Source organism: Aristolochia californica, unplaced genomic scaffold (genome assembly GCF_029961685.1).
Source record: "Aristolochia californica isolate CCGP_79_NKW_82.1479 unplaced genomic scaffold, dmAriCali1.0.hap1 SCAF_5, whole genome shotgun sequence".
In the NCBI taxonomy this organism is placed as follows: Eukaryota; Viridiplantae; Streptophyta; class Magnoliopsida; order Piperales; family Aristolochiaceae; genus Aristolochia; species Aristolochia californica.
The window spans coordinates 44,872,212-45,082,476 of NW_027182214.1; the positions used below are offsets into that span (position 1 = coordinate 44,872,212).

Below are 210,265 nucleotides of genomic sequence, written 5' to 3' on the forward strand. Positions count from 1 at the left end.
ATATGGAGAATACGATAGTTTCATTTTCTTTTGGCCTTCTGAGGCCAGTGACTAGCAGAGCCGTTTACTTCAACAGTGGGGGCTCTGACATGTGATCCACCGGAGACTACGCTCGCAGGGTTCGTGTGTACGCAGTAGCGTAGCGTGCTCGGAAATCGTTAAAAACTGCAGTGCAGACAGGGAAGAAAGGACACCTCCACTAAATTTCCATACTGAGAAATCAAAAACCATCATCTGTGGGCAATGAAGTCAGAGACTGTCGCGGTCTCGTCTCCCTCGTTTCCCTGTCACGCCACTCAAGAGCTATTTGTTATCTTTATCATAAAACATTTCAGCGAAGATTTCTGGAACTTTGTGGAGACAAGTAGGCATATGGATCGTAGTAAATTCTTTCACAGGCTACTACTTCAAACACGGCAGGGAAAGTATGAAATAGACAGCACTAGCGTTTTGCAGTCAATTTATGCTCTGAAAGGTTTTCAACATGGACAGTAAGACGCGATATCGTTTGAACACTGATGAGCGCCCAGAAGTCCAATTCTGCGGCCTACTTACTCTTTGGGGGTTCAAATTTGTGAAATTGTTGGTCCATCGACGAATGATGATTGCTCGACTCGAATAGGAAATGGAGAAGTTGATTCTTTGGATCCCTTGTCAACGTGTTCATGACCATCATCTCTGCCTTGAGATTGATCAGAGAACTCTGCATTTCCTGGTCGTCACAACTTCTTCACCCAAATACTCCCTCATTTTCATTTCGTTCTGGTTCGATACATGAATCATTTTTCCGTCTGCTGGTTTAACAATGCTAAGATTGCTCTGAAGACTGTTTTTCATCGTTGTCATGTAATACATTGTTCAGCTTTCTTATAGTCTTGTCGTCGGTCTGTCGGTTAATATAGACCAGAACCCTAACTGATGTTCCGGTCTGTCCTCCGCCGAAAGTAACCAAAGAAAAAATTGTACTTAGCTTTCGCATGAACTGTCGGATTGATGAGCTTATATGGGAGATCTGACTAGGGATTAGAGTCTATTTAGTTCAATGTGTGAACAACAGAGCAAAGGAGGGCTTCCATCAGCTGGAACATGGAACACCGATCCGGAACCAACAGATCATCAAGCCAAAAATAACCATTTGTTTTTTCAATTTTATGTATAAATATTACATATAATTTTAGTTATAATCATGGTAAATAAATAGTTTTTCTTAAAGCTTTACATGGTATCAGAGCAAGTTGATCTCCTGTTGCTCTAATCTCCATTTTTTCCGACGAGAATCTTCCCTTTGATCTCCTTTGTGCGCATCACAGCTCCGCTTCGCCGCGCACCAGCATATTTGCCGCCACATTGATTTCGTCCTAGCACGACGGCCCCCGACGCTCCCCAACTAAGCAAGTATTTTTTCTAGAGGGACAAGAATCGGTGTCATGTGATTATTCATTTTTATTTTTTGACTCCGAGTCTAGCCGAGAGTTAGCCAGCCCACGTGAACCTGGTTCAGTTTGTGGTTCCAACCTGAACTCAACTTGGTTCACAAATCTTTAAAAAAAAATGGCCACCAAATCCTTTTCTCATATTCTCATTTTTTATACCATCATCCATATGATTACCATTAAACTCTCTCCCATAACACAACATATCACTTATGGAAAAGATAATTTCTTCCTCTTTTGGAAAGTAATAATTTTCTCAACTATGTGGACAAAACTCTCATGCCACTACCTCAGTTTGCTGCCACAAATTCTATCCCCCCCCCCCCCCCCCCCCCCCCCCCACCTACTTCTGAATTATTGCAATGAAGAGCAATGGATCAACATCTTCTCAGCGTCTTCCTTTTCTCCCTCATTGAGGAGGCAATGGCCGAAGCCGTTGGCCTTTTGATTGCACCCGAGGTCTGGCTCGCATTGGAAAAAGCCTTCAGTCATCGATCGAAGGCTCGGGAAATCCGACTCAAAGACGATCTCTAGCATTTAAAGCGCGGCAATCAATTCGTTATCGCTTATACCTGCATTTTCAAGGGTCTCTATGATCAACTTCACGCGATCGGTAGACCTGTTGACAACACCAACAAACTCCACTGGTTTCTCCGTGGACTTGGTGCTGAATTTTCTACCTTCTCCATCACACAAATGGTCCTCATGCCTCTCCCCTGCTTCTCTGAACTCGTTTCCAAAGCCAAAAGTTTTGAGCTATTTCAAAATCACTAGAAAGCTCTATCTCTCCCGTTACTGCTTTCACTGCTGCACCCCGTGGATCAAACCGGTTGGCTCGTCACGGCTCTAGTTGAACCCATGACCGAACAAATGGTTCTGGCCGCCATTATGTCAACCGAGCTCAAACTCATTAAACACAAGGGCACCACCCTCCATGCTGTCAGATATGCAGTCTTGATGGTTACTATGTTGATTAATGCAACTAACGTTATGCCCGTAGTGAGTCCAATGAGTTTCATGCCCATCTTGTCGAGGTTTTCACAGGATCATGCACTCTCATTGGCTCTGCAACCTCTGACTGGTTCTTGGTTACTAGGACTTCTGCTCATATGTCCAATAACACATCCATCCTGGATCAGTTCGCTTCCGTACACGGGTAACGACTCTGTAATTATGGGGAATGGTGCCTCCTTACCTATCTCACATACTAGTATTCTCTCTCCTACCCCAAATATCCAGTTGTTAAATGTTTTAGTTGTTCCACATCTTACTACAAATCTTATCTCTATCAGTAAATTAACGTATGATTTTTTTTAACTGTTACATTTACTAACAATCTTTTCATAATTTAGAATCGTCTCACAGGAATGGTGGTGGCAACCGGTAAGAGAAATGGAGGCTTATATGTGATGGAGGATGGTAACCCTGCCGTTATTTCTGTTGTCAAAAATAAATTTTTACATGCTTCCTATGATTTATGGCATGCTCGTCTGGGATATATAAATCATTATGTTATTTTTTCTTTATATAAACAAGGACATCTCTATATTACCTTTTTACTGCCTTCCCCTTCCTTATGTAGTTCATGTCAACTTGCAAAAAATCATCACATACCTTATCAACGGCATGAACATAGGTTGTCTCATGTATTAGATCTTATTCATTGTGACATATGGGGCTCTGTACCTATCAAATCCCGTTTAGGATATACATATTATGTTATCTTCATTAATGATTTCCTGATTCACGTGGCTTTATCCTTTGAAATTCAAATCCGATTTTTATGATATTTTTACCCAATTTCAAAAACTTATGGAAAATCAATATTTGATACATATTAAAAAAATTCAAAGTGATTATGGAGGCGAATTTATAAGTACTTACTTCCAGACTCATCTTCGTACCTCTGGAATCTATCATCAACTTTCTTGCCCATATACACCTGCCCAAAATGGACGTGCAGAACGCAAACAACGTCATGTAACAGAGAGTTTCAACACTGTATATTACATCATCAACCGTTTGCCTACATCACTTATTGACGGTAAATCACCGTTTGAACTTTTATATGGTTATTTTCCAAATTATGAAAAATTTCATGTTTTTGGTTGTCGTGTATATCTTTGCTTACGTGATTATATGTCTAACAAAATTTTACCTCGTAGTATTCCATGTATTTTTTTAGGTTACACTCCCTCTTATTACGGGTTTTGCTGCCTTGATCCAATCACCTCACGGATCTACATCACTCGTCATGCTCAATTTGATGAAAACAACTTTCCTTTCATAAAATCATCTCAGGCTCATCCCCCTTCCTCTCTCCATTTTTGCAATTTTTTGGAAACCAGTCTTATCCAAACAAAACTTTTCCTTCTTCCTCACACCATTCTCTACACATTACTCAATCCGAATTAAATCCATGTTCAATTTGTTCAAATCCGGTCGATGAGTCCATGCAGACCACTGATTCTTTTGCAGGTCCTTCCTCGTCGCACCAAGTTTCCAGTATTGAACCTCTCGAGACACGAATCACTCCTCCTGCTTTTGCTCCAGTCTCTATACTACTGTTGGGTTATCATCCTATGCTAACACGAGGTAAAGTTGATATTTTTAAACCACGCCATCCGGCCAACCTTGGTATCGTGGGTTCCTCTGGACTTCTTTCTACTCTCCTTGTCTCTACTGCTCCTAAATGATTCAAATCTGTCGCTAAGAATCCTGCTTGGCTTGCTGCCATGGAGGAAGAAGTTCGAGCTCTGCAAAATTATCGGACCTGGATTTTAGTCCCTCGACCTACCAACACCAATATTATGGGCTCCAAATGGGTGTTTCGAACCAAATACCTGCCTAATGGATCCATTGAGCGTCTCAAAGCACGCCGCATTGCAAAGGGCTACACTCAAATCCCTAGTTTTGATTATACTGAAACTTTTAGCCTTGTGGTAAAAGCTACTATTGTCCGAGTGGTATTCTATATTGTTGTAACCAACAAATGGCCTCTTCCCCAACTTGATGTCAATAATACGTTCCTCAACAGTACTCTCACTTAAAATATTTACATGGAATAACTTCTTGGGTATATTGACCCTCGTTTTCCGCATCATATTTGTTAGTTTCAGAAAACTCTCTATGGTCTCAAGCAAACTCCTCGTGCCTGGTTCCAACACTTCAGCTCCATTGTCACTCAACTTGATTCTCATGTAGTCGTGCTGACGCTTTTCTATTTATTTTTCATAAGCATTCAGACACTATATATCTGCTCCTCTATGTTGATGACATAATTATTACTGACAACAACTCAATTCTTATCACCAGGTTCACTCGTGAGCTTAATTCTGAGTTTGCAACTAAAGATTTGGGTCCGTTCAACTACTTTCTTGGTCTTGAAGCTTCGCCAACTACCAAAGGATTATTTATCAGTTAGCTCAAATATGCACGGGATATTCTTACTCGAGCTCAGTTACTTGATAGCAAACTGGTTCCTACGCCTATGGTCATTTCACAGCATTTGTTCGTAGATGGTTCTCTATTTTCGGATCCCACTCTCTATAGGTCTCTCGTTGGTACCCTTCAATACTTGACCATCACTCGCCCTTACATAGCCCATGCGGTCAACTCTGTTAGCCAATTCTTGCATGCTCCCACTGAAAATTATTTTCTTGCTATTAAACGTATTTTTCGCTATATTAAAGGTACCATTCACTTTGGTCTTACCTTTCACCCATCCGCTACTCCTGGTGCTCTAGTTGCTTACTGTGATGCTAACTGGGTTGGTTGTCCTGATACTCGTCGCTCCACCTTTGGTTACTCCATTTATCTTGGAGACAATTTGATTTATTGGAGTGCTAAAAAGTAACCTACATATCACGTTCCAGCCGTGAATCTGAGAATCGTGCTCTAGTGCATACTGCAACTGGAATTATTTGTCTTACGCATCTTCTTACCAATCGACATGTTCCTATTCCACAACCACCTATTTTCTTATGTGACAACAAAAGTGCAATCTTCCTTATCTCCAATCCAATTTCTTACAAGCGTGCTTAGCATGTTGAGTTAGATTATTGTTGCAGACAAACTTTACACGCAGTATGCGCCATCTTACCTACATGCTTCCATCAGCCGGAACCGATGGATCACCGATCTGGAACCAACTACAATAGTCATTTTCTGTTTTCAATTTTATGTGTAAATACTATATGTAATCTTTTATAATCGTGGTGAATAAATAATTTTTCTTAAAGTTTTACACAATGGATAATGGAGCCACCCGTTTCAATTTGCCTTAAAAAGGAAGATTATATTCAGACATTGCAAGGTAAAACAAGATTGCAGACACGGTTACAAAGAACAGCTCCAAAAAAAACTTCTAGAAGGCTTTCTCTCTGGGAAACTAGCATCCCGTGCAATTCTGTTCCATTTGTGAGATGGAGAAAGATCATATTTTTCATCGAGGTGTTATAGAGCTGATAGTCATTGCATTAACAGAAACATCCGTTCCGCACTCGGACGATGAAACGCAAGGCCTGGTATTGGTAAAGGTGCACTTCTTGGGCGGAGGCAGAGTCATTCCTTCATCGGCCAGCATAATCACAACAGAAGACATGGTGGGTCTATCGCCGGCATCTTCTTGGACGCAAAGGAGACCCACATGCACGCATCTCTCCACTTGACTTCTAACAGCTGTGTGACTCTCCGATGAAACCATCAGCTCTAGACTTCGACCTTCGCTCCAGAGTTGCCAAGCCTGAAGAAGAGGAAATTTTGATCTTCATGAAATGCAGAGTAGAGATGAACCTTGCTGAAAGAATGGGTAAGGCTAACTTACATGCCCCAGAAGGCTGGGAGTGTTCTGGTAGAAGCCCGTGTTCTTTGTCCCACTTACGATTTCTAACATCAGGACTCCAAAGCTAAAGACATCAGATTTCTCTGAGAAATTTCCATCTAAGGCATACTCCGGTGACATGTAACCACTACAAATTTTTGACAAAGAGTAAGAGGTTATGCCGGAAAGTAACTCAAAACTATTCTGGTCAATAAATGAAACTTACTAAGTGCCCACTACTCTGCGGGTATTTGCTTCGGTCTGATCTCCACCAAAAATCCTGGCCATACCGAAATCTGATATTTTCGGGTTCATGTCTCCATCCAACAGAATATTGCCGGATTTTAGATCTCTGTGGATGATTCTTAGTCTGGAATGACGGTGAAGGTAGAGAAGGCCTTGTGCAATTCCTTCAGTAATGCGAAAACGAGTTCCCCAGTCTAACCGTGATCTCTGGGCTGGATCTGTCGTACAATCATGAAGAATTTCATCAAATTTAACCAGTTATAATGGGAAATTCGGCTTAATACCTGAAGTTTTCAATGCAACTAACCGAACAAGAATTGGTCCAGGCTTTTGTTGGGCATATATTCATAGACGAGAATCTTTTCTTCTTCATGAACACACCAACCCAAGAGTTTAACCAGATTTCTGTGCTGAAGTTTTGCTATTACTTGTAATTCGTTTCTGAACTCATTCAGGCCCTGTCCTGATCGTTTCGAGAGTCTTTTTACTGCTACTTCTTGACCATCTGGCAGCCTCCCCTGCAAATGAGACGAAAACTTCCTCCAGTTCCGTCCAGCAACAAGAAAAACCACTGCTACAGAAGTTTGTGTAACAAAGAAAAAATACCTTGTAAACAGGTCCAAATCCACCCTGTCCAAGTTTATTCGCGATAGAGAAGTTATCAGTAGCAGCAACCACACTGGCAAAAGTGATTAACGGAAGATCAGGAGTTCTTTCGCCTTCTCCAAGGGCGTTAGAATCCTCCAAACCAATTTCAACTTTGCCAACTGCTAAACCAGGCCCAGAGACTCCCTTCGTTGTTTTCCCTGGTTTTCACCAATCAAACCATTAATTAAATCAACTTAGTGAAAAACATTACAGGGGTCAACTCTCTGCATAAAATTGGCATCAGAAACATACCGACCTCCCAATACAAGGAAGAAACAGAGCACCTAGTAAACAATCAAAGCAGAAGGAGACTTAAAGAGGGTTACCCTGTTTTATGAGCCTCCTCCTCAAGAAGAACAGAATAATGCAAGAGAGAAGAAGTAGTACAGCCGCCAAAGGTAGCAAAATTGCAAGCAGACGTCTCTTCTTTCTAGACCCACTTCCACCTGTTGGCAGAGGGAAAAAGAACGCATATTCAGTTCACTGGACAGATGAATTCAGCTCAGAGTAGCTTATATTTCCTAACAGACTTACGAAAACAAGGAAGATGAAACCTTACCCAGCTCGGATTGAGGGAGACGAACATAAAAGTCCAAACCTGTGGCATAATTCTCCTCAATATCTGCCAGTTCGCTGCCCCACGTAATGCATCCCACACCAGTCAAATCATCATACGCATAAGCTGTGCAGGAACAATTCGCAAGACATCGAGCTTGGCATTCATCGATAGTCACGTTCGACACTACTGTCGAAAGGTCGGGCACTTTGATCTTCTCCATCTTGTAAAACCCATCTCCCTTATCACAATTCGGGGGCTTTTCTCGTACGCAGCCAGCAGTATAAATTCCCGTATCCCAGTCCTTCTGAATCTTAGCCCGATGTCCTTTCAAACACCTGCAAACTGATGAAGGATGGAACTCGTCGCAGACCCCCGATGATCCACAGCGACTGTAAAACTCGCACGGGCTCCTCGGCTTCCACCAAGCGACTTCCCATCTATTGGTGATCGATAGCCAAGACAGCTGCTGGATTCGTCCAGGCGGCCCTACTACTAGCCTCGAAGTGATCGTGTCCGACACAGAGACGGTGAAAGAAATATCGGTTTCATTGGCTACCACAGTGAGGTAGGAAATGTAGGAGCGGTTGGTCCTGAGGTCTCCGCCATACAAGTCCCCCGTCCACCTCCCGCTCCTCCATATCCGCTGAGACCCACTCCACATCACGAGTTGCAGAGGCAGAAGAGGGTCAATGCTGATGGTGAAGTTGCCAGGAGCGGGATCATCCTCACTTCTCCATGATTGGAGTTGCATGTTCTTTCGGGTTCTCAGATTGAACCTAAATTTCATGCCGGGAATGTACGTATCGGTTGGATAATCGAAACTCTGCCATAAGATCCCCCCGTCGTCTGCTGTCAAAACAAGATTCCCAGTATCCTGTAGAACAGCACTCGCGTTCCCGACAGAACTAGTATTGGAAGACCAGACAAGGTTCCTTTTCCCGTCCAAGATGACGAGGCTTCCGTCATCGGAGATTGTAAGGACACCGGCAGAATCTGTCAACGGCTTGTCTCGGTTGGCTACCCATACGAAGGTCCTGGTAGGAATCTCGTTGTACCATATCCCAATGTAGTAGCGGTTAGTGGAATTTCCAGGGGTGAAGAAGCCCAGCGCAAATTTCTGGCCGACGGAGATGATTGTCTGATTTGACCGAATAGAGTTGGCTGTGGTTAACATATCAGCTGCATCGGAAAGAAGCGACTGGTAAGATAACAAGACTACCAAAGAAACTGAGATCAGAAACCAGGCCATTGATCGATCCAGTGGCTGCTTATCCTACCCTCCTGTCCTCCATCGTTTTAAGAGAAGGGATATCTACAGAAGTCAATGTCAACGCACTCCATATTCAAAACGCCGAACAAAAAATTCAAGGTGGGAATGCTGATATCAAGAAGATGATTATCACCTTCTATCAAGTTGCTAATATTCTCACGCGGAGACAGCCATTTTAATTGAATAAAAAGGTACAAGTTGAATTTAAATGGTTTTCAATGGACTAGTGGAGCGATTGTTTATCTTTCGGTCACCATACCGAAGAAAAAGAAGAAAAACTGGGTAGGATCGATTGATGCCAAGCGCACATCGCGTCAAAGTAAAAGTCAATTCAGTGACAAAACTGGGAGTCTACCTTCCTATAGGGGTTAGTCAACATTTACAACAATTTCAACTTTAATTGAATGATATAATTCAACCCAAGTTGGAGTTTGGGTGTCTGTTTGGACGAGTTTTAAGTGCACCGAAAAATAATTTTCAGTGTTAGTACGATTGTGGCTTTCGGATCTTCGAGATGTTGCTTATGATATTGAGGATCTCGTGGATCAATGGCACCCTTTAGACTTTGAGGTTGGTAATTGAAATAGTCTAACCAGTAAATTTGACCAGGAATTTAAAGACGCTTTATCTTTTCAAAATTCGGAAAGCCGATTTTGGAAAAACTGGATGGGATTGAGGGAGTTGCGCATGAGACAACCAAAAAGAAAGAGATCGAGTGAATTCTTATTGACTCCTTGATTGATGAGTCTACCGCTAGTGGAAGTAAAAATGACAGAGAGAGGGAGATCAGCAAGAGGGAGAAGGAAGAGGGAGGCCGAGAGACGAGGGAGAAGCGAGAGAGAGAGAAGTGAGTACGAGAGGGAGAAAAGTGCGAGAGAGAGAAGGGTCACTTGTGACTTGTTTTTTGACTCGTTGAGTTGACCCATGACTCGATTCATCCATTGAGACTATTACTCGGAAATTCTATATTGAAAAACTACGGTGGAACGAATATAAGGGGGGTTAGTGCACAAATATTTTTTTCGGGGAACGTGAGAGGGAATATAAAGTATTTATTTGTGTTTATGTGCGTAATAGAAAGTATAATATAAAATACTTATTTGTGTTAGTATACTGGAAAATGTAATATAAAGTACTTGTGTGTATTAGTGTGTTACTTATTGGGTGCACTAATGGGTTTTGGCCGCTTTCCCCCGCGTACTAAGGATATGCCAGTCATTCTTAAAGTACTATAGGGCTTATCGTAAATGACAATCCACTCCCGCTCCCGCCACTGGGAAACCGGAACAAAAGAGTTCAAACATTAGGGATCGCGGCAACTTCATTCCCACTGAAAATTCCACCGCACCCTCCTTCGTCTCTGTCACAGATTACAAGTTTATAAAACTGATTCTTCTGTCAAAAATTATTGCTTTTCCATCGCACAATCTATACTAGAAGAAAACCCAAATGCAACGGGACAGCGCTCAGCTTCGATCTGCAAAAAAAGCCTATCAACAGGCGTCGATCAACGGAAATCACCAAGAAGAGGCGCGTTGGGCTAATACTATTGGGGACATCTTGAAATGCCGAGGAGAGTACGTGGAGGCACTTCGATGGCTTCGGAAAGATTACGAGATCTCTCTGAGGTACTTGCCTGAGAAACAACTGCTTCCTACCTGCCAAGCCATTGGAGATGTCTATCTCCGGCTCCATCAATTCAAAGACGCCCTCGTCTATCAAGTACGTGAAAACGATTGAACTTAAAAGGAAACCCCTTATCTCGTTCGTTTCAATGCTCTCTGCTTTTTTCCTGTCTTATGTTGATGATGTTGCTGTATGGTCTATTCCTAACGGAGCTTGTTGGACTAGTGAAAAGGGTGATAAAGCATAAACAGAACATGATGCTGGTTCAGACGTTTTCATAAATTGAATCGTGGACCATTGTTGATTTTCAATATTAAATATTTATTTGACCTTGTTTTGTTGGCTCATCCTTTCGTGAAAGTGCAAATTCATAGTGCCGAATTACCTCGTATTATAACATTTTTTTTAATTTTCTTTCGAAAATGTTTACTTGGAAATTGGTTGTTTGTTGGTGATTAGCTGTCAATGCAAGTAGGCCATTCGGGGGACTCCATTTGGACTAATTATCAAATTTCTGTTGAACATGGTAAAGTATGATTGTTCTGACAGTTTTCTTGTCAAACATTGCCTCCTCCATTTCTTTGTTGTGCACTCTTTGCACAACATTCTAAGTAGAGTGCACAACATTCTAAGTGTCATTGTCCACTTAAGCCATCCCAGATTTATTTTATGAGATACATCCTTCTGAATTTTCTCTTCATTCAGGGGACAACTCCTTTTTCGGTGTACCTTGGCCTCTTGACTCACACTCTCTTTAATCAGTCCTTTGGAGTTCCTGCTCGTAAATCAAATCTTGATCAGTCGACCTTTGAAACTTTTGCATTCTATATGTTGCGTCTTTCTTTCTAACTCCATTCACTCCATCTTCAGGCCCTCAAATTAATGCAATTTTATCTGTCAATAAGATACACCAATGGTTTTCTTTAAATAGGGTCAGTTAAAATATCCATAATAAGAGCAAAAAGTGAAAAATGTTTAAGATCTTAGCTGATTTTTCATGTAAATCTGTTTAGATGTTATCTTTATATATGCATTTCTCTGATACACATTTCAGAGTCAAATGTCATGTTAATATCATTTTGATAATTAATTTCATGATGTGATGCACATGTTAACTACTTTTTGATTTCTAATGTGAGATTTATTGCTGTTGACTTGAGTCTTAATTTGTTCAATTATCTATGTTCTTTCATTTTGGCATGCACAATTTTGTTTTCTCTGGAATTGGATTAGAACTTTGGAGGCTGGCATTTTGTTGTATGATTTACTTATAGACATCTTTCTGCTTGAATTGCAGAAAAAGCACTTGGAGCTTGCTAAGGGCAAGGATGATCTTGTTGAGCAGCAAAGGGCCAGCACACAGCTTGGGCGAACATACCATGAAATATTCTCTACATCTGAAAATGATCATGTAGCCTTAAGGAGTGCAAAGAAGTACTTCAAATTAGCTATGGAATTTGCTAAAAATTTGAAGGAGAACTCTTCCCTCAATATGTCCTCTTTCTTGAAGGAATTCATTGATGCACATAACAACTTGGGGATGCTTGAAATGGACATTGACAACTTGAATGAAGCTGAGAAGATTCTTCTAGAAGGCTTAAGAATTTGTGACGAGGAAGAGGTTAATGATGATGATGATGCACGGAGCAGGCTTCATAATAATCTTGGAAGTCTATATTTAGAGCTAAGGGCTTGGGATAAGGCCAAAGAACACATTGAGAAGGATATTCTAATTTGTAAGAGAATTGGGCATCTACAAGGAGAGGCGAAGGGGTACATTAATCTGGGGGAGTTGCATTATAGAGTGCAGAAATATGATGAGGCAAAACGGTGCTATAAAAAAGCACTTGATATAGCAAGATGCATGGAAGATGAGGATGCATTGGTTGATCAGATTAATCAAAATATTGAGACTGTGAATGAAGCAAGGAAAGTGATGGAAGACTTAAAGATAGAGGAGCAGAAGTTGAGACAACTTGTGAGAAAAACAGCTGCTGCTAAAGGGCAGCCAGCGGAGAGGAGGTGCCTTCTGCATCAGAATGCATCCCTTGATTGCCTCATCGAAAAGTCTAGAATAATTTTTGCATGGCCAAAAGTGAGTAGTTCATGCAAACTTGCAATTTCTTCTTCAGTTAAAAGCATTCTAGAAAATTTATGTCATCTAATCCTAAATTCTTGTGGGTTTTCAAAATGGTTTTCTTTTCCGTGGACATGCTATCCTCATTGTTTTTTTATGTATAAGCATCGAGAGTTTGCGAAAAGGAAAAAAAAGGTGGCAAGTGAGCTATGTGACAAGGAGAAGCTGAGTGATTCTTTTCTTGCTATTGGGGAGTCATATCATAAACTCAGGAATTTCAGCAAAGCCCATAAGTGGTATCTGAAGAGCTGGAATATATACAAAGTGATTGGAAATCTGGAGGTAATTACACTACGAATGTATGCTAGTTATTGGCAATACAGGTACGGTTTGAGTTATTAAAGATACTATTGTTTTGTGTGCTATTAATTTTAAGTGTATGATTCAGGGTCAAACATTAGCCAAGATTAACATTGGGGAGGTTTTGGACTCTGCTGGTAATTGGCCTGGTGCACTTAAGGCATTTGAGGAGGGTTACAGGCACTACTTCTCTTTCTTTATTCATTCATTTCATCCGATTTTGTGGGCTGGTTCCTTGGCTCTTATTTAATAGAAGCATGTTTTAATTCTCCCAAATGATCCCTTTTCATCTTAGAATCTCATTACATTTGTGTTTGAACTGTCTGTTGCAGACTTGCAGTTGAAGGCAACCTTCCTTATTTACAGATTTCTGCTCTTGAAAATATGCATTATAGTCACATGATAAGATTTGACAATGCTGTAGAGGCCAGGTTTGCTTCTTTATAAATGCTTGTTCATTCAGTTACACTTCCATAAAGATAATTTGTTCTATGTAAAGTCAATTTGATTTTAACAATTTTCACAAAAGAATTTGGAACATAAGCATGGAGATGGCCGGGTTAGGTTGACCTTGTTTTAGCCATCTCTTTTTGATTTGTGCTGCATTCCACTGCGCAACCATTTTTCCTTGCTGATATGCCTTTGATACAGGAGACTGCAGCACGATATTCAAAATCTGAGGAGCTCACTAAATGGACAAGTTGAAAGAAACCAGGATGAAGAGTGCTGTTCTGAAACTGAAACAGAAGGGAGTGACATGTCTGATACTGATTCAGATTCATGTAAATCTCCATCTGATTCAAGAAAACTGAACTCGATTACGAGTGTTGAAGAATGTTCTGATGATGTTCCTTTAGTTGATCTCATCCACTCTACAGAGGCACCAGCTAGTATAAGAAAGCCGAAAGTGGATTCTCATGGGAACAGGATTAATGAATCTAGTAAAAATACTCCATGTTCAGGTGAAAATGATAATCCCCAGCTAGTAGGCCGCAAACGTGTACGTGTAGTCCTTTCTGATGATGAAAAAAATGAGGATGTTGAGCCTGATAAGTCTAGCAGAAGGGTGCAGAAGTCCCTGGGGATGAGTGTAGCTACTGCTGACAATTGTGGGTGAATTGCAGTTTGAATAGTTTATGACTCAGTCATCAGTTTGTCTCTCTTTTATTTTGTGAATGTTAAAAGTGCTTCTTGGGTGCTGCAGGTGAGATGAATGGTGAACCAAATTACCATTGCAAAGTTCAGGTAACCAATATTTGTATTAAGTAAATTTGCGAACTCTATGTGACATGTCTCTTTTTCTTTTTTTTGTGATTGGTTTGGTACTTTTTTAATTACTATTTTTATCTTTTTTTCCTGTTATTTGTTGGATGAGTTTGGTACTAAAAGTATTTTGCCTTGAGCAGTTAATATGAATACTCAGTTCGTAATTATTTCTTGTTTTATATCTGAATATCTGAGTGTTGGCCTGAAGAAGACCATAGGAGCAAAAATTCTTCCTCAAAATTCTTTAGGAGCAAAAATATTTGTTAATTGATGCACCTTCACCTTATTCTTATGATTTGTTTTGCCTTGAAGGCTTTATTTATTGTCATACTTCTGTCTTCCTTGGGACAGTAATGAATAATCTCTTCTTCTGAATAAAGGGCAGAGTTCCAAAAAGTGTCATGCCAATCCATTATATTACTATCAGTGAAGAGACTTCAAAAGAGTTGAAGCTCTGATCGTTTCTCTAGATTCTGAAAAAAGAAGGAACTTCAAATGTCTCAAAGTACAAAAATTTCAAAGAACCATCTTAGATAGCTGGTCTGCCTAAACTGAGCTTCTCAAACAGATCCATCTCTAAGAATGCTGATTCTAACAGTCAGCAATGTGACCTAATGATGCTGCATGAGAGAAAAAGAGACAAAACAGTAGGAACTTGAGAAAAAATAAGGTATATAAGATTAAGAATGAAGAGAAAGAGTAACTTATGGTTCATTGGAAGGAAAGAAACAAATGAATTTTGATGCGCTGAAGCGCTCAATCAGTGGTATCGTTGAGGTAACCACTTATGACATTGTATATTGGACAAGTAAATCTTTTGAGCTGGAACTCTTGTGCCACTTTATAATCTGAAGTAATTGGTGAGTAGTGACCTTTTTCTCTTATTATTATTGTTAAGTTGGGTCCAAGGCTCATCCCAAAATGACTAGTACATTTAAAATTATCTACTTGTAGAGCCACAAAAGAGGGTTTACACCTAATTATCCCCTTGTAGAGCCACAAAAAAGGGCCTACATGTGAGGGGTAGTGTTAAGGAATAGTCCCACATGGATTAGTGAGTACAAAAATCTTGAGTTTCTTAGTTGGGAAAGAGGTTTCCTAAGTTTGCTAGTCATTTTGGGATGGGCTTTGGACCCAACTTAAACAATTATATTGTGACTCTTGTTGAGAGATCAACCCCTTTGAATTGTTCATTCAAGATTAGTTTTATGACAATTATGGAGGCAAACATGGTTTGGTTGTGGTGTCAATGATGTTGTGAACCAAAGGGTTGGATTTGTTTGGTCCTCTTTCCTTTTTGTCATTACGATTCCACAAAAGGCAGAGGTTAGAGCCCTTCAAAGTTTGAAAGTTCACATTAATGATTTTTCAAACTATTCATGTAGAAGAGGATTCCATGGTATTTCACAGTTACGTGTGGGGAAGATTCTTTCCTGTTAAGATTAAGTCCAATTCCATTCCAAAATGGCTAGCCACTTAGGAAGCCTATTGTTCAATTTTATAAACTAATGAACTTTCTTAACACTTATTACGTGATACTATTTTCACTAACACTCCCTTGCATCCATGTTTATACACATGAATAACAGCTTGAGACGTGGACAATGCATAGGGAGAACAAATTGGGCCCAATAGGCAGATATTTTATTTTGGTACTATGTTAAGATTGAGCCCAATTCTATCCCAAAATGACTAGTCACTTAAGAGGTATATTGCCCAATTCTAAAACTATTCCCACTGGCAGTTCCCTTTGTCAAATTTTGCATTTTTATGAGATTAAGGACATTATAGTGTCCTTGTCTTTCACATGATAACATGTGTGCAGAAGTGCGAATTGGATTGCCGATCCCTTGCAATAATTGGATCTCTTAACAAAACCTTGTTGTGGGTTGTGACTTACTGAGTACATGTGTTTCCTGTTTTTTTAGTTCTACTTTCTTTTGTTATACATCAAGTTTATCAGCATTAGATAGAAGGTAGCTAGGATTATATTGTTGTTCTATTCCTATATGTGCTCCAAATGGATCCTCATATTTTTTGGTTTAATTTATTGGTGGTCTTTCTTTTTCAGGAAGCTTGTCATGCAGTGAATAGTATAGATCTTCCAAGTAAATGCACGCCTATAAATCTTGATGACAATACTTCTTCATATAAGTCTGAGTGTCCAAAGGTTATAGCAGAAGGTGGTTTAGAGTTCAGATCATTGCAAGCTTGGGAGATGGATACTTCTTCCCATTTTGCTCAAAGTGATTCCAAATCAGATGGACAGCAAGTCTTGAGCAACATACAACAAGGTCTAGCTGTTGCAAATTTAAATTCAGGCACTTCTGAAGATGCCAGTGTAAGTTCCATTGTAATCTATTTGTTGTGATTGAGGGGTATGTTCAAAGCACAGAAATAGGGAGAGAGGGGGATTCCCCGACCACAGTTGTGGAAAGGGAGACCCAAGACTTTGGCTAATTAATTTGAGATACAATTTGCAGCATGAGGGGTGTGCTGCAGAGAACATGGGAAAGGACTGCTAACATCTTGTGTTACAATTTGCCATCCCTACTTCCAGCTGAGGCTAGGCCTCTTCTATGTGTTGGAATTCTTTATTAATGGAACTACCCATAAGTTCAAAAAGTTTCAAAGCATGGAGTAGAGTAATTCTTTTCTCACTTTTGGTGTTTATGTTTCCTGGCTTTCTTTGATGTCTTGAACACTTACCCTAGTGCTAGTAGTGAACTTAATCTTCCAGATTATATTTTTTAACATGTTATACTATAATCATATTATGTGTTAATGTTTAATTGTGTTGAGTATTTGCATTTTATTTTTCACTCATTGCTGTTGAACTTTCTTCATGGCAGTTTCAGAATAAGTTGACAATCAAAATTGGTGATGTCATGATATATGTGGATATATGTTCTTGTATGGTTGGTGATGAGATGAGCATTGATGAAATGAAAGTTGAAGCAGCATGTCGGTACTATCTATGCCTCTCTGAAGAGAAGAGATCAAAGGGTGATTGAAGAATCTGTTCTTTTTTGTTTCTATTAATAAAAAAAAGAACTGGTATTTCTGCCTGTTTGTTTCTGACTCCCAGCAACCTAAGCTAGATTTATAAAAGTTTGGTAAGTGGAGTGTCCAAAAGTATCATATACTTAACAAATTGAGCAAAGAGAAAAGCTTAACTTATACTGTCATTTTGAAGAGTTGATTTTATTGGTGACAGTGAGAAGAGAATTTTATTGAAAAGTACGTAAATACAAAACTGAGCTCCTAAGGGATGTCAAAAAGGAAATTAAATGTTTCATAACAGGAATATCAATGGCTAAGGAAGAAGCAGCTGTAAGGTGTTGGCAGGTGACTTCTTTCCTAGCCAAGGAGTCAGCAATGCTGTTGGGGATGATTTTAAAGTAAGTGATAAATTATAAGTATTAAATATTAGCTGGCTAAAGAATAGATGTTGAGCCCTTTTGTCGTTTTTGACTGAGTGGCAAAATAAGATTTGACTAGATTAAAACTCTGAACGTTTGGTCAAATACTAGTTCTAAATCCAACACGTACTCTTTTCTACTTGTGAGTGCCTTTAAAATTGTTTTAAAACAAAATTTTTAACTAAATCATTCAGTTATTCATTCTTTCTCTTTTCCATATTACCATAAACATAGTTTTATTGTTATCCATCCATAACCTGAAGTTGGTCTTTGTAGTAAATGCTAAAGAGTCTAGAGCTCAAGTCAACAAGTTGAGTGACTTTTTTGAAAGGCAGAAAATTGAGTGAATTTGTTTATAAACTTTCCTCCATTTGATTTCTTTCTCTGTTCTTACTAGGTAAGCTACCAGTGGTTGTAAGTCTAAAATATGGTGAGAGAGCTCTTGAAAATGTTGAAATGGTCGAAAATTTGAAGGAGTATGTTAACCGGGAAGGCTGGATTGAAGCCACTACACAAGGTAGGACTTTCTATTCTTTGTTCTATGGCCATGAAATACTTAAGATACTCATCTTATGCCAGTTTTTGTTGACGATAAGGTGATGGGTTGGTTTCCTGAAAACTTTTGAAGTAATAAATGTTTTGCCCTATTCTTTGCTCTACGTACATGAAATAATTATGATACTCATCTTATCCGTTTGTTTATTTGACGATAAGGTGATGGATCGGTTCCTGAAAATATGAAGTAATAATTGTTCTGTAAAATTGTTCTTTTATCCCTTTAAAAAAGGTCCCTTAACCAGGAAAATTGTGTTGATGCAGAGGAAAAAAAAATTGATTTGAAGTCAAAATGGAATCTTGTTAAACTAAAGCTGGGAGAAGCTGTTTTTGTTTTCTTTTCTTAATCATAAGAGCATGTTTTGCATATTTTTGTCTCTCTCATTTTCTGCCACAACAACCACCTCTCACCTCTTTAACTCCGGCCCCCCGCGCCCCCCCCCCCCCCCCCCCCCCCCACACACACACACACACACACACACACACACACACACACACGAGCATGGTTGCAAATGGAATCTATGGCCGAAAAATGGAGCTTCACAGCTGTGTTTACTAAAGAACAAGTATTAGCTCTCTTTCTCTCTTTTCCTTACAATTACAATCTCTCTTTTCTTTTTTCTTGTTGATTATCATCAGTGTACATCTTTGATAGCTGGTTAGATGAAAAGAGATTAAGTGGCGAGCTGGTTAAGTTTGTTTGTCATCATTTCACCTTTTTTAGTTCTATTCCCACGCTTTACCTTAATTAGTTTAGAAAGACTAATAAGTCATTTTCTTATTGTCAAAGCTTCTGAATTACTGAATAACAGCTCCTAAAAATATCTTATTTTTCTTTTCCATAGTTCATGCAATATTTTGACTCCGAGTCAACGTTGGTAAAGGGAAGGAGGGAATTAATGTTTTAAACTCCCAAGTTTCTTGTGCTTGTGAAAATCTTTGTCCAATTGTTGAGGGCTGTCTTCTTTCTCCCTTATGATTTATTTTCTTTGCAGGTTGGGTTCAAAACCATTTCATAAAACTCTACATTGATTATTGCAAGAGGCTGTCAGAATCGCCTAGTATGAAGTTATTAAAAAGACTCTACAACTTAAAGGTAACCTTCCTTATACTCGTGACTTCACTTCTGCTACTTCCAATTTTTTTTTAATCAACTAGTTTATTGCGTGTTTTTATATTGGCCCATATTCTCTTCCCAGGTTTCCGATGATCAAGTGATTTTATCTGATTGTGAGTTGGAAGATGCTTCAATATGTCCTTTCCTAAATGCCCTTCTTGATCACAAAAGAATTTCCATTTTGGACATTTCTCACAATTTGCTCGGTAGGAGTGTGGCACTTTTCATGGGTATTTAATTTTGTTCCTGTTGAAGTTGATGCTAAATTAAGACCTTGGAGCGGTTTTATCACATCATTATCTGTATTCCTGTTTTGAGGTTATAATCTTCATTTTAGTTTAGAATATTAAGTTCCCAAGAAAGTTGAGGAGGCTGTAGACGTAATGGTGCTTGGTGTAGCTCTCTTCCCTTTCTTCTGTCTTCTTTGCTGCTTTTCTTTTACTTTAATCATTGTTATTTTTCTGCTACCCTTATTTCATCACATGGTTTTAGAGTCGGAGTATGCCTGGTGAGTCTACAATTGCCCATATTTGCACATCGGTCGGTGCTGTTCTATGTTTGAGGCAGTAGTAAAGCCTCTCCTCTCTTTTCCCCTTTGTGCTACACTCATGTCATCTAGGGTACTGTTTTGATGCCTTGTCCCCAAATTTTCCATTGTCACGACCAAGTAGACAAGAAAAATTGTTTTGTTATCTTCCACTTTATCTAAAAGTATCCCATTTCCCTATTTCTATGTATATTCTAGTACTGTGGAAAGACAAATTGTCTAGCCTGTGCAGATATGTTTTTCTAGTGGTATTTGTTGCAACAAGTATTTAATTGTACATCTTAAGTTTGAACAAAGATACTAAACCAAATTTGTTGTAGAGAGACTGTTTACTTCTACTTGAGGATGAGATTTCTAGTTCATGTTCATCACTTGTACATTTACTTCTTTATCTTTTAAGCTTAGGGTATTGTTGTAATTTAGTTTTGTTAGTGGGAATAATCCCACAAAGGTTAATGTCAAGAAAAGTCATGTAGTTGCTGTTGTCCATTTGAGTAGGGCTAGACGTGAGAGGGAGTGTTAGTAAGAATAACTGAGAAGATTAATGTCAATAAAAGTTATGTGATTATTAGTTGGGAAAAATGACGTCTTAAATTCGGCTTGTCATTTTCAGAATGGACCTTGACCTAACTTTAACAAATTTATATGTTAAATCTTTGATAAAAGGTTAGTCTTATTTCCTTCTATGACTTCTTTTAGATTGAACTTGGTTCTATCCCAAAATGACTAGTCACTTAGTAGCCTATTGTTCAACCTTATAACTCAATACCATTTCTTAACACTTATCAATGTGAGACTTTTTCCTAGACAACACTCACCCTCCTGTCTCGGCATATACATGATGGGCCTGAGATGTGACCACAAACTCTAAATAGAGTAAATAATTCAAACTTTTCATGAAGCACAAAATGGACCTTGGCCCAGGCACATATCTTGCTCTAATATTATTGTTGGATTGAGTCTGATTCCATCCTAAAATATGTAGCAACTTAGGAGGCCTATTGCTTGATCTTATAAACCAGTACCATTTTTTAGCACTCCTTTTCTCACTCAACCACTTCTGAAACAGTAGCTTTTTTTACTCATCTCCTTTTCTTCTTTTTCATCTTTCTTATGTGATGCTTTACTTTAATCACAATTATCTTTTGTGCTTCTCTCTTATCTAGGCACTAATGCCCGCAATCACTCATATGAAGATGAGGCACAAAATCATTTGTTTGTCAGTTGTTTTTGGTACAAGTTAATTGCTTCTTTGCTTTAATATCAGCACTTGTAATACACTCAACCAGGAAATGACACGATGGAGAAGCTTACACAAATATTTGCATCTTCAACCCGGAATTGTGGTGGTTTAGCTTTGGATTTGCATTGTAACCGGTTTGGGCCTATTGCTTTGCTTCAGGTTCTTCTCCTTTTTTTATTCATTTTTTCTTCTCCTTTTGTGAAATTAAATAAATTCTCACAAAGCAAACGTAGGCATTACTTACATGGATAAAGTCAACAATTGGATAAACACTTTTAATTTATATCCTAGGTCATTAATGTCAGTGTAGTTTCTAATAAGTACGAGCCTCAAATTAACAAAAAAAATTATTTAACCATTGTTTTTATTATGGGTCGTCACTTGGTCCTGGGCTTTAACAATACGTTATTTCTCGATGACCAACAGATTAGTGAATGCCCTCTACTGTTTGATCGATTGGAAGTCCTCAATGTTTCTGAAAATTGCTTGACAGATGCCTGTGGTTCACACCTGTCAACTATTCTGAAAAATTGCAAAGGTGTTGTACTGATTCATTTCACCAATTTATACACGTTTTGTTTGGTTCTAATTTTACTTTTATGTGCCTTTTTCATTGAAAACTTATTACAGAGGTCTGCATGATGTAGCTCTTTATAGCTTGAAGATAGAGCAGTGTTCTATCACCTCTAGGACGGTTCAAAATATTGCTGATGCACTAGATGAAGGATCTGTTCTTTCAGAACTTTGGTTAGGTAGGTCCAGTCTGACATATGATCAAGTGTATAAAAATTTCAAACACGTTTTAATGCTATTAACTGAAAGGAATGTCAACCATCTGACGACAGGGAAAAATAATCCCATTTCGCCTATAACTATGGTTAATCTACTGAGCAAACTTTCTACATTGAAAAGGTACAACTTTCAGCTATCTAGTCCTTGCCCTATAAAACAATTGCATGAATTAGAAGTTTAAACTGGGGAGCCTTGAAATTTTTCTCAAACGAACATGTTGTGTTGTTCTGTAGGTTTTCAGAATTAAAATTGAACGATGTGCATTTAAGCAAGCATGTTATTCATAGCCTTTGCCAAATTGCCAGATCCTCAACTTGGTCAGGTTTGATGCTTGGCGGTACAATGATAGGAGATGTATGTATTGTTGATCATTTTAAGTTTTTGGCTACTTGGTCTTTGACCAAACAACTAGAAAGGTTCCCAAATTTTTCCTTACTGTCTGCTGTACATAATGTTGTAGAATGGTGTAGAAAAGCTGGCGGAAGCAGTGTCTAATGGTCCACAAATGCTTATGAAGCTTGATATATCTCGATGTGGTTTAACTTCTAATGGTACGGTCAAGATGTGTGAGAAGATTTCCTCCATGGCCAATCTTCTTGAACTGAACTTGAGCACAAATTCCATTGGACAGGAGGTTTGTTATATTTATGTAACGTATGATTTATTTTTTCTAATGTTGTGTAACAAGTATTCTTCCATTGCTAACCAGATAATTAACACAGGGAGCCAAAGGCTTGGTTTCACTCCTCAGTAATCCTCAGTGTTGCCTGAAAATTCTCATCATTAAAAAATGCCGCCTTGGTCCTGCAGGAGTTCTTCAAATTGTTCAAGCACTGGGAGGTTTGAAATGAATGAACCTGACTGTGGTTTACTCTCATATTTGAACTGTAATCTTAATAACACCAATGCCTTTCCTATGATGTGCAGAAAATGACTCGTTGGTAGAGCTCAATCTTGCTGAAAACATTAGTATGGGACAAGAAAATACTTCACGTCATTTATCACTGCCTGAAAGCCCAAAACATTCACGGGTTTGTGAATCCAAGGGAGTAGAATCAGGGCAAGGGACACATTTGATAAATTCAGATTACACTCGTCTGGAAATTGCTGATAGTGAAGACGATTCAACTAGAGATGCTCCAACTATCTCTGATCTTAATGATGATTGTGTAAGCTCTGTTGCAAGAAGTGATTTTGAGGACTCCTGGTTCTTTCAAAAGCTTTCGGCAGCCATTGGCACAGCAAGGCGACTAGAAATGCTCGATCTTAGTGGTAATGGGTTCTCAATAGAAGCGGCAGGAGCACTTTATTTGGCCTGGAAAAGTTCAAAATGTGTTAGTTCCGTTCAAAAGCACATCAAGCAAAAAATAGTACATTTCACTTTAGAGGGGAAGTGTTGCGGAATCCGTGAATGCTGCAAAAAATGTTAATATCTATCTTGTTATTGTATCTCTTGTATTCATTTTAGTAAAATAATACATTGCAGGAAGCTCTGTGATGTGGATAATGGACGGCTAGAACATCTTTTGTAAAGACTGTTCACGTCAATGACCTGTTTAAAATCCAATCTACCTCAGCTTAAATTGTTCCCATTAGGTTTGTGACATAAGAAATCATTTTTAGTTATGATTACCAGGTAAGTTGTGATACGTTTTTGGTCCTTTTGGAAACACCTCATTATGCCTCGAACAATACAAGGTGCGTTACATTGATACACCACTCTTACATTTGTTCTTGTGAATGTAGATGATCTTAAATTAGACTATGTGCAGCTTAGAGAGTTCCCTGGAGTTAGCACAAATTAGACTCTTCAAACTTCATCAGGCGAGAATGTCGACTGTTAAGTGGGGAGTAGCTTCATAGGTTTGCAAGGTCTGGGAGTGCAAATGGAGGACAACCAAGGATGACTTCATGCATTCAATTTGATATATGCTGATGGCCGACCAAGTCTCACTTCCAGATGAAAGAAAAAAAGTAGGGCTTTTAGCTGAAAATACTTCAAATTAGCAGGATGAAAGGAAATGACAATCTGGTAGGGGAGAAGGTCCTACCTACTGAAATTGTGAGCATTAGAAGTTTAGAACTGAAAGAGCACTTTATCATTTTGTTTTTCATTTTGTGAGAACCCGTCACTTAAGCTCAGTGACATTTGGTTAAAAATGAGATTTCTGCTGTAAATTGCCCCTTCTCGAGCTGAGCAATGGAACTGAGTTCAGATTTTTTTTCTTTCAAACAATGGAACTCGCTCTGCTGTGAGCGTAACTCCTGATGTTCCGTCCTAATTGATTTTTATTAGCCAAAGCCAAACATGTGGCAACGCACCACTTCCGTTTAATTGAACTCCAGACCAGCTCTGCGTTGGGAAGTTTTTTTCTGAGAATAGTTCATTTAGAACAGAGAGAACCACTTTGATTATGCAGTTTGGACTTTCAGAGTAGTCCCAAGGTTCAGACACGATTTAAAGCAAAACGATAACAAGAAAAACAATGAAGAAACATGATTTTCTATGCGGCTGTGATCATGTAGTCATTAAACCAGCTTCGACTGATTAAGAAGACGAACCCAGATATGGAGTTTAAGACCTTGTCCAGTGTGGATACAATCACAAACCATTCGTTATCAAAAGTAAAAGTATTGAAAACGCACTGGTACCCAAGGAGAAATAAGTACACCAACGGCCATGTTCCGATTGCTTCGGGCCTTGATTATTATTCTAGCAAAGCTTTTAAAACGTAATTAATTCTTACAGCTAATGATGCACTTCAGCATTAGTGAGAGAGCTCAGCAATGGCGAGCCACAGCAGTTTGAACTGACAAAATTGAAACTTTCCTCCGAAATGCCATGGAGCCAGAACGTCCTGCTACGAAGGCTATCCTCTCACCTTACCTTCTCATCTTAATCTTCGTCTTCTTCGTGGCAGCGCTGCATGAGGATATGAACAACATCTTCAGGCAATTACCATTAAAGGACCCTGGCCGGCTAGGAAAACCACCACCAGCATCTTCACAAGGTAAATAGAAATTGTAATTGCAGAAAAAACTCGAAAGGTTCTTTTCCTTTTCTTTTTCATATACAAACTACGTTAGAGAAAAAATATTTATATTGGCTAATATTGAAGCTTTTGCAGGTAAGGATACTGATGTGCCGTTGGCTGTTGGGGAGAAAACGAGAGGGTGTGATGTTTTTTATGGGAAGTGGGTGCGGGACGAGCTGTCGAGACCAATCTACGAAGAGTCAGAGTGTCCTTACATGATCCCTCAGCTGACTTGCCAGAAGTTTGGGAGGCCGGACAAGGCTTACCAGTATTGGAGATGGCAGCCCCATGGATGCTCGCTACCGAGGTTCGAAACCCTCCTGATTGAACCCATCTCTCCATATAGAACAATTTGTCCATTTCTTTTTCTGTCTTTTCCGAGCAATATAGCTCTCTCTCTCTCTCTCTCGAAATCAGTTCGACTAGACAGAGGATTCCCGCATTTCTCATTAATGAGTACCATTTGATCTTCTGTATCTATGTATAATCATTTTAATGGAAGATGCGATAGTATGGTTGTTAATGTCTTTGTTCCGAAGCTACAGATTTGATGCCACTTCAATGTGGGAAATGCTCAGAGGGAAAAGGATGATGTTTGTTGGTGACTCGTTGAATCACGGTCAATTCATTTCCATGGTTTGTCTTCTCCACTCCGTCATCCCAGAAGATGCAAAATCAATGCACAGCAATGGCTCCTTGACGATCTTCAGAGCTGAGGTTAGAGGATCGTAGCAGGATAACTAAATCGGCAAATTTCAGACTTTTTTCCTTTATGTAATACAGTTTAATTATTCAATCACTTTCAGAACTATAATGCCACTATTGAGTTCTACTGGGCTCCATTTCTCCTGCAATCCAACTCAGACGATGCGGTAATACACAGAATCAAAGACAGAGTAGTTCGTGCAGGCTCCATCAAGCATCATGCTCGAAACTGGAAGGGAGTCGATATTTTGGTATTTGATACGTATTTGTGGTGGATGACAGGAGCGAAGATGAAGATACTGTAACTACGTAGTCAACCATCAAAGCTCAGTCCTTTATAAACAGCTAGTACTGCTCTAGTTTTAAACGGAATCTCAATCTTACAAGACTTAATCATGGACAGGCGAGGATCATTCCAAGACGAGAAGAAGAATATCGTTCTTATGGAAACTGGAGGCGCGTATCGGATGGCCTTGAGCAGTATGGCGAAATGGGTCAAGAAGAACATGAACCTCCGCAGCGGCAGAGTGTTCTTCGTGACCATGTCACCTACTCATACCAGGTAACTGCTTTAAGTAAAAAATAAAAAAATAAAAGAAGAAGAAGAAGAAAGAAAGGAGGAAAGAAGATTGACCTCTTGAGTTCAAGAATCACTAGGCCTAGGCTACTTAAACAAGGGTATAAACTAGAAGTTATAGACACACAAAAGAAAGGATATGGGGTGTTGATGACTAATCCAAATTCTTTCCTATACACTTACCTAAAGTTTAATAAAATTTCAATCCATGTCAAGGCATTTACATTTTAATGCTGCATTAATGGCAGGAGCGAGGAGTGGGGGGAGAAGACGGGTGGCAACTGTTACAACCACACCACACTGGTTGAAGATCCCAGGTACTGGGGAAGTTCTTCCAGCACAAGCATGATGCAGATCATTGCCGAAGTGATTGAAAAGATGAAAGCTCCCATCACCGTTATCAACATCACCCAGCTCTCCGAATACCGCAAGGATGCTCACGTCTCCATTTACAAGAAGTACACTCCGCGTCTCACTCCCCAGCAGCTGGCAGATCCTGCAAGTGTCGCTGATTGTATCCATTGGTGCCTTCCTGGCCTTCCAGACACCTGGAACGAACTCCTCTACACCAAGCTTTTCTTCCCCTGAACCTGAAGTCTTCTATCTAAGCAGGTTCAGAGAGATCTTTGATAATTTTGTAGTCAGTTTCCGTCTTGTCTTCTGTGAGGAAAGTTGTTGAGTTCCTTTACGTGTGTGCTCCGACTGAGAATCGAGTCAAACTTTTTTTCTGTTTCCGAATTGAAAACGGCAAGAAGAACCGTGTGTAAGTCAAATTTTATTATCTAAGCAATGCAGTGATGGATCTACACTGCCTTTCGGTAGAAGAAAAATGGGCTACTGCAGGCGTCTGTTGGTGTAGGAAACCACCTGGAAGTTTCCCATGTCGGTGAAAGGAAGAAGCGCGAAAGTGAACAGAAAGTGAAGAGCAACGTGCGTGTGATGCTTCCGAGAATGGTTACCCACAACTCTCGTATCATTTCTGTGGCATACGACATGTCTAAATCCAATTTGCGAAATCTCTCACGACATGTTTGATTTCTTGTGCGAATGGGATCGATCAACTATCATCTCTTTACAAATCGCTATAAATTAATCTTGGATTAAAGTTTGAATTGGGTGGATCATTCTTTCTTTTTGACTCAACTCTTTGATTAATCAGAGTTAGAGATGCTTCAGAGCATTTGTTGATTTTTCATGTTGTGAGATGGTTCAGAGCTGCTTCCAGGCAATTTTACTTAAAAGAATCACAGCTGGCTTCGAAGACGAGGAAGGAATGTTTCAAGGGCTGGTCGGGGTCTGGTAAAGGAGGGCAAATTTGTACTTTCAGGAAGCGAAAGGACCTCCCCTGCAACTTCGACGAAAGAGAGCTACGTTGGACGCAAAGCCAGGAAACAACGACTGCAAGTTCACCGGAAGCTCTTACATACCTTAAGAAAGCTTTCTTTATCTGTATCTTTGTTGGCACAAACCCATCCTTTATCGTTCTCTCTTCTTCCCCCTCTATATATAGCGCTCTCTCACCACGACCCTTTCCACCATCTCCATCTGTTTCTCTCTCTCTCTCTTTCTTTCTGTGAAACCTTCGTGACGAGGAGCCAAGAACTTCCCATGGATCAATACCCAATGCTAGCATTCGAGGATTTCCTGCCATCCATGGCTCAACAATTCGGCGAGGAAGCCTTCATGCTAGAGCTCCGAAACGGGTTCCATCTGCTGATGGACAGGCTAACTGGTCTCATCACTTTCGAGAGCTTGAAGACGAATTCTTCTCTACTGGGTGTGGATGGATTGGGAGATGAAGAGGTCTTGAGCATGCTGAAAGAAGGCGACTTGGATGGCGATGGCGCGTTGAACCAGATGGAGTTTTACATTCTGATGTTTAGATTAAGTCCAGGCTTGATGGAGGGGTCAAGAAGATGGTTAGAGGAAAGCCCTCTAAAGGAAGCATCCGAGATTCTTATGCACAACACTTCATGAATCTGGGACTGTAACCTCTATCCTGTCAAGTGAGGATTTATTTTACTTATTTTTATAAATAAATTTGAGTATACTTATTCAATTTAAGATATAAATTTAATTAAAAATAAATAATATATATTAAATTAAATATAATATTAAAATAATTAAACTAATTGCACCAACATGTCACAGGCAACAAACTTTACCTATGACGTGTATGGCTTTTTTAGGGATATTTGACAAAATAACTGATTAAAAAATTTTCAATTTTAATTGTCAAAATACCTAGTTTCAAACGTCTTCTGTGACGTTGGAACGGTCAACGCGCCGATTCGAGACCGCCAGCGTGGCTGACAGGTTGTTTGGCACGTTCTCCGCCGGATTCCGGATCTCCATCCAACAGAAGTTTCAAAATGGACGAAACTGGAACGAGGATTTATCGGCCCCGGATGATAACTGCTACCTCCCGCTTTCCTGCAGACCACTCGGATTGTGTAGTAGATTCGGCTACGTCTGCCCGCCCGGTTTGCACGGTTTGGCAAAGCCTCCGACGGCAGGTTGCTTGGGTCCTATTGACGACGTTGAATCTGATACGCCACTTTCTTACGTAAGACTCGGCAGCGGATCACAATATTTTGCCGGCGATTACCAAAGCATGGTTGCAGCAGTATCAACCTTCGGTGCTTGTCAAAGCTTATGCTCAAGAAATTGCTCTTGTCTGGGTTTCTTCTTTCAGAATCCTTCTTCTTCTTCTTTCATTCTGAAAGAAGAACCGGGGTCTCTGTTCTATAGCACCACAGAGGACCCAGATAGACTAGGCAGCATAAATGTTGTTCCAAACCCCAACAGCGCTGCTGATCCTATTACCCTGCATCGGAGCTGGACTGCTCATCGTCCTGATGACTATTCTGTTTCTCTGGAGGAGAAGATTGAGCGATGAGAAAACTCGAATCGTGAAACTGGGTCGACCCAATTCTTCATCTTCTGACACGGATTATATCGCCATCCCTGGCATATGCCGGAGAGATAATCCATAATATTGATGAGCACAAAAGCAAATTTTCGAAAAAAATAGAATACCGATTCAATAAAGAAACAGATTGAAACAGAGCGATTGCAATATCGATTCTCTTTAGTTTTGATAACATAACTTACAAATTCTTAATGAAAATACAGAATTTCTATCCATAAGACCCCAACATTAGTTAATAATATCCTCTCTGTCCCATAAACTAAAGATATTTGATCAAGCAGTTGTCAGATGAGCTGCGTCAGCTACGGACTTCCAGAACTCACGCTCTGCTTCATCATCTATGTCATTCCAATCAAGATCTTCGAAGTCCACGTCTTCAAGCAAAGATTGGGAGTCAATCTGGCAGGCCTTGCGGTCGAAATAAAATATCTCAGTGACAGGGATCACTCGCGCTCTGGGTTTAGTCCTCCACGGCTTCTTTTCCTCCACATTACGCTCTCCGAGCATGTTGAAGTAGCTGGCACAAGAGCCATCACCGTCATCGTCAACCGCGTCATCCCCTCCATAAAAAGGTTCTTGAGAAGCCATGTGTTCTTCATCGCTCAAGAAGTCCTCTGTGCAGTCACAGGAATCGTAGTTCTTGACGGAGTAGAAAACGTTGTCGAATGGGGAGTAGGATTCGAGGTTCTTGAAGCAGTAGGAGGGCACATTGTTAACAATGTAGGAAGATGAGGATGGTGAAGAACAGGACTCGATTCTGCGCTTTTTCCGATAAAGCTTCTCATTGTCGCGGGGGATCAGGCAGCGCGTCATTGCGCAAGTAGTGTCTTCGTCTTCGTCTTCGTCTTCGTGAAGGAGGAACGGATTCATCGCCTGGAACTTTACCTCTGCAACCTCTTAATATATATAGAACCAGTAGGAAGAGTCGTTAAGAGAGAAGGATTCTACTACCGAGTTAGTTACAGCTGCGATATGAGACTTCTCAAACAAGAAACGACAACGTGTTATTTATTGGTAATTTTTCACGATATATTTAGATTTATCTCTGTTAGCGAATTTTATTTTTTACATAATACTCCGATTAATATAATTTTTCTCTTTTATTTTAATACTTTATTTAAATAGTTTTAATTTGTTAATATATCATGTTAATAATGTAATCCATTTCTTGGGCTTTAATAGTTAATTAATAATTAATGTTAATTTTAATTAATTAATTAAATTTTTTAAATTTTGTAACTTAAATAACTAAACTCATAAATTGAAACTCGTCTCGATTATTAAAATTATACTTTTAATTTTTAATTTTAATTTTAATTTTATTTTTTCTATTTTATATTGTTAATTTTTTATTTTTATTTTTTAACTTCGTCGTAATGTAAAGAAATATAATGTTTCCAACTAGGACAACTCTCATAGTCTCGAGTAGGGCGAAATCGAGTCGTCGCTGTTCACTTCCTGACCCTAATCAGCCCATCCTACCGGCACTTCTCCTCTGCCTGTGCCTCTTGGCCGACCTTCTTCTAACCGGCTTTGCCCTCTTCCGCCCAATTGTGCTATCTTCTGTTCTCTAACTCTCTTCCTCTGCTCCTCGTGCCCGTAGGACTGGCGTCGTTCGTGGTCTCACCGAAGGTAACGCATTATTATTATTTTTTTACTTTTAATTTCTTCTCCGGGTTTTGCTTCTCTCGGTAAATCCTATCTGCAACTTATGATATCGTCTTCCATCTATTTTTCTTGATCTTCTTATTTTTTTTCATTGCGGTACAGCTGCTAGAAGAGAGTGTGTGCAAAACATCTGCGTGCTTCCCTATTTAATATAAGACGCGTCGTTGCTGGTTATCACCTCCCACGGGTAAGTATGTTGTATGAATAACTTTGTTTTTCATATTATGATAACATATTGCATTTGGTTTGCAAACTTTTGATCATATGTGGTTTTGTGGGTTATTGCCTTGGAAGAGTTCACTGGCTTCTGGTTCGTTTGGATAAGTGATGATCTTTTCTGGAAAGAAATTTACTGGACATAACAGCAATGAAAATTTTCTGGTTATGAATTTAGGGGTGGCATGTGCAGGTTTGAGCTTGGCTTGACCTTAAAACTTCAAGCTCGAGCTTGAGCTTGAGCTTGAGGTTAGCTGCGGGCTTTAAATTGAACTCGAGCTCCGAAAATTAAATTGAGTTCAAGCTCGAGCTTAAGGCCAGGTTCAAGCTCAACATACATTTAAAACTATAAAAAAATAAAAATAAATAAATAGAGAGAATTTGGCAATGAATTCAAAACCATTGAACTGCATGCTGTTGTAGAGGAGTCCATGACTTTGCTGCAACGGTGCATACTAATGTACAATAGCCAGTTTAATAGACCTAATAGAAAGAACAAACTTCTCCATCAGTAGAGTTTATTCTAGTGGCAAGCAAAACATTGGATGTTGAAAGACTCAAAAAGGCTGAACTATTGGTTGTCTTTGAGGTTTGAGGTAAATAAGAGCAATCATCAACCAATTAAAGAGGAAATTGCCGAGAGCAATTAGGGTAAACTAATGAGTCGGCTCATGAGCTGACAAACCGAGTTTGGAAAATCTTGAGTTTAGTTTGTTATATCATCAGCCTTATTCGAAGTTTTAGCTCGAGTCGAGCTCTAGTTAAAACTGGATTGAGCTGAGCTTGAGCGGCTTGTGAGTCGTTTTGGCTCAGTGTCATCTCTATTTATGATGAATGATATTGATGCATCATTAGTTGTTGAATGGCACTGTTTCGTAGCTTATTTGATATAAGAAATTGTGAGTCCTAGAAATGGTTGGGTTTGCTTCAAGGCAAAGCCGAATTCTTAGATTTATTTACTGTTCACTAGATGGAAAATTTTATGCACTCATTTGACTACGAAACTCCAAAGCAGTTTAAAGAGCAATTACTAGTTATGAATAGGGGGAATGCACTTTTCGTGATTCATGAGTTTGTTATAAAATATATACAGAGTACGCTGAAAATTTTAGAGAATACTGAATCTCTTATATTATTCTGTTGAGGTGTCGACGGTATGAAGCCACATATGACAACATATATAGCAGGCTGTTTTTTTTTTTTTTTTTTTTTGTCTGTGCTTTTCATCCTTTGGCCTCTTCATATAAATTGTTCTTTCATGCATTATTAGCAACTGTTTTGCCTGCGTTTAAACACTTCTTCTGTTTCCTGATCAAACAGACAAAAGATGTCATCAGCCAAAGATGCTGATCCCTCTCTTGGGTTCCTCACTCGCAAAGACATTGATGTGAAGCTTCCTCGGTCCACACGTGTTAAAAATAAGACACCAGCCCCTATACAAATTACAGCTGAGCAGATACTTCGTGAAGCTCGTGAACGACAGGAAGCAGAGATCCGGCCACCAAAGCAGAAAATAACAGATGCTACTGAACTTGCAGATTACCGCCTTCGAAAGCGTAAAGAGTTTGAAGATCTTATCCGCAGAGTTCGTTGGAATGTGAGTGTCTGGAAAAAATATGCACAATGGGAGGAGTCACAAAAGGATTTTGATCGGGCCCGGTCTGTTTGGGAGCGGGCCTTGGAGGTGGATTATAGAAATCCCACCATCTGGCTCAAGTATGCAGAAGTGGAAATGAAGAACAAATTTGTTAACCGTGCAAGGAATGTTTGGGACCGGGCGGTTACCTTGTTGCCTCGTGTAGACCAGCTTTGGTACAAGTATATCCACATGGAGGAGATCCTTGGGAATGTTGCAGGGGCTAGACAAATCTTTGAGCGATGGATGAACTGGATGCCTGATCAGCAGGGTTGGTTGTCCTATATTAAATTTGAATTGCGCTACAATGAGATAGAGAGGGCACGCTCAATATATGAGCGTTTCACACAATGCCACCCAAAGGTAGATGCATGGATTAAGTATGCCAAATTTGAAATGAAAAATGGGGATGTTGCTCGAGCAAGGAGCTGTTATGAACGTGCAGTGGTAAAACTAGCAGACGATGAAGATGCTGAGCAGCTTTTTGTGGCTTTTGCTGAGTTTGAAGAACGGTGCAAAGAGACAGAACGGGCAAGATGTATCTACAAATATGCCCTTGACCATATACCTAAAGGACGTGCAGAAGACCTTTATAAGAAATTTGTTACATTTGAGAAACAATATGGGGATAAGGAGGGCATAGAGGATGCGATTGTTGGTAAGAGAAGATTTCAGTATGAGGAAGAGGTTCGGAATAACCCTCTTAATTATGATTCTTGGTTTGATTATATTCGGCTGGAAGAAAGTGTTGGGGATAAAAATAGAACGAGGGAAGTTTATGAGAGGGCTATTGCTAATGTGCCACCAGCAGAGGAGAAACGCTACTGGCAGCGCTATATTTACCTGTGGTGAGTAAGATTATGTTTGTCTGTTTTCTCTTTCCCTTACTTTTTTTTTTTTTTAAATGATGCTGATTTTTATTAAATCAAAAGCTTAGAAGGAAACCTTCCTAAACAATGAGAGATTGCTTGGAGGTTCCAAATCAACCAAGGAATTGGCTAATCTAGGAATATAAGTACAATGAATTGTAGACACAATGTCAGCAATACAATCAATGATAGCCATTGGCTCCAGGGGGGAGCTTGAGCTGGAGCACCAACTAATGATGACTTTGGAGTCTCCTTCATAAGCAGCTTTCTGTGAAGACGGTCCTTGAAAATTTGAAGACCATTTAAGAGGGCACTCACTTCAGCAGTATTGGAGTCGGCTATGCCAACCGGCTCCGCATAAGGGAGAACAAATTCCCCCCACTTTTTGTTTTTACTGTTGTTATTATTGTTTTTTGCTTTTTTGAAGAATGATGAATAGCTTTATTCTTACTGAAATATACATTACATTCTTATGGCTTATGGCTTATGGCTTATGGCTTAAGGATAAAAATAATATAGGGCCAAGCCCAAAGCTTTAAGTTGGGGGGAGCTTGCTCTCATTAATTGGGGGAGAGAGACACCTTCTTTTGCCAATTGTTCAGCATATGAGTTAGCTGATCTCAATCTGTGCTGCCATATAATCTCCCTGCCAGAACAAATAGAAGCCATGTACCCTTATGTGTGTCTCAACTTCCTTGGAGGAAGCTTTCTATTTGCAAACGAACCGCTGAATCTCCTTCTACTGTTATTGGTGCTGAAAACCTTCGGATGTAGAGGTGAATACCTTCCCAGAGGGCTTAAAGTTCTGTTGGTCTGAATAGGTAAGGAGAAAGAAACCTGTTCAGTCCCTGATTGCGCCCCCCACACCAACAGGACCAGGTTTCCAAAAGCTGCTTCCATCAAAATTTAATTTGAATTGCCCTATAGGAGGAGGTTGCCAAAGTATGGCTTCGTGAGGTCTGTCTTCTGCAAAGGATGGGATTAGCTTCCAATTTCTGCAAATGACGAACCTTGGAACTGGAGGCCTGTAATTTAGAACACTCACCCATTGCAATATGGCTTGAATTGCCCCTTCAATTACACTTCCCATAGATCTTAATTTTGCTTCAAAAGTTCTTCTATTTCATTTATTCCAAACTTCCCGTGGTACTGCTGCCAAAGCCAGCCCTTAAAGTTGATTTCCTGCTTTTGGAAAAGGATTGGAAGGTGAAGCTTGAGAATTGCTTTGGTGTACAAGCTTTAATGCCAAACTTTGAAAATATTGCTCCCCATACAATTGGAGTGAACAGGCAATGCAGCAAGATGTAAGAAGCTGTTTCTACTGTGAGTCCTTAATGCTTACATAGATTATTAACTACTGGACAGCTTCTTTTCTCTAATTAATCACATGTTAGGACCTCTCTGTAAACTACAGTCCAGAAAAAGGGTAATATTTCTGAGCTTTGATCTTCCATACCACACTGATTTTTTATGGTGTATCTTGCTACTGGGCTTAATTAGCTGTAAAAGCTGGCCACTGAGAAGGATCCTGAGTTACATGGGCCCAGTTTGGGCAGTCTTCACCCTGATCTAGGATGAAAGTCTTGCTTAGCAAGGACAGGAGGTTTATCAACTCTGCTGAGTCAGCATCATTAAAGGATCTTCTAAAGTCGAGTTTCCAGATATTCTAGATTGTGAGTCTGAGATGTTTCTATATCTGGGCAAAGTGTAGAACCGAGCAAAAGCAGCTTGTAGCTTAGTGTCACCAACCAAAAATCTGTCCAAATTTTCCGTTAGTCGCTCTTTGGACGTGGAATCTTAGGTTGCTGGATACTGATTGCAAACGGCTCTCCATAGGCTTCATGACTATTGCTAGGAATGTTCTTAGGAATCCAGTCCTTGAGTTCAGGTTATACTTCTCCACTATTATTCGCAGACTTCTCTACTGTTGTCATTATTCTAAATATTTAATTCTATGTTGCAAATATGTTGTAATGTGTTTGTATGTGAGCAAGGTGAATTATAATGATTCTGTATGTGCTTTTGTAGGATAAATTATGCATTGTATGAAGAGTTGGAAGCAGAAGACATGGAGCGTGCAAGAGAAGTTTACAGGTTTATTTCAAATTTTCTTGGTTGCATGCATGGGTGAATACAATAGAGTGCACTTTTAGTGACTTAAATTTTCTAAATTATTGAAGCTGTAGAATAGTTATTCTAGCCCCTTCATTCAGTTAGCCTTTTGATATATGCCCATATTAGTTTAAATTAGAATAGCATTTCTCATTTATTCTCAACTTGACTCTCTTTAGGGAATGCCTAAAATTGATCCCGCATAAAAAGTTCTCTTTTGCAAAAATCTGGCTTTTAGCTGCCCAATTTGAGATACGCCAGACGAATCTGACGGCTGCTCGACAAATCCTAGGAAATGTCATAGGGAGGGCTCCAAAAGATAAGGTTGGGTTTTAGTATCCCTTTCTCTTGCACTTGGAACTTCTATTGATTGTAAATTCAATTGAACTGACAAAACTTTTCTGTCCATGAAACAGATTTTTAAAAAATACATTGAAATTGAACTGCAGCTTGCAAACATAGATCGATGCAGAATTCTCTATGAGAAGTATCTGGAGTGGGCACCTGCCAATTGCTATGCATGGAGCAAGTTTGCGGAGTTGGAGAGATCACTAGGAGAGACTGAAAGAGCACGGGCTATTTTCGATCTTGCTATTGCTCAACCGGCTCTTGATATGCCTGAACTGCTGTGGAAGGTATGGTTTTGGAATAGTTATATTACTGGCAATTTTTGTGTTTTCACCTGTTCCAATTACACTTTAAATTTAGGAGCAAGGTTTTCTCAAAAACCATATGCTACTTTATGGTCCCATATTTATTGTACTTGTATGTTTGTTTCTAGGAAACTATGCTTTGAATTCTTTTCCTACTCATGCATTGTTGTTCTGCAAGTTGAAATCAAGAGAATTTGTGGTCTTGCAATTGTTTGTTTGGTTGTTTTATGGGTAATGAGTTACTATGAATTTTCTGATTTCCCACCTTTTTTTTATTGAAGTGCAGTATTGCTTCATTTGTTCACCCTTCAGTTACCAATTTGTTTGTCAATAATAGTTAGCAGCATGATGTGGACAATTTGCGTAATTGGAGAAGTAATTGGCAGTTTTATATCGGTGTTTCTTCTCATGAAAGTAGAGCTTGATGCTTATTTTTTATGTTCTTAAACTTCCATTTGTATATTGGGTGTTAGAGGATCTCATATTAGTTCAATGAATTATTTCATTACAGGCTTATATTGATTTTGAGATTGCGGAGGGTGAATACGAAAGAACCAGACAACTATATGAAAGGCTACTTGATCGAACAAAGCACTTGAAGGTGTGGCTGAGTTATGCTAAGTTTGAGGCTTCATGTGGTATGGCAGAGGAAGGCACGGATTCTGAGGATCATGAAAATGGTCCAGATACCATGAAGAAAAAAATGGAGTGCCTCCAGCTTACCCGAGGTGAGTGGAGCTGAAAATTAATTGGACCTTTTACATTTGTGTACTAAAACAAATTTCTTACTCTTTTTCTTTGTTGTATTTGCTCAAAAAGGTGTTTTTGAGAAAGCCTTTGATTATTTTAGAACAAATGAGCCCGAATTGAAAGAGGAAAGGGCCATGCTTTTGGAGGAATGGTTAAATTTGGAGAGTGGATTTGGCGGCATTGGAGATGTAAGTCTAGTGCAAAGGAAGATGCCAAGGAAAGTTAAACGAAGAAGAGCTATAGCATCTGAGGATGACACTCGAGCTGGGTATGCTCACTCAGGCTCCTTGGAACTTTTGTCTTTCTAAGCTTTTACTTATGCTCTGTAATGAGCCTTTTGTACTGATTCGAAAATTACCTGTCTCCTCCAGGTATGAAGAGTATTTCGATTATATTTTCCCAGATGAAGCATCAGGAGCCCCCGCTCTTAAAATTTTGGAAGCGGCTTACAAGTGGAAAAAGCAAAAGACTGACCTGACTGAGGATTGAGCAGTAATAGCTTTGTCCTAGATGGTAGTTACTTGTTCGTCTTCCTGTCAGTATTGGGTCTCCAGGCCGCACATCCTTCTCATTTCGAATTTCGTGTCTACCATGACAGGGTTATTTAGACATGAATATTGAGGAGAAACGAGAGTATAAGTGAGGTATAGAGAGAGACTGTACCAGTGCACTTTCTCATTTGATTCCCGTTTTCGACCGTAATTGTTGCAGATTAAGTATTCTCTTGAAAAAATGTAAACGAGGATTCCCAGTCTCTTCGATGTTGTATTTTTTTCTTATTTCTTTTCTTCACATGCCACCCGAAAGTGGGTGTTTCGGCGTTTGGTCCCATATCAGGAGTCTTTTAGCATTTTTTATGTCACTTTACGAAAACACAAGTAAATAATCAGATGTGATTCATATTTACTCAAGGTGCCCTTTTTTTTCTTATCCCGACGCGTCCCAGTTCAGTGTTTATGTCGCTTCCCTTTTCTGGTAACAGACAGAAACTTGCGTTGATTTGTCACCATCTCAGACCCCTGCATTTGGCTCTTATGTAATCACTGGGAGGTGGGGAGGTTCTGTAATCAGAACTGGTTAATGATAGTAGAAGAGAGGCGGTTTACAATTGGCGACTGGAAGCTAGTGATCAGACCAGGAAACCCCCCCTCACCCCTTTTAACGCTCTAAGAAAAAAAAAAAAAAAACGAGGAAGAAGAAGAAGAAGAAAGAGGAAGAAAGAAGAACTTGCGTCAAGATGGAAAAGTGAAATTCCATAGTAAGATGTGTAACATTCTATTATTTCGTGAAAAACAAAAAGTAGTCTGAATTCTCCGAATAAAGTAAAACCGGAGGAAGATTCCGACTACTGAGCTGCTACTTTTCTCATTGACGGAGAACGAAAAGGCATTGGGCATCGCCCACTATCGAATTTTTACACCATGCAGAACAGGCAACGACTTTGGGCGTGTTCATGCTTCCGTAGATGGGGAGACTCATCAGAGACGTCAACTGAACAGACGGCGCCAGTGCGCATTTTATGCAAAAATCCATCAATAATGGTGGGGTGGTCGTCATACCCAAGAACAGTCTCCCCCTCATTTGCGTTTCCACTTGAGACAACTTTCTGCAGAAGAAGATGGTCCTTGGTGAAAATTTTCGATGTCATGAACTTCATATTGTTTCGGTTCTGTTTGGTATCAAGAAGTGGATGGGAAGAATCTGTCGTATGTTTTATGTTTCTTTATGCTTATTATTATGCTGTCTCCCTCAATCTTTTTCGGTATCAGATAGTGTGACTCCAAATTTCTCTATAAGAGATGGCCAAACTCTTGTTTCGAAGGGAAAGATCTTTGAAATGGGATTCTTCAGTTCCGGTGAAGGCAGCAATCGGTGCGTTGGAATTTGGTATGCTCAGCTTGCTATACGAAGAATCGTCTGGGTCGCCAATGGTGATAACCCTGTTAATGATTCTTCCGGAGTGCTCACCATTGAAGGAGATGGAAATTTGGTTTTATTTGACGGTCACCGAAAGACCCTCTGGTCTACGAATGCTTCCACTGTGTCGAATAATTCAGTTGCAGTTCTATTAGATTCTGGAAACCTTGTCCTCAGAGGAGGATCTGATCCAGCTCAAAGACTTGTATGGCAAAGCTTCGATTTTCCAACCGACACACTTCTCCCAGGTATGAAGATCGGTTTCAACCGGAGGACCCGAAAAACCCAGAAGCTCATTTCGTGGAAAGATGACAAAGATCCTTCCTCTGGGACTTTTTCTTTCGGTATTGATCCTCAAGAGTTGCGCCAGTTCTTCATCTTCAAGGGCTTAGAACCATATTACAGAAGCATATACTGGAACGGAACCACATATAAACTCTTGCCTGAACAGAGCCAAGCTTTAGTGAACTTCACTGTCATTAGCAATGAGAATGGGGTCTTCCTCGAATATTCTGCCTCCTTAACCTTCCTCCCCTCCATTGTTATGGACCCATCTGGCAAACTCAATTACATCTGGTACGTTGGAACTGGGGATTCAATCACCGAGGAATCTCATGTTTGGTCGGGCCAAGCACACTCTTGCGAGGAATTTGGTGCCTGTGGGATTTTTAGCAGCTGTAACCAGAATCAAAGCCCAATGTGTCAGTGCTTGCCGGGGTTTGAACCTGCGTCTGCTCGGGACTGGAATTCCGGAGATTGGTCAGGCGGTTGCAGGAGAAAGAAACCGTTACAATGTAGAAACAAAGATGAGTTTTTGGTTCTGCCAAGGATGAAACTAGCACCTCCTGAGACCGATGAAGGCTCAACAAATACGGGAGTGGAAGCGTGTACAGCACAATGTCTAAGAAATTGTAGTTGTACGGCATATGCTAATGTGAAGAGTGGTGGCAATTTTACCTGTCAAATTTGGAACGAGGATTTGCAGGATGTTAAGGACGGAAACGAAGGGGACGGAGAAGCGGTGGATCTTTACCTGCGCCTTGCAGCCTCAGAGTTAGGTACCTTTTATCAGTTTTTTCCATTAAGCAAGTGCTTCGTCCAGTTTAGTCGAGAAATTGCGACTGCGGTACAATAGAGAAAAATATTGTGTAGTATCTCCCCCCTCCCCTGTAGTCCACTATTACTAAGTTTTTGCTTGCTTTAGTTTCTGATAGCTACCCCAAAATTTCATCTGGCCAGAAGAAGCAATAACTATCTCCACCCTGAAGTTCTCAAATAACTGTCTAAACATTCACTTTTTATTAAACAACAGGCAATTGCTCTACTTTACCCTGGTTTACCAAAAAAAGTGGGTCAAACGAAGTCCAGATTGTCCTTCCGAATCTACATCACCTATAGTGGTGGAAGCCAGTTCTCAGATTAATTTTCACGTGTAGGGAATAAGTCAAACAAATCACTGGGAAGGTGGTTATTTGTTGATTTCATGAAATTTCTTTAAAAAGCATTTCTTTTTGCTCCTTTAGTGTGCTAAATATTGATCTTCATATGTATACCTTTTGCTCATTAACCGAAGCAGAGAATACTGGAAGACGCTGCCAAACTTGTGGGACAAATATCATCCCCTACCCTTTAAGCACTGGACCCAACTGTGGAGACCCTGCTTACAATAGCTTCTCTTGCAACTCAACAGCTGGTCAACTTCGATTCAATGCACTAGATGGCTCCTCTTATGCAATAACAAGTATCAATACAGAATTAAGAACCTTTGTGATCCAACCTGAAGACATGCATATCTGTTGGCCAAATGGTGCCAAAAGCAAAGATGTCCTCTTAAATAATCGCTTACCATTTTACCTGACCAACAGAAGCTCTGTCCTGTTGTTCGATTGTGCAGCTCCTCAACTCTCAGTAACTCTGAATTGTACATCTACTCTGTGTGAGAAATATATATACGATGGACCTGCTGCTTGTATTAATTCCTCCATGTGCTGTTCTCAGATGGCTGAAGGATTGTCAGCACCAAAGTCCTATTCTATTGGTGTTCTTCATACTGGTTGCAGTGCTTATGCAAGCATTGTTAATGCTAATCTATCTAGTCCAGCAAGTAATTGGCAGGTGGGAGTAGAAATTGGATGGGAGCCACCGCTGGAGCCAGTTTGTAATTCATCTAGTGACTGCAGGGCTTGGGCAAATTCCACTTGTTTGTTTGTTGGTGGGCAGAGAGGGACAAAACGATGTATTTGCAATTCTAACTTGAAGTGGAATCCTTTAACTCTGAACTGTACTAAAGGTGATCATCCTCAATTTTTTTTGGGTCTCATAATGGATAACTGCATTTCAAGCATGGCTTTTAATCTGCTTACCCATATTTTCTTCTTTTTGGTGGCATCTGACACTATTATTAATCAATATGCTAGCTTTTTTGTGAGTACCAGAAATTACCATCATCTTATAAGGTTAAGAAGGGATCCATGGGTTATCCATCTCATGAGCAATTTGAATTCATGTTTCCTAATCGATGGTAGAAACCTGAAGATATTTTACTTGTGTTTCATTGCTAATTATCTCCTCCTTTTCGAATGTTTAACCATTAATAAGTGCTTCATCTTTCTTTTTCAGATAATATTCGAAATAAAGGTTTGGAAGCCTCTTCCCATTCCCGGAAACACTTAGCCACGATCATCCCTATAACTATTGTTCATGTGTTTCTTTTGGCCAGCGTATTAACTTTCTGTTTATGGAGGAGGAGGAGGAGGGTGGTAAGGAAGAAAGGTAAATGCTGACTTACTTCCATTCAGAACTTCATTTGCTTTTTCTTTAACCTCTGCCTAAACACGGACTCTTTCAATTGAATCAGAAGCCAAACATAAAAGGTCGAGAATGTCCTCATCTCATTTGGGTGGTAAGGACATACTTGGCGCAAATGGAACAGAGGAGTTGGATATACCGTTTTTTGACTTCGAAAGTGTAGCAGCTGCCACAGGGGGTTTCTCTGAATCAAATAAGCTTGGACAAGGTGGTTTTGGACCTGTATACAAGGTAGTCTTTTATTTTCTGAACCATGTGCTTACGTGAAGCACACTTTTTAACCTGTGAACTTGTGTGATCTCTGTCTTCACCCACTAATATTGCAACTAAATGCGTTTTGGTTTAACTTGAGATACCATCTAGCAATATATAGTTGACATTACAACATAGCGTCTCTAGAAATCTCTCCTTTGCTATATTTTCCTTCTAAACTGAAAATTTTACATTTTTAGGGCAAGCAACCTGGTGGTCAAGAAATTGCTGTGAAACGACTTTCTCAAAGATCTGGACAAGGTTTAGAGGAATTCAAGAATGAAGTCATGTTGATTGCGAAACTTCAACACAGGAATCTTGTTCGGCTGTTGGGTTACTGCATTGCAGGAGACGAGAAGATGATTATCTATGAATATTTGCCTAACAAAAGCTTAGACTTCTTTATTTTTGGTATGGTCTATGACAATACTAGTTTTCTATGAATATCATATCAAACTAATTTCCAGCATATTAGAAAACTTATTTATGATAAAACCCTTGTAACAGAGAAAAACAGATGCAGACTTCTTGATTGGAAAATGCGATTCAACATCATCTTAGGAATTGCTCGTGGACTTCTCTATCTCCATCAAGATTCGAGATTGAGGATCATTCACAGAGATCTTAAAAGTGGCAATGTTCTCCTCGATGAAGAGATGAATCCTAAGATCTCAGACTTTGGCATGGCCAGGTTGTTTGGAGGGAATCAGCTAGAAGCTAACACCAATAGAGTCGTTGGGACATAGTAAGTGTCTTATACCTGACATAGTTCCACAAATTCAGATGTTTTAAAACCTCAGTTTTACCTCTCATAAACCCATATCATTCTACCTAATTACTTTGGCTTGATGGTGGAATACAGTGGTTATATGTCTCCAGAGTATGCATTGCATGGCCGCTTCTCTGTCAAATCTGATGTCTATAGTTTTGGGATCATAGTACTTGAGATTGTCAGTGGGAAGAAGAACACGGCTTTATATGATTCCCAGGAGTCTTTGACACTTCTAGGACTTGTAAGTATCAGTGCACCACATACATTTTTTTCTTTTGCAGTCCTTGTATTCCTTCACTAAACTCACTAAACTTTGTACCAATTTCTAGGCGTGGAGATTGTGGAATGAAGGCAGGGGATTGGATCTAATACACCCATCACTGAGTGAGACATGCTCTGCAAGTGAAGTGTTGAACTGCATCCGCATTGGCCTATTGTGTGTGCAAGAAGATGCTGCAGATCGACCAAACATGGCTTCTGTTATCACCATGCTCAATAATGAAGCGACGACATTGGCCGCACCCAAAAAACCACCCTTCTTAACCATTACAACTAGAAATGATGCAACTGGTGAGCCAAGCTGCATATCCATAAATGATGTAACAATTTCTACATTAGATGGACGATGAAGAAGTTGGTCCTGTGAGGTGCTTGGTTCATTTTTATCCTTAGCAGCTTCAACAAGCAAGTGGAAGAGGAAAAATTCGACAGAATGGGTAAACAAGTGGTATGCATAGGATCTTACTTCTTGCAGCAAGGTGAATACTTGGTACCTCTTTCTTTTGATCTGGTGCTCATCAGACCTGTTCTTGTTCAATTACATATGCCATTTGACGGATGTTGCCTCTATTGCGCTTCAGAAAGGTCATATATGTTGTAGGAGAATTTGTCATGTCTGAAAAAAGGGAACAACAGGATTTTGTAAAGTTTACTAGCACCCAGTTACGGCATTGCAGCCAGAGAGCTTTTGGTATGAAGAATGGGATTATTTTTCTGGGGTTAACTAGAACCTGATAATGGCGATGAACGGAGAGGCCAACAACCCTTGTACCGATAAGCGGAAGTAGTAGCACACCCTGAATTCACTTTTTTTTTTTTTTTAAATAATTGATCAATATTTACAATTTCATTTCGATTCACTGCCGTTTGAATTTGATCGATTCACCTTTCTGGGTCAATTGAGATATCATCCAGTCAGTCAGCAACGACGCCAAGACGTGCCCTCGATGAAAATTGAGCATCAGGAGCCCCTTGTCACGGGGTTGCAACTCCTTTGCTTAACCCGTGCGGCACTTGTGTGCAAACTCCTTTTGCAAATACACAAGTCAGCCTAACTCTCACTCTTACTTGCAAGGGTTATACTCACTCGCCCGATGAAAGCAACGAGAGAACTTAAGATGACTCAAAGGACTCGCTCAAAAGAGAATGTATTGCACTCCAATGAGTTGTGTACAAATGAGAGACTTTCCCCTATTAATAGTTTTGAGGGAGAGTAATGAATGTTCTAGATTGTATACACTTGTTATTGATCCAATGGTTTGGATCCTTCTAGACTATTCCACTACCATCTAGCTATGGACCTTTCTAGACTCTTATATACAATTCTAGGATGTATGCCCAAGTGCATATACCGGACCCAACTTGGTATATGTGCGGAATCTTCTAGAGAGCTTCTAGAGATCCCTCCTTCCAGAACATGGGTTGGGCCATCCATAGAGGGCTTGGGCAAGAACCTCCTCTAAGTATCCTCAAAGGGGATCACAGGCCCAATGAGTATACCGTGGGCTTGGGCTCCGTGACATTCTCCCCTACCTAAATTATGCAACGTCCTTGTTGCGTTCCTTATACATCGTGATCTAGTCCTCGAACTGCCATAGCGCCTCAGCTTCTTCCCATGTAACCTCACTCTCTGGCAATTCACGCCATTTCACTAAGTACTCCGTCTTAGGCTAGACTCCCCTCCGTCTCTTTATGCGATCACTGATGATGTATTCCACCTCTTTGTCAAACGACGAAGTCATCAGTGGCGGTGTGCGTTTGTTAACTCCTTGTGAAGGATCCTCCGCATTTGCATGATAGGACTTCAATATGCTTGCATGAAAGACCGGATGGATCTTGATGGATGGTGGAAGTTGGACTTGGTATGAAACCTTTTCAACTCTCTTGATGATGGGGTAAGACCCTTCATATCTCCTGACCAACCCCTTGTGCTTACCGCGTAAAGCCTTGAACTGTTGGGGTGGTAACTTTATCATGACGAGGTCCCCCACCTTGAACTCAAGTGGCTGCCTCTTTTTATCCGCGTGCTTCTTCATCCTCTTAGTGGTTTTGTGCAGGTAGGACTTTGCTATGTCAGCCTGTTCATGCCAGTTCTTAGCAAACTGGTAGGCTGCAGGGCTCTTGCCTTCATAGCTGGTCCCTACTGTCAATGGTGTGAGCGATTGTTGGCATGTTTCCAACTCAAAGGGGGTTGTGGCCTGTTGACTTGCTCTTTTGCAAGTTGTAGCAAAATTGGGCCACATCCAAAAACTTCACCCAATCTTTATGATTTGCACTCATGAAATGCCTTAGGTATTCCTCCAGCAATGCGTTCGTGCGCTCTGTCTGTCCATCTGTTTGGGGGTGAAAGCTCGTGGAGAAGCAAAGTTCTGTCCCCAAGAGTTTGAACATCTTCGTCTAAAACTTCCCCGTGAACCGAGGGTCTCGGTCACTTATAATTGATTTAGGGACTCCCCAATACTTCACCACATTTTTCAAGATCAGCCGGGCTGCTTCATATGTTGTGCAATCTGTTGGAGCAACAATGAAAGTAGCATACTTGGAAAACCAATCTACCACAAGTAAGATAGACCCCATCCTGTCCATCTTAGGCAACACCGATATGAAATCCATAGAGATACTCTCCCACGGTTGTTTCGGCACTGGTAATAGCTCCAACAACCCTCCCGGCTTTCTATGTTCAACCTTGTCTTGTTAGCAAACTAGACATGTCTTCACATACTCGTCTATATCGTCCACCATCCGTGGCCAATAGTACCTAGTCTCCAACAAAGCAAAGGTCATTCTCTGCCTTGGGTGGCCAGCCCACATGGTGTCATGACACTCCTTCATCAATTCTCTTCTGAGGGTGCCCCAGTCCATCTTCTTGCCAAAATCTCCTTGTCCTTCCATCTTCAATAATTGAATGATGTGTTTGACCACATCATCCTTGTTAAGCCCTTCTTGTATACGTCTGGCAAAGTCTCATTAAGTTTACTTACCGTGGGCACGTGTTCGAGCTTCAAGGCGACGAGTTCAGCCTTCCGACTTAGTGCGTCTGCAACCTGGTTAATCCGTTCAGGTTTGTACTCAATCACCATATCGAACTCAGCCAAAAAGTCTTGCCAACGCGCTTGCTTCGGACTCAACTTCTTCTGAGTCTGAAAATAACTTGTAGCCACATTGTCCGTCTTGACAATGAAGCGAGAGTCAAGCAAGTAGTGCCTCCACGTTCTTAGGCAATGTACCACGACCATCATCTCCTTCTCTTGGCCCGTATACTTCCACTCCGTCTCATTCAGCTTCTGACTTTTATATGCAACAGGGTGCCCCTCCTGTTCCAAAACTCCTCCAATGGCAAAGTCAAAAACGTCAGTGTACCTCAAAAGATTTGGAATGGTCCGCCAACTTGAGCACTGGTTCCCCCGCTACCGCGCCCTTAAGGTCCTCAAACTCCTTGCACTGCTCCGTCCATAGTCATGATATGTTCTTTTTCAACAATTTTGTGAGTGGAGCAGCACGCTGCGAGTATCCCTCAATGAACCTCTAGTAGTAGTTGACAAGACCCAAGAAGCTCCTCAACTCTGTTACCTTCATGGGTACCTCCCACTTTGCTATAGCGTGGACCTTGGCCTTGTCCATCCAGATATGCCCATCTCCGATCCAATGCCCAAGGAATAAGACTTCCTTCAAGGCACAAGAGCATTTCTCTCTCTTCACATAGAGAGAGTTTTTTCGTAACATTTGGAAAATAATTTGTAAGTGGTCTACGTGTTCCTTTAACGTTTGGCTGTAAACCACAATATCATCCAAGTAGACCACCACGAATCGATCCAAGTATGGATGGAAGATTTTGTTCATCAAAGTGCAAAATGTAGCTGGGGCATTTGTCAAGCTAAAAAGCATTACTAAAAACTCGTAAGCTCCATACCTTGTGACACAAGTAGTCTTCGACTCGTCTCCTTCAGTAATTTGCACTTGATATTACCCCACTCGTTAATCAAATTTGCTAAAGTACTGTGCCTCAGCTAGCCTATCGAACAAATCTGCTATGAGCGGAATCGGATATTTGTTCTTGATAGTTACCTTGTTGAGTGCTCGATAGTCTATGCACATTCTAAGTGTCCCATCGTGTTTCTTTTGGAACAATGTCGAGGCTCCATAAGGGGCTTTCGACGGTCGTATAAAGCTAGCATCCAGCAACTCTCATAGTTGCTTTCTTAGTTCCTCCAGCTCAGGTGGCGACATCCGATATGGAGCTAACGCAGGGGGTCTTGAACCGGCTCCAACTCGATTTGGTGATCAACGTCCCTCCTTGGTGGTAATCTCTTGGACAGCTCTGGCGGCATGACGTCCTTAAATTCACTAAGGACCTTCTCGATTTCCCGCGGCATGGTCATCCCGTCCTTCTCTTCTGACAAGGTGGCCAAGTAGGTTACCTCACCCTTCTTGAGGCCCTTGACCAGCTGCATAGCCGACAACATCTTACTTATCTTCTTGTCATCCTTCAACACCGGGACCATGCAATGTGCCTTCTTATCCAGAAAGCTCAACACACCCAAGCATGACATAAGAATGGCTTTGGCCGAGCTAAGGAACTCCATTCCGAGAATGACCTTGAAGTCATCCATAGGCACTGATGTCAGGTTAATGGTGCCTTGCCATTCTCCTGCCTTAAAGGCGATGCCCTTTGCAACTCCAATCACCGGCTTAGCCTAAGGGTTGACCGCCTTCATCCTATTCACATCCTTCTCTTATTTGAGACCCAACTTCTTGGTCTCTTCTCTAAAGATAAAGTTGTGAGTGACTCCCGTATCAATCATAGCACGTGTACTTTTGCCATTTAAACACACGTCTACGTACATGAGTTCCTTGACTGAATGGGCAAACTTGGCCACATGAGCCTACCCCTTCATGACATTGAGGAGTCTAAGTGCCCCCATCTTAGGCTCTTCCTCATTCTCACTCTCCTCCTCATGGCCTTCCTTGTTTACCAACAAGGCATTGAGAGTTTTCTTCTTTGGGCACTCAAAAGCTATATGGTCACTATCACAAATGAAACAACCCGAGCGACGAGGGACGAACTTACTTTTGTCTTTTTGATCATAGCTAGTTTTCTGGCCTTCTTCTTTATGGTACTTCTACTTGTCTCCCCCGCCTTTGCCTTGGTTAAGCTTGCCCTTTTTGTCTTTGTTTGAGCCCTCAGCCTTCTTTGTGAATTTGACCAACTTCTCCGCCATTGAGAGTGTGGTGGCCAGGTCTTGAACTCCACGCCTTTGCAACTCTTGCTCTACCCAAGGTTGCAATCCATCTATGAAGAATAAGAGTTTATCTTTCTCAGCCATGTCAGATATATTCAGCAGCAAGGCTGTGAACTGGTTGACATACTCTCGAATGGACCCCGTATGTTTCAGCCGCTTTAGATTCTTCCGAGCCAAGTACTTAATGTTTTCTGGGAAGAATTGAGACTTGATATCCTTCCTGAAATCTTCCCACGTTCCTATAGTGTAGCGACCTTCGGTTACATAACCGTACCTCCGTCTCCACCATAGCATTGCATCGTCGGTGAGATACATAGTGACTGTATCCACCTTCATGGCTTCCTCTGAAATCCTTGCAGCTTTAAAGTATTGCTCCATTTGCCAAAGAAAATTCTCTAACTCCTTGGCATCTCATTTCCCATTGTAGCTCTTAGGTTCTGGGACTTTGACCTTTGGAGCGAACTCCTTTGGTCCAAGCCCTCCCCCAGTAGCTACCGACTTCTCCAATAGGGTCAACCGAATTTTAACATCTTCAAGCTCAGCTACTTACTCATGGAGGCTAGTTATTTCGCCTTTCATAGTCCCAAACTTTTCCGACATGCTTTCGACTTTCTTTGTCGTTTTTTCACCCAAGGTTTTAAAAACCCCTACCGCACTTCACATGTCGGCTTCAAGACTATGCAAGGTATCTACAAAAGCATTTGACTTGTTCAAACACTCAAAGAGAATTTTGTTCGAACTTACCAAACCGAGTCTCCAATATAGAGATAAGAGCATCCAACGCCGATTCCCGACCTCGGTCCCTTGACCTATCTCTCTTCGACTTTGAAGACTGGCCTTCCACCGCCACGTTGGTCACTTGTGAATCACTAGCCATGATGCAGCAACAATCCTTAGCAATCCCCCCCCGCCCTCGAACCGAAGCTCTGATACCAACTGTCACGGTGTCGCAACTCCTTTGCTTAACCCGTGCAGCACTTGTGTGCAAACTCCTTTTGCAAATACACAAGTCAGCCTAACTCTCACTCTTATTTGCAAGGGCTACACTCACTCGCCCGATGAAAGCAATGAGAGAACTTAAGAGGACTTAAGGGACTTGCTCAAGAGAGAATGCATTGCACTCCAATGAGTTGTGTACAAATGAGAGACTTTCCCCTATTTATAGTTTTGAGGGGGAGCAATGAATGTTCTAGATTGTATACACTTGTCATTAATCCAATGGTTTAGATTCTTCTAAACTATTTCACTACTATCTAGTTGTGGACCTTTCTAGACTCTTATATATAATTTTAGGATGTATGCCCAAGTACATATACCGGATCCAACTTGGTGTATCTGCGGAACCTTCTAGAGAGTTTCTAGAGATCCCTCTTTCTAGAACATGGGTTAGGTCATCCATTGAGGGCATGAGACAAGAACCTCCTCTATGTATCCTCAAAAGGGATCAAAGGCCCAATAAGTATGCCGTGGGCTTGGGCTCCGTGACACCCCGCTCTTCAAATTTTGGAAGCCGCTTACGAGTGGAAAAAGCAAAAGACTAGCCGGAGGATTGAGCAGTAATAGCTTTGTCCTAGATGGTATTTACTTATTCGTCTTCCTATCAGTATTGGGTCTCCAGGCCGCACATCCTTCTCATTTCGGATTTCGTGTCTGCCATGACGGTTATTTAGACATGAATATTGAGGAGAAACGAGAGTGTCAGTGAGGTAAAGAGAGAGAGACTGTACCATTGCACTTTCTCATTTGATTCCCGTTTTCGACCGTAATTGTTGCAGATTAAATATTCTCCTGAAAAAATGTAAACGAGGATTCCCAGTCTCTTCGATGTTGTATTTTTTTCTTATTTCTTTTCTTCAAATGCCACCCGAAAGTGGGTGTTTCGGCGTTTGGTCCCATATCAGGAGTCTTTTAGCATTTTTTATGTCACTTTACGAAAACACAAGTAAAAAACCGGTCGTGATTCATATTTACTCAAGGTGTCCTTTTTTTTTCTTATCCCGACGCGTCCCAGTTTAGTGTTTGTTTATAACGTCGCTTCCCTTCGCTGGTAACAGACAGAAACTTGCGTTGATTTGTCACCATCTCGGACCCCAGCATTTGGCTCTTATGTAATCACTGGGAGGTGGGGAGGTCCTGTAATCAGAACTGGTTAATGATAGTAGAAGGGAGGCGGTTTACAATTGGCGACTGGAAGCTAGTGATCAGACCAGGAAACCCTCCCTCACCCCTTTTAACGCTCTAAGAAAAAAAAAAAAAAAAAACGAGGAAGAAGAAGAAAGAGGAAGAAAGAAGAACTTCCATCAAGATGGAAAAGTGAAATTCCATAGTAAGATGTGTAACTCAATATTCTATTATTTTGTGAAAAAAACACGTAATCTGAATTCTCCGAATAAAGTAAAAGTGGAGGAAGATTCCGACTACTGAGCTGCTACTTATTGACTAAAACGAAACAAGTTAGTTTCTCATTGACGGAGGACGAAAAGGCACTGGGCATCGCCCACTATCGAATTTCTACACCAAGCAGAACAGGCAACGACTTTGGGCGTATTCATGATTCCGTAGATGGGAGACTCAACAGAAACGGCAACTGAACAGACGGCGCCAGTGCGCATTTTGTGCAAAAATTCATCAATTATGGTGGGGTGGTCGTCATACCCAAGAACAGTCTCCCCCTCTTTTGCGTTTCCCCTTGAGACAACTTTCTGCAGAAGAAGATGGTCCTTGGTGAAAATTTTCGATGTCATGAACTGCATATTGTTTCGGTTCTGTTTGGTATCAAGAAGTGGATGGGAAGAATCTGTTGTATTTTTTATGTTTCTTTATGCTTATTATTATGCTGGCTCCCTCAATCTTTTTCGGTATCAGATAGTGTAACTCCAAATTTCTCTATAAGAGATGGCCAAACTCTTGTTTCGAAGGGATCTTTTGGGTTTCTTCCGTTCTGGTGAAGGCAGCAATCGGTGCGTTGGAATTTGGTATGCTCAGCTTGCTATACGAAGAATTGTCTGGGTCGCCAATGGTGATAACCCTGTTACTGATTCTTCCGGAGTGCTCACCATTGATGGAGATGGAAATTTGGTTTTATTTGACGGTCACCGAAAGACCCTCTGGTCTACGAATGCTTCCACTGTGTCGAATAATTCAGTTGCAGTTCTATTAGATTCTGGAAACCTTGTCCTCAGAGAAGGAGGATCTGGTCCAGCTCAAAGACTTGTATGGCAAAGCTTCGATTTTCCAACCGACACACTTCTCCCAGGTATGAAGATCGGTTTCAACCGGAGGACCCGAAAAACCCAGAAGCTCATCTCGTGGAAAGATGACAAAGATCCTTCCTCTGGGACTTTTTCTTTCAGTATTGATCCTCAAGAGTTGCGCCAGTTCTTCATCTTCAAGGGCTCAGAACCATATTACAGAAGCATATACTGGAACGGAACCACATATAAACTCTTGCCTGAACAGAGCCAAGCTTTAGTGAACTTCACTGTCATTAGCAATGAGAACGGGGTCTTCTTCGAATATTCTGCCTCCTTAACCTTCCTCCCCTCCATTGTTATGGACCCATCTGGTAAACTCAATTACATCTGGTACGATGGAACTGGGGATTCAATCACCGAGGAATCTCATGTTTGGTCGGGCCAAGTACACTCTTGCGAGGAATTTGGTGCCTGTGGGATTTTTAGCAGCTGTAACCAGAATCAAAGCCCAATGTGTCAGTGCTTGCCGGGGTTTGAACCTGCGTCTGCTCGGGACTGGAATTCTGGAGATTGGTCAGGCGGTTGCAGGAGAAAGAAACCGTTACAATGTAGGAACAAAGATGAGTTTTTGGTTCTGCCAAGGATGAAACTAGCACCTCCTGAGACCGATGAAGGCTCAACAAATACGGGAGTGGAAGCGTGTACAGCACAATGTCTAAGAAATTGTAGTTGTACGGCATATGCTAATGTGAAGAGTGGTGGCAATTTTACCTGTCAAATTTGGAACGAGGATTTGCAGGATGTTAAGGACGGAAACGAAGGGGACGGAGAAGCGGTGGATCTTTACCTGCGCCTTGCAGCCTCAGAGTTAGGTACCTTTTATCAGTTTTTTCCATTAAGCAAGTGCTTCGTCCAGTTTAGTCGAGAAATTGCGACTGCGGTACAATAGAGAAAAATATTGTGTAGTATCTCCCCCCTCCCCTGTAGTCCACTATTACTAAGTTTTTGCTTGCTTTAGTTTCTGATAGCTACCCCAAAATTTCATCTGGCCAGAAGAAGCAATAACTATCTCAACCCTGAAGTTCTCAAATAACTGTCTAAACATTCACTTTTTATTAAACAACAGGCAAATGCTCTACTTTACCCTGGTTTACCAAAAAAAGTGGGTCAAACGAAGTCCAGATTGTCCTTCCGAATCTACATCACCTATAGTGGTGGAAGCCAGTTCTCAGATTAATTTTCACGTGTAGGGAATAAGTCAAACAAATCACTGGAAAGGTGGTTATTTGTTGATTTCATGAAATTTCTTTAAAAAGCATTTCTTTTTGCTCCTTTAGTGTGCTAAATATTGATCTTCCTACTTATACCTTTTGCTCATTAACCGAAGCAGAGAATACTGGAAGACGCTGCCAAACTTGTGGGACAAATATCATCCCCTACCCTTTAAGCACTGGACCCAACTGTGGAGACCCTGCTTACAATAGCTTCTCTTGCAACTCAACAGCTGGTCAACTTCGATTCAATGCACTAGATGGCTCCTCTTATGCAATAACAAGTATCAATACAGAATTAAGAACCTTTGTGATCCAACCTGAAGACATGCATATCTGTTGGCCAAATGGTGCCAAAAGCAAAGATGTCCTCTTAAATAATCGCTTACCATTTTACCTGACCAACAGAAGCTCTGTCCTGTTGTTCGATTGTGCAGCTCCTCAACTCTCAGTAACTCTGAATTGTACATCTACTCTGTGTGAGAAATATATATACGATGGACCTGCTGCTTGTATTAATTCCTCCATGTGCTGTTCTCAGATGGCTGAAGGATTGTCAGCACCAAAGTCCTATTCTATTGGTGTTCTTCATACTGGTTGCAGTGCTTATGCAAGCATTGTTAATGCTAATCTATCTAGTCCAGCAAGTAATTGGCAGGTGGGAGTAGAAATTGGATGGGAGCCACCGCTGGAGCCAGTTTGTAATTCATCTAGTGACTGCAGGGCTTGGGCAAATTCCACTTGTTTGTTTGTTGGTGGGCAGAGAGGGACAAAACGATGTATTTGCAATTCTAACTCGAAGTGGAATCCTTTAACTCTGAACTGTACCAAAGGTGATCATCCTCAATTTTTTTTGGGTCTCATAATGGATAACTGCATTTCAAGCATGGCTCTTAATCTGCTTACCCATATTTTCTTCTTTTTGGTGGCATCTGACACTATTATTAATCAATATGCTAGCTTTTTTGTGAGTACCAGAAATTACCATCATCTTATAAGGTTAAGGGATCCATGGGTTATCCATCTCATGAGCAATTTGAATTCATGTTTCCTAATCGATGGTAGAAACCTGAAGATATTTTACTTGTGTTTCATTGCTAATTATCTTCTCATTTTCGAATGTTGAACCCATTAATAAGTGCTTCATCTTTCTTTTTCAGATAATATTCGAAATAAAGGTTTGGAAGCCTCTTCCCATTCCCAGAAACACTTAGCCTTGATCATCCCTATAACTATTGTTCCGGTGTTTCTTTTGGCTGGCGTATTAACTTTCTGTTTATGGAGGAGGAGGAGGAGGGTGGTAAGGAAGAAAGGTAAATGCTGACTTGCTTCCATTCAGAACTTCAGTTGCTTTTTCTTTAACCATCTGCATAAACACGGACTCTTTCAATTGAATCAGAAGCCAAACATAAAAGGTCGAGAATGTCCTCATCTCATTTGGGTGGTAAGGACATACTTGGCGCAAATGGGACAGAGGAGTTGGATATACCCTTTTTTGACTTTGAAAGTGTAGCAGCTGCCACAGGGGGTTTCTCTGAATCAAATAAGCTTGGACAAGGTGGTTTTGGACCTGTATACAAGGTAGTCTTTTATTTTCTGAACCATGTGCTTATGTGAAGCACCTTTTATAACCTGTGAACTTGTGTGATCTCTGTCTTCACCCACTAATATTGCAACTAAATGCGTTTTGGTTTAACTTGAGATACCATCTAGCAATATATAGTTGACATTACAACATAGCGTCTCTAGAAATCTCTCCCTTGCTATATTTTCCTTCTAAACTGAAAATTTTACATTTTTAGGGCAAGCAACCTGGTGGTCAAGAAATTGCTGTGAAACGACTTTCTCAAAGATCTGGACAAGGTTTAGAGGAATTCAAGAATGAAGTCATGTTGATTGCGAAACTTCAACACAGGAATCTTGTTCGGCTGTTGGGTTACTGCATTGCAGGAGACGAGAAGATGATTATCTATGAATATTTGCCTAACAAAAGCTTAGACTTCTTTATTTTTGGTATGGTCTATGACAATACTAGTTTTCTATGAATATCATATCAAACTAATTTCCAGCATATAAGAAAACTTATTTATGATAAAACCTTTGTAACAGAGAAAAACTGGTGCAGACTTCTAGATTGGAAAATGCGATTCAACATCATCTTAGGAATTGCTCGTGGACTTCTCTATCTCCATCAAGACTCGAGATTGAGGATCATTCACAGAGATCTTAAAAGTGGCAATGTTCTCCTCGATGAAGAGATGAATCCTAAGATCTCAGACTTTGGCATGGCCAGGTTGTTTGGAGGGAATCAGCTAGAAGCTAACACCAATAGAGTCGTTGGGACATAGTAAGTGTCTTATACCTAACATGGTTCGACAAATTCAGTTGTTTGAAAACCTCAGTTTTACCTCTCATAAACCCATATCATTCTACCTGATTACTTTGGCTTGATGGTGGAATACAGTGGCTATATGTCTCCAGAGTATGCATTGCATGGCCGCTTCTCTGTCAAATCTGATGTCTATAGTTTTGGGATCATAGTACTTGAGATTGTCAGTGGGAAGAAGAACACGGCTTTATATGATTCCCAGGAGTCTTTGACACTTCTAGGACTTGTAAGTATCAGTGCACCACATACATTTTTTCCTTTTGCAGTCCTTGTATTCCTTCACTAAACTCACTAAAACTTTGTACCAATTTCTAGGCGTGGAGATTGTGGAATGAAGACAGGGGATTGGATCTAATACACCCATCACTGAGTGAGACATGCTCTGCAAGTGAAGTGTTGAACTGCATCCGCATTGGCCTATTGTGTGTGCAAGAAGATGCTGCAGATCGACCAAACATGGCTTCTGTTATCACCATGCTCAATAATGAAGCGACGACATTGGCCGCACCCAAAAAACCACCCTTTTTAACCATTACAACTAGAAATGATTCAACTGGTGAGCCAAGCTGCATATCCATAAATGATGTAACAATTTCTACATTAGATGGACGATGAAGAAGTTGGTCCTGTGAGGTGCTTGGTTCATTTTTAACCTTAGCAGCTTCAACAAGCAAGTGGAAGAGGAAAAATTCGACAGAATGGGTAAACAAGTGGTATGCATAGGATCTTACTTCTTGCAGCAAGGTGAATACTTGGTACCTCTTTCTTTTGATCTGGTGCCCATCAGACCTGTTCTTGTTCAATTACTTATGCCATTTGACGGATGTTGTCTCTATTGCGCTTTAGAAAGGTCATATATGTTGTAGGAGAATTTGTCATGTATGAAAAAAGGGAACAACAGGTTTTTGTAGCACCCAATTACGGCATTTCAAGGAATCGTGTTGCAGCCAGAGAGCTTTTGGTATGAAGAATGGGATTATTTCTCTGGGGGTTAACAAGAACCTGAGAATGGCGATGAACGGAGAGGCCAAAATCCCTTGTACCGATCAGCGGTAGTAGTAGAACACCCCCCTGAATTCACTTTATTGTTTTTTTGTTTTTTAAATGATTGATCAATATTTACAATTTCATTTCGATTCACTGCCGTTTGAATTTGATCGATTAACCTTTCTGGGTGAATTGAGATATCATCCAGTCAGTCACCAACGACGAAAATGGAGACGTTGAGATTGGTTCAGCCTGTGATCTGTCTCCCCCAGCAAGCCACTGACCCTCTGTATATATTTTTTATTTTCAGTGACCGACTGGTTGGTGTAGCATGGCCTTACGCAACCATACCTCAGAAATAGAAATATGGATAACGGAGTCCAAACTGCAAACGAGATAGCATTAAAAAGAACCACTCGTTCGAAGAATGAAATTCAGAAAACAAAAAAACCTTTGAATGCTTATTCCAGAGCCACCCATCACGCCCTCAGCTCGAATTTTTCTTCAGAAAGTTTCCGTGGTCCACTTTGCTATTTCCGTGACCCATCACCCATCATTAATAAAAATAATTATTTAAGTGGCTGAGAAGGGGCAAATGGGATTACCGGTCCACCTTCACGAGCCTGTCACATATGTATCAACGTTGATGTCGAGTACTTGCTTGTAGTAAGTGAAGCAACCCCTCTCTCTGGATATTTATCTGAATGACCTAATCCTCCCATTTCAACTATGTAAGGGGGGGGGGCATGGGCTCCACAACCAATGTCCATCACATCCCATTATATAATCATATCCTCCACATTATCCGTCATACACATATCATGCTTTCTATTATTCTCTCTTTTCGCGCCACCTACGATGCTATATTACCCACCACATCTTTTCACTTCTTATGGCATACAGATACGGTCATATATATACATACACATGTGATGGGGCCACACCACATATGTAGCCATAAGTTACGGTTAGCCTCCCAAGTGGCAACATGCTCCCCCCTCAATGTCCCTATTCAGAGCACCTCTCTTTCTAATCAAAACTGACCATCCAACCAACACCCTCATTTATTCACTTTTGCACCACTTCATCTTAGCCGTTTGTCAGCCGATGGAGCCCACATAGATCCGATATATATATTTTTTATTTGGGTAATGAGGAGTTTAAGAGGCCGACGTCAGCAGATGGGACCGGGCTGTTATTCGTCCACGTGGAAGGAGTTCACGTGAGGGGCAGACAGCAGTTTGTTCGACTCGAGGTCGTGGCCGTGGTGCTTCCACGAGGAACAATCCCGCTGCCCCCTCCTCGTTCCAAGTATTTTTATTCGAGGCGGAGGCGCCAATGGAATTATAAAAACCGACTCGGACAGGGAATCGAGGTCGAATGACCGATTTCTGCTGCCTGTATGGGCCCCACTGCCACCCCGGCGGTCCGCCCGTTTCTGCAGGTGCCTCCCACGTGGTCGCCCAAATCTTAGTGGATGCACCGCGCCACGTCGGACTCTCATGAATCTGCGACGCTCTCCCCTCCACCAGATCCATCCCACGTCACCCACAAAATATCCTCGACCAGAGAGACTACCTAACCAGCCAGAGCACCGAAACGCGACACGTAGTCGCACGGCCTCGGCCCAGGTTCGGTGGAGGCGAAACCGCCAGGCTTGGGAACTTCGTTTTTGAGAATAGAAAACAGAGAGAAACGAATTGACGATTATAGCCCGAAGACGTCGAGTAATATGAGGCGAAAAGTAAGGAACATTTTTGGTATTGCCGCAAATACGCCTTTGGCTATTTTTTGGTCTCCGTCTGCCAGGAATTCTTTAGGGAAGAGAAAATAGAAAAAGGACAACAAGGCGAACGGCCCTCGCAGAGTGAGGTGGATATTGGGAAGAACCAGGGAGAGAAGGACGAAAGATTCTCGGCCGAAATTCAACAGAAAAGAAATTGCTTGTTGGGGCTTTTCAAGGAAATAGGAGTTTGGGAGCCATATTGTTTGTGATTATTGAAGCAGGGAAGAGGGAATTGAAGAGATTTTCCGTCTGAAAGGGGATAAACAATGAAAGAGTGCGAGCTCTGCGATCATCCGGCCAGGATGTATTGCGAGTCGGATCAAGCGAGCTTGTGCTGGGACTGCGACGCCAAAGTTCACGGAGCCAACTTTCTGGTGGCCAGGCACTCCCGAAGTCTCCTCTGCCAGAACTGTCAATCCCCGACGCCGTGGAGGGCTTCAGGCGCCAAACTCGGCCCCACCGTATCGGTCTGTGAGGGATGCCTCACTGGCTGCAACCGAGAACCACAAGCACATCACCAGAATGAAGTTGACGACGAAGAAGACGACGACGGCGAGGACGAAGGGGATGAAGATGATGATGATGATGATGATGATGATGATGATGATGATTACGCAAATGAAGAAGAGGAAGAAGAAGAAGGAGATAATCAGGTCGTTCCGTGGTCGTCGTCCACACCTCCTCCGGTTGCATCTTCAAGTAGCGAAGGTTCTCCCGTCCGTGTCGCCTCATCGAATAAACGAATGAGAGAAAATGCAGATTTAAGTTCGCAGGTACAAAGAAACCTTCCTCTTTATCTTCATTGTCCGACTCTACCGTTTTGCTTCCGAAAGAGAGACCTTTTCAGTAATGTCGTTTTATTTTTCTTCGATTTTTCTCTAGAGTAAAACTTCTGTAACGTCGGTTTGTTCGCTTGTTTTTCCCCTCTATTCCAATCCTCAATACTTGTGAATTTTCAAGAGCAATCCTTACTCTGATGTCCGACTTGTCGATGCTGTTATCTTTTTTTCTCATGATCAAAGATCTATTATCCCTTACCCGGCTCATCTCTCTTGCCAGGATGATGTGGACTTCTCATCTTTCCGTCCGAACCGGTCGGCGGCCACAAGAATCGGAAGCGACGACGAAGCTACATCTTTTATCTCTCCTCGGCGCAAAAAAGCGATAATTCTCCGACCGCCCGAACCCGAGTCGGCCCCCGGTCAATCCGGAACCAGATCGTCGGCTATCGGTTCAGTCGGAAGATTCCAGCCAGGCGGAAAATATCCCGGCGACGTCGACGAAGCTCCCACTACGACGATGCTCGACATCCGCAAATTAGGCAAACCGGCCAGAACCGTGGATCTGATCTCCGGGAGCTCTCTGGAGCGCCCGATCTGACGAAAAAGGAAAAACTCAACTCCTTGAGTTTTCTTCGTTTCATCGGTCTGTCAAGTGTTAACCCTCTCTAACCATAGATCAAAACCCTCCTTTGTTTAACTTTTAATCAGATGATTCCTATCTTTCTTCTTCTTTTTCTTCATTTCATTAATGTATTTATTTATTGTAGTACTGGAATCATGTGGTCGATGTCTCCCATTACAAAAAAAGGCATTGTCCTTCCCTCTCCTCTGTTAAAAAATCCTGTGTCCATCTTCGATCGTAATCAACTCGCTAGAAACTCAATTAATGTAAAGCGCCTGTAGACGGAGCATGGGTGTACTTCGGATTGTAGAGTGTGCCTCAGCAGATTTGGACGGGAAGGCAGCATTGGCAGCTTTAAGGCTTTTTCGACTTCCGAGCGGGAGAGAAGAGAGAAGAGAGAAGGAGAGTCAAGTGGTGGTGCGAAGAGCAGCCACGCGGCGCGCCTTCGTTGTAAGCGTTTGTGGTCATTCTTTTCGATTGCCGAGTGGCGGCGGCCGCGGGGTGGTCCCGTCATGTCGCAGAAATGCCATCGTCAATGAAGTGGGCCAGGAGGTAGTGTGCAGCGAGTTCATTGAACCGGTGAATAAAAGCCAAGTGCTGAAAATCTGGGAATGGGACCCAGAGAAGGCGTGTGGACTTTGAAAGACGGATGGCGGTCCACTCTTGCGTATTATTTCACTGGGTTAGAATATTCTCTTGATTTGATTAAAACAATAGACGACATTTTAGACGACAATAATCAAAATTAACAATTGGGAAAAATATCTTCAGCTTGCGTGTTCATACTTAGGAGGAGGATTAAGAAGACTAATCAATTTGATTAACGCGTGGGTGTTTAGGTTTTAAAATTGGAAATGATGTTAAAAGCAGGGCAGGGTTTGGTGGAAGGAAAAAGCTCGTGCACCAAAACACGTTAATGGCCCACATGCAACCGACGCTCAACAACCATACGAAGATGATGATTGATAATAATAATAATGATGAAGATGCTTTTGTTAATTTGAGAAATGCATGTGGTCAGCTCATTACCTCGGCTTTTTTTGCTTTATTTCATAATTAGGAGATTAGTAAGGTTTTGTGTGGCTCAGAATCTAGATCATCTTTTTTGCTGGTATTCGGGTTTAGGTTTTGTGCTCTTCCGCACGGTCTCTCATTGGCCTCATATGGAAGGGAGGGTGCTGTGCCTGGAAAGTCGTAAAGATTTCCAGTTGTTGCAGAAGAAAGAGATTTTGGGCTTTGAATCTGTGGAGCTGGTTTTGTTTTTAGGTTCGTCCTTGAGTTGTGGGTGTGGTGGTGGTGTCACGAATCACTTTTTTTTTTTTTTTTCTCTTTTGGTTTGTGCCGTGGAGAGGTTGAATTGGAATAAAATTTTCCCGTCCAAACAGGTGGCGGTCGGAGGCTGGAGACTGTCCTGTTCAGCTTAGTTGCTACCACAGAAAGAGGGGTTTTTATTCCCGCTGCTCTGCTTTTGTTCTGTTTGGAAAGGAAGATTAGAAATATTTGGGTGGTCTGAGACTCGGAATCTGCTCTGCATTTTATATGGTTTTTGTCTGAACATGTACGAGGAATCTCTCTCTCTCTCTCTCTCAAAAAAACTATATTTTCGTATGTGATGGAATTGTTCCTTGGGAATCACGTGAAAAATGAAAAAGAAAATAAACTTTGTAATAAAATTTTTGATAATTCAAATTTTCTGTCAATTTTCTATTTCTTTTATTTTTTCTAAAATTCCATCAGTTTTGTGAAAGAAAAATTATTAACTAAGAGAGAAAGTGATTTTTTCTCCAATTTTTTTTCTCAATAATTCTTATTTGCCAACTAACTGAAAATATATTTCTCTCCTATTTTCTTTCCTTTGTATGTTTTTCTATGGGATCCCGACAAGCCTTTAAGTTTGGGTTGTGGAAATAAGAATAAATTTTTTGCTTGATTCTTCTTGCCTCTTCTTACTTTTCAAAAATGTTACGGAGGATTAGGGAGAGATTACTTTTCAAAAATGTTACCAAAAATTCTTTTGCAACCGCCAGTCTAGACGATAGCTCTAGCTCCTCGCCGACGCCACTAGACCCGCCTACACCCCACATCGTCTCAGCGAAAAACCATATCTAAGTTAGGGAAGAAATAACTTTTCCCCCCTGTGCGTGTGAAACTGCGATTTTTCACAAGCACGTGAAAAAAAAAACCATTTCTTGAAACTCCCGTTGTCTCTTCCTCATGGTTCTTGAAGAGACTCAAATTATTTGAAGTACTCTCTTAATGCTAACTCCACTCAAGTTTTTTGAAAGAACATATCGGTAACATTTCAAAACTGCTGTTGTATGAATCCATGTTTTGAAAAAAAAAAAAAAACGAAAATGGCTATACCATTAAGTCATCTAAAACCATTTTTCTTAAAATTTTTATCTGTCTCCATGATATGGTTTTCTAGTCCTTGAATCAGAACGATCTGATTAAATACAAATAGACAAAACTAACGTTTGTTTTTCAAATGAATGTTTTTGTGTTTGATTATTGAATAAATTTTATACAACTTCTATGAATAATTTTATGCAGGGTTAATAAACAAATGTTATGTCCAATTTTAAGTAGAGGTTATGCCCAATTTTATTTAAATATATGCATAACTTTATATACAATTTATTTGAATTGTATTTTATGCAAAATTTTAAATGTAGGTTGGAGCTCAAACTCGAACTTGGTTAAAATTATTAGGCTTGAACTTGATTGCAATTTTAGGCTCGAAGCTAGGCTTAGCTCAAGCTCGAGTTCAAAATATTTAAATCAAGTTCAACTCGAACATAGGCAGGTTCGGGCTCGGCTCAATGCCACCCCTCCCGAAGATTACAAAAACGTTTTTATTACTTCAACAAAAAACCATGAAAAAATAAACTAAGAATCAATAAAGTAATTTTTTATCACTCCCATCTTACTTTTATCTTATTTTTTATTTTTTATAAATTTTTTATTTTTAATATAGACACAAACACTACATTAATTTTCGCATTGTTGGCTACATGGCATAAATGTAAGAAAATTCCGATTAGACGAATTTTTTGGCAAAGAGAAATTAAATTTTTAAGCTTGTTTAGTGGAAGGGTTAATAAATATTTTCCTTGTCTTATATTAATGTAAGATCTTGTGCTTACTAGGGAAAAGTATAGCCTGCATAAGAGAGCTTATTCATTTTATTAGAACCAGATGAATAATTGGACCGTCCATCAATCTTTTGCTGCTATTCGACATGTCAAATCCGATGGAATCATCTGATCACATGCGAAGAAGACCAGTAGATAAAGCGTTTGGTGGCATTGTCAAAGAAAGAACAGTTTACTGGTGGAAACGAGAGTTCTCTTTGGATTTGTTGTCCGCACTCCAGTCTAATTATCCATCGATGGTGGCAGCCGAAAGTTGCTCCAAAGTTTATGATAATTCAATTTTAGGGGCATCTACGACGAACTTGGACTATTCATTAAATGGGTTATCTCTGAAAGGAATCACTCGACTTTGACAGAAGATTTGAGAATGAAAAAACGGAGAGTTTGGTTGACGTATCACACATTTATCAGTTATGTTTCACGTTTTCTATCTATCGTCTGCTATGACTATCGAAACATCTTGGCAAAACGAGATGCTCACAACGGGAACTCTTTTCTCATTAAAATATACATGGAAGGGGAAGTCCTCCATTAATGTACAGTCGAAGTTCAGTTTAAGGAACTGTGCTTGAGGAAAAGAAAGAGACGTGACAAAGATGGGAAAACTAATAAAGGGAAGGCGACACTGCTTTGATGGGGAAAGACAGCCAGTATGGAGTCTTTTCTTCCTTCCCATGCAGATGGTCAATAAGAGAGAGAGCGAGAGCGCGAGAGAGGTGCTTATGGACAATGGCGTAGAGGAAACGTGCTTTTCAAGTCATTGAGGCATTCCTACAAACACACAGGCCAATGCATGATAAAAGAACCTGGTTTGTGGTTTTTTATCTAGTAAAATAAAAATAAATATTAAAATTTACTTAAAATTAATTAAAATTAGAATATTTTTTAATAAAATATTAGTCGATTAAAAATATTAATAAAGTAAAAATATTAAATAATTGCACTTCCAGGCCCATTATAGCAATAGTAACTCCGCAGGCCCCTGTACACGTCCAAAGTAATAAAAGTGGCATTTCAACTGCTGGAACTAAGAGTGTCAGGCAGCAGTTGAAGCCCAAAGCAGAGAAAGAGCTTCTAATTCAGTTTATTTTTCATTTTTGTTTCGTATTGCAGTAATATTAAACAGTACAAAACCTTTATAACAGAAACTTTTCCGTTTGGTGGTGTAGACAGTGAAAAATAGATATCTGTTGCTTCTGAAACTAAATCCAAACCAATCTAATCTTCATGGGTATTGGAGATATTGCTCACTCATTCTACTTAGACCTTGAGGATGAAACACTTCTGTCCTGTGAGATGGAGGCTATATTATGTGACCAAGAACTTCCAGTAGCCGATGAATTTGAGGAGAGAGGTACAGCACCCATATTCTCCGTGAATATCTCAAGTGCCCGAGGAATTGGAGGCATGTTTACACCTAAATCTCCTTCAAAAACTTGAACAATCTGGCCCATTGAAGGACGAGTACTCTCATCATCTTGAATGCACCAGCAGGCAACTTTGCAGACTCTTTCAAGTTCATCGATATCAACATCTCCTCCCAACCTTGGATCCAACAAGGAAATGACTTCACCTTCAGCCAATCTTTTTGCAGCCCGAGTCGGGAAAAATCCGAACTTCCCATCCTCAGATTGCTCCATATTTCTCTTTCCGGATATAACTTCAAAAAGCATCATCCCGTAGCTGTAGACATCGGCTTTTGGTGTAATAGGGACACCTGAAATCCATTCTGGAGCAAGATAGCCTCGTGTTCCTCTCATTGTTGTGAGGACCCTACTGAATTCCCTACCCATGAGCTTGGCTAATCCGAAATCTGCCACCTTTGGGCAGAAGCCGTCATCCAAAAGTACGTTTTCAGGCTTGATGTCACAGTGGATGATACAATCCCTACACTTCTCATGTAGATAAGCCAGTCCTCTGGCAGTTCCTAGCACAATTTGGTACCTTCTGTTCCAATTTAAAACCTCAGCGTGGTTATAAAACAAATGGGTATCCAGGGACCGATTTGGCATGTAATCATAGACTAATAGCCTTTTGGCACCTTCAGAGCAGAACCCACGAAGGCGAATGAGATTAACATGTTGGATGTTTCCAATGGTGCTCACTTCCGATCGAAATTGCTTTTCACCTTGTCTAAGGGCTTCAAGTTTCTTCACGGCCACAACATCTGAATCTGGTAAAATACCTCTGTAAACAGAGCCGAAACCTCCTCCTCCCAATCTTTCTGAAAAAGTCTTTGTAGCAACTTGTAAATCTCTATAGCTAAAAGCTACCAAGTTGCCCTGAACTGCTTTGGAAGCTGCAAGATTTCTCCTTTTCCATTCCCAACTCAGCACCAGAACAATCGATATAGCCACCACAAGCCCAACGCTAATACCAACAGCAATCCCTACAAATGATCTCTTCTTGCTTCTCGGATTCTGTAACTCTGAAGCTGCAAGCCGAATATAAAGATCTGCAGCCTTACTATCACCCTCAGACAATTGTCTCAAATTTTGTAAATCCCCATTCCAGTACAAGCACCCTTCAGTTCCATAAGCATAAGCGGTGCAAGAACATTTATCCAAGCACGCCAACTTACAGCTTTCAGCATTTTCAACCGTCAATGTCTTTGAATTTTCAGGCAACTGCATTTTTGGCATCACAGAAAACCCATCTCTGTCTCCACGGGCTAATGAGCTGTTCTCACATTGCAGTGGGGTATTTCTGATACATCCACTCGACCAATCACTGGAGTTCCATTCGTTCATGGATCTTGGTTTGAAACCTCGCAAACATTTGCAGAATGACTGTTCAGTCTGATCACAGTTGCCGAAAGCCCCACACAGGGAATAAACATCGCAGTGGTCTCTCGGTTGAGACCAAAACAAGTTCCATGCTGTGTCCAGCCATGTGACCTGTATGATTTGGCCTGAGACATCCATTACAAACCTCGAAATGATAGATGTTTCATAGAGAGAGTAAGTGAAATATTTACTTTCTGCATTTTCAGTGAAGTTGAAATCGTAGATGTAGTTGGATGTCATTTCAGGTACTCTGTTGAACAGCTTCCCAGTCCAGTTCCCACTAGTCCAGTATATTTTGGTTTTGTTCCAGAAAATGAAGTACTGAGAACTGTTACCTCGGTCTATTTCAAGAGAAAAAGGTCCAGGAGCCGGATCATCTGAACTTCTCCACGAAGTGAGCATCTGATTTTCTCCTGTTATTTTATTCAACCCAAGCCGACCTCCAGGGAGCCATGTATCAGTAGGGTGATCAAAACTCTGCCATAAAATAACAGAGGAATTTGAACTGTCCTGCAAAACAAGATTTCCGGTGTCCCGAAGCACAACTCTGGAATTTGATACATTGGAAGACGAATTTGTCGACCAAATAACGTTTTCGGGTCCATCGAGGAGAACTAGATTCCCATCCTCAGAGATTTTTAGTATCGATGAAGTATCTCGGAGGGGAGTTTCTCTGTTTGCTACCCAAACCACAGTTTGGCTATGGACCTTTTTGTACCAGATGCCAACATAATAGTTTTGAGACTTACCCTGAGTGAAGAAACCCAACACGAAATTGTCGCCTTTGGAGGTTATCGTTTGGCTTCCAGTGAGAAATTGGCCCCGAGAGACAGAATCAGATGCTCTACACACATGTACTCCCAGAAACAAGATGAGAAGAAACAGAAGAGACCAGTAAGGACTACCTTTGCAATGCATTTCTGCAAATATTTGCGCTACGAAGCAAGACTCACCAAAGAAGAAGATAAGGAAGATTTCTCCAAAGAAAACATTTTCCGAAACAAAAGCTTAAACCAAAGTCTCAAGAGTCAAACGGTATTTATAACGCTTCACATGCTAGAGTTATCCTACTTAGTTGAAAAATCATTGTAGTTCACAAAAGAAGAGAGGAAAAGTCAGTATCACAAGATGCAACGGAGCTGGTACCCTCGTTAGTTATTAACAAGGTTAAGGAAGTCGGTAACTCGATCTGTCTCTTTCAGTCGACTGATATTTAAAGCACAATGGCTCAAGTGGGTGAAACCCATCTGCTAATCCTTTTCTGTTTCGTTGAACCAATTCAAGAAAAGCCAGAAGCTTTTCTACAGTATCTGGGCGGTATGAATCTTTTTCAAGGTTGAAGATCATGCTTTAATGTTGAACACTGGTTCTGAAAAGCATATGAAGGATATTTATGCCTTCTCCAGCAATGGCTACATCTGCACCAACAGAAACAGCTGTGAGTCAAGTCCAGAAGCCAGCAACTTGCTAAATTTTCCCCGTAAAAGAAGGTAGACTCGGTGCGAGGGTCCCAGGCCTTTAGTGAGACAGTTGAGGTTAGGCGGTCCCTGCTGTAAGAGAACGAATGTATGGTCCACGGACATTACAGACCGGAGTTGATTCAGAGTCAAGAGATTCCCCAGAGTCATGTTGTGCGGAAGAATCTGCTGAAGCAACCTCGAAGGAGCTTGGTGGTTCGGAAATTGGAAGCCACTCTCAATTTACTGGTTTTCCCTTAGGATGATAGTATCTCTTCCATCGATCAAGACGGTGGTTGGCTTGGTAGCTTTTTTGGTTGAGCATGGCTGCCCAGACCTAATCCTTCCGCTCTTTTAAAAGTCAAATTGCTCTCAAAATTGCAACTTTGTTCAGTGTAATCATGGCGGCGCCATTATCTTCATTTCACCATTGAAAAAGTGCACAGAATTTTGTTTTCTTCATAACCTACATTTTTTTCTTTTCTAGCTGGTAACTCAGCCGGTACTCGTGTCGGAAACGCAGGACTCGAATTCCCATTGGCTGAAGGGTACAACACTTCCATTACGGAACTCATGACTGTCTCGGCCGCTCGTGTCTCTTTCCTGGAAAGCGAATGCTCAATTCTTCCGGTCTACCTGCATCATGGCGTCCACTTCCCACGCCAGGTCCGTTTTCCGTTCTTCGTCGTTGAGGCGTCTAGGATTTTCACAGAGGTCAAAGCACCATAACCAGTGGAAGACCTCCACGTCTTTTCTGGACTGCTGAATAAACCATCGTCATCGTGCCGTCTGGTACTTCAGATATGGTTCAATCTCACATTTGCATAAGAAAAACTAATTATAATAAGGTGGAGGAAACACCGTCATCGTGCCGTCTTGTTTTTTCTCTGTAATCATTTCTCCTGAATCTTCGTGAGAACATTGATCGTATCGGTAGTTCACTGCCGGTCGTTTGAAGCTCCGGCCATTACCGGCCTAGCTTCTTGAGAATCAAATGAGACACTGCTCAAAATCATGATTCAAGATGTTGTGAAACTAGATCGATTATACTAGATGGGCTAACAAGATGAAGTTTCTCCTCACTGCATTGAAGATCTAAGACATATTGGGTCCCAATTTTCAATCACTTCCAGAAACCACAACTAACAACACCGAACATATGAGGAAGAACAAGCGAAGGTGAACCATATTTAATACTTTTTAAAGTTGTAGTAGAAAATTAAAAATAAAAAGAAATGAAGATTCTCCATAGTGATAAAGGTGGAGAGTAATTTGCAATGGTATTATACATCGAATGATGGATCTATATTCTCCACCACAAAATGGATTACTTCAAATTATCTTAGTTGAAAGGTTGAACATTAAGCCAAGCATTACAAAGACAAGCATTACTTTCAACTTAACTTATATTTATTGTAGAAACCTTCCAGGGAGGCCTAACTAGTCCTTCTGAGTACCTCGAATACATGCTCGAATTCAACTCGGATCCCGCTTGGTTCAGCTCGATTCGAAAACATTTCAAATCAAGTTCGAGCAGTGGTTCGTGCTCATTTAAGTAACTGAGCCAAACTCGAGTGAACCGAACTCAATTACTTAATAAAACCTCTTTATCGGATTTTGTCTTTCGGGACTCGGCAACGATGGGAGGGCTTCGTTTTGACTTTTCATTTAGATTTTGAAGCCTTTCGAAATCGAAACTAAAAGTCTCAAAAAATCTCTTTCGATCGTAACTCTCCCTCCTCTTTAAAAATCTGCGCCCTGCTCCTCAAATCTCCACAATCACCGATAGCACAAGAAAACCATATTTTATGCGGTCATTACCCAGTCGTTCCAATGTCGAACCTCACCTTGCTGAAATTCGTCCTCCATGACGCCGACAAGGTTGCCATAATTGAAGCCATCACTGGCAAGGCTTTCACCTACGAGGAAGTCGTACAAGACACTGCCAGGTTCGCAATGCATTGAGAAGTACAACGTGCAAGGCAGAATCGTGGTTGTGGTTAGGGGTGGCATCGAGTCGAGCTGAACCCGAACCTGCCTATGTTCGAGCTGAGATTGATTTAAATATTTTGAACTCGAACTCAATAATTTTAACTGAGTTCGAGCTTGAGCTCAAGCCGAGTTTGAACTTCAACATACATTTAAATTTTTTCAAAAAATACATGTCAAATAAATTGTATATAAAATTATGCATACATTTTACATAAAATTGGGCATGACCTCTACTTAAAATTGGGTATAACCTATGTACATAATACCTGTATAAAATTATTTATACACTCCATAAACACTGCATAATATTATGAATAAATTTTATACAATAATCAAACATAAAAAAATAAATGAAATATCAATATCAATTTACAATCACCCAAATAAAAACTATAAATCCAGTATAAATTTATAAATTATATCTCTTTCTCTTCATGTTGTAAAACAATATACTAAGTCCCCGCATGAGCAAAATCTCCACCTATGACAAACACAAAAATCTTCATAATCTGTAACAATTAAAATTTTTATGATAAAGGTTGAATCCAATTGTTTTGAGGTTGGGGTGTGATATTGGAGGACTGATTGACAGATATCTATCATGGTGAACAGATATGACATCTACTTATATATACCAGAAATATTGTGCTAATATGTAACTTATAAAGTGCTTGCTGATTTCTGAATTTTAGGTTCCTCTATGTTGCAAAAGGATTCTGCATAAGGGGGTAAACATGAAGCATAATGGTGACACAGAAAAGATTTGAGACTTTCTAACAGAGACTTTACAAAAATGAACTACTTAATTGAAGACTTTCACAAAATAAAACTCTCTTCTTCATAAGATTTTCTATGTCTTGTTTCTTGTTCTTCTTTGTTTTTTCATAAAGCTAAAAAAGAGTAAGATAATGTGTGGGAAATTAACAAAACTATTTATCTCCATAATCTCATCTCGCACAAATTAAAGACCTACAACGGATCTACCTCTGAAGCAAGATTGAGTACATAATAAGCTTGTTGAACCTTCTTCTATCCCATCAACTATTAATTTCCGAAAATAAGTATGAAGGAAAGAACTCCAATATGGCAAAAAGTGGCAAACTATGAAAATCATTTTCAATACTTAACATGAAAAAGGTGGAAGAAACACATGTTTGGTATTTCTATAGCAAATTATTTTCTTCCAAACAGATGAAAAAGAATACTAGCAGACAAAATTTACTCTCAGGTAATACTGCAATGCAAGTCATTAAGGCAATGCTAAAATATATGCTACTTTTATAAAATTGTAGACCAAAATTGGTGGAGAGAAAATATATAAACATGGAAGGCAAAACAATGAGAAGAAAATAAAAGATATATCTAATCTTACCATGCGAAGACTCAACATCTAGAATGTGTGAGAAATTAACAAAGAAGGAAAAAGTGGAACGGAAGAGGGAAGAAGAGGTTGATTGGTTGTTTCATAACAAAAATATGTTTTTCTCATTACCAATAAAACTGACAAAAGGGAAAGTTTCTTTTGTGAAGTAAGGAATACAACTAACACCAAGAATAAAAGGAAAATTTGGACAGAAGGGTGAGTTTCTTACCGAAGTCTTGATGAGATCTTCACTTCAAACAATACATTTTAAGAAAATAGAGCTCTCTGAACCTTTTAATTTACAGGAAAAAGGTGAAGGAAACACGCGAAGTGCCGAATCTAAGAAGTGAGAGGTGGTGAGTTAAAACATTAATACAAAACACTTAAAATATGAAACACAGTAGAACGGTATGAGCTAAAAGCATAAAAATTAATAGTAGGGGAGAGGTTGAGAGTCATTACCTTTGAGAAATGAGTAGGAAGGGGCTCCTAAAACAACATAAACATGATGCATTCATCCAATCAAAGATGAATAATAGAATACAAGAGATAACAAATTGAAAAAAAAAATAGTTTTAGGTCAGCGACAAAAAAAACCCTGAAGATCAAGCATAAAACTACTTACCTCTTTCCGTCACTTTCATCGACGAGGAAGAAGTTTGGAGGAAGAAATTGAAGAGGAAAAAATCAGAAACCGAGACTTAGAGTAAGGAATCGAAGAGGGAGAATAAGGAATAAAAATACGAAATCACCCCATTTTCGTTGAATCGCCACCTGACGAGCGTCGTTTCTCATCCCCTGATTCCCACCAAGAGAACGAAAGCCAAAGGGATGAAATCGAAAGTTGACCTCCCGCTCCTGCTCCCATCTCCCAATTCCCGGGCCCTCGTTAAGTTAACGAGTTGGTTCGCGAGCATTCAAACCGAACCATGGTTTGGTCAAGCTCAACTCGTTAACTTAAATGAGTGTTATCTAGATCTGGAACTCGGTTCGAGATCCAGATAAATTGAATCAAACCAAGCCGATTTTGAGCCACTCGCGAACTGGCTCAGTTCGATGCCACCCCTAGTTGTGGCCCTGCCAGCAGAATATAAAGCGGGCCGCGATATCAGCTTCTTTGCTCCATATGGGTGCAGCGTTAGCGGTGCTCTGATTCTTCTATCAATTGGAGCGGGTGCTATTGTTGTCATTTGTTTGCTAGAAGCGTGTTCTTTAAACTTTCAGTTCAAAGTTAGATTCTGTTGTGCTTGTTCAGCTTCATCCGCACGGGTACCTGACCACAAACTTTGAAAGGATGGCCTGCGATAACGGATTTTTTTTTTATATGAATTCCATGGCTCATTCATTGGAGATTTGGATATATGGAAGCATATGGAGGATGCCGAAGTAGGCTGCTTCGTCACCGACGGTTCTGTCTATGGCATGGTCTGCTTCTTCAATTTTGAAAGGTAGATTCTTTTATTCGGTTTTGTTTACTGGCACTAATTCCAGCAAAAATGTGGGACATCTATGATGGTTTTATTTTATTTCTACTAAATAAAATTTGTTTGCTAGCAAGATGGGTTGAATTACTTTGAAGATGTCAAAAGACAAGTTTAATCCCCACTTGAATTGAAATGTTCCAGCCAGTAAATAATTTGGTATTAGCATGTAATCCTAATTTTTCAATGTTTAATCATTGCCTGAGAAGTAGACTGTGGAGATAATGCTACCTGTTACTTAATTTTTTATCTTTTGCTTATCTTGGTAATTTTAAGTTTATACTAAATCTATAGTTTTATTTGGGTGATTGTAAATTTATATTGATATTTTATTTAATTTTTTGTGTTGATTATTGAATAAAGTTTATACATAATATTATGCATTATTTATGAACAATTTTATGTAATGTATAAACAATTTTATGCAACTCTTGTGTACAGATATCATGTCCAATTTTATGTAGAGGTCATGCTCAATTTTATGTAAAATTTATGCATAAATTTATATACAGTTTATTTGACATGTATTTTATGCAAAATTTTAAATGTATGTTGGAGCTCGAACTCGATTTAAATTATTGGGTTCGAGCTCTATTACAATTTTAGGTTCGAGGTTGGGCTTGGCTTGAACTTGATTTCAAAATATTTAAATCAAACCTATCTCGAACATACGCAGGTTTAGTGCCACCCCTACCTTTGAGGGGTGAAAAGGTAGAATTGTCATACTCTAAGGGATGGGTATTTTAGTTTATTATAGGGTACTTGGCCCTAAAAGAACTAAGTTAGGTCCTAGAGCAATGAACAATGTAATTAAAGGATATGCTAAATAGCAAAAATTTATAGATTATTAAACTTGAATTCTAATGTGATTTTTCAAATTTAGAGAAGTTGAATGTCTAGAAAACAAATTTATGTTATATGTCAATGATAGTGAATCTAGTAATGTACCCGGGATATTTCTATAGATGTAGAAAATGATACCAATAAAGTTGGTTGTTAACATATTTGCCTCAAATTTCTAAACTTTGGAGGTTTAATGTATGTTATGTATCATACAAGACCTGACATTGCAGAATGGAATGCGAGGTTATTGACAGCGATTCGATTGGCAAAGCACTATCCCTCTAATCCAACGTTATTTTTTCGATGGAGGCAGGTTGTTCAGGGGTCATGCTCATGGCTTTTCGAAAGATTATAGGTTTGCTTTACGTCTCTGTAAAGACGAGGAATCCGCATGGTTTGGAATAACGCTACAGGGAGGAGGGCAGGGATCGGATTTGCAGTTGGAGATTGACCAAATATGGGAATGGAAATGGTTGGTCAAGCGAAGAAGATGCGAAATGAAGAAAAAGGAATGGAGGCCCTGCGAGTGGTTCTTCTTGCAGTTCTCTTTTGGTTTGGATTGGTCTTCGCATCTACCTCATCTTTACCATTCCGTAGATGGGTTTTGTGGGTCGAATTCTAGAAATCACCAATTCCTGAGTTTTCTGCCTTCGGAATCAAGAAACTAAAGAAAGAGCTTCTTATTAGCTAAATACGAAAAAATTCTCACAAGAGACTTTTTCAGAGAGGAAAAGAAGGTCGTAGAAGAGAGAAATGAGTAGGAAGAAAAGGCAAATCTGCTTGTGGGTAAACCAAAACTGGATAGTTCAGTTTACGTCGATTTTTGCAGGTTTTATCAGGTCTAACAACTTTACAGTAATCTGCAAGTAGTAAGATTTTAAGCAAAGTAGAAGCCTTCGAGAAATCCCACTTGCAATAGAACATAAAAAAGAAAAAGAGAAAAGTGAAAAGACTTTGAGCAGTTCTGCTTTCTACGCGGCTGTTAATGGGAAGTGACTGAGAAAAGGCAATATTCTCACCAAACTCCATAGAACTACAGCACAGTGTCACTGTTAATTTGGGGAGTTTGAATTGAGAGCTTGGCATTCAAGATATCGGTGAAGTGGCAACGACTTTAGGTCTCTTAAACCCTGTTGCTAACCATGTCGATTCAGTCATTCTCTGGAAGGAAACGGTTTCTAATTGTGCAAGAACATCAAACGACATGGGAAAAGTTTTTCCTGTAAAAATAAAGTAATATCACTTTTCAGAACCAGATTGAACATCAGCTCGGAGAGGTGGCCTAAGTTTAGTTGAGCTGAAAATAGCTATTGGCCTATTGAATTCCAAGTAACTTCAAATGTATAAATAAAAAATTTATCGCAAAACTGAGTTTAGGTGGTGGAGGTAGGGAGTACATTTTCTACGGGAAGACAGAGAACCCTTCCCCAGTTTTCCTGTTTCCTGGATGAGGAGTGAGTGGAGGGGTCACATTCTGCACAATGGCAAAGACGGTGAGGACCCCTCTGTGTCTCTTAAAAACACGAAAAGAGAAAGAGAAGGGCAACAACCGGAAGGGAAGGAATAAACAGGGGATGAGACGCCCTCCCCCACATAATTCAATTGGTTGTTGACCAAAATAAACTGAACTATTCAGCTTTAGTTGATCTGTTTTCATATTTCTGATTGAACCAGTTCAATTTGAATTTGATGACAATAAATTTAATATTATATATAATTAAACAAAAGGATCAATGGAGTTGTTAAAAGTTGAAATTTTTGGATGTGAAAAAAATATTAATAATTTATGTATATTCTGTGGAGATTGATCCCTTCTCAGCTCTGGGTTCGTTTTTCAAAGCTAAAAGCCAAAAACAGATTTTTTTATTTTTTTGTGAAAAATGGCACTGAAGTGAATTAAGAAACTTTCAGGGCATTTTGGTGAAGATGAGCAGAAACCCTTGTTTATCTCGAATAAAAGATCAACTTCAGCGAAACTTGTGGAGGATGCATATCCGCCGGTTCTTGAGAGGCGCTTTTCTAAGAAAGAAAACTGAAATATAAAAAAACAATTTTTCCAGAACTGAAACCCTAAATTCGGCCTCTGTTCTTATTCTATTCTCCCGCATACCGTTTTGCATTCCTCCCCAGTCTCGCCTTTGCCCTATAAATATCTCTTTACCTTACATCGAACCTGTCTCTCGTTCACAAGATCCAAACAACTCTCCATTACCTTGTTTTTTCTTCCTAGGGAAGAAGTTTATTTTTTAGAGGGCAACTGCCACAAATCTGGCCGGGGAAAGGTAGATCTATATTGTTCTATTTGTTTATTAATTTATTCGCGGAGTTTTTTTTTTTTTTGGATCATGCCGTAATCGGTATTTAAATGTCGGATTGCTATTATTATTGAGGGTCGCTTTCGGATTTTTAACCGAGACTAGTGAGGATTTTATTTGCCTGTGTAATGCTTGAAAACTGAAAAAATTTCCCCTTCCGAAGAAAAAATACTGTTGGATATTTTTCTCAACGATTGTGTAAATCACTTGTGCTTTCGACCTTCCTGGATCTTTTGGCGGTTGATTTTTTTTTTTTTTTTGGGTTTTATTTCTTCGTGCGTCATGAGCAATCTTTTACGTTGTGAATCTGGTTATGGTCACAGACAGAATGGTAAAAAAAAAAGGTAATTTGTTGTCTTTCTTTCCAGTTCGTCTTGTAAGTGGATGAAAAACAAAATCTGGCCTGAACGTCTATATGTAATTTTTAAGGAACTGATGATGATTGAAATGAGGCAGGCATGTCCTTGACGTTTCCAGTTAGCAAATTCTTATTGCTAAGTGATGAAAACGGGCTTCCCTACCAAACATATGTCAGCAGCATAAATAATCACTGTTTTGAATTTTTATGTAGTTGTAACATATTTGTATATGGATCATAGGGCAAAGCCTGGTTGAATGATGAAAATAATCTTGTAAAAGCATATAGAAAGATATGCTTATTACAAATGAAATATATTCTATTTTTTATGTAGTTGTAACTGTTTAAATGGTCACTTCATTGAGTTACTTTCTCAGTTCTCTAGTCACTTTTTTTGCTGCTGCAGGTGTATGCTACTTTTATGCCTTCAGGGGTGGCTCATTCTAGTTAATCAGAATTTTCATTCACTCTGGCCACTGCAAAAAACATAAATCCATCTCCCACCTCTTGGTGGGTGTGGGGCGACAACCTTGTGTCAGCGATAAATTTATGCTTCTTGTGGGACTCAAAGTCTTCCTACATTTGGAGGCTGTGCCGAATCTTGGAGGGCCTCTCACTTGATTACGGCTAAGATTACCGTGGTTCAGATTCTGCTATGTGCTAAAGAGTACTTTCTTTCTTCCAGTTGACAGTTTGGTATTTACGTCTTCAACCTATGTAGCCCTGACTTTCGTCCGTGCACGGGCGAAATAGTATACTGGTTGACTGTTCTTTTTCGGATATTCAAGAATGATTATAGAGTGAATGAAGCTGTGCCGAATCCTGTATATCGCATTATGGTCAGATTTTCATGTTTCCCTTCTTCATATTATTACCAAAAATCAAAGGTATGTAATATATTTAAAGCAAATCACAGAGTTATTTTGAAGCATTTCATTTGAGGACTTCTCTTCAAGGCTTGTATTCTTAAAGGAGAACTTTCTCATGTCTCAGAAATCTCTTCCACACTATGTCGAAACTATGAAAACAGATTCTCAAGTCTCATTAATGGATCAGACCACAAAGCACTCTACTTACTCTTCAGGTTCAAACTCACTACATATGCAAATGTCTAAAAGTAATCCATCCGATACCAGTATGGAGCAAATTGTGAGCCTGTCTCCTTCTGAGGATTGCTGGAAATCAGAAGAAATGAATCATGAAAGCTGTCCAGATGACAATACAGAGGTTTGTACAAAGGGGTTCCTCAGAAAGTGCCAGTCCCTAGGAAGTGGATTGGATAGGGAAATTATGAACCTGGAAGTGGATGTAGAAACTGTGGACATCAACTCATCTCTTGCTGTAAACACTGACCTGGAGAACCATACTGGTCCCTTCTCTATTGGAGATTTAAACCATTCAGACAGAGAGGCACATGCAGATGTTGATGGCCAGCTATCTAATGGGCTTGCTGATGACTCCATATGCCATACAACGTCTGATTTGTCTCCAAGGATTGCAAAATCCTTTTCTTTTTCTAACCTCAATGTGTGCCTAAGAGAAGATTCACCAATTCATGACTTCAAGCTTTCTCGTTCAAAGTCTTTTGATGATCTGGGTCCTACAATTGGGTGGACAAGAGAACATTTAAGTAGTCGAGATGGATACTCTAAAACACCCCTCAAGTCCAAAAGTGCATCATCTTGTCATGATATGTCTTATGCATCTCATGTTTTCTCCAAAGGTGAAGATTGTGTTCTCTCAAACCCAAGTGGTGGATCTTTTGAAATTTTAGATCAAGAACAATATAATATCTTTGAGATTGGAAAGGGTAAGTTCTTCAGTCATTGTATTGATGGGTATAATTCTTGCCACTCCCCCTGCTTATTGGATGACAGGATCCCAAATGAAATAGAAGAGACAGGTTTGGGAAGTAACCATCAACTGGAAATATCAGATCCCAAGTGGGACATTTTATCTCACAAACACTATAACATGAAGAGAATTGAAGAATGGGTAAGAGAAATTGATCTTGATGATAGCATCCCTGTTCCTGAGCTAGGAGAGTGTTCCAAAACAGCTTCTAAGAGAGATGCCCAGGTGACAAATGGTGGGATAATTGCTAAGGTTGACTCTAGGTTTTCACCTGACATGGAAGTGGCCAACAAGTACATAGCTGCACTGGCTCCATCATCTTCATCAGCACAGATGGCAAACCTTGGGTTGGCTGCAGTTCCGTTTCTTGGTGCTTTTGTTAGTTTGCGGGTACTAAATTTGTCAGGCAACGCCATAGGTATGATTGTCTTTGCCAGTTGTTTGTCTATTTCGTTTTATTTTAATCCTGGTAATGTTCATTGTTTTCTTACAGAATCAGAGATTAGTTTTCTTCTTTTCCTTTTTTTTTCTGTGTTGATTGATTGAAATGGTTGTGGTTTTTGCCAGTGAGGATAACTGCAGGAGTGCTTCCAAGGGGTCTTCATGTACTAAATCTGTCAAAAAATAATATCTCTGCTATTGAAGGTCTTCGAGAACTTTCACGTCTTCGTGTCTTGGACCTCAGTTACAACCGCATTTGTAGAATTGGTCATGGTATGTCATACTTTGGTCATTTGTAGATACATTCCCCATTTTTATGATTTTTCACACTTGGAAATTGTAATACTTGTTTTGATACAATTTTCTCCTCTCTGAAGTAAAAGTAGCTACTGATTAGTGAATGTGTGTAAACCTTTCCATATTGTGCATGAGATATGCCATTAGGTGGTTAACCAATATATTCAATTTTGTTCTGGTTGATCTGAGCATGATTCTATTCTTTTGATAAAACTACATGTTTTCTCCTGTAGGATTGGCATCTTGTTCTTCTCTGAAGGAGCTATATCTTGCTGGGAACAAGATCAGCGAGGTTGAAGGTCTTCACCGTCTGCTGAAATTGAGCATCCTGGACCTGGGGTTCAACAAAATCTCAACCACAAAATGTCTAGGACAGCTTGCAGCCAATTACAACTCCTTGCAAGCAATCAACTTGGATGGCAATCCTGCTCAGAGAAATGTTGGGGATGATCAACTGAAGAAATATCTACAGAGCCTTCTTCCGCATTTAATGTACTTCAACAAGCAAAGAACTCGAACTAGCTCATCAAAAGAAGTCTCCGACAGGTCTTCTCGATCCATGACTGCTTATCTGCATGATCGTGGGGGGAGATCAGATCATAAGCTCACACGAAGGGGAAATCACAGTGGGGCTACTCATAGGATAGCATCTTCATCTATTCGATCAGGGCATAGTATTATATCACCTAAGCCATCAAAGGGCCGACATGGACGTCTTCCTCCAACTGCATCAAGAGGAACTCATCATCGCACTGAAAGCAGTTCATTGCTCTCGCAGCCAAGTCTCTCTATGCGTCGGAGCCAGAGTGCTGGCACACTTTTAGTTGCTTGAGTCCTTTATTTAAGTGAACTCCAGAAGGTGTATCTTCAATCTCTACAAAGGATCTTGTTTGGTGTTGAAGATGTTTTCGATTAGAATATGCCTGGTTAGTTTAAGAGCCAGCAGTATTGTATGAATAATTTGCAACTGATGTGTTGATGCACTTCGTCAGCCATTAAACCTTTGGAGTCGAAAAACCTTGATTTGCCTTCCTTTTGCCAAATGCTTTGGTTTCATTAAGATTGATCCACAGGACAAGCTTTCTCCGTCTCCAAAGCGATGCATCACAAAAAAAATTTAAAACAAAATGCTACTGTTTAAGAACACATGAAATGCCTTGATGAGTACCAGAAACTCGTCAAGAACAAATTAATTCAAAGCTCAACGCCACCTACTTCTCACAATTTGTTGGAAGAGGGTGAAATGCGATCCTGTGTTTCTTGCTGTTTATCCAGGATAACATGATTGCGACTGACATTGATTAAAATCTGTCACGAAATGTTTTTGTAGTTTCCTACTTCGTGAATATGCACATTCTACAACCAATAAGGCACAATTTTGATGCTCCAGATAAAGAAAACTAAGTAGATGACAAAACCATTTGAAGATTAAAAGCTAACAATTAAAATAATAGAAAGCAGGAAACAATTTGGAAAAATGAAGTTGTTTAAAGTTTAAACAGGCTGATATGTAACAAGCTGTGAAATCCGGGTGGGGGGGGGGGGGGGGGGGGACGCCTTGCCCCTCCCGTTCGCCTATGTTGCCATCGACAGCTCCTTGCCGGCTGCTACATCCCCTCCGATTTCTTCCTCTTCCTCTGATTTCTTCGCCTCTTCTGTTTCCATCGCCGCCTTCAGCGTCGCGCCTTCGCTCCCCGTCGTCTCGGCGGAGATCATAAAACCGATTTCACGCGTGTGAAAGTCACACGTGCGAGATCATAAACAAGGAAAAAAAACTTTTTGTCCCTCATGGCTCTTGAAGAAATTGAAAAAATATTTTAGTAGAAATACGTTCTTCGAGACTATTAATGATTTTTTCAATAAATGTTGAAAAGATATTTTTAGTAGAAATATAGGGACCATTAGTACCTCATGTTTTTTGAAAATATTTTTCTAATTATAAATTCTTGTTAAAAAATCATATAATTTTGTAAGTAAGATTTTCTTGCCAAGATGGACTAAAAAACCGTATAGAAAAATTTTGAGTAAGTATTTGACAATTATTGATATAATACTTTTAGTATGAAGTAATTTTCATAACAATTTTGTGTTTGATATTTTATTTGATTAAAAATTTATCGATAAGTATAGTAATATATTAGACTAATTATTAATTTTTATTTATTTCCTTAGAAGAGGTAATAAGAGGTCTATTTAACTTTTCTAAAAAAAAATAAAAATATTTCTTATAATTTTCTAATAAGTCTCTATTAGTAATAAAATTTTATTTAAAAGATTTATAGTTTTTATTTGGGTAATTGTAAATTAATAGTGATATTTTATTTTATTTTGTTATGTTTGATTATTATATGAAATTTATTCATAATGTCATACAATGTATAAAATGTTTAAACTATTTTATAGAGTGTATAAACAATTTCATAGAGTGTTTATAAAATGTCTAAACAATTTTATAAAGTGTTTATAAAATGTTTATACAAGTATTATGTGTATAGATTATGCCCAATTTTAAATAAAAGTCGTGCCAAATTTTGGATTATATTCAATTTAAAATAGAGGTCATATCCAATCTTATATATACATTATATATATAAATTATACCCAATTTTATGTGGAAGTCATGCCCAATTTTATGTAAAATGTATGTATAATTTTATATATAATTTACTTTTTATATATATTTTTTAAAAATTTAAATGTATGTTGAAACTCCGCTCGGCTCGAGCTCCACAACAATTTTAAGCTCGAGACGAGGTTCGGCTCGAAATATTTAAATCAAACACGGCACGAATATAGGCAGGTTCGGGCTCCGCTTAATGCCACCCTTACAATCCAAATGACCCATCTTCAAAAGATACAATATCATAATATCATCAAACATCACCATCCATTGAGTTCTATATGCGAAGCAGGTGACAAGTAGAGAAGTACAACATTAACACAACGACCTTCCAAACCCATGGCATGAATCCGCTCCACAGTACTGTATCCAAAACAATTGAACTCTCGCACACCTGCATGAGTCAGTGAGTCTGACTTTATTTTCTCCAAAGCATGGTGAAACCTAAAAGTAAATCACTGCCTACCTCATCAGCAATCTATATGAAGCAGTACAAAGCCTAGCAAGACACTACAATTTATCTCTGCACATGGTGATTGTTCATATCTGGGTATTGTATTGCCCCTGCAACTTTGTTGAGAACAAATTATGAATACTAGGGTTTTCAGTGTTTAGACAAGGGACTTCCCACAAATTAAAGCAAGCCTAGTACAGGATTAAGAAACAGAGAAGCAAATACATGTTCCTGCTGCAGGCCATACTCTTGTTATAAATCTCCAAGTAAATATCTTCAGAGATTTCAAGTTGCTAGATGGAGGATATCAACTCCTATTATCAGCTATTACTAACTTTTTGTTGTTTAGTCTGTCAGCAATGAATACTAACAACCATGCATTTGAAAATCTATAAACATCCATAAGGAGTAATCTTATGATATAAAACCAAATAAATATTTAAAAATGTGAGATTTGGGGAGAAAATAGAAGAGAAAAAAGGAAAAAAGGAGACCTGGGAGAAGAGCAGCCTTGTTGCCTTGGAGAAAGTGCCAGAAAAGCATGTCCTCCTTTATAATCAGGGTTTAAATGATATTTTATGAAAGGATAAAAATACCCCTCAATACCCAAAATTACATCTCCCCTAAAATGAAAATTGAACCATAGATAAAATAAAACATTGTCTATCTAACAGCCATACTATAAGAGAAAATATAATGTAAGAAATTATCAAAATACCCCTGATCTGGTATTTTAACAAATATGTTCATCCCCAAATACCAAACCTGAGTTGCCATTCTTGAAATTGGTGAGATTTTGTTTGAGCCCTGTGGTATACAATGTCTACAAACACTATCCACAGTTTGAACAGTGTGCTAAAGATGAAAGCTGAGGCATCATCAGCACAAAAAGAAAATTTGTAAACTGTTTTCCTTAATCTTTCCGAACCCATGATATGCAAGTGTACTCGAAAGAAAGATGTATTTGACGTCAACATACATCCGCCTCTGCCACAGTTTAAACCATGGTTTTCTGACCTTCTGGGTTGACCAACAGCATGGCAAGTCAACTAGATTTTAACAGGGCCACATTGGTCCGGGGGACGGACTTGCCCCTTCTGATTTTGGGCGAGTCCACTCCAACCCACGGCTCGACTCAAGTTGAGCTGACCTGGCTCAGCCAACTCAACCCGGATTTTGAAGAACCTAGATCGGGTCCAATCCCAGGTCAAGAAACCATGGTTTAAATAAGCTTCAATTAGGAAATTTTGAACTTAGACAACCTAGTATTGTGGCCAAACCTCTCATCCATCATCTTGTAACTTAAATGGAGCTTTTGTACCAATCAAACAGGTAACACACTTTCCAATTAATCATTGGCTAATCAGGCAATGTCCCTTCAATCTCTTGTTGTAACAAGTGTTCAATGGAAAAAAGTCCCACACTGAAAAACGGGAAAAAAAGTTAATAGCTCTTAAGGTTGAGCAATAGGTCTCTTAAGTGGCTAGTCATTTTATGATGAAACCGAGCTCAACCCAAAGCCCAATAGTGGTATTAGAGCACGTCGTGTGTGCAGGCCGAGGCTCACTTTGTGCTCCCCAGGTTATCTATGTTGTGGGCTCCATGAGGTAGGAGTATATGTTGATGGCTCCATGAAGTATGAGTATATGTTGTTGGCTCCATGAAGTAGGAGTCTGTGTGCCTCATTGAGGATTTGTGCCTACTTCTCAGATCCGTTATGTGTAAAGCCTGGATGTGAGGGGGAGTGTTGAGTGAAAAAAAGTCCCACATTCAAAAATGGGAAGAAAGTAAATGGGTTATAAACTTGAGTAATAGGCCACCTAAGTGGCTATTCATTTTGGGATAGAACTGGTCTCAACCCAAAGCCCAACAACAAAACAACCCTTTCGAATCAGTAATGTTGTTTTCTTGGTTGGCTTTGAATGAAATTCATTTAAAAAAATAAAATCTCCTACGAGGAGAGTGACAAAAAATACAGATATTGCTTCCTATCTCGAAACATAATTCGGATAGACTGGGCCAAGTTATCTCACTCTAAACTAGGCAGGCCAAGTTATCTCACTCTAAACTAAGCAGGCCAAGTTATCTCACGGTTTAAGAGAGATTGAGATGAGATCTTAGATCATGACTATTCCTTTACTGACATAATAAAAACAAAATTTTACTAGCAGATTCTAACAGCCTTCAATTGGAGAAGACACTTCATGTCATTCCAATAATAACCAAATCAAGATACAGCAAGCACATGATGAAAGCAGTAGTTCATCATAAGACTATAAAATTAAGTAAACAGAAAAATAGAGATCAAATTTTATTTCTACAATAACAAAAGATTCCATGTTCAAAATGAATGCTAATTACGAAGAGCATTACTGATGTCCATTATAGCTGATGGTTAGTTCGTAAATCCAGATGCCAAAGTTCAAATTCCAAGGTCTAGGCAGTGAAAGCATTAGAGAGATGTAAAAATGAAAAAAAAAAAAACCAAAAACATATTCCAAAAGGAATAGAAGCACTAAAAGACAGAAGCTCTAAAAGATTACAAAGCTATCAGTAATGACTCTTGTCAGTAGCTTCAACTAGTATACTACATCAAGAACAAAAAGAAAAATGCCCATTATTGACAGGACAAAATATATCGTTTCACCTGAAATTCAGGGACCATGCCATGTCCAAGAAACCTTCAAGCATCTGTAGCAAAGAACAACAGATAACTTTGTCAGAGCATCATGCTGAAGAAACATTTCAAATCACATAAAAAGAGCTTTCTAATTTCCATATTTTTTTAGAGTGACAAAGAAACTCAGATTCCTTAAGAATTTATCATCATGTCATGTGTCTAAGCACTCTATATAACCATGCCATACACTTTTTTTATTAAACTTAAAGTATACATTCAAATCAAGATTTGATGATATTAGAGGATTGTCACCAAATACAGTTGTCTAATTTTTTTTCTTTTGGAGTAGATGTACATCAAATCGAGTATATTTTTTTGAGGATATTAAAAAAAGATTATAAATAGACACTAACCTTACAAGTCAAACAAGCTGCCAGCATATGATAAAGTAGCTTGTCAAGAAAGAAAAAATAAAAAATTTATCCATGAAGAAGAAATCCAAAGCTCAAGCCCTAACGCATCTGTCCAAGAATTAAAAAACCATGCAACAGATGCCACAAACGTGCACATGGCAACCAAAAGCCACAAGACACAGAATTTAAGGTTTACATCATTAAAAACATATAAACATACAAGCAGATATTTAATAGCAAGCTAAAGCTTACGATCAATGATATGAATACATATCTGCTACACGCAGTGAAAACTTATGTAGTCCCTGAGTGACACACTGTCAAAGTACTCGCAATCATGCTTGCTTGCAATAACAGTATTCAGCCTCCCTACCTCTAGGTGCCTCAACTTGTCTTAGTTAGCACAAAGCTCCTGAGACAGAATTGGGCACAGGAATGTATAGTCCACTATCAAAATGCAAGATACAAGGTGACATGTACACGGTGTACAGCCCACTTCTTATAGGAGGAGATGCCCCCTCAAGAGCGGGTGTCCCTTCAACAGAGATACATGCCCCTCACACATATCAAATACCCCCTCAAAAGTATCCCTTCAATGATAGCAGCCAACTGCTTAACTGCCTCGTGACATGGGACCTCACCCCGTGTGCTGCTGTGCAGCACATAGCCCATTCACTTCCATGAGGCAGGGGGCCCTGTGTGCTGCCGTGTAGCACATACCCAAGCATAACATGGGCTCACGCAGCAACCACCTGCTGCACGCGCATGGGCACAGCCGCCCCCCATGCAGCCCAACTATCCAGGATTTCTGCTCTGCTCTCAAGGTAATGCAATACCTACGGTAACTACTGACCATAACCACAGACAGCAGGGCCATGGTTTTCTAAAAGCTACCATCAAACTTTACATTCATTCTTCTGCTGACTCTATATCTCCTTATACTTGACATTCTCTTTTCTTCTATAAAAACCCATACCGATTTCTTCCATTAAGCGTAGTGGATTACTTTAAATGGGAAAAAACTGCTATCCATTCATGTAAATTTAAAAAGAGAAGAGGAAAAAATGAAAATAGAAAAGTCATAACATGCAAAACCATTAGAAGATGAGATGTTAGGTGAGCAATGAGAGCACCAACAATTGGTAATAAGAAAAAGTTGGGAAGCAAGGTAAACAAAAAGGAAGAAAGATATTTTTTTTTTCTTTCAGAAAGCAGGATATATTAACTAGTTGGTCATAAAGAGATCTACAATTTCAAATGTACACAAATCCATGACTATAAGAATTAAAAACTGTTTGCACCTTTGCAACCAGACAATCTCAAGCCTTACAATAAGCTGCAATTTAGCAATAAAAAAGTGGTAAGAGACAGTTGCCCAAGACACATTATATTACATATATTGGTATAGACTAAGGCAAGCCATCGGCAATTCCATCTTTTCACAAATTAGCCCCCACCTCATGTCCCATAATAATGATGTCGACTTCAATTTTAAGTACACACCAGAAAAAAAGAACAAGAAACTTGATCTATAAATGAAACCAAAACAGACTGCACAACAACTTAGAACAATCAAGACCTCCGTGGTAATTTGTAATTTCACAAGTTTTTTTACTATACAACACCTAATCAATCAGAGTTTTAGTAGAAAACTAAAAAAGATTATATTAATAGGTTACTTCTAGAAGTAGACCCCATACATGTTCTCAATATGATGAAAAGATTAAACGTTATGAACATTTAAAAAAAAATTACTGCTCATGTTTGAAAGAGGCAAAATGAATGAGAAAACTAACAAGTGCCAAAACTTTTAGTTAGTATAGGTAGAAAGTGTGGACCTCGTGAACACCAAGGATAAGAGATTAAATTGAGTAGAAAACTAGAGACAAGGGAAAAGGAACCTAGAGTTAAAATATCAGTTCAGGGGTATTTTAATCACATCCTATATTATGTTTTTATCTTAGCTTATGTCTGTAAGATAGATAACGTTTTCATATGCCTATGGTTCAAGTTTCATTCAATCTAGAGATGTATTTTAGGAGATATGTAAGTTTATGTATCAAAAGGCAACTTTGTCCTTTTCGTAATATTCACTTAAAGCCTGAAATAAAAGATGGAAAGATGTGCTTTTCAGGCACACACTTCAACGCAGCCAAGGCTGCTCTTCTACTTCTTCTCCCCCAAAGCATTAGCGTATTGTGTAGTAAAAAACAATACCAAGGAGAGTTAATAGGTTGAAAGGGTACACAAAATAGGTCAATGAGTTAGATCAAGGTTAGAACTACTTTTAAATAAAGAAAATAAAATGAGAAGATAGTATTTATTAAGAAAAGAACACACACACACCCAACCCACCCCCACCCCAAGAAGGGAAGTACAAGCAGCGGGTAAGAGGGACAAAAGCAGCAGAACATCAAATCAGGAGGGCCAACCCATCAGCGAGGTTAGAACTACTTAATTTTAGATGTTGCACACATCCCCCCAAAACAACCCTGCCCCCCTCCCTCATTTTATTAATTTTGCATAATTGCCTACAAGTGCCATAGGGAATTTGGAAGCTCTCCATCATCCATTAGAGAAGGTCACATCTATTGTTGGACTTAATCTTCATTCATCCTTGCTCCGTTAATACATTATATTGATTGGCATTATAATTACAACCATGACACTGGGACTTTACTGAGGGTTAATTCAGAAACAAGATCATAAGTAAGAATTTTGAATGATCTAACATTCAGGCAGTCAACTTTTTTTTCCCTCTTAATGGATATAAATTCTTCAAGAAAAGCAATTGAGTGGCTCAGTAGTTCTGCATTTGGTCCATAATAATGCTTCAAACTCAAGGGTTGCACCTAATCCAGTGTGGCATACAAAAAGGAACATTTTGAAATGAGATGTTACAACAAATAGCTTTAGCATTTCTTTATCAAAAAAAAAAATAGCTTTAGCATTTCAATAAGATTTGAAATCCTGATACTTAAAGGACAAAGAACATAACTCATTCAGTATAGAAGAAACCATTTGCATTTTAAAGTAGGCATTTCCACCATCTTCACTGAAGTAAAGAATGACTTCTCAGATTTTTTTCTAAAAATGATGACTATACAGGCATTATTGTTTAAGTGGAGTGAACAGGTAGTAAGCAATACTACCAGTGCATTATATCTAACTACACTGCACCAAACTGATACAAGTAGCCAAACATTAGCCATCAATCAGGAAGAAATGGGTTGGGGCTCTAGAATAGTAGATGGGAGTACGTCCAACAGGAATAGATTTTATACAACAAGTTCCCATCAAGAGAGTGTATACAGGAGTACATCCAACAGGAATATATTTGCATACAACATGAACTGTCAAGAGAGTGGCAGTATTCATGATTGTATGGTTTCCAAAGAAAAGGCAAGTTTTGCAAGATAAAAGCGCAAATTCAAGGACGTGAACCAATTTCATCAATCTTGTATTGTTTACTGCCATTGACAAGAAAATTGTGTAAGAGTTGAATGCTGACAGACTCTATCATATGATAATAAATTTATCTTAACCGATACAAAATCCCATGATTTAGGCTCCTACCTTGTCAACCACTGAAAACCTAACATGTTCACATTTACAACAGCTCGGCAAGAAGATACAGAAAACTGTAAGAAAATTGCTGGTACTATGCTCTGTCAAGTCGACCTCAGCAGGAGTCAAACATCCACAATTCCTTTCAGATTGCTTGAACATAATAGAACTTCACAGAGCATCTTCACTGGTTTTTCTTATATCATTAACGTAGACATGGATAGGAATAAAAGAACACTCAACAACATGGACCAGCTAACTTACAGAACAAAACATTTAAGCTCCATACCGATCTTGAAAAGCTAGTGTTAGCAGGGAAGCTCATATAATAACATGTCATCCTCATCTTAAGAAGATAGCATTTCATACCCATCTTAAGAAGAGGAGAAAACTAATGGAAGTCTAAAGAAACGGAAAGATATAATGAATAACGAGGCTGGGTAAAACCAAAGAAAACTGTGGAACCGATCACTCTCAGCAAAAGCAAGTTCTTTAAAACCAAGACAATGCAATGGAACAACAAAAGAAAGCACTAATGGTTACAACCAAAAGGTAATCTACATTAGGCCAAAAGAGATTTAAATGGAACTTCGATTTTCTTCTCTTAGTGGCTCTAACTAATTCAAACATGAGGATGACAATTTAACCCCAATACACGCCTGAATCATGAAACAGGAGAGGGATAAAAAATGATGAAAGGAACGAGCTCTAGGTACTTTCACGAACAAAATCCTTACAATTTCCAACGAATAGATACAATCAAACATAACCGTCACATTTATTCTTCATGAAAGTGCACATTACTCTTGTTAGCATCAAACGAAACCGCATGGAGACAAGAGTTACCCATAAGGGAAGGAAGCGATAGTTCAACAAGTAAACGATAACTCATAAAGTAGCAGCGTAAAAGGTCGAAAAAGTTAACCTTTTTCATCGGAGGCATCGTGATACTCCTGCTCATCTTCCGGCAGTGGTTCAAGTTCAGCCACCTTTTCGGCTGGGCCTGCCAGGGCAGAGTTTGCGGCAGCACCAGGAGAGGCGAGCCCATCCTTCTCATCGGGATATCTTACGACGACAACAGGACAGACACAGTGATGGACGCAGTAATCACTGACACTGCCAAGCCTGCCCTTGCTGGTCCTCTTAGACGCGCCAAATCCCCTACTGCCCATGATCACAGCACTAAGCCCAAGGCGCTCGACCTCGAGGCAAAGCCTCTCCTTCATGTCATGATCCTTGACGATGTGGAGCTTGAAAGGGATTTGCGCCTCAACAAGTGGCTGCGCCAGATCGGTAACCTTAGTGGTGGTGAACGCATCAAAGTCATCCTCAAGCTTCTGCTGTGACTCCTCGTCAGTGTCGGTAGCCGCGACGGAGCGATCAACCGAACCCCAATCCGCGCCATAGAGAACCGAAGTGGGGCGAACATGGAGAAGGATGACGGCGTCGCCGGGGCGGAGATAGTTCTGCACGGCCCACTTGACGGCAAAGGCGGATTCGTCGCTAAGATCAACGGCGATGGCAATCTTCCTGTGCGCCCCGACGGAGGGAGTCGACGTCGCGGAGAGCGGGAATCTCGGCGACGAAGGCTGAATGGTGGGGTGGCTGGTCGTCTCCACTGGTTGGGGATGCATCCTCGTCCCTTCCTTGCTCTCTTTCTCCCCTCTTTCCGATGACTTACCTCTCTGTCTCTCTCTCTCTCTCTCTCTCTCTCCCTCCCTCGGTCTTCCTGGTTCTCTACTATACCTGTCAGTCGCTCGAGGGCAAGATCAAGTCTCGACTCTGGTGTGAAAGAAACGCAGTAGACGCCAATAGGCGGAACCCGGGGTCGAGTGCCAAGTGACTGAAAAACACCGGTTTGGGCCTTGTTTTTTTCGCTCGATAAGAATTAAGCCATTAGCATTTAGTCGCCGCAAGGGAAATTTACAAAAACACTCTTTTGACTCTTCCCGGTGTCTCTTCGGAAGATTGTCTTTTTGCTATAATTCAGCTGTAACGTTCGTATGGTTCTCCCGGCAAGACAGAAGAAAAGTTCCAGGGGCAGGGGTGGCGATGTTCCCCGTCAAATCTGATCTCCGGCCACGCCTGAGAAAGAAATCAGGAATTGCTGATGAGGAGCAATTATTTCCACAAAAGGAGATAATTTTATACAATTTTTGTACGATTATTAATCTTTCCTACCCATTTTTCTTATCGAGTGTTTGGATTGAGCTCTTCGTGTTTTGATACCAGACAGTTCATTTGAATGATTCGATCAATGGACCACCCACGGCTAGGCCTCCCGTGGATGTAATGGGAAATTACCCTCTCCATCTTCCAGACCTCTCTGTTGCAAATAGATACGTCCCAGACTCAGAAGAGGAAGAAGGTCTAAGACGCAGGTCCCCTCGTCGACAATCGGAAAAGGATTGGCAGGGTTCCGTCCCACCCCCCATTGTCAAATTTCGAGTTCAATCAAAATCACAATAAAAGAAATATAATAATACTTGTTACCGAAAATACCCTTATTGTATTATAAAATTGGCTTATAATTGGATCCATAAATTTTATTCAAAATTGGGCCTCCTAACGTGATCCAACAATTTAGGAAAGGCCCATCTAATATTGATGCATTAAACTCAATACTTATTTATTTATCAACGAAATAATGGCTTCGACAAAAGATAATTTCGGTGCTGCAGCGCCGCCACTTCCGTGTCAGATTCTCAACCAGACAGTTGGAGTGATCTTCGCCGTAGAGAATAGTGAATCATCAGCAGTTCGTCATCTCCAGCTCACTTCTCCTGTCTCTCCGCGCTCTATTCTAAGTCCAATCAATTCGTTCACCTAACGAAAAGCCCCAATTGTTACAGTTTCTTAAATTCCTAAAACACCCTTGACCATTAGCAGAAAAGGCATCATTAAGCTTCTAAAATAAGATTAAGAAAAGAAGGTTTATTATTTATTACCATCTTAATATATATTTACCGAGAAAAGGAGACTGATTGGCAAGAGAGAACCGCAGCCGTCAACGGAGGATCTACTTTTGGCGCGGGCGAGACCGGGACCACCCATTGAAGTAAGCGGGTCCCACGAGCGCATATTTAATCAGGATTTGACTCTAGTCTAAGGTATTTAAAGATCTAAAGCAAATCCTAATTTCGAAATTAGGAATCCAGATTCGTCGTCATCATAGATCTCCTGGATCTCACGCGGTCAAGCTCGCGCACTAATGGAGTAAAAATTGGCGCTGCGACGGCCCTCCATATAAAACACCAAAAGGTTCGTTTGTGTTTCCCAATGGAGCCCTTTAAATAAAGCGGATAGGTCTCGGTTGCTTCTCAAAGAGGGAGATAGAGCAAAACAAGAGATCCCTAACCCTAGCGGAGCTTCACTTCCAATGGCGGATGCGGATAAGGTAGAGGTGGGCGGTGATGTGGAGGCAGATGAAGGGGAATTGCTGGAGGGAATGCCTGTGTTGGATTTTGATCTGCTGTGCACCTCGGTTGCTTTGCAGACGCAGGGGTATTCGGCGGGGAAGAGGGGGAGAACTGGGGATTATGATGATGAGAATGGAGGGGAATTCGGCGGAGTGCAGAGGATGTGGGAAGGGGAGGTTTTTGACTGCTTTGACGACAGGAAAATTGCTATTGAGACCATATGGTATGTTGTTAATGCCTTTCTTTTTAACACTTTGTGTGTGTTTGTGTTTTGGCCAGTTTCGTATACGGACGCAAACTTGGTATCCTGTAACCAATTTTTTTTTTTTTCTCGTGTTGAAGTTTGGAAGAAATAAACGGGTAATTGGATGCTCGTATTCTCTTGCTGCAATTTGCTTTTATGACTATGTTTTACATTTATGTTTAAGATCCGAAGGGAAAGTATGTATCGAATATCTTTTCCTTGTGTCATGAATGCGTTTATATAGTTATAAAATATAACGTGGAACAGAAAGAAAGGAAAGGGGTTGGGTCTAATTTTTGGATGATTTTCGGTGTTTCTCTTGTTTCGGAACAGCTTGCATCGGTATAACTGTACTTTATATTAATGTTGGTTATTGTCAGGAACTTTAAGAAGCGCATAATTCTGTTCTCTGTTTCTTTCAGAAGCTTTTGGGGCACACTGCTAAGTTCCTGTGGATTTTATATTGCAGTTGTCCGTGTTATAGATTTGGCAAGAATATGGGAAGAGCTGGCTTTGGGTCTTGCTTTTTTCAGGTGAATGCATTACTACTTTGTGACTTGGAATTTGTCCAAGGACATAGGCAAGGCAACAAACGAAGAGATGGAACCAAACCAAGTGCAATGAAATTTTTTTACATATTTTATTGTTCAGGGAAAACTGTTATTTCAATTGAATGCCGTTGCTATTTGAAGTGAATAAAGAAGCTAGCAGGATCTTAACATTTATACAAGATTTCAAGTAGAATTGAGACTACTTATCATTTCTTGCTCTAAATTTGAGCACCACTTGCAGTGCTTCGATTCTGATTTGCCATTTGTTAAATTCTGTTTGTGTCCTGTAGGGAACTATATATCTTGGCTTTGCTGTAATAATTCTTCTCAACTTAGTTTTCTTCATTATTACCAAGCGGCATAGCTTTCTCTACTTGGCAATTGCATTCACCATCTCACTGGCGGCATATCTTGGCCTTTTCCGGACACAGATTAGGAAGCAGTTTAACATAAGGGTATGCAGCAATGTCTTATTCAATCTGTTTGTTTATACTGTTGATGATACTTTCTTATTTAAAACAGTTAGCATTAGTTCCAATAGTTAATATTAACATGGAGGTTTCAAACCTGTGGTCAGACTGCTCGACCTGGCTAAAACTTTTGTTTAATACACATGAATTTGAACTCATTATTAAGCCAACCCCCAACATCGTGGGGACATGCTCTGGTGATGATGCTGCTGATGATGATGACGATGATGTTACTTAATTATTAATAGGTTTGAATTGGACACCTTTGAGCTGTCTGACATTATTAGTAAAATTAAAAATGCATCCCTTCCCTTATGTGAAGATTATGAGTTTTTTTTTTTAAAGTGTTTTTTGCTATTGGTTCTTCTGCTTATAGACATGTACATGTTTGTTTTCCTATTCCTGCAGGCAAACGACAGTTCTTTGGATGATTGTGTATACCATCTTGTGTGCCCCTGTTGTGCATTATGTCAGGTTTGTTATTGTGTCACTCGTGTCTGTCTTTAAGTTGATATGAACCTTCATCTCTTTTTTTCTCTTTTCCAATATCAGGTACAAAAGCTGCAGAAACAGGTTTTACTGGTTGATCTTATTGTTGGACAAACCTATGTTAATTGTGGTTATGTTGTATTGAGCAGGAGTCGAGAACTTTGGAGATTAACAATGTCAGAGATGGCTTTTGGAGTGGCCGAGGGGAAACAATCTGCATAGGAAGCTATGGTGAAGGAAACAACATGATTTTTGAGCTACAACCGCCTCATTCCATCCCAACAACCACCAAATCTCCGGATTTTTCTTCCATGGAAAAGGGCGACAGTGGTGCTGATCACTCATGGACTGTAGATATGAACCAAGCAGAGCCGCTGGTTCCATCATCCGACACTCCTAGCCATGGAAGCTAGCGGACTCTTCATATCCTCTTCTGGAAAGGTTAAGACTCACCTTAAGTGGCCTTTCGTTGGGTGATGAACCCCCGTGAGGTCACCTGTTTGTCTCTCTCTACTGCAAAAGCTTGACAAAGTATGTTCGTCTGCAGAAACCAGAGAGCAGGGACTTCCGAAGACGTTCCCATGAAAGAGGAGCAAAACCGGCAAGTGTAATTACCCTCAAGGCTCCATTATTTCAGCCCTTTTAAGCTGTTAGGCGATTGTAAATGGTAGAAGTAGCCTTCCTCAGATTAACCTCAGCATGAATACAATGGTTGTGGCGTGCCAGACGGTTCATTTCTACCCACGTCTGAATTCAAAAGCTGTTGATATTATTTGCCTTTGTGGAATGCTTTTGTACATTTTCTTCCTTTAAGCATGATAGAATCAAAAGGGAACACAAGGATTCAGGACAACCCTTGCCCGAATTAGGTTTGTTTCTTCTGTTGGTTGAGCGACTGACGGGAAACAATTAAAGCAATTAACAGGGGAAGTCCACTGATTTTCAGTAAAGGTTTGCTGCCTTCCTTGTTATAGTTAATAGGAAGATCGAGTTATTTATGTAAAATTCAGTCAAAATTGATGCTCGGCGAGAAACTCAGCTGGTCAAAATACAAATTAATTTTTATTTACTACTCGCACCGAATTTTTTTCATAGCTTTATTAGTTTTTTAAATAATAAAAGCTTAGACCCACTCACTGTAAGTCCATAAAAAAACATTTTTTTTATTTTTTTAGAGATCAGAATTCGTTGGAAGTCCATAATCAAAGACCTCATTTGGCTATCTATGCCTAAAGGCCCTGTCTTGTCCGTGAACTCCATCCATGCCTGGACTTTTCCTCATGATGGAATTGGTTTTTGGTGTTTAGTTTGTCTGCAACTCTTCGCCTGTAACCCTGTTCTTGCGTTCATACATTTCCATTTTCTAAAAGAGATTGTCCGCGTCTATTATATGTATTGAATTTTTTGATTCCAAGTCGAAGTTCCATGTAAATCTAACATACAAGACCTCGAAGGAGAAAGGCCGGAGTGATCATCGGGCATGACTATAACTCATGTGGGCTCTGCCCGAGCAGGTCTAAATCCTGCTGTTTGGTGTTTTTATTTTTATTTTTTCACCTTTTTGGGTTACCACGGCTTCTCCCACCGGAAGTGCGCTTGGTGGTTCTACAGCAGTTCGGCTTCTCGCCAAATCTAACCCATTGTTAAATCCTCGCAGAGTCAGAAACTAACTTTTCTTAATGGTAGCAATCATTAGTAGAACTTTACTGGGCAATCACCCCGTCGTCTCCCACCTAGAAAAATGCTCGTCCATGATCCAATTATTCCAAATCCATGCCCATATGATCACTGCTGGTCTCGCTCTCTACACTGTCCATGCAAGCGACCTTCTCGCCTTCTGTGCCTTATCGGATGCTGGAGATGTCAATTACGCTCATGCGCTTTTCCGCCAAATTTCCCATCCCAACCTTTTCACTTACAATGCAATGATTAGAGGTTTTTCACATAGCCTATGGCCGGAAAATTCGATTTTGTTTTATACCCAGATGTTGGAGCAGGGTATCTCGCCTGATAACCACACTTACCCTTTTCTTCTCAAGGCTTGTGGGAGGATCCGAGCTAGGGAACTCGGTAAGAGCATTCACGGAATCTTAATAAAGGTTGCTCTCGATTCAAATTCTTTTGCTTCTAGCTCACTGATCAGTATGTACAACAACTGCGGTTGTGTGGATTTAGCTCGTCATTTATTCGACAAAATGCTGGACTTCAATCTTGTAGCCTGTAATGCGATGATTAGCGGACACTTGAACGCCGGTGATTTGCGTTCTGCGAGGTGGCTTTTTGAGAGAATGCCCGAGAGGGATGGTGTCTCCTGGAGTACCATGGTTGCTGGTTGTGTCCAACTTGGTGACCCAAAACAATCCCTGGAACTTTTCTCTGATATGTGGAGCTCGAAGGTTGACGTAGATGAGGTTATCCTAGCGAGTTTGCTTTCAGCTTGTGCCCAACAGGGTCTCCTGGACAGAGGCAAGTGGTTTCATGCTTACCTGTATAGGTCAGGTGTGAAACTAGATGTGGTGCTGTGCACATCCCTCATAGATATGTATTCCAAATGTGGGGGAATTGAGATTGCTTATAGGCTTTTTAGCTCAATGCCGGCCAAAGATAAGCTTGCATGGAATGCAATTATCCAGGGTCTTGCCATGAATGGATATGGAAAGCGATCAATAGGGGTCTTCCAAGAGATGCAGTGCCTGGGTGAGGAGCCTGATGAGGTGACCTTTGTGGGTGTACTAAGTGCTTGTAGCCATGCTGGCTTGTTGCAGGAAGGGCAGAAGTACTTTGAACTAATGACCGAGTTTTACTGTATTAAGCCTAGTCTAGAGCATTGTGGGTGCATGGTAGATCTTCTTGGTCGTACTGGACATTTGGAGGATGCCCTTGAGTTCATTAAGAAAATGCCAGTTGAACCTAATGCTGCCATATGGGGAGCTTTATTAGGTGGGTGTTTCATTTATGGCAATATGGAGCTTGGTGAGTATGTGGGGAAACATCTTGTAGAGTTGGAGCCCCATCATAGTGGTCGCTATGTACTTTTGTCAAACCTTTACGCCAATGCCAATCAGTGGGATAAGGCAAGGAGAGTAAGGGAATTGATGAAAAAGAAAGGGATCCAAAAAATACCTGGGAAGAGTACCATTGAGGCGAAGGGTACAGTTCATGAGTTTGCTATAGGGGACAAATCCCATGCACAAACAAAAGAAATATATCAAATGCTTGACAAGATGATGAAGCGGATTGCAGAAGCTGGTTATGTACCACATACTTCAAATGTGCTGTTTAATTTGGATGAAGAAGAGAAGGAGAATGCTCTTGGCTACCACAGCGAGAAGTTGGCTATTGCTTTTGGGTTTATCAATCTAGCACCACACACACCTATTCGAATTATAAAGAATTTAAGAGTATGTGTAGATTGTCATTCTGCCACAAAGCTCATCTCCAAGATGTACAATCGTGAAATCATTGTGAGGGATCGTTGTCGATTCCACCACTTCAATCAGGGACATTGCTCTTGCAAGGACTACTGGTGATCTCAAGTCTGACTTGTACAATGATTGGCAGCCATAAAATGGAGAAAATGTGACATCATCGCCAATATCAATGGTGAGAATTTCAAATTGCAGCTTGTAAAGCCGAGAAATACAGTAATTTCAATATGTGCAGGTCCATAAAAACACAAGAAAGCAACTCCTCTGCCAATTGTTTAATTTCAGAGCTTCTAAGTGGAAGAGAGGAACTCTGTCTAAATGTGGAACACAATATTACAATACAAGAGTCTGCCATAGTTATAGCCTAACATTGTCAGGACTACCAAATACATCTCTTGTTGGAAGGAGTGGAAAGGAGTGGACAGTTAGTTCTGTACCAAATACAAACCAACAGTATCGCTGTGTGAATAGCTAAGAGCAGATGGTAATGTTAACTCTGTTGATTATAAATCTGACAGTTTTCGGAGTATGAAGAGTTTGGGCAGTCTAACAGCATCAGACTTTCTATAGAAGTTTATGTAAATGAACTAGCTTGATCATTGCCCTCTGGAGAAACTGTTCTAACAATGCTTATCAGAAGTGTAAGTTGTACTAGTTGTAACATTACAGAAGCTGTTGTCCTCTATTATATTTGTCATGTTATATTGTTCTTTGCAGTTAGCTTGTTCACTGCTTCCTAAATACTTGGTATCTCTGGTAGACTTTAGTGTGGACATGACAATTGACTGCCAAAGAGTTGTGAAGCAGGAAGAACCATTACTGAAGTTTGGTTGTGTTTCTCATCTTTGATTCCCTCAATAGCTCTTAAGTTTGGTGGTGTCTCAATTGCAAGTAGGTTTCACCTGAGTTTGCTAATTGGCAAATCCACAAGCCTCGTTCGCCAGGTAAGGAAACTAAGACCCTGAATTCTCTGAAGGCTGTTCTTCCAGTGCAATAGCATCTGCACTGTTTGCTGGACATTGCTCTGCTCCTGTACAAGTTTGAAGAAGACTACCGTTTGCAGCGGCCGCAATTACAAATTAATTCTCCTATGGATTGCAGCACCTTTTTCTCTGTCAACTCCCACTTGTTATGGATTGCAACACCTTCTTCTTCGCCTGCTTCTCAATTCTCATTACAGCACCTTTTCTCTGTCCACTCCCACCTCCCTCTTCCGTAGAGATTTTTGAACTTCCTTCTCCTTACGTGGGTGGCCAAATTCAAAATTGGTCTAGAGGTCTGAAAGAGCTAACATAACGTCTGCAAAACCAGTCATTGAAGCAAGTCCAGTCACAACTGTTATACAGTTATCAATCATGTTTACGTGTATTAATTTTTGTTTGTGACCATTTATTTTTTATTTTAAAATAAAATTTAAGTTTCTGTTAATATATTTTATTTTAAAATTTTATGAACATAAATAAATGGTCTCAATCGCCTACTCAATTTATTATATCAACTCTTGCACCGAAATGTTTTCTTTAATATCACCTTATAAGTATTCAATGAGCTTAAGAAATTATAATAAAAAAATGGTAAATAATTTAAATAATAAAAAATATATTATCACAGCCGATCTTTGTAAAATCGAACCGACTACCGAACCGGAGTCATAGGCGGTTTTGATTTAATTCAAACATTAGGTTAGCTCTTCTAGTCCTGCCACCAACAAAGAAAAGGATTTGTTAATAAAAAAATTAAATTGGGTATTATGAAAAAATCCCTCTAAAAGAAATTTGCATAGGAGAAAAGCAAATATATATCCTGGACATGATCAGAAAAGCTTATATTTAGTTTCTCTTCCCGCACATATGAAGAAGCTGTTTTTACGTTTTCATCTTCCTCACTGAAGTAGCAAGCTTGAGCTAGTGTGTATGGCTTTTTTTTGCAAAGAACAAGGATGAGAAACTCAACGTTTCAGAGTTGCAGAAAGGGACCTGACTAGCGTTGGATATGGAGTAGTGTTTAGGCACAGGCACAGGAAAAGGAGATATATTCAGCTTCTTGAATCGCAGAGCTTCCTCATATGTGCGTGAATCAAATGTTCCAAAGAAATGGAATCGTCCATCTAGCACGCGGTTTGCAGGACTCCTAAGAGATCCCTTGTTTTCTGCTCACCAGTATTTTCGCAGCTGTCCATCAAACTAAAGGATACACATGGTTATAATAAAGAGGTTGCGACTGAAGTCATATAAAGACATTTGAAAAACAAAATGAGAGTATGGTACCCTGCAGGATACATTAAGAACCCAGTACACAAAAAAGAACTTATATCTGGACAACAAACCGAGGACGAAATGTCAAAACCCATTCTATGCTTCTCGAAATTATTTCCGAATGATGAAGGTACTTGTGTGCCTTGCTATGCTATCAAATGCATGCAAGACACAAAGGAACGAAAATGGAGGGAAGGAGCAAAGAGATCTCGTCGTTCCAACTCTAGTTCGAGGATAGCTTGAGAGTCAAATCCAGAATGGAAGAAGCCGAGGAGGAAGCTTCACCATCTGCGGCTTCTTGTCCAGCAGAAGATCCACTGATGAAGCTGTTTCCGGCGGAGGAGAAGAAGTCGTACTCCATTCTTTGGCATTCTCCTACAAATCTGCCCTTTTTCTGAAAGCCACCATGAGTCTCGCTCACAGTCTGCTGGCCGCCTCCCTAGGAGCACGACAAAACGAAAATAAAAAGACTTAGTGACAAGCAGGAAATGAAAAATAGAAAGAGTACAAAAAAGAGAGTAACGCCGTTCAGCAGCTTCTACCTACTACTGTTCCATTGAAATCTTATTTCAGAAAAAAATAGCAAGGCTTATGCCAGATCTTTTTATTTTTATTTTTTTCTGAGTAATTTCTCGTATGATTAAGGTGGTGCCCGGTCCTCGTATCATGAAAATAGAAGACATGATACTAGTCAGAGGAAAGGATCTCCCAGAGCAACAAATTATAGCTTTCCATATCAAAAAAGAAATAAGAAAATATATTAAACAAAAGAAAAAGTGCTTGCTGGAAGTTAATGCAATTACTTGATTTAGAAAAGAGTCGCAGAATCAAAACAACTATCTTTCATTTTGCCGTGAAAATGAAGAGGATAACAATGAATAATACGTTTACAGGATAAAAAGATACAAGAAGGATGAATCTATTGTCTTCTAGCATTTCAAAGTTTCTTCTTCGCAAGCTACAAACAGATCGAATGATATTTAAGAAGAAAGCATTTCTCGAAAGCAGTAAAACAGCTTAATTAATCATGTGTCCGTTGTATCAGGAAGTAACAGAGAAAATCGAGAACAAGTTCATACATTTAACACCAAGAAACTAAATCCGTTATCAGGTCAGGAAGCTTTTGCAAGATGTAAGAAATACGTTCCAATATAGAAGTCATTGTAACTTCTATAAGAAAAGAATGGCCGAATAATAATAATAATAATAAATAAACAGATTGAAAAATGGAGTAAATAGAAGTACAAAACGAATTCAACACCTCAACAGAAATATTACGGACGAAAATCAGAGATTTCATATGATCCATTCGTCATTTCGCTTCAAGGACTTTCAATCTCGAATTCGTCTTGATTTGTTTTATTATTCATTTCGTGGAAGAAAAATATGGAAAATGAAGAAAAAAACCAAGTTTACGTTTTTACCGCATGGACATGCGCTCCGAAACAAGAGGCACGCCTATCTTGTTTCTCACCGAAATCGACGATTTCTCCATCAACGGTCATCCGACTCCCGAAGTTCCTCTCTGCGAAGTGACAGCCGTCCTTATTGTGCTCGGCCAATCTGCAACTGTTTCCATGGAACGCTATATCCTCGGCGTAGAGACGCTTCTTCTGCAAACAGACACGGCAAGATAAATCCATCGCAAGAATATCAGGTTACTAGACAAGCGCAGGAAAATCTAACGGAAACCAAAACCTGTCTCACCTTGGAGCAAAATTCGCAGCTGCCGGAGAAGCAGTGCGTCTTTTGAATTGAAGGGAGTTCTCTCGTCGACTCCGCCGCCGGGATGAGGTTATGGTTCTCAAACCTCGCTTCCAACGCCGCAGCACGGAGCTGATCAAACGAAACGTGCTCGGAAAGCATCGATCCGGCGCCATAAGCTGCATTTGCGGCGCAAGCAGTTCTGACAGGGCCGTTAAAAGCTGTGTACCTCAGCGGAGTGGGCCGGGACACAGGCGCGGCGATCGGAGGCTGATCTGGAAAGGAGAAAGGGAATGGATACATCTCATTTTGAGCCGGAACTTCACCGATCTCGGTCATCTTCTTCCAACGCTCTTGTAATCTCAGTCTCTCAAGCTGCGCGACGCCCATTCCTCTCTGAGGAACTTTCTTCTGAGAGGGATTGACTGACTTTCCAGCTCGCTTGCCTTTCGGTTTGGCTACCGAAGGCTTGGCATCAAGATTAGCCTCTTGAGCCTCTTCCATCTCTTGTTCGGGCTTCCTGTTGACAGCAGACCAGAGAAACATCGCGGTCGCCATGGAGTTCTCAGAGGAAGCCACAAACGAGTATGTATTTATAGGGGAGGCTGGAGAGGAGAGGTCTTTTAGATTTGAGCTGCTCGTCTCATACTAAAATCCATGCTTTTAGGGTTCGATACGGAGATATTGAGCAGGGAACCAACCGGGATTGCATTTGTCTCATTTCTCTCTCCTTTCTTTTCATAGTAGCCTCTGTAACAGGTTCACAAAGAGTGGAAGCCACATTATGGACATGCATCAGCTCGGAGCTAAAGCTTCCACGACCCACTGTACCGAACCAAACACACCTCTGTATTTTTCTCGTGGTCCAGGCTTGACCCTCCGAAGATTTTTTTCACACGTGTGAGTTTCCTTGCTTTTCTCTTAGTAATTATGCACTATCAAGTTCAGTATTTCTACTCCAACTGGAGGGATTATTTAATTTTTTCACGTGAACGAGTCTCATTCATTTAATTAATCCGTTACAATGTACGAACTTTTCGGAGGTGCTTAGTTGTATTTTTTTTTGCAATAAATAGAGACAATCCGAATCTTTCAGTCCGTTATATCTCATTTATTATTTCAAATTTGAAGCAAGACTTCAAAGATTCGATTTGTGTTGAGTCGACTCATGCCTGACTTGGTTGCTCATATTTTGAGTTCATGATTGAAATCCGAGTTAACCCAGGAAAGATTAAAGTAATGTTTATTGGAGTTATATTTTATTTGATAATTTTAGTAGAACCTCTAATTGTCGAAGGTGGTTCATTCATAATTGTAAGTTGACGAGAGAGAGAGAGAGAGAGAGAGAGAGACTCACCTCAGGCTTATACAGATGACGAAACTCTTCATTTCATAGTTTTTTTATCGATAATTGGATGGAGAGTTCGAACAACAAGCAATGTAAGGCTCCCGTTGAACAACAAAGCCTGGTTCAAATAGGGGTGGCACCAAGCCAAACTTGTGTGCAAACCGTTCAATCTCAGCTTGAAAAAATTTCAACTCATTTTTACTTAAGTTTGGCTTGAGCTCAAACTTGAAATAAGGCTCGTGAAGTGTAACAAGCCAAGCTTGAGATTTTTCCAAGTTCAGCTTATTAGCTCATGTGCCGATTTGTTAACATAAATTTTTTGACAAAAAATGTTCTTTACTCTAATTGCTCTTGTCAATTCCCTCTGTACTTGATTGATAGTTGTTCTTATTGACCTCAAACCTCAAAGACGATCGATAATTCAACCCTTTTGGGTCCCTCGACAACTAATGTTGTTGTTTGTTAATAGAATAAACATTATTGATGGAGGTATTAGTGATAGAAATAAAGATAAAAATTATTGATGGTATATTTATCTCAATCATTATCTTTATATCTATCGCTATATTTATCTTTATCTCTATTAATTTACTCTCTCTTTTAGGTCTATTAAGTTGGTTATTATACATTAGTATACTCTATTGCAAAGTTTTAGACTTCTCTAAGATAACTTACATTTTGATGGTAGTAAGTTCAACATAATTTATTTATTTTTAGTTTTAAATGTAGGTTAAAGCTTGAACGACTCAAACTCAAACTCAAATTCAGTTAAAATTTTTGAGCTCGAGCTCGATTCCAATTTTAGGCTCGAGGCAAAGCTCAAGTTAAGTTCAAAAGATCAAGCAAATTCGAACATATACAAGTTTGAGTTTGGCTCGACTTGATCCCACCCCTAGGTTCAAACAACAAGGCTCCTTGTGTTGATGATTCTCGTGTATTGTTCAGATGTTAGTTCTAATTACCAAGGATCTAGCAAAACCCAAACCGGTGTTTTAAACCATCTATTAATACTAATTAATCAACAAAGTAATCCACAATGGTTCCCGCCGGTCGGGTCCGTCCACGAGGAGAGAATCAGCCTCCACAGGAGGTAGTGGTCCCCACGACGTGGCGGTTGGCGGGCCACAGAGGAATCTTGTCCGTACGAGGAAGTTACTAAAGGCGATGATTTCGAGTACGATCATTGGCGGCTCGAAAAAGCGACCAGCCACGACCTCCCACCATGACGACACGTGTGAAACGGTAAAGTTCTGAACACGTGTCAGAAGCAGGAGCTCGCGCTTCCTGTTCAAGGCCGACAAAACTGGGATTCGGGTCGTCTGAAGACTGGATTGCACTCTGCACGGAATGATTGGGCAGTGCCGCTGCCGGAGCAGGATAACTCCACCAGTCACGAACCACCATCACGACCATCTCCAGACTTCACCGCCACTGAGATGTCACAGTCGGATCGGGGCCACTACCACCAGTAATAGACGAAGCTGAAAACTCATCTCCGCAGAGCTGCAATGGAGGCGAAAGACATTTTCTGTGAGTCGGGCCACTACCAGCATGAGTAAAGAGCGAAACTGAAAGCTCATCGACACAGACCTCAGAAACGCGACGAAAGTCATTTCCGGCGAGTGGGACAGAAGGAGAGAAGAGAGAATCACGTACGAGTGGGACCGAGAGCGTGGATATTGTGACTGTGAGCAACTAGCAAACAATGAGTGCTTCTGTCCGATCTGACGGAGATTTGTAGGTGATCTTTCTGGTGGTCCTCTGAAGAAGGGAGAAAGAAGAAAGGAAAACTACTGTTTTAGCCATTTGCTGATCTTGACGTGGAGTAAAGGAGAGCTGCAACTGGAAAGCATGAGAGGCACTTGAAGATTATACGGTGCGCAGACTCCAGATTTAGGCCCTGAGTTGGCTCTTGTGGGTACGTGGTCCTCTCCAGTATGGTTTGAGTAAAGCCTAAATTAGATTTATTGCTTCCATGGATTTGCAGCAATCAAGGCGTTTTTTATTTGAGACGCGGATTTGGATAAGCTGAAGAGAGAAAATCTCCACTCGCGGAAGAACGAGTTGAGTAATGAACGTCAAGTAGAAGGATTCCTTGAATTGAGATGGTCTGATTTTCTCTGTAAATGGTCGGAGGGTTTAATTACTATTAAAGAATATGGAAGGACATGGCCATGTTTTCAAGCTAAGGGCACCTATGGAGATTTTAAAGCTTAGCTAGTGAGAAGAACAAATGAAATTGCTAGGATACAGGGTGGATATTAAGCAGGGTAATCTCATTGGTCCTCATTTCTGGTAAACTCCCGAGTTCATTTAATCCCAGAGAAGTTGTCACTGTAATGGATTACCTGAAAAGTCCCATGCAGCCCGCTGTTAAGATTTGAGAAGGGACAGCAATGCGGGTCTCTTGGGTCGTTTTCAGCCTGGCGGAAGCCGGTGGCCATGTTCTCTTCAGGTAACAAGGTACAAGATGTTTTCAACAACTGGTCTCTCTTTCTTTGTGCAGTTTCTGTGAAGGATATCTACTTGTGGGCAAAATGGGTGTTAAATCCCGACTTGAGTTTCAATGCTTATTCTCTCACTTCTGCAGACAAAAGGGGACCATCGGAATTATGTCTCAGATGGGTCATTAGTCATTACGCAGTCATAAAACATAAACAAATGGAATCGAGAGGGGGAGAGAGAAACGGTCTCCACCCAGAGCTGCCCAAAGCAGTGCAGGAAGGAAGAACTTTCATGAGAGCAGGGACTAAAGAGGAAAGAGTCAGAAGAAAAGATGAATTGGATCTGAACTGAGATACGCTAACAAGCAGAATCGCCGTCCTCTAGCTTCATTATCGAAGCCACAAAGGGGATGTGAGTCTCTTTCTTGCTTCGGTCCCCACTCTAGATTGCTCATAAATACCCACAGCTTTTTAGCTTCACTATCACATGGCATCTTGGCGTTCTCTTTGTTTTTCTTTTCTTACTCGGAGAAGGTAAACGAAAATGATATTACACTAATGATTATTGTGCTGCTTAGCTGCTGCGCTGCAGTGGAGATTCGATATGCAGACACCGTTGGACTGCTACTGGTGTTATTCCTTCATCTCCATCAAGAATATATTGTTTCAGAAGAGCATCTTGATTTTTCCTAAGATTTCATATGCCGTGTGAACCGGTGATCAGACCAATTGAACAAGATTTCACTGTACAGATTCGGAAAATCCCGAGTGTATTTTTGTTGCTTTTATTCCGTAGAACCATCTATTTCAAATGAACAGGCACCAGCAGTCGTTTAGAGCTTCTTCTTCTTTTCAGAGACTGCCCTGTATCACAGCGGAAATAGTAGAATAGAAGGTTTTCTACTCCACAAACTCACAGTTAGAGATGAGAAATTAAGGAGCAGGTATGGAGTCTGTGTAGTTTGTTCTTTCGCTTTTAATTCTCAACTTCCTGGATGAAAACATCGCTTTTCAGGCTTGTCCCAATAATACTATTTCTAACGATGCCTATTTACCCTTGATTTCCTTTGAAAATGAAATTTTAAATTTTCTAATTTGAATGTTATTAAAAATCACACATCTTAAGCTCCAACATACAGCAATAAACAGAACAACATCTTAAGCCTTTCGTGCCAGGAATCACTCTATAAACAGAACAAGATCACAATTACAATTCACGGGGGAGAAAATCAGCATAAGCCAGTATCTTACCGATAATGTGTTCACCAGTCGGATGTTACTGGAGAATGAACTTTATGGAATACTTCCCAATTCCTAAGCTTGACTGAAGATGTGCTCTCACTCAGTGCAGCCACGAGATGGATCCCATTCTTAAACTTCGTTGGCAAATGCTACAGCTTCCGGAAGGATGAAGGATGCACACAACATCCACTTCCCAGGTGCAACAAGCCGAACTCTATGCATCTCGATGTCAAAAGCTTCTTCAGAAAGAACACTTCTTATCCGCTGCAGTGGTTGGAGCAGTAAAATCAATTGGCGTTTGACAGAGAAAGTTAAACAAAATGGTCATCACAATTTTCTCCAGAACTTTTAGTACCTCTTGAAAATCTAATTCAGGATCTTGTGCCTTTGAGAAACCATAGACATGAATCTTCGGCAAGATGGCTTTTTGCTTCTTTCGAAATACCCCCCTGAATTCATCTACAACCAGGAAAGCATCAAAAACTGGAAATACACGAGTACTACATCAACAACTGATAGAAGCAAGACAGTGCAGGCTGAAAGTTATCATTACTACATAGCAAAAGTTCAGAAGAGTGGTAAAGAATTGCATTCAGTTGTTGAAGAAGCTTCAAATGGAACATGTCAACCTTCAAAGTGCACTGAAATTTTTTTCCTTCGTGCTTAAAACATCATTTATCACATTAAACTGGGACTCTCATTTAAATCAGCTCCAGCAAAATAAAAAAGAAGAAAGATTAACACGGTAAGAAGAAATACCAAGCATTTAGAAGGAAAAGCACTGGATTCAGAAATCCGCTTGCGTTAAGGGGCAAGAACGTAGGTACCTAAATATTCTGAAGCATCGTTTGGCAAATTCATAACAACTTGTGTTATGGACTCAGATCTTTGGCTGGGAAATACAGATTTTATGAACCTCCTTCCATCCATGTTGAAGACCTAAAATATAATCCCAAGAAATTTATCAGCACCCAAGCCCCAAAACATGCAAACTACACAAAGAAATACAAATGCTGATATAGGGAAAGCAAACAGTTGTTGAGATGAAAGAAAAAGAGCAAGATCATCTTTGCGTTAGTACCGATGAGGATTTATAAACTGGGAGAAACAGAAGCTGGTGGGCCAATAAATTACACAAAAAGGGAACAAACATACCTGAATTTTTCTGTCAAGTTTGTTAAGAACTACATTACGTTCTAGATATTCAACGGCAGAAGGGTTCAAGTCATTCGCATAAACATACTTCACCTTCTTTGCTGCAGATATTGCAATGGGACCAACCCCAGAGAACACATCACCTGTTACAAAGTCATCTCATGATATATTCAAGAACTTTGACAACATTTTTAAGTACCTCATACTAACTAAAGTACCAATGATTCCAGGAGAAAACTCACAAACAATGTCTTTGCTTGAAAAGCTGTTGACTAGCCTTTGTCTTTCAGTAGCAAGCCTTGAGTTCCAATACCTGCCATAGGAGGAATTTAAGAACCAATAATAAATAATTCAGTTAACTGCCTGAATAAGGGAAATGCAGTCATTCTATAATAATACTTCAGTGCCACGGCAGAAGCAAGAGAATCTTGGAATTTCCCTATTAGTTTTCAGTTGGATACAATAAGTCGTTCTTATAAAAAATAAGAAGCAATTTAGTAATATCAGTTTTCATCAGTACAAAAACAGCACTTACACTGTTGCCAAATCAACATGAAAACGAATTCCATTCTCAACAAGTGTAGTTACAAGGGAATGGTTTCCTGTCAAAACTTCAAGCTGCATTGTTCTGTAATCATTTTGAATGGAATCGATCTTATTGACAACAGTTTGTATCTTTGGCCTGTTTTTATCCAAGATTACCTAAACATTAAAATTTTAGAAGACACACTCAGTTGCTCTGTTTAATATGAAAGATCGATCCCATATAATTCAAATCCAACTATTGAAGCATAACATAAAAATTTAGAAATTTAGCATCATCTCATACCTGGGCAATGAGTTTCTTGTAAGGGAGCTGTTCATCTTTAAGGTTTATATGCGCAATGTGTCCAACAGTTTCAAAAGCTGAGGGAATTATCATACCTTCAGGCAACAATGCCTCTAAGATCTGGAAGCAAAACAGAGATTTCATCAGTCTTCAAACACAATGTGGATGAGAAAGTCACTAGAAACAAACTACAAATATTGTCCTTTACAAAAACTAGGATGGAACAAATTGGCACACAAAAAAAAAGGAACATACTTAAAACAACGATATGGGAGAAGACAGAAAAAATCTAATATCTCAACAGTTACCATCTAAGTTCCTTTCAACATATTGGTTCTATCAGTGCCATAACTACTAGGTAGAGAAGACACCAGAGAGGTTTCAGGAAGTTCGTTACCTCATTTGCCTGCCAGTAGTTATAAAATAGCGTCAACCTGCATTGCATAAGCTCACATGATAAGGTACCACCTTGCAATGGATTTTCATTTAGGATGGCCTGGACATAGGAATAAGAAGTAAGAACATTAATTTTGAACCCTGCATTATATACAGTATCCTGATCCACAGAGATACAAAACAAAAATTATGTAACCAACAATCCTTAGGTAACACTGAGAAGTGGATATGGGCAAAAGTAAGTTGAGGTGAGTGCGTAATGTGAGCTACATCGCCTTTAAACTGAGCTCAGTAATCTGGATTAGCTTGGCCTGTTGCGGGAACCCATCCAGAGTCAGCAACCCAAGCATAAATATTCTCTTTCTGAGCTTCCCTATTATTTTATACATGCTAATAATTTTTACAGATGCGGGGTGCTTGAAAAACCCTGTATAGGCCATTTATCAGATAGATATGTCACGGCTGGCCAATCCAGGGAGCCAATGCAGAATTCCAAGAAGTAGCAGTTATTTCTAATTCCAATTTAATTGAATCGCCAAGGAAAACAATGAACAAATCCCTATGAGTCAACATCTACATTGTTTGGAGAACAAAAGAGAGTGTAGTGAAATAAAAACCAGAAGCAACTCACACACTTTCAAACAGCCACCTTTACAGCTTGAGGTAAAGCTTCTACATCTTTATTTGCATACTGCTCATCCAAAAGCAACAATCTTGTTGAATGCCTCCACCTCGTTCCCTTGAAATTCGCTCCAAGCAATCCGCTAAAATCATCATTTTCGTCTCCATTTTCTACAACTTCCACCACCACAAAATCATTCTTCCCAGTTCTCTCCCGTCTCTCGCATGTATTTCCATCCTTATCCACCCTTTTCGCCTTCTTCTTTGGCCGAGATATTTTTGCCAGATTTCTGAATTTCAAAAAGCCGCGACAATTAAACGTTTTCGCAAGTTTCTCTCTGTACAAAACGGGAGGTAATGGTTCGCCATCCCCATCAGCTTTCCCATAAATTCGGCGGCTCAAAGACTTCGAAATTCTCTCTTCTTTCTCCGATTCGTCCGAACTTCCAGCAAGTAGGTCCCTGAACTCTGGCTCAATTTCGTCGCCAGGAACCCGGGCTATGTTTCTTATGCGAGGCCAGTTCAATAGGTGCCCTCTAAGGCGGCTTTCCAAGGCGAAGCACTGCTCGGCGGGAACACGAATTGCGGCAACTTCAAATACACGAACAAAGTTGTTGTAATCAATCAGGGCCCGCGAGTCAGCTTCGGTTTCTTCCTCGACAGGCACTGGTAATTCCGCAGGCTTTCGCCCTTTTCGAAGAGAGGGTCCGTAAGGTAAACCTCCATCTAGGGTTACGTTCAAGGTTGAAGAAAAAGAGGAAAAAAATGGATTTATACAGGATTTCACAGTGATTGGTACAGGGAAAAAACATGTTTGAGGAGAAAATGACAAAGAAAGTAAAGAATGAGGTCTAAGAACGAGCCTGGAAGCCATGGATGAGATAAAAAAAGAGATCTGTGGCGGGACAAATCCGCTGCTCGCTGATTATCCAATTTCGAAGGAAATGTCACGGTAACCAACAGAACTGCCTGTGAACTAAAACGAAATCCGCGGTCGTCGCTGAAATGGTGAAGCGAGAACAACCGTGAACAGCTACGAGCAACGAGATGTTAACGGCGTCACGAAGGTAAAATTTCCTGCGAAAAGAGTTGCTTAATCGGAGTCGGCACGGATGAGAAATTAAACGGACCCTAGTTTTAAGGGTTTCAAAATTTTATATTTATATATTTAAATTAAAAACCAAATATTTATTTATTCAAATAATAATAAATAAAATACAGCCTCTACCCAAATAATCCACATATAAGAACCTAGACAGCCTACACGTGAGGGGGAATGTTAAAAAATAATCCTACATAGATTAATGAGAATTAATATATTGAGTTTATTAATTGAGAAAGAGGTTTTCTAAGATGACTAATCATTTTGGGATAGACTATGGACCCAACTTCACAATTTCTGGTCACCAGTTATATCGAGAGACCCATTGTATATACAATATGAATGATATCTATTTACACGAGTTAAAATTTATTAATTAAAAAGTAAACCTGAATGAAACCTATTTAAGAACCATATATTAGAACACGAAAATAATAAGAGCCACAAAGTAATGAAATCTCTTTGAGCAGACCCTCCTATCTCCCTACTAATCCTCTTTCATTTTTCTGTTCTTATATGAAGAAATGTAAACAACACAAATCATCTTTTAGAGAGTTAATTTAATTGAGTTTAGAGAAAAAGCTACGTCCAATTCATTCTTAAGGATGATTATCCTTCAACGGCTCTAAAGCAAATGAGCGTTAATGGCCATCTGGCTGTTCGACGTTGTTCTTTCACAGACCACTGCAACACATTCGTTTCACTGCCAAGAGGAAGATAAAGTTGGCCCGATTTATGAGCATTAGTCTAACACTTTGCCCTTGTCATTGAATGATAAACACGGTCCCCCGCGTTGAATCGTCTCAGTTCAATTTATATTTTTTTCTGCCATTCGAACTTCACACAGACAGATAAAGAAACTAAATTTAATGGCGGAAACGACTTCAAACCTATCGATTCAAATGGACTTTCAATGGTTGATCGAATTAGCTGTTACGTCTTGGCAAAAGAACGAGAAGAGAGGACGTTTTGGCGGCTTTTACAGGTTACTCCAGCAGAAAAAAGTGAAAGAGGTCGTCCAAGTATCATGGGTCTGCCTTAAATCACAGCAAAAAGAATGGAACACGAAAGATGAAATCGCACGCCGCGAATTATTACTCTGTTCATTCTGTAGGGTCAAGCTCTACAGTGATTTCTTCCAAACAAACTCTCCATGATATGCTTCTTGTACTCTTTCTTTTTTACTGCCGGTAACTTCACTGTGCTTCCCGGCGAGGAGTACGCTCTCTTCTGGGAAGTCTCAGATTGCCGGCGGGGAGCGAAGAATAGCCAAGTAGACGTCCAGAGAATGGCGTAGAGCCGGCCCCAGAGGATCATAATAGCTAGGCTGAACGCGAGTAAGTAGAGGGCAGTAGTACTGTTATTGTGATATCTGCCACTTGTGCTTCCTTTTTCGCCAAGAGAGTCCAAGGAATCGGCTATTGAAGCAGATGAGAACATTGAAGAAGGGGAGGACGAAGCGGATGAGTTGACCATCTGGGTATCGTGTTTTGGCAGTGGAAACTGCTCGTCGGACTTCACTGGGCATGATACAGAAGGAGCTCTTCCGGTAGAAAAACTGTCGGATCGGTTCTTGTGTTCTCGGCATGTTCTGCTTGGAAAACTCGAGGGTTGATTCCTCTTTTGTGAAGATTTCTCATTTCGACTCTTAGTCTGTAATGAACAGAGAAAATCAATCTTGTAAGCTCTGATCAAAAGCAAGTAAAGAGAACAAAAAGCGCTGTGAATTAGTTTTGATTTCGAATTCTCAGAGAAGGGAAGTTGATAAAGGTAAGCAATCCAGAACATAGAATAGATAAGAGGAGCTCCTCACGGCTACAGTTCCGAAAGCAAGCGCATTAACGACCCGAGCAAAAGCCTTACGGCTCCTCTTCCGTCGACCCGATTCCACAGTCGGTACCTCCCCTGACGCTTGGGTAACCGAATCTCCACCAGTACCGTATCCCGACACACGCGTAAAAACAGCATCCTCCTCGTCTTTCGGAGCTGATTTCATCAATCTGTCCTCGTCCACGGAAAAGCTCTTTCCCGGACATTTCAAATCTCCCTCCCGTAACGAACCAAACCGAGCAGATTTACTCCCTCGATCGTCGTAACTGTTTTCCCCGACGAATCTCCTCTCCCTTTCGACGGCGTCCGCCGGTCGGAAACAGAGAAAATATCTGGTAGTCCTTCTTTCGTTCATCTATTCCGTAGAAAGGGTCGTCACCTTGTGCGACACATTTAGCGAGAAAGGAGAGTCAAGGTCGGAGAAAGCGAGGGAAGCCGGCAAATGGCGGTCTGTTCGTCTGCCGCCGCTCGAACAAAGCTTAAATTACAGTTTGGGGCTTAAACTTGTTAATCTTAATTAATAACCATCTTTAAAATTAATATTTTTAAAGATAATAAAAATTAAGAAGAATCAAGAAAAAAATTATATATTTCAAAAAATAACGTAAATATTTAAAAAATTATTTTTATGACATTTTTACGATTGTCTATTAACACAAATAAAAAAAAAAAAATCTACGGAAGAAAGCGCTGCGACTACAAATGTCACGGCATAGATGGCGTTACCAGTATAAGAAAGACGGACTGAGAAAGCGACTGGTTCGAGACGCAACGAGAGTCGGAAACAAGCCTCCCAAGTCCCAGTCTCCTCCACTGTAGACTATCGAGTCGACCACGTTACAGTTTACTCCTTTTGGCGCAAAAAGGAAAACGAAAACTTGGAGAAGCAGCTAAGACTAGATACCTATTCGTATTCCTGCGTTTCCTTGTCGACTCTCCTTAGGTTTACAGAGCGCAACAATCTCCATGGAGTTGCTTCGATCAAATTTGTCTCGAGTTCGCATCCCAGAGCCAACCAATCGGATTTATAAACAAGAATGTTGCATTTCGTTTGATACTCCGGTAATCCAATTTGCTTTTAGGTTTGCTTTGTTTGTGCAAAAAGAACAAAAGATGGTGTGTATGCGGTTTTGTTGAATGACGAGCTGTTGGTGAACTTCAGAGATCCGAAGGTGGCTTGTTCGTTGACATGAGCTCGTTTCTTGCATTTGGGAGAGAATATGTGGAGTGGAACTATCGAAAGACTGGTAATCCTGTTTATTTAAACATAAAGCAGATAAAAAAGCCAAATCCAGAAGATCGCCCGCTCAAGAAACCAGCTCTTTTAGCTATAGGTATTTGTTATTTATTTATTTTTTGTTTTTAAAATTTTGTATATTGGGTCAAAATGTTAGAATTTTAGTTTATCCTGTTTTGTTATTTGTTGATTACGTGGTGAGCAATAACGTTGATTTTTTAATTTTAGTTGGAAAAGCGTGCGAATTTTAGTTTCCTTTTGCCAAATTTCCAGCTATTTCCAGTTGATTTTTTTGAGGACTGTATGATTTTCTTATATGATTTATTGAGCTGTTAATACTTTAATGGCTATTGAAGTTGATTTTTTTTTATGAAATGTTTTTCAACTCTTCATTAACAGGTAATTAGTATTTTAATGAGGTCTACTTCAAATCTCAGTTAAAAAATTTAAACCTTAGCGAGTTGTTTATAAACTGCCTTGCTACTTTACCTAGTGCAGTGTTGTTATTGTCGGAGCCTTTCTTCTTATGTAATAATGTTGCAGGTGTAGAAGGGGGATTTGACTACCACGAGCAGGACTATGAAGAAACACATAGTATTGTAGTATTGCCTGATTATGTGTATCTTCCATTTCCATCCGTTGACTTACCGGAGAAGGTACTTAACCTGGAATCTTGTAAACCTTGTTCTGTTTTGAAATGTATAATTTTATGTCCATGTCCAATGTAACAGGTCAGATTGGCTGTTGATGCTATTTTAATGGCTGAGGGAGCAGAACGGAAGGAGCTAGTTGCATCATGGGTGGCTGATAAGAAGCATGTTAGTGCATATGCCAGAAAGCTGCAACAAATTGACAATGGAGTAGTTGTTTCCCCATCTGGCTGGAAATGTGCAAAATGTGAGAAGGTTGACAATCTTTGGCTTAATCTGACTGACGGCTTGATCCTGTGTGGGAGGAAAAACTGGGATGGAAGCGGTGGAAACAATCATGCTGTAGAGCACTACAAAGAAACTAAGTACCCTCTTGCAGTGAAGCTTGGAACCATAACCGCTGATCTGTCAGCAGCAGGTAATTTCTTCTTTTGGAGTTCTAAATTACTCATGATAATTTAATCAAAATTTTCAATTCATCTTTTGTAAGGTATTTATATCTACTTGTTTTAATATGATGAACATCAATTTTTTGTTTTGAGCTGTTTCTGTTTTTGTAAAAATATGAATGTTTAGGAGAAAAAGAGGAGAAGAAGGAGAATAGAGAGGAGAAAGAGGGAAGAGTGCGTTGAGTCAAGCACTCATTAGGGTAAAAAAATTGACACCCTCTTCTATTCATAACAACTTTAAGTGATTTTGAGCAAGGTTACAATAAATACCCTCATAAATTAAAACCTCACAACTCACTCAATACAACTCAAAATCTTCTCAAACTTGAATCTTATGTTTCTAACATGATTCGTGACTTTCTGCTGCTTCTAGAGGTGAATACCAGCAGGGTAAAATGACAAAAATATCCTTATATTAAATCTAACACTTCCTCTCAAGCTGGAGCGTATATATCAAGGAGCTCCAACTTGTTAAAAAATTCGTGAATTCTATTTGGCCCATTGGTGAATATATTACTAATCTGATCAGCAAATCGAACATATGGAGTAACCATTGCTCCACTCATCTTGTGTCAAGGATGAAGTGACAATCAACTTTTACATGCTTCGTTTGTTCATGGAATACATGATTGTTGACAATGAAGATGACAACTTGGTTGTCACAATGCATGGTCATGACCTCTTTGTTTGGAAAATTTAAACTTTTGTAACACCCCCACATCAACTTACTGACTGTATGGGTCATTTCTCGATATTCAACATTTGCACTAGACCAGCCATTACATTCTATTTTTTGCTCTTTCAATTGATTAAATTTCCACTAATAAATACATTGTAGTCTATAGTAGATTTTCTATCCAATTTTAATCATGCATAATCTGCATTTGATTATGCCTCAATCTTCACAAGACCATGTGGCTATGATAAACTTTTTCCTCGTGGCCCCTTTAAGTTATCGTAATATACTCTGAATTGCTTCTAAATGCACCTTACGAGAACATTCCATAGATTGACTGGTTGTGCTTACAACAAATGAGTTATCGGGACGTGAATAGTAGAATAAATAAGTTTACCTACCTGCCTTATGTAGATGGTCTTATTCTTAAGTTCAACACTATTGTTTTCATGAAGATTATAACTCAACTCCATAGGCATCTCTGCAAGTTTTGCACCAAGTAATTTCGTATTCTTGTAGCACATCTGTAACATACTTTTGTTGGGACAACACAATTCTTGCTTTACTTCTGGCTACATAAATCCCTGGAAAGTATTTAAGGGACCCCAAGTCTTTGGTTTGAAAGTGTTTGGTAAGATGTTCTTTCACTTTTGCAATCCCTAGCTCATCACTTCTAACAATATATCATCCACATATATAATCAACAACATAACTCTTGTAGGTCTCTTCAAAACAAACAATGAATGATCGTAGTGGCTTCTAGAAAAACCCAACGACATAACCACCTTCCTAAACTTGTCAAACCACGTTCTTGGGACTCTACTTAAGACCATAAATTGCCTTTTGTAACTTGCATACCTTTCTTGACTCCCTCTAAGCAAAATATCTCGGGGGTTACTCCATATATACCTCCTCATCCAAGTTTCAATTTAAGAATGCATTTTTTTTATATCTTGTTGATATAAAAGTCAGCCCTTGGTTACTGCTATTGAAATAAGAAATCTAACTGAAGATAATCTGGTTGTAAGAGAGAAGGTTTCGAATACATCAACCGTGTAAGTTTGAGTATATCCTCTAGCTACAAGAAAGACCTTATATTGTTCAATTAGCCCATCGACCTTATACTTCACTGGATATACCCAACGACATCCCACAACGGCAACTCCAGGAGGTGGGTCACATAATGTACATGTCCCACAGTCAAGAAGGTTATCCATTTCTACATACATAGCTTGTTTCCACTAATGAGACAAAGAAAGTTTCTAGTACTGAAAAAGGAATAGTACACAAAAGATAATGATAATGCAAATTTCTTAGAGCCAGATAGTAGTTCAAAGGACACAAACTTAGAAATAGGATGGCGAGTACATGTAAGGACACTTTTAAGGACTAGGGGTGGGCATGGGTCAGGTTGGGGTTGGGTTTCCCAAAACCCAAATCCGAACCTTGAACCCGAAATTCAAACACATAAAAAAATCCGAACAAGATTGGGAAACCAACCTTGTCCCTGCCTTGTTCCTCTGTTCTTCAACCCTGTCTCTGCCCTCCATCCCTGGCCCAAAACTAATGGGCCATTAAAAATGATTAGCCTATAATTTTTTTTTAAATTCCAAAAAATAAAATTTACTATGGTGGAGTTAAAAATTAAAACAACATATTCATCATGTAACCATATATACCCAGAATAGCAAATAACCTGTTCAAATTAAATTTATATGTTATCAAATATAAACATATTGTTCAAATAATTGCATTCCGTAATCCATTAAAAAAATTATAAACATGTAAAAATTATAAAAAAAAAAGATTAGAATGACAACATAAAAAAAAATCTTAATATACACCAATTGATACACCATATATACCTGGATAGAATAACAAATAACCTGTTCAAATTAAATTTATATGCATAAAAATACGAATAAATTGTTCAAATTGCATTCTATAATCCATTAAAAAATCTATAAACCAATAAAAATTATAAAAAATCTTTAAAAATGCGAAAAATTACAAACTACCAATTACCATGACAAAATCAAAATTAAAATAATCCGAATATACACCATATATTAGTTTTTTTAAAGAAACATGAAAAACAAGTTATCACAAAAAAAAAGGCGAACATTTACAAGTGAAGAGAAAAAAAATCAAATGGATAGCTTACTAACCTCTCATTAAGCGGATTCATCGGTGAAGATCAAATAAATAAGGTGGTTTACCAGCTGGTTTAAGTCCAAAATTGTGGTGGTAGGAGCAATGAATGAGGGGAAAAAATCTGGTTAGGGTTCTAAAAAAATTAAAATGAGGGTTAGAATCGGTGATAAGAATTGGGATTTGAACATTGCAGAAGGAAAATCAAGAGCTTTTACGTTTTTGTGGCAATTGGCGGCAATGGTGGTAGTGATTTGGCACAGGAAGGAAAGGAAAGGCCAAAAGGGAAGGGGGGATTTTAGGGAAGAAAAGAAATCAGTCTTTCTCGAAGCAGATATAAATGTTTTCTTGGAGTACATGATAAGATCCTCTTCAAGGTCTTAGGGTTTAGAGAGAGAGAGAGAGACTTTAGGAATAGGCTTAATTGATTTTTCTCTTAACCAAGACCCCTATTTATAACTTTTTCATTACATGTTTAGGGAAACTTCTCAATCAATTATGCTCCCTAATTACATCAATCAAGGAAGATTACAAAATTAAAGGAGAGAATCTAGGAAACTTCTAAATCAATTACAATCTTATTTTATAGAGACTCTTTAACAAAGGAAAGTAGAATTCTAGGAATCCATCAAAAGAAGAAAGGTAGGACTCCCATTTTTACCCTGGATTTCTAACATTATTTCCACTTTTGCCTTTGAGTACCATTTTTCCTCTTTTCTCCTTGAGCTCCTACGCCCCCATGCATGTGCATGGGTCAACGTGTGTGCCACCTTTTTTCTTGCTTCTTCTTCCTTGTTCCTTGATTTTTTATTTTTTATTTTTTTTTAGGAATTTAGGGTTACTATCAGTGCATTTTGCAGCTCACGATAATAGTCAATAAACTGATATATCACCTCTTTTCAGACTAAATAATTTTGCATACAATTCATAGATTTGTTACAAATTACTCTCCTATGCATAATAACTCAAGAGAGTTCCAAATCTCCTCAGTGTTTCATAGTTCATGACTTGACTTCTAAGCTTAAATTCCATATTATTAAGAGGCATCCTTAGCTGTTTCATATTTCATGTCATGACTTCTGAGCTTAAATTCCATATTAATAAGTGGCTAATTCACTACCTAACTCTCGTCAGTTTCCCACTCATCAGTTATTGGAACAAGAGAATCGCCTCGCAAAAACTTGGTCTTTTGCTTAGCTTTAAGATATAACCAAACTGATTTAGACCAACATAAAATTCTGGCCATTTAACTTTTAAGTGGTGATTGCAGTAGATCCTTTCCATCAGACACACTAGTCTCTCTAGCTTGTGCGAACACCTCTCCGAAGTCAGCCATACTAAACTAGAGTAATCAGACGTAAAAATTTCCAGAAATCTGAATGTAAAGCCTGCACAGGTTATGTGGGTCTAACACTACAATAATTAGCACAATAAAGAACTTCAATTCACAGTTTAGAAGAGATAATTGAGACCACAACCTCAACAAAATATCACAAAATAGGATGATGCAGGCAGCTTGGATGATGACACAGGCAAACGACACAAATTTGGTGATCTGTACTGGCAAGGTTGGGAAATTCCAAACTTTTTAAACCCTCTAGAGGCATAAATTTCACATAAAACCACTCACTTGGCAATACAAACCATCAACACCAAGGTTACACACAAAAGAAAAAAAAAATTAAAAAAATTTGACCTTTAGCTTCAACCAGAGGAAATTCTGAAACTCCCCTTTCCTGGAAGATGTGTAAACTTAGAAAAAGGGAAAGAAAATACATGAAGAGCTCTTGTAATTTGATCTCACTGGTCTGATACCATGTAAAAATATGATTTTTTTAGGAGAAAAAGAGAAGAGAAAGAGGGAAGAATGTGTTGGGTCAAACACTCGTTAGGGTAAAACAAATCAACTCCCTCTTCTATTTAAAACAACTTTAAGTGATTTTGAGCAAAACAATATTCTGCACAACTTAAAACCTTATAACTCACTCAATACAACTCAAATCTGATCAAACTTGAACTTTCTAACATGATTCCTAACTTACTGCTGCTACCTGAGGTGAATACCAGAAGGATGAAATGATAAAAATACCCTTACGTGAGTTCTAACGTGTTTACTGCCTGGTTTTCCGTCAGATTGAATTAATTTTCTGTGTGTATTTTTTCTTCTTTGAGTTGGGTAGAATTTGAAGCTTTGACAGGCAAAACAATTTAGTGTTTGTTGTTCTTGAATTCATGGAACCTTTCTGAAATAAAAAGTTAATCGAGAACTAATAATCAAATCTGTTGTGGCTGCTCAGATGTTTTCTCTTACCCAGAAGATGAAAGTGTTGAGGATCCTTTATTAGCACAACACTTGGCATTTTTTGGCATAGATTTTTCATCATTGCAGAAGGTTAGCCGTTTCCTTGGGGAATAGCTTTTTATTATGGTGTATCGATTCTGAAGTCTTTCTTTCTAATGTTAATCATTCAGCTTGTCAATGCAAATGCTAACTTGGTAGCTGCTTCTTTTGCCAATTTTGATATGGGACAGCACATCATATGACCTATAGTTTACTAAAGTATTACTCATTGTCTCCCACTGGTCACTGTATAGTTAACCTTCACATATGTTTTTATATGTTGATATATTTTCAGTAAATACTTGTCCAGTCAAACCGAGTTGATTAACCAAAATTTTATCTACTTTGAACTGAAAATTCACTAATTTTGAAGTATAAAAGTAGAACTTCTCAAAGAGAATAAAATTATGAAGTCGCTAAAAAAAGAAAATTATAAAAGTGAAAACCTAGGACTCTATTTATTTCATTCAAATTAAATTAAGATTGTTAACCTTTGTTTTTTTTTTTTTTTTGAAAACGTCGATTGTTAAGATTGTTAACCTTTGTATGCTTAGATTTGTTTGGATAGTAAGTATATCCAAAAAACTTTATACAATCAAATTATGTAAAACAATTTTCTGATTGTTTTATTCTATGTGCATTAATGGTTTAACAGTGTCTGTTGGGATGTGAATGAAAATAAGAAAAGCAAGAAAAGAAGACGGTCTACAAGAAGCCAGACTCCATTGAACCAGAACCAGCTACAGTAACTGTTTCAGTGGCTGCTCTGCATTTAACAACATTGGTTCAGCATGTGTCATAAATATTTTTGCTTAAACATTTTTATCTGTGCAATATTCACTGTATTACCTGTTACTTGTTTGCCATTTATTGTTGTCCTTTTGTGTGAAGAGTGCTAATGTCAGCATATCAATGACTACCATATGTGGCAAGCTCATGGAAGATGCGTACTTTTGTGTTTCACCTGAATGACCGCAATGCCTAATTCCTAATGATTTGTATTTCTTATTATTCTTCCAATTGGTAATCTCAAACTGTTTCAGAAACACTAGGAAATTGATTAGATTTCTTATTTCAGACTGAATTGACTACTGCTGAGAGGGAGCTGGATCAGAATACCAACTTTGATTGGAATCGCATACAAGAAAGTGGACAGGAAGTTGAACCACTGTTTGGACCAGGCTACACAGGGCTAGTCAATCTTGGGAACAGGTAAATTTGAGTCCACGAGGAAAACCATTATTTTCTTTAGTTTTTTGTTGAAAATATATTTGTCCTGAGTTATCTCTGTGCTCCTTCAGTTGTTATTTGGCATCAACAATGCAAGTAATTTTCTCAACGCATTCTTTTCGTTCACGGTTTGTGATGCTATACTTTGTTGTTTTTGGTAAATTTTAATTCTGCCATTTTCTTCCATGTATTTCATGTTTTAATATACATATGTATTGTGAGTTGTCTCAGCTATTATGACAACCAGAGCTTGAAAGTCGCTTTTGAGACAGCTCCTGCAGACCCAACTGTTGACTTGAATACACAATTGTAAGCAATCTTTTGTTTTATTTTGTTTGTAGTCTGTTAAGAGGTCATTGTCATCTGGATCATTATTGGAGCCTTCTCCCCAGTATGTTGGAATTGGCTGCACGAATCCTTGTTCTCGTTGTCGTAGACTAATTGCTGGAATTACAAGCTTCTTGGCTGTTTCTATTTGTTTTGTTCTGTACTTGCCTGCTCTTGTTTGTTGCTTGAACTGTAAACAATTGTCTTTTCCCCCTTCGAAGTTTTTTTGTCCGCTCCTTCTAGCAGTCAAGTGCATTATTTGTTTTTTTTTGGCATTTAAATTGAGTTTTAATCTTGCTGGATGAAATTAGTGCTGTTGTTGCTTGCCATGTGGCTTTTTTTGTCCTAAGCTTTGATGAGGACATTTAGTGGTTTGGCCTTTCTCTTTATTAGATCTACTAGTACTTCTTAGTCCACTTGTTTTAGGGTGGGCAGCAGTACTGTTTTCTAAGACCTGATGCATTCAGTTGTTGGTCTAGAACAAAGCCAGTAAGTAATTAGACAGATGATGCAACTTGATTTAGTTTTATATCACTTTTTCTTTGGCTTCAAACAGAACTAAATTGGGGCATGGTTTGCTCTCTGGTAAATACTCAGTTTTGGCTGACCAGGTACTTCTGAAAAAGCCGTTGCTTGTTAACCTTTATTTTAATGTTAGTTTTCGTTCACTGAAGAATATGATAGTTTTTCTCTTTGAGCCAGAAAGAAGAGAGTGAGAACTCTACACTAACAACTTCAAGTGCTGTAAGTTCTCTCTCAGTGAACCTGTTTTCCTGATTCAAGGGATTTCATTTGCGGCCTGCATAGATGCTGTGTTTTTTTTTTTAATCTGTTTTATAAAAAAATCACCGAGGGAAAGAAAACAGAAACAAGAGGCTTTGAGAGTTTGAGTGTCCTTCATGCAAATGAAACACTTTTTTTTTCTTTTTCAGAAACAAGAAGGAATACCACCTCGTATGTTCAAGGCAGTTATTGCTGTTAGTCATCCTGAATTCTCCACAACGAGGCAGCAGGTAGAATTCTTTCTTAATGTGGTCTTTCATAGTTTTGAATGTCTAGTTTTTTTTTTTCTTTCTTGAGCACCGGCATATCACTATTCTATTTAGTCCATTTTGTGTCACTGAAGAGAGGATGTAATATCTGTCTAGTAGAGTTTGATGCTAGCAAAGCCTTTTATCATCGGCCAATGAATCAGAAGTTCCCACTTCCTAGCGTCTGAAACGAGAGTTAAAGAATATTTTATATACTCTTTCAAGAAAGCCCTAATTGGTATTTCAGTGTGTTCTTTATTCTCTGTTTGGTTGGTGAGAAAATAGATAAAGAAAAGAAAGTAAGGGAGTTTAAGTAAATAATGAGGTTTTCAAAAGCTTAAACTCTATTCTTCAGCTCATTTAAAAAAAAATGAGGAAGTTTGAATTCTATTCTTTTATTTCTTTCACTTTCTGTCAAATCAAACAGGCCTTGGGGTTCAGGGTCATTTTCACTTAAACGGAAAATGCCTGCATCCTTGTCTACAGTAGTAAATTTGTCTGTGCTGAGGCCTTCAATTCTCTCATAAAGTTATTGTTTGTCAGCTCCATTTACAAATAACATGGTTGACATTGACATGTCATACCTGACATAACAATGAGAGATTAGTGGTCAGCCCCCCTGTTAACTAGATGGTCAACTAAACTATTAGGAGATCTATTAACATGAGATCATTAGATAACAACATTATAAGAGAAATCACAAATTTCATGACAAACATTTCAATGCATCCAGGAAGGGTTGTTCTAATTGCTGCCCAGTAATAACTGCACAAAATCTTCTTCAACCTTAACTTCAGTGGAGCCCCATGCTATTCCTTGTGGTTTGCAAATGAACCAGGCTCTCTGAGCTAAAGGCTCTAAAAATTTGTTGTTGAGGCAGTCTTTGAAGGAAGCTTATCATGGCTAAATATGGCTACAATGAGGGTATGTGCCTTTCTCTGACATAGTCCCCTTCAGTGCTTCCAGCCTGGGGAAGTCTAGTTGCAAATTCTTGCTGGAAGATACCAAGATTTATGTTAGAAGTAGCATCTCACAAACTTCTAGCCGGATGTTTGGGTGGGAGAGACCTCTTTGACTGCAGTTTTCTCTTCCATCTTCTCTTTTGCTAGGTTCTCTCAAATTTCAGTTCATGCCTCCTCTCTCTAGAAAGAAGCCTTTGCAATGCAGAAGCTGTGGAAGCAAGTCACCTATTGCCCTAGCTTGATGACTGTATATCGGCAGACATTGGGCTGACAGATTGGTTTTCATGGACAAATAACTCCTAGCTATACGTTGTTTTTCCAATATGGTTTATTGACTGGCATTGACCTTTTTTAGCAGCATGCTGGAGTATTCTTTTCCTGCACAAAGTTACTTTGTCTGTGTGCCGGTTATGGTAAGATTCTCATTGTCAATTAGCTTTGAGGCCTTACTGCTCCATTGCCATTGGCAATATGTAAACCATGTAACTAGCCACACCGTTTACTTCTCCTCTCAGATTTGGAGTGGCTTCTTGTGGAGGTTTAACCTCCAGTGCTGCTTCCCTGCTTCCTTTGTTGACTTATCAGAGTGATTTTTTTCCATAACTCTCTGTAAATCTGGAAAGGTTTTTGGAAGCATTTTCGGCAGTGGTGCTGTGGTGAGTAGGTCCAAGGAATATGACAAAGCTTTTGTGGGGTTTCTCACTCAATTTCTGGCTTTATTGAGCATACCATTCATGCCATGCTTTTATGGGCAGCAAGCTCCTTTGAGTTGATTCTCCTCTTAAGATCTATTATTTGGGAGAAATGGAGGGATGATAACTTGGTGACCTACATTATCTTGTTTCATTCATTGACTCCTCAGCCAGGCTGGCTCAAGCTCAAAATTGATGGTTGCTTGAGAGTAACCCCTGGGCTAGTTGGGGTGGCACAGTCATTAGGGATGTTGATGGTAGTGTCCATCATCGTACTTTGTACCCTGGTTCAGGCAACTTCACTGAAGTTGGGATTCATTTCTCTTCTCCATGACCTTCAGCTCTACAGGGATGCTTTGTATAAGCATCTTCATATTGAAGACGATTTAATAGCCGCTATCAGCTGGTTTGTGGGACACATAAATGCTACTTGGCGGTTCCTCCAGTTCTATGATGAGATCTGTTAAGATACTAGTTCAGGGGTATTTTGGTCATTTATCATATTATGTTTTATCTTAGCTTATATCTGTTAATGTTTTCATATTCTTATGTTTCAAATTTCATTCAAAAGAGAGGTGTATTCTAGGAATTATGTTAGTTTTTGTAACTAAGGGCAATTTTGTCCTTTATGTAGTCTTTCACTTAAACACCTAATAAAAGAGAGGAGCTCATACTTTCTGGCAAAAAATCCAATGCAGCCAAGGCACACGTTATTATTTGGACTCACATCCTACCCATGTCAACGGACTAGTGGATCCATTGTCTAATTCAAAGTCTCTCTATAACATCTTATTGTTGGGAATTGCTTCCCTTAGTTTCTTTTGCTTGTAGATCCCTCATCTTCAGGACTCTTATAGCCTTCATGAACTTCTCTTTGTTCATTGAAACTCATTTTTCACTGTCTTCACAAGAAAAAAAGGAAAAATAAGTGAACATTGACATAGAAATTAGGAAATATCCAACATAGAAATTAGGAAATATCCAACGTGCATGTCCTCTGTTTTCATTTAGAAAGTGTATACGTTTCTATTTTCTTTCAGCAAAGCAAGATAGGAAAAATTCTATATCTATGCTCAGTAAAAATTGATCTTTCCTTTCTTCCTTGAGGAAAGAGAAGATAGTGATGAAGCTACATTGCCTATGTAGGATGCGCTGGAGTTTTTCCTACATCTCCTTGATCAAGTTGAGCAAGTCCATACTGGGAAGCCTGAACAGGACCCCACTAGGAGTTTCAAGTTTATCATTGAAGAACGACTTTTGTGTCCTTCTGGAAAAGTGGCTTACAACAAAAGAACGGATTGCATTCTTTCTCTAAATATTCCATTGCATGCAGCAACCAATAAGGGTGTGAGGCTCTTCTTTTTGTTTTATTAAGCCATTGTTGAAGTTCTTCAGATGGTTCTTCCTAATGGGTATTATGATGTTGGTGTTTTCAGAAGAAATGGAAGCCTTTAACAAGTTGAAAGCCGAACAAAAGAAAATGTAAATGGCACTCTGAACTTGATGCTTGACATATTTCAAACTAACTGATTTGATTAAGACAAAGGATGAAGAAAGCTGTTGCTGTGCTAATCGGAGCCAAATCTTGCAGAAATAGTGAAGCAGTCCGTCCTAGAGTACCCTTGGAAGCTTGCTTAGCTTGTTTTACAGCCCCTGAAGAGGTGCAAGACTTCTACAGCACTGCCTTGAATTCGAAGACCACAGCAACCAAGTAAGTTTGCCAAGTCGTGTCCTTACAATATCTTGCGTGTGTTCTTGTTTTATCAATTATAAACCTTTGTAAAGATGTTTTCTTGTCACTTTTTCGAAAAGTTGGATCTTGTTGATTGAAGAAATTCTCCTTACTACTATAAGCAGAGGTTTGAATATCATTTTCTGCTATGCAGAACCACTGGTTTGACCACATTTCCAGATTATTTAGTGATGCATATGCGCAAATTTGTTATGGATGTAGGCTGGGTCCCCAAAAAGCTTGGTAGGCTATAGTTTTTTTTTAAAATTACTATGAGTTTTCTTCTGTTCCATTCTTGGCAGAAAAGTCTGAATATAATTTTTTTTTGGTCTTATTACAGATGTCTATGTAGACGTTCCAGATATCATTGATATTAGTCACATGCGCTGTAAGGGCATCCAACCTGGGGAAGAACTACTGCCAGAAGCAGGTACTTGAGTAAAGCACTAGTGGGAATTGACTTTTTTTAGTCGATTATGAACTTAATGTACACTCTTTTGTCACTTCAGATGTAGCTATATTTTAGGCCAACACCCAACCATGATAAGTCAAAGTTGAACAAAATAATAAAACCCGTGCATTGTGGATAAGCACTTCAAAATGTTGTACTATTTCTGTAGCCAAAAGAAACGTTGTGCAGTTTCCTTACGACCGTTCATTTGTTCATATATCTCATATCTAGGACACTTTAAGTGTCTCATCTTCATTGGGTTATTGGAACCATGAGAGGTCAAGTTGTGAGTCTCAAAAATTAACAGCAAATCTGGACAATCTGATTACTTGCTTCAATATGTAACTTTGTAATTTTTTACAACTTTCAACATATTGGACCACTCATTGAGATATATGCACAGTAAGTTGGGGAAGATTTTCATGTACTCAATCTGCTACTTTGTCATTCATTTGTTGCATCAACATCTCATGTATGTGCGTTCATAATTCATCTAGAAATTGCCAACTTAATTTTATTATTTTCTATGATACAGTTGCTGGTGGTGAGAAGATGGTTGAAGCTAATGGCCCTTTTGCTAATGAGGAAATTGTAGCTCAGCTTGCAAGTATGGGATTTAGTTATCTTCACTGTCAAAAAGCAGCAATTAGTACCTCAAATGTTGGAGTTGAGGAAGCTATGAATTGGTTGCTATCTCACATGGATGACCCAGGTTGTTTATCATTAGAAAAAAGTGATAGGTCTTAGATGGCTTGTAACTTGAAATGGTATTTTCTTTTTCCTATACCAGAACATATTATGATTGGATGACTGAATTTGCTTATGTAACTTCCATCAGATATAAATGATCCTATTTCTCAAGACATGTGGAATGCTGAACCTGCTCTTGATGAAGGAAGTGTCAGTATGCTGATATCATTTGGGTTTCCAGAAGAAGTTGCTAGAAGAGCTTTGAAGGCTTCGGTAAGTCTGTTTTATTTCCTCATATATTAAAAGATGTCTAGCTTGTCAACAACCTTAGATGAGAGGGGAAGTGAAAATAGAAAAATATGTTGAGGAAGAAATATTTGAAGTTAGTGTTGAACTTGGGTAAGCATAGGGTTGGGTTAAACAGGAAACCTGACCTGAAAAACCCTGTTTCGGTTTCTTCCTCACCCCACTTTGTGGAGATAGGATTGGGGAAAAAAACCTGGGTAGGGTTTTGGGCAAGGACGAGTTTTACCAATCCTGACCCAAACTTGACTCGACCCTTACCCATGCCTACCCCTAACTGAACTAATTTATAAGTATATGTATTGAAAAGTGAAAAGAGAGAACTTTAATTTTTTGGAAGATTTTTTATTATTCTTTACAGATATAATATAATAATTTTTATATTAGGTTATTTTAAAAAAATATATAATATTAAATAAATGGGAGATCAGGCCATGGGCTAAGCAGGGATGGGGATTGTTCTGGTTTTTTTCCTGGACTGGTTTTGGGGTCAGGTTCAGGTTTTCAAAAACTCAACACTAACCCGACCCATGCCTACCTCTAACTGAACTAATTTTTGTTAGTAATATGAATTTTTATCTTATCCACTGGACAATTATTGTAAAGCTTGTTTGGGGATGGTTATGGAACTAAAAGCCAAGTTATCTTTTACTTCCATTTGATTGTTTCAGTCTGTGGGTTATTGTTTAGCAGGCCTATCATGGGATATGAAATAATGTATTTGACCTTTTGTTATCGTTTTCTGATAGCTAAGTTTAAATCCTTGTAGGGTGGGAATATTGAGAAAGCTACAGACTGGATATTTAGTAATCCTGATACTGCTAACACAGCAGATGCAAATGCTTCGTCAAGCAATGAGTCTAGAACTGCTGAGTCAGGGCTACCTGATGGTGAAGGAAGTAAGTTCCTTGGATCCTTTTTTCTCCTATTCTGCTTACATTCCTTTATATTTTTGTTCCGTACTTGTTAACTGGTATTGAGTGTTTATTAGGCCTTTGATTAGGACAACAGCTAGTAAGATAGGATGCACCTCAAGGTTATCCAGCATTGCAATCTTCATTCTGTTCTGTTTCCTGTGAACGACATCTTATCCATTGATTCAGCTTATTTATGCCTTTTATTCCACGGGTAAAAATATGGGTCATCCTTCGGTATGTTTCTGTTAAATACCATCTTGCTAGCTCTTGACTAGAACTTGTGTGTTGTAAGACGTGTATTTCTCATTCATCACTACTATCAAAGCCTTGTTTCACCTATTTTGGGGTTGATAATAATTCTATGCTCAGACTGCTTTGAACTCAAGTTTGGTGATTTTTCGTTTTTTTATTTTTCTCCAGTCTCCGTTTCTCTTTGCCATTTTATTTTATTTTCTTTTCATGAGGTGATAAATATAAGTAAAATTCAGATTCATTAAGGTGTTCATCTGCTTTCCTTTGCTTTATGACGTAGATAAGAAACAGTAGTTTATTTTTTCTGTTACTAAATTTGCAGAGTACAAACTTATGGCCATAGTGAGCCACATTGGTACCTCTACCCTTTGCGGTCATTACGTAGCTCACGTGTACAAAGATGGCAGATGGGTTATATTCAATGACAACAAAGTTGGGGCGTCCATCGACCCTCCAAAGGACATGGGTTATCTGTACTTCTTTGAAAGACTTAGCAGCTGATCATCGTGCTGGATCCTGGGGCAAATCCAAGATGTTGGCAAATGGCTCCAGCCGGAACTTGAGGTGTTGACAGGGCTCAATGGGGCGCTCAAGTTGATGCGGAATGAAGATCAACAGTTGATGTACCCTCAACTGCAATTAAACAGTATCTTCTACTTAGTTCAAATCTGGTTGGAGTGGCTAGTGAGGTTTAGATTAGATCAACGAGGATGGAGATTAAATTCATGATGGAAGTTACACCGTCATTTTTTTTTTTTTTTGAATCAATATAGAAGGGGTTCAGAAATGTAAAGGCCGGCCGAAACTGCAACTGGTACTAACGTCTCTTTGGATTAAACATCTGATTTTTTTTTTTTTGGCTTTTGTTTCCTTCAGTTTCTTCAGAGTTCTTCACCCCACTTCCGCCTATTTGCTCGATGTGCCTGGCAATGAAGATTTACTTAAACAAGTGGTTGTTCTGAAGCCATTGCGTTGAGTCTCGGGAGTTCTCCATCCACCATTCTCGATCGCGTGCAGCCATAAATACGCAGGGTGGAGCGGTGTTAGCTTGCAATCAACCAGACAGACGCCAGACGTCTCAACAGCTGCACACCTGCACGGCTTGTCGGTCCATTGGTCCACAATCTCCCCCCCCCTCCGAATGCACGTGACCACCCTGGGACGACCTGCATCTTTTCCTGCAAAAATATAAAAGAGTAAACACAGTAAAGCAGAACCGCTTCTTTGGTTCTTATCTACAGAGTACTCTTACCGGAGTCCGTTGCAGAAGCCGCATTTATCCACTCAGTTCTTTTGTTTTCAATGCTTTATTATCCATCAGTTTCCGTGAACTTGTTAAAGGGCCAAAAAACAATGAAAGTGCATTATCGTTACTAGATGGACGGGGCATCTGAACCTGCCCCTGCCAGTGGCGCCATTACCTTGCCGCAATCTCCGAGGCTGAAAGAATGTCTGACTGTCCTGGAAACAAAATAACTACGGGAGACGGGGCTGAGTAATCTATAAACTTGTAATCGGTAAAATTAAGACTTTTTTTATATTAATTAATTCGGACAAATTATGATTCAAAATATGGATTATATTAAATGTCAAACTGAGGTCTCTAGGCTTTTGACTTCATTAATCCACAGAACCGAGACAGCTTAACTGCAACCCTGGTTGCACTGCAGTCCCAGCTTGGTCCCATGAGTTGTTACCACACACTGTGACTTAGATGTGGGTTGAGGCTAGGGTGCGTCAGTTAGGGACATATGTAGCTCGAGCGGAACTTTTTTCTGAGGATATGGCCGACTTAAATTGCACCATCAATAATGAATGGAGAAATGACAAAAAGGACTAAGAAGAGCGTTTCTGATTCAGAGACATGAACTTCTTGCTTAAAGGCATTAAATGAAAGGACTTGGAAGCACGGTTTGTCCGTGTTTCTTCTATGTCAGTCTGCTTGTGGGTCTCCGCCTCGAGGAGAATGAGAAGCATATTAATCTGTATAGTTACTTGACTGGGCCGAGGCGCAGGCCGGGTTGTATTTTCCTAATTGATTCGTTTCAATCCAGTCACCGGACTAAAAAGAAAAACTGATAAGACTCCATTCCTCATGAAGCGAGGGAGAAGGGACATATGGACGAACGTTTTGATTGTATAAAATATTTCTCGCTATACTGAAATTTCACCTTCTTTTTAGCAATTCAGTCCGGCCTTTCACCAGGAGAAGAGAAGATTAATTCTCGCAATTTTAGTGCAGCCGAGATTCCTCGATAGAGTATCTAATACATCGGACACACTGGCCAGGTGGACTTCAGAGTCAAATAGACTCTTATTTTTATCTGGCATTTCAAATTGCAACTTTCAACTGAACCGGACCTGAAGATGAGATATGTCAGCGTCAGTTGACGGTCGTACCACCAAACCTTTGTCTTACGTTGCTCAATAATCAAACTCTGTTAACAAGTTATTCAAATCTCTGAGTAGGTATGTCACGTCTTCTAACGAAAACTATTCTTTTCCACATCTGCCCCATTTAAGACAGTCTTTAAAACACAACTTAATTATAAATCATGACGAATGATCATTTTGGTTTTTCTTTTTGATTTTTTTTTGTAGAGATAAAGATAAATCTCCGCCTGTTTCTCAAAATTACCTTCTCTTATTCCTGACAAGAACTAAACTACACTAACACTTCAAAAGCAAACAAGAATAGAAATTCCAATCGTTCGGTCTCTGTTTTGTCCTTTCCGTCCGTTCCCGCAAGAGAAGTAACAGAAAGCGAACGATTTTTTTTTTTTTTTTAATTTTCTCTTTTTTTTTTCCTTTCCATTTTGTTTTACCTCCGTACGAGATCAAGATGCAGCGATTTTGTGTCTCATCGTTCAAATAATTTTTCGGCTTTCTTGTCTCCTTTTTCTATCCTTCTCAGCATTGCTGAATCTGCGAAAGCCGAAAGGTTTTCTGTTTGCAGAAATCGCTCTTCTTTCGTCTCTTGAGCTCCGGTTCCAGTCTCACGGTACTGGTTTTCTCGCTTTCTGAGCTCGAGCAATGGTGGTCGAGGACACATACAGGGGTCTCTGAACTGTACAGCGTGTCAAACGTCGAGTCGTAACCGTCCATGACCACTTCTTGCATTTCGGCGAAGCAATCAAACAACTTGTCCTACGTGCAGATTCGAGATTTGTATCACTCACTCGGAAACAGGGAGAAAACGAGAAGAAATAAGACAGCAGGAAACAACGTATCCGTATTCAACTTACATTATTTACAAATATACATGTAGAGATCTCCTTTCTGAAGGACGGATATTGTATAGGCAATAGCTCATGAGATGCAGAGAGTAGCGCAGAAGCAGCGATGATAGACGGCTTATATCGAAGAAGTTTGACATCTGTTATAAAAAGAAGAGTAGAGATCAGTTCTCTATAAACTTTAATGCCAATAAACCAAATGTTTGAGTTCTCTCTACTTTACCGTTCTGAGCTTTGAGGATGATATCCGTAGCACGAGCTTTAAGACATATCTTTAATGAAAGATCGTTGAAGTTGAAGTAGTCGAGAAAGAAAGATACGAACGAGAACGGCGTTATCGAACGCATTCTCCACTTAAGAGCACCGAGTATCAGAAGCTCCATTCTTCGAATGGTTTCACCGTCGAAAATAAATCCTTCTTCGCTCTGTGAAATGGACGCAAATGTTAGTCTTGAAACCAGATAGAGATAAGAGCCAAAATCAGCTTTTTTTCTTCCTCGCCTTTCTTACCTGAACATCACTCAGAGAGAAGACTATTTTCTTCATCTTGGCGGCAAGCGAAAGGCAAGATATGGCTACAAGTCTTAAGATCCATGGCTTCCCTTGCTGCAAAACCAAGGCCAATAAGAGCTTCAGCCAAACGAACCGAAATGAATAGACCTCTGAAAGACGATTGAGAAAAAAAAATCTCACAGAGAAGAATGATATTATAAAAGAAGAAATAAAATCTATAAAATCCTTTACCGGAATTTCTTGGCTCGAAACAAATCGATCAAGGTAGTTAATAGCAAGATAGGCCACGAACGGATCGAATCCGCAAGAGAACTGCGCCTGAAAATGTTGAACTAAATTCAGAAAACCTAAAAGTCAAAAGCCAAAAGTTATCCGCGTTAAGGTTTCTATAATCTATTAACCTTCATAACCAGAGAGACCGCATTTTGTCGAAAGGAGACGTCAAAACCTCCACTCATAAAGCTATGACAGTTTACAGCCGGCATATGATCGGATTCCGCTTCGAAGAGCGATGCCAGAGTTTCCGACTCATGAAGTTCCTGAAACGGATTTTCCAGATCAAACACTTCCATCTCCCTCCCCTGTCTCGCTCGCCAGAACTCAGGAGCGGTTTCCAAAAGAGAAGCAGACCGCCATTGGACTGAAAAAAAACAAACCACAAAAGGCTCCCACTGCGCGTTGAAGACTTGAACTTCACTCCTCGGTCTCTCTTTCCCAGCACTCTTTTTAGTCTTATCTATAGCGAGCCTTGATTTTCATCAGCTCCTTTCGGTCTTGATTTCCCCCGTTTACGCCAACGAAACCGTGTATAAGAAATTTTATAAAGACGACGGAGAAAATAAAAATGCTTATGTGTCGTCGCTTTTACAGTGGAGTACCGAAAATACCCCTGAGATGTCGGGGTTCAGCTACAGTGTGTCTCTGTCTGTGGCGTGGCTGCGACCCGCGAGAATGATTTCTCGCCAATTTCGCGTAGAGCTGTCTTCTCGGTCGAAACATACAAATCCGATAACCCCGACACGAGCGAGGCAGTATATTAAATAACCCTAGTTCCGACTTCCGAGGATGAATCTATTTCCGTGTTTTCTAGAAATAGAAGTGCAGGATGAATGGTGTACAACCTATACTGACGAAATGAGACGATATATTGAGCAGGAGAAATTGAGAAGACGTATCGTGGCTAAGCTGTCGACTTTCCGCATCCAATGGGATATGGTCAGCGTCGGCTGCAGTTAGGTATAAAGCCGCAGCTACGCACCGTATATGTATACCGGAAATGGTCCCGTCCCCGCCATTATTACTGAGTCACCCGTTTTCCAGCAAATTGGTCCATTTGTGGCTACGAAAGTTATTGGTTGGGTGAGTTGACTCACCGTTGAAAGAGATTCGCCGCCCAGGCTTAACCAGCCTCCATTAATAGTCCCTTTAAAAAGAAAAGCCGCATAAATTCGTATTCCCAGAAAGCAAAGAAGTATTAAAGCTCTTGTGAGATGGAGTGGTCCAGGAGAGGAAATGGGGCCGACAGACATAGAATGGAGCCGACGAATCCACCGCTATATACAGAGCTGCTGCAGGGTTAGAGATTTGGCTCCGCTTCTTTCTTTCCGTTTGTCGCCCCTCTGATTTTTCCGGAGAGAAATGAATGCGCCATTGGCAGAGATACAGTGGGGACCCTTATCACATGCCTACCCGTGCGCGATCAGCTAATTCTTGTTTTACCTCCTCCTGTCTCTGCCTCATCAGTCATCACCATCCTACAATCTACGCCTCCAGCAGGTATTTTATTGCATGGTCGATTGGTCGTCGCCGGTGGTGGTGCTTTGATTCTTTGACAGCCTGACCATCCCCTACTCGCGCGGTTGTGTGTTCACTGTTCAGTTCGGCTTTCTGATTCAATTATATCATTACACTCTCTGCGTTCAATTTACGAGGGATGGAGTATGGAATGTAGCCAAAGGAGACGCGCCAAGCTACTGTTAAATCGTTCTTGTGGTACACTGTTGGTGAGATAGCTACATATGAGAAGAGCTTTTGAAGTAAAGGCGCGTTACAAAGGAACAGAAGAAAAGAACAATTCTTGCGAATGCGATCGAATAAAGAGCAGTTCCTTTGACGACCTTTAGATCACATGTGTTTGGTTTGGAGAGATGATTGACATCAAAATCAATGCGTAGGGGTAGACAGAGAATGATAGATAACCCAACCCGTGAAGAGAGATGAGCCTCCGCTTTACTGCGAGCGAGCATGGTAAGCTTTGTAAGCCCCTGTGTGCAGATACAAGAAACTGCCAACTTTTGATGGGTAGCCTTTCAAATCCATCCAAAAGGCCTCTGAAAATACACTTGGAGGAGGAAGACGAAGAATCGCATTAATATTTTCCCTTATCCAACCCCAGTTGCCAGCTAGAGGCTCGTGTCCTCGCGCTGAAACAAGTTCGACATGAGCCCAGGAATAATGGAAAAACCCAGAAGCTTGCTTCTTAGATGACCCTTCATTCTTGCAATAAAATCTAGTAGCGGATCTCTGCACAATCTCTGGTCTTTTATACTGCTGAATCATCTTCTGACTACGAGTTTCAAGCATTTGGCCTCTTCTCGCTTGATTGTCCGAGGAATTATGACAAACAACCGGAAGAATATAAAAGACACCATTTTTAGGTAAATTAGACAAGAGATTGGATTTACCGTATGGCATCGTATGTATCAAACAACCTAGTCGGGGAGAGAGAGAGAGAGAGAGAGACGCAAACATACAGAGACGAACAACGCGCGTACAGAAGCGATAAAAGTAATTATTAAATGGTGGGTATCAACTATCACCAGACGGTCATGTCCAGTCGACTGTGGCTGTTGTGACTGGAGCAGACACTACAGGAGCCCGGAAGCTTCCAATAGACAGCTTAATCTTTCGTTCTTAATCGTCTCTAAATCTTCCACCCTTTCATTATCTACTAATGGAGACTGAGTGGAAGTCACGGGCAGAAAGTACTGCAATCATTTACTCGTTCGTAGCGAAAAGAGTTGTCCCTTGTGCCCTGGCTTTTTTCTTCCACGTTTGGCACGCTCTTCCCATCCGACCTTCTTTCCAAAAAATCGCTGGAAGAATCGTTTGTGACCTGCTCAAGCTTATCAAATCCGAGTTATCATCTCGGCGAACAGGTTTCTTTGTCGTAGCAAGTTCCGATCAGCCTCCCAAGTTTCAGGAATAGAAATTATTCAACTCTAATATCATATCAAAACTTGACATGATCCATTTTGTTACATTAATTCATGTTACATTTGTTTGTATCCCATTTATATTTTCTAAGTTCAGATCCAGTAATCGTTTATAGGAGCAGGCATTGGAAACTCTTTCGTATTACCTGACACCTGCAACACCCTATTGTGATGTCCCCTCCCTCCCTGAGGAAAAAAGAATTTGTCGGGCCCTTCTGGCCTCTTATTTCGTTCCCGGAATGAGAAGAAGGGATTTGCTGAGACATGATTCTCCTCCATTGATTATACATCAGGTGTGTAGATTGCCTTTTGCTTGTCTTCGTTCCTTCCTTCGTTTGTCAATTTTAAGATAACGGTCCCACTGGTTAAGGTGACAGTGGTAAAATGAGCTGTTTCCCTTAAACCCATGCGTCCAAATCTTCCAAACGGTCTGCCATTACTGTGCAAAATCTTTGATAAATTAGAATTTGATTTGGAGACAGAAATGATCAGGGAAGATGGTCTCATTTGACAAGCCATACATCAATAAAGCTGAACAGCTTAGCAGAGTACCTCGGCTTCTTTCTCTCTGCCCCTTTATTTGCTTTCATAATACATAAATTTATTCCTTTCTTTTTGGTGACAATCCTTTGGTGATACGACGGATTCTTCATTGCATTGGTGCAAGAGAAAGCCTAAAGGAAAAATGTATGTGTGTCTGTGTCAAAAGGGGGGGGAATGGGAATGGAGCTCGTTTCCACTCATTGGCAGGAGACTAAGGCCTTTTGCTTTTGCCTCGTCTGGGTTCCTTTGTTCTCCTTCCCTAGTCTTTTTTTTGTTTTTTACATTTTAAGCTTTCTGGTGGACAGACCAGACCCTTTGCAGAGGCCTCACCAGTGGTTATAACGATATTCTCTGGGCGGAACGACGACGACGACGACGACGAAGACTTCGATTTCATTCCCTCCTTTTCAGTTTTCAGCCTGTACAGTATTTTTTTTAAGGAGAAACAGTGTGGGCACGCTTTGGAACGACGTGGTTGTTGTCATTATAAGCTGCTCGTTTAGGGAAGGGATCACATGAGTACGAATGCCACGCCTTACTCCCCATGCAGATGACACCATTATTGGGCATGTCTTCACTTCGACTCAGTCCCATGTCTTTTCATCACAGCACCAGGCTATCGCTGAGTCGTGTCACTGGAAGAGATAACCAGAGAGAGCTTTGTGAGGCGTAGAAAATTAACAGGCAGAACGACGATGACTGATCATGATCTCGTGATGAATAGACCAAGGGCCCATTGTGGGAGAGATCCGAGAAGCTTCCTGACAAGGAAAAGGTTTTTTGAACAAGATCAATCGACATTATAACTTTACGGAAATAACAGGAAGTCTCCAAGGATCACATGAAGGAATACTTTTCTTCTTGTGATAATAAAGACGTGGGACCGTAGACAGAAGCAGAGTTATCTCATAGCTGGGTTGAACAGTTGCCAAGATTTCTCCAATGAAGAATGGCCTCCCGGCAGTTCATACTGCACCAAATGAGTGGCTTCTCTTCATCGGTCTGTGGCCTCTTCTGATGAAATTGTCCAGGTCTGTTCATACAGAATGTAGTCCAGAAGAGTTGAGACATTCAAGTCTGCCCAAGTACTGCTTCGCTCTCTGTATTGCCAGCAGAGCTCGTACTGGAACCTCAACAATATGAGAGGGTAATGAGAGGGAGAGCCAGAAAGGGCAAGGAGATATTGTTTAACGTCCTTCATGTGTGTATCAACTGCCCGAGGACCATGTGGACCACTGTAACTCCAAAGGCAACAAGGTCCATGTGGGCCTAGTGGCTAGTGCGAGGACAATGATCCAAGATCGGAAACCTTATTCGCTTTCCTAACGTGTGACTAGGGGCCCCTTCTTTGTACCAGAGACAGCCCATTTGTTAATGAGACAAGACACTACACTGGCCGTTCAACAGTGAGAAACCTATTTGAGCTAAGTCCATTAGTACGTTGTGGTCCAAAAGGCCGAAATCTGCGCGCCTAAACCCCGTCGTCTCCCTTCTTTAGATTCGGCAACTTGCCGACTCTTCTTTAATGGGGGCCAAAGTAATCCACCAATGGATAATAATTCATGTAAGTTGGCCAAAGTTCCTGGTTGAAATATGTTTTAGAGAGAAGCATTAAAATAAAGGAAAATTTATTAAATTATCTATTTTTTTAACAAATATTAATAAAAAATAACTAATTTTCAAACTTAATATAAAAAATACCCGACTTTGATGGGTACATGTATACAATCCAACTCAATACATTAGCTTTGATCATTGACTTTGGTGGGTTGAATCCAATTCAAACTAGGTTGACTCTTTGCATGGCATCCATTAGTCAATGAAATCCGATTCCCATCACTAATGAGGTACGATTCCTAGTGACTAAGAAGTCGTATATGACTCTATTAGGGGTATTCGATGAATTTGGACTTTAATAAGTATTTGCATGGTTAAAACTAATCATACAAATTTGGACTTAGGCAGTTTTTAAAATGAATAAGATTACTCATACAAGATTCTTCTGGGGGTGTTTGGTGAGTTAGGATTTTAAGTTGTTTTTTGCATAAAGAGGGCTAGTGGGTATGGAGTATGGGTTCGTTCCAATCCAAACTAGGTTGAGTCATCTATATGGGTATCCATTAGCTAACGAAACCCGACTTTCATCACTAATTAGGTATAATTTATAATGATTATGAAGTCATATGGGGTTATATTAGACATGTTCAGGTGAATTTAGACTTTAGCAGATTTTTTCATAAGTAGAACTAGTCACAAAAAATTTGGACTTGGGCAATTTCTTGCAACTTGTCTTTATACGTACATACAAGAGAAGAAGATGATTGCCGATATCAACTCCAGTTGGATTATCAACAAGGAGGTGAGAGGAGACTCTTTACCTGTAATTTTTGGGTCGATATGGCCAGAGATAAAAGCTTAGTATAGAAGGGATAGCCATAGTGTCACAAATAGTCTCGCCACTGTAAGATGTGCAGCTTCTGGATGTTCATGCTCGTATGATACCGCACTGTTGACAATTACTTCGTCGGATGCATATTTGACTCTCTTCCTAGGGCAGGAACAAGAACTCCACCGTTCGCATCATCTCCGCGATTAACAATCTGTTAATCGTACTAAATCAGGTTAAATATACAGCTTATGCACACCTTTTAATGTTGAAAAATGAAGTAGAGATATGGACCGAAATGCTTGCCCGGAAAAATCCTTCGTATGCAGCCCGATATGCCTGTGAGCTCCTCCTGGCAGGCACTCCGTGCAGTCCGCTCGGGTTGACAATGGGGAGCGGAGAAGGGGATACGGCCAAGGAGCGGAGGGCCACCGGCAACACGTACCGCGGAGGGACTGTAATTAGATTGGGGCGGTATAGACGAGGTGCTTGACGCCTTTCCTTGAGTCGTCTGTGACAGAGTACTCAACGGACGCAAGAAGCGTCCAGGGCGCGGCTATGGCGACAAGGTTCGTCTAGGCAGCGCGGGGAAATTACTCAATCAACGATGCACAGATCATGCATAAGCCTCTGCGGTGTAGTGGCATTTGGTAACCATTCTTCCGACGAAGGCAGCGATGAACACAGGCTTTACCAGACGGAGACAAGTAATGACGATACCAGCTATCAACTCATGACTCTATGTGATCAGCAGATCACCATTATCATAACCAATTTTGATTTATGATGCAAGAGCAAGTCATTTACACAGAAGAAATTATGCAGGCTTTGATCCTGGAGAATATTTGATATAAATTAAATTGACTGGACATCAAGTTCAAGAACAATATGATAAGGCTACAAAGAAGACACAACTTATGCCCACCATGGGGCATCGCCTGTTCTGAAATCTGTTTCAACCCAAGGGACGAACACAACTTTGCCGTCATCAATGTCTGCATGTGCCAATGCCAAAGACTGTTCCAAGTGATATCACAAGTCAATATGTATAACGGAGTAAATACAAACTTGAAGAAAGAACAAAATAACAGAATGTATACTTGGGTCTAAGGTTCATCCCAAAATGACTAGCTAATTTAGGAAACTTCTTTCCCAACTAATAAACTCAAATCTTTATACTCACTAATCCATGTGAGACTATTCCTTAACATATAGGAGATTAATTATGATACTTACAAGTGGTGCAGGTCCTCTTACGACCTTCCCTTGGAAGTTGTATTGGGATCCATGGCATGGGCAGATAAACTTCTTCTCAGCGGTATTCCAGGGCACGACACACCCAAGATGGGTACAGACTGCGTTGATACCGTAAGTTGCAAGAGTCCTATCCATCTCTACCACAAGATAGGTAGGGTCTCCCTGTAGGACAAACTTGTTTTACTATTTGAAGCATTTCACATCTGAATCTTCACTTCAAAGCAAAGACAAAAACAAAAGAGCAAACAAAATACAATGGTAACCAAGAAGAGCAGATGAACAGAGACGATTCAGATATCACTTAAAACAATTGAAAGCAGAGTCACTAGTATGCTGCCGATCACAAATCACTGCATCCCATTTTTTAACAAAATGGACCTCTGGATAACAAGACTAGATTTAGCAACAGCAATATCAGTTGATACTGTACATATGGGACTTCATGATGGAAACCAGCGTTACCTTTAAGCCTTGTGTGAGGGTCCTATCTCCGGGGCCATGGGTCTTCAGCCACTGTTCAGCAATGACATCGTTTCCGACAACATCTTTTGCAACAGTTCCACCCCCACCTCCTCCCGAACTATTTAAATTGACCCAGAACAAATAAAGAATCAACAAACTACAGCAAACAAAATTTGAGTTTCTACTTAACAAAAGACAGAAAAGAAGTACTACTATCATATTATACTGTTAAAGAGCTTTCAAATCTGAATGAACTCTAGAATAATGGTGACGACATCAAAATTGATTGGCATTAGTACCTAGTTTTGCCTATCTTTGAATGTGATAATTTGTCTTTGTACATAAACAAGTGCAGAGTGTTACAGAATACTAAATCCTTGCCCCTAAGGTAATTTATTTTCGAAGTGAATGCAAAAGGGAAAAACCTCAGGTACCTTCATCTCTCCTACAATTTAAAAAACACTACAGAAATATAATCAATTCGAGGCAAATGATTACCGAGAAAAAGCGTTTCTGTATGTATTGAAAGGAAAAAAAGGAATCAAAAGTTGGATTATACAGCATATCTATTAGACGTTTGTGTTTGTCCCTCATCTGCTACACAAGCATTCGAAGAACCCAAGAAATATGTTAATTTACATCATCTATTGGCATGAATATGGAGACAATACAGCAAAGCATTCATTGCAAGCGCGGATTCATTCAGCAGTTGGCAGTTAGGGAGCAGGGAAAAGAGACCTGAATTAACATACACACAGTAACAGACAAAAAGTTGCACCGATCGGTTCCGATGGAGTTGCAGAGTAAGCAATAAGCAAGAGTAAGAACTAACGGCAAAGAATTGTTGGACAAGGAATACAACAGCTATCTTACCCGGGAGGTACAAAGAAGGCCGCATACGGAATAAGCATGCCAGCTGAAGGCAACGATAATGCACCTAGAAGTAGCAAATTCATGAGCTGCCTCTTTCCCATGTCCGGCACCCTGTCTGCCGAAATGCTGGTTGCTTGGCACGCAACTCGGAATCCTTTCCCTTTCTCCTTTCCCAGGAATTGGATTTTGTTGGTTTTGCACAAGAGAGTTTGACAAGGATTGAATATCCCATTCTTGCTTGAGCAAACCTATTTCAGAGATCACCCAAGGAGTAAAATGTTAAAGTGTGCGATTTCGGAGCAACATAGTAGGAAAAGCGTGGTTTAGGTCTTACCTGAGATGGTGTAGCAGAGATCGACGCCATGGCGGACAGAGATCGGGGACGGATGACTGATAGCAAACTGAGACTGGAGAAGGGAGGGCGTGTGGCGGGGATTTTTCATTAGCGATGGCCATCGAAGATAGGATAGTGTCTGATGGAAAATGCGTGGCCACACGTAGCCACAGATTTTAAGATATTCTCCCTATCGTTTTTCTTTCTAAAAATTCATACTAAAAATGGCACAAAAAAACCATTTATTTAAAAAAACCCAACTTTGTTGGCATGTCAACTTCATACAATAAAAAAAGTGACACGTAAGTTTGATCGATATTGCCATGTTGGCATGTCACATAAGCTCCCAATGAGTCTATTGACATTTTACAAATATATCATCGCCCATATAAGATGTCACGTCATTAAACTCTCATATTAAAAAAATATTTTTTAAATTAAAAGATAATTTAAATCGATAATAAATGGTATTAAATAGGTAAGAGTAAGATTTTTTAATTAATTAATATACTTTTTAAATAATTTATTATTTTAATATATAAGATAATAAAAAATATATCGATAAATTTGATTTTTAAATTCAAAAATAAAAATTTTGAATAATTTTTAAATGTATAAATATTTTAAATCAATGATAAATGGTACTACATGGACGATGAGGTGGTTTGCGTTATAATATATTAAACTAAGGGTTTTTGTGTCATTTAATGACATGACATCTTACGTGGATGATGACAGTAATATGATATGTTAGTTGACTCACAGATGTGCCTTGATGATGTGGATACGGTCAAAACCTTATCATGTGCTGCTACGGGTTAAAGTTAAGTATTTTTGTAAATAAGTTCAAAAGTTCATCAATTATTTAATTAAGTTTAAAAAATTAGGTAAAAACCTAAAAGTCTCTAAAAAAAATTCTGTAATAGTTTTCCCTGTTAGACCATAAAAATCATGGTTGGAGAGACGAAAGAGACGAAGAATTAATCGATAAAAGAAGAAGGGATTAAATCCCCGTAACACTTAAGAAAAATTTCATTGTCACGTTGTCTCTTTCCTATCCTGTGTAATAGAACTTTTGAATGGTTTGCTTGTCAAGCTGATCCGGAATTATGGATCAGAAGAAAAAAGAAAAGAAGCCATGGAAGAACCAGAAATCGATACGCAACTTCCATCACCAAGTTGCTGCTTGCGTGTGGAATCTATAGGAGGAACAAAAAGGCCTCTCCTTTTAATCTCTAGCATCAACGTTTGGGAGCAGCCAAACGCGAGGAAGCTTTTTCAAATCAGTTTTCTCCAGAGAAATCTTTCACCAATTTGCACTCAGTCCGTCCATCCTCGATATGGACCTGCGCTGGCATTTGCTTTCCATTCTTACACATCTTTCAATTTCTACCACGTGAACGTCTCTCATTTCTCTGATACTTTCTTTTATGTCCTTTTGTCTACGTCTGAGGCAGACGCAGAGACAGCCGAGCACGGAACGAAGACGAGTAATACTTTTTACTTTAATGCGAGGGGAAGCGTCGGTGCTTGGCCTCGTTTTCCATGATCATAGGAGAATTCGCAATATCTTTCCATCAGCTCTTCAACAGAAACAGACACCCCCCCCCCCCCCCCCCTCGGCGGTCTTTTTCTTTCTAGGTCGAGTAATGCAAAAGAAGGATTAAAAGCGCCCAGTTTCGACCGCGAGACGTCCATTGAAGGTCAGGGAGGAGAAAGACGACTGGTCTTGAATGGCGGACACAGGAAGACGTTAACTTGACGTGTTGAAACACCTGAATCGATTTACGTTTCTTTTACCATTTTGATTTTTCAATCTGTGGTTAATAAAAAAATATTGAAAAGATAACACTGATTCATTGTCAAATTGGTCCCAACTTGTACGATTTGTTCACACTGTGAGTGACGATTGTAGAACAAAATCCAGTTTTTTAAGGAAAAAAATTGCTGCTTTCTTCCCATCATGGAAGACTTTGAAGGAACCTAAGCATGATGAACTAGCTTTTGAGAAGCTCAGATTTGTTCAACTCCTTTGCCCACCAAAGCATCGGCTCTCTCCCTCATCAACTCCCACGCCGCCACCACGTGTCTCTCCTCCGTCAACGTCGCTCCAACCACGAACCGCAGCACGAACACCCCTCCCACCACCGTGTGCGTTATGTACACCCGCCCTGTCGCGTTCACCTCCTCCAGCAACGCTCGATTCAGCCTCTCCAAGCCCTCCTCCTCCATCTCCCCCGCTCCCCTCCCCAACCTGAAACACACCAGAGCGAACCGTCTCGGCACCACGATCTCGAACCGGGGGTCCTTCGCCACCAACTCCTCGAACATCCCCGCCAACCGAACGTCCGACCGGATGTGCTCTTGCAGGTTCGCCACTCCGTAGTTCCGGAAAATGAGCCAGAGGCGGAGCGACCTGAACCGCCTGCCCACCCCGATCTGCCAGTCTTTGTAGTCGACCACCTTTCCGCTCGCGCTAGGTTTGTTTTTCAAGTACTCGGGTTCGATGTTCAGGCCGTGGACAAGCTGGTCCGGCTTTTTGACCCACAAGCAACAGCAGTCCAGATACGACAAGAACCATTTGTGCGGGCTCATGCTTATCGAATTCGCACACTCGACACCGTCGAGATATGGCCGGAACTCCGGGCAGATGCACGCGCTGCCGGCGTAAGCCGCGTCGACATGGACCCAGGCTCCGAATTCAGCCGCTACTTCAGCCAGAGCTCCCACCGGATCCACCGCCGTCGTCGACGTCGTTCCCACCGTCGCGCAGAGGAAAACTGGCACTAGCCCCGCCGCGACGTCGGCCTCCATGCATGCGCGCAGGCGCGTCGGGGAGAGGGAAAATTTGTCCTCTACGGTCGTCTCGATGGCACGGATGTTGCTGGGTAGAATACCGGCAATCTTGCAGGCTTTGGCATACGTCAAGTGTGTCTGATCGGAACTGTAGGCTACAAGTTTGGCAATGTTCCCTGGCCCAACTCGTTCCAGAGCGCGGTCACGAGCTGTGACGAGAGTGCATAAAATAGCCTCACTGGTGCTAGTCTGTATCACTCCTCCGCCTGTCCCCGAAAACATGAACGACGTGGGGAGCTTCAAGAGCTTGGCCATCCAATCCATCACGGACATTTCAAGCTCCGTCGCTGCCGGGGAAGCGAGCCAGTTAAACCCGACGGAGTTGAATGAAGTGGCGAGCATGTCACCGATGAAACCAGCCGTGCTGACACTTGCAGGGAAATAGGCGAAGAAGTTGGGGCTGGCCCAGTGCGTCATACCAGGCAGTATGACTTTCCGGACGTCTTCGAGAATGTCCTCGAGGGGTTCAGGACTGGAAGGGGCTGCGTCCGGGAGGCGGTTACGAAGGAAACCCGGCACAACGCTGCTTAAAACTGGAAGGGATTCAACGTTCTTGTAGTAATCAGCAATGAAATCAACAGCTCGATGAGCTTGATTACGGAACTCTTGGAGATCCAACGGTTTGAACTCGCCGAAAGCTGTTTCAGGAAAATTGGTGTCAAGACTCCCCATTTTCCGTCCCTCGAAGTAGATTATATTATCAACAGTGTCGATCGAGAGAGAGAAAGAGAGATCTAGGGCGCATTGGTATTGAGAAAGAAGGAGAAGCGAGGTTTAAATAGGCGGCGAGTTACAGCTACACGGCCAAGCAGGGTAACTAGTTGTAGTCACCCGGAGTAAGGTAAATGGTACTGACTGGGGTCCCGTCTCGATGACGAGTACTAGACTGGAATCCCAGACTGCATGAGAGTCGGTGGGTGGCAGAAGAACGACGCCGGAGGTTAATCGGAGACGCGGAAAAATGCAGCACAAGCATGCCCGTGTCGTCATCTCTGCCTACCATGCAACGTACCTCCCATGGAAAACATTTGTAGGAACTTTCAAGCTCGGAGTCTTCCCACACGTGCTTTTATTACGTGGAGGAGAAGAGAGCCGTGATTGTCGGTTCCCTCCATTACCACCACAGACCACAGAAAAAAAACCGACAACTAATTTTGGTCTAAATAATTCACCTGGGGCATCATGAAAGCAAGCATCAATGTAAATTTGAAAACCAGATTCTTAACTCTTTAACATAACCTTTTAAAGTTTATTAAAGATTCAAATTTGGGCAAGGACGCCATAGACGATCAATAAATCTTCCTTCTTCCTTCCCTGCTTCCGGCTCCCTCTCTGTCTCTCTCTCTCACCACGCGTCTCTCACCATTTTCCGTCTCTCGAAGTAGCTGATATTATCAACAGTGTCGATCGAGAGAGAGAAAGGGAGATCTAGGGCGCATTGGTATTGAGAAAGAAGGAGAGGTGAGGTTTAGATAGGCGGCGAGTGACAACTACACGGCCAAGCAGGGTAACTAGTTGTAGTCACCCGGAGTCAGGTAAATGGTACTGACTGGGGTCCCGTCTCGATGACGCGTACTAGACTGGAATCCCAGACTGCATGAGAGTCCGTAGGTGGCAGAAGAACGACGCCGGAGGTTAATCGGAGACGCGGAAAAAAGCAGCACAAGCATGCCCGTGTCGTCATTTCTGCCTTCAATGCAAGTACCTCCCATTGAAAACATTTGTTGGAACTTTCAAGCTTGGAGTCTTCCGACACGTGCTTTTATTACGTGGAGGAGAAGAGAGCCGTGATTGTCGGTTCCCTCCATTACCACCACGGACCACAGAAAAAAAACGACAACTAATTTTGCTCTAAATAATTCACCTGGGGCATCATGAAAGCAAGCATCAATGTAAATTTTAAAACCAGATTCTTAACTCTTTAACATAACCTTTTAAAGTTTATTAAAGATTCAAATTTAGGACGCCATAGATAATCAATAAATCTTCCTTCTTCCTTCCCTGCTTCCGCTCCCTCTCTGTCTCTCTCTCTCTCTCACCACGAGTACGATTAGGCTTTTACATCTGATAACAAATAATATTTTGATTCATCGCAGCTTCTCTCTGCTCCCTGCAGCGAGACCCAAAACAATTATTCTGATCATATCGCAGTCGATGTCTCCTCTGTTATTACTGGTTCTGAGCCTCACAAAAATCATCTGAGTATATAGAATGACGAGCAGTTGATTCCAAAACGACATGGAAATGTTTTTTAAAAGGGAATTTCACTTAAATACCTATTTAAAATAAAATATTTTTAAAAATACTAACATCATCAAAATATTTCTAAAACTATCCAACTTTGACCGGTCAAATGCCTATGTGTGCAGTCAAAAGCGACACATAAGCTTTGACTGCTTATGTGTCGCCACATCATCTATGCAGTAAACATATAACGACACGTCATCTGCCACATCATTATTTTACCATGTCATCTGCCACGTAAGCTGATACATTATTAAATAAAAAATAAATAATCCTCACTGTATTCCACCACATTGTTTTTCAAAATAAATTATTTTAAATACCTTATGTGTCCCCTCTCATCGTTCTCCTCTCCTCTCCTCTCGCCCTCTCGCCGCCGCTTTGCCTCGGCCTCCTCTGGCCTTGCCGTCTCTCCTCTCGCTGTCGTCTCTTGGCCTTGACCTCCTCTCCTCTCCTCTCCTCTTTCCCCCTCTCCTCTCGGCCTCTCACTGCTGCTCGCCCTCGGCCTCCTCTGGCCTCGCCCTCTCTCCTCTCGCTGCCGTCGCTCAGCCTTGGCCTCCTCTCCTCCCTTCTCCACACCCACCCACCCCCCCCCCCCCCCCCCCCCCCCCCCCTCCCTCCTCTCCCCTCTCGCAGTGCCTGCTGTCGCCGCTCGTCCTCAGACTTCGCCCTCGACGCCCCCCTCTCAATTACAAATTTTAAAAATTTAAAAATATTTTAAATCGATAATAAAATATGTTAAATTAGTAAGAGTAAATTTTTTTAATTAATAATATATTTATTTTATTTTTAATTATTTTAAATATAAGGTAATAATAAATTTGAAAAAAAACGTATTGATAAATTTGATTTTTAAACTCAAAACTAAAATTTTCAAAATTTTTTATTAAAATAAAATTTAAATCGATAATAAAAAGGTGTTAAAATGGTAAGAGTAAGATTTTTTATAACTTATTATTTTAAATATAAGGTAATAAAAAGTGTACCGGTACATTTATTTTTTAAACTCAAGTAAAATTTTTATATTTTTTTAGTTAATAAATATTTTTAATTGATAATAAAAGGTGTTGTAAGATTTTAAATTAACTAATATATATTTTTAATAATCTATTATTTTTTAAATAATATGATAAAAATTATACAAATAAATTATATTTTTAAACTCTAAAATAATTTTTAGGCTTCGAGACATAACATTTATTACTTTTCCCAAAGATAAATAGATATTAGGTAATAAAAAATGTATCTGATTTTTTATTTTAAAAAAATATATTTAATTTTTATTTAATGACGTGTCAGCTTACGTGGCAGGTGACATGGTAAAATAATGACATGGCAGACGACGTGTTGATCTATGTTTACTGCACAGATGACATGGCAACACATAGGCAGTCAAAGCTTATTTGTCACTTTTGACTGCACACATAGGCTTTGACCGGTTAAAGTTGGGTAGTTTTGGAAATATTTTGATGACTTCGGTATTTTTAAAAATATTTTATTTTAAATAGGTATTTAAGTGAAATTTCCTTTTTAAAATAACTTCAACAACTCATGTTCGGTTGGCACTCCATTAATATTTGGCTCGATGTTTTGGGTATGTCACTGTCATATCATATACAATCATGCACTTATATAAACGAACTAGACTAGAGGAATCCAATTATTTTACGGAGAAAACAAAAGATGCTAAACCATGTCTATGACTATCCTAGAATGACTAAACCGATATTGAAACGGCACTTTCCAATCACCCCACCCTCGTAAGGTGATATTCCAATGGGAATTTCACTTAAATACCCATTTTAAATAAAATATTTTCAAAAATACCAACGTCATCAAAATATTTCTAAAATTACCCAACTTTGACTGGTCAAATGCCTATTTGTGCAGTAAAAAATGACACATAAGCTTTGACTGCTTATGTGTTGCCACATCATCAGTGCAGTAAACATAGATCGACACTTAAAAAAAAAAAATCAGATACTTTTTTTATTACCTAATATCTACAATATTGGACATTTATCTTTGGGAAAAATAATAAATGTTATGTTTCGAAGCCTAAAAATTATTTTAGAGTTTATAAATACACTTTATTTATATAATTCTTATCACATTATTTACAAAATACTAAATTATTAAAAAAATATATTAGTTAATTAAAAATCTTACAACACCTTTTATTATCAATTAAAAATATTTATTAACTGAAAAAATATAAAAATTTTACTTGAGTTTAAAAAATAAATGTACCTGTACACTTTTTATTACCTTATATTTAAAATAATAAGTTATAAAAAATCTTACTCTTACCATTTTAACACCTTTTTATTATCGATTTAAAAATTATTTTAATAAAAAATTTTGAAAATTTTAGTTTTGAGTTTAAAAATCAAATTTTTCAATGCGTGTTTTTTCAAATTTATTATTACCTTATATTTAAAAAATAAAAAATAAAATAAATATATAATTAATTAAAAAAATTTTACTCTTACTATTTTAACATATTTTATTATCTATTTAAAATAGTTTTTAATTTTTTAATTTTTTAATTGAGAGGGGGGCGTAGAGGACGAGGTCTGAGGCCGAGCAGTGGGGAGCAGCGGCAGCAGGCACTGCGAGAGGGGAAAAGAGAGGGGGGGAGAGGAGAGGAGAGGAGAGGAGGCCGAGGCTGAGCGACGACAGCAAGAGGAGAGAGTGTGAGGCCGAGCGGCGATGAGAGGGCGAGAGGAGAGGGGGAAAGAGGAGAGAAAAGGAGGTCGAGGCCAAGCGACGACAGCGAGAGAGAGAGGGCAAGGCCAGAGGAGGCCGAGGCCGTGCGGCGGCGAGAGGGCGAGAGGAGAGGAGAGGAGGCCGAGCGGTGGCGAGAAGGCGAGAGGAGAGGAGAGGAGGCCAAGCGGCAGTGGCGAGAGGGCGAGAGAAGAGGAGAGGAGAAAGATGAGAGGGGACACATAAGGCGTTTAAAATAACTTATTTTGAAAAACAATGCGGTGAAATATGGTGAGGATTATTTAATTTTTATTTAATGATGTGTCAGATTACGTGGCAGATGATGTGTCGATCTATGTTTACTACACTGATGACATGGCAACACATAAGCAGTCAAAGCTTATGTGTCGCTTTTGACTGCACACATAGGCATTTGACCAGTCAAAGTTGGGTAGTTTTAGAAATATTTTGATGACATCGATATTTTTAAAAATATTTTTATTTTAAATGGGTATTTAAGTGAAATTTCCTATTCCAATCGCCATTTTAAATTTCTTCACAATCTTACTTGAAGAAATCTCAGAGCGCATCAGGTCTAGTCTAGGGGCCAACGATCACACTATTAGTCTCGAAATTCTTTGGTCGTCTTTGACTGAACAGGTTTCTAATTATGCACACTCGATAAGAATTAAAAGAAGAAATTTGTCTGTTGATCTTGAATGTTTTCTTTCGTCGAATATTTGACCCATTAATAACTACAGTAAGTCAGCATAGTTTGAGCTGTTCATTAGAAGGTAGTATTGCAATTTGGGGGAATCACCTTTGAAGATGATTAGTAATGCAGATTATTAAGGATTTGGAATAGGGTTTTAGATCTAATTTAACATAGTATCAAAGTTAGTACTCGTATGGGCATTCCACCTAAATCATTAACGTGCCTACACGTGAGAGACTCTACCTAAATTATCCATGTACCTAGGGAGAGTATTAAGGAATAGTCCCACATGGATTAGTGATTGGATTAGTAATATCAAATATCTTGAGTTTATTAGTTGGCAGAAAAAGATTCCTAAGTGGCTAATCATTTTGGAATAGGACCTTCCACCCAATTAAACATAGATCATCAGTTACCCAAAAGAAGATACTTCGCAAGCGACTTACCCGATTGAAGGATGATCTATAAGCTCATCTTCGTTGATATGTTGATACAAAAATTACTTCTTTAATGGTTGAGACATTGAGTTTTCCATGAAACAATCAAGAAAACAATCAAGAATTCCATGCAACAATCACAAGCATCTTTTTACGAGAATGTCCAAATTAATTACATTTCTATGTACACAATTCTATGTCACGAAATGCAACGATTTTCCACACTCTTGTAATGAAAACAAACAAACAGAAACTTTGGCAGTCCTACATACAATCACTCAAAACCAGCAGCCAAAATCCAGAAAGAAAAGCTCTTATACATCGCCTAAAAAACGAGTAGGGAGCCCGACGGGCTATCGATCTTTGCCTGCATAGTCGGTGCCGTTTACATGCAGATCAGCTGTAACAGGAACTCCGGAAGGCGGGTACGCCGGAACGGCCCCAGGATTTTTCTGCCTGTAGAACACTTGCCCACCATCTCCAATCACTCCCACGGGGAGCTCGTAGGTCTCACCAGGGACCGGTTTTATCTCACCAGGGCGAACAACTTGCGGAACTTGCCCATACATCTGACCTGCTGCCATCAAATTAGCTATCATCTGGTTGTGATACGGATGTGCCGCCGGAGGCGCTGGCATTGGGATCCTCTGCATGTAGGGCATCTGAACTTGAACGGACCGGACAGGCACATTCCCTGCCGGCACGTAGTAAACTGGCATCGGTTGCACGCCCTGACCTTGCAAATGGGGATCTGGAACGTAGTGGTACATGGGACTGTTGACGTATCCTGTCTGCGTATGAACCGCCGCCTCCGGCTCCATCCGGTTCCCCTTCGTTTCATCAATTACAGACGGGTTCTCCGGTTTGGTCTTTACCGGCGGGAGACCTGCAGGAACTCCGGCGGCGGACGACGTAGAGAAGTACGAAGACGACGCCACCGGAGGGGCGGGAGAACCTGGGTCAGAGAACACCGACACATTCTCGGATGGCCAGTTAGGATTCCTTGTCTTAATATCGGTTTCAGAATCCAGGCCGAAGAGATAGTCGGGCACTTCGGAGATAATGGAGGACACCTCGGACCTGCCTCGCTCGAGCGAGGCTGATCCGCCGTTGAGCGCGTCCAGGAGCCACTGTTTGGTGCCGCCGCCGCCGTCGATGAGGGAAGTGATCGAGGACGTCCTCGAGCAGGACTGCGTGAACAAAAAAAGGCGAAGTCGAGCCGTTTTACTGTTGCCACCACCGGAATGCGCCAAGCGGTCATACTCTTCCAACATGTTCTCCAAGTCCTCGTCGGTCGTGACAGAGATGAGGGCGTCGAGATCTTCGTTGGGGAGCTGGTACTTGATGGTGAAGTCAGTGGAGCCGGAGAGCTTGGAGAGCTTGGAGAGGAGCGACGCGAAAGTGGTAGTGCCGTGGACGGCCACGATTCGAGTGTCCCCACCCACGTAACGAAGCTGGTTGTCATGGGGCCTGGGCACGATCCGGCCGCCAAAGCTGCACATGAAGCGTATAAGTGGGTGCCCTTCCTCGTTCCACTTGTGAAGGTGGCCCGATCGCGGAGTCGAGTTGACCGAATCGGTGGCTCCAGAGTCCTGTTCAACCGGATGGTTCGATGCCATGGCCCCTACGTGAGGTAAAAAATCCTTTTGAATTCTCCAAATAAAATTTTCCACATCAAATTCCTTTAAACATCGCCAAAACTAATTATGGTGTTTATATTTCCACGTCAAGATCGGTCCGGTTTGTCTTGATCAAGTTTACACAGACCTGGTTAAACTGAGTCAGACCGGTTGTAGCGCGGGTTGCTGTAGGTCCAACCCCGACCGACCATCCACTGGATGCTCGAGTACGTGGCTATAAGAATAATAGCGTATCGAACCAGGCAGAATAAACTACGTTTTAGTCCTGTGGATGCATCATTAATGAGTTGAAAACCTTGGAGCTCTTCACATTTAAAAAAGGGTTAATCTATGGTCCCCAACCTGCGGCTGTGCTAACGGGGATCCATTTCTGCCAAAAGCGATTGCATTAGATCAACGTGATGGCCAAAAATGGAAGTGAATTACCCAACCAGAGTCACTGGAGGCGAAAACTGAAAAGAAACTTGGCTCTGTGATCTCCTCCGATCAGTCAAATAAATCTCTATCTATGGAGAAGTTATGAAATGGTGAAAAACAACGTGGTTTACATTGCTGATTTTGATCCTCAATTTCGTATTGAGAGGCTAACAAACTAAATCATCGAACAGAGCCAAGTTCTGATAAAAATGAATAAGAAAGCAAATCAATCATAAACTCTAAAAGAAGATTCTTACTTTTAAGGAGTTCCATAGCAGATTATTAATCATAATCCGATATGAGAATAGAAGAGTCCATTTTTTTTTATTTTTTTTTTTGTAAAAGTCGATTCTGGCGATAACGAAAGGATATTAACTCAATAAGCGACAGCCTCATATGGAAGAGATACGAGTCGGAAAGCCGATGATAAATCGAAAAGATCCATGAATCCAAAACCAAGAAGGAAATACACGATTGTTTGTTCTCGAAGAGTCAAGGGAGTCGAAAGAACAAGAGTACGCAGAAGCCGTTACAGGTCGAAGGAAAAAGCGAGAGCAGAGGCGGCGATTTATACTTACCTGTACTGGATTGTGATGACCGCCTCTCCTCAAATAGTCGACTCGTGGCTCTTGCGGCCTCGTCTGCGACGGAAGCCTCAAGTTCGCCCGACGATCGTCGTGGAGAAGCGACGCAAAGGGAGACGAAGGCAGGGGAGCAAATGGAGGCGTTAGTTTACTTTTGGAAGCAATAGCCGGCCTGCCGACGAAGAAAGTGGGTCCCACTACCGCCATTTCTAACTTTTAAAGTGGTCCTACGCCACGCCAGCTGAAGTCCGGATCGGACCTGGTCAGTCGTTTAAATTTTAAATATATGGTTTAATCAAACTGACGGCTCTTTCGGTTCTATTAAGGAAAAATCTGGCAAATCAAATAGACCGATTGAGCTGACTGGTACGATAGTTAGCCTATCAAAAACATCGAACCGGTTTGGTCCATGATACACTGACCTGGGTTGAACCAGACTCAACCACCTTTTTGGGCGTAATCTAATTTCCAAAAGAGTGATACAATAGAGATATATCTAATATAAAACTTTGAATAATATGTTATCTAAGGATAGGAACATCCCATGGTAACAAAAAGCCAACATAAGCTCAACTCCAAAAAAAACATTATAATGTGTCTATTCCAATAGATGGGGCATCAAATACTTTTGTCACTCAGACATAAAATATGCCCTAGTGGATGCAATTCGATCTACAACTTGTTACCATCCAATACTTATCGATTTTAAAGATCATAATATATTTCACAATATTGAGATGCCTACCCTTAATAATAAGTATTGTATCATATAAAATAAATATATTTTTATAAATAATGCAATATGAAAAATCTATAATCAATGTAATATTTACTACATTTCAATGTTTAATGTGGAGTGTCACATATAACACATTAATTTTTTTTAATGTTTTTTAATTTACTTTCATTCGTCTTCTTAACTCACTAAGCATGATTCATTTAACTTTTGCCATTAGATTTCATGGGTCAAGTTGAGCTCTTTAGAACAAATGTAGCCTAATAACATAGCGGGATCATCTCATACTTAGGGCATTATAGTGATGGACAAAGGAGAGAGAAGCCCAACTGATGGCGAAGAAAAAACATTAAGAATAATATAATCAATCATATTCTTTCCTTAGAATTTTGTATGAAAAAATTGTATTTCATAGATAATCTTATGTATAATTACGGTTATTCGATGAAAAGATTTAAAATGATGACTATTTGATCTTTGGACTTTGTTGCAATCCTTTGCTTTTTATGTAGGATTACAGAAGTCCGAAGATATCAAATAATAATCATTTTAGATATTTTCGGAGAAAAATCATAATTTATGTATAAGTTTATCAGTAAATTATTAATTTTCATTGTTATATACATCTCAACATGATTGGAACTATCTATTCGTGACGATAATTGAAGGACATTGATTGTGGAAAAAACAAACCAAAACATGAAGGTCTTTGTGAGAATAGTTGAAAAAATATCAATCTAGGTAAGAAAACAGTCTGTGTTTATGAATGATTTCCATTCACATGAATAACCGAGAAGGTTTATTTCATATGCTCTTATTTTTGTTTTTCAATAAAACACTTTCAATGGTCATTTTTTACTACTAAGCCACGTACAAGGTTAGTCGATGAATTTGAAGCCAACCTTGAGACTCTCTTTCCATTGGAGGCAGAGTAGTTGAATCAAATCAACAATCTTGAGTCTTTTATACCATTGATACTCCTTGAAAAATATTTTAATGACCACCATAAGAGATTCCTTTAGGTGAGATTAAAACCTTTTACATAAACAAGTCGTAAATATTATATTAGGTCTACTAGTTGTCACATGTAGAAAACTATTTATCATGCTTAAATACAATGTTTAATCTACCGGTTTACCGAATTTATCAATATCTAATTTTAATGAGGGACTCATAGGAGTACTTATTGATTTTGACTTATGACAAACGCTTTATAGTAGTTTGACTAATGAAAATTCAATTTTTGGTTTCTCCAACTCGTTATGTTCATCTCAAATCTCCTTGCATTACCTTAACTTCTCCAAGTGACCACATGGGAAAAGTTGTTGCTTTTCGCTTACCCTTGTTTAAATTATCAAATTAACTTATTGTCCTAATCAACAAATGCACATTAAGAACAACCCCCTACCTACACTTCTATAAAAAAAATTAAATTAAAAATAATCACTTTTAAAAGAAAATCATACTTTGGTATAGGATTAAGTAATATACTGCATGATACATTTTATTAAAATATTTTTATTTATTGATTTGGAAAGGTCAATATAAAGGAATGAGCTCGAATTGAATTGCAGTTCTTTTTCCTTTAGTATAGACTTTAGACTCAACTCTAAAGAATCAATATTATGTTTACTATTATTATGGCAAGCAAATCCTAAGACAAATTCCCTTTGGAGGTTTTATTTAATCAATGAAACTATTTTTTCTCTATAGTACAAAAAGTTTTAGGAATTATTTAAAAGAAATATAGACTATTATTAAAAAAACAATATGATCTTAAACATTCAAAAAAAGATAAATAACATATGATAATAGTCTTTAAGTACTAATATTTATGGCTTTACACTCTGCGATACGTGTTCATTTCTATAAGAAAAAAGAGAAACATGGCAAGTCTTTCCATGTAAACGGAAGTTAATGTGATATCTTCCGTTCACAAAAGTTTCCTTATATATTGCACGATATACATCGAAACCAACGGAACCCTCAAGTTCTATCGTTTCTTTCCTTCAACTCCATATCGTTTATTCCGTCGCCATCTTTACCTTCAAATTTACATCTATCATGGTTTTGAAACAATCTTTCGACCGCGATTTGGATAAGAATGATGTTTACAAGGTATTTCTTTAAGGATTGGTACTCTTCATTCAAATTGCTTTCAATTTGTGCATTTGTGTTCAAAGATCTAACTACTAGGGCTTATTTCCTCTTCTCTATTTTAGTTTTTTGAAAAGAAAAAATGTTTGAGATTTAAAGATCTATGTGAGTTTGAAAGCTATGCTCACTTTTAGTTTGCGGAATTGCTTATGTTGATGGGAAATTTAAGTTTTGCTTTTTCTTCAAAAGGGTTGGTAAAAAAAAAGTCATGATAGGAAAACATCTTCCTTGTAAGTATAGAAGACCCAATATTTTTATTTTGCTACATCGTATATACAATGATGTTGATTGGATGGTTGAAAGGTTTTTTATTTTCCGCAAGAATCGTTCAATTTTATGATTAAACGAATATGAGGATCATTAGATTTAGTGATTAGATGATTGTAGGAATTATTCGTATACTTGACTGATTTTTTAGGAAGAGGAAAGTCAGAGAGAGCTAATTGCCTTGTTGCAAATGAGGTTCAAAGGAAGATAACTTATTGTGAAGCTTAATGAGTCATTATTTTTGGGAAGTTTATATTTATTTTTCTTTGATTCTTGCATAAGTGTTTCTTATGTGAAACACATTCTTAAAACATTAGTTTATGTGAAACCCATTATGCTTGATAATGTAATTCATTTTTTTATTATATGATACAGTTAAATTATTTATTAGTTAGGCTAATGTTCTATAATTTGTAGGCCAATACTTACTCATCAAATCGAACAACAAGCCAACATGGTTTTAAAGGACTTCGAAGGTGGAAAATCAACAACCATTTAGCCAAAAGTAAGTAACAATGAAATACTTTTTTGTTGTTGTTTGATTTTAGGCAGATGTTAAGGATGCATATCAAGGGAAAGATTTTGATTATTTTCCTCATCTTGTTAGTGAATAATGAGTATTGGACTAGAAACTGCATTCTTTGATAACACTATTGAAACATGTCAAAACACTTGCAAAGTATGGATGGAGCTTACATTACTTAGATAAGCAAGTTAAATATTCATGAAATGAGACAGAAAAATTCTACTTAGGAAGATGGGGTAATTTTCTATGAAAATTTTTATATGACATGATACAATCTTTACATGGAAAGAAAACAAAGAATTCCAGGGGAATTTTTTCTTAACTGTAAGCCTTATAGTAATAGAATAGGGTTAGAGTCCCATCCATTGCCATCTATTTTTATATGAGGAAGGCTCTTTACATGGAAAGAAAACAAGGGCAAGGCAAACCCCTCTTCCTTGATCATTCTAGTAATTTACAGGGGAGCTAGGGAGGGGGGCTCTACCTCATAGATAGATGAGAGAGGGACACTCCTTATAGTAGTCTTTTTTTCCTTTAAATTATGACACTAATGTGATGCCATCGTTAATTTAATCTCTTTTTTTAGTTGAATTAGCTACACCGAACTCAGCCTCCTTGTGTTGATAATCAGATGGCCTCTTGATGTGGAGGCTGTTGAGAAACGGGTTAGATTAACCCGGTCCGGTTAGGATCCTGTTGGCGGGTTGAACGTGCACTACGGTCTCTTCAGGACTCAGGAGACGACGAACAGCCGTGTAGTGAACAGAAGAGGAAAGTGAACTTCCATTTGAGGAGTTCCAGCGAACTACTGCAGTCCGTCTCCTAAAAATAGCATCCAGTGACGTAGTGTTGTAGACACTTGGCATGAGTTCCCTCGCGGAGGAAACAATGAAATCCGAGAAAACTCTAGGTATAAACGGATCCTGATATTATCCGGATCCGAAGTTTTTACTCTAACGGATCTTCTTCAGATATCTAATGAGAGGTCCGCTTTTATTCCGTTAACGGAATCGCACCGCAATGAAGGAACTTTGCGACTCCCTTTGCTTTTAAGGTTAAGGTTTCCTAAACAAACGCTCAGTGTCGGGAGTAACTTTCTGTTGTTTGTCGAACAGTCCAGCCACGCTTCTTTCTTTCGGTGTCGTGTGGAACACATTTCCTCCCTCTTTTCCGGCTTGTGAGTCTCGGCGATTTCCTCGATTTCGACATTTTCTGGGCTGAAACTCGGCCGGGGCACCTCTCGAAGCTGCTATCTATTCTGTGATATTGATACCAGTTATCTGGTTAGACGAGCTGCGGCAAGCTGGAGTGGAGACATTGGACAGCTGCGCCGTCTGCGTTTACGAGTTTGAAGCTGGTGAGGAGGGGATCCAGCAGCTGACCAACTGCCGCAACATATTCCAACGCAGCTACTTGGACCGCTGGATGGATAACGATCGGAAGATCTGGCCCCTCTGGTGCTGGATGCCCTTCATATTCGACGAGATGCAGGACTTCAACGAGTGCATCTGGGTGGCTGCCGGCGATTAAGTGATAGGGAAGCTTGGATTGGTATAGGTGAACGCCCGACCGAGTAAAACTGAATGGAGAGAAAAAAAAGTGAATATCATCAGCCAAAGGTTTTTTTTCTTTTGCTATTATAATTTATATTTGTTGCATTTTTCGGATACGAATGTTTTTCCGAATTCGAATATTATCCGATGGAGTCGGATCAGGAATCCGAAGTCCGATAGGTTCCCGGATATTCGGATTTCCGATATCCGGATATCTGCAAACGGACTGGATTCGGATTTTCGATATCCAGAACGTATCTGTCGGTTTACAGCCCTAGTCTTCTCTGTCCAGTTCAAAATTGTCATAGAAAAGAGAGGGAAAAGACGGAAATTCCGAGAGCAGCTGTGAGCTTCATCCGAGAGAAAACCCCAGCAAAATGAACGCAACGATAATAGGTAGGGAGATACCTTTGTTCAGTTTCAACTATGTTTGCGTTTGTTATAACTATGTACGAGTTTATTGTATCTCCTCTGTTGTTTTCTTGTTTTATTTGCTGAATTTTGATTTGAGCTGTTGCAGATCCTTTACAAGGGGATTTCCCAGAAGTGATTGAGGAGTACCTTGAACATGGGATCATGAAATGTATCGCTTTTAACCGTCGGGGGACGCTTCTTGCTGGTAACTACTCTTCTTTTTTTTTTTTTTTTTTTTTTTTTTTCAGTTTTCCACTTTGTAGATAAACATGGTCTTTGAAATTTGTGTTTTCTGTGTAAAGGGGCGGTAGAAAAAGCGCCGTAGTTCACTCCCCTTTCCTCTCTTTGTTCTATTTTCCTCGTTGTCTTGTTTTATCTTTCTCTTCATTTGTTTGAAAGAATTTTGTTTGCACACTTGGGGATTGATTTTTGGAAAGGATTTGATAAACGGGAACGCCGATGAATCACATTTATTTTGTTTATGACAACGTTTTGCTAGATTATTCTTCACTTCTTTCCGGTAAAATGCGATTTTTATAGTAGGGCTGGCAGATGGTTGTCTTTGTGGGTAATTGTGTTTAGCTTTGTCTATCCTCTGTTCGTCACATCCAGGTCTACGTCTCCTTGATTAAGAAGTATATTTGTATAATAATTGATACCGATAGGAAAGGATTTTAGGATGTCAGTGGCTACTACATAGATAACTTACCATAAGGCTGGGACCAAGTTAGGGAAAAGAAACAAGGAAATGAAACGGAGGGAATATTTGAAAGGATAAGGTTCCATTTTTCACTCTAAGGAACCGATCTGCTGGATTTATGCACATGCCTAATCCATGTATTCAGTCCTAACTGGGGGGTACGTTTACACAACAACAATTCTATGTTAGTGAAACTTTAGAGTTGGACGAACTAGTACCTGCTCCTTCCCATGACACATCTTGGTCACTACGACTCTGTGGCCAAAAGTGATATCATCAATGCAGTATTTCTGGGATACCTCGTGGTCTTGAAAATAATTTTAATGCAAATTTTCTGAGTTTTTTGTTTTCCCATGTTAGCGGCATTTATTTTGTGTGCAAATGAACTTCTATGATTCGGCTTCCTTCTCAAAGTCTTTATAATGGAAGCATATGTTGCTGTTCAGGAGTTGATTTGACACTTGTCTTTGTCATTTGTTCAGCTGGTTGTGCTGATGGTAGCTGTGTTATATGGGATTTCGAGACCAGGGGAATTGCAAAGGAGCTTCGTGACAGTGATCGTGTGGCACCAATAACAAGTGTCTGCTGGTCCAGAGACGGTCACCATCTACTAGCTTCTGCTACTGATAAGTGTTTAACATTATGGAATGTAAGTAGTGGAGAAAAAGTAGCTCGTGCAACTTTGCAACAAACCACACTTCATGCCCGCCTTCATCCATCTTCATCTGATCCATCCATCTGCTTGGCTTGCCCCCTTTCGTCTGCACCAATCCTTGTTGACTTAAACACTGGAAGCACAACTGTTCTTCCTGTTTCTGTCTCTGTAGCTGGTCCCTCCACTGTTTCCCATTCACGCAACAAGTTCGCTGATGGGTCGCCACCATTCACACCCACTGCAGCAACTTTTAGCAAATATGGAGATCTTATATATGTTGGAAACTCGAAAGGGGAAATACTAATAATGGATTATCAGAATACCCATGTATATGGCATGGTTTCTGTTCCAGGTGGGGCTGTTATTAAGAGTATGGTTTTCAGTAGGAACGGACAGTATCTACTCACAAATTCAAATGATCGGACTATAAGAGTTTTTGAAAATCTTTTACCCTCGAAGGGTGGAGTGAAGGCTTTGGAGGAAATCAGTCAGAGCTTGGGGAGTGAGCTAGAAGTTGTTGAGAAGTTAAAGATGGTGGGTTCAAAATGTTTAGTGCTTTCTAGAGAGTTTCAGGATTCTGTTAACCGAAGCCACTGGAAAGCTCCATGTTTTAGTGGAGATGGAGAATGGGTTGTTGGTGCCTTGGCCAGCAAAGGAGAGCATAAGATATACATATGGGGAAAAGCTGGGAATCTTGTGAAGATTCTAGAGGGTCCTAAGGAAGCATTAACTGATTTATCATGGCATCCAGTGCACCCAATAGTTGTCTCAGTTTCTTTGGCAGGGTTTGTTTATATATGGGCTAAAGATTATACTGAAAATTGGAGTGCATTTGCTCCCGATTTTAAAGAGTTGGAGGAGAATGAAGAATATGAAGAGAGAGAAGATGAATTTGACATGATGCCTGAAACTGAGAAGGTTTGGTTGAAAACTTCGATTTAGTGGATCTCCAATACCTTGATACTTTCATAACATTTATAATGTTTTCCTTGTTGGTGTTTGTTTGCAGGTGAAAGAAGAGAACATAAATGAAGATGAGGAAGTTGATATATTGGCATTTGACAAAGATTCAGCTTTTAGCGACTCTGATTTGTCACAGGAAGAACTGTGTTTTCTGCCAGCAATTCCTTCTCCAGATGTACCAGAACAACATGAGAAATGTTTAGGTAGCTCCTCAAAGTTAGAGGGGAGCACTCGGTCTGAGTCTCCACTTTCAGAGGAAGCTGGACAGAATGATCAAGAGATGAATCCAGGATCAAGTCTTTTTGAAGGTAAAATGTTTTATCTTTCATGATAAATATTTGTAGCCAATCTTCATTTTACCTGTTCATTTTCACTCCCAGCTCCACTACCACATACCTCTGCAGTTGATGTTGGCCAAAAGCATTGTTGGATTCATGGGTCCTACGACTGATGGGTGATATTACACATATGAGCGCTGCCTTTAAATGGCAGTCAACCTTGGAGAGGTGAAAGGCAAATCCAATACTAAACTTAGTAAGTGGGTAGAAAGCATGTCCTACTGGAGAGAACCATACTAAACCAATTTGGTTGCCGGTTTTGTTCAAGGCTCTGACTTGGTTAAGGAGAGCATACATGCAACTTTGCACTTTCTTTTAGAGTATTGATTACTTTCTTTACTTCTGCTTTGGGGATAAGCAATCTGAACAGTTTCTTTCTGGTCATTGTGAGTAGTCAAGGTTGACAAGAGAGGGGCATAAGGGTTTACAGTGTCTCAGAGACTTGGATTGTTTAGTTAAACTCTATAGTGGATGATGCTAGTAGAGCCTTTTGATAGGTTTATTTTGTTTCTGAGGACCTGAGGACACTTTCGTGTTAAAGCCTACTTATATTCTATTAGTGGAGTGCAAACACTTCTCAGGTTTTTTCACTTTTAAAAACTGTATACATGGGTGGTCAAGTTGTTCTTTTATGGATGAAGTTCATGCTTGTCCATGGTCTGATGTTTTATGGTTTTCAGCTGTAGGAAATTCTGCTGCTGAGGAGGTTGCTACAAATGGACGTGTAAAACGAAAAAGAAAGCCATCGGAGAAAGGGCTTGAGTTGCAGGCTGAGAAGGGACGGAAACCTGCAACTATGAAAAAGAGCAGTTGGTAAGCTGTCCAAAAGCAAAAAAGAAATCTGAGGGTCAGAAGAATGGTCCGGGCGGAATTGAGGAATTATGTGACTGATGGATGCAAATAGGTTATTTAAACCTCTTTTATCTGTGATCATGTTGTTTTTAACAGAATGTTTGTGAAATTGACTTGATGAACATCTTTATTAGTCTCAACTAAAACAACTTTTCTGATTGTTTCTGTGAAGTTGGTCTTGGAATTGTTTAATTACATGCTTAGAATCTCTTCTGTTTTTCTATATTTGGTGGGAAAATATACCATTCATAACAAACTAGTTACATACCGGAGTTCCTGTGTGATTCTTAAGTTGTGATCTCCAAGTTCCTTTTGTTAATTCATGTTCTCTGCAAAAATTGGAATATGAAGTGTTTTATTAACTCATGTTGCTTTTCTTTAGTTGCCAATAGCTTCACCATTGTTACCAGATCTTCTTCTACAAAGAAGTGCTTAAGAACTTTTTTTATTGGATAATCCAGTGCAAAATTGCATTCATTGATAAGATATAACAAATTGACTTCGAGTTATTTTTTATTTTATGAATATAAATTGTTCCCTCACATCAATCATGGTAGTGTTCAAAGCTATAGCAACTTTAATCCGGATAAAATATTGATACTCAGGGTTTTGACTCATTTTCCATGCTTGTAATATTTTATTATGCTAAATCATAAAAAAATCACTACCTTGAAATAAGAATGCATCTAAGCAATGAACATGATTAAAAAAAAATGTAACGTGACCCGTGACAAAACGAGTCATCCAAAGAAGGTTGCCAATACATATTTAGATTTTGTCACCCCCCCTCCCCTTCCACTGGAGAAACAAGGGGGGACGTCCTTTTGATAATGAAGACATGGACTCCTGGATGCCGGATTGAGCGATTTTATCATTGAACAGGTGAACCCGACAACTCCGAATCATCCGATAGACTCATCCGAATTATTAAACATCGAATCTGCCGGCATAAGTTCAGCTGGTCAGAGTGGAGGATGAGTCCAACGTGACGCAACCCAAAATGAATAAACAGGTTCTTGAAACAAGTAGCATAAAGTGGTTAGTCCGCAATCCCACATGTGGACGACCAGGAACTCAGCAGAATATTCAAACTTGGAAAAGTTGGTGACAGAAGAGATCACTTTGCCGACGCAGATTCCTTTCGGGTATGAACGTTAGCCGGACGTAAACCGGGTTGCAGCGATTCACTGCAATTGTACAAACGGAGCGTCAACTCCATAGTTGTTGCCGTGAGAACTGAGATTAGACAATGGTTTCTAACTTTCTATCGGTTGGTTGTTTCACTGGGGCGTGGCTGCTTGTCTCAACGAACCATCCCCACGCTCTTGTGAACGCAGCAGAGTTTAAATCCCAAAACGCTATCTTGAAGGCCGTTTTCAGTGCGTAATTCGGTCAAGTCCTCTTGCTCTGAGCTGGATCTTCCTCTCATTTATCTCACTTACCATAGTCAGATGAGGGCAATGTATGGAAAGCATAAAAGGGAGCGTCTCTCTCCCCCTCTCCCTATCTCGCACGGACTCTCTTTTGGTGATTTTTAGTTTTTCTATGGTTTTCCTTTTCTGCTACGGCGTGTCAACTTCAGACACTGAAAAGATTCTGGATTCGTTATAAAAGTATACGCATCTCTATCAGAATCCGGAAGGTTTGGTAACCTCTGGAGGCTTCCTCTTATCACCTTCCTCTCCTCCGTCTCCGACGGACTGGTTCCGTTCTGTAAGTGCCTTTTTTTTTTTTTTTTTTTTTTATCTTGGCTTAGTTCCTCTGTTGAAGAAGAAGGGAACTTGACGGTTCGAGACCCTGAAGTTCTCCCAATTTTTTTCCGTCGGTTTGTGAAATTTATGTTTAACTGCTGCGTCCCTTTTATCTGTTAGCCGTTAGGTGTTGTTGGCGATTCAAGTGGATCGGCAATGGGTGTAACGGAAGGAAATGAAGCTCCTGCTCGTGTTGAAGTATGTAACGTGATTGAGATTTTTTGCATTTCTTTCTGGCGATCTGTTTTCTTCTTACAAAGTTGGAAAGGTCTCTAATTTATTTGTTTTGATTTCGTTTTACAGGGGAAGTTTAAAGCTATGACTGTATGTTGGCTATTGGGGAATGGTAGCCTTTTCTGTTGGAATAGCATGTTGACAATCGAAGATTATTATGCTAATCTGTTTCCCGTATGTAAACTTTCTTATCTGCCTAATATTTGAGTCTCCATGCTCGTGATTTTTATAGTAATGTAACGTTCTTGAGGCTCTGCTTTCTATGTGCACATTAATATCAGGAATTCATCCTAATTGTGTACCTGAATGATGATGATCTTAGTCAAGAGTAAATTCTTTAATTCCCACGATTTCTCTTCTTCTGCAGAACTACCACCCTACAAGAGTACTTACCCTTGTATATCAACCATTTGCCGTGGGACTGACTGCTATACTTACCTACCATGAAGCAAAACTGAATACAAGACTTCGTAACTTATTTGGGTTTTCTCTCTTCTTCCTAAGTTCACTAATGGTTCTTGTTGTAAGTATGACTTGTTCTTTGAAGTGATTTTTAATAGCTTTTCTTCTGTTTGACATCTCATGTGGTTTAATTAGTGAACATAATGTTTCTTGTTCTAGCTGGACTTGGCGACATCAGGTAGAGGGGGGCTTGGCCCCTTCATTGGTGTTTGTATCATTTCTGGAGCTTTTGGGGTTGCTGATGGCTTTGCTCAAGGGGGAATAGTTGGCGATTTATCCTTCATGGATCCTGATTTCATCCAGGTAAATTTCTAACCATCATTTCTGTAACTAGTCTTTTTTAATTTTTTGGGTTTCTCTTCAGTATGCCATTCTTGATATTACAATGTTTTTCTTAACTGTGTATCTCTGTCCAATGTAGTCATTTTTAGCTGGACTTGCTGCGTCTGGGGCTCTAACTTCAGCTCTGAGGGTGGTGACAAAGGCGTCATTTGAGAATTCCCAGAATGGTCTACGTAAAGGAGCAAGTATGTGATTTTCTTTTACATTGTGTAGCATATATTTTTCTTGAAACTTCTTCCTTTATGTCCCTAAGAAAATTATTAGATTCCTTATCTAATTGGATTTTTTTGTCTTGGCAGTTCTGTTCTTTGCTATATCAGCACTTTTTGAGTTTCTCTGTGTGTTGCTTTATGCATATATCTTTCCCAAGCTGCCCATTGTAAAATACTACCGATCAAAAGCTGCAAAGGAAGGATCTAAGACGGTGTCGGCTGACCTTGCTGCTGGTGGCATACAACTTCAACAGGATGAAAATGTATGGAAAACCTTCTATGGTTTGTTCTGTTTTATCTGAGTAATGTGCTGAATGTAGTAAACAAAGTAGGAATTATTTGTCAATTGATTTTGATGCTTATGATTCTGATCAAGCCTTTTCTGCAGGGTGAAGAAGGTGCAAAACAGCAAGATCGCCTAAGCAACAAACAATTGTTTTTGCAAAATATTGACTATGCAATTGACTTGTATCTCATATATGTGCTCACTTTATCTATTGTTCCTGGATTTTTGTCCGAGGATACTGGTTTGCATGGCCTTGGTACATGGTAAATGCATCTGGAACTTAGTCATCTTCCACTGTCAGAGTTTTACTTATAAAATCTTTGAAACTTGACCTACTTAAAAAAATATATAGCAAGTTTTGCTGCTTCAAGTCAATTCTACATGTCTTAATTAGTGTCTGTTTGTTTTTCAGGTATGCTATTGTCTTAATAGCAATGTATAATGTGCTAGATCTTGTTGGGAGGTATACTCCTCTTATTAACTGCTTGAGGATTACATCTAGAAAGGGTTTGATGTTATCGATTATTGCCCGCTTCTTATTCATCCCTGCATTTTATTTTACGGCCAAGTATGGAGATCAAGGCTGGATGATCTTGTTGACCTCATTGCTTGGATTAACAAATGGTCATCTTACCGTTTGTGTTTTTACAATCGCACCAAAAGGGTATAAGGTTGGTTTTCGTTTAATCTTAACATTCTTCTTGGCCATGATTGTTCATCTTTAATTGGGGTTTTGAGTTGAAATTTTTGGTGGGCAGCTTGTTAATGACAGTGTTTTGTTTTTTGGTTTTGTAGGGACCTGAGCAGAATGCGTTGGGGAACTTGCTGGTATTATGTCTATTAGGTGGTCTTTTGAGTGGTGTCACACTGGACTGGTTGTGGCTCATAGGCAAGGGGTGGTGAGTTTGTTGTAGGCGGTCCCATCATTTGTACAGAAATCTGTATGTTACTGCCGCTATTGTCTCGAAATCGGGTTGAATTTATGATTCCGTTCAGTAATCTTGAAATCCATAGAAAGCAGACCAGTTATTTTTCTTTGTATTTTGTTCTTGTTTCTTTTTCTTTTTCTTATGCAAGGTAATGGCAGATTTTCACCTTGTTTTTAATTGATAGAAGATTATCATAATCCGGTTACATCTTTGATATCACAAATAAAATGATCAAGCAAATGATTCTGCCATACTTTACGACTTTATGATCAGGCATCATGGCCCGTCGGTCTAAATGATGTTAGTGTTGGTATTTTCTGAGTTGAGAAACGACGGACAGGGACGAAAGCGATGAGGGTTTCAAATTTTTTTCTTATTATTCAACTGTAAACTTAGGTTACTAGAACTTAAATAGTTCAAACAAAGAATTATAAAAAGGCCTAAATAAAACCTGTATTTACAATTAAGTCCTGACCAAATCAGGAACCAGGAACCAACAAAACTCCTCCTCCCAATTCATGAGGTAAAACCCTCAACCAAACCCGTTTTGTTACGACAAGTTTCAAAGGCGGTAAGGACTTTGTCAACATATCGGAGCCATTCCCACTCGTGTGAACTTTCTCCAACATCAATTCTTTCTTTTCAAGTACATCACGTATCCAATGTTGACATAGTTCAATGTGCTTTGATCTTGAATGAAATGTGGGATTCTTGCTCAAATGGATTGCACTTTGACTATCACAAAGTAACACATAACTCTCTTGCCGAATGTCCAATTCTTGAAAGAACTTCATCCACAATAGTTTTTTATATGCTTCGGTGATTGTGATGTATTCAGCTTCGGTTGTGGAGAGTGCAACACATTCCTGTAGTCTCGATTGCCATGAGACCACCATTCACAAAACAAACCAAATAACCAGATGTTGACTTCCTCGAGTTAACATCTCCGGTCCAATCGTCATCCATATATGCCTCCAAAACTGGTTTGCTAGCCCCGTAACAGAGACAATAACCAGTAGTACCGCAAATGTACCGAAGAATCCATTTCACAGCATCCCAATGAGCTTTTCCAGGGTTTGAGAGATAACGACTTACCACTCCAACATCATGAGCAATATCGGGCCTTGTACACACCATTGCGTACATCAATGAACGGACCACGGATGCATACGACACTTTCTTCATTTCTTCTTTCTCCTCTTCATCAAGTGTCAACTTGAGGTGACTACTAAGTGGAGAAGAACCTGGTTTGCATTTGCTCATATTGAACTGTTCAAGCACCTTTTCTAAATACCTTTCTTGTGACAACCAAAGTTTGCACCTTTCACGATCTCTAGTGATTCTCATACCAAGAATTTGTTTTACGAGACCCAAATCCTTCATTGCAAACGCATTCCCAAGCTTTTCTTTTAAAGCTCCTATCTCCTTTGTATCATTTTCGACAACCAACATGTCATCGACATAGAGTAAAAGAATAATGAAATTACCACTAGAGTACCTTTTTCATGAAGACGCAATTGTCGGAAGTGGTCTTGCTGAAATTGTTGTCACACATAAAAGATTCAAATCTTTTATACCAGTTTCGCAGTGCTTGTTTCAAGCCATAAACACTCTTCCTCAATCTGCACACCAAGTCCTCTTTACCTTTTTCAGCAAATCCCTCGGGTTGCTCCATATAGAGCTCCTCCTTCAAATCACCATGGAGAAAAGCGATTTTCACATCAAGCTGCTCAATCTCCAAATTCAAACTAGCGGCCAAACCGAGTATAACCCAAATAGAGGACATCTTAACCACAGACGAGAATCTCCTCAAAATCAATCCCCTTCTTTTGATCAAATCCCTTCACAACTAATCGAGCCTTGTACCTCGGCTTTGAGTCTGTGCCATCAGATTTCAAACGAAATACCCACTTGTTCCTTAGTACCTTCTTACCCTGAGGCAATTCAACTAACTTAAAAGTGAGATTTTTATTCAAGGAATACATCTCTATCTTGCATAGTTTCAATCTACTCACCTTTTTCCTCATGACTCATAGCTTCTTCAAAGCTTTCAGGTTTACCACCGTCAGTGAGCAAAACATACTCATGTGGAGGGTATCTTGAAGTAGGCCTTCGTTCACGATTGGATCGTCTCAACTCTTGTAAAGGTGGACCTTGATTTGAATCTAAGATATTATGCTCAATAGCACTTTCAGATTGCTCACCTTAGTTGGTCTCGATATGCTAGTTGCTTTCAACTCCTTGGTTACTCGAGATTGGTGTAAGATCAACAAATGAACTAGAAGAGGTTTTCACATTTTCAGAATTTCCCAAATTCTCAACAGTTTCTTCTTCAAAGAAAACTACATCCCGACTTCTTAACACCTTTTTCTCAATGTAACTCAAGAAAATACACTCCTTCGTCTTGCTGTCAAGCTTAGCTCTTTCACCTCTAGGAATGTGCACAAATGCTCTACAACCAAATACCCGTAAGTGTCCATAAGACACATCTTTGCCAGTCCACACCCGCTCATGAACATCACCATCTAGTGCATGAGAAGGTGAGAGATTAATCAAATGGACAACGGTATTCATCGCTTCACCCCAAAATGCTTTTGAAAGCTTCGAATGAGAGAGCATACACCGTATTCTCTCACAAATTGTGTGATTCATTCTCTCAGCTACTCCATTCTGTTACGGGGTTTTTGGCACCATTCTTTCAAACTTGATTCCATTAACCTTGCAAAAGGTTTCAAATGGCCCGCGGTACTCACCACCATTGTCAGATCGAATGCATTTCAATTTCCGACCTGTTTCTCTTTCAACTTCAGCAAAGAACTGTTTGAACACTTCCAAAACTTGATTCTTTGTCTTCAAGGCATAAGCCCACAACTTTCTAGAATGATCATCCATGAAAGTGACAAAGTAAATAACTCCTCCAAGTGTTCTATCACCCATAGAACAAAGATCGGTGAACCAAATCCAAAAAATTCGACTTCTTAGGGGGGGTTAGTCCACAATGAAGTGGAATGAATTCCCCTCGCATTACCTAGTTCATCCCACTTATGGCATTAGTCCAGAATGATTTGACTTGAAGTGAGATAACACCATTTCATCTCCTCAGGCAAAAACGACGGAATTCTGTTGCCGTCCTTTTTTTCAAGTCATCCAATTACCACGAAAGTCATCCAATTACCACGAGTGACGGTGTCGCTTCTTCCCCCCCCCCCCCCCCCCCCCTGAAACTAAAAATCACGCTCATTTCCTTTCTCTTCTCCTCTCTCTCAACCTTCGTCTCTAGAAGAAAATTTTCGCCCGACTTCTTCTCTCTTTTTCGCTGTCTCTGCTCGCTTTGCTCCTCTCGCTTGGCTCTCGTCTGCTCGCTCTGCTCCTCTCGCTCGGCGCTCGTCTTCGTCCTCTGCTCCCTCTCTCTTGTTATCTCTCGTTTTCGCCCCATCTCCCTCTCTCGTCTCTTTCTCTCTCGGCCTTTCTCTTCCCTCTCCCTCTCTCGTCTCCCTCTCTCTTTTCCCTCTAGGCCTCCATCTCTTTTCACTCTCGGCCTCCCTCTTCCTTCTCGTTCTCGCTCTTCTCTTTCCTCCTCCCCCGATTTCCTTTGATTTAACCTATTCCGGTTTCGATATCCTTCGATTTCCTTCAATCTTCTTCGATTTTCGACAGTTAGGCGTTGATTTCTTCCATTGGGCTTACATTTCCCCATTCGGCGGTGATTTCCCCCAAATTTCAGAGGGTAATCCGAAACCCTAATTTTTTTTTCAACTAAATTAGTGTTGTATTTGAGTTAATTTTAATTTTTGTGCGTAATTGATCTTGATTGTCGCGTAATTGTGGGATTTAGGGTTATGGTTTATGGGATTTAGTGTTCAATTTCGTCTTGATAGGGTTTAATTTCGGGATTAGAGTTGGGGTTTGGGACTTTTAGGGTTTTAATTTCTGCAGATGCCCTTTTATCTTGAAAGATACTTGATAACTTTTCTGATATATTTATTATTTTTTAGGCCATTGTTGTTACTCGCACTGTCTGTTCTGCTTCCTCTCTTTTCACTCATATATTACTCTGTGATAAAGTTTTATTCTTGGTACTGTTAAACTAAAAGATGAAGAGGAAAAAGAACAAGAAGAAGAAAGAAAATTGAGTTAAATGTCTAATGTTCTTTTTTTCTGGTGTTTTGGCTTTCCTATATTTGAATTAGTGGTAGTATACTAGAAACATGAATTTATTTTTATACATTTTATAGCCATTATTAGACCAAGGATTTTCAATTTGTATTAATTACTATTAACTTGTCTAAGCTCGATGGTTACTCACTGGTGTTCTCTTCTAGGTCCTCAAGGCCCACAGTTGCAAAAGGTTTTGGAAAGGCTAACTAGGTAGCACACTATTCCAAATGTTTTTATTGGTAATCTAACCCTTTGCAATGCCTCCTCTCTGATGACAAATTTTCCAAGTTGATCTGCATTTTTAGACCTGTCAATTTGGTGTATTAAACGGGTGTCAGATTCCAAACATTCTTCTATGGTAATATAGTGATGTTTTGGACCATCCAAAAGTTTGAGTATCGATATAATGTATAGCACTAGATGATTTGGTGCTCTGTTTATTGTGTATGACATTTTTTCCTTTTTCACCTGCCCCTTAACTGTATACATTGGATGCATAACTCTGCAAATTTTGTGGCTTGTTTTTCTGCTGGGGAAAAATAATTTTTTTTTTTTTGATGATACTAAGATGGCTTGTCCAAAGGGTCAAGTTTTACTTTTTGTATTTCTCTTCTTTGTTGTTATCTAGCAATTTCTTTTTATAGATGAAAGTTTAATTTATGAGGAACAAGTGCTATAATGTTTTAAGCAATCAACTGCCTGCTATACTTGCTCCTGTCACTGTTTGGCATTTGTATATCTACATGTTTTCACATACAACTTCACCATATTTCTTTTGGATATTGAACAGCTGAGCGAAACGGACCTGTTCTGCTTCTTGAATCCCTGCTCTCTCCGGTCAATCCATCTTCGCACAACTAAAATGGATTGGCAAGGACAGAAACTGTCGGAGATGTTGATGCAGATCATGCTTGTTGTCCATGCTGTAGTGGCATTTGTTGTTGGCTACACATTCAGTTCCTTCCAAATGATGCTTGTGATCGTTGCTGGTGGAGTTCTCCTGACAACATTGGTAACCGTTCCTAATTGGCCCTGGTTCAATCGTCATCCTCTCAATTGGCTGGATCCAGTTGAAGTTGAAAAGAATCCAAAGCCACAGCCTCCAATTTCTAAAAAAAAGACCTCTAAGCATCACCTGAAATAGGTTTTGATAAACATGCCAATGTGTTTTAGTTTCAAATGTTAGTATCTGCTTTGGTTATAAACAAGTGATTGTCACATGATGATTCATGTAGTTAATGGTTGGATCATATTCGTACTTTGTTTCTAATCTAAGCATTGAATCATATTCGTACAATGTTTTTAACCTAAGTATCAGGTTTGTTTTATTGGATGTTTGGTTGTATGCATTCAGAACTTTATGATGAGGAGTTTGAGACAGTTTTCATGTCGCTGTATAAAAAAAATATTTCTTTTGGATATAATTCTATATGTTGTTTTACTTGGTGACCAGGTTGTTTTACTATATATTATGTTATTACAAAATAATTTATTTATTAATTATATTCATTTATGTTATTTTTAATTGTTTTATGTACTTTAAATAATTTATTCTAGTCACACGTAATTAGTATATTAATTTATAATAATTTTTAATCATTAATTGGTTTAATTATGCAATTGCTATAATTAATTAAACAATTATGTTAATTTATTATATTCCCTTATGCTATTTTTTAATTTTTATTAATTTTATATAATTTATTATAGTCACACGTAATTAGTATGTTAATTTATAATGAATTTTAATCATTAATTGGTTAATTATCCAATTTTTAAAATTAATTAAACCATTATGTTTATTTATTATATTCCCTTATGGTATTTTTTAATTTTTATTAATTTTATATAATATATTCTAGTCACGTAATTAGTATATTAATTTATAATGAATTGTAATCGTTAATTGGTTAATTATCCAATTGCTTTAATTAATTATAAACCATTAGGTTTATTTATTATATTTCCTTATGTTATTTTTTAATTTTTTTAATTTTATATAATTTATTCATGTCACACGTAATTATTGTTTTAATTTATAATAAACTATAATCATTAATTAGTTTAACTATCCAATTGTTATAATTAATTAAACCATTCTGTTTATTTATTATATTTCCTTATGTTATTTTTAAAATATTTTTAATTTTATATAATTTATTGTAGTTACACGTAATTATTGTTTTAATTTATAATAAACTATAATCATAAAAGGTTACTCATTCTCTTCTTTATTTAGAAAAGGACACTGAAATCTGTTTTCCAAGCACTAACACTGGAATCTGTTTTCAAGCCACTTCAACTGGCCTGGACTAACACCCAAACATGAGTTGAAGTGGAAGTAATTCATCTCACTTCAATTCAATTTTCCACTTCATTTCCACTTCATTGTGGACTAACCCCCCTTAGTGGTAGGACTTCTCATGAAAGTAATTCAATGTTACTTACCCGCCAAACAATGCGTACATGATGTCATAGATGTACCATCACTCGGCACACAATCCTTTCTAGCAAAAATTTGAAACCCTTTCTCACTTATGTGACCTAACTGCAAGTGCCACAAATTGGTTGAGTTACCTTCTACCGTATTCACCTCGCGACACAATTTAACCCGCGTTGTATAAAGTGAGCTTGATTTCTCACCCCGGGCAACCACAAGAGAGCCTTTAGACAACTTCCACTTCCCTTCAACAAAGTGGCTACGGTACCCTTCATCATCAAGAGCACCAACAGAAATCAGATGAAGCCTCATGTCCGACACGTGTCGAACATTCTTGAGAAGTAACCTACACCCCACATTAGTCTCCACACACACATCTCCAATGTCGAAGATGTTGCATACCCCATTATTCCCCATTCTTACCTTACCAAAATCACCATGCTTGTAAGAAGTGAACAAGTCACGTAGAGAAGTGACATGAAATGAAGTTGCTGAGTCTATCACCCAAGTGGAGTCTTGACTTGTGAAATTGACAAAACCAGCATCACAAACAATGATCACTTCACCGTCATATGCAACGGCAGTGGTGTTTGCCTTCTCATTCTCATCAGATCTAGGTCTAGACTGATCCCTCTTTGTCTTTTCCTTCAGCTTTTTGCACTCAGACTTTATGTGTCTCAGTTTGCTTGCGACTGATCGTTGTTGTCATGACCGTGAGAGTTTCTATTTCTACTCCTTCCACGATTCTCAGTGACAAGAGCAGCTAACTCGTTTGTAATGCCCAACTCTTTACACCTCAACTCCTCATTGAGCATGCTATTTTTCACCATGGCAAGAGTCACAGTACCATTCGATGCCGAATTGCTCAATGACACTACAAGAGTCTCCCAACTATCCGATAAGGAACTCAAAAGAATCAAGGCTTATAGCTCTTCGCCCAAAACCAATTTCATAATAGTCAGTCGATTCACACAATCCTGGAACCGACTCAAATGCTCACTTACTGATGAGCCCTCGTAATACTTCATGTTCACAAGTTTCCGAATGAAAAATGTTTTGTGTTGGGTTGTTTTGTGCTCATACAAACTCTCAAGTTTCTCCCACAACGTCTTGGCATCGGTTTCGGTTGAGACATGATGAAATACCGAATCATCAACCCACTATCTGATCAAGGCTACAGTTTTACGCTTGGATAAATTCCAAGCAGTATCAGTGGCATCCCCTGTTTTCATACCCGTTACCGGTTCATAGGCATCCTTACAGAATAGGAAATCTTCCATTCTGGACTTCTAGATGGAGTAATTAGACGATGACAACTTAATCATGGTACCCTGATTTTTGTCCTCCATCCCAACAATTTACTGATAAATTCAGAACAGAAAAAAATTTACTAAAACAAAATTACTGGGACAACGTCAGACTGAGTGCAATGCAAAACTCCTCTCCTCCTTCTGCCGGCAACAACGACAGCGTCGCAGGTTTACGGCAACAATGAGAGTCCCCACAGACTCTCCCTTCTCCGAAAAATGGCAGAAAAACAGAGTTTCGGCTAACAACTTCGGCAACGGCGAGCAACAGCGACTGTAACGGCGTCGTCTTTCTTGAACTCCGTAGCGGAAATAGAACCCTAAGCTCTGATACCAGATGTTGGTATTTTCTGAGTTGAGAAACGACGGACTAAAGAGAATAGGGACGAAAGTGACGAGGGTTTCAAAAAAATTTTGATTATTTAACTGTAAACTTAGGTTACAAGAACTTAAATAGTTCAAACATAGAATTACAAAAAAGGTCTAAATAAAACCTATATTTACAAGTCCTGACCAAATCGGGACCCTACAGTTCGTTGCATTCATAAGCAATTGAACGCTGATTGAGTTTGTTTATGTTCTGTTTAAACTTATTAAAAACAGCCTTACTTTTTTATTGTAATGCGCCATCGGAGTATGTAGGTAAATGAGTATCTTTCTGCTTTTGGATGCTTATTTAACTGTTGAGATTCGTGTGTGGGTGGTGACTATCTTTCTGGTTGTGGTTGCTTACTTCACACTTCAGGGAGAAGGGGTGGGAGCAGGAACAGAGCATAGCTCTATAGGGTAGGGATCCTTTATCCTTTTTGCTGACACACGCTGACCCACCATTTCGAGAAGAGGGAGAGGGGGGCACTACCCCTCCCCTACCACTTCTCTTGCCATCAAGGAAGGAACTCACATTGGTGTTGAAGCCTTGAAGGGTAGGTCGATCGAAGTAAGCTTGCTGAGGGAGGGAGTGGCTTCACCTTGCGGTAGAATCAGTCACTCTCTTCTCCCACAGCCCACAGGGTAATATTGAACAGTGATAGTAGCCGTTGGCAACAGAAACTAAACAATCAAGTATATCTAGATAGAGCTCAGGGGGGCAAGTCGAGCGTTCACAGCGGAAAGAGTCCATGATCACATTTTCAGATTGCCTTGAATAGAGGCTGGCTCAATTTGACACTCAAATTTCTCATCTTCCTCACCCTGTAGGAAGGATTCGCGATGGGCCATGATGTATTTCGTCACGAAAAAACTTTTAGAAGCAAACCAGTGGTAGAGAGCAATCGTTCTACATTAAGCTAAGTACCGTTTTTTGTAGCCCTTCTTTCAGTTTAAGATTTGTCAAAGAGGGAAAGTTGGGTACATCAGGTGAAGGGATCACCCTTGAAAACATAGAAATCTATAATCATGGGGGCCATGCCCCCCTTCCCACAACGGTTACAATTCCCCTGCCTTAAACTGTAATGAGCGGCCTTCCGCATTGTTTCTCGAGTTAGACTTTGGTTGACTTAAAATTGGTAATCAAGATCAGCCTTAACCTGTAAATTTAAGGTTATCCGAACAGATTATCCCTGCTGAAAAGCAGTCATTGCCATGATGTTGATTCCGCATGTACCCATGCACATTTGAGAAAATTTTCATACGTATAAAGGCGATTGAAGGGCATTTCTTCATTCTGTGCCCAAAGAATCTGGGCTTTTCTTGCCTTGAAGAAGTACAGATGGTAGTCTTTTGGAATTGCTTTAAAGTTTTCCCAAGAATAACACACAAAATCTCTTCTCAGACAAGGCTAGTTTTCTTAAATGGTGGTTCTTCCCAGATAGCAAAGAAAAACAGAGCCTTGATCTGCTCATTCAACGCATCAACAAGAGCCAAAACGTCTCTAACCTCTCGCAATGCTGCGAATGCAACTTTTACAAGGCCATGTTGGTCCTTCAATCAGGAGCTTATGCGCGAAATCCAATCCAGTGCTGTGGCAGAGGCCTAAAGCTGACTGGATTAAATTAAACTTTGATGGAGCTTCCAAAGGCAAAACAAGAGAAGCAAGCATTGGAGGCATTATTAGGAATCACAGAGGAGAAGCCGTGCTTGGTTACGCAGAACCCATCGGCAGAAATTCAAGCTTTATCGCGGAATGCGTGGCACTGAAGCGCGGGTTGGAGCTGGTAACAGAAAATGGTTGGTCAAACGTATGGGCTGAAGGCGATGCGAAGTCATTGGTGGAGATAATTGCTCTGGACAAGAGAGTTAAGTCAAGAGAAGTTTTGGAGCTCGTCGATGATATAAAGCTGATCATTCCAGAGCTCGATAACTGGATGGTTACTCATATCTACCGTGAAGGTAACAGAGCTGCTGATAAGCTGGCTAAGATGGGGTTTAAATTGAATAAACTCGAGGTGTGGCAGCAGCGTCAGATTCCTCTTGAAGTTTTACGATTAACTCGTGAGGATAAGAAGGGTAAAATCATGTTTCGAAAGGCATGAGTAAGAGTTTTGTTACTGAAATCTTTGTTGATAGGCTTACTCGGTTCTTGAATCAGCTGACAGCATTCGCCTGCTATTTCTCTCCAAAGACCTTGACAATGGTCGCTGAAAGATGCGTGTCATGACTAGTCTTTGCCGTGCATTGTATATTTTGTTCATATGAATAACGAATACGTTGGAAGGACATTGAGAGCTCTTGTTCTGTTTAATGGATGGAAATACAATGTAAATGTTCTTGAACGGTTATATAATTTCTAGGGTTTTTTAATATAAAATGCAAAAATTATAAGAAAAGAGGTATTTTCTCCTTCTCTTCCATTACCGAATCATACTAAATAGACAGAGAGGCCTCTTTGTGATATCTTAACCACATATGACACAACAATCCACGAAGATGACATTTGCTACAGAGTTGAATTTCACATGGATTGGAAGAAGTACTAGAATCAGACTTAGTACAGTCACAGGTGGAGTTGCAGTACTGATTCCAGTACAAGAGTTTTGATCAGTAGTACAACCTTCCCACTTTTTCTTTATTTAAAATTTCAACTGGTCAAGCACAGCCACCGAGCCACGGCGGGTACGAGCGTTGGACGCCGACGAGTACGCAGCTCATCATCCATTCCCTCCACGTTTCCAGGACTTTGACAGTCTCAACGATGAGAGCCTTGTAGTACTGTTCTGTGGAAGAAAGTACAACGTAAATGTTCTTGGACAGGTCTTCGAACTTATAAATCAAGAAGCTGTAGGGGCGGCAGGAGAGAAAGACGGATGAACGAAGCCTGGAAGAAATTCATCATTGAGTGCAGCGTTGATGAAATCTGGGAGCGCAATCACTGCATCCCGATCTCCATTTCAGCAGCGCTGCACTCAATAATGATTTTCAATTCTGGGGAAGACTTCCTTCATCGAACCCTGCAGCTTTGCGTTTCGTGCGACTTCAGATCTGATTGTTGGTGGAGTGACATCCTATCAGAACAGATGCGAGTCATTCACCGGGAAAGCTTCTTTTGTTTAGGTTTAAGCGTTACAGGCGTTCTTCAATTGTTTAAATGGTTAGCAGTGGAGAAGAAGCAATGTGGCTTTGCTGATTTTATGGAAATGACTCTCATGTCTGCAACGTCTGTCCGATGGTGGCGTCCCCGCAATGACGCCAAGCGTACAGGTACCTCATTTACAGATTCTCATGAGAGACGAGAGGGGAAAGGGTCACTTCCCGTGGTGTGTAAACGACGGACCATGGAAAGAAGTGGCCCATTCCAATAATATTTTATTTATTAAAAATATTAAAAAATTTAAAAGTTAACATTGCTACAAGATCCGGACCATAATTGTCAAGTTCAACCAAACCTCTCCCTCTGTAACGGGTCGGGGTCGGGTTTCCTGAAACTCAACTCCTACCCGGTCACCATCCCCATCCCGTCCTTGTTAACCCTTTTGTCATAAACCCGATCTATCTCTGACCTGTCCCTATCATCTTTAAACTACAACCGTCGATTTTATTCTAGTTTTACATGCAAAAATAAGCACAAGCATATGAGTCTGGATCCCATATAGAACATGATGCGCTTGTGCTGTCTTCTCCGCTAGCCTTTGGCCAAGATTTCTGCTGATGGACTGATGTTTCTGGTTTCTGATAAGAAAGATTGGTGATTTTAATTTTATAGAGGGAATGCAAAACCATTAAAGGGTTCTCATGATCCCATCGTCTTCACTGAAAATTAAACTAATTTTTTTAACATAGACCAGTTCTTGGGATTTCCTACTTTTCAGAAACAGATAATAGCCAGTTTTGATAGGAATCTTCGTGGTACTTGATCGAAAGATAATTGACAATGAAGCTTCAGAGATCCCCAGTGCTGTTTACAGGAACAACTTTTGAACCTTTGCAGCATACGACGTGGCTCATGATGCTAGGTTATACACTGGCGACTTCTGCCAGAGTCTTATTAATATCTTTGTTTCGTGGAATGAAACGGAAGATTCTTCCTCCTCTTCCGGGACACTGTTAGGTTCTCTCCTCGCCTCTCCGCTATACTCTTTCCAACCAAAAACCGGACAAGGGGAAGAGCTCCCTTTTGCATGGCGGAGTCCTTGCTTGTGGAAATTCCTGGGCCTTGTGTGCCGGGCAGTTTTTTTTTATCTCCGCAGATGGTTTCCCTCCGAATAATTTCATATTTGTAGGTTTTTGTTTGCTACATTTTGATTATGGAAGAATGGGAATTGTTACCTGATCACCTCCGATGCCGGCAAAGCGATGGCCGTCAGTGGCGTTGCTTCAGGCGCGCCGTCAACAATAATAGCTTCTGCGAGCTGCACCTTCTTCAAGCCCGCTACAGGCAGAGTAAACAGATGGTTCCCTACTGCATGAAGCTGCAAAGGAAGTTTCGAACTGCCTTGAGGCGTGCTGCAGTTTCGCCAACGGAGAAATCGTGCAGTAAAATAGAGGTAAAGAAGGGTGACTTGCGGATGGAATTAATTTCCATGGTCCTGCGCCGCTAAGCGTTCCCGTGATTCAGAGAACCAGGTTAAGAATGAAAAAATGTTAATGCGAGACTTACCAAACAGTCTTATGGCAATACCTCGCAGTTCTCTTCCGTATTTTGGCAACGCCTTCACTCCTTGTGAGAAAAAATTAGGGCCTGATGGAGACCATTTGCAGCGACGGTGCCTTCGTTCCAAGAATGTCGAGCCAGTCCCACTGAGCGGTTACCTGGTAGTGTTTTTCAGTTTTGCTTTTACCATTTCTCAATTTAGTACCTTCATATTTTTTCTTTTACTTCGCTTTTAGATTGTTCCTCTTTGCCGCAATGTGGAGAGCTTGAGACGTCTATGCAAAACCTGTCATCAGTGTGGCAGTAACCGCTTTGTCAACCTCGTTCGATGTTCGAGTTGTCAGAAAGAATTTTATTCCAAAAACTGTATTGCCGAATGATAATTGGTTTCTGGGTCTGTCATTTCAGATGATCATCTTCTGTCAAACTGCATTGACATTGGGGTGGAGCTGTGGTTTGATGTTAAGATACTTAAATGGTGTAAGTGAATTTTGACCTTTAAATCATAGGTACTGTGGAATGTCTGAAGAGGAAGTGAAAATAGCATGTCCCATTTGTCGTGGCCATTGCATTTGTAAGAAATGCTGCTCGCCTAGTGAACCGGAAGACACTGGATGTGAGGTCTGATCTCTTTATAGCTCTTTCCAAATATTTAAGCAAGCGGATATGCTCCATATGAATAACCTGAAATGCTGCAAATATTGATTCTCCCAATTATTCCATTTCTTCCAGGAATTTGTGAAAGGTCTGCATAAAACTGAGAAAATACTTGATGCCCATTATTTGATTTGTTTGCTTCTACCGGTGCTGAAGCAAATTAACTGGGAACAGAGAATTCAAATGGGAATAGAGGTGAATTTGCAAGGTGACTGTTATTCTATTTTCGTAGTGTATAATAGATATAGCCCTTTGCCTTACAAAAAAGATCAATTGAAAAAAGAGGGTGAGCTGTTGGTGGGATATTCCATAGATGTTGCCCACAATGTTCGTATGACCTTTATTTAAGCTGTTGCTGGGATATTCGAGGAGGCAGCCTTCCTGATCATATTGAAGAAGCTATACCCGATAAACAGAATGAAGAACATGATCATGGTCAAAGTGGGTACCTGTTTTCAGGACTGAGTCAGGAGACTGCCTCCACTTTGAGGTCAATCCCACTCGAATGGAAAATTAACAATAGTGATAGGGCCATCCCTTGCTCACCCAAGGAGCTAGGCGGCTGTGGGACCAATCTACTTGATCTGAAATGTGTTTTCCCATTAAATTGGACTCAGCAACTTGAAGGAACTGCAGAGGAAATAGCATGAAGCTATGAATTTTCAGAAGTATTAGATGCTCCTTCCTGTTTTTCCTTTTTTGTGCCAAAATGAACACCAAAGAGGGTGAGCTTTATGCTAATTTACACGACTCAGCCACTAGAGATGATTCTAATGATAACTATCTGTAGTGCCCCTCCACACAACATATTAAGGATGATGGCACAGAGCACTTTCAGAAGTACTGGATAAGAGGCCAGCCTGTAATTGTTCATAATGTTCTTGAAAGTACCTCAGATATCAACTGGGATCCTCAAGTGATGTTCCAGTCTATCATTGAAAGCCAGGGGACAGTATTCCAATACGAGGAAAAGTTAGTGAAGGCCATCGATTGCTTGGACTAGTGTGAGATAAGTTCTTTATGCTCTTTAGAGTGAGAGGGAGCGACAGAATTGATTGTTAAACAGAGAATCAACAGTATTGTTTACATCACAGATTTTTTTTTTAACTCGGCAGGCACAAATCAATATTGAACAATTTTTAAAGGAATATTTAGAGGGAAGGATGCATGGAGATTTGTGGCCTGAGATGCTCAGAATAACAGACTTGCCTCCATCCAATTTGTTTCAAGAACAACTCTCCAACCACTATACTAAGCTTCTTCATGTTTTACCATTTAAAAAATATACTAATCCCAACTCTGGTTTGTTTAACCTAGGTGTGAAGTTGCCAAAAAAGTTCTCAAAGACCGACCGGGTCCACAGGTATGTATTTAGTATGGAATTGCTGAAGAGCTTGGACGAGGTGATTCTGTAACAAAACTGCATTTCAAAATATCTGATGTGGTACATCCTACACTGTCATTTGGTTAATTTTGAATGCATTTTAGGATGCTGCTAGTTATGTTCGTTGTCCAATTTTTCAGGTTAATGTTCTGACACATGCAACAGAGGTAGTAATTCCCATACAACAGCTTAACAAGATAGAGAAGCTCAAAAAGAAGCAGAAGGCTCAAGATGAACAAGACCTTATTCCTTTAATGGACAACAAAGTTGGGGATAAAGTCAAACTGGAACCAGATTTGGCTGGCATTAGCTTCTGAAAACAAGAAATACACGAAATTGTTGACGAATGGGACAGAATGCAAAATATGGAAGGGTGTATAAAAACTGATTCTAACTTCCTCTATCGTGGATCACCAAGCTATGTAAAATCTGTAGATGGAGAAAAGATTGTTCAGGATGAAAAGAGGGGAAGCCTTCTTGGTTGTGGTGAAAAAACAATGCCCAAGTTTTGTGGCATTCAATGGGATGTTTTTCATAGAGAAGATGTACCGAATCTTGAGGCATACCTCAACAAGCATTTCAATGAGTTTCTGCACACATATTGTTCACCATATCAAACATGCAATATTCTTTCAAATGGATTTTAGATGTTAATTGGTAGGGGAATGGGGAAGGAAGGTATTGTTGAATGCAATCATGTTTGATGTACCTGGTAATAGATACACACAAATTGATTGCTTGCACACCTAGCATTTGTATGGGAAGCTTGATCCTGCTCATTGAAGGTTCCACCAGTGTGGCCCTGCCTAAAATTCTCAACATAGTTTAGTTCAAGGAATAGTTTATCTTTTTGTTTGTTTCATAGTCATTAATTAGAAACTTAGGCTTCACCATTTACCTAAAACTGTTTGTCTGACTATCCTTATAGTTTGGTGGTTTCAGCTGGCCAATATGCGCTCACCTGTATGATTGGCTTCTATTTTTTTTCCTCTTAGGAATACTCATTGAATGTTATGTTATTATTAGTTTTCATTGTAACTCTTGATTGATGCCGGTATGTCTGGTAGGCTGCTCATTCAATTCATGATCAAAGTTTTTTTCTCAATGCAACTTACAAGAGAAAGCTCAAAGAGGAGTTCTATAAGCAGCAGCTTCTGCGTTTGTGTTCTTCATTTAATTGTTTGCAGTGGTAACATACTTAATTGAAGTCAATTTTCCCTTTTATCTTGATTCTAGAAGTGGAACCTTGGAGAAGCTGTCATGATTCCTGCTGGATGTCCTATTCAACTTAGAAATCTTATGGTAAGTTCTATGAGGAAAATCATGAAGTTCTTATTTCCCTGACCCAAGAAAATTTCCAGATGTTGCAAATTTTTTTATGGTCACATTTACCTATAAAACTGTGATGTGTAGGCTTTCCATAATTTTGGTTGATTGATTTCAGAGATGTGGTTGTCCAACCTACATCAATGCCTGACTTTATTTGGCCTATCACTTTACTGATGTTAGAGCAGCATGGTAAAATCAAAATAGATTATCTAATCTTTCAGTCGAGGAGGACAAGGTGAACTTCAATTTGATGTTTTTGTTGGGGTATGCACGTGGAGAGAATTCTGCCATACATGAAATGGGTTTATTATGTTATAAGTAAGTTTTTTATAAGAAATATTTGGAGTCCATTGCTTATAAATTCAATTTCAGGCATTCTCTGGGCTTTTGTTCTCTCATTCAGTTAGTTTCATAATTTCATTTAAATATGATAATAGTCTAGGTGGAAGAGATAATGTTTGGAAGATTACCGTCATCATGGGCATGGAAATTTGATGGCTTCTGAGATTTTAATCCTGAGATGAAGTGGGATGGTTTTCCCTTTTTGAGATTGTGCCGTTGAACTATTCTGATTTGGTATTATCATTTCAGTCTTGTACGAAAGTGGGAATGGATTTTGTTTCTCCTGAAAGTGTGAGAAAATTATGTCTCTTTGTTCAACATAGTTTTCTCTGTTCTTATGTTTTGTGTGCACTGCATGATGAAATTTGTCAGTAAATAAGTTGAACAGTATCAGGTAAAGAAAATGGTAATCTATGGTATTGGTTCTGCTATTCAAGAAATTCCGGAGATGACTCTTGAACAGTTCCTATTTTTTCAATTTGAGGTCAAAAACTTAGTTAAAACCTGGGCAATATTCACTCTGAATGACTCAGTTTTACTTGAATACTAGTCCATCCAGGCAATATTAAATATGAATTACTCAGTTTACATTGAATGGTTACCCTGAGTGTATCTTGCTGATATGAATTACTCAGTTTACATTGAATGGTTACCCTGAGTGTATCTTGCTGTTAGACTTACTTGTCAATGTTTCTATACCTTCTTATCTAATATTGATTTTCCTTTTACCATTACACAGCAGATTAGATCCAAAGGAATGTCCTATTTCCTCAATTGTTGCTTAATCACATTACAGCATCCAGCATCTGCATTCTCATACTCTTCTGGCTGTTTGGCAATAGGGGGCTGTGAAGGAACTTAAAATATGACAATGGAGTGGTTTCTATTACCTCAAGAGCTAAGCTTGAGTAACGACAGACAAGACATTCAGCCGGAATTATCTCTTCGCATGTTATCACTCCAGACTAATTTCTTATCGTTTCCTCTCTGCTTCCCCTTTCGTCTCCACATCGTGACCCGAGACACGACCAACATCCTTTTGAATAACAGTTAATGGGCTCAAATAATTCATCTTTTCTGCGACCCTCAAGAGTCGCGACAAAGGCTAAAAAGTAGGAAAAAAAAAACTACTGATTCCCCTCGTGAAGTGAGAGAATCAATTCATAATTAAAACGAATCCCAAGAATTTCAACCAGAAAGGCCGAACAGATCGAACCTCGCAAGTGTAACTTTCCAGTTTCCTCATTCCGAAGTCGTCTATTAACACAGAAAGAGTAATTTGATTTGTATAAAAAATTTCACAAAAAAAAACGGTATTCAGAATGGAAGAAGATGAACAGGCCCGCACAATACTGAAAAAGCCTTCTCTAGTAGTTAGAAATTTCCTAGCCCACTTTTTACAGAAAGGAAGAGCCTGTAATGAATCACAGAAAGAGAAAAGTCAGAAGAAGAGATGGTATCAGAACCCCGAAAAGGAGAGCTGGGAGAGGTGACGAGAAAATGGGTAGCGAGGGAACTGAGAAAGCGGCGGAGTGGTCGAGTTTTTGGAATTGGAGGGAGTCGACGGCGAGTGGCATGTTTTCTTGGTCGGGACTGCACTTGGACTCGTGGGGCGGGTGCGAGCTGTACATGATGGCCCGGAGCACCGCTGACACCGTCGGGATATACGCTGTTTTGTTGCGAGCAAGGAGCCATGTGAGCCCCATGAGTTGACAGTCCCTACTGAACATTTTTCGGGCCCGTTCATTCCCGCCGCTGGTGCCATTAACGCCTCCCTTGAGCTGCAGAAAAAAAATCACCGCCATGAGAGTTGTAGAAGAGACATGAATGAATAAATTAATCTTACAGCAGACAATGCTCGCTTCCTTCTGAATGCACGTCACGTGAAGAATGAATAATAATGATGCTACATACAATTCTTGCCAATTGATACAGCAACAGAACGCATTAGCAGATACCGGAAATGCTAACAGATGACGAAAATGGATATATCGATCGAGAGCTTCTTCTGTTTCCTTAGGCAGAAAATAGCTTCAAAACTCAGAAAAGTTTAAAAATACAATCTTCCCCAGAGGTAAGACCTTTTATCGTTATTATAATTAATTTAAGAAAGTGGGATCACAGAGATGCCCACACAAGGACCAATTTCCTCCCAAAAGGTTTTGTATTTCATCTGTAAAAAGCCATAAGATATTGCTTTGCAGTGCAAAGAAAATAAACGAGATGAAAAGCTAATCTGGTTTTATTTCTTATACAATTAGGCTAGATTGTGAGCAAACCAAGGTAGCAAACAACAGGTAAAGCCACCAAAATCCAAACAGAGTTTTAATCCTTTCCCCAAGAAATGAAAATGGAAAAAGTGAAAACGGAAAGACTCTGCAAAGACCCCAGCATGCACTAGCCTGAAGCTTTCCCTGTCAATGCAGTGAAACATTCAAACTGGTTGTAGTAAAGAAGAAGTAAACTGGGTCTTTCCACGTGAAAAACATATTAAGATAAAAAATAAGGAACGGGAAGAAGGAATCACTTAATGGAGGGAAGCCAAACCTTTCCGAGAGATTCCAAGCACCGAGTGCACCCGGCGTAGGATGAATTCTTACAGTTCCGTTCCAAGCTTTTCACTGCAGCAGTCGGCGTTGCGTTCCGGTACGAGGAAACGTTGAAAGCAGCTGGGCAGCTTAAAGAGCTTATCTGGTGTAAGCGGATCCCACAAAAACAGAGAATAGTGTCGCAGGTTGCGTTCGGCTGCGCAAGGTGGATGTTCCGACTCTGTAACGAGCTTTGAAGCGAGTCTACGCATTTCTGTGAGTCATCAGGCATCATTGGCATATCGGAGGAAGCCGGAGCTTGAGCCCGAATTTGAAGGGCCGTCCGCGCGTGAGCGGCGAAGAGCCAAGCAGCAAGAACAGGGCAGCACCGGCTCCGGTCGAGGTTCCCGCCGCATGCCTCAGCAACGCCCCCGAATAGCTCGTCGGACAGGTCAAGCCGACAAATCTGCGCTTGGGTCTGGACAGGAAAGGCTGGAACCGTGTTCGGAGTTGAGAACTGACCCGGGTTTAGAGGCTGGTCGCCGCCGATGTCGGACTGAGACGAGGTTTCAGCGAGTGCCAAAGGAAGTACAGCAAATATCGCAATAGAGATTAAGAGATGAAGACGGAAGATCGAAGCTGACTGCATGGTTTACCTTGGAATGTTTTAACCGGAAAAAAAAAACTAAAGCGGAGAACCAAAGCTTCCCCAGTTCACGTAAGACACTCGTCTGCTCATCCACTCGAAATGCTTCTTCAAAACGACTCCGAAGCAGGAAGCTGAAGATGGCTCGTATCAGCTTTTACACAGAAATCTTTCTGAGATTCCCCCGAGGAAACCCGCTTTTGCAGCAGATCCCTTTAAAAGACGCTCGAACGATTCAAGAGATATTCAGCCACTTCGCCCTCACCGCTTTTTATCCATGTGAGACCGAGAATCAACGCACGACCCAGGAACAAAAACCTGAAATAGGGATTGAAAACGATAAAACGGGTTGAGTCCGTTTCCTCTCGGCCACACGAATCACAGATTTATGCAGAGAGCAACCTCTGTTACGGTGAGGACAAATATAATAATATAATAAAGTGTTTGAATGTGACAAAAGGAAATGAATGAAAATACCCAGATTCGACCATGAAAACAATAAAAAAACGGAATAAAAACAGGGGAGATGGGAAAGGTGTCTAGGAGTGACAGGGAGAGAGATTTGTCTGATTGTGGCGTCCTTTTCCTTTTCATTCTCTCTGATTAGCCTGATTAGAGAAGTGGGGGATCTCTCTTTTTCTTTCTTTTTTCCTGCTTTTGCTTTTGTCTCCGCGCCACCTTCGCGCCCGAGAGCATGTGACCCGGCGAGCCTACGAAGTTCAAGCAGATCTGGACCTAGGCGGACGACGGCTCTGCGTTATTTGCTTTGCTCACAGAACGGGGGAGTTGATCGCCGCCCTCCGCCGTGACCTCAAGGGAACTTGATTGATCAATTATGAATTATGCTTGGAAGATTTTTTAAAGATAAAAGAAAAAGAGTTGGTGGTGGGGTCGGGGTAGAAGTCAGGTATAGTGGTACCTGAATACCGAGCTGTCTTCCACGAGATGATGGGCTTCTTCTTACCAAAAATCAAATTATTGGTGCACTCATAGGAAATTACAGAACGACCGGCTCTATTGGTTTTTTCATGGTTAGAAACTCTAATGAGAGAGGTCGGGGCGTGGGTCATTTGTGGAGGTTCCCCATATCGCTGCCTTCGCGAAAAGGTAGTGTTCATGGCCGCAGGTGACGTGTTTTTTTTTGGACGGATTTGGTACAGAAAAGAAATCTCTGCGAAACTGAATCATCGTCGTGCGATTAGGTTGCTCGTTATCTACAGACAGGAATCGTGCTCGACAGCAGGAAGAAGCTCGCTTTACTGAGAAAAAGATGTAGATAAATTGCAAAAGGCAGAAGAAGAAAAAGAAGCCAAAGCAAAGAAGCAGCTAGCTGCAGATTTGATCCCTCACATCTACTGTTTCTTCCCCATCTATTCCGCATAAAGAAAACGTCTTGGACCAGCGACAGCTTCGTTTCCCGATAATAATCTTTCCCACTATTCTTTTCTAAAAGAGATAAATAAAAAACCAATGGCGTTGCTCCATCTTCCGGAGCGAGAAGGACAAGAGCTCAGAGTCAGATGGGAGGGATGTCAGAGTGGAAACATAAGATAAAAAGCTGGGAAGGAAGCGCCAGCCGCTTTGGCTTAAACTTATAAGCAACGATTAACCAGAACACGCATGGGGCAGTGTGCGGCAATGGTGACAAAATCACCAGATTCTATTGCAGCTCAAAAGAGATCAATAATGCACAAAACCCAACTACTCTTCCTCTCAGTGCTTAGTGAAGTTAGTGCGGTGGGCTTAGCTTTTTAATCCACTTTTAAGCTTTTGTAAAGGGTTCTTCTTCTTTACGTAGGTAATTGTGGCGAGACGGTTTTTACAAGGGGTTGGAGCAGAAGAAGATAGGCTTTGGAAGCTTTTGAAGCAGCTTCCCAGAAGCTTTCATGGCGATTTCCGTTGGTAATTGAGCTTTAAAAGGAGGAGCAGACCCAACTACTCTTCCTCAGTGCATAGTGACGTTAGTGCGGTGGGCTTAGCTTTTTAATCAACTTTTAAGCTTTTGTAAATGGTGCTTCTTCTTTTCGTAGGTAATCGCGGCGAGATGGCTTTTATAAGGGGTTGGAGCAGGAGAACTATACTTTGGTTGCTTTTGAAGCAGCTTCCCAGAAGCTTTCATGGCGATTTCCGTTGGTAATTGAGCTTAAAAAGGAGGAGCGGAAAAGGGTTAATCATGTCTTAAAAGTGTCGTTTGAAAAGACCAGCAAAGATCAGAGCCGGTACGGGATCTACTCTTCTGGATGCGCCTGTAAGTAATATATATTATAATTTTCTGGGCTCTTTCCTGTCCACCCGAGTTCACAGCAGGAGACTATTCAACGTCAGTCACGGCGTCGCCTCGAGCAAAAAGTGCCCCGCTTGCAGGTAAGGGAGTGCAAAATCTCAGTCCCCTACGATCAAGTATAAAACAGAATCTCTTATTCATTAAAATTTTTAAAGAGTATTAACTGAATAAATATCGTTACAGAGCGTTTTACAAACTAAATCTACGAAATCACTACGAGCCATTGAAGGAGAACTTCAATGATCCTCTCGTCTAAACTAAACCTACGAGCTCTTTCTGCAAATGGGTATTCAAATTTTCTCAAATCTGAGCTCTTCAAATTGACTTCAAAGAGTGAAAATGAAAGCAATGTATGAAAAAGAAACCTCTGCTTGATCTGAGAACTTCTCTTTCAGCTGTTGGAAGGTAGAATTTTTCTTATGTTAGGTTCATCGACCTCACAATCTTGACTGTCTGCCTAACCGCGCTGACCATTGAAAATCCAGTATCATGGTCTGGCAGCCGGAAAGTGAGACTTGTAATGAAAACAAAAAAGGAGAAACAAAAAGGGTTCATTAAATCGAGACAGAGAAGAGAGAAGATTGGAGGCTGTCATCTACTGCAGTTTTACAGTGGATGGATGAGGGCAGAGACGCCGAAGTAATCTTCCCCTGAAGATAATTACGGGACGGCGCCATACAATCTCCATTCTGGAGAAAACAACAAAGATGTATTTACGGATGACGGAAGATCCCATCCCAAGCTGCCGTACTAGCTCTTGCTATTACAGAGACTGACATGGTCCTTCCACTTCGTTGTTCGGCTTCACGCCTGGCCTTGCAACTGTCTTTTTTCTTTTACGAACTGGTGTAATTTACTGGGAAAAATCGAAAAAAGATAAAACTGTACCATTTAATTCAAAATTTGGAGGCTACCAAATAGATAAAGGAGATTACAGTGAAACTATACAGTACAAACTGGTTAGTAAATCTCTAGAAATTTACAGCATAACAGTACAAAATTGGGGTTGGTAATCCTATCTAAACACTGCAAGTCCATATGACTTGCAGGGACAACCTATATCACCCTAAACGGAAATCTTGATCAGCACAAGTATGAAACTGCGCTTCTTCTGACATGGGAAATGCAATCTTTTCTTCTTCACAAAAAATGGGAAAGCCGCATATAAATGATGTCAAATGCTCCTTGGGCACGGCCACTGACATGGTATCTCAAGACATTAATTTGCTGCAATCACTGTTGCTGTTCATAAATCTGCATGTAAGCCTCAGAGAGAGCTACCATTTGAGGAAGAGTTTCAGCAACATGCAGGTCCTGCATTTCATACCTGCAAGATATTTATGAGCGCATCAACTTATTAGACAGTCTTGTAACAGATTTTAGCAGATAATAAAGATCCAACAGTTTTCCGAGTAGTAAACAAAAGTTTGATCTGTACCATAGCTCCTCTGACTTTCTCTGCACAAAGACCCTGTAAAATCCTTCACCAGGCTTGCCATCGTGAACAATATTAGCAATTAGATCATACTTTGACCTAAGCTTTTCGTTCTCCTTGGGAGTTGGCAATGGAATATAATCCTTTAACTCAAGATTTTTCACCGGAAAGTTCACTGTTCACAAATAACACCAGCAACATAGAAATGTAAGGTAGACTGTCAAATCATCACCACATTTCACAAGGAATTTACCTTTACTTTGAGATAAGTCCTATGACTGTGCTTCTACAATAATTAGGGATCTTAGTAGGTTCTCAAAATGGTAGTGACAATAAATTATGGCCAAATGAATCAATAAGTATATGAACTCACCCAGAGTGGGGTTTTTCTCTACGAAGAAATTGTTCTTTGTGAACCGCCGCATGTGAAGAATTACGTACTGTGGAAGCTTTGTTACACGATATCTCATTCTTGCAACACAAGGCCGTACAACTTCAGTGACTAACTCTCCGTCAAATTTCTTCAGTATGTTGAAGAGTGGAACCTAAAAACATAAAAAAAAGGCAACTATGAGATCACTAATTTAATCCAATACGATGCCAAAGTGGACAAAGTTTAGCAAACTATAAAATGGAAATATTGCACAGAATACAAAATAGATAGAAGTCAAATTATATTTATCTGATTTTTGTCAACCAAGAATACCTGAGGTATAATATTCTTCTCCATGACATCTTTGAAAAGGGGAGGTGGAGGTAAATCGAGTCCAAGCATTAAGAATGGCATTCTAGATGTCTCTGTGACCACATTTGGACGCTCTGTCCCACCTTCAGTGACACTTTCATTGTTATTCTGGTCATCCTCCTTCTCAGCAGATGCCTTTACTTGTATTTCCTTAACTACTTCTAGCTCTCCCTTCAAAAGTAAGCCAAGGTTAGACAATGTAATTCAGAAGACTATGCCCCAACTATGGCAACTTGAATACATACTTCTAAGAAACATTAAATACCTGAAAGCATTTGTGAATAATGCTATTAGAATTTTTCTTTGACCCCTTGAGATCTGCGTGAAGAGTATTAAGCAGCCAAGACATAAACTCAACTGGGTCTGATTGCGCACCTATTCGAAACCTTTTCTTGCTAGCTTTCATAACTGCCTGTAGAAACTCATGAGGGCTAACCTGCAAACAAGTTTGAAAAATAACTCATAAGAAGAGGAGATTGTGTGTGGCATGGTGTGTCTCATAGAAAATGGGGATAGAAAAGGAGCTAAAACACAAACTAACACCACCTGTCCCTTAAAATTCCTTGCATGCCAAATTTTACGAGTAAGCTCTCCAAATCGATGAACAAGAGGTGACTTGCAGTTCCCATAATTTTCAGGGATAAGGAAGAAGTTCCTCAAGGGTGTAACCCGCATCAAAGATTGAATTGTAACATTCACAAAATCAGTCTCCTTAATGTTATTGAGGCCAACCTGAACGCAAAAGTTTAATTAGAATAAGCAGTTTTGATATCAGAGGCTTCACATACAGAACAGATCAAAAGATAATAGTAATAACCTTTTTTTAATGGTTTTTTTTAAATGATAACCTTTTTTTAATGTTGAACTCCAAATCCTAGTAACTTTTATAAGACAAACCCAGACCCCACACTAGAGCACCCATGCGGCCATCGAGTCAAAGGGTCAACCCAAAAATAGCAATAATTAATAAATAACTGCTTGAATGTTCAACTCAAAAGAGGAATTCTGACATCCATTGGATGCCTATTAATGTAAAGTGTTGGATCAAGTCTCAGCATCAACTGGAAGCTGAAAGGAATCAGACGTTGCCTGTATATCCCACCACAAGAATTTGCAACTACAGCCTGACTACTACATAAACCTATTCAACACCGATAACAAAACAAACTTGAACAAACCTACTATGAAATGCTGACAAATCACCAGCTTCCCCCAATTGAAGGTATTTCATTGTAACCCGTTCCTCAAAAATGATTTCTTTAACAATGCAATCCAGCCCATTTCACTGACAAAATTCTGCTTCGCTTACCATTAATAATGACATCCACAAACAAGTTACTTACCATTCCAGGGAGATAGTCTGAACCATCGAGTGCCCTCGACCACTGCTTATTTTTGTCAAGTTGTTGCACTTGTTCCCGAGTGAATCTGCACAAGTACAGCAGATGATACATAATTCAGCCATGTGAAGGAACCATAGTTAAAACTAAAGAAACTTTTTAAACCCAAAAAAAGAAAAAAAAAAGAAGTAGAAGTAAAACTAAAACTAAATAGATCAACTATGCAGAGCTTTCTTTTGAATGGGGAATATTCTTATTAATCAAGAAAAAAAAAGAGGGTGGTGCAGAAAAAGACCCCTGCCTCCTCCCAAACAAAGCAAGATAAAGAACTGGACCATCCCCAACATGTGATTGCAAGGCATGCAGCCTCGGATTTCACAATACTATCAGCAGTACAGTTAGCTGAGCAAAGGACACACTACTAAGGGATAGGATGAGTATAGCAAATACTGCAAAACCCTTCAAAGATAAGGATCATTGAACATGGCATCCAACTAATTACAAGACCAGTACCCATTCAACAATCAAACAAGGATGGTTTAGAAGAGCCACAAGAGTAATTCCATGAAAGAGGGCAGCAAGCTCAACCTCCATAGAATCAACAAAGCCAGCTGGGCCAGATTAGAAGAAAATGCTGAAGAAGGAATCATTGGTTATTGCTCAAGAAGGGCCAAGAAAGGAGGGTGGAGAGAAGATATAAAGACCAAAATTGTGGAAAGGAGAATTCTCAAACCCGGAAAGCAAGCGGATAGGGAGGATATATTCTGGTTCTGAAAACTTCTCTCTTTTAGTAAAATCATAGTGAGGATCCTAGTTACTTTTGATGGTGCCCAGACTGAAGCCACAAGCTGATTAGGTAGACGTGTTAGGAGATCACAGTGTCCTAAAAGAGCTTCCTTTTCAGATCAAAATATCATATCCAAGGCCTCTTATAGAAGTACTTTCAAGGGGAAAAAGAAGGAAATTGGCATGAATAGAATTTGAGACCATTAGTGAACACCTGAAAACGTGATGCAGGCGGGAATATTTAATGTGGGTACATATTTGGATCCTTAATCAGATCCGGGGCAAGTAGTCGAATCCGTAATCGGATCTTTTGTATTGAACCCGGGTTGGACCATAATTTTTAGGGTTAGGGTTTGTTTTATTTTGAGTTGCAGCCCGGGCTTGTCGGGGGCGTTGAGTTTTTTTAAAACGATGTTCTGTGAACAGAGAAGGGAATTGTTGAAAATTGAAATTGTAAATCGATTTAGAGAGGTTTTCTCTACGATTTCAGGGCGGATTTCTTGTGTTCCTCCCGTGATTCTCAGCTTGATTTGCATACAGGATAATCGCTATCCTGTCCTGCATCAAAATGAGACCCCAAGATCCCGAAGTTTGAAATAGAAAGGATGATTATGTAGATACATTTTTTATTAACAATTATAAAAGCATTGGAGAATGCCTCCAACTAAAATATTTTCTGCGGCTTGAAAAAGCAAGCCAAATCTAGTAGAAGGTTCATTTTCGACATGGATATCGAACCCATGTACAAATCTAATAGAAACTTCCCAGGTGGCTCACTGGCTCGGTAATCTCAACTAAATTTATTTCCAATAAATAACAAACTCACATGGATTGAACCTTTGGCCAAAGGCCACACCAAGGGGGAGGGGAGAAAGTGGATTCAAGTGCCACAACTAACTACTAATCAACGCATTAAAGATAATAAAAATAAACCTTCTCTGAAAAATAAATCAATACATTAAAAAATAAATTAATTAATTAAAAATAAAATATAAAAAGATTAGTAACCTTCTGTCTAAAAAGCAAGAATAAATAAATCAAATGACTCACAAACACATCAAAGCAAAGTAGAACAGAAAAAGACAAAAAACATAGACATAAGAGAGGTTCAAACCTTGGGTTCAGAACATGTCGAATGTCATCAAGTGATGAATCATTAATTTCATATCCATCTGGAAGACAATAAACCTTTTCTGTTTGTAGATTGATGTAGACATGATGCCCAGCTTCAAGACTATGAGTATATGCATGAGACTTTCGGCCTCTCCCTTGAAAGTACTTTCCACAGACTAGGCATGCATAGACGTTCAAATTTGAGAGAGACACAGAGCAGAACCTCTCAAAATCGAAGTCTAGAACCTGTTTAGAGAAAATTGGTCCAAAACACATGCTAAAATAAGTGTTCAAGTAGGAATTTTAGAATGATACAAAAAAAGAACGCTGAGTAAACCATCTGTAAAATCTCTTTTAAGTTACCTGTTTTCTACTCAAACAAGGATAATTTCACGTGAAGAGTATAAATAAATTATGGGGGGATAAAGATGAAGAAGTCGACCACTCTTCCTCCTCCGTCATTCTTCTTCCTAGTTTCTCACTCAGCACTCTGTTCTTCTTCTCTCATCTCTCCTTTTTACCCGGGTCAATCTTAAATCTTCACCTGATGGGACTCTAGGATTAAACATGGTATGAAAGCAGGTCGTAGAGTTCCAAAGCTATTGCTTCAAGGTGTTAGCAGCCAAGGAAGATAATATGTTTTGCAGACATGGGAAGGTTAGAGCTTGTCACACTGTTTCTCTCTCAGATAAGTAAATCAATTCCCTGTTTTCCTTCATCTTTGAAAGAAAAAGCATCCTAATAATGTTTCACACCGAGGGTGTAGATTCAGAAAATTCTTATAAGAGTTTCAGTTTTTTATTTTTTTAAGAATAAATTGCACCAGAACAGTGCAGTGAATCCCCCAACATGAATCTCATGCTCTTTTTCTTGATTAATGGTACCCTTCAAATTAGAACCAAAATTGGTTTTTTGTCCTCATATGAGAGTTTCTCTTGACTTTGTACACAGGTTTGAGACTTTTTTGTCTCCTTTTTCCAAAACCCGCATACAGTCTAAAAGTATAACACGAGAATTATCAATAATTTAATTCTCATTAATGTTTCCAGGAATTTAATTATTCAGATATAAATTATTTGTCCTTCACACTTTCAAAAAACGGAATTCTACAATATGTTCCATTAGAGCCTCTACTTGTCTTCCTATGTATTAATTGTTTAGAAAATACAGGAACAACCAGATGCAAAAGGTTCTCTTCTTTACTTTCTTTATGAAAACATAATCAGAAGCATTTGACTAAAACATTAGATCCTAAACTTGATACATAAAAAAAACCATGATACCCATAAATCATTTATAACCAAAACTCAAAGAAAACAAAAATAAGATGAAGAAAGATGACAATCACCTGGCGATTCACAGTATCCAAGTATGGACAATCTCTACGTATCTCAACCTGCCGCAGCTGCCTCCGCTGATCAGGTCCATGTTCAGATGCATAGCCATCACTCTCATCATCCAAATAATCTTCTTCATCATCTTTAGCTCCATTTTCTTCTCTTTTCTCTTCTTCTTCCTCCTCATCATCATCACCATATGAAGCAAGTGGGAGAATACCATTACCAATAGAACTAGGGAGAGAAGATAACTGAGTCTGCTTTCGCCGCTTAGACTCGGGCAAGAGCTCCTTCTCTTCTTCCCTTGTTGTTTTCATCCTCTCAGAACTCAAAACACTCAATACTTCAGACAGTACGACCTACGAGATCAATCAGACTATATCAATTGCAAGGCTCATCAGCCATGAATCCATAACAACTTGTCTGGAAAAACTAAAACCTATGAAAAAAACATTTTCTATCATAGATATCCACCAAAATAGGGATTACATTTACATTTTGAGCTTATGGAACTAGATCCATAGTGAATGAAAATGTCAGTGACTGTTGAAGAGGAAGTGAAGTAACAGATGTGGTAAGACTAAACTTTTATTGTATAAGAGCTATGGTTCTACGAATGCCAGATGAAGAAGAGTAACCATCAAAATGGTTACAGCTTTCTACACAAAAGGCAGGTTTAGCTAGTGAGGTTCTACGAAGAACCCGATGCTATCAACTTTGATAGACTCAAACCTGTTGCATCCTGCCTGACTCATTTTAAAACATCCTCTCACTGCCTTGCTTTTTAAGGAGATTCACATAACAATGAAAAACAAAAGAAGTAAAGGTGCAAGAGACTCAAGATTCCCACAACTTGTTGAACCAAATCTTGACTGGGGTTTAGAATTGGAAACCTCGAGAGCAAGAAGGGACAAGGGAGCAGAAATGCTGTCGACAGCATGCAGGGTAGGAGAACAGGAGAGGCCTATCAAGTATTAAAACTTCTTTTCTTTGTTTCTACAGAGTCTGGCAACAGGCTTATATCCAATCTACGACAGGTTTACTGCTGAAGGAAAGTAAGAACAACAGGAAAAGAGAGTGAAAGTAGTTCCCAGAGTGAACTGAATTATCTAGAGAATAAATTTTTCGGTATCACTTGATCCTACGGAATGTGCAGTAGAATTTGGTTTTTGTCTTATTGTGACCCAGCGGGAAACAACAGAAGAATTATTTATAGGAAGCATTCATATTTTTCCCAACTTCAACAATCAAAGTCTAGAAACGCTCTCAAATAGATTATCAGTTGGATATAACATACAATAACAAATATCACAGCCTAATACTAAATAAAAAGTAAACCATATAATACGGCTGAGTGAAGAACCGCTAAAAATCGAATAATCAATAGCAGAATACAATAACATACTCAAAAAGACTGTATAGTTGTGACATAAACTGACATGATTGTAACATAAGCAGAAAGGGATCCGCATAGGAGAAGCCAAGCAAAAAATAGTCTGGTAAATAAAACGATTTAGTGATATGAAATATGCAGAAAATGGTTGGAAAATAACATAGATTAATTCAAACATATAAAACGAGTTATGAGAATCTCCCACCTATGTAATGATTCAGTGGGAAAACACCGCAGAAGGAAGACCGAAGCTTTCTCGCAGAAAACTGGCGTTCGTCCGGCCAAGCAGATCGAGGAAACCACGAAGCAGAATCGAATGCACGCGCGACGGCAGCGTAAGAAGAACGAACGCGGAGGACCACTCCTTCTGGAAGTAAATTCGGATCGGATGAGAAGGAAGAGATTGAATATGGACGAGGTTGAGAATAGTCACTCGTTAAAGAGGGAAATAGGGTTTCGCTCTAGCAGCATCGTGCTTTCTGGGGGAACCAGTGAACTGTCAACTCGAGGGGAGCACTAGTGAAATTCATCTCGCGGTCTTCATTTTTGCTCAGAAATCCGCTTACAGGCATCCGAATGTCCGAAATAGGAAAATAACGAAACCGTTCGGGATCGGATATCCGAATGTCACTCAATAGGATCATATCCTTACCCGAATCCGAAAATATTTATGGGCACAAGGTAGATAAATATTACTAACCAACTTATTTCCTTTTTTTAAATAATTTTATTAAAAAACATAAGTAATGGAATTATTATTAATATAATAAAATAAATAATATTTTTATAGATCACATAATTTAAAAAAACTAATCGAATTCAATAAATATGGAGAATAATTGGTCTCTTGAATTGAATGCATTCAACTAAGATAAAAAATCATAATTCAATAATTAATTAGAAGTAAACATTGGACGGACAGGACCGAACTCGACATTGCGTAGTTCTTGCTACTCAGGAACCAAAAGAATTCTTTTTTCGAGACTGCTCCATTCTCAGGAAATCAAAGATGCTCACTGATTTTGGGGTGTAAAAAAACAAAAATAAATCCAATGCTGTCGCTGATATATTTTATAACGCTTGGTTCAGATGGCTTATTATTCAATGAACATCAGATTTTGGCCATAAACAGACAACAATGTAGAATTACCAAAGAAAACAAGTAAATTGTTTCGTTTATTTATGAAAAAACCCCAACACGTACTTACACAAAGCAGTGGAGCGGAAGTTGATTCTAGCAGTTGGTTGGAAGCAATAGTGGGCAAACGAATCTAAGAAATCTAAAGAAAGAAGAAAAATAAAGGCGAGACGAAAAAACAAGGAATTTCTTTACTATAATTGCTTATTTTTCGCTTATTTTCTTTACAAGAGTACATGGGTATTTATACTAATCAATAGATATATCTTATCACTCCAAAAGTCACTAATCAATTGATGTATTTTATCACATAAAAAAAACATTAGTCAATGGATGCATCTTATCACATCAAAAGACATTAGTCAATGGATGCATCTATTTTCGGTTTTGTTGAACAACTTATAGTAAATTGACAATAACTTCTTCTAGAAAATATCAATTCATGAATGGTCTGATTCATTGGAACCTAGACAGGTATAGCTTTCCCATAACATATTATGTGCACCATTTAAATGAGGATAAACCCTTCAAATATTTCTTTGTTTCCAATCAAGTTTAATATCCAACACCCCCTCTTAAACTTGATATCTTTGCAACACCGATCAACACTCTCAGCTTATGAAAGCTTTCATATTTGAGAGGCTTTGTGAAAATGTGCTGATAAAGTGACTTCACATATTCCATCTCAACTTCCATTTTTTCAACACACTCTTGGATGAAATGATATCTTGTTCAATATGCTTGGATCGTTCATGAAACACCGGATTCTTTGCTAGAGTAAGTGCCGATTTATTGTCTATCATAATCTTGGTTGTTTCACTTTGTTCTAAATGGAGCTCCTTTAATAGTCTTCTTAACCAAATTGCATAACAGGCAGAAGAAGTTGCAGCAATATACTCAGATTCACATGTTGAGAGAGTGACTATGGGTTGCTTCTTGGAACACCAAGAAATTGCACTATGTCCCAAAAAGAAGAAAAACCCAGTAGTATTTTTTCTATCATCAATATTTCCAGCATAGTTACTATCACAATACCCTATCAACTTGAATTCATTTGAAGATGAATAAAAAATTCCATAGTCAAAAGTACCTTTGAGATAACGAAGAATCCTTATAGCTGCTTTCATGTGCATTTCAGAGGGATTTTCTATGAATCGACTCACAATTCCAACTGAAAACAAAATATCAGGCCTGGTACAAGTCAAGCACCTCAAACTTCCCACAAGGCTTTTGAATAAAGTTGGGTCTACTCTTGCTCCATCGTCCATTTTATAAAGCTTCATGCCACATTCCATGGGGGTATTGAAGGAGTTACAATTCACCATGTTGAATTTCTTGATCACTTCCTTTGCATAAGCCTCTTGAGAGATGAAAATTTCATCATCCATTTGTTTTACTTCAATTCCCAAGTAGTAAGACATAAGGCCCATGTCGCTCATTTCAAATTCTTGAGTCATAGTCTTCTTGAAGTATTCAAACATTCTTGAATTACTTCCTGTGAAAATAAGATCATCCACATAGACACAAATAAAAAATAATCCTCCATTTTCTTGTTTTACATAAAGTGCATATTCATGCATGCACCTAGTAAAATAATTTTCTTGGAAATACTTATCAAGACGACTGTACCAAGCTCTTGGCGCTTGCTTGAGTCCATACAAAGCCTTCTTCAATTTTAGCACTTTGTCTTGATGGCTTTTAACAACATATTCTAAAAGTTGTTTAACGTAGACCTCCTCTTTTAGATAACCATTCAGAAAAAGAGGACTTTACATCCATTTGATGAATCTTCCAATAATTTTGAGCTGCAAGAGAAATTAGTAATCGGATCGTCTCTAGGCGAGCAATAGGAGCAAATACTTTTTCATAGTTAATGCTTTGTTTTTGTTTGTACCCCTTAGCAATTAACCTCGCTTTGTATCTCTCTACCTTCCCCTTGGAATTCTTCTTAGTTTTTGAATACCCATTTAACTCCAATAACCCGATGACCACTTGGAAGAGAAACAAGTTTTCAAGTGTCATTCTTTTCAATGGCTTGAATTTCTTCATTCATGGCTTGTGTCCACCTTTTCTCTTTTACAGCTTCTTCAAAACTCAAAGGTTCATCATTAGAGAAAAAACAAAATATGTTTTCATCTTATAACCTTCCAGTTTCATTGTAGATGTCTTAAAGGTTCCGATATCTTTGAGGTCCGTCACTTGAGCAAGATGAAGGTGAAGAAAATGACGATGATGCTTGAGATAATGTATTCGGTGAGGTTGGAGGAGTAATTTCACCTTGAGTTTGTTGCACTGCAGACTCTTTTTCTTCAAAGTATGAAAGAAAATCATAGACTCCTTCCTTATTATCACTCCAATCCCATGAAACATCTTTTTCAAACTCAACATCTCTACTTACGAGAATTTTATTATTGCTAGGGTTGAAGACCTTGTAGCCTTTGGAATTTTTGTCATAGCCAATGAACACAAACTTCTTGCTTCTATCATCGAGCTTAGATCTCTCTAGTTTTGGAACATGAACATAGGCTACCGATCCAAAAACTCGCAAGTGTGACACACTTGGCTTCTGTCCACTCCATATTTCTTGCGGTGTTACATTATTTAAACTTTTTGTTGGTGTTCGATTTGAGAGATAGACTGCACAAGCAACAACTTCTGCCCAAAATTCTTTTGGCATCATCTTGCTCTCCGAGATTGTTTTGACCATGTTGAGAATTGTTCTATTCTTCATCTTTGCAACTCCATTTTGTTGTGGCGATTTAGGAACTGTTAAAGGGCGACTTTCACAAAAATTCTTGAATTTATTGGAAGTGAATTCTCCCCCTCGATTAGTTTGTAGTGCTTTAATCTCATAACCATTTTCTTTTTCAACTCGAACTTTAAACTTTTTGAATGCCTCAAAAGTCTCACTCTTGTACTTCAAAAAATATCTATGTTTTTCTAGAAAAATCATCAATAAAAATGATAAAGTAAGAGTTTTTACCAAGAGATTGAGGTTTGATAGGACTGCATACATCAACATGGATTAGTTCAAGTGGACTGGTGGCTCTTCTAGTGGATTGTTTCGGAAAACTTTCTCTTGAATGTTTGCCAAGTAAGCATGTTTCACATACTTGATTGGGATTATTAACTTTTGGAATGCCCTTCGCCATATTATTTTCTTCCAAGTCTCTAAGTCTTGCAAAGTTTAGATGACCAAATCTCATGTGCCAAATCCGTGATGAATTTTTCACACAAGCTTTTAAACACATTGCTCCAATGTTCTTCATACCAAGCATAAACATTCGATTCTTTGTCATTGTGACCTTAGCAATAAGATTGGTTTATCGATCTCTAAGCCATAGAAAACGATCTTCCATGGTGATGTAGCCACTCTCCAAAAATTGCCCAATACTGAAAATATTACTTTTCATCTTGGGAATGTAATAGACATTATGAAGAATTTTGTGGCCACCACCTTTCATTTGAAATAAGATTGTACCTTTGCCTTTAATTTCCACCTTTGTATCATCACCAAAACGTACATGGCCCATGACGTTATGGTCAAGTTCCACAAATTTGCTTCTATCACCTATCATGTGGTTGCTAGCACCATTATCAAAGTACCATGTACTATTTTCTCCAACGAGCTCATCCTTTAGTGAAAAAAATAATGTAGGTTCCTCAACTTCTTCCTTGTGCTCAATAAATTTTGACTGTTCATCTACTTTTTTGAATCGACACTCCCATGAATAATGTCCGTATTTTCCACAAGAATAACATTCAATTTTGGATTTGTCAATTCTTACCTCATTATTTTTCCAATAGTTGCCTCCATTGTTACCTCTTCCTCTTCCACAACTTCTTTGAGAAGTCTTTCTATTCTCAAAAATAGAATTTTGCTCAGCATTACCTCTTCCTTGACTACGTCCACGTCCACGACCTCTATCACGTCCTTAACCTCATCCACCTCTCAAGGTGTTTTCACTTTTAGATTTGAGAGATAACTTTGCTTGCAAGGCTTGCTCGATTTGCTCTTGTTTGCCTCAATTCATTCTCTCCTCATGGGCTCGTAATGACCATTTAATTCATCAATGGACACGATTTTCAAGTCTTTAGACTCTTCAATGGCTACCACCACATGATTGAATTTTGTGTTGAGAGAGTGTAGAATTTTCTCAACAACCCGAACATCTTCAATCTTTTCACCTAGCCGTTTCATTTGATTCACCACTGCCAAGACTCTTGTGATGAAATCTAAGATAAACTCGCTCTCCTTCATCAAAAGTGATTCAAACTCTAAGTTCAAACTCAACCTTTAGAGTTTGAAGATGTACCTTCTTAACTCTGTCAACTCCCATGACAGATTTTTGAAGAGTATCCCATGCTTGCTTGGATTTGGTGTCATTGATAATTTTCACGAACATGTAATCATCCAAACCTTGATGAATGACAATAAGCGCACACTGATCCATCTACCTTTTTTCTCTCCAAAGACAAAGACACTTCATTTTATTGTTCTTCAAAACCTTTCTCAACTATCTCCCATAATCCTTGAAAGCCAAGGATAACCTTCATCCGATTTGACCAACTCTTATAGTTGGTTTTGGATAGTTGTGGATATTGGCAAGAAAGAGATGCTCCATTTGAATTCATTCTCTTACCCTTGCTCTGATACCACTTTGTTGGAAGCAATAGTGGGCAAACAACTCTAAGAAATATAAAGAAATTTCTTTACTACAATTGTTTATTTTCGCTTATTTTTTTTACAAGAATACATGGGTATTTATACTAATCAGATACATCTTATCACTCCAGAAGTCATTAATCAGATACATCTTATCACTCCAAAAGTCACTAATCAATAGATGTATCTTATCACATAAAAAAAATATTAGTCAATGGATGCATCTATTTTTAACTTATAGTAAATTGATAATAAATTATTCTAAAAAAAATCAATTCATGAATGGTCTGATTCATTGAACCTACACATTGAACCTAAACAGGTATAACTTTCCCATGACATGTTATATGTACCATTTAAATGAAAATAGACCCTTCAAATATTTCTTTGATTCCAATCAAGTTTAATATCTAACACAGTCTTGGATAAGTTTAACGAACAACTATTGATTTACTTTCATATCTAAGTAAATCTATCTATTCCAACAACTATTGATTTACTTTCATATCTAAGTAAATCTATCTATTCCAACAACTATTGATTTACTTTCATATCTAAGTAAATCTATCTATTCCATTTTCGTTCATATCGCAAAACTAGATTTCTACTATGAAATCAAACTAGCATAAAAGGGTCAAAATTCAAAAGCCACAATAGATATAACTGAACGTCGCCCCACACACATAAAATAGTCAATCAACGCTTCTTAGACGCAGGCTCCTTCTGGGCGTTGAAGTAGACTGCAGCAGCTGCAGTACCCAGCCCATGTCTCTCTGCAAATTTCCGAGTGTTGAAGTTTCCTCGAGCATCTGGTACCTGGACTCCTTCCATCGGACCATCCTGCTCAAACAGCGCAAACACGTAGCGATGTATGCCGGTGGGAGGCTTGGGTCCCATGTATGTCACCAGTTCTTTACCTGTACAATTTCCATGGCGGCCGTTTGAAAGTGATTTAATTGGGAGAAGTATTAATTAGTGGAGGTCATTAGCTGCTCAACAAACCTTTGGTCGTATCTGCTCCTGCTGGTATATCGACTATCAACCTTCAACCATTGATATTCCACAGTTCAGACCAGAATTCAGATCAGAAGCAATCAAGGTAAAAAGGACGCGGTACAGATATGGAAAACCTAATCCTGAGCTTACCAATGAAGCCACTCTCTCATATTGGGCTCACTGGGGCTGGGAGCATCTGGATCTGTCATAATCTGTTAACAGGAAAGAAACTACTCAAAACAGAACAAGAAAGGTTTTAGACTTTTATCAGTTTAGATTCATCCTGCAACAAAAGCAAGTAGGTCATGCACGGAATTACAGGATATATCAATGGAATGGTGCTAATTGTTCAGTGACTTGAAAATCACGCATGCATATGACCGTCCAGGAAAGGAATCTGTCCCACTGAAAGAGAATTTGATACTGCAATGTCTGTAACAAGCAACAAATTGAAAGGACAATTGCAATTTGCATTTGTGTTTCCTGCTTCAAAAGTCTCATAGTGGGCATCAAGGAATTTTCTACTTTATGAGGTGGGCCTGTAACTATCTATATTTATCTCTATCCAGACGACAATGAAGAACATTCATCTTTATCCAACAGAAGTATTTAAGAAATGAAATTTGAATGTTGCACAAGCGAAATGAAAGAGGAGTCGATGGAATTCCAAAAAAAAAAAAAAAAAACTTGACGATTAATAATAATTCTGAAAAGTATTATTTTCAATTCTAACTTTCATAGGTGTCGTATTGAGATTCAGATGTTCCAGTGCCAGTAGCCACACCTCGATTGATATTACAAATATTAAAATCAAAAGATGAAACAAAGCAAACAGAGCGCATGTATATAGGACTGCATGCAATAAAAGGAAAAAAAATTCATCGATTATATATGCAACGACAGCATTCTGCATCTCGGCGCCACAAATGGACCAAAAAATACTTGATTTCTTAATAAAGTGTATTTCTCGGAACCTCGAATTTGAAAAACAGACAAACAACCACGAAAACATGAAAGAGAAAGAGAAACGGATCATTTAATGTTACTGGCTGGACGACATCCATTCTCGATTCAATCAAAACAGATCCCACATTCGAAGAACTTTAAAATGACGGGTAAAAAAACAGCTTACCAGAGTGTAGAGATGGTTGGAGAGACGAGCGTCATGGATTTGGACCCGCGGCTTGTCGACGGTGGCCGACGGCTTGATCTCGCAACCATTAGCAACCTGTTTCGATCCGTAATACACGGTGATTTCGACGGTCGGAGAGAACATGTCGAGCACGTCTCCGATCACCTTGCCGACAGCCAGAGGCTCTACGGACCGGGCCATTTGCAACGGACTGGAGGCGACGGACGGACGGACGGAGTACAGCAAGCTCGGTTCACCCTACTTCACAGAGACTAAGACAGTAGGGTAGCGGCGAATTAGCGAGGGAGAAAACGAGAGAGGAGAGAGAAGAGGGGGACTCGCTGCCACGTTGCGAAACCGCATAAAATAGGCGACACGTAGTTCGTCGTCTTGCGGAGGTGGAGACTTTACACGTGGACGTCTAATATCAAATTGACGCTCGTTCCATTGTAAGACCGTTTCCCGCGTTGAATCCAACGAGACGAGCTTACTGTGAGAGCTTTCTATTACCTCAGTGGTGGCCTGTACGGCAGGAGGAAAACCCATTCAGAGGGCAATTAAGGTGGCACTAACGTACACTAATTAGCTTTCCGTTTAATTAATTTTCACGCGATTGAAGCAGAGGTTAGTGGTCCACCCAACGAAAATGGATTTCAAGGATCCAAGTGACGTGGGCTAATGACCTTCCATTACTCAATTAATCATCTTATTAGAACATTCGGACTAATTAATCACCTCTGCCACGTCTCACATCGATGATTATAGACACTAAAACTTTTTAATTAAATAACCATAGATTTTAAGATTAAAACCTCAATATATCGTCACGTTTTTGTGTCGGAAGCTTGGGACCACTTGCCCCTCTAACCACCACCACATTTGATTATCGAAGTCGAATTTCAGAACCGGTATTTAAAACATGTGGCATGGGTTTCACATCCATGGCAATGTTAGGCCCTGTACGTGAACCACATCATTGACCAGTGACCACATCAGGGGTCCGTTTGGAACCTTGGTTTTTAGGTGACAATGATGTTGTTTTTAGTAGTTGGGGTCTAGCCCATGAGTGGGCCCCACCACTAATTTATTTAATGTGAAAGAGATAAAATAAAAGAAAGAGGAAAAACCCAAGTGAAGAAGGGTGTTGGCCGTGAGCGAAAGAAACAGAATTGTGTTGGCCGTGAGCGAGAGAAAACAGAACCCGAAGACGTTAGGCCGAGAGAGAAAAAGGGGGTTCGACCGAGAGGAGAAAGAAGAAGAGAGGAGAAAAGAAAAGAAAGAAATAAGGTTTTCCGAAGCTTCTCCAAAGGTGTCTTTTTTTATATCCTTATTTTGATGAAATCTCCATGTCCGGTGATCTTTAACCTTTGTTTGTTTGGTTACTTCTCAATTATTGTGAATGAGTTTGAATTAGAAACTTGTTTTCTCTCATGATTTTGTAAACCTCAAGTTTGGACAAACTTGAGAGAAATTGATATTATAAGCCCATATTTAATAGTGGAAGGTTATTTGGATTTACCTCGTGGTTTTTTTCCATTTACACTGAAGGTTCCACATAAATCTTGTGTTATGGTTGTATGATTGAGATTGATTGTTTGAGTTTTCATAACGAGCTAATGGTTGTTTGATTGAATTTACTTATTTGTGCTTTCTCATAACAAATGGCACATATTTTATAAGTAGTTAGAGCGTGACGATGGGGTGATTCAGGCAAACTACGTTTCTAGATGACATGTCCTTTTCTGCTTAATACGTATTGGCCCATGGTTATCTTTCTATGAAGTCTAAAAATTTTGGGTTAGATGGGGCAAGTTGAACTGGGCCGAGACTGGGTTTTGGTTCGGATCGAGATCGAATGAGAATTTTCTCAGAAAGAGAAGCTGATCAATTAAAAGCGAAATCTCATTTTAATCGCCATTGGAAACGTGCTGCGTGTTTCCGTCTCCATACACTGGACTGAGTCATCACTTTCTTGTTTCAGTCCATAGTGTACTTTTCGCTCCAAATTTAAATGAAAGTCCAAAATGGTGACGACAGCAGGAATAGTGAGAAGACTTACTATTTTTGTGGCAACCGGTGGCGACGACTCTCCGGCCGTCACGGGATGAAAAGGCCGAAGGCAATCGGCGTGGGATGGGAAAGATCGGAAGAGAAAGGGGAATAAGGAGGGTACGGACGGCGGGAAATCAGTTGGAAGGTTGCTGATTGGGGAAAATTTTGGATTTGAAAGGGAAAGCAAGATTTGGGGGAAAAAACAGGCTTTCTGGAAGCTCAATTTTTTTCTTTCATAAATATCCTTTTAATAAAATTTAATATATATATATATTATAAAGAAAAAGTTTGGATTTATTTTTCCCGAAGAAAGATATTAAATCACACCACTTTGTTAATTTCTAATATATCATTTAAATTTTAAGTAAAAACTTTATGGGTATAAAACCCTGTGGGTTGGGTTTGATGAAACCCGAAACCTGATAGGTATTTTTTTTCGAACCCCGTCTTTGACCCACAAAGTGGAAAATGAAACTTGTCCCCGAGATTTTTTTGTTGGATTGGAAGGGGGTAGGTGTGGCATCGAGATCGGTTCAATTTAACGCGATCTCGAATCAAATTTGAGATTGAGATTGGGCTCATTTAAGTTAACAAGCTGATCTCGATTGAACTATGGTTCGGTTCAAAAGCTTGTGAGCCAGCTTGTTACTTAATGAGGGCTTGAGGCTTCGGAGTTCATATTAGAAGGGATTCGGCAATGGTAAGTTGGAGCTCCAGCTTGGGAATCAGGGAAATGGGGATTTGGGGCCTGGGAAGATCAGAAAAAAATTGGCTGATGGCATGAAAAATTGGATTGCGATTAGTGGTAAGTTTTGGCTTTTTATTCGATTTCAGCTTCTTTTTCTTTGTTGTTCCTCTCCGATCTTCGTCCATCAATCTCTGTAACTAAGCGTTGCCGACGGAAGTGACGAAACAGAGGTAAGATCTTTTATCTATTGGTATTCATGTTATGTTTTATTTTTGTCGTCGACAAAAGTGATGGAACAGTCGAACAAAAATAAGACCAATTTTATGTAGAAATAATTGGTTTTTAAATACCTAAAATTAAATTTCAGATTTATCATATAGTTAATCACTTCAAAGATTAAGATTTCTTTGAGATTTTATTCTTCTATCGGGCTTTTTTTAGAGCAGTTGCTTTTGTCTAATATTTGGATTCCAACTTGTAGTTGTCTTATTTGCATTATTGTTATTCAATTGGAATCACCCTCCATATTGTCACATGAGCAACTAGAAGATACCTTTTGGTGATGAAAAAAAAAAGTCCTTAATTTATCATAGTTGTAGAAAACAATTGGGCTTGTAAAGACTATGATTATCACTTGTATATGCTCAATTTTATGTAGAGATTATGTCCCAATTTATGCATAATTTTATATAGTTTATTTGACACGTATATGCAAAGTTCTAAATGTAAGTTAGAGTTTGGACTCAGTTAAAATTATTGGGTTCAAGATCGATTATAATTTTAGGCTCAAGGTTGTCCTGGGCTCGAGTTTGAATTTGAAATATTTAAATCATGCCCAGGCTCAATTCGGTTGGATGCCACCCCTCTTGGGGATCTAGGACCAGAAGCTCACCCCTAATTGTCACTCTTAAAGATTATAAAAGATCAACCCTGGAACTGAATCATCGTTAAAAAGTAAGGGTTTTTCAACTCAGCTTTGGTACCCGATCCAAGTTTGTCAAAACCCGAAGGGGTGAGCTTAACCTGAGCTTAACCTAATATTGATTGTTGTCTCAGGCGTGCCTCACGTCGACTTCTCCATGGAAATCGCTCAGGTGGGTGGAGATAAATCTGGGCAACAACTGAAAGTTCCCTGACTAGCCTGGGTTCAAATAGCTTCCATGTACATGATCAACTAATGCACTGGATTTCTTTGTTTCTCCTATCGTGTCTCCCGCTTCAAGCACATGCCCTTTCATTGATTCAGTGTTTTTTAATTCAGATTCATCGTCCAGCATTTCTTCGCAGCTTTTACTTCCAAGTTTTCTCGGTCTTCGCGATGCAGCAGCACTCCATGAATTCACACTAGAACTGGTTTCTTCCGTTCCTGCCGGCCCACGTTCCACCTCCAGGTCCGGGACCCATTTCTGCATCTCTTCTGCTTCCATCCAACCTTTCTCCAATATAAAATGCAGCCAAGCAATCTGTTCCTTTGACAGGAGTCTCCCTCCTTAGACAGTTATGACTTACTGCTATGAAGACTTTCAAAAGCATTACTCTTTTCCACTCTCTTTTGTCTTCACTTCAGAGACAAGATAAAGGCGAAAAGAAAGCACTAACAGTGGGAAAAGAAGAAGATCCATGTGTTTCGTCTCTCTCTACGGTTATCACGTATCCCAGCTCCAACTCCCTTGCTTACTTTTACACTGCAATCATCAAAACGACAAGTATATTTTTCACTCTGTGAGAATGTAAAGTGAGATTTCAGGCTCCGAAGAGGTAGACGGGCTGGAATTCAAGCACGAGAGTCAATAAATCTACAATCCAAAGGTACAAAAGCTTGGAATAATTGTCTCTCCTTGTTGCTGAAAGATAAAAGGGAGGACGACCAGAAAAAGTCGTTCTGGGGAAGAGGAAAAAAGGCCTTAATTATGAACAAATACGATTTATTATGCTCTTCACAAGTTTAATCACTGACTTTTTCTACGCAAAATGAAATCCACCCGTTAATGGGTTGTGGATGCCTGCACGAGCTCGGACGCCATATTCATCCAACAATCCATTGACCAAGGCGGTGGCGATCTTCTGAAAGTCTCTCGTATCAAAGGCTCGTGCACGTTTGGCGGTTCGGATATGGACATCTAAGAATTTTGATGTCTGATGAAGACGATCCAACGTTGAATGCAGAGGTCAAATGAAGGCTTGTTTTGGACAGTAGCAATAATTAGAAGAAGGAAAGTAAGGCTTGTGGCTCATATCTGGCTGGCTCTCCAGAGACAGATGACTGAAACACATCACTGCTACATTGATCTTCACCAGAAATTTGATGAATGGAGTGCGTAATTAATGAAAGATTTCATGAAAAAAGTCTTATCTTCTGTTTAGAAAACGAAAAATCTATTTCCTCGAATCTGAGCTCCACCCATTCACAGAGGTTGAACATGTTTCAGTATTCAATTCACCAATTACAGCCTCGAGTTTTATTTTAGCAAATCTCAACTCGAATGTATTAGTATGAGACAGCTTCCTCATATAAAAAAGCTCCATTAGAAAAAGCAATACAAAACAAAGGAGCAGGTAGAATGAAATAATCAAATAATTGAATGCACTTATCGGAAGTAATCAGGCATTAAAGACAAATACAGTTTCTATTCAAGTGATTAACTTTAGCAATCATCACTTGGACTTCACTGTGATTTACATAAAAAAAACTGATTAAGCTGCTTAATTGAATTATTGGTCTACCCGCTAGAAAAAGCCAGATTGAGTGTTTCTTTAAGAACCAGAACAAAAGATTTGACTTTGTGTGGGTGCGGAAGGGTCAGACTTGAACTCCATTTTGTAAGTGATTCAAGCATTAATGGAAATAGATTAGGGAGGGTCGAGTTTTCCTCAAAATCGGTGGTCCTTGTCCTAGCCTGTAATAGGATTGGATTTTCAACCCTGTCATTTCCCTAACCCCACTCAGATCCTTGCCCAATTTTTATATACATGACATTTATTAAAATGAACTTGCTTATTGAAATCTCTGATTCTTCATTCGCCCCCCTTTTGTTTTTACGTTCGGCAGTTGTTCAATTCAGATTGTGGTTCACCTGCAACTTCTTTCCTTCTCAATTCTTCTCCCACCAAACCAGGACAGGAATGAACAGGAAAATGGCGTCTGGCATATAATGCTGATCATTGCTATCATCCAGTCACCACAAACAGCGGCCCTACTCGCGTCATCTGTTCCAAGCTTTGTGTTCCATGGCAGGTCTGAGGGGAACCGATCGAAGGCAGAAAGTGAAGAAGGAGAAGCCAACTGGAGAAGGACAAAAACGCGCTTTTATGCCTATCAGGACGGTGGAAGGCACGAAAGGGGACTGTAGAAAAACGTAGTCGCCAGTCGCCAGTCGCCAGTCGCCATTAGAGCCAAATGGGGGTCGGGCTAATGGGTCCTTTGGGTAGTCGGCAATCCGTCAAAAACAGAAGTTAAAAGAGGTCGAGGAAGCCGTACAGCTCATACTCGGCGGAAGAAGGGGGAGCACTGACTTAGTACCTGAACACGTCGACATCTCAAAGTTGACGACGGCCTCTCTCTTTCTCTCTCCTCTGTTCCCCTTTCTAACGTCTTTCAGAGGGAAAACAAACCGAAAGCTTCAAACTGAAGAAGCCTTCATTGGTACGTACGAGTCGATTGCCTTTCTTTTCGTGCGTCTACGTCTTCGTGACGCAATGCTGACAGCCGCTGTGGCGGAATTACTTGTTAGAGAGAGCAAGCTTCATCCATTAGGAATCGGATCGCCAACTCTACCAAAGGGAACCCCGGTACCAAATCGCCGTCTTTTTTGCCTCATCGAACCTAAACCGTTAAAGATCGTTACCCTTTTTCTCCCTTCATTTCCACTAAGCTTGGATATTTTAAATAATTACTTTATTTGTCACTATTTTTAATTAAAATATAATACATAATATTTTTAACTATTTTAATTACAACAATAAGAAATTATATTTTTTTAAAAAATTAATATATATATAAAAATAACTAAAAATCCGTAAAAATAAAATTGAGTTATTATTTTATTTACATTTTACGTCCCATAAATCGAGGGTGTCTGCTGGGCACCCACCGACCGTTACGTGACCGGCGATTTTTTGGCGGCCGGTAAATTCATTCGTGGGTCAAAAATGACGGTAAACACTACGGCCGGTCTACTCATCCGTACGATCCAGAGCAGATATGAAAATTTTCGGGATAAGATTTCTATAAGGTCAACTGGGCCCACAACAGGCGGCGATAGGGGAGACAGCGCCGTGTGCAGTACACGTTGCCGAGACGCTGACGTAAGCAACCGAGCCGAGGCTTTGATGACGCCCTTTTAATGGCCGATGGCAAGGGTACAAGACATAAAGCGAAAGCGCCACGCTTAGATTGTCAAAAAGCCCAACGTCCCGTGTGGTCCCCGCCAGCGTCCATCACCACTCGAGCCGGGACACGTGGTTCTCCGCCTCTGAAAA

General features: G+C 39.7%; 28 protein-coding genes and 1 long non-coding RNA gene across 38 annotated transcripts; 16 read left to right on the forward strand and 13 right to left on the reverse strand.

Annotated features, from left to right (window-relative positions):
• Nucleotides 1-5,776: 5,776 nt before the first annotated feature.
• Nucleotides 5,777-8,957, reverse strand: LOC137965466 (G-type lectin S-receptor-like serine/threonine-protein kinase At4g27290). Its single transcript, XM_068811734.1, has 8 exons — nt 7,709-8,957; nt 7,537-7,595; nt 7,361-7,433; nt 7,108-7,307; nt 6,809-7,019; nt 6,482-6,719; nt 6,259-6,403; nt 5,777-6,177 (listed from the first exon to the last, which is right to left on the reverse strand). The coding sequence occupies exons 1-8, from the start codon at nt 8,955-8,957 to the stop codon at nt 5,878-5,880; spliced, it is 2,475 nt and encodes an 824-aa protein (XP_068667835.1). The 3' UTR covers nt 5,777-5,877.
• A 1,359-nt stretch (nt 8,958-10,316) lies between these two features.
• On the forward strand, nt 10,317-24,203 carry LOC137965052 (protein TONSOKU). The gene is made up of 21 exons (XM_068811449.1): nt 10,317-10,700; nt 11,902-12,699; nt 12,847-13,023; nt 13,130-13,221; nt 13,374-13,472; nt 13,693-14,150; nt 14,246-14,286; nt 16,379-16,648; nt 17,160-17,313; nt 18,127-18,246; nt 19,280-19,380; nt 19,484-19,607; nt 21,238-21,350; nt 21,618-21,729; nt 21,839-21,943; nt 22,037-22,103; nt 22,217-22,337; nt 22,444-22,617; nt 22,706-22,823; nt 22,911-23,681; nt 23,756-24,203. The coding sequence occupies exons 1-20, from the start codon at nt 10,428-10,430 to the stop codon at nt 23,411-23,413; spliced, it is 4,020 nt and encodes a 1,339-aa protein (XP_068667550.1). The 5' UTR covers nt 10,317-10,427; the 3' UTR covers nt 23,414-23,681; nt 23,756-24,203.
• A 601-nt stretch (nt 24,204-24,804) lies between these two features.
• LOC137965060 (protein trichome birefringence-like 33) lies at nt 24,805-27,080 on the forward strand. Its single transcript, XM_068811459.1, has 6 exons — nt 24,805-24,994; nt 25,112-25,325; nt 25,564-25,735; nt 25,825-26,024; nt 26,127-26,285; nt 26,549-27,080. The coding sequence occupies exons 1-6, from the start codon at nt 24,826-24,828 to the stop codon at nt 26,886-26,888; spliced, it is 1,254 nt and encodes a 417-aa protein (XP_068667560.1). The 5' UTR covers nt 24,805-24,825; the 3' UTR covers nt 26,889-27,080.
• An 828-nt stretch (nt 27,081-27,908) lies between these two features.
• On the forward strand, nt 27,909-28,303 carry LOC137965467 (calcium-binding protein KRP1-like). The gene has a single exon (XM_068811735.1). The coding sequence runs from the start codon at nt 27,909-27,911 to the stop codon at nt 28,275-28,277; it is 369 nt and encodes a 122-aa protein (XP_068667836.1). The 3' UTR covers nt 28,278-28,303.
• A 2,370-nt stretch (nt 28,304-30,673) lies between these two features.
• Nucleotides 30,674-37,956, forward strand: LOC137965058 (uncharacterized). Its single transcript, XM_068811457.1, has 9 exons — nt 30,674-30,864; nt 31,003-31,087; nt 32,437-33,600; nt 35,650-35,715; nt 35,913-36,057; nt 36,150-36,368; nt 36,898-37,114; nt 37,206-37,404; nt 37,508-37,956. Exons 3-9 carry the CDS (start codon nt 32,444-32,446, stop codon nt 37,623-37,625), a joined length of 2,121 nt encoding a protein of 706 aa, XP_068667558.1. The 5' UTR covers nt 30,674-30,864; nt 31,003-31,087; nt 32,437-32,443; the 3' UTR covers nt 37,626-37,956.
• Nucleotides 37,957-38,274: 318 nt separating this feature from the next.
• LOC137965053 (G-type lectin S-receptor-like serine/threonine-protein kinase At4g27290) lies at nt 38,275-43,952 on the forward strand. Of its 2 annotated transcripts, none has more exons than XM_068811450.1 (8): nt 38,275-40,111; nt 40,627-41,343; nt 41,673-41,825; nt 41,911-42,092; nt 42,314-42,524; nt 42,621-42,858; nt 42,976-43,126; nt 43,215-43,952. In XM_068811450.1, the coding sequence occupies exons 1-8, from the start codon at nt 38,755-38,757 to the stop codon at nt 43,512-43,514; spliced, it is 3,309 nt and encodes a 1,102-aa protein (XP_068667551.1). In that variant the 5' UTR covers nt 38,275-38,754; the 3' UTR covers nt 43,515-43,952. The 2 variants fall into 2 exon arrangements, with proteins under 2 accessions (XP_068667551.1, XP_068667552.1); XM_068811451.1 differs by having other exon boundaries at nt 40,630-41,343.
• Nucleotides 43,953-48,284: 4,332 nt separating this feature from the next.
• On the reverse strand, nt 48,285-48,782 carry LOC137965468 (uncharacterized). The gene has a single exon (XM_068811736.1). The coding sequence runs from the start codon at nt 48,780-48,782 to the stop codon at nt 48,285-48,287; it is 498 nt and encodes a 165-aa protein (XP_068667837.1).
• Nucleotides 48,783-51,211: 2,429 nt separating this feature from the next.
• LOC137965054 (G-type lectin S-receptor-like serine/threonine-protein kinase At4g03230) lies at nt 51,212-56,398 on the forward strand. The gene is made up of 8 exons (XM_068811452.1): nt 51,212-52,470; nt 52,986-53,702; nt 54,030-54,182; nt 54,269-54,450; nt 54,672-54,882; nt 54,979-55,216; nt 55,334-55,484; nt 55,574-56,398. The coding sequence occupies exons 1-8, from the start codon at nt 51,300-51,302 to the stop codon at nt 55,871-55,873; spliced, it is 3,123 nt and encodes a 1,040-aa protein (XP_068667553.1). The 5' UTR covers nt 51,212-51,299; the 3' UTR covers nt 55,874-56,398.
• A 1,634-nt stretch (nt 56,399-58,032) lies between these two features.
• Nucleotides 58,033-59,649, forward strand: LOC137965063 (zinc finger protein CONSTANS-LIKE 4). The gene is made up of 2 exons (XM_068811461.1): nt 58,033-58,804; nt 59,091-59,649. Exons 1-2 carry the CDS (start codon nt 58,298-58,300, stop codon nt 59,409-59,411), a joined length of 828 nt encoding a protein of 275 aa, XP_068667562.1. The 5' UTR covers nt 58,033-58,297; the 3' UTR covers nt 59,412-59,649.
• A 4,066-nt stretch (nt 59,650-63,715) lies between these two features.
• Nucleotides 63,716-66,377, reverse strand: LOC137965090 (G-type lectin S-receptor-like serine/threonine-protein kinase At2g19130). 2 transcript variants are annotated; one of them, XM_068811493.1, is made up of 2 exons: nt 66,126-66,377; nt 63,716-65,789 (listed from the first exon to the last, which is right to left on the reverse strand). In XM_068811493.1, exons 1-2 carry the CDS (start codon nt 66,292-66,294, stop codon nt 63,847-63,849), a joined length of 2,112 nt encoding a protein of 703 aa, XP_068667594.1. In that variant the 5' UTR covers nt 66,295-66,377; the 3' UTR covers nt 63,716-63,846. The 2 variants fall into 2 exon arrangements, with proteins under 2 accessions (XP_068667594.1, XP_068667595.1); XM_068811494.1 differs by having other exon boundaries at nt 63,716-65,853; nt 66,126-66,179.
• Nucleotides 66,378-74,508: 8,131 nt separating this feature from the next.
• On the forward strand, nt 74,509-78,806 carry LOC137965093 (uncharacterized). Its single transcript, XM_068811497.1, has 5 exons — nt 74,509-74,794; nt 75,592-76,072; nt 76,179-77,457; nt 77,607-77,753; nt 78,011-78,806. The coding sequence occupies exons 2-5, from the start codon at nt 76,022-76,024 to the stop codon at nt 78,607-78,609; spliced, it is 2,076 nt and encodes a 691-aa protein (XP_068667598.1). The 5' UTR covers nt 74,509-74,794; nt 75,592-76,021; the 3' UTR covers nt 78,610-78,806.
• Nucleotides 78,807-80,570: 1,764 nt separating this feature from the next.
• On the reverse strand, nt 80,571-89,371 carry LOC137965100 (universal stress protein PHOS34-like). Of its 4 annotated transcripts, none has more exons than XR_011116006.1 (4): nt 88,377-89,371; nt 83,499-83,542; nt 80,864-80,961; nt 80,571-80,791 (listed from the first exon to the last, which is right to left on the reverse strand). XR_011116006.1 is itself a non-coding variant. In XM_068811504.1 (3 exons), the coding sequence occupies exons 1-2, from the start codon at nt 89,083-89,085 to the stop codon at nt 83,535-83,537; spliced, it is 717 nt and encodes a 238-aa protein (XP_068667605.1). In that variant the 5' UTR covers nt 89,086-89,371; the 3' UTR covers nt 80,571-80,841; nt 83,499-83,534. The 4 variants fall into 4 exon arrangements, 2 of the variants coding, with proteins under 2 accessions (XP_068667605.1, XP_068667604.1); XR_011116005.1 differs by having other exon boundaries at nt 80,864-80,967; XM_068811504.1 differs by lacking the exon at nt 80,864-80,961 and having other exon boundaries at nt 80,571-80,841.
• A 1,256-nt stretch (nt 89,372-90,627) lies between these two features.
• LOC137965098 (uncharacterized) lies at nt 90,628-93,423 on the forward strand. The gene is made up of 6 exons (XM_068811502.1): nt 90,628-91,093; nt 91,584-91,647; nt 91,956-92,120; nt 92,544-92,609; nt 92,774-93,065; nt 93,172-93,423. Exons 1-5 carry the CDS (start codon nt 90,831-90,833, stop codon nt 93,035-93,037), a joined length of 822 nt encoding a protein of 273 aa, XP_068667603.1. The 5' UTR covers nt 90,628-90,830; the 3' UTR covers nt 93,038-93,065; nt 93,172-93,423.
• A 749-nt stretch (nt 93,424-94,172) lies between these two features.
• Nucleotides 94,173-96,761, forward strand: LOC137965094 (pentatricopeptide repeat-containing protein At5g66520-like). The gene has a single exon (XM_068811498.1). It carries the CDS (start codon nt 94,304-94,306, stop codon nt 96,152-96,154), a length of 1,851 nt encoding a protein of 616 aa, XP_068667599.1. The 5' UTR covers nt 94,173-94,303; the 3' UTR covers nt 96,155-96,761.
• A 1,539-nt stretch (nt 96,762-98,300) lies between these two features.
• LOC137965097 (uncharacterized) lies at nt 98,301-100,541 on the reverse strand. The gene is made up of 3 exons (XM_068811501.1): nt 100,015-100,541; nt 99,732-99,920; nt 98,301-98,746 (listed from the first exon to the last, which is right to left on the reverse strand). The coding sequence occupies exons 1-3, from the start codon at nt 100,513-100,515 to the stop codon at nt 98,531-98,533; spliced, it is 906 nt and encodes a 301-aa protein (XP_068667602.1). The 5' UTR covers nt 100,516-100,541; the 3' UTR covers nt 98,301-98,530.
• A 4,374-nt stretch (nt 100,542-104,915) lies between these two features.
• LOC137965095 (tRNA (guanine(37)-N1)-methyltransferase 1) lies at nt 104,916-109,129 on the reverse strand. Its single transcript, XM_068811499.1, has 9 exons — nt 108,075-109,129; nt 107,427-107,525; nt 107,030-107,149; nt 106,736-106,902; nt 106,443-106,513; nt 106,201-106,343; nt 105,873-105,984; nt 105,401-105,504; nt 104,916-105,309 (listed from the first exon to the last, which is right to left on the reverse strand). The coding sequence occupies exons 1-9, from the start codon at nt 108,918-108,920 to the stop codon at nt 105,175-105,177; spliced, it is 1,797 nt and encodes a 598-aa protein (XP_068667600.1). The 5' UTR covers nt 108,921-109,129; the 3' UTR covers nt 104,916-105,174.
• A 2,573-nt stretch (nt 109,130-111,702) lies between these two features.
• Nucleotides 111,703-127,926, forward strand: LOC137965091 (ubiquitin carboxyl-terminal hydrolase 14-like). 2 transcript variants are annotated; one of them, XM_068811495.1, is made up of 20 exons: nt 111,703-112,040; nt 112,141-112,312; nt 112,759-112,871; nt 112,947-113,283; nt 118,439-118,533; nt 119,561-119,694; nt 119,784-119,840; nt 119,944-120,021; nt 120,596-120,650; nt 120,724-120,783; nt 120,972-121,052; nt 123,871-124,069; nt 124,161-124,206; nt 124,316-124,435; nt 124,611-124,699; nt 124,797-124,886; nt 125,443-125,619; nt 125,746-125,870; nt 126,670-126,799; nt 127,392-127,926. In XM_068811495.1, the coding sequence occupies exons 1-20, from the start codon at nt 111,945-111,947 to the stop codon at nt 127,568-127,570; spliced, it is 2,433 nt and encodes an 810-aa protein (XP_068667596.1). In that variant the 5' UTR covers nt 111,703-111,944; the 3' UTR covers nt 127,571-127,926. The 2 variants fall into 2 exon arrangements, with proteins under 2 accessions (XP_068667596.1, XP_068667597.1); XM_068811496.1 differs by having other exon boundaries at nt 120,742-120,783.
• A 1,215-nt stretch (nt 127,927-129,141) lies between these two features.
• On the reverse strand, nt 129,142-131,596 carry LOC137965096 (putative cyclin-D6-1). Its single transcript, XM_068811500.1, has 6 exons — nt 131,220-131,596; nt 131,050-131,136; nt 130,816-130,911; nt 130,529-130,730; nt 130,315-130,445; nt 129,142-130,216 (listed from the first exon to the last, which is right to left on the reverse strand). Exons 1-6 carry the CDS (start codon nt 131,388-131,390, stop codon nt 129,980-129,982), a joined length of 924 nt encoding a protein of 307 aa, XP_068667601.1. The 5' UTR covers nt 131,391-131,596; the 3' UTR covers nt 129,142-129,979.
• Nucleotides 131,597-137,764: 6,168 nt separating this feature from the next.
• On the reverse strand, nt 137,765-140,009 carry LOC137965101 (cytochrome b6-f complex iron-sulfur subunit, chloroplastic). The gene is made up of 5 exons (XM_068811505.1): nt 139,889-140,009; nt 139,555-139,802; nt 138,682-138,799; nt 138,199-138,381; nt 137,765-137,979 (listed from the first exon to the last, which is right to left on the reverse strand). The coding sequence occupies exons 1-5, from the start codon at nt 139,916-139,918 to the stop codon at nt 137,878-137,880; spliced, it is 681 nt and encodes a 226-aa protein (XP_068667606.1). The 5' UTR covers nt 139,919-140,009; the 3' UTR covers nt 137,765-137,877.
• A 1,714-nt stretch (nt 140,010-141,723) lies between these two features.
• Nucleotides 141,724-143,742, reverse strand: LOC137966155 (tryptophan decarboxylase TDC2-like). Its single transcript, XM_068812686.1, has one exon. It carries the CDS (start codon nt 143,414-143,416, stop codon nt 141,902-141,904), a length of 1,515 nt encoding a protein of 504 aa, XP_068668787.1. The 5' UTR covers nt 143,417-143,742; the 3' UTR covers nt 141,724-141,901.
• A 5,233-nt stretch (nt 143,743-148,975) lies between these two features.
• Nucleotides 148,976-151,601, reverse strand: LOC137966114 (RAF-like serine/threonine-protein kinase PRAF). 2 transcript variants are annotated; one of them, XM_068812607.1, is made up of 2 exons: nt 151,482-151,601; nt 148,976-150,470 (listed from the first exon to the last, which is right to left on the reverse strand). In XM_068812607.1, the coding sequence occupies exon 2, from the start codon at nt 150,463-150,465 to the stop codon at nt 149,200-149,202; it is 1,266 nt and encodes a 421-aa protein (XP_068668708.1). In that variant the 5' UTR covers nt 150,466-150,470; nt 151,482-151,601; the 3' UTR covers nt 148,976-149,199. The 2 variants fall into 2 exon arrangements, with proteins under 2 accessions (XP_068668708.1, XP_068668709.1); XM_068812608.1 differs by having other exon boundaries at nt 150,614-151,601.
• Nucleotides 151,602-156,037: 4,436 nt separating this feature from the next.
• On the forward strand, nt 156,038-156,703 carry LOC137965469 (brassinosteroid-responsive RING protein 1-like). Its single transcript, XM_068811737.1, has 2 exons — nt 156,038-156,083; nt 156,450-156,703. Exons 1-2 carry the CDS (start codon nt 156,038-156,040, stop codon nt 156,701-156,703), a joined length of 300 nt encoding a protein of 99 aa, XP_068667838.1.
• A 315-nt stretch (nt 156,704-157,018) lies between these two features.
• Nucleotides 157,019-160,840, forward strand: LOC137965811 (protein RBL). Its single transcript, XM_068812164.1, has 5 exons — nt 157,019-157,122; nt 157,247-157,345; nt 158,323-159,413; nt 159,505-159,766; nt 160,477-160,840. The coding sequence occupies exons 1-5, from the start codon at nt 157,104-157,106 to the stop codon at nt 160,611-160,613; spliced, it is 1,608 nt and encodes a 535-aa protein (XP_068668265.1). The 5' UTR covers nt 157,019-157,103; the 3' UTR covers nt 160,614-160,840.
• A 929-nt stretch (nt 160,841-161,769) lies between these two features.
• LOC137966056 (equilibrative nucleotide transporter 3-like) lies at nt 161,770-165,041 on the forward strand. 2 transcript variants are annotated; one of them, XM_068812517.1, is made up of 10 exons: nt 161,770-162,361; nt 162,520-162,597; nt 162,703-162,807; nt 163,001-163,156; nt 163,255-163,398; nt 163,517-163,622; nt 163,737-163,912; nt 164,038-164,198; nt 164,348-164,606; nt 164,731-165,041. In XM_068812517.1, the coding sequence occupies exons 2-10, from the start codon at nt 162,556-162,558 to the stop codon at nt 164,836-164,838; spliced, it is 1,257 nt and encodes a 418-aa protein (XP_068668618.1). In that variant the 5' UTR covers nt 161,770-162,361; nt 162,520-162,555; the 3' UTR covers nt 164,839-165,041. The 2 variants fall into 2 exon arrangements, with proteins under 2 accessions (XP_068668618.1, XP_068668619.1); XM_068812518.1 differs by having other exon boundaries at nt 162,527-162,597.
• A 4,819-nt stretch (nt 165,042-169,860) lies between these two features.
• Nucleotides 169,861-170,172, forward strand: LOC137966735 (signal peptidase complex subunit 1-like). The gene has a single exon (XM_068813432.1). The coding sequence runs from the start codon at nt 169,885-169,887 to the stop codon at nt 170,164-170,166; it is 282 nt and encodes a 93-aa protein (XP_068669533.1). The 5' UTR covers nt 169,861-169,884; the 3' UTR covers nt 170,167-170,172.
• Nucleotides 170,173-177,248: 7,076 nt separating this feature from the next.
• Nucleotides 177,249-180,510, forward strand: LOC137966408 (uncharacterized). Of its 2 annotated transcripts, XR_011116206.1 has the most exons (4): nt 177,249-178,416; nt 178,528-178,660; nt 179,770-179,896; nt 179,977-180,510. It is a non-coding gene; the product is annotated as an uncharacterized lncRNA (long non-coding RNA). The 2 variants fall into 2 exon arrangements; XR_011116205.1 differs by having other exon boundaries at nt 177,249-178,660; nt 179,977-180,508.
• A 2,350-nt stretch (nt 180,511-182,860) lies between these two features.
• Nucleotides 182,861-185,459, reverse strand: LOC137965893 (uncharacterized GPI-anchored protein At4g28100-like). Its single transcript, XM_068812273.1, has 3 exons — nt 185,159-185,459; nt 184,055-184,999; nt 182,861-183,288 (listed from the first exon to the last, which is right to left on the reverse strand). The coding sequence occupies exons 2-3, from the start codon at nt 184,682-184,684 to the stop codon at nt 182,932-182,934; spliced, it is 987 nt and encodes a 328-aa protein (XP_068668374.1). The 5' UTR covers nt 184,685-184,999; nt 185,159-185,459; the 3' UTR covers nt 182,861-182,931.
• Nucleotides 185,460-187,860: 2,401 nt separating this feature from the next.
• On the reverse strand, nt 187,861-195,591 carry LOC137965883 (uncharacterized). Its single transcript, XM_068812260.1, has 10 exons — nt 195,320-195,591; nt 193,733-194,080; nt 192,386-192,630; nt 190,489-190,573; nt 189,692-189,877; nt 189,411-189,581; nt 189,107-189,316; nt 188,774-188,945; nt 188,404-188,575; nt 187,861-188,292 (listed from the first exon to the last, which is right to left on the reverse strand). The coding sequence occupies exons 2-10, from the start codon at nt 194,036-194,038 to the stop codon at nt 188,199-188,201; spliced, it is 1,641 nt and encodes a 546-aa protein (XP_068668361.1). The 5' UTR covers nt 194,039-194,080; nt 195,320-195,591; the 3' UTR covers nt 187,861-188,198.
• A 5,948-nt stretch (nt 195,592-201,539) lies between these two features.
• LOC137965073 (protein MOTHER of FT and TFL1-like) lies at nt 201,540-203,363 on the reverse strand. The gene is made up of 4 exons (XM_068811470.1): nt 203,047-203,363; nt 202,065-202,126; nt 201,921-201,961; nt 201,540-201,835 (listed from the first exon to the last, which is right to left on the reverse strand). Exons 1-4 carry the CDS (start codon nt 203,245-203,247, stop codon nt 201,615-201,617), a joined length of 525 nt encoding a protein of 174 aa, XP_068667571.1. The 5' UTR covers nt 203,248-203,363; the 3' UTR covers nt 201,540-201,614.
• Between the last annotated feature and the right edge of the window lie 6,902 nt (nt 203,364-210,265).

Coding starts and splice junctions, on each gene's coding strand:
- LOC137965466 (XM_068811734.1), bottom strand. CDS start 8,957: ATGGCCTGGTTTCTGATCTCAGTTTCTTTGGTAGTCTTGTTATCTTAC. Junction 7,434..7,536: donor TTTTGCTACCTTTGGCGGCT/GTACTACTTCTT, acceptor ATTGTTTACTAG/GTGCTCTGTTTCTTCCTTGT. Junction 7,020..7,107: donor GATTTGGACCTGTTTACAAG/GTATTTTTTCTT, acceptor TCTCATTTGCAG/GGGAGGCTGCCAGATGGTCA.
- LOC137965052 (XM_068811449.1), top strand. CDS start 10,428: ATGCAACGGGACAGCGCTCAGCTTCGATCTGCAAAAAAAGCCTATCAA. Junction 13,473..13,692: donor GACAATGCTGTAGAGGCCAG/GTTTGCTTCTTT, acceptor CCTTTGATACAG/GAGACTGCAGCACGATATTC. Junction 22,824..22,910: donor AATTGTTCAAGCACTGGGAG/GTTTGAAATGAA, acceptor TATGATGTGCAG/AAAATGACTCGTTGGTAGAG.
- LOC137965060 (XM_068811459.1), top strand. CDS start 24,826: ATGGAGCCAGAACGTCCTGCTACGAAGGCTATCCTCTCACCTTACCTT. Junction 25,326..25,563: donor CATGGATGCTCGCTACCGAG/GTTCGAAACCCT, acceptor CCGAAGCTACAG/ATTTGATGCCACTTCAATGT. Junction 26,286..26,548: donor ATGTCACCTACTCATACCAG/GTAACTGCTTTA, acceptor CATTAATGGCAG/GAGCGAGGAGTGGGGGGAGA.
- LOC137965467 (XM_068811735.1), top strand. CDS start 27,909: ATGGATCAATACCCAATGCTAGCATTCGAGGATTTCCTGCCATCCATG.
- LOC137965058 (XM_068811457.1), top strand. CDS start 32,444: ATGTCATCAGCCAAAGATGCTGATCCCTCTCTTGGGTTCCTCACTCGC. Junction 35,716..35,912: donor CGTGCAAGAGAAGTTTACAG/GTTTATTTCAAA, acceptor GACTCTCTTTAG/GGAATGCCTAAAATTGATCC. Junction 36,369..36,897: donor TGCCTGAACTGCTGTGGAAG/GTATGGTTTTGG, acceptor ATTTCATTACAG/GCTTATATTGATTTTGAGAT.
- LOC137965053 (XM_068811450.1), top strand. CDS start 38,755: ATGGTCCTTGGTGAAAATTTTCGATGTCATGAACTTCATATTGTTTCG. Junction 42,525..42,620: donor CTTAGACTTCTTTATTTTTG/GTATGGTCTATG, acceptor CCCTTGTAACAG/AGAAAAACAGATGCAGACTT. Junction 42,859..42,975: donor AATAGAGTCGTTGGGACATA/GTAAGTGTCTTA, acceptor GGTGGAATACAG/TGGTTATATGTCTCCAGAGT.
- LOC137965468 (XM_068811736.1), bottom strand. CDS start 48,782: ATGGAGCAATACTTTAAAGCTGCAAGGATTTCAGAGGAAGCCATGAAG.
- LOC137965054 (XM_068811452.1), top strand. CDS start 51,300: ATGGCCAAACTCTTGTTTCGAAGGGATCTTTTGGGTTTCTTCCGTTCT. Junction 53,703..54,029: donor AACTCTGAACTGTACCAAAG/GTGATCATCCTC, acceptor TTTCTTTTTCAG/ATAATATTCGAAATAAAGGT. Junction 54,883..54,978: donor CTTAGACTTCTTTATTTTTG/GTATGGTCTATG, acceptor CCTTTGTAACAG/AGAAAAACTGGTGCAGACTT.
- LOC137965063 (XM_068811461.1), top strand. CDS start 58,298: ATGAAAGAGTGCGAGCTCTGCGATCATCCGGCCAGGATGTATTGCGAG. Junction 58,805..59,090: donor ATGCAGATTTAAGTTCGCAG/GTACAAAGAAAC, acceptor CTCTCTTGCCAG/GATGATGTGGACTTCTCATC.
- LOC137965090 (XM_068811493.1), bottom strand. CDS start 66,294: ATGCATTGCAAAGGTAGTCCTTACTGGTCTCTTCTGTTTCTTCTCATC. Junction 65,790..66,125: donor GTTGGGTTTCTTCACTCAGG/GTAAGTCTCAAA, acceptor ATAAAATAACAG/GAGAAAATCAGATGCTCACT.
- LOC137965093 (XM_068811497.1), top strand. CDS start 76,022: ATGGTCAGATTTTCATGTTTCCCTTCTTCATATTATTACCAAAAATCA. Junction 76,073..76,178: donor ATTATTACCAAAAATCAAAG/GTATGTAATATA, acceptor CTCATGTCTCAG/AAATCTCTTCCACACTATGT. Junction 77,754..78,010: donor CATTTGTAGAATTGGTCATG/GTATGTCATACT, acceptor TTTCTCCTGTAG/GATTGGCATCTTGTTCTTCT.
- LOC137965100 (XM_068811504.1), bottom strand. CDS start 89,085: ATGCATCCCCAACCAGTGGAGACGACCAGCCACCCCACCATTCAGCCT.
- LOC137965098 (XM_068811502.1), top strand. CDS start 90,831: ATGGCGGATGCGGATAAGGTAGAGGTGGGCGGTGATGTGGAGGCAGAT. Junction 91,094..91,583: donor ATTGCTATTGAGACCATATG/GTATGTTGTTAA, acceptor TTTATATTGCAG/TTGTCCGTGTTATAGATTTG. Junction 92,121..92,543: donor GGAAGCAGTTTAACATAAGG/GTATGCAGCAAT, acceptor CTATTCCTGCAG/GCAAACGACAGTTCTTTGGA.
- LOC137965094 (XM_068811498.1), top strand. CDS start 94,304: ATGGTAGCAATCATTAGTAGAACTTTACTGGGCAATCACCCCGTCGTC.
- LOC137965097 (XM_068811501.1), bottom strand. CDS start 100,515: ATGGAAGAGGCTCAAGAGGCTAATCTTGATGCCAAGCCTTCGGTAGCC. Junction 99,921..100,014: donor GCTGCGAATTTTGCTCCAAG/GTGAGACAGGTT, acceptor GTCTGTTTGCAG/AAGAAGCGTCTCTACGCCGA. Junction 98,747..99,731: donor TCGGAGCGCATGTCCATGCG/GTAAAAACGTAA, acceptor TCGTGCTCCTAG/GGAGGCGGCCAGCAGACTGT.
- LOC137965095 (XM_068811499.1), bottom strand. CDS start 108,920: ATGGCTTCCAGGCTCGTTCTTAGACCTCATTCTTTACTTTCTTTGTCA. Junction 107,526..108,074: donor CTTTACCTCAAGCTGTAAAG/GTGGCTGTTTGA, acceptor TCCTATGTCCAG/GCCATCCTAAATGAAAATCC. Junction 105,505..105,872: donor CGATGCTTCAGAATATTTAG/GTACCTACGTTC, acceptor TCCTGGTTGTAG/ATGAATTCAGGGGGGTATTT.
- LOC137965091 (XM_068811495.1), top strand. CDS start 111,945: ATGGAGTTGCTTCGATCAAATTTGTCTCGAGTTCGCATCCCAGAGCCA. Junction 119,841..119,943: donor ACGCATTCTTTTCGTTCACG/GTTTGTGATGCT, acceptor GAGTTGTCTCAG/CTATTATGACAACCAGAGCT. Junction 124,887..125,442: donor AGAACTACTGCCAGAAGCAG/GTACTTGAGTAA, acceptor TCTATGATACAG/TTGCTGGTGGTGAGAAGATG.
- LOC137965096 (XM_068811500.1), bottom strand. CDS start 131,390: ATGGAAGTGTTTGATCTGGAAAATCCGTTTCAGGAACTTCATGAGTCG. Junction 130,731..130,815: donor TCTCTCTGAGTGATGTTCAG/GTAAGAAAGGCG, acceptor TCCATTTCACAG/AGCGAAGAAGGATTTATTTT. Junction 130,217..130,314: donor CATGTATATTTGTAAATAAT/GTAAGTTGAATA, acceptor ATCTGCACGTAG/GACAAGTTGTTTGATTGCTT.
- LOC137965101 (XM_068811505.1), bottom strand. CDS start 139,918: ATGGCGTCGATCTCTGCTACACCATCTCAG. Junction 138,800..139,554: donor GCCTTCTTTGTACCTCCCGG/GTAAGATAGCTG, acceptor CAATTTAAATAG/TTCGGGAGGAGGTGGGGGTG. Junction 138,382..138,681: donor CCCTCACACAAGGCTTAAAG/GTAACGCTGGTT, acceptor TTTGTCCTACAG/GGAGACCCTACCTATCTTGT.
- LOC137966155 (XM_068812686.1), bottom strand. CDS start 143,416: ATGGGGAGTCTTGACACCAATTTTCCTGAAACAGCTTTCGGCGAGTTC.
- LOC137966114 (XM_068812607.1), bottom strand. CDS start 150,465: ATGGCATCGAACCATCCGGTTGAACAGGACTCTGGAGCCACCGATTCG.
- LOC137965469 (XM_068811737.1), top strand. CDS start 156,038: ATGAGTTCCCTCGCGGAGGAAACAATGAAATCCGAGAAAACTCTAG. Junction 156,084..156,449: donor GAAATCCGAGAAAACTCTAG/GTATAAACGGAT, acceptor TATTGATACCAG/TTATCTGGTTAGACGAGCTG.
- LOC137965811 (XM_068812164.1), top strand. Junction 157,346..158,322: donor TCGGGGGACGCTTCTTGCTG/GTAACTACTCTT, acceptor TCATTTGTTCAG/CTGGTTGTGCTGATGGTAGC. Junction 159,414..159,504: donor TGATGCCTGAAACTGAGAAG/GTTTGGTTGAAA, acceptor GTTTGTTTGCAG/GTGAAAGAAGAGAACATAAA.
- LOC137966056 (XM_068812517.1), top strand. CDS start 162,556: ATGGGTGTAACGGAAGGAAATGAAGCTCCTGCTCGTGTTGAA. Junction 162,808..163,000: donor ATTATGCTAATCTGTTTCCC/GTATGTAAACTT, acceptor CTTCTTCTGCAG/AACTACCACCCTACAAGAGT. Junction 164,607..164,730: donor TCGCACCAAAAGGGTATAAG/GTTGGTTTTCGT, acceptor TTGGTTTTGTAG/GGACCTGAGCAGAATGCGTT.
- LOC137966735 (XM_068813432.1), top strand. CDS start 169,885: ATGGATTGGCAAGGACAGAAACTGTCGGAGATGTTGATGCAGATCATG.
- LOC137965893 (XM_068812273.1), bottom strand. CDS start 184,684: ATGCAGTCAGCTTCGATCTTCCGTCTTCATCTCTTAATCTCTATTGCG. Junction 183,289..184,054: donor GCTTGGAATCTCTCGGAAAG/GTTTGGCTTCCC, acceptor TTTTTTCTGCAG/CTCAAGGGAGGCGTTAATGG.
- LOC137965883 (XM_068812260.1), bottom strand. CDS start 194,038: ATGAAAACAACAAGGGAAGAAGAGAAGGAGCTCTTGCCCGAGTCTAAG. Junction 192,631..193,732: donor TGGATACTGTGAATCGCCAG/GTGATTGTCATC, acceptor TTCTCTAAACAG/GTTCTAGACTTCGATTTTGA. Junction 188,293..188,403: donor AGAAAGTCAGAGGAGCTATG/GTACAGATCAAA, acceptor AATATCTTGCAG/GTATGAAATGCAGGACCTGC.
- LOC137965073 (XM_068811470.1), bottom strand. CDS start 203,247: ATGGCCCGGTCCGTAGAGCCTCTGGCTGTCGGCAAGGTGATCGGAGAC. Junction 201,962..202,064: donor ATGAGAGAGTGGCTTCATTG/GTAAGCTCAGGA, acceptor CAATGGTTGAAG/GTTGATAGTCGATATACCAG. Junction 201,836..201,920: donor AGGAGCAGATACGACCAAAG/GTTTGTTGAGCA, acceptor GAAATTGTACAG/GTAAAGAACTGGTGACATAC.